This window comes from Castor canadensis, chromosome 1 (genome assembly GCF_047511655.1).
Source record: "Castor canadensis chromosome 1, mCasCan1.hap1v2, whole genome shotgun sequence".
Taxonomy (NCBI): Eukaryota; Metazoa; Chordata; class Mammalia; order Rodentia; family Castoridae; genus Castor; species Castor canadensis.
In genome coordinates, this window is record NC_133386.1 from 189,050,027 (window position 1) to 189,338,384 (window position 288,358).

Sequence of the window (288,358 nt, forward strand, 5' to 3'; positions counted from 1 at the left end):
CAAAAATGACAATGGTGGGAAGGGTTAAAACAACATAATGAAGATGAAAGAGCAGCTGGGTGGAAATTTTGCTGTAATATTATGGATTAAAATCATCGCTTTTGCTAAATATGCCTTCCTCCCTATGTAACCCTATGTAACCAACACTGAAATCATATGATAACGTTTTGGTTCTCAGTCCAGGCTGTTTTGCATAGAAACTCTTGACCAGATGGTAGGAATCAGAGACTCAGTTATACACATGGAGATGTTCAAGGAGTGTCGATTTTATCAATCTTAAATTTAAGCTTTTATAGGTTAAGGAGATTGAGAAAGCCTGGCATATGGTAAATTCTACACAGAAACAAACTGTTACTTCCAAAGGGAAAAGTTAGTGTAACTGACATAGAAAGGCATGGATCCTTTAAGTGAGTGTCCATCATTAAGAAAAACAATGCTTCTGTCACCTCTGCAACACAGCACAGAAGCATAGAAGGAGCCACCTGACAGTCTATTCCACTCTCACGTACTCTACCTTCTCAGTTTCTTTTCTTTCAACTCTTTTCCATCACCTCCAATACCAATACATTATCTTTTATTACTATTTTGACCAGTGTAGCAGTCCTAAAGTTGTCTCATCTTGTCTGGAAAGTGAAGGTAATTACAGTACTTACTAGAAGATATGCTATATTAATTGTGCTATTATGTTTCTCAACCAGTGTAATTCATTGTTGTTTTTGATTCTTTTGAGAATGTGGTGAAATATGTCCTTCCTTGCAGGTAAAAAAAAAAAATAGTTATGGGTCATAGCCAAAGACATGAACAAAACCAAGCATCCACAGCAAGAGTATATGAAAAAGTCAAGGATCTCCTTTCATTCCTTGCATCCCTTAAAGGCCAAGGATTCATTAATTAAATAAATAGAACATTTACCTGCTTATTGTACTCCTTGTGTCTTTCATAAAGTGTGGCCTGTGCAGAGCATATCTAGTCTAGGTCATGGAGCTGATTCATTAAGTTCTTTCCAATCAGTCTCAATTTTGTTTTTGTTTTTCCTGCCTTTTAAAATTAAGAACAAAATTGTTGCTTTACTAGCCATGATAGAAACAAGTCCCATACAAACTGGTCATGGAAATGTGTTTTAGAACAAGAATAGCACTAAGGTAAGTAGATAAGTATTATATTTTAAGACATAATAAGAAAATACTCCATTTTAAACACTCAATGAACTTCTACAATGCATTTGCTTCTATGGAAAAGCGAGACTTATAACACATAGATTTCCAGAAAAGAACATTCTTATTATAGGAAGGAAGCTAAAATAAGTGCACACAAAGATGCTTTTAAATACTATGATGCAAAATTATGTGAAAAATGTAAATAAAGGCTTTAGAAACAAACAAAGTAACTTTTGTTTTTCAGAAGGGAATTATATATATATTCATGATGCCTAGAGGAAGTTTCTTGGCAGCTGGATCCTCAAATTTTGAGACAGTTAAAGTAGCTAAAAATGGGAGAACATTCTTAGAAGTAAATAAAACACTGGTTAACTATTCCTTATTTTTTTGATGAGGACCCACATTTGTTATCATGTTAATGAAATATGTGTCTGAGACTCTTAATTTATGTTAAAATGTATGTTTTACCATATGAAGAAAATAACCTTGTTCTAAACATGGACAGTGTATTGGGATTGAGGACAAACAAAACAAAAGTTAAAAATGGAAAGGAGGTGATAGATTCTTTAACATCATCTTGATTGCAGATACTATCACATTATTAAGTACACATCTTTGATGATGGGTCATGCTTTCAAATGAATAAAGAAGAAAATGGCCATAATACAATGATTAAGATATCAAGAGTCTGTTTGCTAATACTGGTTGGGGACCAGTGTGGGGGGGGGAAGGAAAGAGGAAAGTGGGAAGGACAGTATGATTGAAGCATTTTATGCATATGTAAGAAAACAAAATGATAAAATCCATTAAAATTGTTTTATAAGGGAGAAGGGGAGATAAGAGGAAGTAATACAGGATGAATGAACTATTTACTATTATATTATACCTCCTTCATTTTAACACAATCTCAGGAAATTGGGATAATCTAAAATATGCTTTCCACAAATTAGAAAAAAAATACACATACATAAGATGTTTCTACAAAAGAGCTGTCTTTTTTTATTAATAAATGCCATGTAAAAAACATCATAATTGTTTCCAAGTATCAGCATATTAGTTTCTGATCCTTCTTTTCAAGGTATAATATCTAGAAAAGAATACAGAATATTGAGTATAAATAAACATTTATATATATATGTATAATGAGTATGTAATATTTAAATATGAAAACAGATAATATATTTTAGGCCATCAAGGTAATGTATGATTTTACAACTGCATTATAAATCTTTAACGACAATCTACTATATCTTAAAAGTGGATATATGCATTATGAAAATCATGAGTCCTCAACATTTATTAGATAAAAAAAGTAAAATAATAGAGGTAGCTCCATCTCTTAATTTCTAATTCTTTTAATAAACAAAATTAAAATTAGCACATTCAGAAGCTTAGTTGAGACTGGGATTGACCTTATGAAGTGCTCATTAAAATTATAAGAACAAAGTTTTTTTTTTTTTTGGAGATAAAACATTTTACATCTGCCCATTCTTCTTGCCCATGAAGCCATGCAGCTGAAAATTAATGTGACTGAGTTCATTCTACTTGGATTGACACAGGACCCTGTTCAAAAGAAAATAGTATTTATAACTTTCTTGTTTTTCTATTTGGGGACATTGTTTGGTAACTTGCTGATTTTTGTTACCATCATGACTAGTTGGGCACTTAGGAGTGCAATCCTTTTTTATTTATCCTTTTCTGATACCTGTTTGTCTACTTCCATAGCCCCTAGAATGAGAGTGGATACCCTTTTGATTAAAAAAGTACTATTTCTTTCAATGAGTGAATAATCCAAGTATTTTCATTACATTTCTTTGGCTGCCTATAGATCTTCATCCTCATCCTCATGGTGGTTGACCACTATGGGGCCATCTGTAAGTACCTGCACTACACGACTATCATGAGCCCACACAGCTATAGACATCTGATATTTTACAAAGCAGCCAGAGAGCTACTCATGACCATCATGAGCCAATGAGTCTGTGGTGTGCTGGTGGTTGCAGCCTAGGTGGGATCCTGTGTGCATTCATTAACTCAGATTTTTTTAGCTTTGAGTTTGCCTTTCTGTAGTCTTAATGTGATTGATCACTATTTCTGTTACTTGGAGCCCTTATTGAACCTTGCCTGCTCAGACACCTATGTGGTCAACCTACCTCTGATGTCTAATAGTGAGGCCATTTGCACATTGAGTTTTGTCATGCTGATGTTCTCCTATGTTGTCATCCTGCATTCTCTACAAAACCACAGTGCTGAAGGCAGGAGAAAAACCCTCTCCACTTGTATCTCCCACATCATCCTGGTCATCTTGTTCTTTGGACCTTGCAACCATGTTCCCCATGGATAAGATGATAGCTGTATTTTATACAGTTGGAACACCTATTGTATCAAATAGCTGTATTTTATACAATTGGAACAACCCTCTGATTTATACTCTGAGGAATGCAGATGTGAAAAATGCCATAAGGAAATTATGGGAAAAGAAATCAATCTTCAGTGACAAAATGGAAATGGAAATGTAAAATCCTTCTTCATGGTTTGTATTGACTTATGAGTATGTAGAATTTATTTTCTTTTCATTTTGTATTCACTATGATCCTGTACATGAGGGTAAGTTCCTTTGGGAAAATAGGTAATGCAAACACAGATTCTGATCAATGTTGACTTATTTTTATGTAGCAGAAAAGATAGCAGGATGTACAAACATTTATGTAAGAACCATTGACTTCACTGTTTTTTGCTCCTATGTACCTAGTATCATTTTTGTTCCTGTTCTAATGTTTTGGCTCCCTTCAGGTTGACTTCTGGTATTCTCTGTTAATAGTTATCCCACGTCTAAGCATTCAGCTTTTATCCACAGCTGACATGTTTTCCATCTTCCAGATGTTTTCTTTTACTAGTTGTTTCTTTATGTAGCTAGCCAGTTTTGCCAACACCATTTGTCAGAGAGGCTGTTTTCCTCCAGTATGTCTTTGGCTGTTATGTAAAATATCAGATGTCAGTATCTGTGTGGGCTTATTTCAGGTCTTCTGTTCCACTGCTCTGCTTGTTTGTTTTTCTGCCAGTACCTTGTTGTTTTTGTTACTATGGTTCTGTAGTAGAATTTGAATTCTGGTACTGTGATACCTCCAGTTTTGCTGTTTATTGCTCAAAATTGCATTTGATATTCTGGATCTTTTATTTTTCAATATAAATGTTAGAATTGATTTTTATAGTTCTGTAAAGAATGACATTGGGATTGAATTGAATCTGTAGATTGCTTTCAGAAACTGGCTGGGAATCTTAGAACTCCCTTAGCTGAGATCCTTCAAATCCCTAGGGTTGCTCAATATCAACAGTTTGCAAGTATCTTTTATAACTTTAGCTATCTGCTAGGGAAGGTTAGTTGCTTTGTTTTTGAAATTGTCCATAGGCAATGAAGCTACATTTACTAGGTAGGACACTTTTACCTTCCAGTGTGTCAGCAGGTCTCTTATAGATGAGATTAAACTCCAAGTCAGGTTCAAAATTTTAAACTGAATATGAAAGGAAGACTGAATGTGCAACCTCACTGGATCCTTTGGCTGGAGTCAGTGTTCTGGTAGACAATATTGGGAATATGAGAACTAAAATAGATATGCTGTAGGTAAGGATTTGTACCATGAATTCCTAAATTACCTTATATAGTATGGGTTGTCACAAGTAGATCACTCTCCCTTAAAAAAGAAAAATCTTTCCTTCCTAACAACTGTGCTGTTATGTTTTCATGCTATGGTATTTTTTCTAATCAGGAGCCTCCTCTATACTCATTCTTTGTAAGCAGATAACCAGGGTATGTCCCAGGAAAGTTCAAGAAGGAAAATGTAATCTTCTTGGAGGAACAAAATGTACAAGTGAGTAGGTTGTAAGATTTGCTTATATGTGGATGTGTGATCCAGAGGAAAACTTCACTGTGGAAACAGGTCATGCAGGTGTTAACAGTGGATGGTATAATATATGTTAGGAATTTATTTAACATAAAACACTATTCTATGACTTGAAATTTGACATTTCGGTATATTGGAATTCTAACACCAAGTACTTCAGAACCTGGCATTGTTTAGAGACACATCTTTAGGAAGGTAATCAATTTAAATGAGGTAATTATAACAAGATTTAAATTTTTATTAGTGGTGTCTTCATAAAGACAGTAACTGAAACACACAGGGAAGTGTGAAAATGAAGGTAGAGTTTAGGTCTAAGGAATTACAAGCCAAGTAACTGCTACAAATATTGTCAGCATACAACCAGAAGTCAGGAGATAGACATAGAGTGGATCAATTTCATATATCATGCTCCACAACTGTGGGATGATAATTATTTTATTTAGGTGACTCAGTGTGATATTTTACTATGGCAGTCTTAGGAGTCTTTATATAGCCATTTGGATCTGGATCTTTAAAGAATATACAGGATGGTAGATCTATTAATGTTATATTGCTACTTTAACAGACTAACACAAATATAATGAGTTTAGGCATCACATATTTAAAATCTTACAGTTATGTAGGTTTAGAAGGCTGAGAGGTGTCCCACCAAGACAAAATTAAAGTGAGCAGAGTAGTGTTAATTTCTAGAGGTTCTTGGAGAGAATTCATTTCTTCAGATTGGTTGAGTTTGGGTGCACAATCTGCTCACAATTGACTAATGCTACACTTGGAATTTGGGGGTGCTGTATGCAATAATTTTGGCATGAAAACAGAGCTCAGTGAACAAGAACCTGGAACTGTAGCAGCTATGATGGTGACATACTTTGATAGAATGACTGTTTTTCTCACAGTTCCCCCCATAATTTTTATTTTCTGTTCTTTTCTTCAAAATCGTTTAACATTATCTGACTCTCTATTTCAGGTATACTTGACAATAATTAGTATGATACTGGAGTTTATTTAGTTAGGACAGTTTCTGTGAGTCTAATGATTACTCCCTGTATACAGGGTATAACACAACACCCAATTAAATCCATTGTTCCAAAGACAACAAAGAAAGATATTAAGACTGAGGTCATCTCCCCCTTCCATTTCCCAAACAATTTCTTTTGTCAGTTAGTAAGGGGGTCATTTATCCCTTAATTCTTAGCCAGTTCATTTGTCAGGGCTGGCAGGCCTTGGAGAGCCTTGGTTAAGGTCACATCAGAAGCTGTGTTGAATGTGATGAATGCTGTACATTCATCCCCAATAAGGACACATAACCCCATTTTTCTGCCAAAATCATGTCTAAAGTCATTTGGTTTTCCCATGCCAACTTACTGGTCTGGCCTTGTTGTTCTGCAGTTCCCCTCATAAAATCCCTAGTAGACTTGACAAATTTCTGCTGGTTACAATAAATGTAGTTAATCCAGCCTACATTTTTATTAATATTGGACCACCAGAATAGTGTTTTTTCTAATCCTGCTGCTACCTGGCTCCTTGCTTTGAATTCATCAGGGACTCCTCACGGGATCCCAATGGCATCTATATAGACCTGGGAGTCAAATGACCCTCCAGAGGAAACAAGGTCTCATTTCTGTCTTTCCTTGGTTAGGGAAGGTTTGACTTTCAGGAATGCCAGGATGAAAGGGTGCCATGACCTGCTTGGCTAAACTGCTGAACCTGACTTGGAGTGACAGGAATGAGAAACAAAGACAAACAGACATAAAGAGACAAAGCTGGGAATGGGAGGACCACACATTCCTGGTGGGATATGTGAGGTACTTACTTGAACCAGAGTGTTTATTTTATAGGTCAGTACAAGGAAATGCATCAGGTAAAATCAAGTTTACATACATCAGTGATTCTATTGATCTAAGGTAACAGGAATGTGGTTTGGTGGTCTAAATTTCCACGGGCTATTGAAGCTTAATTATAACACATCTGGTCTGGAAATCATCAAAGCATACAGGACATAGCATCTAAAACTATTGATTAATCTGGCATCAAGGAGTTTCCTAACAGTTCCAGTAATTTATCTAGTTCTGCATCAGGGACCTGGTATGTGAATACAGTAAGTTATTTTCTTCAAAGTTGATGTGGGAACACAGGTCACAGCACCAGGTGCTGGGAAGAATGAGAGTAGGAGAGTTTCGTAAGCTCCTACTTTGGAGAGACTTTACAACTTCTGATATTTCCCAGTCCAGGGTCCATGCCTAGTCCCCAACAACTCCTCCTTTTTTATTTCTTAAATGCTCCCAATGAATTTTTCGTCTAATCTGAGGAGCTGTTTTCTGATCCTTTGAGCTCCAACTGAAAGTAAGCAAAAACAACAAATTATTAATAATATAATGCCAATGAAATACCAGAAGGAATGTTTTAGAGTATTTAAAGGGTTAAATCCTTGTAATTCATCTAAGATAGTTTTTGCTATGTCCGCAGAAGTGACCACCTGATCATGCTCTCACTGCATGGATAAAATTTGCTGTCATAAGACTTATAAGTTAAGGGAATTATTTTTATTTTCCCAGGATCCCATGACATTTGCTTTAACGAGTTTCCATGGGAAGTCTGTTGCACTGTAAGGTAACACATATATGTTGGAAGGCTGCCTGGTACAGTAAGTCCTGTTGGAATTTCAGCATTTGAACTTCATCTCCCATAGTCACCAAGGCAGTTTCTAGAGAATTTAAGCAGATATCAATTTCTTCATCTATAGAAACTTGTTGTTGGAAGGCATAACTAACATTTTGTTTTAGAGTATTAACACAATGAGCATTTTGAATGCTTTGGGAGAGGGTTACTGCACCATTGTCATGGTGGCAATACAAGTGACAGTCACTATAATGCCTGGTATAAAAAGCCCTACAAATCTTTTTTCCCTTACTAGTAATGTTTTTATTTCTTTGACTACCTGTAATCCCCTTTCATGATACCATGATCCTGTGAACTTTGAAGGTACCAGGATATAAGGGCTTTGTTTAGCTATAAGTAGGCTGTCATTTGTGTAGTTGTCTAGACATGAAGTTAAATTGAAATTAGAACAAGAGATATCAAAAATAGTTCCATTTTTAGAAATGTTAATTGATCCAGCCAATAAAGGAAAAGGATGTTTAACACAAGCTTGTAAGCCTTTAATAAAAGGGCTGCCTGAATGGCTAGTTAGCTTAATAGTAGCAGTACTGGCTCTTAATTTCCATATATCTGACTGAAGGGTCCTTCCATTTGGTCGCACGAGAGGGGTTGTCCAGTATCCTGCAATATTGGTTTCAGAAGTGCTATTATAAGACCCATACACAAGCTTATAACCTGTTACATTAATAATCATTGGAGAAGCAAATGTACATTGTTCCCATGAGGCTCCCTTATGGGGGTGCCGGGGATTGTGTTTGTCATGACATCAGAGGACGTAAGGCCAATGTGTAGCATTATGTGGCTCAGTGGCATTAAAGCCAAAAAAATTCTAGTTTTTTATCAAGAAACTGAGTACCATTCCATAATAGAGCACTTTCCAAATAGGCGTGAGGGGGAGACAATAAGGCAGATTTCCCAGACATATGGGTAAAGCAACAGCTTTCCCTGTAAAACTATAATTAGTGAAAGTAGGAACCAGGTGTCTATTGGAGTGGACCCCTACAAACTGAGAGTCATCAGTTAAAAGTGACATAGACAGACTTTTCCAGGCTGACTGCATGAAACAGACATGGATGAGACTCAAAAGTCCAAAGTACTAAGCTTTGGTCTACTGCAACAAAATAACAATGTTGACATTGCCGATGTACTGTCTGCCCCCCAAAACTAGAAATATGTAAAGAAAATCTAAAAACTATAAATGATTTTCAAAAATCATTAGGTGATATAAATTGGCTGTGTCCTGGCTTAAAACTTACCACTTGTGAACTGTCTCTTCTCTTTAAAATTTTACAGGGAGACACTCAACCATCATCTCTTAGATATCTCACACCAGAGGGTCGTATGACTCTGCCTAAGGTTGAACTAGCTGTCCATAACTCTCCGAGAACTTGTGTTGACTATTTTCAACCAATACAACTTTTCATTTTACCTACTGAAAGTCTATCCACAGAAGTTCTTTGGCAGTCTCAGGGAATGCTAGAGTAGTCACATTTACCTTACACACCTACTAGGGTCATGACCCCTTACCATAGTATGGTAACAAAATTAATATCCATGGGAGGTTTTCACACTGTGCAACTGCTAGGACTAGAACCATCCCTTATTGTTGTCTCATTCACCAAGGAACAACAGACCTGGCTATGATGTACAGATACTATGTGGCAAAATACATTAGCTAACTTTACAGGACAGCTTAGAAAACATTTGCCTTCCTCTAAACTTCTTAATTTTGCTTCTCAACATACTTTTATATTTCATCACATCTGAGAGGATCCTATACCTCAGGCTCTTGTGATGTTTCAGGTTCTGGAAATGCTGCTTTCTTTTCCTCTCAGGGACAAAAGGTTGTACAAACAGGTTTTTCCACTGCTCAGCATGCTGAGCTTCAGGCAGTTATATTGGCTTGTCAAGATTTTGTTCATGTTCCTTTCAATTTGTATACAGATAGTGCCTATGTATGTGGTGTTGTCAAAGCTATTGAAACCTCCTATATAGGATACACCAGCAATGACCAGCTTTTTCATATTTTTACAAGTTATGGGCATTACTTCAACAATGTCAACATTTTTATTTTGTGGGCCATCTCTGGTCCCTTTGTGGCCTTCCTGGGCCATTGGTAGAAGGCCATTGCCAGGCCGATGCCTTGGTTTCTCCATTAATTTTACAGGTGGATACCTCTTCACCAGTAAACCAGGCCATACAAAGTCATTCTCAATTCCAGCAAAACTCGAGAGTTCTTCATAAACATTTCCATATCACCCAAGAACAAACTCATCAAATTGTTAAATCATGTTCAAATTGTGCTCCTCATTTGCCCATGCCCACTGAGGGAGTTAACTCTTGTGGTCTTTGCTATCTAACATTATGGCAGATAGATGTTACTCATATGCCCTCCTTTGGATAACAGTGTTATGCCCATGTTGTTATTGACAATTACTCTGGTTTCATTTTTGCCTCTCCAAGATCAGGGGTGGCAACATGCCATGTCATAGATCATTGTTAGGCTGCCTTTGTGGTGATAGGCAAGCCACTACATATTGAAACTGATAATTGTCCAAGCTATAAATCTACTGCCTTCAAGACTTTTTGTTCTTCCTACCAAATTCTTCATACCACAGGCACACCCTACAATCCACAAGGCCAAGCTATAGTGGAACTGGCTCACCAAACCATAAAACTTCAATTACAAAGACAAAAAGAGAAAGATAGCTCCCTGGCTACTCAAATTAACAAAGCTATTTTTACTTTAAATTTTTTTTTAAATTGCTCTGAATCTGGCCTTACTCCAGCTGAAAAGCAGTGGGAACAGCATAACAAAAAACATTTGCCACAGGTATTATACAAAGATGTAATGACTGGGGCCTGGCAATGCCCCAGCCCAGTCTTGTTATGAGGCCAAGGCCATGCTTGCGTTTTTCCTAAAGGTGCAGAAAACCCAATTTTGGTACCCTCATGGTTCATGAAGACCCATGGAACCCATCAGCCATCAGATGCCAAAGCTCCTCCTGATAGAGGAGGAAAGGAGCCCAAGCCAGCCGAGAACCAACCTTATGGAGGTCCCGCCACTGAAAGCAATAAGGAACCACCCTTAGCAGTCCTACAAGAGGAAACATCATCACATTGACAAACACAGTAAAACAACCCAGAGATCTACCTTCCTCACCCACTTGAAGTCAAATAAAGTGCTTGGTAGATATAGCCAAGAATGCTATTAAGGGGACAGGAAGAAACTCCTGCTATTCTGCTAGCTATGATTACCATCATTAGTCAGCAGGTAGATGTAGTACCTTGGGGGCTGCAATGAGACCCCATTTCAGCAATTGTTCAAGCACATGAGCTTATAGGTTTTGAAGAATATCTAAATCAGGGTGGCTAAGTGATATCATCCATATAATGAACAATGTAAGCTTGATTAAATTTTTTTCTTAAAGGTTCTAAGACTGAAGCAACAAACTCTTGACACATAGTAGGGCTGTTTGCCACACCCTGAGGCAAACTTTCCAGTGATAACATTTACATGGAGCCTAATGATTAGGCATGGGTATAGAAAAGGCAAATTTTTCTTTATCTTCCTCATATAATGGAATGGTAAAAAGGTAATCTTTTAAGTCAATAATATAAAGATAATTTTGTAGGGGAATGGCAGTGGGTGAAGTAAGTCCAGGTTGTAAAGATCCCATTGGCTACATAACCTTACTGATGGCCCTTAAATCCTGTAGCAGATGCCATTTGCCTGATTTTTCTTAATAACAAAAATGGGCATATTCCATGGACTGTCAGATATTTCTATATGTCCCGATTGTAATTATTCCTGTATTAAGGCTTGTGTTGCTGCTGATTTCTCCCCTGTTAGGAGCCACTGATCTAATACTGGCTCACCAGTGAGCCAAGTGATCTTAGCAGCTGTGAGAAGTGGGGGTGAGTTATTGATCAGGGCCCCTTCTAAAAATGTTTAGGAGATGTCTCATATCCCAATCCCATTAGAGGAGGACAGGGTATGGAAGAGATGGCTTCCCTCCTTCCCTGTTGACTCTTTCCTAGGCCTTTGCAAGGGTCAAAACCCTATTGTAACATCATATGTGAAATCTTAGTAATGGGGCTATATAACATAGCCCCCATTTCTTGTAAAACATCTCTTCCCCAAAAATTTACAGGCAAATCATCTAGCACATATGGCAGAAAAGTGCCAGAGTGTCCTTCCTTATCATGCCAAGAGATGGTACAAGCACTCTCTAAAGGAGCTGTGGCAAGGCCAGCACCTTTCAGATCAGCTGTAGCTTGGACACAAGGCCATGTGGATGCCCAGTCACTCTGCAATTACAGAAACATCCACTCCTGTGTCTAATAATCCCATAAACTGTTTGCCATTTAAAAATAGACCCATCTCAGGGCTGTCAGAAGTGACCCATTGTGCCCAGTAAGCATGGTTGGAGTGTCCAAACCCTTTTTATCCCTGTGGGGTACTAGTAATCACTTTTCCTACCTTTACATTGGGAAAGATTTTTAACTGTGCAATCTTGTCTGAGAGGCAATGGCTACAAATATCTGAGGAGCTTGAGCAAGAATTTTAAGTTCTCCTGTATAGTCTTGGTCAACAACTCCAGGATGTATTTGAATACCTTTTAATGTTATATTATTTCTTCCCTGAATTAATCCTATTGTCCCTTCTGGCAATGGACCATTAGGGATGGCCTGAGTTCCCACGTCAGGAGTTAATATGTATTGGGTAAAGGGACTGAGATCCAGTCTTGCACTTCTGGGGGTGGCATGAAAGAGGTCCATAATAGTAACTCGACTATTTTTTTCTGGAAGGTGGTAAGTGCCCCTACTGTTGAAGGGGCCAAGGCCAGCACCATGAGGAGTTTCCCTGCTGCCCCTGTGATGATTTCCCTTCCACATCAGTTTGTGAGTGACACTTATTAGCACAATGGTGACCACATTTGTAATGAGCACATATTCTGGGGAGCTTTAGTCCTTGACTAAAAGATCCAGTAGGTGGCTTATTTGCCTTGGCGCCTTTATGATGTTCTTTAGCAAAATGAGCTGTTTTTTACAAGTATAACAGACACTCCTTTTTGAAGAGTGTAAGTTTTCCTTTAAGGCAGTTGCCAGGGCCATTCCCTGAACATAGCCTCCACCTACATCTGAACAAAGCCAAATCGTATCTTGTAAGGAAGACTTTTTTCTATAAGGTCTGAGAGCCTCTTTACAATGTTTCTTAGCATTTTCAAAGGCTAACTGCTTTACAAGGAGAGTACCCACTTCGGGATCCCCAACAGTCCTACCCATATGGTGTAATAGGTGTGCCACAAAATGCTGAAAAGGCTCTTTAGGACCTTGAAGTATTTTAGTAATTTCTTGGGTCTTATCTCCTTTAGTGAGTAGCTCTCTCCATGCTCAGCAGGTGGCAATAGCCAATTGTTCATATGTTAGTAGGGGATAATTTCATTGATTTTGCAAGCCTGTATTGTCTCCTTGACCTAAGAGTATATCTGCAGTAATTGGTATGCCATGAGCATCATTGCAGGTGGATTGTTCTTTACATAATTCAGTATAGGTAGTTTTCCATAATAAATAATCTCCAGCGCCAAGACAAGCTTTAGCAATAGCCATCCAATCATCAGGAGTGAAAGCAGAACCGATAGTGATGTTGTTTAGTAATTGTGTAAATGAAGCTGTAATCCCATACTTAGTACAAGCTTGTTTGAGTTCTTCTGAAGTTTTAAATGGAATTCCTTCATAATGCCTCCAAGGCTGTCCTGTAGCTGGGTCAGTCTGCTCAAAAACAAAGCATACATTAAAAGCAGAATTGTCCTCTCTTAAATTTCATGCCAGAGCCAAAGTATACTGTAATAGATTCTTTTTAGAAGATATAGATGAAAATGATTTTTGGAATGGTTGAGTCAAAGCATCCTGATAATCTTCCTCATTATCACTGTCTTCTGATTTGGATCCACTTTTGGAGTCCATGTCACTGGGGGGTGGATTAGGTTTAAAGAAAGGCAGCTGGGGATCTGCCAGAGGAGCTGTAGGGACTAGAGGCAGTGACAGCTGAAACTGGTTAAAGCTGAGATTGTTGGGCCCCAACTAGGAAAAAAAATAACAGATGTGGGGCCCCATATAAAAAATAACAGGGACATCATCATTTTAGGCTCAGGCTCCTTTGTTCCTTAGCACTGACCTGAGCACAACCTCTCTCCTGGAATGCACCATAACCTGTGCATGAACCCTCCTCTGGAATGCACCACCTCAGCCCTGATCCAATCATAATTGAGCAAAGCAGGCCTTTGCCCAAGGTGACCACAAAAAGGAATAACTCTGGCCACACTCCTGATGACCAAGACACAATGGAGTTAAAACCAATTCCAATATGCCAAGACCCCCTCACCTGAATAACATCCAATCTGTTTACCCCTAGGATGGGAAGTCCTGCCTCCTGCCCTTCCCCAATAAAAAACCCTCCAGGGGTGAGGCTCGGGACTCTCTGTGCAGATCTGCTGTGTCGGTGAGGTCGAGAGCCCTAGCTTAAGCCTGAATAAAGGCTCTTTGTTTTTGCATGCGACTTCGGACTCCTGAGCGGTCTTTTGGGGTCTTGTGATCTGGGTACAACAAGATGACTGCCATCTCCTGATTTTTTGTAGCCTCCTGATTTTGACTCAAAGGACTTAATTTTTATTTTATGAATTGGAGTTGGGTCTAAACAGTCTTGAATTTGATTCCACATACCAAAGGTAAAATTGGCATGCCTTCAGCTCCTGCCATGAAGCAGCTTTTTAATTTTTCTCCTGCCTTTTACCAGGTTTCCAAATTGACTGTCCCTTCTTCAGGAAACCAAGGACAAGTATATTGAACAAAATCTAGAAATTGTATATGTTGAAGAGACCTTTACTACCTCTAGCATTAAGCATAGCTTTAAGCATCTGTACAAAGTTATCTCTTTCCTTAGATCCAGTTTGTCAGATATTTATTACACCCTACTGTATTCAGTATTGCGCTCTCCCCTTACCTTATCTTCCTTGTAGATGCGTCCCTTGGAGAGTATTCCCTCACCTTATCTGTTGAGGTCCCCCACAGTCAGGCCCCACATTGGGCACCAGCTCCAACAACCTTCATGGTTAAACTGCTAAACCTGATTGGGAGAGATGGGGAATGAGAACCAAAGAAATACAGATATAAAGATGCAAAGCTGGGAATGGGAGGACCACATGTTCCTGGTGGGATATGTGAGGTGCTTACCTGAACCAGAGTGTTTATTTTATACGTCAGTACAAGGAAATGCATCATGCAAAACCAAGTTTACACATATTAGTTATTCTTTTGATCTAAGGTAAAAGGAATGTGGTTCGGTGGTCTAAATTTCTGCAGGCTATTGAATCTTAATGACAACACATCTGGTCTGGAAATCATCAAAGCACACAGGACATCACACCTAAAACTATTGACTTATCTAGTGTCAAGGAGTTTCCTAACAGTTTCCTTACAGTTCTGATAATTTATCTAGTTCTCCCTCAGGAAGTTGGTATGTGAATATTGCCAGTTATTGTCTTCAAAGGAGATGTGGGGACATAGATCACAGCACCAGGTGCCAGGAAGAATGACAGTAGGAGAGCTTTGCAAGTTCCTACTTTGAAGAGACTTTGAAACTTCCAATATGTCCCAGTCCATGCCTAGTCCCCCAAAAAACGGATAGCCAACTAAACTAGAGTGCAAGTCCACTCCATTTGACTGGAAGAGTGTCAAATAAAATTCCACCACAATATCACCAGACATCTGCCATGATGACAGAGCAGACATTTTACTCATTTCTTCAAATGATCAGCCATCACTGCACCTGGATGCATATCCCAGAAACTCTAACCCCTACCCTCACTTATTGGAGGCAAAAGGCAAAGTTAGAGTTTTGCTTGGGGGTCTGATTGACCAAGGTGGCTTTAGTCTCTCATGGTCACTTACCCTGGGAAACAGTGGTGACAAGGTCCTGCAAGAGCTGCCTCAGGCTGTCCTTTCCTGGGAGAGGGCAACCGTGCATGCCATACCAGCAGGTCAGTGGTCCATCCCAAGGGGAAAGAGACAACCTGGGGTTCCATTTTTTCAATTCCACATGTGTAGCAATTGCTTATATTTAAAGAGCAAACAGAATATTTAATCCATTCCAGCCAGGCATTTATTTTCCCATAGCTAGCTTCAATAGCTATAGCCTGTCTTAAGTGTTTGACCTCCACTACAGTTATCTCAGTCTGATTTTGATGAAACTGGGTGTGCAGTGTTGCATACATGGCACTAGGGGGCACTGTGGGAACAGGAAACAATTCTAAGAGAAATGAACCAATAGGATCTGTGGACCCAATATGGCTAGCTCCAAATCCATAGTTCCTTAAAACAGATGACTCTGTGGTCATAGATAATTTATGATTAGCCTAAGAGGGTTGCATTGAAAGGACTGACAACAGGAAGAGGGAGTAACTTTCTTAAGCTGGATTTTATCCCTTCATTTATTTCCCTAATTATCTTCTCCCCAATTCTTTGGAGTAGTAGTAGATGGGTGAGATATATTTCCCAGGTGTCATCCATACTACCATGTCCCATGAATAACATGGACAGTAACCACCTTCATAACTATTATTTTCACCAGAGGTGAAGTCTGCACATATGCATATAGTCTCAGACCTAGTTTGGATATAACACTAATTCTCAGATCCCTAAAAGTTATTACAATGCATGCATGTAATTCAATGGATACAAGGGAAGAGGACTGAGTGATACCAATACTAGTTATTTTCCCAAATTGAAAATGAATAATAGCCCTATTACATTCTCTTTAAGGTTACTTTTGTGTCCCCAGGACTTAAAGACATAGTCCATCATTCCTCCATGGGAACTCATTTTGATTAGGTACAGTTGCTCCATCCTTTCTCAGTCGTATGCACTAATCTCTGTAGTGAGTAGCGCTTGATAAGGTCCCTCCCAGGATGCTTGAGCTTCCCTCCACACCAAGCATGCATCAGGATGTAATCTTCCAGTTGGTGTGGGTGCATTGGAAACTTGAAAAATGGAATCAGGGCCAGCAGTCCCTGTTGCCTAAGGGATGATGGAACTGAAGAGACTGAGCACATAATTTCAGAGAAAGTGATCTTTGGTTTCAAAAGAGGGGAGGCCAGATGGCTGGCCCAAATAGGGTAAACTGTATAATATTTCATAAGGAGAGATTCCTATATCCTTCCAGGGGGGGATCCTAATCCTGAATAAGACTAGGGCCATGGTAACCTGATCTCAGAACTAGCTAAGTCAGTTGCCTTTTTAAAGTCTGATTCATTTTTTCAACTTTTTCCAAAGAAGGTGTGTACCATGGAGTATGATATTCCCACCTGATATATAATGCTGCACCAATTCTCTGATTATGTTAGGTGTAAAGTGACTCAGTAAATCTGAATCTATATTTTCAGTAAGTCCAAACCCAGGATTTATGTTGTCTAAAAGCATTTTAACTACCCCATTGGTGGTGGCACTAGATAGAGGTATAGCCTGTAACTAATTATAGTTCGATGGTCTACCATAACCAGTAAATACTTCAGATGGCACACCTGCTGTAATTCAATGTAATCCCCCTGAACACTTTGAAAAGGCCTCAGGCCTGGATTTCTTCCCCATAAAGGTTGCCTCAAGTGACCTGTTTTACTAGAGTATAGATTCCTGGAAACACATAAACTAGGGATGACATTACACATAGCATATACAAACCAATGACTTCCTTGGTGTAATTGGGTTAATATCTCCATCATGATAGGTTTGGAGAGTACTTCCATCCCATCTGGGAGGAGCCCCTTCCCTTCCAAGGTCTGGAGGAACCCAGCTTCCTAAGTTGAGCTTTCTCCTGGGGAGTGAAAACAGAGGTAAAGGATGGAGTCTGGAAAACAGGTGTGAGGTGAAGTACTGCTATCTCTGGGTGAAGGACAGCCTCCTTTGCAGCTTCTTCAGCTAGGTTGTTTCCCTGTACCTCAAGGGAGTTGCCTAGTTAATGTCCTGGGACACAGACTATTGCAATCTCTTCAGTAAGCGTAAGATCCTCTAGCAATCTCATAATTAGCTCCTTGTCTACCAAGTCCTGTCCTTTACTATTAACCAACCCTCTTTTAGTCTATATTTTTCCAAAAGTATGTGCCACCCTGAATGGATATTTAGAACTAGTATAGTTCATTCCTTCATTGTCTTTTAAGAATTTTAGTGCTTGATTGAGTATGAATAGTTCACAGGTCTGAGCTGACCAGTTATTGGGTAACCTCCATGAGTCAGTAACTTTTAATCTAACTCCATTTACTACCAAGTATTCATTATGTCTTTTTCCTTGACTAACTGTAGAGGAACCATCCCCAAATGACATAAGTCCACCCAGGAAGGGAGTTTCCCTGAGATCAGTTCTGATTTTAATCTGTTATTGAATAAGATCCAGACAGCAATATCCCATGAGATTCTTAGGCTTTTCCCCAGCAGAAATTCTTCTGAGTTTAAATAGTTTTTAGTGTTGAAGATCAAGACATCCCTTTCCAAAAAGATGGCTTCATATTTTAATATTCTGGAGTCATTCATCCACCTTCCTACTTTTTGCTGAAGATGAGTTTTGACCTGGTGGTGTATACTATCTATCCGTGACCCTCCAAAAGTTAGTTTCTGACTTTCTTCAGTCAATAGGGCTGTAGCAGCAACTTCTTGAATACATTCTGCCCATCCCCAAGTTACAGGGACAAGGAATTTGGATAACTAAGCCACAGGTGGTATCTTTCCCCCATGCTTCTGAGTGAGGAGGACCTCAAAGGCTGCTTCCTTATCTACATTAACAAATAAATTTAAAGGCTTATCTAGGGAAGGTAAGGCCAATACTGGAGCTGTGATTAAGGACTGTTGTTTAAGGCTTTCTATTATTGGAATGTCCTCTGGCACCCAACATATAGGATCAGATTCCTCTTCCAAACGTTTAGAATAAAGGGTTTTAGTCCTGAGTGCATAGGATCTATCCACAGTCTGCAATATCCAATTAAACCCAGAAATTTTCAGAGTTCTTTTTTGGTCTCTGGTAGAGGCATACTAGCAATCCCTTTTATGATCTCTGGACCTAATCTGCATTTTCCCTTGCTACTCATACATTCCAAATATTTGACCTCTTCTTCAACAAATTGGAACCTAGCTTTTGAGATTCCTAATCCTTGGCAGCTCAAGAAGATTAGGAGACTGGTTGTAGTATCTGTCACATCTTTCTCAGTAAATCCAGATTATAGAAGATCATCCACATATTGTAATAAATTAAACTGTGAGGGAATGGTAAATTCCTCCAGGACATGTTCTAAGACCTGACCAAATGGGTTAAGGGAGACAGTGAAACCTTGTGGATGGACTTTCCATCTTTATTATTGCTTTATTCCTGTCTGAGGGTTCTTCCATTCAAAAGCAAAGATGTCTATGCTATCCTCCACCAGGAGGCATGCCCAGAATGCATCCTTTAAATTTTAAACACTAAACCATTGATGATCTGGAGGAATTTTACTGAGGAGGGTATAGGGGTTTGGGATGAGTGGGTCCTTGCTGTGAATCATCTGGTTAATGGCCCAGAGATACTGTACCAGCCAATTAGATCTATTTGACTTCCTAACTGGCAGGATCACGGTATTGAAAGGGGACATGCAGGGTTCCAAAAGGTTGTCCTTTAATAATCCCTCTTTTATGGGTTTTAGACTTCCTAAGAGTTATAGGATATTGCTTCCTTCATATTGTTCTACTGCAAGTTTTCCGGTGAACATGAATTGGGAGAATCTGTAACCCTCCTCTGTTCTTATCCCTGGTCCAGACCTCAGGGAGAATTTGGTCCTTAATTTGTGCTGTCATCAAATTTAATGAAATCTTAAAATTCTTTTCTGTAACTTTTATTGCTATGTCCAGCTTAGACATTAAGTCTCTTCCTGTAAGATTTATCCCACTCTCAGGTACAAAAAAGAAGATTAACCTATGCCACCTGATGTTGGAATTTCACTGGGGTGCATTTGAAGAGAAGGACAGGAAATTCCTCTTCTTTTATTCCAGAAGTTGGGAGTCATCTGGAGGAGAGGGATAGGCCTGGGGGACCATAGTAAGAGATGATAGTCCTGCTCCAGAGTGAAGCAAAAAAAAAAAAAAAAATTTTTCCTTTGGGTCATACTTTTAAATTTTTCAATGGCTGCTTCTGAAAAGTATTTTTCTTCTGAGTAATCTGCCTGATTATGGACAACATGATCTTATGTTTTTGTTTTTATTTTTCCTCATTATGTCTCACATAAACCTTTTGGGCCTCTCTTAATAATTCATCCAAGCTTTGTCCTTCCAATTTTCTATTTTCTGTAATTTCTTTGTGATATCTGGCCAACTATTTGTCACAATGTGAAGTTTTAGCATTCCCTGTCCCAGGGGTAATTTAAATTTAAACCTGAATATTTTCTCCTTGGTCTTTTAGCCTGTGAAGAAAGTCAACAGGTCCCTTATCCTTTCCTGGTTGTACATCAAAGGTTTTGACTAGGTTTGGGGATTGAGGAGCCGATTCCCTGATTCCTTTAATGATTATATTTCTCAAATCTCCCATCTCCCTTCTGTTAGCAGGGTCATTATTATTCTAATGGGGGTCTGTAAGGGGAAATTTCCTATCTGTGGGCTGAAACTTGGGGCCTAGTGGGTACTTAGTTTCCCATGTGTCCATGGCAGCCCCCCTGATCATAGCTCTCTCCTCCCAAGAAAATATGATCCCCCAAATAGACATGAGTTCAACCTAGGTGCAAATTTGTGTGCCTAGGAACTGGTCAAGTTGATCAGCAACTCCATGGGCTTTCTAAAAGGAGTTTTCATTCTCTCTTTAAATTTTGAATTTCTGTGCTAGTCAGTGGAGCATCAACAAAAGCAAAGTTTTCACCTCCAGTTGGGACCTCTCTGAGTGGGTAGTGGATCTGTGACTTCATTTTGGGTGACAGGGGAAAGGGGAGATTCTGAATATCACTCTGACATTGTTGGACTTCCCTTCTGAGCCCCAAAAAGATTAACTATTACCTGAAGTTGAGGCTGAAGCTGATGGAGGGTCACTTAGGGGCTCAGAAAGGAGCTCAGGCTAGGCCTCCAGAAGCCCTGATTGGAGTCCCCATCCCAATCTTGGGAGTCCACCTGAGAAGCCCAGGCCTCTGGATTATAAGGGTGAGATAAACAGAAAAAAGGGTCCCACTGGAAGGGGTTTCCTTAGGCTTAGTTTTGTCCCCTTTCCTAATTTTAAGGGAAAGAGAACCATGGGTTCCTGTCTCCAATAAATGGCATACTCAGCCTCTTCCTGACTCCTGGGATTCTTGTCATTAGCATATTCAATAAGTAATTGGCAGACCTAGTCTTTCTCTGATCCAAATTTTGGCCAGTAAATGGCCGGTTTGATAATGGGACCCTGTGTCCAGATAAAAGCAATATATGATCATTTACTGCTCCTTTTTGCCTTTGGTCAGAGGGTTATCAGGCCAATATTTTAACATCTGTCCTAGTGGATTGTCTGATGGAATTTTATTTTTGGTTCCATCTTTTTTAGAGCTCTTTTTATTTGCAGCATTCCCCATCCCAGTCTACCTGGTTTGTGAGAATCCCTGGTAGAAGCTCAACCTCTCTAACTTCTTAGAGGTGTCTTGCACACTACCCCACTCACTTTGTTTGTTTCTGACCAATTCCTTCATAGGATGATATCCAGTTGGTGGCAATACTTGGCAATAAGCAGGTCAGTATAAGTCCTCATTAGGCCCTATGGACTACCATTAAGCCATGTGTAGTCACTTGAATATCTACGGAACCACAGACTGGGACTCCACACTTACTCTGTGTCTAAGACATGTTTCATTCACTCTGACACAAACTCCAAGATTCTCCCAGACTACCAAAAAATATTTGCCAGTCAATGGCATTTCTTACCTTCCTTGGTCTGTGCACAGAATTTCTTGGTTGCTGTGGTGCTTATGAAGATAGTTTCTCCCTGCACTGCTGAGATAATTCAGGCCAAGAATGAATTTCCAGTCTAAAAGCACCAGTTGTCCAATAACTCAGGACCATGGCAATGAGGCAGAGGGATGTGTCTCCCTCAGGGTAAGGGGCTTCCAAGCACCTTTTCTGGATGGAATTATCCAAGGCAAGCCTCCAGATTGTTAGAAATATGACCCAGAAAACCATGAGAGTCACAATTAAAGACACAGAAACAGAGAATTGTCTCAGCAAGGCTAAATTTACTTCTGTAAGAGGGTGTGCAAGCACATGGGCACAGCAAGCACACAGAGTAGACCATAAGCCTGCCTTTAATCCCTGATACAGAGAGGCCCCTGCTTCCCTTACCTGGATTGGTCAAGTTTCCAAACGCAATCTGTTCACTATTGGCTAATGCTACACTTTGAATTTGGAGGTGTGGTAGGTAGTAATTTTGGCACAAAAATGGAGCTCAGTGAACAAGAACCTGGAACTGCAAGCAGCTAAGATGGTGACACATTTTGATAAAAAAGACCATTTCTTTCATGCTAGCACAATGTAAAACATCTGTATTAAAGTCAGCAGATTAGAAAACTTAATTCACCTTTTGCCATGTAAATTAACATATTCACAGTTTCCAGACTTATGTCAACATTGCTATATTTGCTAAGACTTTCTTTGTTTCCTAAAATGTGGTCTACTTTGTTGAAAGTTCCATGGTCTTCTGAGAATAATGTGAGTTGTAAAGTGGCTGATGAAATAACCTGTAGTTATCTGTCAAGTCCATTTGTTCTATTTTGTACAATAATTTTCAGGTATCTTTACTGATTTTTTGCTTTGATGACCTATTTGGTGAGAACGGTGTTTTGAAGTCTCCTACAATTATTGAAACTGAGTTTTGAACCCCAGACCCAAACTCTTGGGCTTCCACATATTAGGTCCAGCCATTCATCTCTATATGCTGAATAAAGAGATATTGTAAAGGACAGAGAACGGAGATATATTAAGTGGCCCAGTACATGCTATGGGAAGAGGCAGAATAAGCCTTTAGTGCCTATTCAATGATCTTTAGAGTGCAGTTATGAGCTTTAGCGTTAAATAGACAAAGAATGTGGGCAAAGGAAAAAAAAAGTTTGCATAGTTAAGCAACCTCAGTCACAGGTATAACTGAGTTGATCATTATCCCAGTCCTTATTTTGGGAAGGGTTCTGGAGAACCCCTCACACAGTTATTATTGCCTGACAGGTGATCTATCCTCAGGAGACTCTATTGTTCTTTAGGAATAGTTTCTATCTTTTGTCAGACAAAATACTACCTTTTCTGTGCTTCCTGGAACCCAAGGTGATCGACAAGTGATTGCAAAGATAATGGTTCAGAGCAAAGACTAATACAAAACTGAGACGAGAATGTCAAGCATTTTTCCAGCTTTTACTTAATTCATGGATCCAAATAAGAATTCATTGCTTTTCAGCAAAAGCAGTTTATGCACCTTTTACATTATTATGTTGGACCCTATCTGTGTTTTTACGTCCATAGGGTTTTTAAATTTACACATTTACATTTACACATGTATAGGTTTTGTTTTCTTTTAAATACAGTTGCATGTACCAACATTTCCTGCACAGGTGTTAAGAACTGTTATTCTCTCTTAAAGGATTCTTCTCTTTATTAATATGAAGTGAACTTCATTGTTTCTGCTGACTAATTTGTTGTGAAGCCTCCTTTATCAGATATGAATATTACTTCTACTGTCTGTTTTCAGGGTCCATTTACTTCATAGATCTTTTTCCACCCTTTCACTCTAAGGCAACATTTGTCAGTGAAGTGCATTTCTTGCAACAAATTGTTGGGTCTGGCTTCATAATCCAACTCACCATTCTATGTGTTTTGATTGGTGAATTTAGGTCACTAATATTCAGCTTTAACATTGAAAGGAATTTAGTATTTTTGATACCAGAATTTTGGACCCAAGGCCCAAACTCCTAAGATTCCATATGCCAGGTCCAGCCACCCACCCTGAAATGCCAAATAAAGAGGCATGGTGAAGGCAGAGAAAGGAGATTTATTACAGCACTCCTGACAAGCTGTGGGAAGAGGCAGATTAAGCTCTCAGCTCATCCTCAGCCATCTTTTGGGTACAGACATGAGCTATGGGGTGAAGTAGTCAGAAGAACTATGAGTAGGGGACAAAAGTATGCATACCTAAACAGTCCAGGTCACAGGTATGTTCTTCTTGACCATTATCCCAGTTCAAGTGTTCACAGAAGGGTTCCAGTAGAGATGTTATTACTGTCATCATTTGAGGGAAGCAATCTGGTTCCCATGAGGTGATTACTCCTGCTCCAGGGTTTAGCCTTATTGTTACAGATAATTGTCTTCATTTGGAGGGATGGTCTGTCCTGCAAGTTTCACTGTTTCTTCCAAGGCAAGTTTTAGTCCCTTGTCATAAAGATGTTTTCAGTGCTGCCTTTACTAGAATCCAAGGTGACCATAAAGTGACTGTAAAAAAAATGGCTTAGAGCAAAGACAGATACAAAATGGAGGCAAGGACTCCAAGCTTTTGTTTTCTTTTTAGTTAATTTGTGGGCCCATGCAAGGAGTCAGTACTTTTCAACAAAAGCATTTTGAGCACCTCTTACATTTTCAGTAATTTTGTGGTTTTTCTGATGTTTACCTTTTCCCTTTTCCTTCACTGCTAACCTACTTGGCTACTGGGGTTTATTCTTTCTTGCATTTTCCTGGCTGTGTCACTCTTCCACATCATTGTTTACAATTCTGTTAATTGTCTTCTGCAGTGCTGGTTTGGTGGTCATGAATTCCTTTAGTTTTTTTTTTTTTATTGTGAAAGTTTTTTATTTCTAATTTAATTATGAAGAATGGTTTCATCAGATAGAATAGTCAAGGTTGACAGTGGTTCTCTTTCAGGGTTTGAAATATATCATTTCATGCCCTGCTTGCATTTAGTGTTTGTGTTGATATTCTGATAGATTTGTCTTTAAATGTGACCTGCTGTTTCTGTTTTGCCACTTTCAGTATTTTTTCTTTTTGTAATGTATTTAACATTTTAATTATAATATGTCCCTTTTTTTATCCTGCCTATTTGGTGTTCTGAAAGCCTGCTGTATATGAGTATCCCTCTCTTTCTCAAGATTGGAGCAGTTTTCTGGTATTAGGTTACTAACTTATCTATGCCCTTAGTTTAGATATTCTCCTCTGTATCTTTGATTCATAGGTTTGATGTTATTGTGGTGACCTAGAAGTCTTCCATGTTTCATTCTTATTTTTATGGTATATTTTCATTGTGTTTTACTGATGGATCTAATTCCTCTACTTAATCATCAATTCCTATTACTCTGTTTTCCACATGCTCTACTCTATTTGCAAGATGTTTTTTGTGGGACCTGAGGTTTGAACTCAGGGCTCTGTGCTTGCAAAGCAGACTTTCTACTGCTTGAGTGACAGCCCCAGTCCATTTTGCTCTGGTTATTTGGAGATAGGGTCTCATGACATATTTGTCCTTGAACCCCAATTCTCCTGATCTCAGCCTCCCAAGTAGCTGGATTACAGGTGTAAGCCACTGGTGCCCAGTTTAACCAGTTTTTAAAAAAGATTTTATAAGCATATAATATTTGTGCAAGGGGATATCTTGTGGTACTTGCATATATGTTTAAAATATATCATAGTATTTATCTTCTCCATCATTCTCTCTCTTCTCCCCTTCTTTCTTAGAGCAATTTCAAGATTTTATTTTTCTATTTCCATGCATGGATACAAAATGCTTCCATTGTATACTCCCTCACCCACCCTTTCCTTGGGCCAACCCCTTTCCAGTGGTACCAACTCCCAGAAATGATTTACTTTTCCCTCCTGGCCTTCATTTTTATAAAAAAAAATAAATAAATTGATAATCCAAGGGTGTTTCACCTGGGTACTTCAAGTCCATATATTTTCTGGTTTTATCAAATTAAGCTCCTCCCTTTTGTTACTTACTCTTTCTCTATCACCATGCTCCCCTAATATTCAACATTTTACTCTACAGTGCAGTATGCTATATTCATATATAGATGGGTTATTTCAATATTTTTTATTCCTTATCATTTTTATTTTCTTTCTTACCTCCCATAGCCCAAATAGATGAATTCACTAATACAATTTTGTTCTCTTTCTCATATATATATATAACTTATATATATATATATATATATATATATATATATATAACTTATCTACTTATGAGAGAAAACATGAAACCTTTGATTTTTTTGAGCCTGGCTTACTGTGTTTAACATGAAGTTCTCCAGTTACATCCATTTACTTGCAAACAGCATAATTTCATTCTTCTGTATGGATGAATAGAATTCCAGCACATTTTCTTAATGCATCTGGGCTGTTTCCAAAGCTTGGCTGTTGTGAATAATGTTGCAATAAACATGGGTGTGCTGGTAGCTCTATCATATGCTGGAGTACATTCTTTTGGATAAATAACTAGGTTTGATATAGCTGGATTGTATGGAATTCTATTTTTAGTTTTCCAGGGACCTCTATATTGCTTTCCATAGTGTTTGCATTAATTTACTTTCCCACCAACAATGTAGAAGTGCTCATTTATCCTCTCAACCTTGCCAGAAATTGCTGTTGTTTGTGTTATTAATGATAACCATTTTGACTGGGGTGAGGAAGAATCTCAAATTTTGATTTACATTTTCTTTGTGCCCAAGGATGTTGAGCATTTCTTCATATGTTTATAGGCCATTTTTGATTCTTCTTTTGAGAATTGTATAGTCAATTCTCCCATTCTGTAGGCTGTTTCTTCAATCTGATGAATGTTTGCTTTGCTGTACAAAACCTTTTTAGTTTCATGCAGTCCCATTTTTCAATGTTTTCTCTTATTTGCAGAGCTATTGGCATTCCTTTCATAAAATTATTACCTATGCTTATGTGGTCCAATGTGTTCCTCATTTTTTCATGCATTAATTTTACTTTTTCATAACTACGATTAAGATCTTTAATCCATTTTGAATTGATTTAACAAAACTTTTATTGAGTTTTTATTTCCAACATTGAGCTTTACATTTCCAATATTTCAATTTTTTTAAGATTTCAATGTCTTTATTGAATTCCTGTTTCATATCTTGTATAGTATTCATTACACTTCTGTGAATTTTCTTTGAGCTCAATTGCTTATTTGTGTATTCTTTGAATTCATTCACTCATTTATGCATCTCTTGTTTTATTTCATTAATTATTATTGTTTTTAGTTTGTTCTTTGAGATTATTTCCTCTTCATTATCAACTTGAATTCTTTACTGTGGAGTTTTTTGCTTTTGGAGAAGACATTTTTTATCGTGTTTTCATGGAATTTTTTATGCTGGATTTTCATATTTGTGGCTGAGTTTTTGGTTGAGGGTTTCAATCTTCTCCATCCTCTTTTTTTTTTTTTTAGTAATTTCTTATAATTTTTCAAGGCTATGTAGCTACTGGGTTGTGTTATATTTTCTTGGCACTAGACTGGTGATATGTGAGTCAATAGTCAAACATTTGGCTTTAATGTTCAAGATGATGAGTGCAGCTCCCTCCTCCACTATGGAGGAAGCTTAGGTGCAAGAGACATAAAAAATGATTAAATCATGTCTTGATGATGCATGGATGACAGGCCCAAGAATTTCAGGTGCTCAGGGTTCTTGAGCCCCCTCTGAGGATGAAAGCACAGGCAGACTGCAACAGCAGAGGTCGGAAAGATTTTATTTGTAGAGAAGAGAAGAGAAAGACTGCATATTAGAGAATTCAGGGGGACCCGGAAACCAGTGATCCTGTGGGTCAGGTTGGGGATTGGGTTTTATAGCCTTTTACTTGCATTGCTTGGGGGCAGAGATGTCTCTCAGGTGCAGTCAGAGCTTTCCTAGGAAGGAGAGGTGTCTTCTTGATCATTTATCACTTTTTGGGACATCCTGCAGTCTGTCCTTTAGTCCTTCATTGCACCCCCCTCAATGGTTGCCCTAACTGCTGTTAGGGATAGGGACTATAAGGTCTATTCAGTAACTGCTTCTTGCTGACAGGGGGCGATGAAGGGGCCTGCAGCATCAAGGCTGACCATGAGAAGGGTCATCAAGGAGACTGAGGTAGTAGGTCATTTTCATCTCCACCAGAGACATTTGTAGTGTAAAGGATTCTAGGTGAGAAGAAACAAACTTGACAAGTAAGTTTAAAATGCAAGGCCCAAACACAAGCAAGAGAATAATGGCAACTATAGGCCCAAGAAAGGGTAGGAACCAAGTCCTAGAGGGAAGCCAGGATTTTATTTGTTCCCACACCTGAGTACAAACCTGAGTCTCAAGAGGTTGCTCCCAGAGCCATTTAGCCTGTTGGAGAATGTAATCTGCACATTCCTCTACAGTGCCTGAAGTGTTTATATATGTACAACAGGAGGTATTGGCAATGGCACATACCCTGTCTTATTTGGCCAAAAGAAAATTTAGGGCCAGGCGGTGGTCCATTACCATACAGGCAAGGAACGACAAAGATCTTTACATGTCCTTAATAGCAAGGTCTACCTGGTCTAGGGTGTCCTCTACCACTGTGGTAAGGTTTTTTGCAGTTACATGATTGGCAATCACCCCATAACTGATTGCAGCAAGGGCTACAACTAATGCTGTTTTCCCTAAAATTATTAAAGTTACCTCCTTTTATTCCTGTGGGAAGATGTTCCTGTTCATTGGGAAAATTCAGTTTGTTGTATTAGAGTATTATTCCAAAAAGATATATGTTTAGGATTGGGTATAATTTGGGCAATTGTCCAATTACCTCTAGTATGATTTGGGTGTAGATATGGCACCCCCCATACGTGGTCTTTTTCCCATGACCTTCCTACAAAGAGATATCCTTCCTCAAGGCATAAAATACCTTGGGTGTTGTTAACCTGGGCCTGGGAGGTGTCTCCTGGAAACAAGTAGTCAGAGACATTAAGGTTGCTGGTAAAAGATGGAGACACAGGGGGTGAAAAGGTAGAGTTATGCAGTTCTCCTAATCCTGTCGTATATTTTGTTAAGATACATTTGTGATGGCCAGTCATAATTATGCAATAAGAGTTTTTACCAGTGAGGTTTGAGGACTCATTTAGCTTGGAGACAAGGCTCCCATTACAAGCATTAGCCCTAAGCATACTGGGACTCATAAAAGTGAGGCTCTTAGAGTTATTCATACAGCAACAGCTGGCTGTGAGATGATAATCGCCTTTAAGGGTGGTGAAGTCAAAAATGTCTTTTTGGGATATAGGCCTAAGGTCTTTTATTGACAGATGATAAACTGGTATATAATTATCTGGGAGAGAAACGTTAAACATCTGAATTTTTGTCTGAGAAATGAACCCAAGCCAAGAGTAAGACATATTAGGCTGGTTCTTCCATGGGACCCCTGTAAGAGGAACCATGGCATAAGAGAAATTATCTGGCCTGAATATCAACAAAGGGAAGGGACCCTGAGTGAAATTTAATAGGACAAATGTAGGCAGGTGAGCGGCTGTCGGTCTCTCATAGCAAACCCAGGAGTCCTTTAGTGGAGATTTTGGAAGGGTAAATGCTTGCGAGAGATTTAAAAACCCATTGGTTTTCCATGAAAGGCTATAGCTCTTCCCAAATTGGGGTGCTAGTGTTCCCAGAAGACCAAACTCCATAGCAATATAGTTAGCAAATGAAAGGAACATGTTGATGCTGTCTTTTGGGGTTCTATTTTAACTAGAGAGGGCTGTAGCAGCTAGCCCTATTTTTAAAGTGATTACAAGCAGAATGAATAGACTGATTAGGGGAGTTGGATAAAGAAGACATATGAAGATGACTTACCTGTATCTGTAGGTGTTTTTTTTTGAACAGCACTTTTAATCTATCCAAAGGATCACATGAGAAGGAGGCAAGCTCCAATTCTGGGTCTTGAGGTGGAGATGTGATGTTTGCAGAGGAATTCCAGCTCTTGACTCTTGAGTGATGGATCCAGGAATCCAGGCCAGCCACTTGCACTGCCTTTGGAGTAGACAGAATGACTAGATATCACCCCTCCCAGAGTGGGATGTTTAAATCCTTGGTTGGATTTGGAGACTTTATTAGGACTAGGTCACCAGGGCAAAAGAGAGAGGGTCCCCTAATATCCTCTCTGGGGGTGGCTTGTTTGATCTCTGAGAGTGCTTGTTGGAATTTAGCAAGTTGAGTAACATGGGAAATTAACTGAGCTGTCACTTGGTCAAGAAGGAGGTCATTGGTTAGGAAGGGCCTGCCATATAGAGATTCAAAAGGGATCAGTCCATGCTTGCCTGGAGTGTTTCTGAGCCTGATGAAAACAAGAGGGAAGAGCTTGGTCCAGGGGGGAGTGGGTTACTTGGGTCAATTTAGCCAGGTGTCTTTTTGGTGTCTTTTTAGCCAGGTGTCTTTTTAGTCCAGATGACTGGGGACGCCAGGCACAGTGGAGGTGGTACTCTATGCCTAGTGCTCTAGAGAGTCCCTAAGTTACTTCTGCCTTAAATGCAGACCCATTATCACTTTGAAGACTTTTGGGAAGGCTAAAGTAAGGGATTATTTCTGTGATTAGAACTCGAGCCACCTCCCTAGCACATTCTGTACTGCAAGGAAAAGCCTCCACCCACCTAGTGAATGTATCCACAAATACTAACAGTAGTTTTGACTTTGGTCTCCCTGGCATATGCATAAAGTCTACTTTCCAGTCTTCCCCAGGATAGTATCCCTGTTTCTGTGTTCCTGGCTCCTGGAGTCTTTTATTATCAGGATTATTTCTTTGACATGTTTCACATCCCTGTACAACTTGTTAGGCACTGCCCCTTAATTTAGTTCCCCCAAACGTTTTTATGACCAAAACCAAAGTATTGTCTAAGCCCAAATGGTAGAGTTGGTGAAGAGTTAAGAATTTTCCACTGCTGGATCAAATGGTAGATCAATGTTTAGCTTTTTAAGTAGCCTCCAAATTTTTTTTCCAGAGAGGTTGTACTAGTTTACATTCCCACCAACAATGTAAGAGGGTTCCTTTTTCCCCGCATCCTCGCCAACACCTGCTGTTGGTGGTGTTGCTGATGATGGCTAGTCTAACAGGGGTGAGGTGGAATCTTAGTGTGGTTTTAATTTGCATTTCCTTTATTGCTAGAGATGGTGAGCATTTTTTCATGTGTTTTTTTGGCCATTTGAATTTCTTCTTTTGAGAAAGTTCTGTTTAGTTCACTTGCCCATTTCTTTATTGGTTCATTGGTTTTGGGAGAATTTAGTTTTTTAAGTTCCTTATATATTCTGGTTATCAGTCCTTTATCTGATGAATGGGATATACCCAAAAGACTGTGACACAAGTTACTCCAGAGGCACCTGCACACCCATGTTTATTGCAGCACTATTCACAATAGCTAAGTTATGGAAACAGCCAAGATGCCCCACCACTGACGAATGGATTAAGAAAATGTGGTATGTATACACAATGGAATTTTATGCAGCCATGAAGAAGAATGAAATGTTATCATTCGCTGGTAAATGGATGGAATTGGAGAACATCATTCTGAGTGAGGTTAGCCTGGCCCAAAAGACCCAAAATCATATGTTCTCCCTCATATGTGGACATTAGATCAAGGGCAAACACAACAATGGGATTGGACTTTGAGCACATGATAAAAGCTTTAGCACACAAGGGAGGGGTGAGGATAGGTAAGACACCTAAAAAACTAGCTAGCATTTGTTGCCCTTAACGCAGAGAAACTAAAGCAGATACCTTAAAAGCAACTGAGGCCAATAGGAAAAGGGGACCAGGAACTAGAGAAAAGGTTAGATCAAAAAGAATTAACCTAGAAGGTAACACACATGCACAGGAAATCAATGTGAATCAATGCCCTGTATAGCTACCCTTATCTCAACCAGCAAAACCCTTGTTCCTTCCTATTATTGCTTATACTCTCTCTACAACAAAATTAGAGAAAAGGGCAAAATATTTTTTGCTGGGTATTGAGGGGGTGGGGGGAAGAGGGAGGGGGCGGAGTGGGTGGTAAGGGAGTGGGTGGGGGCAGGGGGGAGAAATGACCCAAGCCTTGTATGCACATATGAATAATAAAATTAAAAAAAAAATTTTCCACTGGAGTGTCTCAGGGAACCATAACTTTCCTCCAGTGACACCCACCAGACACAATGATCTAATTTGTACCCTTGGTCTGAGGCTTGCTTATTTTCCTCTGACCAATAATGTGGTCCCTCTGGGAGAAGGAGAGTCCTCTCCCAGAGGAGAGGGCCAGCTGTATATTTCTGCTTGGCTGCCCATTTAGCTGCCTCATCAGCAGCTTTGTTTCCCTTTGCTATCTTATCTTCCCCTTTTTGGTGACCTTTACAATGAATCACCAAGACCTCTTTAGGCAATAGAACAGCATCTAGGAGGGCTAGTATGTCATGAGCATGTTTAATGGGAGACTCTGTTGTAGTTAGCATTACCCTTTCCTTCCAGATGTCTGCATGAGCATGCAAAATCAGGAAGGCATACTTAGAATCTGTATAGATGTTGACTCTCTGTTCTTTTGAGAGTCTTAGGGCTTCTGTCAGGGCCACTAATTCTGCCAATTGAGCACTTGTATTAGGAAGAAGAGGACCTGATTTGAAGGTGCCAAATTCTGTCACAACTGCAAACTCTGCATGTCTGACACCATTCTTGACAAAGGAACTGCCATTAGTGTATAATTCTAGATCTGGGTTTTTTAAGGGCCTATCAGTTAAGTCGGGTCGGGCAGCATAGTTTTCCATAAGTACCTCGCACATGAGTGCTCAGGATTTCCCTCTGCCTCTGGTAGAAGGGATGCAGGATTTAGGCTCTGCCAGGTCATTAAAGTTATTTCTGTCCCTCCCAGAAGCTGGGCCTGATATTTAAGTAGACAGCTGTCAGATTACCAAAGTTCTCCTTTTGAGTTTAAAATTCCCCCTAAGCCATGTAGGTTATAAACTGTTAGGGAGCAGTTTAGGATAAGTTTCTGAGTTTAAAGCACTAGAAGGATTACTGCAGCCATTGCTCTGAGGCATCCTGGCCATCCCTTGGCTACCTGATCTAACTCTTTGCTTAAGTAACCTGCTGGCTGGGGAGTGATGCCCCAAAGCTGAGTTACCATGCCCAGGGCCAGTCCTCCCTTTTCATAGACATATAATTGAAACTTGTCTTGTACTGGGAGACCCAGAGTGGGAGCTGTCATAAGAGCCTTCTTTAACCTGTGTAATGCATTTTCTGATTTATCATCCCATTCAATAAAGGGCTGGGTATCCTTCTGTGCTTCCTTAAGGATTTGATATAAGGGCTTGGCTAGGTCTGCATATCCCAGGATCCAAATTCTACAGTATTCTGTGACCCCCCCAAAAGGCTCTCAATTGCTTTAGAGTTTTAGGTAGAGGAAACATCAGGATTGGATGGATTCTGTCTTCTTCTAGAGACCTCATTTCTTTCTCCAGAACAAGACCTAAATATGTAACCCTAGACTGACACAATTAGGCTTTTTCTTTAGAGATTTTATAACCTCTATCAGCTAAGAAGTTTAGTAAGGACTCAGTAACTTGTGAAATGACAGGCTCATTTGGTCCATAGAGCAGGAAGTCATCTACATATTGTAGCAGAGTAGCTTGTGGATATTGCCATTCTGCCAAGTCTTGGGTTAGAGCTAACCAAAAGAGATGGGGGCTGTCTCTGAATTCCTGGGGGAGGACAGTCCAAGTGACCTATTCAGACTTTCTTGTGGGGTCCTCAAAGGCAAAGATAGGTTGACTTTTAGGGTGTAAGGGAATGCAAAAGAAGGCATCTTTTAAATCCAGGACATAGTAAGCAGTATCTGGAGGTATTTGGGCTAAAAAACTGTAGGGATTTGGAACTACAGGGTGGAGAGGCACTACTGCTTCATTGATCAGGCAGAGATCCTGGACTAGCCTCCATTTGTTAGGTCCCTTCTTGAAACCAAGAATAGGAGTATTATATGGGCTGGAGCATTCTATAAGCAGTCCCTGTTTCTTTAAGTCTTTGATTATGAGAATTAGTCCTTCCTTAACTTCTGGCTTTAAGGGATATTGTTTTTTGATGGGGAAACCAGGAGGGGTCCTTGAGATGAATTAGGACTGGGGCAGCTGTTTGTGCCCGTCCCACAGTGTGTCCATCCATCCACACCATGGGGTCTACTTGTTCCTCTATTAGGGGCAAGCAAAAGTACTCTCCTGGGGGTAAAAGTAGCTGTACCCCCAATTTAGATAGAAAGTCTCACCCTAGTAGAGGAGTAGGGGTTTCTGCAACAATTAAAATGGAGTGACAGAAATGGAAATCTCTCCAGGAGCAGGCTAAAGGCTGAGTGAAATAATGCTCTAGAGGCTAGCCTGATATGCCTCGAACAGTAATTTTCTTTGAGGACCTGGGTCCAGGAGAGAAAGGAAAAACTGATATACTAGCTCTAGTATCAATAATGAGGCTGACCTTCTGCTTTTCAATCATGAGTAAAACCTGGGGTTCCCCTGCTTTTACGGTGGTCACAGAAGCCTGTTTGGGGAGGCCCCAGTACCCTTCATTGGGTGGTAGATCTGACCTCGGATCCCCTGAGAACCGGGGACAGTGTGCCTTCCAATGTTTTCCCCGAAAAATAGGGCAGTGTCTTGGAGATAGCTTTCTCTGTGGGCACTCCCTCCTAAAATGGCCTGCCTGTCCACATTGAAAGCATGTCCTTGGGTTTCAACTTTGCCCCAGGGGAGCCTCTCTGAGCACCATGATCAGGGCCTCCTGCTGCTTATCCTTTCTCTTTTCCTTTTCCAGGTCCTTCTTTTCTTTTTCTAAGTCCCTGTTACAGTATACAGACGTGGCTACACAGACCAATTGGTCCAGATCTCTGCTCCCTTCAGCCACCAATTTTTGAAGATTTTTACAGATATCTGGTGCTGACTATGTTAGAAATTTATCTTTTAGGATGATTTCCTTTTCCTGTGACTCTGGTATAATGTTGGTATGCTTTTGTAAAGCATCCTTAAGTCCCTGTAGGAAAGCTACTGGAGTTTCTAAGGGTGCTTTCGTACAGCTGTGACTTGGGAGTAATTAAGAAGTTTTACCTAGGCTCTCCTTAGACCCTCAAGAATGCAGTGGATGAAATGGTTATGACTCCATTCATCCTTATAATTTTCAGGGTCTCATTTAGGGTCATACCTAGGCAAGGCCTGATCTCCTGTTGGAATTGGGAATTGAGGCTCCCTTCTAGGTATCCAATGTCTTTGTCTTTCTTTTCTCTCCCCCTCTTCCTCGAGTGAGGGCCCAGACAGGGCTGCAGTAGGGCCACTTTTATCAAAGTGATAATTGTCTCCAGCTGTGACTGCCTGATCTAGTACCTGCTGTTTCTCTAGAGAAGTGAAGGTCTGAGATAGCAATAGGATTACATCTTTCCAGCTCAGTTCAAAATTTTGGCTGACTTCTCTAAATGCCTGGATGTACTGATCTGGATTTTCTGTGTAATTTCCTAAATCTTTTTTATTTAAGTTCACTCACTCTAAAAGGAACATGAGCTCTGTCCCCTCCAGGAATTAACTGGAGGGGATAGAGTCCTGTGGGACAGCGTCCAGTGTATGAATTAGCTGGATAAGAGTGAAGAGGGGGAGCTGATGGAGCATTAGATGGGTTTTTGGTTCAAGGGAGTTTGGGGGCTTTTTGCAAAGAATTACCGTGGTCTGGGTGTGTAGCCTGCATTTGTTCAGCCATTCTAGGTGATCTCTTAGGAAAAGGAACAATTGAACATATGGAACTTTGGTCCATCTTCCCTCCTTTTTACAGAACATATCTAATTGAAAAATGGTATTATAATTAATGCTCCCTCCATCTGGCCATCTTTCCTCATCTTCCAGAGGATACTGTGGCCAAGCCTGAGTGCAGTAAAACTTTAGTCACTTTTGCTGAAGACTTTCTGGATCAAGATTTTTCCAATATTTTAATGAGCAGGTGAGGGGGGATCCTTCCTGGATCCTTGAGGCTTGATTTCACATATAAAAAGGGAAAATTGGTCACTTTAACAGAGGTTTCTCCTTTTATCTAAGTATCCCTAGCTGAGGAGAAACTCTTGTAGGAGAGGGCGTCCTGCTCTCCCTTGCTCCTTCCACTGCCACTCGTGGGTAGAGTCCTAGAGGATTTACAGATAGATATCTCAGTTGCACCCACCCCTCTGATATGCTCTTTGTCCAATCTCTCATCTGTTTTGACTTGACTGTTTGCCCTGTGAGTCAGGTAGGCCTAGTTCTCCTCTACCAGCTGAACGCTTGTAATTAAAAAATAACTCTATCAAAGTAACCAAGAGGGCTTGCATGGCCAGAAGGAGGACCCCTTTAGAGGCATGGATGGGGACTCCTGATGAAGTATATATCCTGTGAGGCATATATTCTTTCTATGAAAGGAGAGAAAGAGAGAGAGCATCTGGAAGCTTTTGGTCTGGTAAGGGGCAAAAACTGGAGACCTGAGGTTTTTGCCTTTAATTTTTTTTTTTTTTTTAATTTCCCTGAAGGCAGGCTGCAGAACCTGTTTAACCAGTTAACTTGATGTTTGGCAAAGACAGTTAAGCCTAAATTGGAGACTAGCACTTTCTGGTACCTGTAAGGACTTTTCCCAAACTCCCTAAAGAAAGAAGTTCTCTGCTATTAGAGAAAAGGCAGGGAGGGGGACACTCATCCTGAACTGCCTGGGAAAGGAGAAGGAGAGGCTGAGGGTTGGGGAAAAAGAGTTTCCAGGCTCCTTTCATAAGGGATTATTGATCATCCTTGCTGTCTAGGTCAATCCTGCCAAAAGGCAGTACTGGAAAACTGGAAGCAAGAGGTGACCTCCACTTTCAGGCCATGGAAACCATGAAAGAAGTGTAAGAGATCTGATTGTCTGTTTGCTGCAGACATGGCTGGAGGGGTCCAAGAGTTAGCCGCCTTTGGAGCCTCAGGGCGGGTCAGGAAGTTGCATCTCCAGCCTTTGGGTGACACCAGGGAGTGCCCTGGCCAGAACACCTTTTGTGGCTTGAAGACAAACTTTCCTTTCCACTGGCTGTTTTTGGACCTCCCCTTAAGCTGGTCAGATCTTGAAAGAGGGACTTAGCATTTAAGGAGAGGAAAAAAGAAAAAGCTTTCGATAGAACAATAATGTCGCCATTTTGTGAATCAGCCAAAATGGCAGCCTCACCCTTAAACAAATTCCCGTGCTCTAAGACAGCCCCACCCCTACCAGAGACTACTGCACCTGTACTAACTTCCTTACCTTCCCCCTTCTATAAAAGCCACTGCTCGCCCAGACTCTGGGCTGTGCCATCTTTACCCAGTCAGCCTGGCAGTTTGGGCCTGCCATTAAACTTTGCTCTATGGACATGAGTTTTCTCATGAGCTTTCTTTGAGAGCAGTGTTTTTCCTAACAGCTTTGGTGCATTGAACTCGAGTTCCACCCACGTAGCATTGGCAGTGCAATATAAACCTCTGCCTGGTGTCTGAATTTCCTCAGATTGCCTGCTGTACAGCTGTAGTGGGCTCAGAGCTTTTCCTCAGTTTCCCAAGGAAGAAACACTCTTTAACAAGACAGAGAGAGAGGGAGAAAATGTCGACCTGAGAGTTCCACCATAGCTAGGCCATGAGGGCGAACATTGAGAGGGGGGAATGAAGGACTAAAGGACAGACTGCAGGAGGTCCCAAAGGTAATAAGTGATCAAGGAGACACCTCTCTTTCCCAAGAAGTCTGTCTGACCTGAGAGACATCTCTGCCCCCAGGCAATCCAAAAAAGGCTATAAAACCCAATCCCCAACCTGACCCATTGGATCACTGGTTTCCAGGTCCCCCTGCATTCTCAATATGCAGTCTCTCTCTTCTCTTCTCTACAAATAAAATTTTCTGACCTCTGCTGTTGGAGTCCACCTGTGCATTCATTCTCAGAGTGGGCTCAGGAACCCTGAGCACCTGAAATATCTGCGGGTGTCATCTGTGCATCATTGATATTATGGTAACCCCTGATGCAGTGTAATCATTGTTTCTGCTCTAGTATATTTAGAGAAGTATAGGGGTAAAGAAGAATATTCATGATCAAAGAAGACTTAAATTAATAAAGATGTTAATGGGAATTAGATGGGTGAGGTAACACTAATGAATAATACAGTTTGTTTACTTTTATAAGGAAGGAAGAGTGGTTTAGCTTACTAATAGGGTTTTATGAGAAATTGAAATGATGTAGGTAGGAAAGCTCTAGTTAATGTTGTGAAGTGGAAAAGGAGGAAGAGAAGTAAAAGAAATTAAACAAACCAGCAAGCAGCAATAATTTGAAAAAAAAGATGATCTACAGACTAAATTAAAAATGTAGGTAGTAAAGAAAGATTATGGATGGAGAAAGAGATAGAGATAGGTCAAAATATGAATGAGAAAGAAGTTCTAATTGAAGACAGAATAAAAATATAAGTGGGAGAGGGCAATAGAGATGATGGAGAGGATATGATTTAAGATGGAATTCTAAATAAGGGTCATGGTTAATATATCATGACTGCATAGGAAAGGAAAAGAGGAAAAGCACAGCTAATGGGAAAATAAGAAACAGAATATAAAGATACTTTAATCAGATATACAGAATATCAATAGAAACAATGAAAAAAATCAAAACTATCAAAGCCCAACAAGCAAACAAAACAAACTTAATTTTAAAGCTAGATTTCATAGTAGATTCTATAAGAGGGAGAAAATTCTCTAACAGTTTTCGTTCTGGGAGTTGCTGCAATAAAGAATGAATCTTATTTCTAACTACTTCATTTAGTATGTCCCAGGTTTAAGTAAAATCTCACTGTGAATTGTACTATTTCTTCTTTCTGCTCCCCAGATGTCAGCCATCAATTACACATCAATTACAGTGTTTTCCACTGTGTGCCATTCAGTTTTATCATTGCTGCGACCAAGTACCTGATATATAAACCTTAAAGAAAAGAAGATTATTTTAATTTATGGTTCCAGAGGGTTCAGCCAATGGTCACTTGGCCACATGTGCTTGTAGAGAACATCATGCAGCAGGAATGTATGTCAGAGTTGATTCTTCACCTCTTAGTGGACAGGAAGCAGAAAGTGAAGATAGAATAAGGGATCAGGTATAACCTTCAAATGTATGTACCACATGACCTACTTCCTGCAGCTAGGCTCCACCTCCTACAGTATGCAGAACTTCCCAAAATAGCACCAGAACCTAGAGACCAATCATTCAGTGTATGATTCTGTGGAAACAATTCATAGGTAAACCAAAACATTTTGCCTCTGGATCTCAAAGGCTTATAATGAAAAATGCATTTAGTTCATCCCTATAAGTCCCTTAAGTCTTAATAGTTCCAATATTTTTCAAAATTATAAGACCTAATGTCTCTACTGAGAATGAAAGCAATGTTTTAGCAGTGAGCCACTGTAAAAATCAAAACAAGTTTTTATGTACCACTAACACAAAAAGATACAGAATATTCAATCTTATTCCAATAGAGAGGAATAAGGTCAAAGAAAGGAGGTATAGGACCAAAGGAAGGCCAAAACCCAACAATGAAAACATTAAATCCTATAGCTCCATATCTAGTATGGTGGAATCATGGAGGCATGATGTGAGTAACAAGGGCTTCAACATTCCCTCTCTTTAGCCTTTCTATAGTCTCTCTGTAGTCTACTGCTTCATGGCCTGTATTTTGATCTGGTTAGGCTCATTGCCTTTGGATTTTTGTGACAGATATTCCATATTCCAGGAGACTCCAACATCCTGGAGTCTTCATTGCATCTTAGGCTTCCTTATCACAGCTTCATGCATTGCGTCTGAGAGCTTGTCTTCAAGATAACATCCTGTGACAGTTTCTTTCCTCCCAGCATTTCTTTGAAATCTAGGTAGAAGCCCTCATGACTTCACAATTGCATGTTTGCAAAACCAACATCACGTGGACCATGTCAGCATTTGTTACCGGCTCAACCAGTATTCACACCAATTTGGATGATGCTACCATGACCTCTTAGTGGCAGGGTGGCTGAGCCCATTGAATAGAATACAAAGCAAATATGTTTATAGGCAGGCTCTTTGTGTGAAGGATGCCTAGGAGCTATCTTCAGAAAGCAAAGTCTTTCAAATGAATTAACATCATTTGCCCTTATTCCTGGGTTCCTTGCCAATTCTTGAGACGGTTTCAAACATCTTTCCTATTGTACAACTTCAAATTACTTGATTTCTTTTTAATGGCATTTATCTCTTTAACAATAGCAACCTCCTAGTTGGCAACTTTAAACAGACTCATTTTCTGGCCAAACTCCACATTTTTTCAAATCTTTCTACTCTGCTCTTTGTTTCTATTTATCACTGTATATTTGACTAAAGGCAATCAGCAATATCCTTGGCGCATCCTGAACTTTGTGATGTCTGAAAATTTCTCCCACTGAATTAATTAGACCATTGCATTTAAATTCAACCTCACTCTAAGTCTCAGGAAGTGAACAAAATGTCAAGAAAGTTATTGCCAGAAGTAAAGAAATGATTTCTAGTCCAATTTGCAGTATAGTCTTTGTTCCTAACTAAAACCCCATGATCAGTCTTTACTGTCCACATTTCTGTTGACATTCTGGCTTCAAAGCTCTCACCAGAACCACTCTTCAGTGGTTCTCTAGCCCACTTTGCCTAACTTTTCCAGATTTTTCCTGCAAACCAGTTTCAAAGACTTCTATACCATATGGTCAGGTAGTCACATCAATGACCCTACCTCTCTGATACAGAGTTTTAGTTTCAGTAAGACTTCATTGTAGTGAGTTAGTGGGAGACATTTCATATTCAAAGCAATACATACTGCTATGCAAATATAAAAAGTAGCAGTTTGTAGGACTTTTTTCAAAAGACAATAGAAATATACTGCCTAATTGCTCACATATTAAACACCAAATTAATATATATGTTTAGAGAGTCCAAATAACTTTTTCTCATCAGTTTCAAAAATCTAAGACTTTCTGTTTTCTGGTTAAGATTGCAGACTAATGAATACAGAGACATATCAATAGAAACTTGTCTTCAACTGAAGGAAATAGGAATAGACTGTCTCCACATTTGGATGAATCAGCTAGTCTATATTCCATAAAAATTCAATTCTGACCCCAAATTTAGAGAATTAATCCCTCATAATTGACCAGATTCACTATCCTGTGTCTTTCTAAGGCCATCTATTATTATAAGTCTATTAATAACTATTAAGCCTAAAGGTTCTCATCTATCACATGATAAAGGATATTTTAAATATAGCATCACCACAAGAATTAGAGAATGAATAACTCATTATTTCTGAAATGAAGACAGTTATACTCTTTCTACTAAATGTGCCCAAAATGGCCAAAACTGTCACCTATGAGAAGATGACATTTCCATAAATATGCAAAAGAATGTTTGGAAAAATTTAAGTATTTACATCCATTTAAATGACTATGTATTCCAACTGAATATATGATATTTATCATATAACTTAATTGAGTCAGTTAAAATAAATTATCTGTACAGATGAATAAGCAAAATCCATGGATGAAGACCTACAATAAGGATCAGAAATTTCAGTTTCACCTAGTTTTGCATAATGAATTACTCTTGTATTTGGCTCTTGTTTTCAATGTTTTGTCTTTCAAACATTTCCAAATGCTTTATGCTATGTTTCTACTGACAAATTGCTTCAGAAGGTTTTTAAAAGTATCATGGCATATGGTGTATATAATGCATCCCTTTTTGTATATTATAAAGTATAAGTTCTTATTGTAAAGATGAAGAATCTGAATTCCAGTGAGAAAAGCATCGAACCCAAAGTCACACAGCTGGTTCACAGTAGACCAGAAATTCTAAGTTAGGTATGCTAGCTACACAGTCTATATGGTAAGCAACAGTGCATCACTGGACTGGCTTTGTAGCTCATATAAAACTTGTCTTCTTTCGCATACTTTAAATGTGTTTCTAATTAGGTTTTGACCCTGTTTCTATTCCTATTGATACACAAACATATCTTAAGACAGGAACTCCTGCTTAAGCCTCCCCAAGTATATGGGCCTACAGGCATACATATGCCAACATTCCTAAATTTGATATTCAAAAAAATAATTTCTTCTTGCAATATTTCTGACATAGAAAGGATAATGATAGAATCATGTAAAGAGTAAAACACTAGTATAATTGTAGTTCAGGAAAAACTTAAGATTAATAACTTGTTTGTTATTATCATTATAGTATAATTAGTATAACAAAGATTTTCTTACTAATTTATTCTGTTGCTGTTGCATTTCTTAGAGGAATGCACTAAAACACTACATATAATATAAATCTTTAATTCTGGATTAATTTGAGTCTGAATTGTACTTGAATCTTAGCTATATAATATGAAATGTAGAGATGATTTTGAAATATTTAATATATTATTTTATTTTGGTTATTAATTTGAAAATTCAGCAATATTTCTTATGTGCCTTCTATGTATAAAGTGTGCTAATACTGTTCAGTTATAATGGTGAAGAAGCTTGGCAGAAGTCAAGTTTGAATAAGCTAGTTATTTGCTGTCTAGGTTTATGAAATTATCTTCTGTGCCTCTGTAGAAACATTAGTAATACAAAAATATGGGAATATTATATAAATTAAACTTGAACATTATTTTAAATTCCTGACCATAATTACTAGCACATTATAGTGAATGCTTAAAATACCACTGATATTTTTGCCATATTGAATGCAGGTGACAAAGAGTAGATTCTGCTTTAATTTAGCTAATAGTTTATTGAGAAGGCAAAAGAACACTGTTATTCCAACAGAACATTATTTGTCTCTTTTCTAGAGAAATTCTTTCTACAGGAAAAGGAAATCAAATAGTATGGCAAAATTAGTATTGGAAGTGCAATGAAATGACTTGGGTTAAGGAATGGATTATGGGAAGAAAACAAATTGAGGATAACCTTTTTGAAAAGAAGAAAATTTAAGTTTGATCCTAATACTGTTAGCAAAAAAAATGACTTCAATGTTAATAAATAAGCAACCCTTGTAATAAAACTGGAAGAAAAATACCACAAAATATACTGATTGTATAAGTGTTTATTCCCCATATAGAAATCAGCAATATTATTTGATAATTTTTTAGTAACTGAACTATCTTAGATATTTGTCATCATATATTTGAAATAATCTAATTTTTAAAAACGTACTTAAATAGTCAAAGTAATTGCAAATTAAAACCACCAGACTGGTCCAAGAATTACCGTAAGTATTGCCATTGGATTTGTACCAACATCTTTCCAAAACCTTTGAGTACTTTTCCTGACTGTACACAAAGCTTCTTCCTCCAGAAGCAACAGACCCTTAATGATCATTTTCAGGTGGAAGGAAGAAAGACAACAGCAAAAGGCCAGGACAAATCGGATATTTTCTTGCATTTTTGTGATATAGTTTTCATTCACATTGTTAGTACACATAAACCTAATTTTTAAGAAATGTTGATTTTAAAAATAATTTATGAGTTGTATATCAAATGTGATATTTTTGAGTTTGAGTTAGCAAAGATTTTGTTGTATCTGTTGAAATGAGTTTAATAAGTCAGTATATCATTTCAAATTTCGATTGATATTGATTAATGCAAAATACATGTTCTTTCTTCCTTTTTCATTTCAGTCTTTGAAAAATATTCTCTTCAAATAGTAATACAGTCATCTCTTTTGTTTTCTTGTTTTATAAAGAAATATTTTTCATCAATATGTATCCCAAAATAGATCTAGTTGGTATTTCTTTTAGATTTTTCTATTTAAAATTATAGTATGACATTTTAATGGATTACTAGTCAACTCTAAGAGACTTGTTTTAGTTGGGCACCAATGGCTCATGCTTATAATCCTAGTAACTTTAGACATTGAAATGGGGAAGAGCACTCTTTCAGAGCAGTTAGAGCAAAAAAAATCCAAATTCTTAAGACCCAATTTTAACCAATGGCTGGGTTTAGTGGTCAAAAGGTACAAAGCTTCAATTAAACAACAGGAATCAGATTAGTAATACATAATATAACACTATAAATGTAGTTAACATAATGTATTGAATACTTCAAAACTACTAAATAAGTGAATTGAAAAAGAACATTAGTATGTATTACTTATATAAAATGATAGATTTTTATGACATCTTCATACACATATAAAAACATTTTTATATTTATACCCATCTTTTATTCTTATTTTTAACTTTTTATTCCTGCCTTTTGTCCCCTCTTACCCCTTCCTTTTCTCTAATAATCTATCTTCTATTTCCATGTCTTTTTTTTAATCTAAATTCCACATATGAGAGAATACATGGCATATTTGTCTTTCTGAGTGGCTTATTTTGCTTAACATGATGATCTCCAATTCTATACATTTTTTTTTTACCACAAAGAAATGATAACTATTTGAGATGACAGGCACTTCACAAAGTATACATAAATCAAAATACTGCATTTTGCCCCATAATATGTATAATTATTTGATTCCAAAGGGTAAAGAAGGAGACATCACACTACCAGAATACAAAATATACTGCAAAGTCGTAATTATCAAAATAGAATGGTACTATCATAAAAAACAGGCATACAGATCAGTGGAAAAAAAGAAGGAGCCTATGAATAAATACTTACCTGTGCTCAATTGAGTTTTGACAAAGACTACAAGAACATGTAATGGAGAAAAGACATAAAGTTTATTTTAGTAAATGAGACTAAGAAAACTGGATATTCATGTGAAGAAAAAAGAAACTAGACTATATACAAAAAAATCATCTGAAAATACCTCCAAGACAAATGCAATATCTGAATATTAAAATTAAAAGGATGTAACCTTTAGGAAAAGTTCTGTGGTATTTGTCTGGGCAATACATTTTTGAATATGATTCCTAAACTACAGTCAACAAAAATGAAAATAGCAAAATAAGATTATATCAAACTACAAAGCTTCTGTACAGAAAGGTTACAATCTGGCTGGTAGAGTGCCTGAAGTGGTAGAGTGTCTACTCAGCAAGTAAGAAGCCCTGAGTTCAAACCCCAGAACTACAAAAAAAAAAAAAAAAGATATACAAAGTTGATGATCAGTAGAGTGAAGAGACTAGCTAAACAGAGAAAATGTCTGCAAACAAAACATTTGATAAGTTGTTAATATACAAAGTATATAAAAGTCAAACAACTCAAAAGCAAGAAAGGAGTAATCCATTAAAAATAGACTAATGAACTGAATATACAAATTATAACAATGAGGTATCAATGTATACCATATCTATATTGTAAGAATTGTTATAATCAGAAAGATGGTAGATACCTTGAACCTATGAGTAAGGAAAAATAACAAGTGGTGTGACACCTGAATTCTCACCGCTAATGTGAAACAAATTTTGAAGCAGATAAAGTTTGCCCCTAAAGTGACTCACCTACTTTGTAGGATGCCTGGGTGTAGCAGTCTGCCCATTTAAAAAAAAAGATGAAAGAAAAATTTGGGGATATATGGGAAGAATAGAAACATCTGCATGTTATTTTGGGGGCTATAAGTTAGTATATTCATTGTTGAAAAAAGTACAGAGTTTCCTCAAAAAAAACCAGAAAATAGAATTATGAGACATCCATAAATTTCAGCTAGAAAGAATAACCTCAAGATTTTTTATACAACATATTGATTGTAATTGATAGAAGTGTACCCATTTTTGAAACTGCTATGAAAGTATGTTTAAGTGCTGTGATCCCAAACATTGCTAAGTACGTAAAATGATAACTATGGTAAATAGCTCAATTTTCTGTTTCTCAATGTAACTTATTTCAAAATATCATTCCATACATAATTTTATATACATAACTCTATTTGTTGATCATAATTTTTGGTATAAAATCGTGTCATATAACAATGATATGTATATTCCATATATTATGTATGTTTTATATATATATATATATATAATTACGTATATGCTCTTCTTGAATCAGCAAGCACAATGGCACTGTGTAAATGTCAATTCTGAAGCTTGTAGTTGATATTAAAAATATTTAACTGTCTTTCCTGTGTATTTGATAAGCTCGGGTTCTGCTGATCTAGGCTATGTTTGGGTGAGGAAATCACACTTCACAGTGGGCCCAAGGACACTCAAGATGGCATAATTCCCATATGCATAAAATATCAATGTTATGTTACTCTGCTGGTAAGAGCACATTCAAAACTGTTCATTATGCAAGAACTAGACACACTGGAAAACTGAAAAAGGTGAAGCATTCATTTCCAGTTATGAAGCACAACCTTCAATTCTAGAGATTCTGATATGTGATAAATGTTTCAGTTCCCTCAGTTTGTGCAAATGAAAAAATCAATAGCATACGAAGGGATATGAAAGAGTATTTATATACTCATTTGAGCATTGCATAAAAATGCAATTACATTAGTTTATATTGTTCCAGAGAGAACACTAAAACTGTTTGTGAGAAGAAATAGAATTTTCAGTATTGAATAAAATATTTTTTCAATTTGGAAATGAAAAGGGGTGCCATCTTTTTTAACAATGAAGATTCAACAAGAGTTGTGTCTGTCGTCTTTCCACAGAAATTCTATAACACTGCAGGACTGTAAGAGAATCATACATCTATTAATTGAAATGTTCTTGCTGATCAGATTTACTCTCAGTAAAACTGGAGAGACTTCAGTTCTTCTGATTCTTGTTCAAGTCTTTCCAAGATATCAGAAGGAGGCTTTCTGAGGTCCTCTAATAGAGATTGCCTCAGAGTAACTTTTGTAAAATGAGTTAAGTTGATCAAATCACTTGTGGAAAGTTGAATACTCTTTCGTATGTTCTGCTTCCTCATCTTTAAAAATCATAAATAGGACAATGGTTGCTTATCAGGGACATCAGAGCTTCAATACCATGAACACCTATAAAAGTCCAGGCTTTCAGGCAAAGAATTGGGGAGAAAATGAATAAAATGGATAACATTTATTGTTATACATTTTTCTACAGTTCCTCAATTTTAACACCCTTTGTGTTGGCCAGCAGAACTGTTTGAGTATGTATTCAAAGGACAGTTTATATTTCTTGAACTCAAAGAACTCTTTTGTTTAGAGACCTAGGTTATTTAGACAGTTTCTGCAAACCCAAACACATTACTCCTTAGATTCTTGCTCTTCTAGGTTTTTTTTTTTTTGTAGTTATTTTCTTTGCTGAACCCAGATAGATAGGAATAAAGTTATAAGAACAGGAAAGAAAAAAAAAAGCAAGACTATTAATGGTCAAGAGTTAACTTCTGTGATTTACACTTGAGCACTAAAAATAAAAACAAACAAACAAAAACACTATGGTTCAACCACAGGTCACTCCAAAGTATAGGTAAGAAATGAAGCTCTTCTCAACTTTTTCTCCTGAAATAAATATATACAATTAAGAAGAAAAGTATTGAATCTTAGTAGAATAATTAAAACAAACTGTTCCTTTTCAAATGGAAGTTTCAAAAGAGTAAAAGAATTTCATTTCTGTAAGTGAAAAAGAGAGACATATAAATGTTATGTTAAGTATATACTATTGAATATGTATGTTGGAGGTCATTAATAAAAGGAACAAAGTATACAACCATAAAATTACTTTGTTTGCTAATTATTGTTTATTATGGTTATGGTCTTAAATTTAATAATTAAAGCAATTTAAAATGAAGCAAAATAAGTTTGTTTAAAAAAATTGAAAAGCATCCAGAACATTAAGCCTCATAGTTAAACATATGATTTGGTTGTTATTGTGGAAGATTGTGAAAGAAGCTTTCCCTAAGGTCATTATATATTACATCATTCCTCTTAAATATACTTTATAAGCAGAGAAAAGAACATTTATTGCCAAAGGTATAGTGAAATGGCAGATTTCAGTACATCAGAGAACCAGGAACAAGGACAACTATGTCTGCTAACCTTTGAGTTTAGGAGTCAGAGATTGTGTGACATTAATTTTTCACAAGTTCACTAACCATTAGTTTTCCTCTACTTCTGATAACTACAGTCAAATTACTTTAGGAAGACAGGGAAGTAAAGGAAGAGTCAAGCCTTTGAAAACACTGGTGAGATTATTTTCTTCTATAACGAAGAGAGTCTGGTGAAATAGGAACTTCAGTGCAACTGGTATATTTCCAATATTTGCAATATGATTTCAAAATGCTATAGAGTATAAAATTAAGATGATAATAAGATAAAGAATGTATTTATATGAGACCATGATTTGTGCTACCCAAGTGTGAGTAAGAAAATGCCAATCACTTCAAAAGAAAGTGAGAGGTTATAGTCAGATGATCAGGAGGGCCAGAAATATCCCTTTGAAATGGGTTTGCTAGGTCTCTTTGGTGGGGATACTACAGGAACACATCCTATGCTTGGGATTGTATAGATATCACTTTCTTGTAGAAGAGATTCAAAAAACAAAATTCCTCATTTTCCATGATTTCTGTATGAGTTTGATTAAAGTGAAGGGCTCTCGCAGTGGAGAAATTTATTTTGTTTTGGGTATTATCATTTTGTATTACACAAGAAAAATAGTGCCATATGACTACTGTCTAAGAACAATTACATATAAATCTTATGAAAATGGTGAATTTTTTAAGCTAGAAATGCCTAGCACAATATTTTTGAAATAGGCAAACTGGAACACAGAGTACAAATAGTAGTAGGAAGCTCCGAAGTAACTGGATCTTGAAATATGTGGTTTCAGTGGGACAACCTATCACCAGAGAAATTATTTAGATTAATGGCTAAATTTAGGAAAAATCTGGAAGTCCTTTTTAGTAAGAATTCCTCCATTTGCCCTTTCCTCTCAAATGAAAAAGAGACTCTATTTGTGTATATAAAACTACAACACTAATTATTAATCCATTTAAATTAAATAGAAATATTTTCCTGAGCCCATAAAAACTGTAATTAAATGGCAGTCTCTTCCTGAAATAATACATTCCCCCAAATATGGAGACCTGACAAATATTAACATGAGGATGTTAACATTAGATGACAGAGTTCTTCCTTTTCCTTTTCCTCTTTTTTGTTTGCTTGTTGGATTTTTTTTTAAGCTCTGAGAAAAATGTTCAAAATACCAAGACATGTTAAGTCCTGGAGCATCCTCAAACACTGTTTCAAAATGGAAAAATTACCTGACACCTTATTTCCCCTATTTGCAGATCAAATAGGACTTCCTTGTATACATTAATTCCTTTTATTTCCTTTACTTCTCATATCTCTGCTGTCCTGGTAGGGTTTTGTAATATTCTTATCTAATATAACAACTAAAATTTATGCTAGGAAGTAATATTAGCATGATAATTTGTGGTAAAAGGAGTTCCATGAAGTAAATGATTCACTCAAGTTCAATAACATTATTTCAGAATTTGGTTTGTGTAATTATGATTGTCTTTTTACTGCACCAAATCACCTATTGACTTTAGGATCTATGGATCAATCAAGTGGCCATAAATTCACTTATACAAATATCTGGAGGAAAATTCTTAGGAATCACTCAGTCTCTGAGTTTTAAAGACTCAAGAGTGAATATAACTAATGATTTTGAAGGGCTATATTCAGAAGGGATAATATGGGCCTATGTGTTAATACTCTGAACATAATATGCAAACTTTATCAGATATAAATGTGGTAACAAATTTCAAATCAAAGAGTTGCTCTAAAATTCAAGTGAGTGAATTTTACAATAAGGAAACTAAATTTTTATCCAAAGGAGATATGTAAAACTTAAGAAAGTTTAGGAATATGAAACTTTGGTCAGATGTATGACTTACAATATATTTTTTTGTCTCTAGACTGTTTATCATCATTCAAAATGAACAAGTGACCAATCATTTTTGGGTACGGTGATCAGAATAGATGGATTTAAATTACTTTCAGCATGTATGCCAGTCAGCAGTAGATAACCATTGTTTTAATTTTAAACTACTAAAATTTTCATGTATTCTGAGAGAAAAATAAATGCCAACAGTCTATCTGATTTTTTTCAGATTATTTAATTGCCTTTTAGGCCTGTTACACCCATTCCATGGAAAAAATAAACAATGTAACTGAATTCATTTTCTGGGGTCTTACTCAAAACCCAGTGGTGGAAGAAGTTTGTTTTGTGGTGTTTTCTTTCTTCTACACAGTCATTCTTCTGGGAAACCTCCTCATCATGTGGACAATTTGCATGGGCAATCTTTTGAAGTCCCCATGTATTTCTTTCTAAATGCTTTGTCTTTCATAGACATTTGTTTCTCTTCATCCACTGCACCGAAGCTGATTTTTGACTTATTAGCAAAGAATAAAACCATCTCTTATGCAGGATGAATATTGCAACTCTTTGGGGTTCATTTCTTTGGATGCACTGAGATCTTCATCCTCATTGCAATGGCCTATGATCGCTATGTAGCCATCTGTAAACCACTACACTATATGACCATCGTGGACAGGGAGAGATGTAATAAAATGTTACTGGGTACATGGGTGGGTGGGTTCTTACATACTGTTATCCCAGTGTCTCTGGTAGTACAGCTCCCCTTTTGTGAACCCAATAAGTTTGACCACTACTTTTGCGATGTCCACCCTGTGCTGAAACTTGCTTGCACAGACACACATATCATTGGTGGTATTGTGACGGCCAACAGTGATACTATCACACTGGGCAGTTTTGTCATCTTACTGGTCTCCTACACTGTTATACTGGTGTCTCTGAGAAAGCAGTCAGCAGAAGGTAGGCGCAAAGCTCTCTCCACCTGTGGGGCCCACATTGCTGTGGTCATCATATCTTTTGATCCCTGTACTTTCACATACATGAGCCCTGATATTACCTTTACAGAGGATAAGATGGTGGCTGTATTTTACCACCATCTTACTATTATTACCCCTATGTTAAATCTTATGATTTATACCCTAAGAAATGCAGAAGTAAAGAATGCAATGAAGAAACTGTGGGTCAGGAAGCTTTTCTGGGGCTCTAATATGAAAGAGCTAGAAGTAATAATTTAAATTAATTGATTTTAAATTTTCTCAGCCTTGACAAACACAGTATAATGAATAAAATAATAACATCACTGGACTTTCCAGAGAAACATTTGTGTGAGCAACAAATCCTATAGAAGTAAGGCATTATTTATCATTATTATTATTCTACAGAATCTCAAGATTATATAATTTCTACAGTTAAGCCTGCAAGAATATTACTAAGCTCAGAATCTCATTGTGATAATGGTCAGCAGCATCATTTTCTTCTAATTTTTTCCCTTTGTCATTAGCTTAAAATGATAAAAGAATTTCTTATGTAATCCTTATGTAAATTTTCAGGGTGTAGAATTGTGGTTCATATACATAAAGAAATAAATGTTTATATAATGTGTGAATGATAAAGTACATGGAAAAGGTCACATCCAAACTTATGCATTTTGATATGTCTTTGAAAAAATGTGAACACTAAGTCTAGCAATATTGGAGTGTCTGACCCATATGTAGGTTATCAGAGAGATAAAGCACAAACTTAAGAAAAAGAAAATTATTTTCATCTACTGGTAGTGAGGAATTTTCTTCTATTCTTAGGATTAAAATTGTTACCTATGGAGTAAACACATTCATGTTTACTCTAGGACCCACCATCAATTTTGACATATTATTTATACCCTTTTCTACTTGAGTCTGAACTTGACTTTTGGTCTGTAGCCAGAGTCCCTTTTAATATAATTTAAGCTATTAGGAAAGCTTACAAAAAATGAATGAAAACAAATTCACCTATAAAGGCTATGTTACCATGACTCAATTGTCAAAATGTCAGGTTGGAAAAAAATCACAATTCCTACAACGTTTGAACCAAACATCTTTACTAAATAGTGTGAGTAATTTATCACTGACTGGACTTACATAACCCCAATTGCATGTGGAAACTTCCAATGAACTCACATGAACAATATTCTTTTCTTGTGTTATATTTGCCATGGTGTTGCAGTTCTCATTCACCATGAATCTCAAACTGAGACTTATTTTACATAATTGAATATATCACATTTTTTCTTTCGATCCTTACTTCATTCTTAATATCTATAAATCTAATAGTTCCTTCAGCTGCTGCATCTCTCAATGTTCATGTTTAATGTTTGGGGTAGCATGAAACTTTATTCATGGAAAGGACTATAATACTTTAAATGGATATTTTATATTGGTGTATCCAAGGGATTATAGAAAGAAAGATTAAAAAGTGCAGGCACTGTGGATTAGAAGTCATAATAAAGTATAAGTATTTCCTGCACACTGTGATAAATGGCTACTGTGTAGGCTTAGACATTCATAAATGCCTGGATTAGTTCAATTTTAAAATGAGCACTTGACCAATTCTTTTCAATGTAAACTCATCATTAAAGTCTCTCTAAGAGAGCTTTCTAGAAATATAACAGAAAATATTCTGAGACTCTGTTTCATTAAACAGGTTGATGGTTTAAAGAAATAGTTTTTGAAAGTTTGCCCTGGATTTTTTTAATAAAAACAATGGACCATCTGAGCACTTAGGTTTGAAAAGTTAGAAATAGGTGACTCTTGATGTCCTTTGACTAAAAGGACTTCGAGTGAATGGAATTCAAACAATCCCATGTGTTCCAAAATTGAAATGAATTTAGAAATTTCAGAGATACATAAATATATCCATTTAGTAATTTTTCTCCACAAAATTCCTTTTATGACTTAGAATTTCAAGATTAACTATTGGATAATATATGTGGCAAAGAATTCTTGATGTCCTTGTCCAAGTAGCAGCTGCTTGATTCATAATTCTCAAAGACAATGTATTGCAACATATGAAAGTATATTTGAGCTTCCACAGGTGAATTGATACACCTCTTCACAAAAGTTCCTCTGAGTCATTTTAGGAGCTCTGAGAGTCTCCTCTTGATTTCTTGGAAGGACATGACCAAGAGGCATGGGAACATTCCATAGCACTAGTGAGAGTAAGTCTGGTGAACAACAGCATTTCATTCCATGGATGTATGATCACAGCACTGACTCAGCTTTGCAGTGTTCTAGAATTGCTATAAGATGACAGAAATGACTTTGACTAAAAACTTCATTGTTGAATAGATAGTAATTCTTCCTATATTCAAGTTGACAATAATTAGTTTATTTAGTAATGAAAAACTGAAAATATTTCTTCCTTTACCTTACATACAGTGATCATACCACTCTCACCTGTAGTAATATAAACTATTTTAAGTACATGTCAATCAATTCAAGTGTATATTTCTTGATTTCAAGCTCTCATACTCCTCCATATGTCCTGCTTTTTATTCATTTGCAGGTACTCAAGAAATTAAAACATTTATCTCATGTATGGGTCTCCAGAATTAAAGTTCTTTGTAATTTATGTATGGTTATGCAACACTTGTTCAGTTTTCTTATTTATGCTCAATTCTTCTTTGATGATCAGCTATGAATGTGAACTGATGAGTCTAGCATGTCTACTTTTGCACAGTAGAAAGATAAACACTATACGGAACATACCTGGGTCAACACTGATGGCTAGAATTTAGTTCAGCTTGTATTATCTGAACCAAATCTTACCTAAAGACACATAAAAAATAATATTTTTGTCAACCATGAATTTTAGAATGTATATTTGTACAGTATCATTCAGTTTGATGATTCAAGATCACTATGGTTAAACTTTCTTCCAATAAATTCAATGTAAGGTATCTTGAAAGGAGGAGTGAAAAAGGTCAAAAGAGAGTGATTGGGGATATTTGGAACAGAGAATGGAGTAGGAATGTTCACATGGAAAAATGCTACATACTTAAAGATGTAGCTGTCAAATTTCCTCTAACTACTCCACCCATTGATCTTATAGAGGTAATACTATTATGTATGTCTATAGACAGCCTTTTTATACTTATTTCTTCATAAATTGTTGAATAAGGATCAATAAAATATGAAACTAAAGACCACTCTTCTTTTGAGAAAAAACAAATTAAAATAAATCGCAAAAAATAAAAAGTTTATAATGGACTATTCAAACTAAATATGTATTAACAACAAGCATGCTAAAAATAAACAACCAAGCTGGACCACTTGGCTAATGCCTATATTTTCAGATACTTAGAAGGAGGAGAGAGCTGGTAAAAAGGTTCAAGAGGTAAGAGTGCCTTCCCTAGCAAGCATGAGGTCCTGAGTTCAAAACTCAGTTCTGTCAAAAATAATGATGATGATGATAATAATAATAATGTAACTTTAAAGCAAAAATGGACTGGGGCTCAAGTGGTAGAGTTCTTAACTGGTATTGAGTTCAAAGACTCTGGGTTCAAACCCCAGTACCACCAAAACAAGAAAAAAAATGAGAAGGTGAAGATAGGAAGATGATGGTTCAAGGTTGGCTTGGCAAAAAGCATGAGATATAATCTGAAAAATAACTAAAAGTAAAAATGGTCTGGAAATATGGCTCAAGTGGTAGAGTCCTTGTCCAGCAAACACAAATTCGTGAGGTCAAATCACAGTTCCCACTCCATGTTCCCCCAAAATAAAATACATAGCCAAATGAGACACCTGTTCATAAAAGTAATTTCTCTGTTCACATTGACCTTCCTGAATTGAATAACCCCCCCAGAAGTTAACCTTCACTATGCCTTCTTCAAACTAGAAATTAACATTGTCTCTTAGGCTCTTACTTTCTTTTCAGTAAAATTCATTTTGTAACCCCCTATCATAGCTCTGAGTTCCTCGATTTCTCAAGAAGGACAAATCTCAAGGTGTTGTAGAGGGAAGAACTGTGACTAAAATCTTTGTCACCTTTTGGCAGTTTTCTACAAATGTACTCATTACCATCTCCTGTGTTCCTGTTGCACATAGGTAACGATACTTTGAGTGTGTAGCATTCAGTAGTTTATTGGGGACTATGGTGTAAATAATAGAGCAGCAGAAAATATCAGTTCTGACTCTCGTATTTTAAAACTTGGAGAACTTTGATCTACTCTCCAGCCTTAGTTCCTCAGATATATGCTGTACAAGTGGATGACACAGAGGATCATTAAGACTCTGAAGTCCCATTCAATTCACAAAGAATGGGGATTTTTGTATGAATGCAACAGAATCAATATGTTAAAGACATAGGTCATTTTCTAATTTTTAGTTTATTTGAGCTATTACTTTTTTTTCTGTTTTTCTGGGTATAATTGACAAATAAAAATTGTATACATTCAAAACATACAATTTGATGATTTGATATGTACATATATTGTGAAATAGCTACCTCAATCAAATTAACTTACAGATCTCTCACCACGTGCATTGAACTTTTGTGTTTGTGAGTGTGGGTGTGGTCAAACTACACCTTATTCCTTCTTATGGTGGGAATATTCATGTGTAGTGAGCAAATAGCTTTGTTTATTTTGAAATGTGAAGCAGATGTCTTAGTGCTATTTCTTATTCCTAGTAATGTGAGGATTAACCTCAGATCAGGACCTCACAACTGTCCATTTCTTTCTCTATGTTCCCACCTAATCCAAGGCTTTACAAAGGGTAAAGAATTGTGCATACTCCATATTTATAAAGAGATGATCTGGAGACCTATGAAGATTTTTTTAAATGAAGATAAACATGCAGTCACAGAAATTCATTTTAATGTTTGAAAGGGAAAAGATGCTCCTCTCCTGGAAGGGGATAGTGGAATGGTGATTACCATGGGATGGGCCAGTTGAGGAGAAGGTGTTGAGGAGGTGATGGTCAAGGGATCTAGAATTCCAACTGAAATAGAGCAGTGAGCTGAGAAAATCTGTTGTACAACTTAGAAAATATGTTTAATAAAAATGTATTCTCAAACATGTTAAGAAAGTGAACTTACATGTTCTCACCAAAAAATGATGACTATGTGAGATGATGCTTGTGTTGGGTGTGTGGATTTATTCATCCTACATGATATACTTGCTTCATAGTGCCATGTCTAACATTATAAATATATCATTTTATTGGTAAAGTAAAAATGAAATTAGAAAAAGAGCTGTTCGTCATATCTAATCTGAAACTTTTAATTATTAGAATTCAACACAAATAAGGTATAAAAGTTGATCACAGTGATTTTGATAAGATAAAAGTAGTAATGTCACATTGCCCTGTTTAATTTCAGAAGCACATTTTACTACATTGCTGCATTAAATTTATCTCTATGGAAATCTCATAATGGAAGTGCTTAGGACTTCTATCTCTAAGTGGTCTCAAGAAGATATGTTTCCTAAAAATGGGGTATAACTCCAACACTACACATTTTATAATTACCATGATAAAATACTATAATGCCTAATAGTTCTAAGGTTAAGAAACACAGAACACATTTCACAATTTAAGATATGGAAGGGACCTAGGTATAATCTAATACAGTTTACAGAACATCATATAAACTGGCTGTGTTTGTAAAGATCAGACCAATTAATTGAATAAAAAGAGAAAGTGAACCTTGGATCTTTTAAATTTTTGTGGTACCTTTTCTCTCTGAAATTTTTTGCATGGTTTTACTGGTAATTTCTTATGTCATTTATGAGGTGGGGGATCCTAAAAATTTTATTTGACATTTCCTCCAGATGCTACGTAAACGTTATTTTCATTGTGGAGGACTACAAAAAAAAGGATTTTCCTAAGTCATTAACATATTACATCATTCCTCTTAAATATACTTTATAAGCAGAAAAGAATATCTAAGCCAAAGGTAATAAGAAATGGGAGGTTTGAGTTGGTGAGAGAACCAGAAACAAGTTAGGCTAAATCTACCAGCCTTTGAGATTAAAAGTCAGAGATTGTCGGGTACTAATTTTCAACAAATTCATCAATCATCACTCTTCTTTAACTTTGGAAATCTATAGCCAAATAATCTTAGGAAGACTGGAAAGCAAAGCAAGATTGATACCTTGGAAACGTTGGTGAGTTTTTTCTAGTATAATTTATATAAAAAGTTTGGTAGAATAGGAAATTTGATGCATCTGGTATATTTTCAACATCTGTACAATATTTTCATGGCACTAATCTCTGAAGATATTAAAAAATAAAATTAAGAAGCAAAAAATAGCAAATTATATCTATACATGACTGTGTGATAAGAAAATGCCAACCATGTCAAAGGCAAGTGAGAGGTTATAATTTTCAACTGATCAGAAAAGGGAAGAAGAATTCATTTGATAATGTTCTAGAAGATAGAAGAGTTTTCCAGTTCTTTGTGGTGGACACTAGAGATCCCAGGCTTGTGTGAAGTTGCCAGTTTGTTCTAAAGAGTCAAGCAGTAAATCAGTTTCCAAGATTTCTATGACATGGGTTTTCTTAAAGTAAAGGGCGCTGTCAATGGAGAATAGTTTTTTTAGTTTTTTAATCAGCAGATACCTTAAAGCAACTGAGGCCAATAGGAAAAGGGGAACAGGTACTAGAGGAAAGGTTAGATCAAAAAGAATTAACCTAGAAGGTAACACCCACGCACAGGAAATCAATGTGAGTCAATGCCCTGTATAGCTATCCTTATCTCAACCAGCAAAAACTCTTGTTCCTTCCTATTATTGCTATAATAGAGAGGAAGGGGGTGGAGTGGGTGGTAAGGGAGGGGGTGGGGGCAGGGGGGAGAAATGAACCAAGCCTTGTATGCACATATGAATAATAAAAGAAAAATGAAAAAAAAAAAGAAAAATCAAAGGGGGAAGAATATGTAAAAGCAGGAGAATATTCACGAATCTAAATATGAAGTGTATCATTACCATTAATATTATTGTTATCATGTTGTATTGAAGAAGGAAAATAGACTGGTAATGCTGACTCTACCAAGTCTGATATAGCAACATATGGGAAGACGTAGTTTTTCTAATCTGGATGTGACTGGCACAGTAATTGTTGGAAAAGACTAGCTAAGAGCACAGAATTCAATTGTTCCATATTAACAGGAAGGTCCAAAGTAGATGAATCTTAAAGGAATGTAGTTTCAGTGTGACAAATTAAAACTAGGGGAATCATTGACATTCATGGATAATTTTAGGAAAGATATACAAACCTTCATTAAATAAAATTCCTCCACATGCCATTTGCCACCCAAACTTAAAATGACTCAGTTAATCTGTCTGAAATTACAGCACTAATTATTCAACCATTAAAGTTAAATAAAATTCTCTTCCTAAACCCATGATATTTATCACTAAATGACAATCTTCCCTGAAATAATGTGCTTACTCAAACTTGGAAAATTAATAAATGCCAGCATGAGACTTAAAAATTAGAAGGATATGAAGGAATGTTAACATTATAAGACAGGGTCCTTTCTTTCCTTCATTTTATTATTTTGTTTATTTAATTTTGGATTTTTTTACAGTTATATGAAAAATGTCTAAATAGCAAGACCTAGTAACTCTTGTAGCATTGTCCAACCCTCTAAGGTTGAAAATGGAGAAGATACTTGAGACTATTTCCTCGACTTTCAAATCAAGCAGAACTTTCTGGTATCTACAAATTCCTTTTTATTTCCTTTCCTTGTCTTATCTCCACTCCCTTGGCAGAATTTCTGTTACTTTAGGTTGAGATAGTAATGAAAGACCATGGAAAAAGTTACTGAAAGCATGGTAGATAGTAGAGAAACTAAAAGGCTGTCACTTCACAAATGGCATAAAAGAAGCTCCATAAAGGTAAATGATTGACTCAGGTTATCACGACATTACTTCAGAATCATTCTTTTATAATTATGCTCCTCTTTCTACTGAATCTCATTACCTTTTGACTTTAGGAGCTTGGGATCAATTATGTAGCCATGAATTTTCACACAAACATGTAAAGGAAAACCTGCAGGCGTCACCGGACTTCTCCTTCTTGAAGACTGGTGAGTGGCAGCAATGACTGGGCATTACAGAGTCCAGGAGGGATTAATTGGGCATATATTTTAATTGTCTGACTGAAATAAGGCAAACTTCATCAGTTGTGTGGGGGATATCATATTCCAAATCAAAGAATTATTCCTCCATTTAGATGAATGTCTTTTACAGACAGAAACTAATCTGTCAACCTTAAATTTACAAATATTAAAAAAGGTTAGATATGTGAGAATTTGTTGTCTCTTATTATTGCTTCTTCATCTGAAGTGAGCAGGTAGACTGTTGCCTGGAGGTAAAATGACCAAAATAGATGAATTTTACATGCATTCCCAATTCATACCAATCAGAAGAGAGTATCTTCTTTGCTATTTTCACCTACTTAAACTGCTTCTTTGCTCTAAAGTTAAAATAAATGTTGATTTTCCCTCTATTGTATTTCTTCCAGGTAATTTAAGTTTCTTTTTGGCCCACTAGACATATTCCATGAAGAAAATAAACAATTTAATTGAATTCATTTTCGGAGGCCTTACTCATAATCCAAAGGTTGAAGAATTTTGTTTTGTGTTATTTTCATTCTTCTACACAGTCACTCTTCTTGGAAACATCCTCATAATTCTGACAATTCTCATGGGCAACATTTTGAAGTCCCTTATGTATTTTTTTCTTAATTCCTTGTCTTTTGTAGACATTTGTTACTCTTCATTCACAGCACCAAAGTTGATTGTTGACCTAATAGTGAAGAACAAAATCATTTCCTATGAGGGGTACATACTGCAAATCTCTGGAGTACATTTCTTTGGCTGTGCTGAGATATTCATTCTTAGTGTTATGGCCTATGATCGCTACATGGCTATCGTAAACCTCTGCACTATATGAGCATTATGGTCCCTGAGAGATGCCATAAAATGCTACTGGGGATATGGGTAGGTGCATTTGTACATGGCATTATGCCAGTGTCCTTAGTAGTGAAACTCCCCTTTGATGAACCCAATAAAATTGACCACTAATTTTGTGATGTCCACTCCATGTTGAAACTTGCCTGCACAGACACACATATCATTGGTGATGTTGTGACAGTCAACAGTGGTAGTGTTTCTCTGGGGAATTTTGTCATTTTACTAATCTCCTATATGGTTATTCTGGTGTCTCTAAAAAAGCAGTCAGCAGAAGGCAGATGCAAGGCTCTCTACACCTGTGGTGCCTACATTGCTGTGATCATCATTTTCTTTGGTCCCTGTATGTTCACATACATGTCTACAGATACTACTTTTACACAGGATAAGATAGTGGCTGTATTTTGCACTATTATTCCACCCATGTCGAATCCTACATTTTATATCCTGTGAAATGCAGAAGTAAAGAATACAATGAAGAGATTGTGGGTGACAACTTTTCTGGGATACTAATGGGAAATACCTGGAAGTAGAAATATAAGTTAGATGATATAAATTTTTTTTAGCCTAGATAAATTCATCTGAAAAAATGAACAAAATGATGCCATTGAATTTTCAGAAGGAACAAATGATTGAATAACATCTTCTACAGAAATAAGTTACTGATAGTAATCATATTTTACACTATTTTATTTCATGAACAGATCATTTTCTTCAATATTAAGACTAAAATAATCTTATTAAGCCCAGAATGTCATCATGTTTATACTCAGTGTCATTTCTTCTTCCATTTTTGCCGTTTGCAATTTTGTCTAAATGATGACAAAAGTTTCCATGAAATACTTAAGGTTGTTTTCACGGTTGAGAGCTGTGGCTGGTACATATTAAGCAGTCAATGTATATCTACTGTATGAATGATTCCACATAAGAACACAGCAATATCTCAGGTAATGCATTTTGATATAATTCCTCCAAAACACAATGAACTTGAAGCCAGATTATGTGCAGAAAGTCAGATATAACATAAACCAAAACAAAAGGGATTTACTTTCATCTACTGGCCTTCAAAAGAACCCCTTTCAATTCTTAGAATCCAATTATTTTACTTAAATACTAAGATTGACAGAATTTCTTTTTACCCATTCAGTAATTTGTACCTTCTCGTTAATACCCTTCTACATAAATGTACTTCACTTTTGGTCTGCAGCCAGAGGTTCCTAATAGTGTAAAGTTACTGTCTGGAAAACTAAGGAAACTAAATGAAAATGAAGCCACCCATGGGAACAAGGTTACCATGACTCAACTCACAGAATTGGAAACAATGTTGAAATGCATGACTGGAAAACCATAGTTTCTAGAATGTTTGAACTAAACATTTTTACTAAATGCCATGATCAATTTATCATTGACTAGAATTGCATAACCCTATTTCTACCTGTGTATTCCAGAGATATTCATACCTGACAAGTACTCTTTGTGTTACATTTCATTTTCCCCTTGACTTAGATTTCTCCTTTACCATGAGCCTCACACTGAGCCTTATTTTTATGTAAATGAACATATCACTGATTGTCTCTCAGCTACTGTTTGAATATCACATCCACAAATCTAATAGTGCCAGTGCTGCTTCTGTCTACGTTTGTTTTAATGGTTGGATGTGGCATATAAACATTACATATGGATATACTTAATGTTTAATACTAAAATTTCACATTGGTGCATCCACAGAAATAAAGACAGAATAATTAAAAGTCTGCAAGATCGCTTCTGGCCTTTTGGCTAAGATCAAGTGTAAAAGTCTGCAAGACATGCAGATTAGTAGTTATGATGAAGCTATAAGCATTACCTGAAAACTAAAGGTAATTAATTTGGGTACATAATGCCTATAATGAAATAAAAAATGTTCAAATGAGCATTCCAACTTTTTGGAATTTTATAGAAAATATAGTTAAAGCAAAATTATTTTTTTATCAACACAATAGAAGAAATTTTCTGTGATGTATATATTCACTCTTCTGCCTTACCAAGAACTCCCTCATCTTAGTCAAAATGTTCAAAAGGAAATTCCAACTTTACAGAATTCCTAGAAATAATAGTTAAAACAAAAATGATTTTTTTCACTTCGATACAATAGAAAAAGTTTTCTTTGGTGTATGTGTTCACATTTCTGCCTTAGTAACTAGAGAATGGTAAGCATTAATAAACAGTTTTTGAAAAGAAAAAAAAATCCATGGCTAGTTTCCTGGCTTACATATGCATGCAACAAGTTTCTAATGTCTTCTGAGCTCATTTTTTTTTAAGAGTGGGAGATATATTCCCATTTTACACTTTTATTTTATTTATTTATTTTTATTTTTTATTATTCATATATGCATACAATGCTTGGGTCATTTCTCCCCCCCACTCCTATCACCTCCCTCTCCCCCCACCCCCTCGATACCCGGCAGAAACTATTTTGCCCTTATCTCTAATTTTGTTGAAGAGAGAGTATAAGCAATAACAAGAAAGGAGCAAGTGTTTTTGCTGATTGAGATAAGGATAGCTATACAGGGAGTTGACTCACATTAGTTTCCTCTGCATGTGTGTTATCTTCTAAGTTAACTCTTTTTGATCTAACCTTTTCTCTAGTTCCTGGTCCCCTTTTCCTATTGGCCTCAGTTGCTTTTAAGGTACCTCCTTTAGTTTCTCTGTGTTGAGGGCAACAAATGCTAGCTAATTTTTTAGGTATCTTACCTATCCTCATACCTCTCTTGTGGGCTCTCGCTTTTATCTTGTGATCAAAGTTCAATCCCCTTGTTGTGTTTGCCCTTGATCTAATGTCTGCATATGAGGGAGGATATACAATTTTTGGTCTTTTGGGCCAGGCTAACCTCACTCTGAATGATGTTCTCCAATTCCATCCATTTACCAGTGAATGATAACATTTCATTCTTCTTCATGGCTGCATAAAATTCCATCGTGTATAGATACCACATTTTCTTGATCCATTTGCTCTGAGCTCAATTTTAAAATGAATTATTGATTAGTGTTTTGCAAAAAAGCATAGCATTAAAATTACCTGTGAATTATTCTGGAAATATAGCAGAAAATATAAAAACGGAATCTCTTCATTTAACAGACTGATGGGTTTTGTAAATATCTCTATGTTTTTATACTAGCAGCTGGTTATTTTTATAAAATCAATGGAACATTGGAACCCTAAAGTTTGAAAAGCAGAGAAAATGATTCTTGATGCTATTAGACCATAAGAGCTCTATGAATCCATAGAATATAGATTGGTCCGTGAGTTCTATTAAAACTGAAATGAAGTTTGGAATTTGTGGTTGGTATTTTTCTCCACAGTATTCTTTCCTTAATGGTTTTGGGCTGCAGGGTTAGCTGTTTATGAATATTTGTGACATTTAAAATATGATGTCCTTGACAACATAGCACTTGCCTAATTCATAATTTTCAAAAACAAGTAAGCAAACATATGTAACATGAAAGAATTCTCAATTTTCTACCCATAACTTTATAAGCTCATACCTCTTCAAAGAAGTTGCTCAGATTCAATCCCCACTGGAGGAGCACTGAGAGTCTTCTTTTAATTCCTTTCAAAAACATGATCAAGAATCAAGAAATCTCATAGTATCTGAAGTTCTAGTGACAGCAAGTTTAACTAGCAACAGCATTCATTCCATGGATGTATAATCACAACACAGACTGTCAAAATTGCAGAGTTCTAGAATTGCTACAAGATGACAGAAATGACTTAGGTTGGAAATTTCATTGTTGAAAGGATAGCAATTCTTCCCATTTTCAAATTTAAGACAATTAGTTTATTTAGTAGTGAACAAAATGAAAATATTTTTTCCTTTATCTTCTCTACAGTAGTCATAGTACTCTCCCCTGAATAGAATAAACTATTAGGAATATATTTTTATACAATGGGTCAACTGTATATGTAAACATAACTTTCTGATTTCTCCATATATCATATCTTTCTCATTTGTAGACACTCAAGAATCTAAAGCTTTCAGCACATGTATAAGTCTCCAGAATTAAAGTACATTGTGGTCTATGAGAAGGAAACCTCATTTTTTCAGTTTTCTTGTATGTTCAATTATTGTATGATAACCAATTATAAAGGTGATCTCATCAGTAACATTAAAAAACACTGCTATTTTATATATTAGAAAAATAAACACCAGGGAATATTGGTTCCCTCTCTGTAATTTATCACAAACCATGGGTGAAGGAGAATTGGCCTAGGTACATATAATATGTTCAACTCTTACATTTGAACCATAGAATTAATAGTGAGTGAAAAAATTGCAGCTTTATATTTAGGATTTAGTAATTGCTCATTATAGATGTAACCTATGCCACATCAGCACTAAGGAATATACATTGGTTCACCCAGAAATCTGGAAAGAATCCCAGACTAGGTCAACTGAATCTGTTTACCAAGACACATACAAGATAATTAAATAATTTTTAAATTAATCATGGGCAAAGAATGGATTTTTGTGCTGCATTATTTAGTTTCCTGATCCAAGAACTCCATGGTTAAGATATAGAAATGTAGAAGATGAGGCATGTTCTTTCATTACCAAAACCTCTGATAAATTTAGAGTAATTTCCTTTGGTAGGAGAGTGTACAATGTCAACATAGATGGAACAGACATATAGGAGATCATGTGCCATAGGTTACATCTAAAATGAGCAAATACTAAATCCTAAGTACAAACCAAAATGTTCCACTACTGATGAATGGATCAAGAAAATGTGGTGTTTATACACAATGGAATTTTATTCAGCCATGAAGAATGAAATGTTATCATTTGCAAGTAAATGGATGGAACTGGAGAACATCATTCTGAGTAAGGTCAGCCAGGCTCAGAAGACCAAAAATCGTATGTTCTCTCTCAAATGCGGACTTTAGATTTAGGACAAATGCAGCAATGTGGTTGGACTTGGATCACATGACAAGGGTATTGGTCAGCAAGACAGCTGGTAGTGTATACTCAAAAATTCTGCTTGTATTCCATATTCACATAGAGCTACCATGATCTAAAAACATCAAGGGTCACCAGTCTCAGCTGTTTTCTGTCAAAGATTAATAAAAACCTTCTCAGTATGAGTCTAAGGATTTGCCAAGTTTGTAAAACATTAACTGGAGTCTTGTTTTAAAATTAATCAAATAGAAATAGATGGTGAATGAGCTGGGAAAGTCATCCTGAAATTCTTTGGCTTTTTGATTTTTAGCTTTTAATAATATGGCTGCATCAATATGAAATGTCATTTTTTGCAGTACAGTTATTTACAGTAGTATTATTGCTACTCCACTCTCAACCATGAATATAATACCAAGTATAGGCAGTAGCACATACAAATTTCAAGAAATGACAATAAAACCATGGCAGAGATAATCAGTGATATGTACAGTTACTATAAAAATAAATCTTTGGTTGTGGCTCAACCAACATAAGTATCAGGTCATACACAAAAGAAATATTTATCCATAATATGAATATTAATGGAACGCCATCATGGAAAAGAATAAACTTACAGTACAATCTGTCAGAAGAAACTGTCAGTCCAATTTTATTATTTTAGGAAAGAAAAAAGGATGGAAGCGAATCTTTTTATTTTTTATACTTCTGTGTTATCACATTTACATGTTAAGCACATCTCCACTTCTATTCCAAGCTTACTAGGCAAACATGTTGGTTTTCATGTGTGTATCATCCACGCAATATATGCATGGAAAGTGCTCAATATATTCCACCCACTTTTTTAATCCTTGTAAACAGTCTTACATATTTATAGCACACTTTTTATTTCTTCCCTTTTTTGAAGTTCTAGGGTTTGAACTAAGGGCCTCATGCTTGTTAGGAAGGCACTGTACACTGGAATCACAACCCGAGCTGTTTTATGCTTTATTTATTATTCAGGTAATGTCTAATGTTTACTCTAGAGCCAGACTCAGATGTGGTCTCCTGAGTATCTGAGATCACATATGTATATCATCATGACCAGCAAATTGATTGACATGGAGTTAAGGCCTGGGTTGGCCTTGAATCAAAATCTTTTTTTCTCGCCTTCCATTTAGCTGGGATTATAGGTATAAGACACTGCACCCAGTTACAAACTCTGATTTTTAAATAAATAACAAAAAAGTAAACAGGAGAAGAACATAATTATTTTCAGTATGATCATGACTACGATTCTGAGTCATAGGATTTCTTCAGTCAGATGTAGTTCAGGAAATCATATGATGATAAAATAGTATAATGATAATAGTGGTCATAGGTTACTTATGTGGACTATTCCACTTGTTTCTCTTCAAATCCTGTGAGGTTGCAATTATTGCCTTCTCTGTACACCAGAGTTAGCAAAGGTTGAAAAAATTTAAGATCATACAATTTCAGTGATAACTTATAGCTATTTCCCATTAGCATCCTATAAACCTTCCTACCCCACAGTTTCTTCATTGTATTCTTTACTTCTGCATTTCTCAGAGTGTAAGTCAGAGGATTTAACATGGGAGTGATAATGATATAAAATACAGCCACCATTTTATCTTCTGAGAAAGCAGTGTCAGGCCTCATGTACATGAAGGTACAAGGACGAAAAAAGATAATGACCACAGTGATGTGGGAGCCACAGGCTGAGAGAGCTTTGTGCCTACCTTCTACGGACTGTTTTCTCAGAGACACCAGAATGATAACATAGGAGATTAGCAGGATGACAAAACTTCCCAGTGCAATGGCACCAGTGTTAGCTGTCACAACAACATCCACTACATAGGTGTCTGTGCAGGCAAGTTTCAGCACAGAGTGGGCATCGCAAAAGTAGTGATCAATCTCATTGGGTCCACAAAATGGGAGCTGGATTACCAGAGCCACTTGGATAATAGAGTGCAAGAACCCACCCACCCATGTCTCCAGCAACATTTTATTGCATCTGTCCTGTTCCATGATGGCCATATAATGTAGAGGTTTACAGATGGCCACATAGCGATCATAGGTCATGACAGTAAGAATGAAAGTCTCAGTGTAACCAAAGAAATGCACCCCCAAAAGCTGCAACATGTTACTCAAATAGGAGATGGTTTTATTTTTCACTAGTAGGTCAATAATCATCTTGGGTGCTGTAATTGTAGAATAACAGATGTCCACGAAAGACAAGAAGTTAAGAAAGAAATACTTGGGAGACTTGAATAGGTTAGCCATGCCAACTGTCATTATGATGAAAAGGTTTCTGAGAAGAACGACTGTGTAGAAGAATGAAAATACCATGAAACAGAGTTTTTCAACTTCTGGGTTCTGAGAAAGGCCCCAGAAAATAAATTCAGTTACATTGTTTGTTTTTTTTTCCATGGAATGAGTTAGTGAGGTTATGTTCCCAAGAGAAAATTAAGTTACCTGGAGAACACATAAAAAGGATAATCAGCAGTTATTTCTAACTTAGAACAGTTGAATAATTCTGGTAACTGAAATTTGAAAAGTATTTCTTAGTGTTGATTGGTGTGCATGTTTAAAAGTGTGGGGTATGTCTATTTTGGTTATCTTGCCTCAGTATTATACCCCATTTATTCACTTCAGATAAGGAAGTAAAGGACAGAGAGATAAAGCAAATCACCTGAATCTCACATTTTGCCAAGTTTTTCTCTATATTTGCTTAGTTTTTCTCTATATTTGCTTAGTTTTTGTTTAGTGTAAGGCAGTATATTTAATTTTGAAATAACTGTGTTTGGGATTTGGTTGTTTTTATATATCGGGAAATGTTTGCTTTTCCTTAATGCAGAAGTAAAAACATATGCCCACATTTTCCCTGACAAACACTGCCATGTCTGACTATCCGATGTACACAGGTTCTTTTTCTCTGATCCTTTCTGTATTGAGATATCTATCTATCTATCTATCTATCTATCTGTCTATATATCTATCGTCTATCTTACCTTTCTTATTTTTCATAAAGCATTTAAAATGTCAGTAATCTTCTTCATACCCCCACTCCTGGGTGCTGTCAGAGGAAACAAGTGAAACAGAAAAATCATGAAGTGAAGGAGCAGTCTCCTCAGGTTTGTGGAAGTACTCAAAATGATTTAGTTACTGTATCAGTTTCCTGTTGCTGCTACAACCAAGTACCACAAACATGGAGTCTCAAATCAGTACAAATGCAATGTTCTATAGTTATGTAAGCCTTCAATCTAAATTTGGTCTCAATGGGCTAAGCTCAAGGCACTGATACAGTGGAGCCTCTGAAAGCTCTAGGGAAAAACTTGCTTCACTGATAGTTTTCCTCCCTTCCTCATCATCAAACCTGGAAGTGGAGCATCTTCATATCTTTCTTTGACTCTGACATCCTCTTTTGTCTCCCTATTCCAATTATAATAAACTTGTGAATACACTAGGCACTGGAAAACACCCTTGATTAAAGGTCAAATGATTAGTAAACTTGATTCTATCCATAGTATGAATCTCTCTTTTCATTTTACAAAACACACTCACAGGTATTATCTAGGTGTCCCTCTTCTGCTTATCACAGTTAATCCATTAGTTGAGTAGCTGAGAAAGTTAGTTAACCTTCAGTTTTCCTACTTCGCAAAATGCAGTTTAAGATCTAAGAGATGTTTGAAAACATGTTTGTATGAAATGTTCAATTACTTTTAGAAGGTGAACACTATGTAAGTCCCATGTCAAGCAGCACAACATTTCAGCATCCAGACACATAGTTTTTGAAACTTCCTTTCCATTATCATCATTCCCACCTATGAACTACATTTGTTTCTGGAGACAAATTTTTTATATTGTGTTGTAAAAACCAAGGAAATATTTTTTAATGAAATATAAATTAGGCTCTTGAATTAGGTGAGAGAACTTTATGGTATTATTAAGTAGAGAGCTGGATCCTTCTTCAAGGGCGATTCCATATATGTGAAAAATAAGAAAAAAATCAGGAAAGTTGCAAGTCAGGATTTATATAATATTGGTCATGAGGACAGTTGAACAATTTTAAAATGAAGTCCTTTCTGTCCTTTGATGACCTGACTCTTGCTTTATGCCCTGAATCTCAATAAGTTTGTAGGCAGTCTGTCATATGTGGAAATCTATTTGAACAGCTTAGCATAATATAATATTTTTTGAGACAACCCAGGCTGGTCTCAAACTTGCAATCTATCTGCCCTAGTTACCAGAGTGCTCAGATTATAGGTATGAGGCATGTACCACCACACCTCGTTCTAAGGTATGGCTTTTCATAATATTTATCATTGTTTTAAGGGTAAACAGTTTCTGATCTTTGAAATGAGCAAAGTAAAAAGTATGAAACTGATGTGAACTGAGGAGATGGAAAATCACATTGTATATTTGAGGGAAAGCAAAAGCAAATAGAGCAGGATGAATTTGAAGAAGTATAAGAGAGGTAGGCGGGACACATGTCACCTAAGGTCTTGTAGGCAAAGGAAAGGAACTTTGGATATAAGATGGTAATACACTCTTCAGAGGATATTGAACACAAAAGAAATAGAATTTAAAGATCATTTAAAAAGACTGGAATATTTCATGTTAGTATGTTGTCACAGACAAAAGTGAAAGCAGACGAAAGTGAAAGCAAAGAGGTAGTGAGAATGATAAAATAATAGATATTTTGGAAGGAGAGTTAAAAATTTTTTAAATATATTGATAAATAATGTGTGGAGGACAGAGTAATGAATGACCTAAGGCTTAGTAGACAGAATAATTTAATGAGATAAAGAACACTTAGGAAAGAAGAAATTTATTGAAGAAAATGAAAAATTTAGTTTTATAAATACAAAATTGATCCAATTTTAGAGATGGAAATTACCTACATACATAAAATCCCTTAATTATTTTTCTAATTTCAAACACATGACTTATCTTCAGTTTTTTCTGAAGTATTACATTTTTGTAATGCTTAATGAATATTTTTGTAGATTTATTTTCCATTCTTTTTGGTTCTATACAATTCTCAGTTTATTCACTTTAAAGTTCAGCTGAGGCATTGTTTCCTTTGAAAAATCTTCAGCGATCAGCATTTCATGAATATGTTCCAGTGCTGTAACATTTAGCACACTGTGAATAGATTTATAGTGACACTCATTAAATAGGTTTCCAATTTTCTGAGTCCATCTATATGTATCAAATCACCAAAGGTAGAGAGCAATTTTATTATTCAATTTGGTAATCCCAACATCTATATCAAGTAGTTAGACCCAAAAGATGTTCCATACACACTTTTGATGGAGTGAAGACACTTAAAGAATAAATTAAGCTAAGGAGCAATGTAACTTACTTTGCCTTCTTGAACCTCATACAGAATCTGCAGAAGAAGGAACTTCTTGTTATATTCTTCATCGTCTATATTTCTACCATGGTGTTCAACTGCATGCCATGACTGAAACTATCTGTTAACACATGGGCTTGTTGATGTTCTTTATTCTTGCAAGTTTATCACTTATGGATTTATTTCTCTGCTATTTTCTGCAAATATTTTCAAAATTGTTCTTTAGGAAAAATTCCATACTATACCAATTTTATATAATCTGCTTTATTGCAGAGCACATTTTTGGTGGATGAGAGGCTATGGCTTATGGACAGTATGTTTCTCCCCCCTTCCCCCACCCCCTCCCTTTCCCCTATCAATACATTTTTGATGACTGATATATGATGATTTTGCAATTCAATTTCTGAAACCTTAGGAGAAAACAATATTTCCAGTCCTTGAGCTAAGAAATAATCTCTATCAAATACCACATAGCAGTTTTATTACGTTCTCTGGGGAAAAAAGTGAGCGTTCATTGGTATGTTTTTTAAATTTTTTTTTACACTTATCAGAAGGAACCCAGGACCTAGTGCGTACTAGGCAAATTCTGAAACACCAAACTACTCTCTCAGATACTTTTGTATACTTTAATGAGTATCCATTCAATAGAACTTTCTGGAAAACTGGACACATAGGATTTTCTTGTCATTTTGAGTTTGCAAAATATTCACTCAAATGCTTATCAACAGTACAGTCTAACACTTTGCAATTTTCCACAATCTTACATTATTTTAAATAAGTTTTTGAACATCTAAACTCAAACCTATCTTTTGCTTATGTTTTGGTCTGTGACCCTATACTTACAAATAGCAAATATCTACTGAACAGTAAACATACTCTTTATCAGACATGAGATATTGATGGTTTTTACATTATTTATCTTTATAACAAGATGATGAATAAACACATAAGGATACTTAGGCCTGTGTAGAAAGTTGATCCTTTTATCACTATATAGTGTTCCTCTTTACAACTGATAGCTGTCTTTTTCCATAGTCTACTTTATCAGAAATTAATATTTCTTCAGATTTCTTTATTGTTTTGTGGCATATCTGTCTCCATTCTCTACTTTCTTTCATGTAGTCCATCACTGTCTTTATTTAATATATTTCTATCACTCACAGTAAAGATAATTAGCTATATATATTTGGTTACATATATATAAGCATCTTGAGTTTTAGTTGATTTATCTTCTCTGTTATGTTTTTCGTTTTGTCTTAATCTGCTTCAGTGATTTTACTTTCATTAATTTTCAAATTTTATTTTTCTCTTCTTTATTTACTGATTATTTTTGCATCTTTAAAAAATCTTCTTTAGTGGCTATACTAGAGCTTTTAATATTGTTTCAAATCATATGGCAATAGATTAAAATAATGTCTGGGGCTGGTAGAGTGACTCATGTGATAGAGCAACAGTTTAGCAATCCTGAAGCCCTGAGTTTAAACCACAGTTCAACAGAAATAAATGCGTCCTTTCCTTGTGATAAAATGATCTTAGAAAAGAATATCTCAGTGACTTCCTGTCAATGAAGAGGCTACGACATGTTATTGCTGTCCTTTCATTCCATTTACCATAAGCTGTCAAATGGGGTAAGAGGTGATATGATGAAACTAGAAAGGCTTTTTACTTCTAGAGTATTATATAAAAATAAATAAGTAAATGAAATGAGGGGCATTATTCAGGATATTAGGTCAACACTCTGCAAGACTATTAAGAGCCTGAGAAAAAGGAAGGATTGAGAAGTCATCACAATCAAAGGAAATCGACCAATAGGTTGATCAGATAACTGTATCTAATCTGATGCCCTGGAATTGAGAGATACTGTTAATGACACTACTGGTGAGATCTAAAGAACAACCAGAGTTCAGTAAATAGGAATATATTAATGTTGGTTTCTGAATACAGACAAATTAACCTTGGTAATGTAAGTTATTAGCAATGAGGAAACTGAGCGAGGGTTATACAGAAAAGGTATATTCTTTTTTATCTAATTATTTTTTATTATTGTGCTGGGTGGGGTACATTGTGGCTTTTACAAAGTTCTTCCAATCTATCAAATACATCATACTTCAGTTCATCCTCTACATTATTCTCCTTTATCTGTCCCTCCCCAGATTCCTGGAATAGTATCAGCAGGTATCATTTTTCCATATGTTCACAGTAGGTGTACTATATTCTTCCAACATTTTTGTGAGTTTAAAATTATTCCAAAAGAGGTGACTTTTAAAATTGTTCATAATTTTTTCCTAAAAATAACAGCATTTGATACATGATATAATTATAATAATGTGAATGTTATAATTGATTTCACAATGAAAATAAGTTTTATCAAACTACTTTGCATATAATATTAACATTTTTATAATACAGTAAAATAAAGAACATTACAGTGATCAACATAAAATCAGAGCAAATGCAATTTACACTTGAACTCTGAGTATTTTTCTCTTGTCTTTATTCCTTGTACTTTCACATATTTGAGGTGATACTGACTTTGTGACAATTATCTTGTATATCATATTTATTGTGGTACATTAATATCTTGTTAGATCAATAAAATTCATGATGCACACACAGTATTTTTCCAAAAGAAATATCAACATATTTTGAGATATATTAAAAAGACACAGTGAATATCTTTTTTCTAAACAATTTATTATAAAGAATATGAAATATGATTTCATAATAAATAATACCATGTTTCTATGCTCAATCAATTTAAAACAGAGTTGGAGAAAAATCAAGGTTTTTTTGTATTATGAAATGAAAATTGCAAAAATATTGTCATTTACAGAACTTTCACCTCTAACATTGTAACTTGTGATTTTTCAGAAAATAATTTTTCATCATGTACCCTTTATTATACTTTTCAAAGTAATAATTTTCCAAGTTATTCTCTTCTGTAAAACTATTTAAACCTCTTTCATTAATTTTCTGCTATTCATCTTTTATGTATGTTATCACAAGAATGATTATGACTCTTTATTTACAAATTCTAACATTTTCTCTGCATTTCAATGATAATTCTATTAATATATTCCTATTACTTAGTTCTTTCTGGTGACATCTGCTCTATTTTCAGAGTTTATTTAGTAATTCATCTTATCATATTTCCTTCTGGTTAGTCTAGGATGTCTTTTCCAAATACCTTTTTTAAAGATACTTCCCAAATGTTTTGCCATTGGCAATCATTGCCATAATTTGCGTTAGTGTTTTTTATATTGTAATTAAAATTTTTTATTATAATACCATTTGGCATTCTAAATGTTTTTCTCCTGTAAGCAGTAAGATTTATAGGTGCTCAATCGAATGACTAATTATTGTCCTACTATCTCTGGCATTTTATGGTTCATTTTCTTTAGGGTTGTTTTTAATTTTCAGCAGTAGGTTAGCCATGAGTATGCTCCCAAATGTCTGAGTAACTCTTTTCACACTCCATGTATGATTAATGTATTTCCAGTGGGAAGACAGGAAAGCTGGTACTTAGGAATCACTCTAAACCAGATTTATTATTATAACACTGACTTCTTATTGCACAATGAATTTCTAAACACTACTGTAGTTCTTTTAGGTAAAGACACTACCATAGATTAAAACTCATTTTAATTTATAGACTATAATTTCTCTTCCATGGAGAATATTTCTTAATGTAGTCTGAACATTAATCCTGAAATCTATGTTAAAAATATAATTAAAAACCTTTTAAATATTGTATTTCATTACTCTATCTGCATTGTCTTAATTGCTACAGTGTGAATTATTCTTATGAATAGAATTAGTATTCTATTCACACTATCTAAATGACCCATATGTAATCTACATTTTGGATTCATTTTTGTACTACATAGTTAGTATATGATTAGTTGTTACTTTTAACCCCTAGGTCCAATTTCTTTCATTCATATAATAACACCAATGGAATAACTAATGTGTGAGATTAATTTCGAGCTCTGCGATTCTACATATAACTTTCTTCCTTTTATTTTAGCTATTACATTGGACAACACACTTTTCACCTGGCATTTTTCATCTCCCTGTTTCTGTGTGGAGAGTAAGGGATTGAACAAAGGAAGAATGATGATGTGGAACAGTGAGATTTCTTTATCTTCATGAAACATGGTAGAAGATCTAAATTAAACAAAGATGAAGGTCCAAAAAATAAAAGTGACAGGATAGCCACAGTTAGAAAAAGATTCATGTCTTCCTTCAGCTGAGTAATTCTTTAAATAGAAAAACATACTGATACATAAAACAAGTAAAAGCACATTACCATTCCTGAACTAGCAGCCACAAGTACAGCAGCAATGTTGGTATCAGTACAGGTGCTATAATAATTTACATTCCATCATTGTATTCAAGAATTCCCTTTTCTCTATTTCCTCACTAGCACTTGTGTCAACTTTTGTATTTTTGATATCATCCATTCTTACTGTGGTAAGGTGATAGCTCATTGTAGTTTTGATTTCCATTTCCCTGATTTTTAGTCATTTTCAGCATTTTTCAAGTATCTGTTGTCCATTTGTATATGTATTTTTTAGAACTGTCTATTTAGACCTAGTTTCCAGTTTAAATCAGGTTATATTTGTTTTAATTGATTTTTGAAAGTCCCCTCTTTATTCTTGATATCAATCATTTTACATATGTATGCATAGCAAATATTTTCTCTCAAGTCTATAAGTTGTCATTGCACTGTACACTTTGCTTTGCAAAGGCTTCTTACTTAGATACAATCCCATTTGTCTATTTCTGCTTTCATTCCACATGCTTTTGAAGTCCTCTTGAAAAAACACTGTCCCATTGCAATGCCCTGAAGCATTTGTCTGGTTTTCTCCTAGCAATTTCATATTTGTAAGTTGATTTGAATTGAGTTTCATAAGTGACACATGTATGTCAAGCTTCATTCTTCTACATGAGGATACACTATCTTTTCTTGAAGAAACACTCTCCTTCCTTCAATTGATGTTAATACCTTTGTTGAAAATCAGTTGGGTGTATATGTATAGACTTACTTCCAGTCCTGTTATTCTCTTTTTTTGGTCTATGTGTCTGCCTTTAGGTCAATAATATGCTGTTTTGAAGATTATGTCACCTTCAAACTTTATCAATTTTACTTTCTTTTCCAATTTGGTTGTCCTTTATTTCTCTCTCTTTCCTAATTCCTCTAGTTGGAACTTCTAGAACTATGGTAAATAAAAATGTTGAAAGTAGGCATCCTTTTCTTATTCCAGATCTTAGATGGAAAGCATTCAGCTTTTCTCCATTCAACACAATGTTAATTGTCAGATCACTATAAATGGTTTGTATTATGTTGTGGTGTATTCCTTGTATGAATAATTTGTTCAGTGTTTTTAACATGAAGGAATGCTCAATTTTTGTCAAATATCTTTTCTGCATCTACTGAAATGACCATATAGTTTTTATCCTCTATCTATTGATATAATGAATTGATATGATTATTGACTTGTGTATATTTACTTAACGTATTTGAGTCTTTGTTCTTTTTTTCTAAGTTAGATAAGGATTTGTCCATTTTGTATACCTTTTCAAAGAACCAGTTCTTTGATTCTTTGAAATTTTATATCATTTTTCAGTAGCCCTTTTACTCATTTCTGCTTGATCTTTACTTCTGCTCCGATCTTTACGATTTCTCTCCTTTTACTAATTTTCAGTTGAATTCATTGTTGTTTATTATTACCCTGAGATTAAGTGATAAGTTGTCATCTGAGGTCTTTCTACTTTTTTGATTCTGCCATTGATTGATATAAACTCTTTTCTTAGTACTGCTTTTGTTGTATACTATTAATTGGGTATTTTGTGTCTCCATTTTCTTTGTTTCAAGATTTTTAAAAATTTCTTTCTCAATTATTTTCTTGATCCACTGGTTATTCAAACTAAACTGTTTAACTTCCATGTGTTTGCATCATTTCCCATTTTTTTATTATTGAATTTCAGCTTTGTTGCATTAAGGTCAGTAAAGATATATAATATGATTTCAATGTTTTACTTTTTAAAGTATTGTTCAGAAAGAAAACATGGAATACCCAGGAAGATTAGTCTGTTCTCACAAGCCTCTCCCTGGGCTAGAGGTATTACCGGATACTTGTCCTTAATTATTGGCTTGTCGTCTGACTTTGCAGGGTTCTGCCTACTTCTGGTTAGTCACCATAGATGAACCATTCTCAGGCTTCTATGCTATATCTGTTGACTAAAGTTGCCAAGCTTTATCACACCCTGAGCCCACAAAACACCAACACCAACACCACAACACTTAGGTAGAACTAAAGCCTACACTTCTTTGGGATGGCAATTGCTAAAGTGGACTTTTGGCCAAAGACAAGTGGAGGTCACATTTCTTCCTCTGGCACTGTAGCTGATCTGGTGTATTGGTTTCTAGGAAGACCTTGAGAAGGACTCTGTTAGGGTCTTTTCAGTGTTAAGTTTTATCAGCTCATCACTAAGTTCCAGAGATAAGTCTTTTCTTTACTTTCCTGTCCTACCCACAGTGAAACATGATCTTTCAACAACACTATACTTCCTTTTTTTTTTTTTTCATTTTTCTTTTATTATTCATATGTGCATACAAGGCTTGGTTTATTTCTCCCCCCTTCCCCCACCCCCTCCCTTACCACCCACTCCACCCCCTCCCACTCCCCCCCTCAATACCCAGCAGAAACTATTTTGCCCTTATCTCTAATTTTGTTGTAGAGAGAGTATAAGCAATAATAGGAAGGAACAAGGGTTTTTGCTGGTTGAGATAAGGATAGCTATACAGGGCATTGACTCACATTGATTTCCTGTGCGTGGGTGTTACCTTCTAGGTTAATTCTTTTTAATCTAACCTTTTCTCTAGTTCCTGGTCCCCTTTTCCTATTGGCCTCAGTTGCTTTAAGGTATCTGCTTTAGTTTCTCTGCATTAAGGGCAACAAATGCTAGCTAGTTTTTTAGGTGTCTTACCTATCCTCACCCCTCCCTTGTGTGCTCTCGCTTTTAGCATGTGCTCATAGTCCAATCCCCTTGTTGTGTTTGCCCTTGATCTAATGTCCACATATGAGGAAGAACATACGATTTTTGGTCTTTTGAGCCAGGCTAACCTCACTCAGAATGATGTTCTCCAATTCCATCCATTTACCAGCGAATGATAACATTTCGTTCTTCTTCATGGCTGCATAAAATTCCATTGTGTATAGATACCACATTTTCTTAATCCATTCGTCAGTGCTGGGGCATCTTGGCTGTTTCCATAACTTGGCTATTGTGAATAGTGCCGCAATAAACATGGATGTGCAGGTGCCTCTGGAGTAACAGTCTTTTGGGTATATCCCCAAGAGTGGTATTGCTGGATCAAATGGTAGATCGATGTCCAGCTTTTTAAGTAGCCTCCAAATTTTTTTCCAGAGTGGTTGTACTAGTCTACATTCCCACCAACAGTGTAAGAGCGTGGGGTGAGATCTTCCGGGCACTGAATGAAAATAACTTCAACCCCAGGATACTCTACCCAGCAAAGCTATCATTCAAAGTAGATGGAGCAATAAAAGTCTTCCATGATAAGCAGAAACTAAAACAATATGTGACCACAAAGCCACCATTACAAAAGATTCTGCAAGGGATCCTGCACACAGAAAGTGACACCCAACTTAACCATGAAAAGGCAGGCAGCACCAAACCACAGGATAAGAAAAAGCAAGACAGTAGAGAGTAACATCAAGTTAGGTACACACAATCAAACCTTCAAACAACTAAGATAACTAAATGGCAGGAATCACCACATACCTATCAGTACTAACACTTAATGTTAATGGACTTAATTCACCCATCAAAAGACACCGTTTGACAAAATGGATTAAAAAAGAAGATCCAACAATTTGTTGCTTACAGGAGACTCATCTCACCGACAGAAATAAGCATATGCTTAGGATGAAAGGCTGGAAGAAGATTTACCAAGCCAATGGCCCCCGAAAACAAGCAGGAGTAGCAATACTTATCTCTGACAAAGTAGACTTCAAACCTACATTGATCAAAGGAGATAAAGAAGGTCATTCCATACTAATAAAAGGGGAAATAGACCAAAAGGAAATAATAATCATCAATCTGTACGCACCCAATGTCAACGCACCCAATTTCATCAAACATACCCTGAAAGACCTAAAAGCATATATAAACGCCAACACAGTGGTTGTGGGAGACTTTAACACTCCATTATCATCAATAGATAGGTCATCCAAACAAAAACTCAATAAAGAAATCCAAGATCTAAAATATGCAATAGATCAAGTGGACCTAGTAGATGTCTACAGAACATTTCATCCAACCTCTACACAATATACATTCTTCTCAGCAGCCCATGGAACCTTCTCCAAAATAGATCATATCCTAGGGCACAAAGCAAGCCTCAGCAAATATAAGAAAATAGAAATAATACCATGCATACTATCTGACCACAATGCAGTAAAAGTAGAACTCAACAACAAAAGTAAAGACAAAAAACATGCAAACAGCTGGAAACTAAATAACTCATTACTTAATGAAGAATGGATCATCGATGCAATAAAAGAGGAAATTAAAAAGTTCCTAGAAGTCAATGAAAATGAAAACACAACCTACCAGAACCTATGGGACACAGCTAAGGCAGTCTTGAGAGGAAAGTTTATACTTCCTGATGTTAAGGGAGACTTGGTGAGGGCAGACCTTGGCCATCTGAATTGCTGTTAAGTTGAGTCAAACTTGAGTCTCACAAATGCCTGGCCTTCACAGTCTCAGTGATACATTGAGGCCCATACCACAGTTACAGGTGGTGCTATCAAAAATATGAGTCTGTCCTACTGGGGCGTAAGTTTCTGCATGGTGCCAGAATAGTCTAAAGCCTCATTTCTCAATGATGACTTGATGATAGTTGTGTTGCCTGAAGTGGGGGAAAGGTAATGGAGACAGTCCTTTGCCTGCAAAACTGGTGCTAAGTTGGGCTATGTTGAGTCTTGTAGCTTTAGGGACCTACAAAATGTTGGGAAAAGGCAGGTGTTCTCTAGGTCCACTCAAAGCTCCAAATGATAAGGGTATGAAGAAATGCAAGTCTGTCTGCAGGTTTAAAGGTTTCTGCCTGATGAGGGAGTCAGTTTAGAGGCTCTGTGACTGAAAGCTTGCTTTTACAGAAGATAGCCTACGATTAGGCTCTGAGATACAATCTTGAGCTAGTTGCCCAGATGGTAAAGGCAGATTGATTGCTGTCTGACCTAATGCATTTCTCAAAGCTCAGATATTGGCCTGTCAGTAAGAATATGTGGCTTTGCCCAACACTGACTTCACCACGGCAAGACTTCTGGGTTTCAATTCTAAGAACTAGATGTAATTCATTCTCCCTCTCCCAAGTAGGAGGTGACTTTCTGCATGCTGGGCTGCATGCTTGGGTTGATGTAGGAAACTCATTACTCCCTTCTTTCTTGCAATCTCAGGGCCTACACATGAGAGCTTATTTGAAAATAACTAAAGCAAAATGACTGGGGACATGACTCGAATAGTAGAGTTCCGACCTAGTAAGTGCAAGGTCCTAAGTTCAATCCTTGGTGCAGAAAAAAAAATGTCCCTTGCAGCTACTTTTGTACCCAAACTATCTTTGAGTTCCACAGAAACTTCTAAACTACTTCCAGGCTGATATTCTTGATAGCCCTGGAGCATAAATAATGTGCTTCTATCATATAAGTAGACTTCAGATGAGTTGTTATTCCTAAAATTTAGCAATGACTAATATCGTAAATTACTAATAAATTCTTATGCAATTGGATAGGATTTATAAAATCATCCATTTATAACAATTTTTTAAATTCGCTGTTTACACTATATGCAGAATAAAATAATGTATCAAGTTTTCCTACAAATTTGCTTGATATATTTTGCATATATTAAACATTCTGAGTAGCTTACAAAGAGAATTCTACAAAGATCATTAAGCAAGTAGAATGTCATCTAGATCAACGTATTTTGTGATTGCCTAACTATACAATATCATAATTTCCCCTTTACATTTATGATTGTTGCTGTTTGCTCTGTTACATTGCATTATTTCTGATGCAATAGACACTTTCCCTGACCTATTCTAAAAACCCACAATGACCACATGCTATAATTACATGGCTACACTCTTCCACTACACAAGAAAATGTCTACATTTCTACACTTAAAGAAAAATTCAAACATTCAATGGAGAAAATAGTACATGAAATCAAGTAAGATAAATTGTGAATTAATAACTATCGAGAGCTAATTTTCCTTTGGAATTGTAGTATCTAGAGATTTGGACAGCTCTATAAAAAAAAATGATCAGTTAGATGTGTGAAAAGCCCTAAGACTTGAAATATGTAAAAAAGAATTTCCTGACACTAATGAAAAATAGTACGTCTTTTCCTTAATATTAACATGATTATGAAAAAAAATAAGTGAATCCAGGATAATCTACATGAAATTAATGTAGTCATTCTTCTGAGAAAAGACAAGAAAGAAATATCTAGCAAAGGGAATTGAGGCACCGAGCTAAGACTGAATCATGTTGCTGACAAATATGGGAGGAAGCTGTAACTGGAGTAGTAGTGCCTCTCTAAAACAGGAAGCAAATGATGAAAAGGTGTTTTAAGGGACCTAGAGTAGGTTTGATATCATTCTATCACTTTTGGGAACATACAGACTTTTGTCTTTTTTGTACTTTATATGCTGTCTATTTTATTATTAATGCTATATTGTTAATAACATATTTTAGACACTTGAAAGAAGTAAATACAGTCAAAAAAAAAGAAAAAAATACTACCTTCAATTTTAGTTGTGTAATAATTCATTTACTTACTTGTATGTATGTCATTGCTAGGAAAAAGAAACATAAGGAAAAAATAATATATCGCATAATTTTTTTTCTGAAAAAGCATAAATGCACAGGGCAATAGTAATATAAGAAGAAAGGATTTTGAAATACTTTTGTTCTGTTTAATGTTCAAAATCTTCCTGAATAAGACTCCATTCACTATGTGATTAGTTACCAGCATGTGGTTAGCATCAGAGCAGGGACATTCTAAGCAGAGAAGAGAAGAAGAATACAGCTCCAGAAGTGGGAGAGACTTTAGAATGTATCCTCACAAAGAGAAACAGGGAGAATGGTAGAAAAGAAGAAAAATTCCTTACATTAGTAACAACATTCCCTGTTAAAAAGTTTCATGTGTTAACCAAGATAATCTTCCATCTTTAAGAAACGTTAATACCTAGCCAGGCATGGTGGCCTGTATCTGTAATCCAGCACTCAGGAAGCAGAGGCAGTATGATCCTAAATTGGAGGCCTACCTGGGTGAAAATGAGAACCTGTCTTGAAAAAAACAAAATAAATCAAAAAGAATATAATACCTTAATAGTACCTCATTTCACAGACAGTATGAAAATGAGGCTTTTATAATTACTAGAAATTGCCAACACTCAGAGATAAAAAACCAACGGAGGCAATCAGTGCCAAGGTCCCCTTTTATCTCAAAGCCTGTCATCATCACGTTATAATTTCTTCCAGCATAGGGAGTTCTGAGATCACAAATCAGCTATGGGGCAATTTCAGAAGATTTCTGATTACAAGTGAGAAGTGTGGTTTGTACTGCATAGAAAACAGACTAATGTAATTTTTCAGTGAGAGGATTTATGTGATTAAAGATAGGTATTTTTTTTCACATTTTTTGTGCGCTGGGAATTGAAACCAGAGCCTTCCATGTCTTAACTATGATTTCTACTACTGAACTGAAGCCCAAGCAGAAAAACGTGCTTCAGAGGGAAATTTCTTGCAGTCTTCAAACCTATTTAGTCAAATGTGAAGTATTTCAGCCATTTGCCATTGGGAGAGATTCCAGTCCCAATTACAGTACCATGTTTCTTTGACTCAGGTAACATGAGAGATCAAGTAATCCAATTCCTTAAGCAAAGCTTATCTTGTTTTCGTGACTTTTTAAATAACTGTTCTGGGGACACAAGCAAAAAGCAAAATGTATCTCTCTTTATTTATTTCAACTCTGAATGTGACATTCCTAACCATACCTTCCTCATAGCAATTTTCATTTCCATGTTTCTCAGTGTATAGATGAGAGGATTTAGCATGGGGGTGATTACAGTGTAGAACACAGAGATTTCCTTATCCTTATTCTCACTATCGGTCGGTAGGATATACGTATAAATACAGGGCACAAAAAATAAAACTACTACCATTATGTGAGAACTACAGGTTGAAAGAGCTTTGCGACGCCCTGCAGATGATCTTTTCTTGAGATTATATAAAATGAGAATATAAGAAGCTACTAGCATAGTAAAAATTATGACTAATACCGTCCCTGAATTAGCAATCGCTAAGATACTAATAGCATGAATATCTTTGCAAACAAGTTTCAAAAGAGGCTTGACATCACACATGTAGTGATTTATCTGACTAGGACCACAGAAAGGCAAATTGAGTACTACTAGCAGCAAAGCAACAGAATGCCAAAAACCAAGTACCCAGGCCATGACAATCAGCAAGTTACACCTCTTCCGGTTCACGATGCTCATGTAGTGCAGCGGCTTCACAATGGCCACATAACGGTCAAAAGCCATGGACACCAAGATGAATATTTCCACACCTGCCAACCAGTGAACAGTGAAGAGCTGGGTCATGCAGTCATTATAAGAAATCTTTCTACTTGCTCCAGCTAAGTCTCTGATTAGCCGGGGAACCACAGTGGAGGTGTAGCAAAGATCCATGAGGGAAAGGTGGCATAGAAAGTAGTACATCGGCTGTTCCATTAGATGGCTGAAGGTGACTGTGAATAAAATGATGAAGTTCCCCATTAAGACTGCCAGGTAACACAGCAGGAAGAAGAAAAAGAACAGTAGCTCAATTTGCTTGTTTCCAAAAAGTCCCATGAAAATAAATTCTGTGACATTTTTCTGTTTTTCCATGAAGTCAAGGTGAGCCTAGAATACAGCAAAAATTTAACTCATCTGAAATTATCCAGCACTTAATAAATCTTTAAAAGTCTTTCTTTAAATTTTGTAGAGATTTTTAAATTAGAAAAAAGTAGTTGTAGAATATTTATTACAAGGTTAATCTTTGAAGCCCTTTATATGTATATGCACATACATGGCATCTTTATATTTGTAATGATATGCAATGAAATCACACTTATGCCTGGAACTTTCATAAATATTTTACATACATTTGACTTTCATATAACCCAGTAGGTTCTGCTCTCATTTCATGGGGACAAAGAAATGGGAGGGGTCTCCTAATTATATCAAATTATGAAGATATTATGTATCAGACCTAAGATATTCACCTGTATCTGTTTTCTGATTCTACACTCCTAACAGCTATGTCACATTGCCCAGAGCAAGTGGAATTATAACTGTTTTTCAGCCTGAATATACACAGGGAGTAGAGAACATTGCACATGCATAATCTAATTCTATAATACTAAGGAATTTCCTCTGATCTATTTTACATGTGATTGATTTATAAAATTCTAATTTCACAGCTAACATTTCATACATCCAGTGGAACTGATATTTATTTTTCAAAAAACTATAATGCTCTTAATCACAGCAAAGAAATAGCCTGGATTCATTAACCAGAGTTCCAGTGCTTCTCCATGGCATGCTTGATCAGGTTCAGGAAATGGAGAGGCTGAAATTACAGAATTTGAGGCAGCTATATCAGACATCTAAGAGGAATACAATTTATTATTGTATAAAGCTTCACCTTATTCCTAAAATTACAAAAGCATATTTTAGCGATAACTGATGACACATTAGAAACATTTTAAAGAGCTATTCATTTTGTGGTGTCACACAGAGAGACTTAATAAGATTCTTAAGAAATGATCTGCTTATTTAATCACACAATCAGAACACCGAAGCAATTCCTATGCTGGGCATCTGGGACAGAGTGTCATTATGTTGAAACTTTCACCATTTGCCAACATCTAAATATCCTCCTCAGCAAAACCATGCTTTATCTAAAAGAGTGTTCATTTCTATGAATTTATGTTCTTTCAGTGGAGCCAGAGAGGGAGCAATATGATGATCTAACCAGATCCCTGTTGAAAGGGTATAAAGATGAGCTCCCATCTCAGATGCTCTCAGAATCTCTGTTTTTAGAGCTGAGAAATTCATTTTCTCTAAGCCTGTTTCTTCAACTGGTAAGGGGAAGTAATGCTGTTCATGTACTTGCCTTATCCCCAAAGCAAAATGAGTTCATATACATATGTATGAGAAAAGGGGCTTGCCAAGTCCACAGGACAGCCCTACCCTCTGAAAATGTTTTGGAGAAGAACAAACTCTGCCAGCATTTTCATCTCTTAAAGTTTTCAGTTGCTATGGATTTTGTGTTCTGCCACAAGAAGAAGAAGTAAATAACACATATTAAACACATATTAAATATACATAAGGACCCATGGATATGAGTACAATTTTGTTCTGGGTTGAAGTGTTGTGGAATGAACTGTGAGTTGAATAAAGAAAAGGAATCTATGGACAGGTACTCATTGAAATTGTAGAAAAGCTAGAATATTAAAACCATAGTAATTGTGAATCTTAGGTCAAAACATTTCCATGATGTTGACATAAACTCAGAATCTCTTCAACTATAGATTAAGTACTATCTTACAATGATCAAATATTATCTACAAAAGCATGGAACTATGTGGACAAAGATGTTTCAAAGCAGTGTCCATAGAGTCTGTATTTGTGATTCTTAAATTCCTTCTATTTTGTAATCCTGAAATCCTACTCTCCCTCTCTCCCCTCTTCCTTCCTCCCACATGCCCTCACACCCCATATGCACATATTCATAAATACACAGGGCAATAGAAGTGAAGAATATTTAGTCCATTTGGTTACATACCTTTCACTTAAAGTCTCTAGCAGGAATTCTTCCAAAATTTAAGATATCAGTGAGGAACTGTTTCCACAAATATCTTGACTGCTGTCAGATAGAAAGAAAAGAAAAGCATTGACATATAATTCTTGGGGAGTTGATATTTAACTAAGTTCATGAGAGTGTATGGATAGTATGAAACTCCATCAAAGAGAATTGTATCATGTTCTATTTCTTTCAATATTTGTTATATATGTAGTAATGAAATGGAGTGATATATGCTTATTTGATGCATTTGGGGTAAAATGTATAAGTCAAATATTAAGCAATATTGTTTTCTGGTCTTGGTATAAAGCACTTTTCATTATTTACACATTTCATACTCACCATGACCCACTGAGGTAACATTTTTGCTTACATTTCAAATAAGGATATTACAGCTTAATCTTGCACAAGCTCTAAAACGAAGAATTTTATCTAATCTGTGTATGTATGTTTCCAAAGTTCATACATTTTTTACAATGCTCAATTGCAATTTCACAAATAAAAACTTAAAGCATTTGTTGCAAAATTAATTTGCCCTCATATTACCATTCAGATTTTCCTGAATATCTTTCTATTGAAAATAACCACCAACCAAAGTATTTCAGAAGAACTTAAAATCTTATGTATCAGTTGATCAAAGCTTCAAAGATCTACCCTAATTTAAGAAAATCAATATGCATGAATCCTCATTCTTACTTCTGTCAAATTTAACTTTTTTTAGAATATCAAGGTGGCCTTTCAGGATGGTCCCTCTTATTTTTCTGTGATTGCAACATGAAACAGCAGTCAGATGTGGCAAGAATATGTCTCTTTCATGATTCTTCAAAACAAAAATAGCTTAATGGATGCATTGATGGGAATATATTGAATTAAAAGACATAAGATGACTCAAAGGAAAATCTCCCATGGGCATTTTTTGCAACAAATGCATGTGTAGCTATAATTGTGAAAGTAAAGCAAAGATTACTAAAGAGGTCATAAAGGTGAATTTGAGACATTCATTAATCTCTTTCAGGTATAAGTAATAAAAGATTTCCCTAATATCACAGTACTGATGAAATATTATGAATGTTTTCTTTTTCCTCCTGAGAACAATTTCATTGAACACTGAATACACTGATACACTGATATTTATATAATCTATTTAATAAATGAATTATTTATCTTCCAATTATATGTGTTAAGAAGGTATCATAAGGTAATTATCAATGTGTTTATCAATATTATCATCAGAATTATTGCCTTTATAATAGTAGATTAAAGATATTTAAGTATGAGCACTAGAAATTTATATGTCATGACTACTAATTTCTCTTATAGGTATTAGTTAGTGTTAGAGTAATGGCTTAAAATTGGAAAATACTATAATATAAAATCTATTTTTTACGTATTTTCATGTGTTTGTTTGTTTTTTAATCCTGTCTTTCTTTTTGAGTAAGAAAAAGATAGAAATGTCACCAGAACCTAAATGGCAAAGGTCATATAAATCATAGCTCGTAATTCATAACAGGTATTCCTCACTGGTCTTTGCAAGTTGACTCTACAGGTTTATTTTTATTTTGTATTGTACAAAATAATGAGCTTCATTATTGCATTTCCTCACATGTATACAATGTACTTTGATCCTATTAACTCCCCATCACTCTCCCTTATCTTTATTCTTCCTCCTCTGACCCCTTAACCCAAAATAGTTTCCAATTTGAGTTCATGTCATTTTGTTTGTTTGTATATACATTTGATTATATTTATGGATCTACATTCTCCATGTGATGGAAACCATGAAATATTTGTCTTCCTGAGTCTGAATTATTTTGGTTAATCTGATGATCTCCAGTTAGATCCATTGTATAACTTGCTATGTGAATTATGGTGTAATAAACATGGTGTGCAGATATTATTATTGTATGCTGAACTTACATTCCTTCAGGTTTTGCCACAAAAGTCATATACCAGAATCATACGGTTCTATTTTTAATTTTGTGAAGACATCCATAGTGATTTCCAAAGTTTTGCACTAATTACATTTCTACCAATGGTGCATTAGGTTTCCTTTTTCCCTACACTTCGGTCAGCATTTTCTGTTCTTTGATTTCTGGATGATAGCCATTCTGACTTGCTAAATTGGAATCTCAATGTTATTTTGATTTACATTTCCTTTATTGCTGGAGATGCTGAATAATTTTTCATGTGTTGATTGGACATTTGTAATTTTTCTTTTGACAACTCTCTATTCAATTAATTTGTTTATTTATTAATTGGATTATTTATTCTTTTTGGCATTTAATTTTCTGAACTCTTTACATATTCCTAATATTAATAATTTGTCAGATGAATACTTTTCAAAGATTTTTGTCTCTTTTTTTAAACTAGCACTTCACTCGTGTAATTGTTTCTTGCTCTTATATCCTGAGTTATTGGAGTCCTTTTTAAGGAAAGGATGCTTGTGCCTTTATCGTGAAATGCTGTCCCTATATTTTCCTCTGGTACTTTCAGTTTTTCAGATCTTACATTAAAGTATTTGATCCAATTTGAGTTTATTTTTGTACAGGGTGAGATACGAGGATATATTTTCTGTCTTCTACAAATTGATATCTGATTTTTGTACACACCATTTGTTTAAGAGGCTGACTTTTCTAGAACATATACTTTTGGCACCTTTTCAAGAATCAGATGGTAGTAGATGCATGAGCTTATTTCTGTGTCTCCTATAATGCTCTATTGGTCAAAAGACATGTTTATTTTTATGCCAGTGTCATCTGTCATTTCTAATATAGTACTGTAGCATAAGTTGAAGTTGGGTATTATGATATCTCCAGCATTGAACTTTTTTTCAGGATTTCTTGAGCTATCCAGGATGTTTTGTGCTTCCATATGTATTGTAAGAATGTGTTATTTCTTTCTGTGAAAAATGTTATTGAATCTGTACATTATTCTTGACAGTGTGGATATTTTTACAATGTTAATTCTCCCAGGTAAAAATAGGGAATGTTTATCCATCTTCTAATGCCTTCTTCACTTTCTTTTTTTCCACAGTGTGATAGTTTTCATTGTATTGGTCTTTCATCTCCTTAGAGAGGTTTATTCCTGAATGGATTTTAAAGCTACCACGAATGGAATTGTTTTGTTGAATACTTTCTTAGCCCATTCAGTGTTGGTATTTTTATTTTATAATGCTTTCTCACTCATTTCCACTTTCCTTACCCATTCTGAATACTCACTGTATCCTACTTAGCATATTCATCTCAGTAAGCCCAGGGTGTCACACATTCCTGTGCTTTTCCTATAGCTGTTCACATCCTCAAAATAATCTGATACTACACTGTCATTAAATTATAGAATTTGACATGGTGGTCACTGTTCAGTGAAATTGTGGAACTTGTCTTATACATTTCCTTTATAATAGCCTCAATCAGTATGAAACATTAGAAAATCCTACATGAAGAAACAAATAAATTGACCTGCACAATGTAAGATTTCAGTATTCCAGTCTGTATGATGAGTCAAGTTGTCATTAAATTTGGAAGATTATAAAATATCTCAACAATATAATTTAAAATTTTCATGAAGCATACCTAAAATTATGCTTCTAACAATTAATAATACAGTAGTAAATATTTGGAAAAATGTAATTAAACCATTAAAATATCCTCAAAATATTTACAGAAGTGACATTTTTAAGATTTTACTATAACAAATGCTACATGTAGATCTAGATTTAATATATGGAGTTAGAGAAATAGAGACAGCAATAAATGCATCTGCAGTATGTGGGAATTATACTATGCTCTACTAAATATAAATTTATTAAGAAATAAATCATAGGACTGGGGTGTAGCTCATTGTTAGAGACTTGGCTAGCATGTCAAAAGGCTGGTATTCAATCTTAAGCACCACACACAAAAAAGAAAGAAATCAAGATGGAATTTTTTAAGTTACCTATAATGGAATAATAAGGATCATCCTAGATAGTAGTTCAGAGATTAGAGAAATATTCTTGTGATTATAAGTAAATATGTAACTTTTATAACTCATATGGGAAAAAATAAATTTGAAACACTCTACCATTGAAAGATAAGATAGTACACAAAACTGAGAAGAAAATAATTAAAGCCATAGTGGAATTTAATGAAATGGAAAAATAAAATTAAAAAGATAGGCAAAATTGGATATTGGAAAACCCTTTTAAAAAAGGTAAATTTGGAGAGATATGTGTAAAAACTAAACATAAAAAGTGAACTATATTAGTGAAAGGGGCTACATAAACTGGTAAAATGACAATAACATATAACTATAGAATGTTAACAATTAAATGTCAATGATTTGGAACAATTAATAAAAAATGATTTTCTAGGAGAGTAATTAAAATGACTGAGTCAAAAAAGACCTGCAAAAAGAAATTAAGCTCTAAAGAAACTGAATTAGTAAAATTTCCATACAGAAAACATCAGATCTGAATGGACCTGTAAATTTTTACCATATTTTTAAAAAATAATATCTTACTCATATAACAAAGTTTATGAGTAGTAGAGAAAAAACTAGTTATCATTCATTCATTTTACAAGACTCTTGTTACAAGGAAATAGAATGTATTACTGATTCACTTCCTTAAGGAAGACTGTGAAGAATCTTAATAAAATATTATCTAATCTACTCAGTATATAGAAAATAAATATCCATTACCAGGTTAATTTTATATCCTACATTTTATAATGTTTTAGAATTATAAAAATGAAAATCATTATCCAGAATCTAAACATTAGACATTAAAATACTCTTTAATAAATAATGCCTCCTTAAAAAATTTAACATATGCAGAAAAAGGGATTCAACTAAACATTTAATCTTTAAGTATTTGCCAACCTAAACCTCAAAGTATATCAACAATACAAATGAACTCTAGTAACACTAAAATCGTATTATTAAAAACATCCTACAGTAAACACATTCCCTTTGAAATCGAGAATGAGCCAAGGATGCCCATTTCCATCAACATGTTCATTCAACATGGTAGTACAAGTCTTCTCAAGCACAGAGGCAATAAACACCAGACATTTAAGAACTGGAAAGAAGAAATAGAACCGAAAGGTATTTGGACACAGCATCCACACAGAAAATCCTAAGAATTTATAGATACTTTAGAAATAGGAGAGTAACAAAATGACTGTTCATAAAGTTAACCTACAAAAGCTCATTACATGTCTACGTGCCACAAATAAGCACTTAGAAATTCAAAAACACTGCGTAATTAAGACAGATGTCACTCATTTTACTATTAGGGAATATAGTATCCATTAACAAATACTACTCTAGCTTTGCTGATAATATTTTACTGTGTGGCTATGTGATAATTTCTTACTAATTAATCAGTTTGTAGATTTTAGATTGTTTACAGATTTTAGCTATTACAAACAGAAGTTTTCATTAACATTCATATGCAAGTCCATATATATATATATAAAATTATTATTCTTGAGTCAATACCTAAAGATTCAATGGCTGACTGGGCAATATAGTAAGTGTATGTTTAGCTATTTAACTTTCCCAATAAGAGTGTAAGAGAATTTTAGTTACTTTGCATTTTTGCTAACACTTTCCAACTTCAAGCCTTTTAAATTTAGACATAATATTAGGTGTGTAGCATTAATAGATATCAAATTTCCACTCAACTATATACTGTTAATGGCTAACAGTATAGAATTTCTTTCATCTTATTATGTGGCTTTGTATATCTACAGTAGAATGTCTTTTGGAAAATTTTATCAATTCTCTGTTAAGTTGTTTGTACACTTAATGTGGGGCTTAAAGATTTGTTCATGGATTCTCAATACAAAAGATTCATCAGATTTATAATCTGGAGTATTTTCCTCCTTCCTTGCCATCTTAACAGTGCCTTTTGAAGAACAGAAGTTTATAATTTTGATAGTGTTCAATGTATCCACATTTTAATTTTAGGTCATGATTTTGGTACCAAATTTAGTGAATTGTTTCCTCACTCAAGGTCACAAATACCTTCTTCAATATTTTCTTACAGAAGTTTTTACCTTGAGATTTATATCTGGATCTGTACACCATTTTGATGTTTTTAAATACATTTCTGCAAGGTATGAATCAAATAACTTTTTTGCATATAGATACTGAATCACTTCATAAAGACACTGCATCATTTACTAAAAATATTTTTCGACACTAAATTGTTGTTTGCCTTTATCAAAAAGCAATTGGTGATGGCCAAATCTATACATTTCTGAGTCCTTCTTTGTGATTCTATCAATCCACTGATTTTCTTCCCTAATTGCCCCAAATCTTGAATATTTAAAATTTGTAATGGTACATAGGATATTACTTACCAGAAATCTTATACATACTTTGAACTATTCTTCCATGCTCAAATATTTAAATATAGCTCATTCTACTCCCCATTTCCATGAATTTTTTTCACTCATATTTTTCTTTCAGTTTCTTATTTCCATTTTTTGTTCCTCCAGTTGTCTTGGTTGTTCTTTTGAGTTTTCAATAAATACACTGTGAAATCTAATTTGTATTTTTACTCCATTTACACAATTCTAATAATATCCCTGATCTTAAACAAAAAGATTGCTACTCTTTGACATGGTATACATACACCTTTATAAAAATTTTTTTTAGATACTAGTTAGCCATATTCCAGGTTCTATGATATTTTATCATTTAATATTGGCTACTGAAATTCCTATAGATCCTCAAGTTTATGGTGCTTTTGCATCATTATAGTATTACTGGTGTCCTTCATCCTGACGATAAATAGAAAGATTAAAAAGATTTCATATTGCTTATTTTAAACTAGTGCTAAAACCAAAAGTGAGAATTAGGAATATCTACAGGGAAAAATTTCATTACATATTTTCTTTGGCTCATTTAATCCTTGTCCACTCAGAAAGCAAGCAAACTGTTACATTACTTACTATATGATCAGTGGATTCATGGTCTTAGACTTGGAGCTATGAGCCAGAGCTGGCATGGAGAATATACAGAGAAATAAAAATGAAGTGAATGGACAATTAAGTGTATATATGATATAACACAAGGAATGGACTTTAGTAATCAACCACCATCACTATGTCCTTTAGCCTTCCATACTCCCACTGTCTCTCAGAGTCCTCCTTTTACAATTATATTATTGATTTTTTCTGTTTAGATTCCCCATATTACAAAATACGTGCTTTGTTTTTTAGAATCTGGCTTATTTCCCTTAATATGATGATCTTCAGTTCCATCCATTTTCCTGAAAATGACATCATTTGTTACATTATAACTAAATAATATCCCATGGTGTATTCTAAACAACCCATGTTCAGATCAAGAAAGGGGAATCTCCTATGCTTAAATTCCAATTACAGGGAAAACTCCAAGACTGGCTAATACTCAAACAAATTTTCCCAAACTACTTGCTTTTAAGGCAAAGCATTTCAATTGCAGACATAATGAATTCCTGGGAAAGAAAGCACAGCTACAAGACAAATTCCTTGCATCATATGGGAAGTTCTATAAATATTCTGTACTACTAAAGGAAAATGTTAGTTTGTTGTAGTTCACATATCCAGAGCAAGAGTCCTCATGAGTGGAGTGGCTCATTTGAATGTTTTCTCTCCAACCTTTCAAACTCCTGTCTTGCAGGACCAGAATCCAAAAACAAAGATCACTTTACCATAGTGTATCAAGTGAATCAATACTAATGAAGTTAGCCTGGCCCAAAAGACAGAAAATCGTATGTTCTCCCTCATATGTGGACATTAGATCAAGGGCAAACACAACAATGGGATTGGACTTTGAGCACATGATAAAAGCGAGAGCACACAAGGGAGGGGTGAGGATAGATAAGACACCTAAAAAACTAGCTAGCATTTGTTTCCATTAACTCAGAGAAAGTAAAGCAGATACCTTAAAAGCAACTGAGGCCAATAGGAAAAGGGGACCAGGACCTAGAGAAAAGGTTAGATCAAAAAGAATTAACCTAGAAGGTAACACACACTCACAGGAAATCAATGTGAGTCAATGCCCTGTATAGCTATCCTTATGTCAACCAGCAGAAACCCTTGTTCCTTCCCATTATTGCTTATACTCTCTCTACAACAAAATTAGAAATAAGGGCAAAATAGTTTCTGCTAGGTATTGAGGGGGTGGGGGGGATAGGGAGGAGTTAGAGCGGGTGGTAAGGGAGGGGGTGGGGGCAGGAGAGAGAAATGACCCAAGCCTTGTATGCACATATGAACAATAAAATTAAAAAAAATACTAAATCCAAATATTGTCTTTCTGTGATTTGGAATTTAGGAGCAAAAGAAAGATATATACTGATGAAGACATGTCCTTACCAACTTTTGATTTGATATTGAATTATGTGAAATCTCTTTGCAAGTGTATAATTTCTTTCATATCGACATCTTCTAATACCAATAAGAGATAACTTTAAAATTGGGCCTGAAATGTATGTCAACACCATCATTAAAGATCATCTAATTCTACTAAGGTAAGTTTTCAAGAATGCTGATACTTATTAAATATTATTTTTATGTATAGTAATTTTTCAAATACAGCCAGAGAGTATTTCATCCTCATCCTAATTTTTCTAAAGATAGTTGATGAATATCTTAACCTAATTTAACACTGGACAATTTGAAACTTACAGAGATGAAACAGGTTATGTGATCCAGGTCTCTAAAGCCAGGAACTATTATTTGGCGAAGAAATAACTTCTTTAATATTTAAGATTAATCATGAGGATGAAATCAAATTATAATTATACCATACACAAAAGATCAAAATATGAATATTTAAAGACATGAATCATCAGGTATTGAGTTTGAGCACAAACATGGAAAACTCTGAGATCAATTGCTATAGATAAAATAAGACTATGTGACATCTCTTAAAGTAATAGTGGACATGATTTCCCTAAGTTTATTTCAGGAGTAGATGTTTCTACATGTTATTGATCATACTGTGAATTACACTTCTCTGCTGAGAGCAAACGTGGCAATAAAAAGAAAGGAAAGCCCTATTTGTGTCTTTAGCACTGTAGTGGATGTGTTCATGTAACAATCAATTCTCATAATAACTCATGAAGTGTTATTCTTCTAACTTTATAAATATATGATGAAGCAAATGTAGAGAGATCCAGAAAATGTAGCCATGTTAAGACTAATTATAAAATAAGTATGAAAGTAAGTAAACTACTGCTAATATTAACCACTTAATAGTTTCATAGGGAGTATTAAATCAACAAGTGTCTGCCAAAAACACTTGTAATGCAATGTCATTATATAAGATTGTTTGTAATTTTAGTTCCAGAGATCCCTAAAACACATGAAATAATACCAACAACACAGGGTTTTAAAAGTACTACAGTGAACTATGCATGTAAAGCACTTGATAGGATTTAATACACAGAAAACATGCTATTTTATTATTGGCTACAACAAAGTAATTAACTTTTTCATCCATAATAATAAATTATGATACACTAATTCTTGCATCCTTTCATTACATTTCAATCATAAGCATGCTGAAATTCTTTACTTCAACTGTTATAAATATCATGTAACTGAGGTTCCTGTCTCTGGCTTTCACTTTTTGCTAAACATCAATCTGTTTCTTCAAAGACACAAAATCGTATTAGTAGTCAATTTTGTATGTTTACAAAACTTCTCATGTATATACTCTTTGTAGAATCTTCAACCCGCAGGCAATTTGAGTATTCTTCAATAACACAGAACCCTTTATATCATATCAAAACAAGTAAGAAGACTTCAAAACTTAATAAAACTACACATCTACTATTTGATAGAATTCAGAAGTTAAATTCAAGGTTTTATTAGTGTATTTTCAGGTATTAAAATTAGCTTTAACAAGCCATAGATGGAAAATAGAAAGAACATGGTAGAGTTTGTTCTGGGACTCAAAGAGAATCCAAAGATGCAGAAAGTCTTATTTCTGTGTTTTTGATCATCTACCTCATCTCTGTGATAAGAAATGGGCCCATTTTGGTCACCATAACTTAAAAGTCCTTTCTTTGGATCACCTATGTACTTTTTCCTGCCCTACCCCTCCTTTATTGATGCCTGATACTCCTCTGGCAATACCCCTAAGCTGATTGTAGATTCACTCCATGAAAGGAAGACCATCCTCTTCAATGGATGTGTAACCCAAGACTTTGGGGAACATTTCTTCACAGGTGCTGAGGTCATCCTGCTTATACTGATGGCCTATGACCACTATGTGTCCATTTGCAAGCCCTTGCACTATACAACTATCATGAACTGGCGAATTTGTATCTTGCTAATAGGAGTATCATGGGTGGGAGGCTTTCTTCATGGAACCATTCAGATCCTGTTCATCTTCCAATTTCCCTTTTGTGGTCTTAATCTCCCAGATCACTTCATGTGTGATCTCAACCCTTTGCTTGAACTGGTCTGTACTGATACCCACACTCTGGGGCTCTTTGTTGCTGCCAACAGTGGATTCATCTGTGTTTTAAACTCTCTTTTTACTGATTTTCTATGTGGTCATCCTCTGCTCCCTGAGAAATCACAGCTTGGAGGGGAGGCTCAAAGCTCTCTCTACCTGTGTCTCCCATATCACAGTGGTTGTCTTATTCTTTGTGCCATGTATATTTGTGGACCTGAAACCTGCAGTTACTGTATCCACTGATAAAGCAGTTTCTGTATTCTACATGGTCATAACTCCAATGTTAAATTCCTTAATCTACATCCTGAGGAATGATCAGATGAAAAATGCTATTAGAAAAAGATTTAGTAGGAAAGTTACTTCAAGGGATAAATAAATGTGCATGATACCAATATGATTTCAATTGAGGAGAGAAAGGTCATTTTTAATTTTGTCAATAGTGAATAATTACTGGAAAAAAGTATGTATCAAATTCATAGAATCTGTAGTGAAGGAGGCCTACATAGGTGTGAAAAAAAATCTGGGCAACTTAAACCACAAGCACTTTTTCATATTTGGAATATTCTAAAGTGTTTTGGCTTATTTTTCTAGTTTTATAAATGCATGTGGACCAAAAACTTTTGTTTTAGTAAGAAATAAATAATTATGTATTTGTATCAAGCAACAATTGCTATGACTTAAAAGAATTAAGCACTGCTACTATCCCCATTTTACCATGAGAACACTTAACAAAATGGAAAGTTATATTTGAGCAGTAACCATAATGTCCCATATTCTACACTATAATATTAACTCCTATATTATACCTGACAGGTACAAGTAAAAGATCAGATAGCTATGCTAGCTTTTGTTTTTCAGAAAAAGTCTCTGTTAGGCACATTGTATATATTAGTTGAATATTTATGTCTAAAATTCCAATAATTTCCGATATGACAGGGTATATTTTTATATATCACAATTGACTATAGTTTTTTAAAAATATTATGACATGTGAGCATTTTAGGACTTTAAAAACAATGCATAACTTATCTTCTGAGTAATAAGTAGCAAAGTTTCAACATATTTCTAAATTGTCTGGTAGACTTCAGAACCACTTTGTATTGTTGATATAATCCTATGTTAATAACCCCATCAGAAAGTCAAAAAAAAAAAAGAAAGCTCAAATGTCATACAAGAACACCTATATCAAAAAATAGCCAAATCTTTAAAATACTTGTATGCTAACTAACAATATTTATACCTAGCAGCACAGAGTCTATCACCTGATAAATACTAAATGAAAGGACAATAGTATAAATTTGCATAAATAAATTAAATAGTGTGTAACTAGGAAAAAGGTTGAGAGAAGATGGAAAGGTTTTCTAACTTTATCAGATGAGAGTCTGAGGAGAGTTCAAGATAGTTATCTAAGGAAAAGCACAATTTGTTTTTATTATACTATAAGCTGAGGAATGATGAGGGATTCTGAGCATAGTAGTTTCTGAGCATATGAACAAAGATTTTTACTTTCATATTCTTTCAGGAGGATTTTCTTAACCTTTGAAGATGAAAGGTTTATATTTTTCTGCTATATTGTACTACATTTCATTATCAACAGCTGTTTTTAATAGCTTGTATCTCTATTGAAACACCAAGAAATATGATTAAATATTTTTTGTTTAATTCTTCCATCATTAAGGAATATTGACAATTTAGGTGCATCAGCAATGAATAAAAGGACATCTAGGATATTTCTCCACAGACCTTGTAATCCCATTAAAAAGGGAACAGAAAATTACTGCTGATTTCTTATAAATAGTGTCATGGACAGAATATTTTAAAATCATATAACAGAGACTGCAACAATGTCTGGGAGGGGGACTCAGGAAAGGATTCCTTGATGGAAGGACATAAAACTGGCATTCAAATGATAAAATTGAGTCAGTAAAGTGAATGGGAAAGAGGGTAGGCCACAACAGTTCTAGATCAGAGAGGAGACAAGCCCAGGAGATGAAAGTGTATGCAGGAAACCTAATCAATTCAACATAACTTGCTATCAGTTCATTTATCTGCTAGATAAACTTTTATTGAAACCCCTTTGAATTCAGGCACAAACTGAACACTAAAGTTATGACAAACATAAATTGTAAGACATGAGATGGAGAGACAGGAACAGACAAATTCAAAAAAGCTCTCATAAGCCCATTAAAGTTTAATGATAAAGACAATAGGGAAAACATTGAAAGAGTATTTAAGCTTGACAGTGCTGCAGTTAGAGTTCAGTTTTATAAATGATAATTCTAGCAATGGTATGAAAAATAGTAAGAGAACAAGACTAGCAACAGATCAGGATATTGTAATGGTCTGGGTGTGAAAGCTACTTAAAAGTTCTGCTGATGAGGATGCAGGGTGTGGTAGACACCGTTGAATGCAACTGAAATACCCACCATCAGGCCAGTACTCTCTTACACAAGCTACTGTGAGCCTAGGCTACTAACAGTTTGTAGTCTTATACTTCTTTTGGCAACACCAAAAATATGGGAGCTTCAGTGGAGGCATTATTCCCATTATCTTAGAGTTCCCAGAATTCAATAAATGACAGTCTTGGGGTTTTGAAAAGGTTGAGTCCTCTTGTCTCATGGTGAAAAAGTTCTGTAGTACAATATTTAGTCTAGAATATCTAATGCTCCAGGCTGAAGTCAGATTTTAATTCAGTATGTCCTTTTTCCCCCTACCTTAGTTAGCATTAATACTTTCATTTACTGATAATTTTCATGAACGTTTTCAACTCAAGTTCTCCATCTATAGAACTCAAAATGACTTGGTTCCCTAAATGTTTACAATTTATAAATAAATGTTTTTAAATAGTAGGAAGATTGTAAAAGAGAGAAATCATCAGAGATCAGGTCCTGTCTTTCTTACCAAGTAAATGAGCGAATTTATAGATGGAACACAGGGAAAGATGTGTCATAGCAAGAGATAAATGAATCTCCATTTCTAGCAGAGGTGCCCTCTTACTACCATTAGCCCTGTGTGAAGGATTTATCTTACATTATCTGAGGAAGTTATCCGCTGTTCTTCCAAGGGCCATGCCCTGCAAGACGATGCTCACTCTCCTTAGAATTCACTCACACCAGTTCTCTGCATTTAGGCCTGGAACTAGACTCAAGTCCTAAAACAGACAGTAAATGAAGAGCAAAATGTGACCCATGAGTAGGTGCACTGTACTTCAAAGATCTACACGATTTTTCTAATTTTTGCAAAAATATAAGGAGTAATACATATTGATTGTGGGATAATGGTGGAACAAACATAAAGTTAGGTAAGGTCAGATTTATTGCTATATGTTTATTAAATTAAGGTTCTTCATTTCATGCTGCAGTTCGGGGATTTTGAACAGGCTCTTTTTTGTTAGTTGCCTGAAACATAACCCTAAAGGGAATCCACAGTAAGTTTAGTAGAAATGTAGAGTCTTCCTGGGTTTAAAGCTGAGGATTACAAAGACTCATGTAATTTGAAATGTTAGTGTGCTTTATTATTTAAGATGTATTCACCAAACCCAGGACAGCTCAATAAGGCATCTAAGAGGGTAAGTGATCAAGGCAAGTTTAAGTTAGGTCTACCTTTTGGTGGGCACAAGGGTCCTGAATTTGACTTTTTCATTATGTCCCAAGTCTGAAATATAAAATTGGAATACATGTGCTCAGCACGGGCAGAACCTCCTCATGGGTGCTCTCCCTTGCTGGGAAAGGCCAAGAGGAAGCCATTAGAGCTTGCTGTATCTGCATATTGTACTAAAAATATAATATTTTATTGCAAATATAAAGTGCATCTCTGTAGGGATTTCAGAGATTAGTGGTGACAACAAAGATGGTTCCCAGCATCTATTCACTTAGTTCAACTGTTTGGCCTGTGCAGAAGACAGATTGTTCACGGAAAATGATAATGAATTATCCTAAGTTTAATAAATCAGAGGCTCTGGTTGTAGCTGCTTTACTGGATGTTTTTCATTGCTTTAATAAATTAACTCATTCCATTATCTGATATGTCACTAGTGGTCTGGCAGAGGCTTTTTCTTCCATACCTGCCAAGAAAGACCAATAGGAACAGATTGGTTTCAGCTATCAAAGACAGCAATGCCCTTTCATGGTCCTAATTCAGTAGTGTGTCACAGTTCTAGTCCTGTATCATAGTTCAGGGCTTGCAAAGAGTTTCACACTTGCTTCAGAACCCAAAAGAGTCCTGTATCTGGATAGAACGGACTCAAGTTTTGCTCTTCATCAACACCAGCTAAACTATGGCCCTGAGTACAGTCCTGAGACTGTGTGAGTACATTCACATGTGAGACTTATTTGCAATTAAGCATAGCATCACTGTGGTGAGGAAAGTACTGCCTTTATCAATGTTACTTCAATCCCAGGCATCATAGCATGGGAGCAAGACACCATTCACAGGGGGTAAGACGAGGTAGTCATTACAGGACTGCCTTGGAACTCAGGGCTGACATGGTGAGTTCTAACCTTAGGCAGATCCTAATTAATGGTTGCCAACCCCCAAGTTACTGTTTAGGAACAGTCTTGGGAGTAGCCCTTATGTCAGGCAGAAACCCACAAAACCAGACTATTAAATTTCTGTTCCAGAGAGTGCCACTAGTGACTGCTTGCAGCAGTCTTGGGCCATGAGTTTGACTCGTCATTAGGCAGCCCATAGCACAGTGGGCCTCAGAAGGACTGCATTAGTCTCACTGGGCTGTGGGCTCAGTGTGTGACACATCATTGTAGTGCAGTGGTCATGGCCACAGATGTGTCACAGGAACCTGTGGATGGTTCTGCCATGGTAATTTCAACCCAAACCAGGCAGGATTCAACAGTTCCTGACCATAGGCAAGTTATTGTGAACAGAATGTTTGTGGCTATCTTACTCCAGGGACAGGTTTGTTAGATGCTGCCCCAATTCAAGCTGTGCAACATACTACCTGAACATATGAGGTACCTCCACCACCTTCTAGCACTGAAACACAGACAGCACACCAACAACATACTTGTAGAAAACCTGTACCTAAATGTTCTCTAGTGCTGACATAGAACTGGCTACATGCTTAGGCAAAATATCCTGATTGATTTCCTGAAAAGACAAGTATGAACAAATCCAGGTAATACACACTGAAATAAATACATAGCCCACCAATTCCAAGATGATGTTGCATACCAACAAGCATCAAGAGCTTTCAGAAACCATGACCACTCACAGTAGCAAGACACCAGGCATCGACAAGTTAGCAACCAGTATGCACAAACACTTTAATGGAGATTTCAAACACTTTTAAAGAAACTCAACAAGCTTCAAGAGAACACAGAGAAATTAGTGAATAGTGTGTCTGATGGAAGCATTTAATAAGTCAAAGAGATATCCTTGAGCAAAAATAAGCTATGTGAAATTAAAGACATGAGAGAAAGCATAAATCCTACATCAAACAGAATAAATACTGAGATTAAATAGAGAATACTTAAAATATGTAGAGTTAAGAGAAAAGATAAATAGGAAGTATGACAACCTACTGAAATTTTGGGCTAGCACTAAAATAGCTTAATTTTCAAGCTATTGAGTGTCATGAAGGATTTTAAAATGCCAAGGCAAACAAAGCTTTTCAAAGAGATCATGTGCCAAAACTTCAAATACTAGAGAATTATACAAATGTCTAAGTAAGGAAGGTCAGATATCACTAGTCAGACTTAACTAAGTCTACTGCAATATATAGTGTACATATATATATATATATATATCTTCCTACTTACTTTCTATCTATCCATGCATCCACCCATCTATCTTATGCTCTAAAAAAACAAAAATTAAACAAAAAATTCTCAAATTTGCAAGATAAAAGAAAGAAATAACACATAAGTGTACCTCAATTTTGCCTACAGCAAACTTCTCAGCAGAAACTATGAAGGCCAGGAAAGCATGGCAGGTAATTTTCAGAGTACTGAAAAATATCACCAACCATGTATAACATATCTCAAAAATCTGCGTTTTAGAAATGGAGAAAAACTTGCCTAAACAAACAAGAGCTGAGAGAACAAATCTGTGCAAAACATGTACTACAAGAAACACTAATAGCAGTTCTTCAAATTCAAAGGAAGAAATATTAATGAATACAAGGAAAAGTTAAGAATTTGTAAAATTCATAATTAAGTGTAATAATGCAAATACAAAGTGTCCTAATATTATAAATATGGTGCATGAACCAGTAATATCATTAGTATGAAACTTAAAAAGCAAAATGATAAGCACAGTGACTACAATATCATATCATGTTAAGAGGTAGGCATAGAAAGATAAAAACATGGGATTTCAAAATGTGGGAGAAATAAACTACAAACAGATTTTTTAGTAGTATGTTTTCTCTCTCTGGTTTGTATTATACTCTTTATAATCATGTTATATTGTTATCATTTCAAAGCAGAGTCTCATAATCTAAAGATATTTTATAGGCCCCACTGCAAACATAAAACAAAAATTTGTAAAATTTAAAGTGAAATTAATAAGCAAGCATTCAAAATACACTAGTCCAGTAAACTACTTAAGCATAAAGGAAGATGGTAAGTCAAACTGTTCAGGAATAAATTGTATAATTTCCATGTATTGGTATAGTTTCCAATGTTTTCCTTGCTGATTTTGAGTTTTATCACATATACTTAGAAAATATATTCATCATGATTCCAGTTTTTTAAATATATTGATACAAGTTTTGTTACCTATCAAGGGATCTATTCTGGAATATATTCTTGGATCCATAGCAAAAATATATAATCTGCAGTTTCTGTGTAATGTTCTATAAATATATTCTAGGTTTATTAGATATGGGGTGAAATTTTTCTTAAATCTACTGCTGTCTTTATGTTTATTTTATGTCTGTTTGTCTGTCAATTGCTATAAAATGAGTTCTAAATTACCGTGGTACTATAGTATTGCAATCATGCCTCCTTATATATTTATTAATAGTCAGTTTATATCTGTTACCTATTCTGATGTTGGGTGCATATATATTTAGAAATGTTATTTTGGTGAATTGATATTATGAATATATAGCAACCTTCTTTCCTCTTGTTGTTGTCCAAAAGCTACTATTTTTTCATATGAATTTTATATCTGCCAATATTGTTAGGCTCATTTAGTCCTAAGAGTTCACTAGTATAGTCTCATTTTCCTTATGTACAACATCATGCCATTAATAAACAGTGAAAATTTAAATTCCTCCTTTTTCAATTTGGAGGTGCTTTTCTTTTCTTTTGCATTATTACTCATGTGAGGAGTTCCAGAGCTAGGTTGAATATAGTAAATGAAAAGAAAATTGTAGTGTTAGTCTAGATCCTAGCAGAAAATTTCAAACATTTCCCTGTTCAAAATGTGTTAGCAATAAGCTTATTTTACTACACATCCTTATATCCTTTACTTTCACATCTTATACTGTGCAATATTATTGATGCTTGATTATTCTCTTTTCCTTTCTCTCTTTCCCCAGGTTCCATAGAGTGGTTACACTGTTACAAGCATATTCAACCACTAAGTTTGTATATGTATATGATAACACTTGTTTTTGTGTATATGTTTATCTTTGGATCTGTCTTCCATGCATGAGAGAAAACATGTGCCTTTTGTGTTTCTGATCCTGATGATGTCCTTCAATTGAATTCATTTACCATCAAATCCCATGTCATTATTCCTTGTACCTAATACTCCATTGTGTGTATATTCTACAATTTCATGATTCATTCATCAGTTATAAGGCTTCCAGATCTTGGCTACTGTGAATATTGCTGCAATGAACATCAGAGTACAGGTGACTCTACTTTATCCTGTTTTACATTTTTTGGGTAGGTGCCCAGAAGAGGTATTACTGCATCATATGGCAGTTCTATAGCTAGTTTTCTTCTTATACCTGACAATAAAATAATAAGGAAGAACAGTGAATTTTTTTTCTTTTTTTCTTTTATTTTATTGCTTTTGCATTTACTTACATGTGTATATATTGTTTGGGCCACCTCCACCTCACCACATCTACCACCCACTCCTACTCCCTAACCTCCCTACTTTTGAGCAGAACCTGTTCCACCCTCTTGCTCTCCAATTTTGTTGAATAGAAAACATAGGAGATAATAATAAAGAGATATTGTTTTGCTAGTTTGAGGTAAAGAGCTATATAGACAGATTCCTAGAGTTGCTTCCATGAACTTGTGGATTGCAACCCACGTTGGTTAGTCTCTACCAGACCTCTTCACTATTTCCTTGTTTCCATTCCCATAGTGACCTCTGACAAATTAAGATTACTTTATTCACTCCTCAACAGGGAGCACATCACCCACATTCAAGTTTTAGTTTTCTTTCTCTTTCTCTATTTCTCCTGTGCATGTGCTCCCCTTAGTGTGTGACACAAGTCCAATAATATTACTACATTTATTTTGGCTATATAATCTGCATATGAGGTAGAACATGCAAATTTAGCCCTTTGTCTGTCCCCCTCAACCTCCTCTCCTCCCCACTTAAAGCAATTACAGGAGGTATTTTAGTTCTCTTTCATATAGATATGTGAAGTCCATCAACCATATACCATCACCTTAATCTCTTTCCTTCCCCATCCACCCCAACTAGTACATCCCCCTGTACACACTATGCATATTCTATAGTCCTGGTTTTCATTACTAATTTTTGAGTTTATATTCTAAGGGGTGTCTCAATGCATGCCCACTGTGGGTGTGCTTTAGATTGGTCTGCTCAATACCTTTAAATACTCTCCCTTACCCCTTTACCTCCCACCCCCCACTTTTCAACAGCTTTCAATGCACATCCTTATATCCTCTACCTTCACTTCCACCCATCTATAGCCAACTGATCTTTGACAAAGGAGCCCAAAACACATGATGGAGAAAAGATAGCCTCTTCAACAAATACTGTTGGGAAAACTGGATATCCACATGCAGAAGACTGAAACTAGAACCCTATCTTTCATCCTATATCAAAATCAACTCAAAGTGGATAAAAAACCTTATTATAAGGCCTCAAGCTTTGAAATAACTCCAAGAAGCAGAAGGTAATACACTGGAACAGATAGGTATAGGGACAACTTTCTAAAGAGAACTCAAAAGGCTTAACATCTAAGAAAAACAATGAACAGGTATGACTGCATCAAACTGAAGAGTTTCTGCACAGCAAAGAAACAGTCCCCAGAGTCAAGAGAAAGCCCATAAATCAGAGAAAATCTTTGCTAGATACTCATCTATTGAGAGACAATTATCCAAAATGCACAGAGAACTGAAAAAACTCAGACCCCAAGAATCAACATGTCAGTGACAAATGGGCACATGAACTAAACAGGGAATTCGCAAAGGAAAAAGTACAAATGGCCAGTAAATACATGAAGAAGTGTTCGTTATAAAAAAGATGGATATCAAAACAACACTTAGATTTCACCTTGCCTTAGTTAGAATGGCAATAATCAAGGGTAATAACAACAATAAATGCAGGCGAGGGTGTAGTGAAACAGGAACCCTTCACAGTGCTGGTAGGAATGCAAATTAGTACAACTGCTATGGAAAGCAGTGTGGAGATTCCTCAAAAAAAAACCTAGACATAGAACTGCCATATGATGCAGTAATACCTCTTCTGGGCATCTACCCAAAAAATGTAAAACAAGATAAAGTAGAGTCACCTGTACTCTGATGTTCATTGCAGCAGTATTCACAGTAGCCAAGCTCTGGAAGGCTTATAACTGATAAATGGATCATGAAATTGTAGAATATACACACAATGGAGTATTAGGTACAAGGAATAATGACATGGGATTTGATGGTAAATGAATTCAATTGAAGGACATCATCAGGATCAGAAACACAAAAGGCACATGTTTTCTCTCATGCATGGAAGACAGATCCAAAGATAAACATATACACAAAAACAAGTGTTATCATATACATACACAAACTTAGTGGTTGAATATGCTTGTAACAGTGTAACCATTCTATGGAACCTGAGGAAAGAGAGAAAGGAAAAGAGAATAATCAAGCATCAATAATATTGCACAGTATAAGATGTGAAAGTAAAGGATATAAGGATGTGTAGTAAAATAAGCTTATTGCTAACACATTTTGAACAGGGAAATGTTTGAAATTTTCTGCTAGGATCTAGACTAACACTACAATTTTCTTTTCATTTACTATATTCAACCTAGCTCTGGAACTCCTCACATGAGTAATAATGCAAAAGAAAAGAAAAGCACCTCCAAATTGAAAAAGGAGGAATTTAAATTTTCACTGTTTATTAATGGCATGATGTTGTACATAAGGAAAATGAGACTACACTAGTGAACTCTTAAGACTAAATGAGCCTAACAATATTGCCAGATATAAAATTCATGTGAAAATATGTAGCTTTTGGACAATAATGAATGATTAAACCAGAAATAAAGGCAAAAATTCCATTTACAACAACCAATTAAATACTTAGGAATAGATTGAGCTAAAGAAGTAAGGCAAGAAGTAAAACAAAACTATAAATCAGTGATGAAACTGATGCACAGATGACACACACAGGAATTTCAGGTGTTCAGAATTCTTGAGTCCACTCTGAGAATGAAAGCACAAGTGGACTCCAACAGCAGAAAGATTTTATTTGTATAGAAGAGAAGAGAAAGGCTTCATGTGGGACATGCAGTGGGATTGGAAACCTATAGTCCCATGAGTCAGATTGCAGATTGGGTTTTTATAGAACTTTTCTGTATTGCCCGAGGACAGAGATATCTCTCAGGTGCAAGCAGAAGTTTCCTGGGAAAGAGAAGTGTCTCCTTTGCTAATTATTACCTTTTGGGACCTCCTGCAGTCCGTCCTTTGATTCCCCTGTCAATGATCACCCTAACTGCTATTAGGAATAGGGACACAAAAGTCTACTCAGTCACTGCTTCCTGCTGATAGGGGTGATGATGGGGCCCACTGCATCAGGGACATTTCCATCTCCATTGGGGTATTTGTAGGTTGGTGGATTCTAGGTGAGAGGAAACAAACTTGACAAGTAAGTTTAAAATGTAAGTCCTAAACACAAGCAAGAGAATAATAGCAACTACAGTCCCCAGAAAGGGTAGGAACCAAGTCTTTGAGGGGAGCCATGATCTTATTTGGTCCCATACCTGCGTAGAGCCCCGAGTTTCAAGAGACTGCTCCCGGAACCACTTAACCTCTTGGAGAATGTAGTTTGCGTGTTCCTCTACAATGACTGACGTGTTTACATATGTGCAACAGGAAGTATTGGCAATGGCACATACCCCTCCTTGTTTAGCCAAAAGAAAATTTAGGGCCAGGTGGTGGTCTACTACCATACAGGCAAGGAATGACAAAGACCTTTGTATGTCCTTAATGGCAGGGCCTACCTGGTCTGAGGCTCAATCTACTACTTTGTTTAGGTTTTTTGCAGTTACATGATTGGCAATCACCCCATAGCTGATTCCAGCTAAGGCTGCAATTAATACTGTTATACATAAAGCTATTAGACTAATCTCCCTTTTATCCCTTTGAGAAATCGTTCCTGTTCGTTGGGAAAATTTTATTTTTTATATTATACTATTATTCCAAAAAGAGATACGCTCAGGATTAGGTATCAGTTGGACATTTGACCAATTTCTTCGAGTACAGTTTGGGTGTAGACATAGCAGCCCCCATACTTGGTTCTTTTTCCATGACCTCCCTACAAAGAGATTCCTTCCTCAAGGCATATACTTTGGGTGGTGTTAGCTTGGGCCTGAGAAGTGTCGCCTTAAAACAGGTAGTTGGGGATATTAAGGCAGCTGTATAGAAGTATACAGTGTTCTTAACCATGTTGTATATTTTGTTAAGATACACTTGTGATGGCCAGTAGTAAGTATGCAATAAGAGTTTCTACCAGTGAGATTTCAGGACTTGGTCAGCTTGTAGATAACGCTCCCATTAAAAGCACTAGGCCTAAGCACATTGGGACTCATAGGTGGGGCCCTTAGAGTTATCCATACAGATGGTTGTCAGATGATAGTTCCCTTTAAGGGTGGTAAAGTGAAAAATGTCTTTTCTTTGGTATGTAGGTCCTAGGTCTTCTATTGACAAATGACAAACTGGTATATAGCTGTCTGGGACAGAAATACTAAACATCCAAATTTTTGTCTGAGAGATGAACCCAAGCCAAGAATAACACATACTAGTCTGGTTCTACTGTGGGACCCCTGTAAGAGGAAAAATGGCAAAAAAGAGAAGCCTGGTCCGGGGGGAGTGGGTTTCTTGGACCAATTTAGCTAGGTGTCTTTGTAAAAGTTTGTTTGTTTTTTCTATTTCTCCAGATGATTGGGGACGCCTCAGGGAGCCATAACTTTTCTCCAGGGGACACCCACCTGCCCTGGTGATCTAACTGGTACCTTTGGTCTGAGGCTTTGTTACTTTCCTCTGATCAATATTGTGGTCTCTCTGGGGGAAGGAAAGTCCACTCCCAGAAGAGGGGGACAGCTATATATTGCTTCATGGCTACCTGTTTAGCTGCTTCCTCAGCAGCTTCGTTTCCCTTTGGTATCTTATCATCCCCTTTTTGGTGACCTCTACAATGGATCACAGAGACCTCTTTAGGCAATAGAAGACCAACTAGGAGGGCTAGTATGTCAAGAGCATGTCTACCGGGAGGTCCTGTTGTAGTTACCATTCCTCTTTCCTCCCAGATTGCTGTATGAGCATGGAGGATCAGGAAGGCATACTTAGAATCTGTACAGATGTTGAGTCTCTGTTCTTTTGATAGTTTTAAGTCTTCTATTAGGGCCACTAATTTTGCCAATTAAGCACTTCTATTTGAAGGAAGTGGAGCTGATTTGAGGATGTCAAATTCTGTTACAACTGCAAACCCTGTATGTCTGACACCATTCTTGACAAAGGAACTGACTAATGTCATTGTATAATTCTAGATCTGTGTTTTTTAAGAGCCAATCACTTAAGTCAGGTTGGGCAGCATAATTTTCCATAAGCATCTCCTCACAGGAGTGTTCAGGATTTCCCTCTGCCTCTGGTAGAAGGGATGCAGGGTTTAAACTCTGACAGGTCCTTAAAGTTATTTCTGTCCCTCCCAGAAGCTTGGCCTGGTATTTAAGTAGAACCTTGTCAGATAGCCAAAGTTCTCCTTTTGAGTTTAAAATTCTCCCTAAATCATGTGGGATGTAAACCATTAGGGGGCGATTTAGGATAAGTTTTTGAGCTTCAGGCACTAGAAGGCTAACTGTAGTGACTGCTCGAAGATATCCTGGCTATCCCTTGGCTATGTGATCTAATTCTTCATTTAAGTACCTATAGTATGGGGAGTGATGCCACAGAGCTGAGTCACAATTCCCAAGGCCAGTCCTCCCTTTCCAAAGATATATAATTGAAACTTGTCCTGTACTGGGAGATCCAGGGCTGGAGCTGTCATAAGAACCTTTTTTAACTGGTGGAATGCATTTTCTGACTTTTCATCCCATTTAATAAAGGGCTGGGAATCGTTTTGTGCTTCTTTAAGGATTTGATATAGGGGACTGGCTAGGTTTCCATATCCCAGTATCTAAATTCTACAGTATCCTGTCACCCCCAAAAGGCCCTCAATTGTTTTATAGTTTTAGATAGAGGAAACATCAGGATTGGATGGATTCTATCTTCTCCTAGAGTCCTCATTTCTTTCTCCAGGACAAGACCTAAAGATGTAACACTAGACTGACAAAATTGGGCTTTTTCTTTAAAGAATTTATATCTATCTGCTAGGAAGTTTAGGAAGAATTCAGTGGCTTCAGAAATGATAGGCTCAGTTGGTCCACAGAATAGAAGGTCATCTACATATTGTAGCAGAGTAGCTTGTGGATATTGCCACTCTGCCAAGTCTTGGATTAGAGCCAACTCAAAGAGATGGGGGCTGTCTCTGAATCCCTAGGGGAGGAGAGTCCAGGTGACCTGTCCAGACTTTCACGTGTGGTCCTCAAAGAAAAAGATAGGTTGACTTTTATGATGTATGGGAATGCAAAAGAATGTATCCTTTAAGTCCAGGACAGAGAAGTAAGCAGTACCTGTGGTATTTGGACTAAAAGCATATAGGGATTTGGAACTACAAGGTGAAAAGGCACTATTACTTCATTGATCAGGCAGAGGACTTGGACTAGCCTCCATTTGTTAGATTCCTTCCTGACACCGAGAATAGGAGTATTATATGGGCTGGAGCATTCTATTAGCAGTGCCTGACTCTTTAAGTCTTTGATTATGGAATTAGTCCCTCCTTATCTTCTGGTTTTAAAGGATATTGGTTTTGATTGTGGAACCAAGAGAGGTCTTTCAGATGAATTAAGACTGGGACTGCTGCTTGTTCCCATCTTACAGTATGTCCATCCATCCACTCCATGGGATCTACTTGTTCCTCTATTGGGACAAGCAAAAGTACATTCCTGGGGGTAAAAAGTCATACCCCCAACTTAGATAGTAAATCTCACCCTAGCAGAGGAATAGGGGTTTCTGGAACAATTAAAAAGAAGTGACAGAAGTGGAAATCTTACCAGGGGCAGGCTAGAGGCTGAGTGAAATAATGTTCTAGAGGCTGGCCTGATATGCCCTAAACAGTAATTTTATTGAAAGATCTGGGTCCAGGAAAGAAAGGAATAGCTGAAATGCTGGCTCCAGTATCCTGGCTGACCTTGTGCTTTTCAATAGTGAGTATTGCCTGGGCTCCTCTGCTTTTATGGTGGTTACAGAAGCCTGGATGGGAGGCCCAGGAACCCGTCATTGGGTAGGAGGCTCTGGCCTTGTTTCCCCTGGAAACCAAGGACAGTGTGCCTTCCAATGTTTTCCCTGACAAATGATTCAGGGTCCTTGGGATAGCTTCCTCCAGGATCACTCCCTCCTAAAATGGCCTGCCTTTCCACATTGAAAGCATGTCCTCTGGTTTGAACATTGCCCAGGTGAAGCCTCTCTGATCGCTGTGATCAGAGCCTGCTGCCATTTATCCTTTCTCTTTTCCTTCTCCAGGTCTTTCCTTTCTTTTTCTAGGTCCTTATTATAGTATACAGATGTGGCTATATGGACCAATTGGTGTAGATCTCTGCTCCCTTCCACCACCAGTTTCAGAACTTTATACAGATATCTAAGGCTGACTATTAGAAATTTATCTTTTGGAAGATTTCCTCCTCTTGTTACTACAGTACAATGTTGGTATGTTTTTGTGAAGCATCCTTAAGTCTTTGTAGGAAAGATACTGGGGTTTCTAAGGGTCCTTGCTGTACAGCTGTGACTTAGGATAATTAAGAGATTTTATCTTGGTTCTCCTTAAACCCTCAAGAATTCAGTGGATGAAGTGGTTATAGGATCATTCATCCTTGTGATTTTCAGGGTCCCACTTAGTGTCATACCTAGGCACTGCCTGATCTCCTGTCAGAATTGGGAATTTGGGTTCCCTTTTAGGTATGCAGTGTCTTTGTCTTTTTTCTCCCTCTGGCTCCTCCTCCTGTGAGGACCCAGTCTGAGAAAGGCCTGTAGAGCCACATTTATCTAAGTGATAATCATCCCGATCTTTGGCTGCCTGATCTAGTACTTTCTGTTTCTCCAGAGAAGTAAGGGTCCGAGATAGCAATAGCATTACATCGTTCCAGCTCAGAACAAAGTTTTGGCTGGCTTCTCTAAGTGCCTGGATGTACTGATCTGGGTTTTCTGTGTAATTTCCTAAATCCTTTTTTATTTCTTTAAGTTCATTTACTCTAAAAGGAACATTAGCCCTATCCCCTCCAGTAATTAACTAGAGGAGGTAGAGTCCTGTGGGATGACGTCGAGTATGCAAGGTAGCTGGTAAGGGGGAAAAGGGGAGCTGATGGAGCATCAGATGGTTTTTTAGGTTCTACTTCCTCAAGGGAATTTGGGGGGGGGTTGCAAAGGGTCCCCATGATCTGGCCATCTATCCTGCATTTGCACAACCATTCTGGGTGGTCTCTTAGGAAAAAGAAAAGTTGAATATATGGGATATTAGTCCACTTTCCCTCCTTTTTATAGAACATGTCTAATTGAAGAATGGCATTGTAATTAATGCTCCCCCCTTCTGGCCATTTTCCTCATCTCCCAGAGGATACAGTGGCCGGATTTGGGTGCAGTAAAACTTGAGACACTTTCATTGAAGACTTTCTGGATCAAGGTCTTTCCAATGTTTTAGTAAGCAGGGAAGGAGGGATCCTTCCTGGATCCTTGATGCTTGATTCCCCATCTAAAAAGGGAAAGAAGGGGAAATTGATCACCTTTACAAAGTTTTTCTCCTTTTACCTAGATCACTCCTGGTGAGGAGAAACTCTACATGGGAGAGGATGTCCCTCCATCCTGTGGTCTCATGCCACTGCCACCTGTGGCTAAGGTTGTCATGGACATTTAGGTATTCTGATTGCATCCAACCCCCACTCCTGGAATGCCCCTGATCAATTCCTTATCTATTTATTTTGACTTGCCTGTTTGCCCAGTGACCCATGTTCCTGCTTATCCTCTACCAGCTGAAGGCTTGTAATTTAAAAATAACTCTATCAAAGTAATGAAAAGGGAGGCAAGGTCAGGGACTCTTGATGAGGTAGACTTTGTCCCCCTGTACATCCTGTGAGGCATATATATTTTCTATGAAAAAAAGAGGGAGCATCTGAAGAATTTTGCTTCAGTAAGGGACAACAATGGACAAGACTGTGAAGTCTCTATCCCTTTAATTTTTTTTTTTTACTTTAGACAAAATTAAACAGGAATAATATATGTTTGTGTTCATCCAAGAAATGATACATTGAGTTGATGATGTTGTCATGAATATAGTAAGATGTGACATTTCTCTTACTCCATGGTTACAAGGTATAGAATATTATGGAACGTGTTGACATGCATCTACAGGAAATCTCTCAGTTGTATGATATTTCTTCATGCCAATATGTAAACTATTATTTTCTCTATAATTCATATAATATAAATTTATGTGTACAATAGTGTATAGACAGTCTGTCAATCTGTCTGTATACACCTATCCATAAAAATATAGATGTAGATAAAGATACTGAACATTTTTATACTTAACCTATGAATCCTAAAATATTTTGCATTTGTTTGCTAAGGAGTCTTCACAAAAAAAAAATTTGGAAAACATCCAATAAAGCAAATGACTCTGTAGCTATTGGCATCGTGGTGGTGTATATGTTTTTAAAGAACACTGAGTTTTGCTGCTGCCTCTACATCTGACTCACCATCTTACTCAAGCCTCTGGAGCTTAATGTTGCCAGGAGAATATGACCATGATTCCTGTCTGCAGCAGAAGTGAGCTGTGATAGCTCACTGACATGGTGATGTGAATTACTATATCCCAAGGTAAGGCTTTTTAAAGCTTTATTTTTAATACATGATCATTAAAATACAATTTTACATTTTGGAAAATACATACCTCAAAACAGATCTCCCATCTAGAATGCCAAGAAAGCAATTTGACCTCTTAAAACCTACAAATATTATGTTTTTGTAAACAAATTTTGTCTTCTAAATAAAAATCCTTCATCTGATTACATTTTTATGTGTAATGTATACTTTTTGAAGTGAAAATGCTGTCATACTAAGCATACTTAGTATATTGCAGTCTTGAAGTTAAATTTGCAACATCTGTAGAATCAGCTATACATAGTATATGTGATATAGCTGCATCAAATTACTTATTGCTTTCATAATACTGCCTTGATTTATTCATTTACTGTGATAAAAGTTGAAGTTTCTCACTATCTTTCATCACCAGTGAATGGAATGTGCCCATTGTCTTTGTGCCTGTGGTGGCTGTATCTCTGGGAAATGAGATCTCTGGATTTCATTGTATGAACGTAGTTGTTCTATTATGGGTTTTGAAATCACTCTCTTAGAGAGGGCAAGAACCTGAACTCCACCAAAAAATGTGAAATTGACTGCTTTTCCTAAATTTGTCAGCATCTTTTGTTAAAAGACACTTAGGAAAGGATTGCTTTACTAACCTTGTAGGTGTTAACAGAAATTTCTTTTTCCCTTTTATTTTTTTTTGGCAGTATTAGGGTTGAAGCTTAGCACGTCATTTGAGACACTCTGCAGGCACCTAACCAGAATTTTGATCTGAGTTTATGTTATTATGAATGAAACCGGCCACTTTTCCACATGGCTATTATTTTTAATAAGAGGAAGGATCCCTTTTAAAATTACTACTTCACAATTTTGCATTATTTTTGGCAGTCTGTGAAATCCATTTATATTTGAATAAATCGTGCTATGGTCTGAAATGTTATAAAGACATTTTACCCGTTGACTTACATATTTTGTTTTCAACTGTGATATTATTTAGAACATATATGCTTTAAAATAAATAAAATGAAATTTGTTGTAACAATCCAAATAATTATTAATTCTCTTTTATATATCTAACTTAAAGTCAGTATATAAGATACTCACGAATACACACAGCAAAATGTTCATTTAAAGTTTCAACTGTGACTAAAGTATCAAGTAGTCATTTTCTAAATTTCTGATTTTTAATGTAAACTTGAACTTAAAGAGTGTTATAAATACTAGCTTGATATATATTTTCAGTCATTAAACTTTAGCTTTCCAATGAGTTATCACTTATAATTCCTTTGTGTAAAATAAATTTAACAATTTTCTAATACAGATACCAAATTTTATATGTAATTAATGAAAGAGAAATTTATTCTTCATAAAGTACATTAATCTAAGTGATTTGATATGTGGAATGTTATGAGTTATGTCAGTTGTTCTTCCTCTTTATAGTAGATTCTGTTTCTCCATATATTGTATGGGAAGTTGTTAACGGACTCAGAACCATAAGGTCTTATGAGTTAAATTTAAAAGAATTAAAATTAGCCAAGGAAGGAAATTAAATTAATTCTCATTCTAGACTGGATAAGTTGGATTGTTCATAACTATAAAAATTATAAGTATGTTTATTTTTTCTCTTTCTCCTACTCTTGTTCTCACTCACTCTATGTGTCTCTGTACACCTAGATTTTCTGAAGAAAGGCAACCTCAGGTGTTTAAACAATCAATGGTAGGATGATCAAACTATTAATAATTAGGTACTTTATAATGAGACTATGTGGTTCAAGTACCATAAAAGTATATTGAGGCAAAAATATAATGTAAATGATAATGTGATGATTTCAATGTGAGACACATAGAAATAAATCCTTATATCAAACTGGAAAATAATATTGAGCTGTGAAATTGTTCTACTCATGACAAATTCCCTAAATTATTGTTTTCTTTACTTGAATAATCACTTGTGCTTTCATTATTTACATGTGAAATTTGATAACTCAATTAGATAATTATTAAATTGACTTTTAAGAAGAAAATACAAGAATGTAAGGGACAATTCATAGGAAAGATAAAATAAGTTTAATGAATGAGAATAGATACTCAGCATAAAAATTTAGTATTCATTTTATAATTTTTTTCTTCTCTCTTATGCAGATTGTTTCTAACCTATGATTTCCCCACATTAACTGAAGCAATGCAGAAAAATAACAGTGCAACTGAGTTTATATTGCTCGGATTGACACAGAATCCTTTGAGGCAGAAATTAGTGGTTTTCATTTTCTTTGTACTCTATGTGGGAACATTAGTGGGGAATATACTCATTACTGTGACCATCAAGTCCAGCAAGACACTTGGAAGCCCCATGTACTTTTTCCTATTTTATTTGTCCTTTGCTGATTCCTGTTTTTCAACAACTACTGCCCCTAGACTTATTGTGGATGCCCTCTCCACAAAAAAAGTGATTTCCTACAATGAATGTATGACACAGGTCTTTGCACTACATTTATTTGGCTGCATGGAGATATTTGTCCTCATCCTCATGGCTATTGATCGCTGTGTGGCCATCTGTAAGCCCTTGCACTACCCAACCATTATGAGGCTGCAAGTCTGTCACATGTTGATTGTTCTTGCTTGGATAGGGTCTTTTATACATTCCATTGCTCAGATGTTCCTGGCCTTGAGATTGCTCTTCTGTGGACCAAATTTGATTGACCATTACTGCTGTGATTTACCACCTTTGCTGAAACTTGCTTGCATGGACACATATGTAATCAACTTACTGTTGGTGTCTAACAGTGGGGCTATTTGCTCGAGCAGTTTCATGATTTTAATGATATCATACATTGTCATGTTACATTCACCGTGAAACCACAGTGCAGAAGGGAGGAAAAAAGCTCTCTCCACCTGTACTTCTCACATCACTGTAGTTGTCTTATTCTTTGGCCCATGTATATTCATGTATACACGTCCCCCAACCACTTTCCCCATGGACAAGATGGTGGCAGTATTTTATACCATTGGAACACCATTTCTCAACCCCCTTATTTACACACTGAGGAATGTTGAAGTGAAAAATGCCATGAGAAAGTTATGGCATGGTAAAATCATGACTGTATAAGTATAGATATCAAGTATAACCATGTCTGAATGTTTGGATGTAATGTAGTAACATATATAAGTTTCCAAACTTTAATTTTTCTAGTTGATAGGTGATATTCCAAGGCACGGTGTTTTCTGTTATACCTAAATAGAGTGTAGATTAATTCAAAACGTGTGTGCCAATAGTCTTTCAATTTCAGATTCTTCTTCCTTCCATCCATACCATTTCCAATGTCTAAGCCTAAATAGCCTTTTGAACTCTAAAGTATTTGCTTTCTTTTCTATTTCATGGTGCTTCTGTCTGCAGGCTGGTACCAACCTTGAAATCGTAACTTTGGTGGTTTATTTTCTTGAGAGCTCAATTCTAGCATTTGTCCATATAACCTATGTGTCACATTTGTGTATCTATCAGATTGTGTATGAGAAAAACATGCAATAACAAATGTTCACAATTGAGAGTATCCAAAGATACAGCATTGTTCCTGTATTTAATTCCTTCTATTATACATTTCTAACAAAGTATTGAATTTTCTTCTGATCATTTATATGGCAAAGTAGTCAGTGTATCAGGTTAACACATTTCATTTCATGGTATGTATGTATTTGAATAGCTCCATGCTTCTTTAAAAGGGGCTTTTCTCATCCTATAATATTTTCAATATATTTTCACATTGGTTCCATTGGCCCTAATATAACATTCATATTATTTATGAGCTTTTTTAAATGTACTATTACTATACCCTGAAGTATTTAGATGTTAGCTATGACAGAACTCTGTGACTTTAAAGATTAAAAAAATTAGATGGTATAAAACTCAGTTAAAAATCTTTAAATATTCTTCATATAACATATTTTCTAGGATGAATAGCAGACAAGCAGAAATTTGCTCAGCATCAAAATGACAGGATTTATTGTATTTGTTTTGGTATTGTTGTAGTTTTTTATTTTAGAAGAACTGGGGTTTGAACTCAGGATATCACACTTGCAAGACAGGTTCTCTCCTACTTGAGTCACACCTTCATCCTAATAAATGTAATCCATTACTTTTAAAATTGATAATATCAGTGAAATAAAAGAAATATCCACAATCATTCAGAAAATACAATTATATCAACTGTGTAGCACTATAGTGAACCAGCCACAGCATCAGCAAGACATTTTCTCTTATTTTTGTCGTCATGATAAAGAGGTTGTATAGATTCATAAGTTAGAATTGCTAATAAGTTTTCCTGACTAAAGTTCACAGAACAAATTAGTATATGTACCGTAGTTGTATAAGCCATGGTTCATATCATAAAATTTTAATTTCATTACATTAATCTGGATGTCATCTTTAGTGACTTTCAAAAGACTCTATTTCATTTTTAACCTTGTTCCTAATTAATGTGTGGGAAAATAACAACAGTTCAAACAATATTTCTCTTTGAAGATGTTTTTGAACAAATTTAGTAAAATAACAAGGTTTTGTAAGCTTGTTTCTTTTCCTTTTATGGGACAAAATATGGAATATTTTTCACAAAGGTATCCAATGTTGACATGTCAGGAATAAGGAGATTCATATATTTAGTGGACAATGGATAAATGAATCCATCAAATATTTGTCTAATCTCTCTTTGTGGTACCTACACGCATGTAAGATCACAGACAGGTGTATTATGAAATCTTTTGAAGGTTTACATTTCAAAAGAAAAATTGAATGCAGTAGGTACAAAAGAAAAGAAATTTGATAAAGTTAAATAAAAAATAAGTTTGGAAAATGGAATAAGAAGCTAGGTTTACAAAAAAATGGAGGATTTTTAAGTTTTACAAGTACTAGCAGTTAAATTAAACCTGGGAAAATGAGATAAAAAGTTTTACAATTCTGTGGCAATAGATCCTTTCACATATAGTTTGGAAGTGAACATTTACCCTCATACATGAGTAACTTTAAAAAGAAACAAGGAATTCTCAGTATCCTGGCATTGTAGGAACAAGTAGAGCACAGTGTGTCCCATTCCTTTTAAAATAATATTTGAATCTCAATAAAACAGGACAAAGTTAGTTATTTCTAGTGAAAATTGTAATTTTCTAGATCAAAATCTAAAGAGAGAGGAGTAAGTATATCCCTTAAGTTTGTTTTACTATAGCAAAATTAATGTTTCAAACCAGTTTATTTTTCTCAAGTCATATCCCATTTTAACCCTTAAATCAAACATCATTTCAAACATTATGTAAGGGAAACTTTAGAAGTATAGTGATCATGAGCTGCAATTATTCAAGTTGTAACATGGATGGTAGAATATGGTGATTAAGAGGATAAAAGCACAGCTCAGTGGTAAAGCTCTTGTCAACTATATATAGTTCTCTAGTTTCAAACTCTAGAACCACAAAAATAATTTTTATGCTTTAGAATCAGAATGCAATAATCAATCAATTTTACAGGCTTGTAAATTTAGGAAACACTTATAAATCAAAAATAAATTTTTTTTAATTTGTTTGAGTTGTCATGAAGATTACAGAAGAGGATATTTATAAAAAATTAGAAAACCTGAAAAATTAGCATGTAGTATTTTTATCATAAAACATACTGTTCAAAGAATTAACTATATTTCTTATTCAGACACCATATATCTTTATTGGTAGTGTCATTTCAAATTCTGAGTATGTAATTTACAATTGCACAGAAATGAAGTTTAATAAAATACATTAGTCAACTTCTCTCTCTTTTTCTCTCTCACACATCTTTGGTTCATTTTTTCATTTGTCCTTTCTTAAAACAGCTTGCAAAGATTTTTGTCATCACCCAGAAATTAAACAACCTATTTTATATGTGAAGATCCAAATAAATATAAGCTGATAAAGGAAAGAAATTAAAAAGATTAAAATAAAAAGAAATGAAAAAATTAAAGACTGTAGAAGACATCAAATGAATCTTATCATTTTAGTGAAAAGACAAATTATATAAATTTAAAACCTGTCAACTAAGAAAAAAATAGAGACCACTCAAACAAATATAGTAACAAATGTAAAAGTGGACAATACTCTGATAACACAGAAATGCAAAGGATCAAAAGCCTTATCAATATCAAGTGTATAATCACCAATAATATGCTACCAATTTGGTCTTTAAGCTGAAAAGTATACATAAGCTCCTAGAAATTTTCATCCCATTCAGATTGATTAATGAAAAGACAGAAAAACTGAACAATCTAATGCCAAGTACAGATATTTAAGTAGTAATCAACAACTTCACAACAAAGATAATCCCAGACCAAATGTCTTCACAAGTAAGTACTATGTAATATTTAAAGACAAATTAACATCAGTCTCTTTCAATCTTTCTCAAACATTTCCATTAACTGTAAAAGAAATAAAAGCTTCAAACTTGTCACACTCATTCAAACCCTTATGAAATAGTACAATATAAAAAATGTAAGCAAATGTTGCTGATGAACTTAGATGCAAATCCATGAACAAAGCAGTAGTAAAAGAAATATAAAAGTACTTTAACTGGTTATCCATACAAGTGAAGTGTGGTTTATCCTGCATGCATAGACGTTTCAGTACACACAAACCAACAAATGTGATACACCATGTCAGTAGAATGAAAGATAAAAATCATATAATTATCTCGATGCAGAAAATTCATTTCTCAATACTTAAATTCATGTTGTGATAAAACACACAATTAATGAAGGAATGTAATAATAATGTAGGAAATGTAATAAATCCATTTACATGTCTGTCACATGTAACATCACATTCAGTGTTGAAAAATTAGTAATTTTCATCTAATAACAATTAGAATGCAAGGCCTTCTATTATCACTTCTACTAAACACATTCCTAGCAAGTGCAAGGAAAAGGAATAATAGCTACGAGAAAGAAGGAAGTCAAATTGCTTGTTTGTAAAGAACATAATCACAGACATTCATGTAATATATACATATATATAATATAAATACTCTATGCAAAATTCCAAACACTTCAAAAAACTGTTACAACTACTAAATGAATTCAGTGAGATTAGAAAATGCAAAATCATTGAAATATAAATTTTAATTTATAGTAGTATCAGTAAGAATAAAAACAAGTTATGCACAGAGTGTGAAAAAGGCACAATGTGCCTTGTCAATTAGAAAATAGTATCCCTCAATTTTGTAAATTAGTCTTCTTTTCTTTATTAATTTATCCCTATGTACATACATTATTTGGGCCATTTCTTCCCTCTGCCCCCCACCCCATCCCTCTCTCCCCAGCACCCCTCGCTTCTTTTTTATTTTTGTCTTTTCTTTTTGGTGCTGGGATCGAACCCAGGGCCTCACGCATGCTAGGCAAGAGCTGTACCACTGAGCTACATCCCAGCCCACCCCTTGCTTCTTGAATCATTTATTTGATAATTTTTCCCACTGTTTCCATGTTCTCTTTCTCTAGAAGTCCTGCTATCCAGATGGTGGGCCTTTTGGCTAGTGTTAAAATCTACCTTACAAGATGGTCTTATAGAATAATAAAAAAGATTGGATATTTGAGTAAACAGAGGCCCCAGAACAACATAACCAGGCAAATGCCACTGTTCTGAATGCCAGCAATCGTATCCCTTAAAGACATTGTTTTTATGTTATGGGAATTTTAGTGCCATAAAAATATTTCTAACTTCAAAGAAAAGAGACACATAAATTTAGCCAAGAGGTGAAAGATCTATACAATCTTTTGTATAAATTTGTCTTTTCTTACAAACTGTAAGAAATTAGTGAAAAAATAAGACACAAATAAATTATAAGATATCCTGTGTCCAGGAATTAGAAGAATTAATATTGCGTCTAAACTACCCAAAGCATCCCACTTATTCAATGCGATCTTTATTAAAATTCCAATAAAATTTGCAGTAATATAATACTAAAATTTTATAGAAGTATAAAACAGGATGCATACCCAAAGTAATCATGAGAAATAGGCACAAAACTGAAAAAGTTTTAAAATATAACACAAAAATCTAGGACTCAAATTGTAGCGAAACAATGTTCCATCAATCTCACTACTGTGAAAAAAAATGAACTCTATTTTTAGACTTGACATTTGCAATCTCATATTAATTTACAGTACTATTCACAGTAGCCAAGAAATGGAAACAACCTGCATGTCTATCCACTGATGAATGAATGAAGAAAATGGGATACATAGACACATTAGAATATTACTCATCCATAGAAATAGTGAAATGTAGTCATCTGCAACAACATGAATAGAACTTAAGATCATTACATTAAATAAAATAATCAGGCCCAGAAATATATACACCACACGATCTAATACAAATTCGCTGTTCTCAAAAGTTGATGTTATAGAAATTGAAAGTAGAATGGAGACTCTCAGAGGCCAGAGAGAATATATGGTGAGCAAGAAAGGAGAAATAGTGACCAATGAGTATTGAGTTAGTTATATTTCGAGATTGGCAAACAAAAGAGTTTGGTTGTGCTGCAGCACAGTAGGTAACTACAGAAAATAACAATATACTGTGAATTTCAAAACCTAGAAGAAAGGATGTTGAAATTATCCACATATATAAATGAGACATGCTTGAAGAGATAAATATATTTAGACTTATATAAACATCATACATATATTTACTAAAACATAACATGATATACTCTATTAATATATATAATTTTTATGGTTTAAAATGTATCAAGAACTTGAATATTTTTCCAAAGAAGACATTTTAAAGCTACCAGGTATATAAAAAGATGCTCAAATCAACAATCATAAGGAAAAAATGCAAATCAAAATCATGAGATATCAATTCACACCTGTTAGTATGTGTATGAGATTAAAAGCTTGACAACAAAATTGGCAATGTGGTGGAAACAGCACTCTGACCACTGTTTGTGTGCATGGAAGTCAATGCAGGCTTTATGGAAAATGGTATAGAGGTTCTTTCAAAATTTGCAAAATCAGAACTATAGGTGTTCCAACAATCCTATTTCTGTATATATATCCAAAAAGATAGAAATCAGAATATCAAAGTCATGTACACTCTCATGCTTATTACCTATTTTTCGCAGTAACCAAGACATTGAACATATCTTAATTCCCACTGACAAATCAAAGTAAATGCTATTCATGCATAATGGAATATTATACTGCCTTTTAGAAGAAGAATGTCTAGCTATTAATAACATGTATGAATAAGAGAATAGTAAGAAAAATAAGCAAGACATAGAAGGACAAATACTACATATTAGTAATTATAGAGTAAATCTGAAATAATCTGACTTGTTCAGAGAGCCCAATTGTGGTTGTCATGAAATTGGGGAAGTGAGAGGGGAGTATTAATCAATGTGTTCAAACTTTGAATACAGAGCAAATAAATTCTTAAAATCTACACACCAAGCGCTTATAGTTATTAATACTATTTTGGATACTAGATCTTAAGTTAGACATTCTTATTAATAATATGAACAAGAGCTAGAGGACACCTCTGTACAGTATTGACTGGGTTATTAGAGAAGTGTATGGCATAAATACTGGTGACAGGTTCACAAATGTACATTAATCTTCAAACTTGATTTATATGTATTTCATATGTACAGTATTTTACCTCAAAGTATTTGTGTTTATGATTGAGATGCTGTATTGTAAACATTTTGCCTGGTATGCCCTCAAACCAAGATACTCTCTATCTTAGTATCCCAAGTAGCTGAATATAGGCTTTAGCTATAGGCACCTGACCCAAAAAAAGCTACATAAAAGCACAAATTTGAAATTATAAGTTTAACCACCACAATTTATCACTATGCATCTCCTGGACTTACTAAATGGGAAATACTAAGTGAGAGCTTTAGAAAGAAAGCAATCCTCTTCTTGTGTTTTAAATATCTTTTGACATTTGTAATAAAGCCTAGTCCTATTCCATCCTGATCAGATTAGGTATCCTACAGATAAATATAACATGGAGAATTTGGGGTTTCTTGTTACTTTACAAACACTCTGAGAACTGTGAAAAACATCTTTTGAAGCAAAGTAAACTAAAATGGTGGTCTTTGACCATATGCCTTCCCTGGATGAGTTCCTAAGCCATGAACTCTATGTTTTGAGAAATAGCTTAATTCTGGTGATAAGAAGTTCTCTTGGTATCACATCATGAGGGAAACTGCCTTACTGTTCCTTCATCATTCACATGTCATTGAATATTCTTAACAATCCAGGTTCAGCTAGAGAAAAGGAATATCCTATACTTACAATGTAACCACAAAGAATACAATCCATATTCAAGACTTAGTGATTTTCAAACATGTCTCTCCATATTACTCGCTCTGAGACAAGGTTTTTACATTGAAAGAGATAATGAATTCCTGGGAGAGAACATACAGCTACAATATAGATTCCTGAATTGTATGGCAATCTCTTTAAACATCCTTATAGTTCAAGACGAAAATGCTATTTTGTTATAGTTCGCTTAATCAGAGCAAGCATCATTATGAATGAAGTGAATTATGTAGACATTTTTTCTCTAAAATTTCTACATCCTGCCCTATAGGACCAGAGTCAGAAAATAAGGATTTTTTTTTCCAAAGGGTATCAAGTGAACAGAGCTAAGTGTTCTATGGAAACATTTTTAGACTTTAAGAGAGAAGGAAATATTTACAGTGATGAAGAAACATCCTTATCATCTGTTGATTTGATATCAACTTACCTGAAGATACCCCTTTCAAGTACATCATAACTTTTATATTGGAAATTTTTTAGTAGGAGAGGTCTCTGTGAGTGTGGGATTGATCTGAATATCCCCAATGATCACTAAGATCACCTGAGTGTACTAAGGTAAGGTTTTCAACAGTGGTGATAGTAATTACATTTTGCTATTTTTCATAACCTGTTTTCAAAAATTGTCTAACACAAACATAAAGTGCTTCACTTCACCTAAATTTTTCTCAAGATAGTAAATATCTTAATCTAACTTAATGTTTGACAACTTTAGACACACAGAGATTAACCAATCCATAAAATCCAGATCTTTTACATCAGGAATCATTAGTTTGCCTTGAAAGACCTCCATTTAAAACCAAGACTTATTTCATGAGAGTGAAAACAAGATGTAAATGTACAATTAACCCACAAATATCTAAATAACATAAAACATCAGCTGTTGAGGCCAAGCACAAATATAGAAAACTCTTTTAGGATCAATAGCTATGGATAACATATGTCTTTGGGTTATTTAAAAGTAGGTATTGGAGAGGATTATTCCTGAAGTTATTGTAGAGTTAAATGTTTTCCATATTATTGCTCAAACTCTGAATTCTTGTTATCTACTGAATGCATGCACAATTATAAAAATTAATGAAATCTGTATGTGTCTACAGCAGTATAGTAGATATATCAATATAGTAATCAATTTTCATAACAACCCATGGGTTATTTTTTCTCAATTGGTAAGTAGATGATGAAGCAAGTATGTGAAATGCCAGAAATATGTACAACATATGAATAGTAATAAGTGGAAGAACCAACTTATATTATTGTCTATATGATTCTGAAACTTGTGTGCTTTCCATGGTTGCAGATATTTTCATTAGTTTTCAGGAGAATTTATGAGTCCATTATTTATCATTGTTTGAAGAAGAGACAACTAATCTGAAGTACAAGGCAAGATGAAAGAGTCCTTTAAAGAATGAAGCAATATTCACTTTCTTAATACTTGGGAATTAAAGTGTATTGTTACATGTCTCTGTCTGTTGCTAAATTGTCTCATATATAGTGGTATCTGAAGTAGCATCAAAGTAAATAAAATTATCAAGATCATGTCAAATGTACATTATCAGTTTAATCTGATAACATGACAAAGTCAGTATATAGGTTAAGGCTAAGAATTTGAAGGACAATATTTGTTAAAAATTGAAGAACAAAAATAAATCAGAATAAAATAACAATAAATGTGAATATATAATAAATATACAAATATATACAATATATAAATATTGTTTTCTACCTATTGTCACATGTACACATCCTGTCTGGTCCAGGAACTTTAACTTGTCTGCTCTTACATTGCTAGTAAAATAAGTGTAAAAAACAGGTATAAAATTGCTAATTTTAACCGTCTGATAGGTTAATCAGCAAACATCTGCAAAACATGTAGAACAAAGTAAGTGTTAAACAGCCTCATTTAATACTGTCATTGTTCTTATAATCATAAGCATTAGCCTTAGAGATAATCTCTTAATCCATAAAATGGATGAAATAAAATCAACCACACAGGTTATTAAAACTACTGAAAGCAGCACATGTGCAAAATATTTGGTACATAACAAATATAGAGCAAATTTATTTTTGGCAAATTTATTACACTTAGTCATCACATATTATGAATCATTCATCAAAATTTTTGTGTCATTTCATTAATTTCCATCACTATCACCCTATCATATTTAACATCAACTATTACAAATATCGTAATACCAGAGCTCCTTATCCCAAGCTTTTAGTGCTTATTGAACATAATCTGTTTCATCTAAGGCACAAAACATTGTTTAGTGTAACAGTGTCCAAGATTCTCCTGCATTCATATTCCTTGTCATCATCCCACTCATAATTGAAACTTTTTCATAAACACCACTTCATAAGAATAAAGTGCAAAATTCTTTAGTTTTACACTAATGGTAATTATACCCATCTACCTCCTTTATGGGAGTTGCCACATGTGTGCAATCTATGACTCTGTTTAGGCTTTATAGCATGTCACACAATTAAGTGTACTCAGTTGACCTCCTGCCTTTTGTGTGCACAATATTTCTTACTCTAGAGAATCTTCAAACAAGATGCAGTCTGAGAAATTCTTAAAACATCAGAAGTACTTTAACCTTATCAAAAATTCTCATGATTTCATACCTGAATGGAATCTAGACATTATTATTTATTATAAAACATACATCAAGTAAATTTAACATTGTATTAATTTTTTGATGTAATTAACTTTCAAATGAAGTTAATGGAGAATAGGAACAACATGGCAGAGTTTGTTCTTTTGGGGTTTACAGAGAATCCAAAGATGCAGAAAATCATATTTGCTGTGTTTTTGGTGATCTACATCATCTCTATGACAGGAAATGTGCACATCTTTGTCACAATCACTGACAGCCCATTGTTGGGGTCCCCTATGTACTATTTCCTGGCCTATCTCTCCTTTATTGATACCTGTTATTCCTCTGTCAACACCCCTAAACTGATTGTAGATATACTCTATGAAAAGAAGACCATCCTCTTCAATGGATGTATGACCCAAGTTTTAGGGGAACATTTCTTTTTTTTTTCTTTTTCTTTTATTATTCATATGTGCATACAAGGCTTGGTTCATTTCTCCCCCCTGCCCCCACCCCCTCCCTTACTACCCACTCCACCCCCTTCCTCTGCCCCCACCCCCTCAATACCCAGAAGAAACTATTTTGCCCTTATTTCTAATTTTGTTGTAGAGAGAGTATAAGAAATAATAGGAAGGAACAAGGGTTTTTGCTGGTTGAGATAAGGATAGCTATACAGGGCATTGACTCACATTGATTTCCTGTGTGTGGGTGTTACCTTCTAGGTTAATTCTTTTTGATCTAACCTTTAGGGGAACATTTCTTCAGTGGTGCTGAGGTTATCTTGCTTACAGCAATGGCCTATGACTGATATATGGCTATTTGCAAGCCCCTGCACTATACAATCATCCTTAAACTGCAAGTATATAATCTGCTAATGGGAGTGTCATGGATGGGAGGTTTTCTTCATGGAACCATACAGATCCTGTTCATCTTCTGGTTACCCTTCTGTGACCTGAATGTCATAGATTACTTTTTGTGTGATCTGAACCCTTTGCTCAATCTTGCCTGCACTGATACCCACATTTTGGGGTTCTTTTTTTGCTGCCAACAGTGGATCATCTGTCTGTTAAACTTCTTATTTCTGCTGATTTCCTATGTAGTAAAGTACTATCCACCTGTGTCTTCCATATCACAGTGGTTGTCTCATTCTTTGTGCCCAGCATATTTGTGTACATGAGACCTGCAGTTACATTTTCCATTGATAAAGCAGTTGCTCTATTTTACACGATGATAACGCCCATGTTAAATCCCTTAATACACATGTTGAGAAATAATCAAATGAAAAATGCCATTAAGAAAATATTTAGTAAGAAAGTTTTCTCAGCTGACAAATAAATGTGCATCACACCAACATGGATTTATCTGAGAAAAAGATCAAAGGGATGTTTTGGAAGATTTCAGCAAGGATTTCTTACAGTGTTAAGAAAATACTGTTATTTGTAAATTCTGCTTTGAGGGTAGTAGAGATGGGTGACAAAATTGGTAGAAAACCTAGAAAATGTTAATTGGTAGTCACACTACTGTGCTATATTGCACCCAAATTTCTTGCTTCTATCTTTTACTCAGTACCCTTTTGCCAATATTGTTCCCTTCTAGGAACATTGTAATAAACTACCTAGCAAGAGGTCTCTTCAAGGCAGAATTTACTTCTTTCTGCTTTGATTCTGTTATTCATTATGATAACTACACCTACTGTTGCTTTGGAATTTGAGCTTTGCCACTTGACCCCTACTAGTTCAAGTCTCAGTTTGCATTTAGAGTTTCCAGTGCAGTTACATTTCTTCCACTACTCAGTCCCACCAACAAGGGAGAGTGAACACAGCAAATTTATGGGTGCCAGGCCCCCTGTTTATTTTCAAATTTGTTTTTCATGGTTTAAATGGCTCTCACAAGTCAAAAATAAGGTTGAAAGGGTGATATATTCATATAAAATTCCTCAAGTACAATCCTTGTTTAATGGTGATATGATTCTGATCAATTATCCCTTATAATCTATGTAAAATTCAGTAATATGAGTCTGTACTATTATTTCCTTCAATATTCTTCATTTCCAAAGGCCCTGTAGCCCACAGTTGAATAATGTAGTATTTACTATGCAGGATACAGCTGATTCTCCTTAGAATTTCATAATGAAAATGCAATGTTAATTACATGAAATGCTTTCATATGTTATACAGCATGTGAATTAAATTTATTTATGCAAATGTATATTATTTATAGCTTTATAATGTTTCAATTCTCTGCATACTTTCTCACAAATATGCCAGCTGAAAAGAGGAAAGAGAAACATTTGGTTGTTTAAATTTTTAAAAATTCTCACATCCTTAAATTGAGTACTTGACATACACTAAGGACTATATGAATGTTCTTTGATACTTTATAATATTTCAAGTGAATCCATTTCCATTTTTCTTTCTCCATTTTCTGAAAGCTAACACACATAATTCGAAAGTTCTTGGCATACATTTCTAGATTAAGTGGGGAGTGACATTACTTAGAATTTATGCTTTAGGATTCAACTTTCATTTTGTTAGCCCTGAGGTTTGAATTCAGGGAGTCACACTTGTTTGGTAGGAGCTCTTACCACATTCAGCCCTTTTTTTAAGTGGATTTTTTTCAACTATTTGCTCAGGGCAGGCTTTGAACTGTGATCCTCCTGATCTCTGCCTCCAGTGTAGTGAAGATTGCAGGCTTGAGCCACTGGAGCCCAGGTATAGGATTCAACTTTTTAACTTAAACAATCCTAGGTGGACATGTTTGACAATTGACACCATACAATTGGTAGAAGACTAGATCATTATTGTTATTCCCCAAACCCAGCTTTAATGGAACGCATCAAAACAGAAATGAAAAATAGATGTTGTTTTAGAAGCTGAATCATCATCAATAAATGACTTCATTGAATTTGATTTCATTCCTGTCAAAGTTTACGATTTTTTGAAAACTGAAATATTCCTTATTTAACAAAGATTTAACAAAGGTAATTGAAAGAAGCATTGAGCTTATTTTTAATAACAAAACCTTTACTCAAAACATTCTTATCAAGATGGTACTTGAAGGGAAGCTCCATGCAAGTGAAAATATAAACTGAAAAATTATGTAATTACACATAGAAGATTCACATAACCCATTCTTTTCCATCCACATTCTATTCATAACACCACAAAACTGTCTTGAATGTTTTGAATTGAGTAAAACAAATATTATGGTATAATAAATACAATATAAACATATTTTGTCTCTCTTGGTAAATTTTAGTCTCAGTAGACTTGAACGTGCCTTCTTCCAAATGAAAACACTTCTTAGGAAAGTACCTGAGGAAGTTACATATTTTGTGGACCAAAGATAAAAAGTAAAATCTCATTGTATCTGTTGATCTTGGATAAGGATTTCAAACTAGAAGAGACCTGGGTCTACATTTAAAACATTATTTTTATCTTATAATTATAATCTATGGTGTCATCTACAAAGCCATCCATCTAAGAAAAAGCATAATTCCAAAATGAACACATCCTCATCAAAGCCTATTAAAATCAAGAGGTAATGGCACATATTGAACATTCATAAATTCATCTTCTGGGCTTCTCATGATGACAGTAATGTGGAATACAAAGATTAGATTACACACATATTGAGCATCTAAACAGATCTTGCACTCTCCTGCCCCCAGGGAGGGGTTCCCATTTCCAGCTGCTTTACCTTCAAGACATTCCTCAATATCTTTAAATAACTGCCTGTTATAATGTTCTTACAATATGCAAGAATATGTTCTTTTTATTTGCTCTCTTTCTGAAATAAGAATATTAGAATATTACGTGTTTGCATGATATTATTCTCCATATTCCAACGATGCCCTGTTACAATGGATTTGCCTGGTAAATATTTAAAATTAAGCATTCTCTACTATTTTTGAAATGTAACACTATTTACTCTGATTTAAAAATGCATTCACATTACTAGTTGCTGGGCCTTCTTCTCTGTGCTGTATGATAGGCACAAACATGATCCAAATTTGTAAAGAAGCAAACAAAGCAAACACCTGAGATCAACTTTTATAACTAAGCAAATTAGTTCCCCAACCAGAAGTAGGTGATTTTGTAACTTTAAATATTACCACACTACCATGAATAACACTGGGAAGGGATCTGACACATATAAATGATCATCTTAAATTATTTAGATTGTGGGTTGTTTGATTTATCATGATCTTTTCTGATTCACTACAAGAGGAGAGAATTTGCATATCTTCACAATATTAACTCTCATTTTCTGTGTGTATGTACATATAACCATTTGAGAATTTTTTCTTCCAGAGGAGTGTTATAATCTTTATTAATTTTTCAAAGGAATCAAGAACCTATTAATATTTGAGTATCATATTGAAAACATTGAGGAAACTTCTGTATGATATATATCAGTATGATTTCACATTATTTGAACTGGCAGTTGGATTATAACATAATTGTGTAGTAACTATTTTGAACATCCTAGTGATAGCTGTTCTAATATTTCAGCTTGCCTTCCTTAATAATACCTAGTTATACACACAGAGGACAGATTGATATATATATATAGAAGGAGAGATAGAACAGATTAGATAGATAGACATATGGATAGATGATAGATAGATAGGTAGGTAGATAAATGACAGATAAAAATAATGAATATAACTTTTAGCAGTGAATAGTATAGTCATTTCTGTTCAGATCAGAATCAATTTAATCTACCTGCATTGTATATTTCCTTTAAAAAACTTACCTTCTAAATGTTATATTTTTTAGTTCTTCCAGAAGTTGTTACACCATAAGGAATCATTGAGATTAATAGGAATGAGTAAAGTGAAAAGAATACATAAATGAATACCTTCTTTCAAATTCAGATTATGAGCAAACACCAGGGATTTTGAAAGTGATCCCTAGATGATTCAGTCACATATGAAATTTTCAATGGAATTGTAACTATATTCTTGAGTAATTCTTGTCTTAAATTCAAGTAAAAAATGACAGATATAAAAAGATTTGTTTGGGTTTGTTAAAAACTATAAAATTAATTTTATTTAGTTTATGATATTAACATTTTAAGGACAGCATAGTCAAAGAGATATGTGACAAAATGGTGAATTATTTAGAACACATAATCCAGACACAATCATAATTTATTGAAACTATTTGGATTTTCCAGATTAACCAAATAACTGATTTTTAAAAGTGATGCTTCTGACTAAAAAGAATAAGCATATAACCAATGATCAATTCTTTCAGAATTACATACATTCAAATCGAAATTCCCATTGGAAATCTATTACACTTATCAGATTAGTAAAGCATTCCTAATAACAAATCTCTCGTAACTAATATTACTGAGAAATAGTCCATTTTGAATATTTTTGATGGAAATTGTCAATTGTTTATAATGTTCAGGGAGTGATTTTATTCCTATAATATAACTGCATGAAGACACTGATCCTGAGATTTCATTTCCAATAATAGATATAGCTGTTCAGAGGCATAATCACAGTCATGACAGAGCTATTTAGGTTAACAAAATATAGGAAGCAACTTCAACTTTCATCATGGTGAATGAATAAGACATATACTTATATGAAAGCATTAAAATACAGTAGAAATATTACATATATAGAATTTTGTATAAACTATGTTGCAAGTTTAAATTCAAGAGCTCAATCTACTATGCTTAAAATAACATTTCATTATCAACAATGTATACTTTACACACATATATCCACTTATGCAAAAAAATTGAATCTCAAAGATTAGATAGTCAAAACATATTATTTGTAGTCTCTATGAGGGCAATATGATTTCCTGTCAACCTAGATGATGAAAGATCTGGTTTTCAAACACGTTCTGGCAATATTTGAAAGTGGTTATAGGATAACATATTTTTAAAAAGATTTATAGACGTATTTTAGTAGATCGATATTCACATGGGCTTATACAGAGCCATAAAACTATCTTCTGCTGTAGAAGGTATATGGGTATTTTTTAGGGCAAAATTGAGCTCTGGATATTTGAGTAAGATGGCAAGTCAGCTCTGGAATGAGTTGTGGAAGTTAGTGTTCTTTAAGTAAAAGCATACTGCCAAAAACTGAATGTTCACTTGCTTAAATGCATGGTTCCAAGTGTTTATTGTGAAGGCTCTAGCAAATAAATGAAAAATACTTATTTCTGCAAATTAAATAATGAGAAATTAATGTCCACTTCTACTGGAGATGGAGGGGCTTTCATTAGTTGAAAGGATCATCATTCTCTGTTTCATATTTTCATTCCTCTTGTTCTGTAAATGATGGAAGCCAAAACAAAGCTCTTTCTTATGATTCCTCTCTTCCTATTCTTTCCCTTATAACAATTCCTTTCACTGTATTAAATACATATTTAGGATTTCATTTAGATTTCTACATGTCATTTTTGTTCCTTATATGTAGAAGATGTAGATGTAGATGTTTATCTAATCATATATTTTGGATAAGGAGATTTAGATATGTACCTATACTGAAATTTTGTGTTATATGAATAATTTATATTGTACATGAATAGTAGACAAAAGGGTATACATATTGGCATGAAGCAACATCATAAAATTAACACGTTTCCTATAGGTGCAAGTCTATCATGACCCATACTATTCTATTCCTAATTGCCATAAGGGAAGAGGAATGTCTCCATACTTTATATCAAGTACGTCATAACCTTCATGGAGAATGTTTGGGAATAGCCCAAGTAGACATTATTTCTATTTCATTATGTCTAACATCCCCATCAGTCAACAGTTCTTACTATTGCCCATTTCCATTGAGAATTGTTATGCAGTTCTTTCATCTCTGTATTCTCTGTTTAGGTAGAAGCATCCCTAGAAAGTTTCCTGAATAACCTGTCCTTCCACAGGTGTCCGGTACTGACACACTGGCTGTTTCAATAATCTGTTTAATATTCTATAAGTATAAAATGTAAAAAAGTTGATACAAGTACCACCAGATTTGGTAGGAGTTTATCAAAGGTAGGGTGTTCAGTTGTCCTCTTTTCTTCCCAAAAGTATTTGAGGTTTAGTCAAAGAAGAATTTTAAATGCTCCAAAATTAATGTCTGACTTTTCTGGATTGAGGATCTTTGACCTCACAGACTCTGTATGTTTTCACTTTGTTTCAGGTTCATTCAACACTGTGTAATTCACCAGCACAGTATTTTCATTGGCCATTTTTCGTCTTTCCTTGCCTAGACATGTTTTTAATATGAATCATGCAACATATAGGTATCTCCTCCTTCTCAATTTAGAAAAATGAACCAGATTTGATAAAGAACTTCATCCTTAATTTGTTTTGGAGTCTGAAGAAGGAGGTGGTTCATTATTTTAATTAAAAGTATTAATTTGGACATTAAGTTACATTTAAGGATAGAATTAAAAGTCATTCAGTGTCCAAACAATTTTAATACCATTGCCCAATAAAATGATTGATAGTTTTTTAAAGAATTCTGATTCAGATCTTGTCTGACAACATAAAAGACTAAATGTAGCATCCTGTGATAGCGAAAGTAAGGAAGAGATAAATGACACACACACACACAAACACACAGTAATAAATATATGCAATGGCAACATATTCAATTGAATGAGCCTGTAGTGGTCAAAATTGTAAGCAATCTGTGTGACTAAATAACACATCACTGAAATATCACCCTTCCAAAAAATGAAGTACATAATGGAGGAGACAGTAACTAGAGAGGGGATATAAGGTAATAATTACTCTAGTCAAGAGATCAAGGTTAAAATCAAAAGTGTTATGTTGTATTCATAACATGTAGTCATTGAGATGATGGAAATTAACTGTACCTCCTTGAAATGGCCGTTTCCTCAGACATGGAAGAATTAATCCTTCAGATAGGGCAGGAAAGAGAGCCTAGTGCATGGGGCAACACTTCTACTGGAGATGGAGGGGCTTTCATTAGTTGAAAGGATCATCATTCTCTGTTTCATATTTTCATTCCTCTTGTTCTTTAAATGATGGAAGCCAAAACAAAGCTCTTTCTTATGATTCCTCTCTTCCTAATCTTCCCCTTATAACAATTCCTTTCACTGTATTAAATACATATTTAGGATTTCATTTAGATTTCTACATGTCATTTTTGTTCCTTATATGTAGAAGATGTCAAAAGTGCTGAGTGAAAGAAGGGATGGAGGGAAGCAAACCAAGGTAGAGGAAGAAAGGATGAGGATTTAAGTGATTTCTGGTTTCCATATGGATTATTGAATTCTCTGGAGTATACATTTTACTTCAGAACTCTTTCTCGTATCTCCATGACATTCTATTATTGGTTAATAGGGGATGTAAGTTGATGTGCATAATTCTTTCATTGAAACTCCATTTTCTTTGGTCCAACTGTCAAAAGAAAGTTAAGGGTCTAGGAACTATAGTAGCCCATGCTCACAGTAACTGCTAAATGCGTAATTTGGCCTGGCAAAAGCTGGATTTACTCCACACCCTCAGAAGTAGAACCATAAACCCTTGGGCTTTTACATTCAGATAATTACAATAGCCTTCTGCTCTTGAGCTACCAGTCTAATCTCTTTAATATGATTTCTGATACTGTAGTCAGAGTTATCATTAATAAGATTAAAATCTAACTACACCACTCTCTAGCTTAAAAATTCCTTCAGTGTATCTCCCATGGTCCTTATCATTTGTCTTTCACAAGATTATGAGACCCATTTTGAACTTGCCTTCTCCTTTCTCTTCAGTCTCATATCTTAAAATTTACCTTCATACAAGATAAATGGTTAGTTGGTATGACACTAACTAGGATTAAAGCAATTAATTATTGAATAAGTAGAATTAGTACCCACAGTCATATTGAATTGACTAGAATTCCTGCCTACTTATTTTTTCTTCATGACCATTGTCGTCTCTTGTCTGTCCTACAAATATGTGGCTTGACCTCTTGCCTGTTCACTCTACTGACCCAATTTTATCCTATGCATGCCATTTTAATGTCTTTCTATCTAAGATAAATTTTCAGAATCTTCCTTCTAGATCTTTGTTGTGTATTCCTCCATTATGCTTTTATAACATCTTGTCATTCTAACCATTTACAAGACTACAGCAATAATTACTTACTGCCTTCTTAAGTGAACTATAAAACCCAGGGAGAAAGACTTTTTATATTCACTACTCAAACCCCCAAATCTATAAATATTGATGGGATGTACATGTATATTTTTTATTTAGTAAAGGAAGAGTTCAGTGAAAAATTAATGTTCAAGTTACTTTTGGTTTAGAGATCAGTACATAATTTTAAATGAGCTATTAATGAGTAATGAAATGTGATGCAAAGTAATAGAAACATGACATAAACATCTCATACTGATAGGATAATGAAATACTGCTGAGAAAATATCAGGGGAAATGTTTTTTCATATGCTGAGAATGTCAACTTCAAATTCTTTCTTATTCCTTAGTTTAAATGAGAATAAAAATAAGTTGTGCTTTTCCTTAGAGGCCCAGTGAGAGCTCTCTTCAGAGTGTGAAACACGTTAAGAGTAGAAAACATTTCCACATTCCTAAGTACTCTTTTTGTACTATAAATTTTAGAAAATTTATTTTTAACTCTTTATTTTTATTCACTCATGTAATATATATTAGGTGCTTGACTTTGTGCCACCTTGTAAAAAATAATGTTTTTTAGATGAGATTCATATAACACATAAGGACTGTTCTTTCTATAGTTTCAACAAATGTATTTTTCATGTGGCTATCAGTATAGTTCATATAATGCTCTGTATGGTGACACACAGCTGTTTTACTGTCCTAAAAGTGCCCTTTGCTTCACCTGCTCATCACACACCTTCTTTCTTCTCTTTGCACCCCTAGAAAGCATTGATCCTTCTATCACTAAGGAGTTTAAAGCTTTTCTTTTCTACATAATCCATATATGTTTTGTATTTACTACAAAGTCTGAGAATCCTCCTGTGATTCATCTCATTCTTTATATTAATCTATTAATATTTTAAAATTCATAAACATAATTTTAGCTCTATTTCATATAAATATATCACCCTGAATTTTGACCATATATGCAACAATTATAATAACCTCACATTATATATAAAGTTATAAAATTGGTATGATTGAAGGGAAGTCTTATTTCCATGTCTTAAAATTAGAAGGAATGAATTAAGGATCATACAATATATTTTAGAAAAACAGTATTAATATTGGCACAAAACTCACAAAATCTTGCTAAGATTCAAAGATGCCTCCAGAAGGGTGAATTTTCTTTGTTCTCTCATTGTTAATACAGGTTCTATTTAAACATTTGCTAAAATCCAGAAGTATATACACCAAAGTACTTGATAGCAGATGATTGAAATTGTATATGTTGTCCCAGAAACTTGAAACTTCTACAATATTTGAATATGAAACATTCTGCTGAACAGAAGGAACTAAGTTGTGATAAGAGATCACATATGAGAGATCCAAGTATCAAATACAGGAAACTATTTGGGTAACAGAAAATCTGACATTATGTTGATATAAGCAGCATACAAAAAGACATATAGAAACAGAAAACATCCGGCATCAACATGAGAACTTGCATGGAAAACACTAGGAAAAAATCTACAAATGACAATAGTCAGAAAAAGATCCAGAAGTACAGCAGTCAACAATATTGAAGGCAATAAGCCTCACGTATCTGCTTCTCACATCATTTTTGTCCTTATACATAAAACTGAATCAAAGCATCTGGTACATGTGCTCATCTAGTCTCTTTTCCAGAGAGCAATAGTTGCCATGCCCCAACATAGTATTCTTTCTATTGAAATCCATTAAAAGAAGTTAATATTCTTTACTGTCTTCTTCTAGGTAAATAAACATTATGAAGAACATTTTCAAACTCTGCTCATCTTGCATCATCTGAGATTAGTTTCTTGCTCCATAACTTTTTCATGGCATTTTTCACTTCTACATTCCTCAGTGTGTAAATCAGAGGGTTGAAGAAAGGTGTCCCAATTGTATAAAAAACAGATATCATTTTATCCATGGAAAAGGTAGTTGCAGGGCGTGTGTATATAAATATACAAGGTACAAAAAACAAGATGACCACTATGATGTGGGAGATGCAGGTAGAAAGGGCTTTTCTCCTGCCTTCAGCACTATGGTTTCTCAGAGAATGCAAGATGGTAATGTAGGAGAATATCAGCATGACAAAACTCACTGTACAAATGGCCCCACTATTGGACACCAGAAGTAGGTTGACCACATAGGTGTCTGAGCAGGTAAGGTTCAACAAGGGCTGTAAGTCACATAAATAGTGATCAATCACATTGGGACCACAAAAAGGCAAACTCAAGGCCAGAAAAATCTGAACTAAGGAATGCACACAGGATCCCACCCAGGCCATGGCCATCAACACACCAGACCCGGCGGTTCATGATGGTCATGTAGTGCAGAGGCTTACAGATGGCCACATAGTGGTCAGCAGCCATGACCATAAGGATGAAGATTTCCAGACAGCCAAAGAAATGCAGTGAAAAGACTTGACTTATGCACTTACTGAAAGAAATAGTGGCCTTCTTCAAAAGAGCATCTGTGATCGTTCTAGGGGCTATAGAGGTGAAGCAGGTGTCAGACATGGATAAATAAAAAAGAAAAAACTACATTGGACTTCCAAGTGCTTGGCTGGTCTTAATGGTAGCAATAATAAGCAAGTTATCCACCAATGTCCCCAAATAAAATAACAAGAAGATGACAAATACTATTTGCTTTCTAAGTGATCCTGTGTCAGTCCAAGTAGAATGAACTCAGTCACATTATTATTCAGATGCATGATTTCATGAATGAGAAGTGCTAATTCTGAAATAGATTATCTGCAAAAGATAATGAATTTGTTTATTTTTTTCTTTGAAATTATAGAATATTTAACTAAATTAATTCAACTATGGCATACTGAAAGCAAGAATACATGTTCTTCATTGGGCATCTTCCAGCTGTGAATTTACCTCATCTTTTCTATAAATCTCCTCAAACTCAATCCTTGTTTAACTGTGGGTGTGATATGAGTCTGATCCATTATCCCTTGTAATCAGTGTAAAATTCAGAAATAAGAATATGGGCTATTGTTTCCTTTATTTTCTTCATTTCAACACATCTTGTGGCCCATTTTATCATGATGTATCATTTACTAAGTAAGATACATTTGATTCTCCTTATAATTTCACAATGTAAATGCAAAGTTGATTAACTAAATTGTTTCTATATGTTATAAATCATGTGTATTAAGTTTATTTATATAAATGTCTACTAATTATAATTATATTTTATGTTTTAATTCTCTGCATACTTTTCCCCACATATTCCAGATGCAAGAAGGAAAGAGAAGTACTTGGTTCTTTCACCTTTTCCCATCTTCAAACATCTTTATATTCAGTATTTGACATACAATAGTGAATATAAATGAGTGTTCTTTGATAGTTTATAACGTCTCAAATATGACCATTTCTATTTTTTATCTATTTTCTGAAATGACAGCCTTAGAGCATCAGAGTTCCAAGCATGTAGCTTATAGCTTATGTTTTGGGATTCAACTTTTTAACTTAAACATTTTCAGAGCTCAGGAGGCAGTTGTGTTTGGTAGTTGACACCACAAATTTGGTAGAAGACTAGATCAGGACTAGTTACCCTCAAACCCAGCTAGAATATACTAGAGTAACAAAAAAGACAGAAGATGTTGTTTGAGAAGATGAATAGTCATCAGTGACTGATTTCATTGAATTTGTTTTCATTCCTGTCAAATTTAATGATCATTCAAACAAAATATTCCTTCTTTAAGAAAGATCTCTTTTCACAAGATTTGAAAGAAATCTTCCTAAGTTTATTTTCAAGAACAAAACCTTTTGCTAAACTTCCTTATCAAGATGATGCTTGAAGGGACACTCTAAGCAAGTAAAAAATATAAACTGAAAAGTTATGTATTTAAATATGAAAGATTCACATAAACCAAAGTCCTTCTCCCACATTCTACTCATAGCACCAGTAAACTGTCTTTTTGTTTGTTTGTTTGTTTGTTTTTTCTTTTATTATTCATATGTGCATACAAGGCTTGGGTCATTTCTCCCCCCTGCCTCTACCCCCTCCCTTGCCACCCACTCCACCCCCTCCCTCTCCCCCCAACCCCCTCAATACTCAGCAGAAACTATTTTGCCCTTATTTCTAATTTTGTTGTAGAGAGAGTATAAGCTATAATAGGAAGGAACAAGGGTTTCTGCTGGTTGACATAAGGATAGCTATACAGGGCATTGACTCACATTGATTTCCTGTGCGTGGGTGTTACATTCTATGTTAATTCTTTTTGATCCAACCTTTTCTCTAGTTCCTGGTACCCTTTACCTATTGGCCTCAGTTGCTTTTAAGGTATCTGCTTTAGTTTCTCTGCGTTAAGGGCAACAAATGCTAGCTAATTTTTTAGGTGTCTTACCTATCCTCACCCCTCCCTTGTGTGCTAAAGCTTTTATCATGTGCTCAAAGTCCAATCCCATTGTTATGTTTGCCCTTGATCTAATGTCCACATATGAGGGAGAACATATGGTTTTTGGTGTTTGGGGCCAGGCTAACCTCACTCAGAATGATGTTCTCCAATTCCATCCATTTACCAGCGAATGATAACATTTTGTTCTTCTTCATGGCTGCATAAAATTCCATTGTGTATAGATACCACATTTTCTTAATCCATTTGTCAGTGGTGGGGCATCTTGGCTGTTTCCATAACTTGGCTATTGTGAATAGTGCCGCAATAAACATGGGTGTGCAGGTGCCTCTGGAGTAACCTGTGTCACAGTCTTTTGGGTATATCCCCAAGAGTGGTATTGCTGGATCAAATGGTAGATCAATGTCTAGCTTTTTAAATAGCCTCCAAATTTTTTCCAGAGTGGTTGTACTAGTTTACATTCCCACCAACAGTGTATGAGGATAACCAGAATATATAGGGAACTTAAAAAACTAAATTCTCCCAAAACTAATGAACCAATAAAGAAATGGGCAAGTGAATGAAACAGAATTTCTCAAAAGAAGAAATTCAAATGGCCAAAAAACACATGAAAAAATGCTCACCATCTCTAGCAATAAAGGAAATGCAAATTAAAACCACGCTAAGATTCCCCCTCACCCCTGTTAGAATAGCCATGATCAGCAACACTACCAACAACAGGTGTTGGCGAGGATGCGGGGAAAAAGGAACCCTCATAAACTGTCTTGAATGTTTTGAGTTGGGCAAAACAAATACTATGGCATACTAAATGAACATGATATATACATATTTCATCTCAGTAAGTTTTAATCTCAATAAACTTGAATATGCCATCTTCCAAATCAAATCACCTCTTAGAAAAGTACTTAAAGAAGTTATATATTTTGTGGGCCAAAGATAAAGAAAAATAAAGATCATATCTTATGATCTTGCATAAGGATTTTAAACTAGAAGAGACCTGGGTTTATATTTGAAAGATTGTTTTCCATCTCTTAAATACAACCTTTTTTATCATCTACAAATCCTTCTGTCAAGGAAAGAGAGAGTGGTAATGCCAAAAATAAATGAACCCTAGTCAAAGTTCATTAAAATTAAGAGGTACATATGGAGGATTGACAAATGCCTTTGGTGGGCCACTCATGAAGAATCCCAAGATTTAATTACATACATATATAGTATCCAAACAGATCTTGCCATCTCCATCCTTCCAGGAAGAGCTTCCTTCTTTTTCTGAATGCTTTAGCCATTTAAGTGTTAACTTCAGAACTTAAATTCTCAGAAGCACTCCTCAGTGTCTTTAAATGCCTGTGATATGTTCTTATTCTAAAGGATACTTCTGTCTTTTATTTAAATGGCCTATTATTTCTTTTTGTTTTTTGCTTGAACTTCACTTCTATTTTTTTTATTTTTTTACATTTTTTTCTTTATTCAATATTCATATGTGCATACATTGTTTGGGTCATTTCTCCACCAAGTCTCCCATTCCTTCCCTCTTCTTCCCACCCTCCTCAATTCCAGGCAGAACCTATCCTGCCCTTTTCTCCAATTTTGTTGAAGAGAAGACATAGCCATAATAAGAAAGACAAAGTGTTTTTGCTAGTTGAGATAAGGATAGCTACACAGAGAGATTCCTAGCATTGCTTCCATGCACAAGTGTGTTACAACTCAAGTTGATTCATCTCTACCTGAACTTTTCACTAGTTCCTGATCCCCTTCCCATATTGACCTCTGTTGCTTTAAGGCTACTATATGAGCTCCTCTGCAGTGGGGTCATCAAACACCTTCAAGTTTTGGGTTTCCTACCTATCCCCATTTTTCCATATGTGCTCTCCCCTTAGCATGTGACTCATGCAAGAATATGTGTCCTTTTATTTGCTTCCTTTGTTAAATATAAGGATTAGAATATTATGTGTTTGAATGATGTTACTCTCCAAGATCCAACCTGATGATCTGTTACAATGGAGGTACCTGGTATATGATTCAAATTAAGAATTTTCTACTATTTCTGAAATGTAACAATATTTATTTTGTTGTTGTAGTATTATTTTAATTTAAAAAAGCATTCACTTCACTAATTGCTAGAGCTACCTATATACCCTGTATGGTAGAGATACAAACAGGTCCAAATATATAAAGGAAAAAAAACAAAGCAAAACAAAATAAACTCCTAAGATCAATTTTTACAGCTAACCAAATTTAGTTCCACAACCTGAATTAGGTGATTTTTGCACTCTAATCATTACCCCACTTGCGTGCTAAGAACCATGAAGTGATCATTTTAAATCATTTTGATTATGGGTTGTTTGTTTAATTGTTTATCATGGTCTTTACCCATTTAGTATAAAAAGGAGATACCTTGCATATTCTCCTGATATGCAACTGTGTGAGTTGCAGTTCTTTTGGGAATACATTATTCTGTAAAATGATGTAAATATGTTTAATGGTATTCTGGAGTTTGGAAGCCTTACCACCCCTCTTTTCAAATATTCAATATTCAAGTTAAATATTGAAATATTCAAGTTAAATAACTCCATATGACTCACTTTATGGTTACCTCTTCTGATGTTCTTACTAGATGACTCCTCTGCTCTCTCTTTTCTCTTCCCTACATAGGACTATTAAAGCCAATAATACAAGATATTGAAGCTCCTGAGATATATTTTCTAAGGACTCCCTGTTCTCATTTTTAAGTATTACTAATGCATTAACATTCTTTCAGGTTTCATATCTGCGAGTGATGTTGGGTTCAGGTGGAAAAGGGAAGTTGGATAATAAATACTAAACACACACTTGTAAGTGCTGGTATTAAACAGCAAACTTGGGAGTTTACAACTAACCATAATCCATTATACACTTTATGAAAGTTGTTTGAGAATGTAAATAAAAAGAAGTAGTAGAGGGAAATGCTAACTGCCCTGGCTTGATTCATCCACACTGTAAGTTTTGAAATATCATAGTGAATTCCATTACATGAACAACTAATACATAGTAATTGAAGAAAACCATAATCTCAGAACATTCTTTACCATATAATTTGTCTGAAAAGACAGGGTTATAATTTATACTATTCTTCAATTCATTAATGAAGAAAATTGTTAGGAATGAAATGCAATCCACTAAAAGTTGCTAAATATGGCATACCCTTCAGTAAATTTAAATTAATAAATGCTGAAAGCTCATGATATAAGGCATAGCTTACACAACTACAGTGCAATTATGAAATTGTACTGTGAAATTTGGGCATACTTTATTCATTGTCAATTGTGAATCTACAGAATCCCTTTTTTTATGAGAAAACATAAAGAGAACGTGGCTTTCTCCAGCAAGAGTTGGTTCCCTCCCACCTGACATAATGTAATTTTGAGAGTTTTCTGAATGCCTATGATGATTTCCACTCTTTCATTGAAATCATCAATTTAAAAATATATTTGACATTATCATTTTGTACTTTAAAAAATTTCTATCTTTTTCTATTCATTCCCAGAATATGTTGTATATACAGTATGTTTAAAATTTTAATTGTTTTATTTCCTTATATGGTAGTGTGCCAGCCTATCAAGCATGAGAAACCGAGTTCAAATCCCAGTACTACAAAAAAACCCTGAAAATTTAAAATACTGTTGCAACATGTATTATTTTCCAAAAAATTATGTCATCATTATATGTTAGATATATGTATTATATAGATAGCAAAATATTTCCTTGTTTGTTACAGTGCATCTTATAATGTCACAAAATTTATGCAGGTTATATTAATAACCAAACAGAATAATAGATAAATGAATTTAAAATATTGTAAGTGAAGCCTGTTGTTCAAAATTATGTAATATTTAATATATCTTTAGGACCAAATGAATGGTGCAGTCTTGATGCACTGATTTAATTCCTTTTACCTATAAAGAATCAGCACAAAACTCAATATTTTATTGCAAATGTGTTGAAGAATAAATGAAAAATATGAAACTCCACTATGCTTATGGATACTTAGCAATTTGGATATTTGTGATTGCATAAATCACAACTTTCTTCTTCTCAAACAAGTGTGCAGACAGACCATTGACATGGTTTATAGGGAGTGTTTCTACAGTTAGTTGGTCAGGAAAAGATAGAGCCAAATATCAGATTTCAGGGAAGCTACCAGTCTATAGCCAGAATCACCAAAAAATAAAAAATAAATCAAATGCATTATATAACTGTGCAAAAGATCAGTCAGTTTTATATTTCAGGAGCTTCACTGTTGGAAAGAAATAGAATCTTAAGAGAAAAAGCTACTGGCACACAATTTTCAGAAATTACTTACACTCTACTTAGCTATTACATGAAAGATCATGCTTTAGAATTTATAGCCTTGATCAACTAGAAAACTGAAGGACTTAGTAAGTCACATATTGCAGTTTGATATACATAGACGTTCCAAAAAGATCATATTTGGTATATGTACTTATTCAACTGTGATTTTAATATTCCCTAGCTTTATCATGTCATTTTTCACTTCTGCATTTCTAAATGTTTAAACAGATAGGACCAGAAAGGGTGTTCCAATGGCATGAAATATTGTCACCATCTTGTCCAAGGGCAAAGTGGTTGTGGGTCGTGTAAAGATGAATATGTAGGAGCTATAGAACAAGACAACTATGATGATGTGAAAAGTGCAAGTGGAGAGAGCTTTTGTCCTCCCTTCTTCACCGTAGTTTCTCAGTGATGGTAAGATGACAATGTATGAGATCATAAAAAGTATGAAACCACATGAGCATAGTGTCCCACTGTTAGCCACTAACAGCAGGTTGACCACATAAGTGTCCATGCAGAGAAATGTCAACGAGGGCTGCAATTCACAGGAATAATAATCAATCAAATTGGGTCCACAGAAGCAAAATCTAAAGAGTAGAGTAATGTGAGTAATGACATGTATTACAGATCTTATTCAGGCAAGAACAATGAAGAAGTGACAGACCTGCTGTCTCATGATGGTTGGGCAGCACAAGGGCTTACAGACGCCCAAATGGTGATCAACAGCTGTGAATTCAAGGATGAAGTTCTCCCAGTTTCCAAATAAATGTAGTGTAAAGTCTTGTATCATGCACTCATTATAGCAAATTATTTTGTTTGCAGAAAGGGCATCCACAGTTACTCTGGGTGTGTCAGTTGTTGAAAAGAAGCTATTATCACAGGACAAATAAAATAAGAAAAAGCACAAGGGACTCCAAGTGTCTGGCTATACTTGATGAACACAATTATGAGCATATTTCCCACTACAATTCCTCCACAGAAAATAAAGAAGAAAAATACTAATTTCTCCTTCAGAGGATCCTGTGTTAATTCTAGCAATATAGACTCAGTTATATTGTTGTTTTCCTGTTTATGTTGGAAATGACAAGTTAGAAATAATTTTCAAAGAAGAAAAAAATCAATGAAAACATAATAAATTCGGTGGCTGAATATGTAACTGTAACTTTCCAAAGAGCAATCATTTACTATTCACAATTTCCTGAAATCAATTCATTATTTATATAATACAGTTTAAATTGCCCATGAAAATAATGAAGTGTAACTGAAACTTCAAGCAAAATAAATGTTAATTTAAGGGATTTCATATTACTAAAGAAATCTGAGGACTCAATGTGCTTAAAGAAGAAACTATTAATATTAGGGTATCATTTTAAAACATTGAGGAAACTTTTTCAAGATTTACCTCAATATGATTTCACGTTATTTGTACTTGTAGTTGCATTATAACATAATTATGTACTGTTTTGAACATCTCGGTGATGATTATTTAATCATTTCTGATTACCTTCCTTAATAACAACTGTCCATACACACAGATTAATATAGACAGACAGACAGACAGATAGATAACACGTATGTGAATAGACAGAATTAATATATATATATATAATTTTAGCAGTGAAGAATAATAGTCTTTCTTATTCAGAGTAAGAATGAAATCTTCCTGCCTTGAATAATCATTTTCTTTAAACATATGTCTCAAAATTTTATATTTTTGAGTCCTTCAAAAAGATTTTATACAAAATAAGGAGCCAATGAGCCCAAATGTAAAAAGCCCAAATGAAAGAACAATGGATAAACCAGTACAAATTCCCAAATTAAGGTTAAAACTAAATTCCAGGGATTTAGGAAATGATCTCTGAATGAATCAGTCACAAATAAAACATTAATGGAATTATAACTGTGTATATTCATACTAACTTTGTACCCTAAATTCAGTAAGGAAGTACAGATATAAGAAGATTTATTTGGATTTGTTAAATATTACAAAATTTGTTTTATTTACCTTATAATACACATTGTCGATGATAGCATAGTCAAAAGAGATATGTGCCAAATGATAAACAATATTTAGGCACATATTCCAAACAAAAGCATAATTTCTTGAACTATGTTGTGTTTCCCAGATCAGCCAATATAAAAATAAAAACCCAGACCAAATTAACAATGGAAAATAGCTGATTTTAAAAGTGATTCTTCTTACTAGAGAGAATAAGCATATAGCTAGGTGTTCAATTCTTTCTGAGTTATATATATATATTCAAATTGAAATTCTAGTTGAAAATCCTTTTTACTTATCACATTAGTAAAGAGTTCCTTGTAATAAATCTTTTAACAAGTGCTATTGACCAATGTGTGAGAGAAAGTCATTTTAACATATTTTGTGAGATTTTATAATGTGTTTACAATGTCTAGAGAATGATTTCAAATCTATCATACAACAGCTGCATGTAGACATTGATCCTGAGATTGAATTTCCAATACTTGCTGCTGCTCAGAGGCATGATTAAAATCATGACAGCCTTAACAAGGTTAACAAAAGACAGGAAGTAACTTTAGCCTTCTTCCTGGAGAACAAATATCAGGCACTGTGATGAAAACATTATTATTCAGTATAGACATTATACAAATATTATATAGAATTATTTCCAAATTATGTTGTAAATTTAAATTCAAGAGTTCAATACAGTATGCTTCCAATTATATTTTCATGAAAATGTATATATTAAACACATATATCCAGTTTAAAAAAGTATCTAGATGATTAAATAGTTGAACTATAATATTTCTACTGTCTGAGAAGGCAAACTGTTTTCTTGACCATGTAGATAGAGAATCTAGTTTTACAACACAAACTGGCAATATTGTGATATAGCCATCACAACTATCTAATGATGTATACAGGAGGCGTATGGGTAACTTTAGAGCAACACTGAGCTCCGGAGGCTTGATTATGGTGGTGAATCAGCTATTGAGGTAGATTGAGATAGTGGTAAAACTCAGTGCTCTTTAAATAAAAAATACACCACCATAATGACAATAACTACAAGTTCATTTGTTTAATTGGATATTTTCCGAGTGTCTTTTATTTTGTGAAGATTCCAGCAAATAAATGAAAATTATTTGGGGTTCTTTGAGATAAGTACTATAAAAATAATATATGTCTAAATCTTCATATTATTTTATTAGTATTATGTTGGGAAGGAAGTCATAGATACACATCTTTATAATGTAGTATGCGTAATTTGTATTTTACATGAATTATAGACAAAAATGGTACATATATTGGCATGAAGCAACATCAGAGACCTAACACATTTCCTATAGATGCAAATCAATCATGATCCATGTTATTTTATAATTAATGCCATAAAGGAAAAGGGATGTCTACATATATTTTATATCCATGACAACACAAAACCTTTATGAAGTATATCTTAAAAGATCCCAAGTAGACATTATTTCTCTTTTGTCATCTCTAACATCCTTGACTATTAACAGTTTTCACCTACTAGTGCCCATTGACATCGAGAACAGCTATGCATATATTGTATTTCCATATTGTCACTTTAGGTTGGAAAACACTCCTTGAAAGATCCTAAATATCCTATCTTTCCATAAGTACCTGGTATTTGTCAGATGCTGGCTGTGACAACATTCTGATTAATGTTCTATAAGTATGAAACACAAATAAGTTAATGCAAATATATACATTTTGGTAAGAGTTTATGAAAGAATAAATAAGATGTTCAGTTGCCCTTTTTTTTCCTCCAGATATTTGGAGGCTGCTTACTCAGATGAGAATATTAAATGCTTCTAAATTAAGTTCTGATTTTTCTGGAATGAGAATCTCTTTAACCTCACACACTGTACTTTTCATTTGGTTCCTGAGTGTTTCAACATTTTGTGAAATTCACCCTCACATTATTTTCACTGACTTTTTCCCCCTTTTCCTTCCCTAGAGGTATATTTAATATGAGTGATCCAAGACAGGAGTTTGGGGACATCATTCCTTAAAGTGACTATTACCTCCCAATTGAGAGAAATAAACCAGATTTGATAAAGAACTTAATCTTCAATTTTTCTTTGAGTACAGAAGAACAGGTGTCCCATTATTTTAACTAACAGTATAAATTTGGACAATAAAAGACATTTTCAGGATAGAATTTAAAAATCATTTAGTATCTAGGTATGTTTTTAAATATCATTTTCTAGTAAAATGATTAGTGCTTCTTGAAGAAATGTACAATTCTAGTTCTTCACTGACAATATAAGTGATTAAATTGAGCATTTTTGGGAGGTCAAAAGTCAGGAAGTGATGACACACATGGATACAGTAATGGGCATATGCAATAGTAACACAGGACAATTGAAAGAGTCTTTAGTGGCCAAAGTTGAAAACAATGTGAGCAACTATATAAATCACACATCAGTGATATCCAACCCTTACTAAAAATGTGGTATAAAATAGGGGAGAGAGTAACTACAGACTGGAAATAGCACAACACTACCTTATCAAGAAATGGAGGTTATCTTCAAAAGTGTTGAGTTGTATGATCCATGTGTCCATTGATAAGAAAATCAAACTGTACCTCTTTGATAATTTTTCATAAGTTGAAAAACCTAGGGTTCTTGAGAAAATTATCAGACAAACATCAACTGAGTTTACATCAAAATGTCTGACTTGTATTCTTTAAAACTTCAATTGTTATCAAAAACAAGGAAAGAATGAGAAAATTGTCACAGTTACGACATTATGAAGAAAACTTGGCGCCTAACTCAATGTGATCTAGGATACTAGAGATAAAAGGATGCCTGATTAAAGCAAAAAATTGAAATAAACTATGAATCTTATTTAATTGACAATTTAAAAATTCTTATTTCATAATCATTTTAACAAACACTAAAATGATATTTTGGGAAACTAAGATGATTTTATGCAAATTATTTTCACAAATTATTGATAATTTAAATATTTAAATTAAAATTTACTTACAAAAATATTGAAAGCATTAAATATCATCTTTTTGTTTTCATTTATTCACATGTGCATACATTGTTTGTGTCATTTCTCCCCCCTGCTACCATCCACCACCCTCTCCTCACTCACTTCAAGGCAGGATCTTGTTCTGCCCTTATCTCTAATTTTGTTGAGAAAAGACATAAGCATAATAAGGAAGACAAAGCGTTTTTGCTAGTTGAGATAAGGATAGCTATACAGAAATATTCCTAGCATTGCTTTCATGTACAAATGTGTTACAACTCAAGTTTATTCATCTATACCTGATCTTTACATTGGTTTCTGTTCCCCTTCACATGTTAACCTCTGTCACTTTAAGTTTTCTATATCAGTTCCTTTGGAGTAGGGACATCAAATGTATTCATGTTTTAGGTTTTCTATCTATTCCCTTATCTCTGGAATGTGCTCTTCCCTTGTCACATGATCCAAGTCCAACCACATACAGTTTTTGGTCATCTGAGCCTGGCTAACCTCGCTCAGAATGATGTTCTCCAGTTCCATCCATTTACTTGAGAATAATAAGATTTCATTCTCCTTATTGAGTAAAATTCCACTGTGTATAAGTACCACATTTTTTTAATCCTTTTGTCTGTAGTGGGGCATCTTGGCTGTTTCCATAACTTGGCTCTAGGGAATACTGCTGCAATAATTATGGGTGTGCAGGTGCCTCTGGAGTAACCTGCGTCGCATTCCTTTGGGTTTTTCCCCAGGATTGGGATTGCTGGATCATATGGCATATCAATGTTTAGGATTTTAAGGAGCCTCCATATTTTTTTCCAGAGTGGTTGCACTAGCTTGTATTCCCACCAGCAGTGTATAAAGGTTCCTTTTTCCCCACATCCTCGCCAACACCTGTTGTTAGTGGTGTTTTGGATCATAGCTATTCTAACAGGGTTAGGTGGAATCTTAGTGTGGTTTTCATTTGCATTTCCTTTATGGCTAGAGACTGTGAACATTTTTTCATGTGTTTTTTAGCCATTTGAATTTCTTCTTTTGTGAATGTTCTGTTTATTTCAGTTGGTGTAGTTCTATTTTGGCTAAGTCTGTTTGGTGTCCTGGAGGCTGCCTGTATAGTTTTCTCTAGATTTGGGAAATTTTCTGTTGTTATTTTGTTGAATATATTACGAATTCCTTTTGCTTGCACCTCTTCTCCTTGTTCAATGCCCATGAGTCTCATATTTGGTCTTTTAATGGAGTCAGTGAGTTCATGAATATTCCTTTCACAGGTTTTGAGTTGTTTTACTAATAGCTCTTCATTTTTTCTTTTAATTTCAGTTTCATCTTCAAGTTCTGAAATTCTGTCTTCTGTTTGTTCTAATCTGTTGGAGTGGCCTTCTATTGTGTTTTGTATTTATGTTTCATTCTTTTTTTCCAAGGTTTCTCATATCATGGGTCATTTCCTCTTTAATATTGTCTATTTTTGTCCTTATTTTATTTCTCTCTCTAATTTTGGTGTTCTCTGTTTCACTTTGGTGTTTATTTAGGGCTCCTATGAGTTCATTTATTCATCTTTGTGTCTTCTCATAGTCTTTATTTCTGTTGTCTTGGAATTTCTGGAGTGCCTCTTGTACGTTTTGGTTGGCCATGTCTAGTAACATCTCCATGAAATTCTCAGTGATTGCTTGCAGGATTTCTTCTTTCAGAGTGTTCTTGTGGGCTTTGTTGGGTACCATAGCATAGTTTATCTTTTTTTGTTGTAGTCTAGAACCAGGTATCCATTTTCTACATTTTCCTCTGAATCCTGTATTAATTCATTTCTCCTGTGCACTTGGAGCACCCCACCCCCTCTGTTGTGTGTTCCTTTTCAGTTCATTGTTTATTATGAAGTTATTTATTTATTTTTTTGTGGGGCCAAGGGTCAGACTGTCATTGGGGCTATGCTGGCTTATCCCAGTTGTGGCTGTAGGAATACTGCATGCCATTTATTTGCTCACCTGTTGGTCTGCTGTATGTCTCCCAAGCAGATTTGTAGCTGCAGTCTGGTGACACCAGAGCCCTGCTGTTTTCTCAGTGTAATGTGGTGTGGAGAAGATTTGTCAAGGCTGGGGTTCAAGGGATTCATGGCATTGAAATTTTGATTTTCCTTAGTGGGTTTTCTCTGCCAAGTGTGGCTCTAGCATCTCAGCAAAATTTTTGATTTACAGAGCTCATGCTGTCTGCTTCTGCACTTTAGTCACCATCTTGGATCCCACCCTGAACATGACCTTGATAATTTAATTTTGCTTGATATCAGTCCAGTTTTAAGTATTTGTATATACATCTTTTTATCTAAATTTTGGGACATACATCACTCCTTAAAATATAGTCTTATAGAAAAGCAAAAGACTACTTTCATATTGTTTTCTTATTTCCTATTGCTATTATATGTGATTTCTGAGAAATTTTATGCCATATAAAGCTAATGGTACTTCTGGGTACAATTCATTACCATTAAAGTCAGTCATGTTTTTGAAACAATAGTGTCTGTTCATCTATAGAATTCATTTTTTTTTTTGGTGGTGCTATAGTTTCAAATCAGGACCTTATACTTGTGAAGTGGAGCTCCACCCTCTCAGCCCTTTTTCTTTGTGATGGGTACTTTTGAGATAAATTTTTGCAAACTATTTTTTCTGGGCTGTCATTGAGCCATGATTCTCCTAATCTCTGGTTCCTGAGTAGCTAGGATTGGAGGCATGAACCATTGTGCTAAGTTTCTGAATTCTTTTTATCTTTAAGAAGTGAAACTTTCTACTCATTAAACAAATACACCCCACTGTTCTTCCTTCCAGCCCCTGTGACTCATAATTTTTCCTTTGTATCTATGAATTTGACTATTCTACGTACCTCATATAAATTGAGTCATAGAGAATTTGTACTTTTGTGAATGAGTTATTTTCTCTTGTGTTCACAAGATTCATTCATGCTTTAATATGTGTCAAAATTTCTTTATTTTTACACCAAGTGATTTTCTAGGGTATGAGTACACCACACTTTGTTTATTCATTCATCTGTTGAAGGACATTTGATTTTATTACATATTTTGGCTATTCTGAGTGATGAGATTGTGACAATGAGGGTAGAAATCTCTTTAATACCTCATTTCAATTATTTTGAACATAGAGAAATTGAAATTTTCAAGTATATGACATTTCTGTATTGAATGTTCTGAACTAGGCTATTCTGTTTCTCATAGCAGTTGCACCATTTTACATTGTTGTTTGGATTCTTGAAGATAGTTCTTCTCTCTGGGGTTTGATGAAATCTTAATGGAGTTTTGATTGTTATTTCTTTAACAGCACATCTTCCAGTATTTGTTGGCCATTTATAATTTTTCCTTTGAAAATTATCTATTATGTAGAGGTACATTCTTCTATTCCTATTTTCTTACCTCTTTTATCATGAAATGATGTTGAATTTGGCTAAGTCTTTCCTGCAACTATATAGATCATCATATGATTTTTTGTTTTTGCTTTTGTTCATATACTATTTTACATTTATTGGGTTGCATATATCAGACCGTTCTTCTACCCCTGGAATGAAACCAAACTTGATCATGGTATATTATATTTCTGATGTGTTGTTGAACTCGGTTAGATAGTATTTTATTCAGAATTTTTGCATCTATGTTCATTAATGATATTGGCTTTAATTCTCTTTATTTTGCATCTTTATTGAGTGTTAGAATGAGTATAATACTGGCTTCATAAATGTCTTTGTTAATATTTCTTCCCTTTTTTTCCTGGATAATTTTGAGCAGCAGTGGTATTGGATCTTTAAAAATCTGTTAGAATTGTTCAGTGAATTCACTGGGTCCTTAGTTCTTTGTCATGAGACTCTTTAGCACTGCTTCAATTGCAGTGCCTTTCTCCTAGATTTTGCAGTTTACTGAGTATAAATTTTTAATCATTCCCTAATTATCCTCCTGAGTTCATTTTTATTTGTTGTGATATCCTCCTTTGATCTTTAATTTTATTAATTTGGATAATTTCCCTCTTCCTTGTAGACAGAACCCTTTCAAAGAATCAATTTTTTTGTTATGTAGACTATTCGTATATAATTTTTTTTGTCTTAATTTCATGTATCTCAGCCATAATATTATTTCTCTCCATCTCCTAGCTTGAGGTCGTTTTTTCTTTTTCTATAAGCTAAAGTGAATCATTATGTTATTTCAGATCTCCTTTTTTTTAATATAAACACACAGTTATAAATAGACAAACATAAGCATAACAAAGCTACAAAATTTGTCAATTTATTTACTCACTAAAAGTATTGGTAGTGAAGGAGAATTATGGGAAATGCAATATCTGGATCAATGTTTGTACAGAGTTGCTCTTTTCTAATTTTCTGTTACATATTTTTAGAAAATAATACATATTCTGCTGCTGTTAAATTTTTGTGTCAGTGATAAGTCATGCTGAGTTTTACATGCTTGATGATTTGGGTCCTTTTTCTAATAGTTATACAGAGATAGTTTTGTGGGTCTCTTTCTCAATTCTACCAGGCTTTCTTGTTCATATTATACCGTCTATAGTTTGGTGTATATAAATTAGATTTATCTTATTCATTATAGGAGACTTCAACTATGTAAAAAAATTGTATCCTCTTCTCTATTCATTTATAGTGAGGTGTCTCTGAAGTTGGTATGTTTTGAAAAACAAAAATAAGAAGGAAAATTTTTTAAATATATAAATTAAAAATACTAAAGATAATCTAGGATGGTGACTCAAGTCTATAATCCTAGCTACTCAGGAGGGAGATATTTGAAGAATCATGGCTTGAAGGAATTCCCCCCAAAACTCTATGTGACCCATCTAAACCAATAACTAGGTATAGTCCCCCAGCTATGGGGGAGCACAAAACTAAGATTGCAGTCTAGGATGACCCAGGCATAAAGTGAGATTCTATTTCACAAACAACTAATGCAAAGGGGGCTGGCAGAGTGGCTTAAGAGGTAGAACATCATCATGCCTCATGTTAAAAAAAAAGAGCGAGTGAAAACAAACTACTACATTAAAAAAATAAGAAAAATGAAAATCTCACTAATGATTGTTCTATGGAATAGAGACAAACATTTGAGGTAAAGTACTTATTATCAGTGGCAGTATTTGAATTTCATTCTTATTACTATTTAATACTTCTCAATTAAAAATTATTATAATAAAGAAAATATAAAATTGTGTATTTATTAATGATATTTGTGAATCACATTATGGTAAAATGTCAGGAATCTCAGGCCATTGATATATAACTTAATGTAAGTTGTATTTCTACCAGAAATGTGTATAAAATTTAAAATGACATGACAAAATGGATAATGTAAAGAAGAGCTTTTGGTCTGGGCATGATTTTTGAAATAGACAATTGTTTACAGTAGTTTAATGTTCCCACAAAAATGATACAGAAAAGTATAGGGAGTACTTAATGCCTGCACTATGTCACTCACAGTGTCCTTTATTATAACATCTTTCCTTAATGTGGCACATTTGTTGTAATTGGTGAAGTAGTCTAAAATTTTTTTGTACAATTCACGTATTACACTAGGACTTATCCTTTGCAAAGATTTATGGGTATTGACAAATGTATTTTTTCTTGTATCCACCATTAACAGCACCACACAGAATAGTCTCACTGAAGTAAAAATGCCCTGTGGTTTGCCTATTTATTCATCATGCAACTTGTCTGCTTCCTCTATACCCCAGGCAACTTAGAAAAAAATTCTTTTATCATTTTTAAATTTCATGACATATGTATACATTATTTGGGCCATCCTCCATCCCTCCCCCCAAAAAAGAAGTCAATTTTTTGTTATCCAGATTCTTATTCACATAGACTTAGGGTGAAAACTTTTATATCACTGCCATCTTTTCTAGTCTACCCAAAGGTAAGGCTTTCTAAAGCGTTATTTTTAAAACACTACAACTACAGCACACTTTTCACAAAAGAATTAACCTAGAAGGTAACACACGCACAGGAAAGTAATGTGAGAGTCAACTCCCTGTATAGCTATCCTTATCTCAACCAGCAAAAACCCTTGTTCCTTCCTATTATGGCTTATACTCTCTCTACAACAAAATTAGAAATAAGGGCAAAATAGTTTCTGCTGGGTATTGAGGGGGTAGGGGAGAGAGGGAGGGGGCGGAGTGGTGGTAAGGGAGGGAGTGGGAGCAGGGGGGAGAAATGACCCAAGCCTTGTATGCACATATGAATAATAAAAAAAAAATAAAAATAAATAAAACACTACAACTACAGCACACTTTCACATTTTGCAAAATTTTATACTGTAAAACAGATCTTCCATCTGGAATACAAAGAAAGCAATTTAATATCTCAAAGACTACAAATATCATGCTTTTCTACAGTCTTCTAAATATGGTTCATATATTTGACTGTATGCATGTGTTTGTAATACATACTTTTTAATGAAAATTTAATTAAAAGCATATTTACTGTATTGCAATCTTGATTTAAATTTGCAAAATTTTGAGAAATATTCGTATGAAAAATATGCAGTTTATCTGCTCCTTATTGATATTTTCATAAAACTGCATTTATTTTTTGATTTATTGTGACAAAAATTGAAGTTGCTAGCTAACTTTCAACACCAGTGAAAGTGCTGCAGTGTTGTCTTTGTGCCTGTGAGTGGCTGTGTCTTTAGGAAATGCATTTTTTGGACCAATGTTTGAATAGAGTTGTTCTATTATAGGTTTGTTAGCATGTGAACTCCCATCACATATATGAATTGACTATTTTCACCCATTGTCAGCAGATAGTTGGAATCATAAAGCATGTAACATTTTCAAGTTTTTTTGATGTTGCAATACATATATAAGTTTCTTCCAAATCTTTTCATGAGTTGATAGCTCATTTCTTTATAATGCTATAGAGATAATTTTTGACTTATAATGAAGTTATGTTCCAGTAATCCTATCATAACATTAAATAAAAATGAATTGGACCAACCAAGTTCAAGGTGTTTCCCCATTTATGATGGAGTTAAGTTCTAATAAATGCATTATAAAGCTAAAAAATTATAATTCAAATGTTTGTAAGTCAGGAGCCATCTGCATAATATTTCATTGCACACAAGACAGAATGTCCCCACTGAAGAACATCTTTTTTGCTTCAAGCATGTAGAAATTATGAGGAAAGTTAATGTCAACACTGTGTACATGTTTGTAGGGAATATACTTTCAGTTCTTTTTCACAAATACTAAGGGGCACAGGTCTATACTATATGGGAAGTGTGTTTTTGACATTATAAACAATTTCCAAATTCTATTCCAATTTGTGTCATTTCTATTTGTACCAACAATAAATAAAAGTTTTTCTTGGTAAACATCCTCATCAGGATTTGTGTTGTCATTGTTTTTAATTTTTGTCATTATAATAGAGGCATAATGGTATTTCATTTGTTTACTTTTGATATTCTCAAGTGACATACAGGTTTGAGTATATTATGATGTTCTTATTATCCCACTATGTATTCCCATGAATTTCCTTTTTTAATAAACTTCCTTTCAATACTGTCTTCTGAACGTGTTGCATACAAAGAATGATAGAAAATATACAATAAGGAAAAAGGGGAATTTGAGACAGAATGAAAGATTCAGTAATCAAATTGAAGGAGAAATTGTAATTATGCAACTTCCAAATTATCAGGTTCTAAACCCTATCTCTTATACTTACTTCCACTATTAAGTAGAAATAAAAACTTAAAAAGGAGTTTATGACTGGCAAATCTTGTGGGGTGGAGTGAGCTTTATTTCTCTCACTCTTTTGTTGGAGTGAGCTTTCTCTTGCTGGTTATTAGTGAACCTAACTGGGCTTAACTAGGGGTGACTGGAGATACAGAAAAGACACAGTGTAGACAGACAGAAAGTGGGATCAGGTGTGTTGGGCGCTCGGTGGAGATGCACAAACCTCATTGCTTCTTTTCTGTGTCTATTGTTTAAGGCCTTATCTTCTACAGTTTTTTTTTTTTTTTTTAGAATTTATCTTTTTTTATACATTGTTAAAAACTTGCTTAAAACCAACCTCTTTCCTTAGACTCTCTCTGTCCATGTTTTCTCTTCACTGTTCTTTAGCATAATCTCTCAAAGTCTTTGCCTCCAGACTTGCATTATCTCTTCAGCTTTCTTAAAGCCTTGATACTCAGACTTGCAAACAACAACAGCCTCATCTAAAATCTGCATATGCATAACTCTTAAAGTCTTGGTCCTCAGACTTGCACAGTCCCATATTCTCTTTCGCTTTCCCTTAGCTTATCTTTTCAAAAGCCTATGCATAGTTTTCAGTGCAGACTTTCTATTAACCCCTCTTTAGCAATTCTCCTTTAGCAGCTCTTTTTCCTTCAGCAATTTTTTTCCCTTCCAAAATCCTCCCACACCAAAAAGCCAAAAGCCTAAAAACCTTCCCCATCAAAAAGCCAAAAAGCAAAAGCCTCAAAAAAAAAAAAAAAAAAGCCCCCAAAGCAAAAGTCCCAAAGAAAAAATCTGGAGTCCTCCTTCAGTGAGCCTTTATATCCAGTGGTAGACAGGGTGGAGCAGAGGTTCTAGGGGAGGGGCGTGACATTGTAACAGATGAAACCAGCTTTCTTGCTTCTCTGAAAGTAAAGGACTTAGAAGCACTGTTCTGCAATTCCTTCTTCCATGGCTGGGGCTGTGCCTATCTAGGCCTACGGATAATCTTAGGAAAAATAATTGAGCTGCATCTCACCTTGCTTATGTCCAGTTCTTATAAGTTCCTCATAATATGCTCTCCGCAGTGGGGATACATTATGTCTGCTGATATCTTCTAAATATGTGTAATGATATTCTGGGTTTTTTCTTATATTAGCTCTTCCTTTTTCAAATATTTAGCAAATGTGACAGGCTATGTTAAATTAGTTCCATCTGCTCCACTTTATGATCAGCCCTTCTTATGTTTCTACCAGATGAATGCTCTTCTCTTCTCTACATACAACTATTTAACATCAATGAAATAAATACTGATAATCCTGGAAAATGTTTCTTAACAGCTCCTAATTTTTCACTTTTAAGTTTTACCAAGGCACTTAACATTCTCTCAGGTTTTCGTATTTGTGAAAGTGTTAAAAACAGGTGGAAAATGGGAAGTTGGAAAATAGGTAGAAAACACAGACTTCTAAACTCTGTCATTAAACAGCAAATTTGAAGGCTTATGATTCACAATAAACCAGTGTACAATTTATGACAATCAGGAAGAGAAAAGACAAAGACTCCAAAGATTAAGAGATAGTAGAAGGAAATGGAAATTGCCCTGATTTGATCCATCCATACTTTATGCATATGATCAATTATCACAGTGTATTTCATTATATATACATTTAATATATGCTAATTTTAAAAGAAATATAAATTCAGAAAATTTAGATGGAAGAATGATTATTTTACCCATATAATTTTTTTGTAGTACTTGGGATTGGATCCAGGGCCTTACTCACTCTCCCACTTGAGCTATGCCCCCCAGCCCTTTGGTGCTTACTTTGTTTGTAAGATAGGGTCTTTCTAACTTTTCCAGTGTTAGATTTGATTTTCCAGTTCTCCTATCTGCCTCCCAAGTAGTTGGGATTGCAGGCTTGACACCATGTGCAGCTTTACCTGCTAAATTTGTCCATGTAATAAACTATCATAAGAACCCATTGTATTTGGCAGACAGTTTGGAAATCCCTGGGTGAGACAGCTGTGCTTTAAATTTTGGTATTCCTTCAAAGACTACTTTGTCAACATTGTCTGTGAAAACATCAATGAGAACTAACTCTTTTAGTTGTTACTGAAATTCAGTGTGATGATAAAAGTTTTTAAATGTTGTTTCAAGTAAGGAAAGAAAGAAAGATAAAAAAGAACTCAACTAACATTACAAATTATACTCTGACTTTGAAATATGAACCTACATATAGTAATAAATCAATTTAGTTAATTTTATTTTGGAAACTCAAGCTTTTTATGCAGGTCACTTTTATGCAATCTTCATGAAAGGTCACCAAAATAGGATGTGTTTTCACTTCTCATTGACAGATCAAGACCCAGGGCTGACTTCACATTCTTTTCCTAAAGTTCCAAATGCATAAGGTGGCACTACCAAACTTGGGTTTATATAGTCTGACTCTAGAACCCATTGTTTTGTGGTACTGGGCATTAAACTCAGGGCTTTGCTTTGTGCTAGGCGAGAGTTCTATCACTGATCTGCACACTTAGCACTAGAGTCCATACTCGTAATCACTGTATTCCACCACCCACCTAACAGTGAGACAAGTGCAGTTTTTGGTCATTACGTTAGCATTCTAAAGTTCTTCTGTCTAGACTGTTTGAAAAATATCTATTTCAAGAAATAATGTACTATCTTCCTTTTGAAAGAAACCGATTAAAAATTTTATTTTGGTAATTTATAGCAAACAACCTCAAGTGTTTAGTTTATTTCTCTACTTTCAGAGTTTTCATCAGGATAATTTATCTTCCAAATGAAATGCCTAAATCTGGTTTTATTATATTGCAACACAAAAAAGGTATGAAAGTGACATTGGACACATTCGTCCCTACTTATTCTAAAAATGCAAGGATCATTACAATTCATAGTTTTTTGTTTAGGTCAATTATGTTGAGGGGGGATGAATCAAACTTTGGATGGATGTATCGCCACATAATTTAAAAAATAATTTCAGCACTTTGTTTCCCTGTTTTAATAAAATATTCAATAAAATATGCAGCTTAATATTCAATAAAGAAGAATACTGGGAATTTTTTCTTAGCTTTATTTGGTGCATTTCTGTAGGTGGCACTTAATGAGTGATTCTCCATTGACTTTTTTTATTTCATAAAATGTGTGGGTTATGTATAATAAATGCCACAGTTTCTGATAAGAATCAACCATTCTTATCTTTGTTCCACTGTATATAGGTACAATGTGACTTTTGATCTACCTTATTTTAAGATTCCTTATTTATATCTGTCAGGTTTCAAAATATGATTTACCTATGTTTGGCTTACTTTATTATCTCACATGGAGTGACTGATGTTCCTAATCAAGAAGAAAAATATATAAAATATTCCTTTTTATATGCTTTCAGCATAATTTTTTTCTCCTTTTCTCTAGGAATGTTCTTTACCATAGTTTACAGACATTCATTCATACACAGAGTCTCAGTTCATTTTCTCAACACTGAAATATTAAAATATATCTTATGACTATTTATAGTGTATTGATTCAGCTTTATGTTAGTGTATTATTTCTTCTGAACTGTCTAGTCCTATACAGTGTGACAAGCAATAATTACTTATTTCAGAATTTCTTCATATTTTTGTGTCTTTCTATTACTGATTTCTAGTTTGTTTACATTATAGTAGAAATGTTTGTATTTTAAACTTTTTATTATCCATCTAATTTTATGACCCACCAAATAAGTTATTCTGATACAAGTTTTTAGACAGGTGAATATAAGGCATATGTTGCTGATGTTAAATTTATGGATCGCTTGGTAAATGGTGTTGAATTTTACATCCCTGATGATTTGGAACTGTCCCTAATAATTGTACAGAGATCGTTCTATGTGTGTCTTTTTCTCATTTCTCCCAGACTTTCTTGTTCATATTGTACTGTCTGTAGTTTGATAGATTTGTAGTTTGGTAGATTTGGCTTACACTATTACAGGAGAGTTCAAATTTTACAAAATTTTATACTCTTCTGTACTCATTTATAATGAGGTATCTATGAAGTTATGTGTGTAAAAACTAAGAAAAAGAAGGCAAACATTATATATATACATATATTACTTAAATATACTAAAAGTCTAGCACAGTGGCTCAAGCCTATATTCCTATCTACTCAGGAGGCAGAGACCTAAAGAATAGTGGTTTGAAACCATCATCAGAAAAACGTCTATGACACCCATAGCAACTAATGACTGGGCCCATTTGTCTCAATCTGTATTCACCAGCTATGTAGAGAAGCACAAATAAAAGGATTGCAATCTATGATGGCCCAGGCATAAAGTGAAATTTTTTCTCACAAATAACTACTGCAAAAAGTACTGGCAGAATGATTCAAGTAGTAGAACATCTAAATGGCTGATGTTAAAACCGAAAGAAACTAGTACTTAAAAAAAAAAAGAAAAAGAAAACCCCATTAGAGCCTATTCTATGAAATACAGCTGAACTTTTAAGGCATATTTTTTAGTATTGGTAGAATTATTTAAAATGAATTCTTATTATTAACTAATACTTCTCAACTCAAATTATTGGCATAAAACATAAAATTGTGTATTTAGTAATGATATATGTAAAGCACAATAAGGTAATCTGACAGAAGTCTTAGAACATTAATTCATAACTTAATAAAATTTATATTTTTAACAGAAACTTGTACAAAATTTAAAATAACATCTTTGAAAATGATAATGTAAAGTTGAGCTTTCTGGTGTGGACATGACTTTTGAAATAGATTGTATTGTTTACACTAGTTTAAGTTAAGGTTCCCACAAAAGTGAAACAGAAAAATACAGGGCGTAACTTAATGCCTATACAATGCTACTCACAGTTTCCCTTACTATAACATCTTGCTTTAATGTGGCAAATTTGTTATAATTGATGACCAGTATCAAATTTTTTGTGAAATACACGCATTACCCTAAGAATTACCCTTTCCAAGATTTACGATTTTTTACAAATGCATTTTATCTTGTGTTTACCATTACAGTAGCACACAGAACAGTTTCACTGAAGGAAAGTGGTCTGTGTTTCACCTATTTATTCATCATGCAACTTGTCTCCTTTACCTTCACCTCAGGCAATCAAAGATGTTTTTCCTTGTTGAAAATTTTCCCTTTCAAGGAAGAAATTTTATAATAAATTTTATTACAAATTCTAAATGTACTCCTGTGAGTGACTTCATTCTTTATATTACTCTATAAAAATTTCAAAAGTCACCAACATGGCTTAGCTCTTAGTACATATAAATACATACCCCTGCATTTGGGTCATGTATGGTACAGTGATAATAAACCTATAACATAAATAAACATCTAAAACTGATGTGATTCTGGAAAAATTAGAAGGGATCAATTGTGATCATAAAGTATTATTAGAAGTAGAATACTAATATTAGGAAAAAAGTCTGGCTAAGATCAAAGAACTCCTGCCGAGGGTTCATTTTCTATGTTCATTTGTTGTCTTTGCAAGTTCTATGCAAATAGTTGGTAAAGACTCAAAATATATTCTCCCAAGACCTACATAGGACATTACATAGATTTTATGTACTGTTTTTCATAAGATGACACCTCTATAAGTATTTGAATACGAAACATTGTCTGGAGTCAGAAAGAAAGTGTAAGTAGAGGTTTCCTGATCACATATGAGAGACTCAAATAACTAATAAAAGAAATTATTTGGCCAAGAAATTATTTGCCGTTCTTTTGATATGAGCATATGAAAGGACATTTAGAAACAGAACTACAATACATCAACAGGAAAACTCCCAGGGAAAACATTAGGTAAAAACAAAAAGGGAAAACAGGGAGAAAAGAGAGCCAGAGGCACAGCAGTGAACAGTGTTAGCTATAGACCCATCATATAAACATGGAGCATCAGGCTGATCCTTTTACATGAAATGGAATCAAACCAACTGCTGTATGTGCTCACCTATTCTCTCTTCCTGAAAGAAATGTTAGTCATACTCCAAGGAAGTATTATATTTAAATCCATTATAAGAAGGTATTCTTTCCACAATTTACCCCCAAACAATGCAATAATAAAAAAACACATAGTATTTTTGATTGACTTCTAGGATATCAAAAATTGGAAGAAATGGTTTAAAAACTCCATTCATCTTAGGTCATCTAAGAACAGTCTCTTCCTCCAAAACGTTTTCATGGCATTTTTTACTTCTGCATTTCTCAGTGTATAAATCATAGGGTTGAGCAAAGGTGTCCCAATTGTATCAAAAACAGATATAATCTTATCCATGGGGAAGGTGGTTGCAGGGCCTGTGTAGATAAATATACAAGGTCCAAAGAACAAGATGACCACAATGATATAGAAGATGCAGGTGGAGACTGCTTTTCTCCTCCCTTCAGCACTGTGGTTTCTAAGTGAATGCAAGATGATAGTATAGGAGCTTATGAGGATGACAAAACTCATTGTACAAATGGCCCCATTTGACACCAGAAAAAGATTGACCACATAAGTGTCAGAACAGGCAAGTTTCAACAAGGGCTGCAAGTCACAGAAATAATGATCAATCACATTGGGACCACAGAAAGGCAAACTGAAGGTCAGAAAAATCTGAGTTAAAGAATGCACACAGGATCCAACCCAGGCCACAGCCAACAACATACCACAGACTTGATGGCTCATGATGGTCTTGTACTGCAGGGGCTTACAGATGGCCACATAGTGGTCAACAGCCATGAGGATAAGGATAAAGATTTCCAGGCTGCCAAAGAAATGGAGTGAAAAGACTTGGATTATGCACTCACTGAACGAAATAGTGGCCTTACTCAAAAGGGCATACACAATCATTCTGGGGACAATGCAAGTAGAGAAGCAGGTATCAGATAAAGATAAATAGAAAAGAAAGAAGTACATTGGACTATCAAGTGCCTGACTGGTCTTGATGGTAACAATAATAAGCAAGTTACCCAATAGTGTTCCCAAATAAAAAAGTAAGAATATGACAAACACTATTTTCTTTCTAAGTGGGTCCTGTGTCAATCCAAGCAGAATGAACTCAGTCACATTATTATTCAGCTGCATGGTATCACGAATGAAGAATAGGAGTGATTCTCAAGTGATTTATCTGTAAAAGAAAATCAATTTCATATTTATTTTCTATGAAATTAGAGAATATTTAAGAAAATTAATTCATAGTGTTCTGTGATATCATTGAATATTTAAAGCAACAATAAGAATAATAATTGGGTAAGTTTCATCTGGAATTTTTTACTCATCTCTGATTTTGTAAACACTAGGGGATATGAGGCATTTTTGATAATTAATTATAACTCAACACCAGTTTTATTTTTCTTTCCACGTTTTCTGAAAAGCAAGCCTTAGAGCACTCATAACCCTGTGAATGTATTTCTATATTAACTAGTAAGTGATGTTACTTAATAGTTAATGCTTTGTGAATCAACCATTCAACTTAAACATTTTAGATCTCAAGTGACTTTTTGTGGTGCCTGACACTAGGTGTTTGGTGTAGAACCAGAGTATGACTGTAATTCTCAAAAGCAGGTTCACTGGAATGCACCACAGAAGCAAAACCAAAAAGGAGCTGAGGATTTACAAGATGAATAGTCCTCAGTAACTGGCTGCATGCAGTTTGTTTTTATTCCTATCAATGTTAATGATTGTTCATGTTTAAAATTTTACTTCTTTAATAGATTTCTTTTTCAAAATGTAAAAAGAAATATTATATAAGTGTATCTCTAAGAACAAATCCTTTTTCTCAGAACTTTCTTATCAAGATTATGTTTGAAGGGAAACTATGGCCAGTGAAAATTTAAATTTAAAATCTACATAATTAAATATAGTATAGATCATTCATGCAACCTATTGTCTTCCCCCAAAGACAACAATAAATTTTATTGAATGTTTTTTCTTGACCAAAATAAATACTATGCTCAACTATATAATATATGCCTATTTATTTCTCCTTTGGTAAATTTTCATCCCAACAGACTTGAGCATGCCTTCTTCTAAATCAAAACTAATCATGGGAAAGTACCCGACGAAATTATAAATTAGATTCAAGTCATCTGGAACTAATTTTAAATATTTTGTCTCCCCTATATGACCTATTTCCTCTTCTATAATATGCTGCCATCTAGGAAATAGAGAACATGATTTCCAAATCAATAACACTAACTGAAGTCCATTAAAATTAAGGAAATTTGAAGAGGGAATGCTCACATAGGAGAATTAAATGTACATGGTAGAATTCTCATGATTGAATTAAAGTACAACCAGAGACTGAATTACATACACATAGATTTCCAATCAAATCCTGGAATCTTCTATCTTCCTGGCCTTCCTATTTTCAGGTACTTCAGGCATCTGTGCTATCTTCAAGACTTCAGTTCTAAGAAACATTTCCTAGGTGCTTTTCTGTAATTGTCCATGATATCACTGAGATATGGATGAGTGCACATTCTCCAGAACCTTTGTGAAATCTCAGCTCTCCATTAACCATTTCTCTAAATTTTAACCAGGCATAACATCTTCTAATTTTATACTATCTGTAGCACTTAATGAGTAATTATCTTGCACAGTTAACTACTTGAAATCATTAATGACCTTTTTTTACTCTCTATCATTGTAAATAATTTGTAGTAGCTCCTAAATAATTATTGCATCCTTCTCTCTCCACACTACAGTCATGGTATTCATGTCCCTGATGCTCATAAAATTCTAGGTGAGGTCAAACCATCATTTTTCTATGAAAATTGTTTTCATTCATTTATTTCTGATAATAATAATCTCAGAAAATTTTCTTTTAATTCTTTTCTGAGAGTATGTGTAGTCATACATGAGTTATAGAGAAACATAGAAAAATGCAATGTATTATTTTATAATAATGCAATGTGTCACTTACCTGTTGGAAGACTCTCTGAACTTGTCTCATGTATGTCTGTCTCTTTATGATAGCATTCTTGTCACAGAACACTAAAAGCTGTCTGTCTCTATGTTCCATGGGGAATATTTTAAAACATAATGATGCAAGGTATTGGCATCATAGAGAGTCTTATTCTCCAATGTTTCCTTTTCACTGTGAGTCATCACCATTGCAACGGTAAAACTTAACTTCTGCTTTTTAAATGTAGACAACAAGGACAATAATTTACTCTTTCTCAGAATAATTAAACATACTAACAATGGTTCTAAGATGTCACTGCTTTGGGCTAACCAAAGATATTAGGGAAAAAAGAGGAAAATCACAAATGGCTAATAAACACTGGTAGAAAGTAGGAATAAAAACACTGCCATTGTACAAAAGGAAATGTTTTTCCTCTTTTCCTTTTCTCCCTACCTTTATCCTAAATTTCTTCACTGCTGATAAACTTTCTTATCATTTTCAAACATTTGTATGTCTTATCTGATTTCTTCTCTCATATGACACAAGGCCTGAGGTAGATAGCAGTGCTGAGGTTCCAGTAACAATAACACATAACAATCCACATGTATTATAATGCAAGCACTGATTACAGCTGCCCAAGTGAGTTGCAGCAACTGAGAAATCCCCAGTACCCAGCATAGCACCCACCACTAAGTACTGATTGCAATGGCTACATATATTTTAGAGACTGTTTCAACACCATCAGAGTTGCTGTATCCAGCACCAGCACAGGCAAAAATCGTGAATGCTGCTCACAATGTGTTGAAACTAACTGTATGGATTTTGCTATGCAGGAGCTACACAGCAGAAAAGACCGGGTGCTCATAACAGCAGATCATGCTTTCATAGTACAACTGTGAAACATGGATTTTAGCAAATTATTTCAGCATCCATCTTATTTGTACTAAAACTGGATAAGGCATATGATCCTGAGTTTTGTTTCAGGACACAAGGTGGAAGGAAGGTAAGGGTTGCACTCAACATTCCAGCATATCAGTTCAGTGCTCTAGGGGAAAACAATGGATGGATCCCAGTACCTAGCGGTGTTCTGTGGAAATCTGAGAGCATACAAAACATCGAAATTTTTTCCACCTAAGCCAGAATGAGGAATGGAACATTAACATGTATTAAAGAAGGTTAGCATACCATCAGAATCTCTAGGTAGGCTGATGTGAGAGCCTGAAGTAAGGCAGCAAATGCTGGAACAACAATTCCAAATAAGAAGCAAACGAAGAAATGTATACCAAATCTTATTGTACTCAAACTGAAATGTTGCAACCATGAGGAGCAGGATGGTACTTTAGTTATATCTGCCATGTATTACTTATAAAAGAAATAGAACTGGTGCTCCTTGCTCAATCTGTATCGAATACATTTGTGTCTTTTTATTATGGGTGTGTCTAAAAGCATTTGAATAATTTTAAATATACAAAAAAGAATGCTGTATTTAGATTTAAATTTTCAAAAAAAAAATGTTAAGGACAAAGAGAAAGCTCTAAAACAAAAAAATATGTCACATAGAAAAGATCTCATTCAAAATACTGAAAGAAAGGGGAAAAAATGCCAAGCAAGAATTCGCTAACTTGTTAAACTGTCTTTTAAAAATGAAAGGGATAATTGTGTCATCAGAAATACAAAAGCTGTGAGACTTCATCACCAATTAGCCTTATAAGAAATGGTAAAAAGAGTTACTAAAGTTGAAAGAAAAGAAGATCAAACAGGAACATATCACACATTAAACTACAAAGAAATTTATAAAGATACAACATAGTAATACACTGATGTAATGATATTATATATTCACTGTTAAAAATTGGGAATCAAAAGTCTTATAAATACATATAATGGCAGAATTGTTTAACGGACACAGAACAAAAGGTATAAACTGTGACACCTTTGTACTTGCCATGAGGCTTCTGTATGACATCTAATAAGTGTCTATTTTATCGTGACAAAACATAATCACTTTCACCTGTCTCTCTCTCTATCCTTATCTCTCTCTCTTTCCCCTCTCCGCTTTCTGTTGTTGTCATACTTTACTCCTGTTTATTTTGTATATTTGTCAACGAATTTTTGTATTTATTATTACTTTAACTACTTTTGTATTTTAACTTTTATACTGTAAATTTAAGTTTATTTTTTGAGTTTTGTAGACAAGAGTTTCTACAACAATCATGGCAGTTCCACCATGAAACTGGAAGGTCATTTCGCATCAAGGAAGGCACAGGTCATGGCACCCATCATGAAAACCCTTTATACAAATGAACAGCTGTGTTTGCACCAATCAAAGGTCTTCTTTTCTTTCTCTGAATTGAATGGAAGTGGCTACTATTGCAAAAGTCCACTGCAAGATGCTTGCTGTGGCCTTGCCTAGTGGAGCCAGATTTGTGTTTTGGGTTCCAAGTGCATAATGCTGAAGTGAGGGCAGTCTGACAATTTGTCTGGCAATCCCTTAATTAAGCAGCTGGTATCAAGTAAAAGGTTTATCAGCTAAAATTTAGGAGTTAAGTCTCCTCAACACTAAAGGAAAAATAAAGGTTTTAAATGGTGATCACAACAAACACTTTTCTGTAGGAATGCTTTAACGTATTTAACAGTGGTCTAAAGAATTTGTCCCAGTGACCCAAACAGAGGTATGAACCTATCATCAGTTTCATTCCCTTAAACATTCTTCTTTTCATTCTTTTTCCTTCTCTTACTGGTTTCAAATGATGTCTTTTTTTTTTTCTAAGTTCTCTGATTCTTTTCTTGTCTGATTAAGTCTACTTTTATACCTTTAGTGACATTAGTGGTTTAGTCTTGTATTTTCAGCTTTGGAATTTCCATTTAGTTCTTTCTTGTGATGTCTCTGCTTTATTCTTATTTTGTTAATGAATTATTTTCTCAATTGTTTAGTGGTCTACCTTTATTTTGCAACTCACTGGCCTTTAAGATTTATGGATTCTTTTTTTAAAATTTATTTATTCAAATGTGCATACATTGGGCCATTTCTCCTACCTACTCCCCGCCCTCTTCCTCTACTCTCTCCACCCCCTCTCAGTTCTAGGCAGAATCTGTTCTGTCTTTATCTCTAATTTTGTTGAAGAGAAAGTATAAGCAATAATAAGAAAAACAAAGCATTTTTGCTAGTTGAGATAAGGATAGCTGTACAGAGAAATTCCTAACATTGCTTCCATGTACAAATGTGTTACATCCCAAAATGATTCATCTCTAACTGGCCTTTTCACTAGTTCCTGATCCCTTTCTCATATTGACCTCTGTCACTTCAAGGTTTCTGTATTAGTTATGGATTCTTTTTTCACACAATTAATACATCTCTATTTCAAGGTCTGTCATAAACATATTTTGTTTCTTTGATTATTTTTTCCCCCAATGTTCTGTTTGTTAAAATTTTTCATTTTTGTCTATTTATTTAAAGGAACAATCTCCTTTCTTAGTCTTTACATATTGAATTTTACAAAGGAAGAGTTTAGAAGACAGCAACAAGAAATTCTGAAACATTGTTTCAAGGAGCTCTCAAGTCTTCATTCTGATTTTTTAGAAACCTATAATTCCGGGATCTCACTGATCCCTGATTAAGCAAGTCTATACTCAACATGAGGTGAAAGAAAATATTATCTCTTGGGAAGAGAAAAAATTGCCCATAATGTTGGTGATAAGCTCTGTCTTCAGAATCCTGTTTGGTGGAGAAGCTTGACTTAAGTGCCCTTTCCAAATATTGTAGAGCTACATCAGCTATAGATACCACAAGTGTACAAACTGCACTGACTTGAGGATTTCTTGTTTTGTAAATTTGTGGGTATTTATATAGTAAGGAAATGCTGGGCTCAGAGGAATTGGTTAAGTATTCCTTGTGTTTCTATCTTGTGAAAGAGATCATAAAAAATTCATATAACTTTTTCCTTGGTTTGTTAAATTCAACTGTAAATACATGTCGTCCTGATAATTTGTGTTTGGGATGGTCATTAATTATTATTCTATTTGTTTAGAAAGTAAAGCCCTATTCATAGTATATATTTCTTATTTTGAGACTTTTGTCTAATTGTCTTTTAAGAAATTAGGAAATTTCATCTATGCTATCAAATTTGTTGGGATAAAGTTCTTCATAATAGTGTTTTATTATCTTTTCAATAGCCATGGAGCATGAGGTAATGTTCTAAATATACTTTACAATATTACAAATCTATGTATTCTTTCTATTTGTCTGTCTAGTACTTATAAATATTATTGATGCTTTCAAAGAATCAAACATAATGTCTTTTATGTTCTATATTGGTTTCCTCTTTTAATCATTAAAATCTGCTCTAATTTATACTATTTTTCTGGGCTCACCTTGTTTCTAATACATGTGTTTCCATTTTTATAAATGTCCTCTATTCAAAATTATGTGTATATTTATGATATATTTTATGAATAAAGTATTTAATAACCATGATTCCCCTCCCTGTTGATCAATAAGGTAAGAATTAATGAGTTGGTTCATGATCATGCAGCTTAATCTAATATTTAAGTTGATGAACAAAACCATGAAATAATTTTTTTCTATGTTATCATTACCTACAGTCTGATTGAAAATAGACTTATATCTACAGTACTTTTTCATTCTTATAATGAAATACCTAAGGAAGGCTTACTTCATAAACAAAAAAGATTTTTGATTATAGTAATTGAAGTTCAAAGTTGAATTTTAGATGGTGTCATTGATTTGTCCTGTGGGGATAGTTGAATAGCAGATGGTATAACAACAGCTGACTTGTGTGTGGGAGAAAGAGATCACATCTCAAAGCAGAAAGCCAGAAAGAGTTTCAGGAATTGGTCTTACCCTTATAACAATTTATTCTCAGAAATGCTTAGTGGTCTCATAAGAGTTAACAATCTCTTCCAAAGTCAGTTCTCCTATGGCCCAAGTTCCCCCATAGTCCTACCTCTTAAACATTCCTTCACCTCCCAAATTGTCTCATGTGGGAACAAATTTGTACACATGAATGTTTGAAGGTTGTACTCAAATCGTAGCTGAAGCTCTCTACCTTTCTGTACACAACTTTCTGTTTGTTTCTGTCTGTCTCTCACATACATGTTCACACCTGCTTTCTCTGTTCATACCATTTTTCATTCTCATTAATGTAGTACTTATTGTTTTTAAACTTAATTTTTACAGCAGCTTAGTTTCACATCAAATTTACACTTAACATAATGAAAGTTGATATGAACAATTTGCAACCATATATGCTTTACACTCTCTACCATAACATACACATGATAGTTTGCCTCAGTTGATACATACAATGAATTTGTATTGACACACACTTACCCGCCCCAAATCTATAGTGTACATTGATGTTGACTCTTAATGCTATTTTCAACTTATGGATATTGGAAAATGGCATGTATCTAACAATGTCTGAAGTGGTGTTTTACTGCCATAAATATTCTCTGTGCTCTATCTAGTTTATTTCTTTTTATTGTTGCATAGATGATCATTCACTTAAAATGAAGTTCTAATACCCATCATAAAATTAAGGAAATCGTAAGTTGAACCATTGAAAGTCCAGATACTCCTCCATTTTTGATGGGATTACATCCAAATAAACCCATCCTAAAGTCAAAAATTGTAAGTCAAATGTTTATAAGTCAAGAAGCATCTGTATATTATTCCACAGCTTGCATGGCAGACGTGTACCTACTGAGGAAGTTCTTTTTCCTTCCAGGGTTTCAAAATTGTGAGCAAAGTTACCATCAATACTGTATTCATATTTTACATGCATATACTTTCTGTTCATTTTCATAGATTCTATGGAGTGTAATATCTATGGAAAGTGTAAGTGCATTACTATAAACAACTGCCAAGCTCTCTTCCAAAGTATGCCATTTTGTATTTCCAACCAGCAAGAAACAAAAGTTTTTTTGTTCCTGAACCCCATCAGGATTTTGTTTATCAGTGTTTTGAATTTTTTTTATTGCTAATAGAGATGCAATGGCATCTATTTTTTGTTTAATTTTGTAATTCCCAAGTGACATACAGTGTTGAGCATATTTTCATATGTCTTTTATCCTATTATGTATTTCCCCTAAATTTTACTTTGTTTTGCATACCCTGCCTCTCAATACTATCTTATAAAAGTGTTCAAACTATGATAGAAAGTAGACAAAAGGGAAAAAATATTTGGAGAAGAAAGAAAATTAGATTTAGCATTTAGCAATCCAAAAATTATACTTATGTAACTTCATTATTAATAGGTAATGAGCCCTGTCTCTGCTTCACATCATCTCACTATTCAGTAGAAATGAAGAATTGAGAAAGAAGGCTAGGTGTGAGTGGCAGGTCTTATGGAACTGCCTTATGCCAAGTGAGATGATGTTAAATAAATGTAAATGATAATCTGGAGTTTCTTCATCTTTTAGCTCTTCTCTTTCAAACATTCAATAAATGTGATAGACCAATTTAAATTACTACCCATCTGCCCCATTTTTTGATTACCCCCTTCTCATCTTCATGCCAGATGAATGCTTCTGTCTCTCTCCTCCCTTCTCTGCATATAACTATATAAAGCTAAAGATGACAATAAAGAAGATCCTGGGACTCATTTTATGTAACACCAATGCATTTAATGTTGTCTCAGGTTTCGTATTTGTGAAGAGTGTTGAATGAGGGTGGAAAGCAAGATTGGATAATGGGAACCAAACACACTCAACATCAAATTTGTAGGTATATATTTTCCAGTAACCTGATTTATTTTTATGAAGATCCGAAAGAAAGGAGGTATAAGACTCTAAACATAAAGAAATTATAAAGAGAAGTAATTGCTAATTGACCTTATTTGACCCATCCACACAGTGCATGTGTTGAAATATCACAGTGAATTCCATTATAAGTATAATTAATGTATGCTAATCAAAAAAGAATACAATCCCAAGTAACTTGTATGGAAGAAGGATTTTTTACTTATATAATTTTTTAATGCTAGGAATTAATCCCAGGACCTTGAGCACTCTATCTCTGGAGTTATGCTCTAACCACTTTGGTTCCTACTTTCTTTTTGAGGTAAGATCTTTCTAAGTAGCCAGTGTTAGCCTCTAACTAACAATCTTCCTGTCTACACCTCCTGTGAATGGAATTACAGAATTGTGCCACCATGCCGCCTTGTTAGTCCACCTAACTTTGTACAGATCATATGTACCTTTTGCAACTCTTGGTAAACTGATGTAAGAACCCATTACACTTGGAGGACAATTTGTGAAGACCTGGGAGAGTCAGATTTACTTGAAATGTCATAGTTCATTCATACTGTATCATATCAACACTGCCTGTGAAAAGATAAATGTGAACCAATCTCCTTTCATTGTTATTGAAATTAAGTGCAATGATAAAAGTCTTAAAAGTTGTTTCAAGTAAAAAAGAAAGAAAAAGAACTTGAGTAATATTTTTAGTCAAATTTTATTTCAAAATAATTATATATAATATTTTCTGATTTTGAAATATGACAGTAGATAAGAATGATGCAATATAAATTTTATGTCAAATATATATTTATTTGTATTTAACTAATAATATTTTGGCAAATATATTTTATGATGAAAATACCACATATTAAATTTTCATTTTTTCAAGCTCTCTATGGATTTGATGTTTTTGGTAATCTTCATGGAAAACCAACAAAATAAGTATTTTCACTTTTGATTTACAGACCTAGATGGAGACTCAATATTTCATACACTTTCTTAAGTTTCAAATCCATAAGGTAGTAACACCAAATTTGGATTGATGCTGTCTGATTATAGAATTCAGTTCTGTGGTACTGGACATTAAACCCAGGGTTTTATGTTGGGCAAGGCAAGAGCTCTACCACTGAACTTCTCTCTCAGCAGTGGAGCCCATACTCTAATTCACTGTATTCACCACCCACCTTACCACAGAATAAGTTTAGTTCATGACCATTCCATCAGCTTTCTAAAGTTTTCTGTGTTCAGGCTATATGAAAGACATTTTTAAAGTAATAATATAGAATCTGACTTTTGAAACAAAATGTTTTAAAACTTTATTTTTTACTTTAATAGCAAAATGATCTCAAGGGTTTAGTTTATTTCCCAGTTTTCATCTGGAGAATTTTATCCTTCAAAAAAATGTTGGAGTACTATTTAGTTGAGACACAAATATTATTTGTAATATAAGACCTGAAATCTTGAAGCTAGTGCAGCAAAAAGCAGGGAGCGCACTGGAGCAATAAGCATGGGCAGTGACTTCTTCAGTAGAACTCAAGTGGTTCAGCAACTAAGAGAAAGGATCATTAAATGGGACCACATGAAATTAAATAACTTCTGCACAACAAAAGAAATAATCTCTAAATTGAAGAGGCCACCCACAGAATGGGAGAATATCTATGCCAGCTATATATATCAGATAAGAGACTGATAACCAGAATATAAAGGGAGCTCAAAAAACCTAAACTCCCCCCAGATGAATGACCCAATGAAGAAAAAGACAAACGAACACAACAGAGCTTTTTCAAATGAAGAAGTCCAAATGGCTAAAAAACACATGAAAAAATGCTTAAGTACTGTTCTCTTCAGTGGTGTGTAGTTATCTAATAAAATATGTCATTCTAATATTGCTGATGATTTTTTAAAAGTTTAATATCTTGTTCTTTTGGCTTTATTAAACAATGCTTTCATAGACCCAGTAATTGCTATTGTACAACTTGTTGAGAATATCCAAATCTCCTCTACCGCATTTTTTGTTTGAGGAAAAAACTTTATTTGAAAGATGAGGCTTTCATTGAAGGAAAGGAAAAATATGACAGAATTTCACTGTGGAATGCATAATACTGTGTTCAATTATAAGGTCTGGACTTAACCTTTCTCCTTCTGCCAAGCATGAGGTATTTTTCTACATGATGCATAGTATGGGGGAGGGAATTTGCTAGCATCTATTTCCTTTCTACTTTTTTTCAATGAGTCTTTTCTTGGTATTATATTAAAACCAAGAATTGCAGTTTCTCATCTGTCTTCCTGTCTGCTGTACTCCTGTTTTTAGGGATGTCCTAGAGAAGGATGAATTAATATATCTGTTCACTTTTAGGTGGTACATACATATCGTGCAAAACCTTCCATAATCAAGGTTTAAGTCTTCTTTTTTTCATAATAAGTTCTCTATGTGTCCATAGTATATGCTGGATAAGACAAGGCAGTCAAATAGAAAATGTACTGTCTTAATTCTTTTGTGCTTCGATAGCAATATACCTGTGGTGTAGAATTTATAAAGAATACAGACATATTTTTCACAGTTCTGGAAGCTGGAAACCCAAAAATCAAGGAGGTGGCCAGTTCAGTTTTCTCATGATAGCTAATGCCTGTTTTCAAGATTGTGTCTTGATGCAGGTTTTGTCATATGAGGACTTCTGGGTGCTCACATGGAGGTAGACAGAAGGGCAAGAGAGAGCTGAATATTGCTGCATGAAGCCGCTCTATAAAAGCCACAATTCTATTCATGAAAAAAAGAACCCTCATGTCCTAATCACCTCTTAAAAACCTCAATACTTAATATCAACACAATGGTTATGATAGTTCATACCTGAATTTTGGAGGACACACATTAAAATCATAGCAAATAACATGGGCTTTTTGAGAAAGTTCAAGGTCTGCTAAGGACCTATTGAATCCACTGGATTTTGGAAGGCTATTGTGCAGGCCCAATTTTATGGCTTAGTGGGTCAGATAACATCTATTTTACCACAGTTTATGCTATATGGGCACTTGGTAACTTCTATCATTTGAATCCAATGCTCTCTAGGGCCCACATGTTACAGGCTTTATCCTTAGAAAGGTCCTACTGGGAGGTGATGGAACATTTTTGAAATGAAACCTTTTTGAAGGTTCTTAGATCATTGAAACATACTCTTTTTTTTTTTCCATTTTTCTTTTATTATTCATATGTGCATACAAGGCTTGGTTCATTTCTCCCCCCTGCCCCCACCCCCTCCCTTACCACCCACTCCACCCCCTCCCGCTCCCCCCCTCAATACCCAGCAGAAACTATTTTGCCCTTATCTCTAATTTTGTTGTAGAGAGAGTATAAGCAATAATAGGAAGGAACAAGGGGTTTTGCTGGTTGAGATAAGGATAGCTATACAGGGCATTGACTCACATTGATTTCCTGTGCATGGGTGTTACCTTCTAGGTTAATTCTTTTTTATCTAACCTTGAAACATACTCTTGAAGAGAATTGTGGGATCCTAGTCTCTTCCTTGATACTTTTTTCTTCCCTTCTGTAATATAATATTAGAGCATTTTTTTATGCTACATGCTCATCCTATGAGGTGCTATGTTGCCACAGGCCCAAAGTTAAGAAAACAACTGAATATGTACTGAAGCCTCTAAAACTGAGTTGTAGTAAACCCTTTACCTTCATCAATTGATCACCTCAGGATTTTTGTTACAATAAAGAAAAGTCAAGACATTGGTTCACAGTTAACTGTTTTATCATTTATTAGGATTGAATAGTCTTACAAAGAGAATAGTTATATATGATTATGCCCAGAATATGCACTAAAATCCTAACAGTTTGCATTAATATTCATCAATAGAGGCTTTTCAAAGTTTCCCTTAGCCTTATTGACACTTCAAACACAATTAGACCTTCATAATAATCTAGTCCAAGCGACAGAACTTTTTTCCCCGAAGCTGAGGTCAACTGCCAAGCCTTCTTTTTCTCTGGGAGCCACTATTTGAGTTACACTGTAAGTATACTGGATAATCCACCCAAAGGAAAAATTGTCTCCAAAAATCCAAAGAAGTCCACTAAGCATTGTATGTCTTTGGGAGGTTGTAAAACAGTCAGATGTAATACTTGTTTTTTCTTTAGATAGGAAATCTTGACAGACCTCACACCACTGGACTCAAAGAAATACAAATGAAGCAGATGGTCCCTGAAATTTAGTCAGTCTTATTTCTCTCCATCTGACAAAACTATCTTAACAATAATCTAGAGCAGTTATTATCTCACTCACCATGTTCAATCAGTCTACCACTATTAATGTGAGAAATTAGCATGATATTTTATATAAGGGAAATGCAAATAAGACTCTACAAACTAAATTATAACAGGGCAAGAGCATTGACACATCACTAATTTTGGGCCATAAATGTACATTATTGCCCTTGCTGTATGAAACCAAACTACTGTTTGTGGTCCTCCTTGACAGATATGGAGAATAAAAGCTTTTGCCAGACTACTTACTACATACATGATATCAGGGGATAAGGGGATGTGTTAATTTGCAAGGCAATGAAACAACATCTGGCAAAACATCTGCAGTTGGAGCCTCTATCTGATTAGACTCATGATAATTCATCATCATTTCCCCAGACTCACCTGTATTCTTAAAAGACCAAACATTTGAACTGAGTGAATTTATGGTGGGAAGCATCCATTTTTCAGATCTTTCTTGTTAGCATAAACCTCTGAAATCCCCCTGGAAATGCATTTTATATTGTAATTTAATATTATATTTATAAGGTAAGATGCAGTACTGATTTTGGTGTACAATTTTCCTATAGAGGCATTTCTAATGGTTGCAATGTGGCCATTCCCAATAAGGTTAGAGTATGAATGTGGCGCTTCTACCAGTGCTTTGTATGCTTATTCCAATTTTACATTCCAAACCTGAGGTCACAACAGTAAGCATTTAGAGAAACATTGTCATCTCCCTATGTCATTTTTTGTTCACTAGCACCACAACCTGAGATAGAAAATTATGTGAAAGTGCAAAACGCAAGAAAGGATTGTTGAGACCCAATGAAAGCAGAATAAATAGAGGAAGTGTTATCTACTGAAGTTTGAATTCAGTTTTGAAACTTGGGAGATCCGCAGTATACACTAGGTCACCAGGGAGGCAAGAGGACCTCACCTTTACACATCCTCATGATGGTCATTTACTTACCAGAGTGGTCATTAAATTGTTGGAATTCATTCATTCAAAACCCATTTACTTGGTCCATTCTTTTCTCTCATTCCTTTTGGAGAAATGAAAAAATGAATTTGAGGACCCATGTTTCCCTTTAAGAAATAGTCCAATATTCCTAACAACATAGGAGGTTTTCCATGTAGTTTACTTCTAGGAACCTTAATCCACTATACCTGGCTATAGGACATTTCAGATCAGATTATTTTGAATTTTCTTTAATTCTGTTGGTCATTATGGTAATCATATGCATGAATCCACCTGGTTCCTGCCACCCCAGGATTCAATTACTCACTTGGCATTTAGATTTTCCAGTTGAGATGCTATAGTTCCTGCTGTATGGTCTCATAATGAAGAGGGGTGATCTCGTAACACTCCAAATATGTCAAAGCAAATGCTTTCCTCACAATTGGGATGAAACACATTCCTTCTTCACTTTTGTAGGGTAAGTGAGTAGGTCTTAAATCACACTTAATTTCTAATTTTTATGAGCCTTTGTTTCCCATCCTCACTTGACACCCAGAAAGGGTCAGGATTTCTAATGCACGCACCATGGACTCCTGTTTGAGCCATGTTGTAGCCAATTAATTAAATGAAGACCTTCCTAATTCCCTGAGCTACAAAATTCTGTGAAACATCTTAGCTTAGTGCTCATATATCAGTAAATTTGACATGTGGAGTTAGTGGTACATATCTATAATCCCAACTACTTGGGAGGCAGAGACCAGAGGATTTCAAGTTTGAGACCAGCCAGGGTACAGTTAACAAAGCTCTGTCTCAAAAACAAAATATAAATGAAAGGACTGGAGTCTGGCTCAAGTGGTCTATGGTTTGCCTAGCATGTGTGAGGCCTTGGGTTAAATCTACAGTAGCGCAAACTAATAGAATAAAATATACAAGACACGGTCCAACTTTGTGTTTCTTCTACTATCATCCCACAGTCTTAATAGGTATTGCTGTACATGCTCCAGAACACATTAGAAAAATCATGCGGTTCTTTGGATTGCCATGCACCTATTTGTAAGTCACACATTTAGGGTCCTCTAGAGACAAATGGTGAATTTTAAGGAGGATCAGCATTGTCTTGCTGGGTCATTCGCTAAGGTGAAGCCATATTAGTTGCCTCAGAAAATGTAGGTTAATCTTTCAAACAGGTCAGGAGAAAATATCCATGGATAGTGGAAGGACATTTCTACCAGGGATAGACAGGATTTTAAAACATGCAAAGAGATCTTTCTCCACCTCTGCTCAGTCCCCATACACATTCAATGACTAAGCCAGGATTTGGTTCTTTCCCATGATGCTTTTATTTTTAATCTTCTTAGTATGTCAAACTTTTTTCTATAACTTATTCATAGTTAAGGAAACATTTCTCTGTCCATGTCATTTTCTGCTTCCTAGATACACATGGAAATTTTTATGAATTTGATAAGTGAATGAAGGAACTAAGTGAAGTCAAATAAGATCGAGCAAAGACAGGATGTAATCTCAACTAAAGGCTGGCTTCAGAGTGGAGCCTTGGGAATTCTGTGGTATTCATTGCACTAAGGACTGGTTCTACATGGAGGCAAGTGGAACCAAACTTTTCACACCCTCTTGACAGTCCTTTTTTGATCAGTGCAAAGTCATATAAGATGGTGGGCATAATAATGAAAGTGAAACTCCTCTTTTCTTTGGTTCAGTAACCAAGAAAAGGATAGGGTTGTGACCTGTTCACAGGCTTACAATTGTTGAAGCATGAGAGCTCTGGCTTAGTGGAGTGGATTGGAGCTGAATTCAGCAGTTTCTACCACATGATAGCCTCACCAGCAAGATCATAATCCTCCAGTCTTTCACACTCACATTATTACGGTAATATGCTCTCTTGTTGATTTTCTTGTCTCCTTTATTCCATTTCTCATGTTGTAGCTAGAGAAATAATTTGTAAAACTAAATCTAGCTTTACTTCTTTTTAGATTAAAAATACTATCAATGTTTCCTTATTATTTATCTTTTATAGGATTATGACAGACTTTGTGAACATACCCATCCTGGTTTCTCCTTTCTCATATCTTACAATTTAACTTCATGCAAGATTAGTATCCAATTTTTGCATGACACTAATGAGGATTACAATAAGTAATTTTTGAGTGGGTAGAAGAATAGACATTTTGAATTGATTAGTTTCTATATGCTCTTTCACCTCTTGGACATTGTTGCCTACTAACTGTTCAAGGAATGTGTGACCTAACCTCTTTCCCCTTCACCTTGCTGACCCCATTTAACCCATTGGGTAACATTTTTATGTCGTTTCACGTATAATACATGTTCTGGCTTCCCTCGCACCTTTTCTTGTGTGATTATCCATTATGATTTCAGAGTAAATTCTAAAATGTATAACTAACTACAAGTTATTTTCTACCCTATTGTTCAATGGATTGTAAGATCTATGGGGGATGACCTTAGGGATTTCTATATTCACCTAAGATCCCCATGCTATCGAAACTTCTTGAACTTGAGCCAACATTAATGAGGGAGGAAAAAATTCAATGAAAACTAATCTCAAATTGTTATGTGTGTAGACAGAGATGCATATTTTTTAAAATAGTCATTAATAATGAAAATAACTGCAAAGTAATAGAGAAACATAAACTTCCTATACTGATAGTATGATGAAATCTTGCTGGGAGAACATCAAGGTGAATATTTGTTCAAGTGCTGACAAACTCACTTTCAAATTCTTTCTCATTCATTGAACAAAGCAAGAGTAAAGAAAAGTTATGCTTTTCCTTATAGGCAACAAAATGCACAATATTGATGGAAATTTAAAACCATCTATTGTAATGTTAAAATAATAGGAAATTTTACCAAAAATTATTTCAATTTTAGGTATAGAAAATCAACTAATATACAATGTGCCTAGAAGAATACTTGTCTGAAAACTAGGACTGAGTATTCTTTTCTATCCTTTTTCTAACCATTATCTGTCAGTATGTCACATGAGTTGAGAACATGTCCCGGAATGTCAGCATAATCTTGACAGAGGCTCATCACCGTATGTTCCTTTATAATTTCCACTTCCAGTATGTTTCTTCACACAGAAAATAGGAGATATAAACTGCGCTTCCCTCTCTGGAGTGTAAGAGATGTTACTCCTCAGTATCAACATTTTTATAATTACTTATCTTAGTCACAAGAAATGTGTATAAGTCAACTAGAATGGATAAAGCTAGCAAAACAGGACATGATTTTTTATAATTTTCAAGTAATCTAAAAGTGGTCCCAGTTTAAGCACTATATATTTGCCCACTTTTATCACTGCCTTCTTCATCACAGAATCTATGAATTATACTTTTATTTTTCCTTTGTTTTGTAATTACTCCCTCCTGAGATCATCAACAATAGCCTTTTTATCTTTTCCTCAGTTGAATGAATGTTTGGCTTTAGACACATTTACTTTTCAACTGAATGGATTTTCTTATTCCACATTTTCCTAATGGCAGTTTTCATCTGGTCATTTCTGAGGGTATAGATTAAGGGATTTAACATGGGAGTTATCATTGTGTAGAGTACAGCAACTCCTTTATCACTGGGTAAAGTAGCAGCAGGTCTCAGGTACACAAGCATGTAGGGTACAAAGTATAAGATGACCACTGTGATGTGAGAGACACAAATCGATAGGGCTTTGTGCCTCCCTTCCAAGCTGTGGGTCTTCAGAGAGCACAAGATGGCCACATAAGAGAACAACAGAAGGAGAAAGATGAACATACAGATAAACCCACTATTAAGGCATCATTGTATGGCAAAGGAATTTTGCCTTTTTTTCATAGGAAATGAGGAGCTATAAAAGGTGGTTGAGAGTATTAGTGAAGGCTGCCAGGGAATTTGAAGAAAGGTGACTGTTGGATTATATTTGAGTAAAGAAACATCTTTCCATATCTTGAATGAAGCCAATTAAAGGCTTAGTAAAACTGGAAACAGTCTGAAATCCCAGTTTTTACAATGTTCATAGTAGGCTATGTAAGGATTGTCAGGGTCATAATTATGGAAAGGTAATGAAATAATAGAAGAACACTTTAAAATAATTCATAATACTTAAAGAGTATATATATAATAACTGTAATAATCAATAATAAAAATATTTTCAGTGTGTGGCATGGTACCAAGTGCTTTACCCATGTAATTCCTTTTAATATGTATAATAACCTTGTGGTTGGTATATTTTCATAAAATTTAGATGTAGAAAAATGACCTCAGACTAAGTACAACATTAATATTAACAGTCCCTTAATGCTAAATGTTTTAGCAGATACTTGCTGACTTCATTCTTAGTGTAAAGTGTAGATGGTTGTAAACTTATATTACAAGTTATATAACGACATAGAAGTTATGGATACAATTTACAAATGACAGGCCCAAGCATATGTCTCAGGTTATTCTTATCCATATTTATTTACTTTTATTGTTCATATTCCTAAATTTTATATTCTTAAATTTCATATTCTAAATGTCCTGAAATTTAGGAATTCTGAGCCTTAATTCTTATGCCCATATTTTCCAGTTGTAACCTTGTCGAATTAGTAATTCCTTTTCGTATGATCATAACAATTTAAATTACTTTAAATCTATTTCAGAAGCAACTTTATATAAAGCAATTTATCAAAAGAAATGCAAACACATAATGATACATTTGAACATCCAAGTAAAGATTAAGAAAATGAGTATTGTTGCTGTAATATTGGAAGGGTTTCTTTGTCTTGGACTGCCAGCTAGGTCTCCCATTTCAATTAGCATTATGAATTATGATCTCCAGATCTCTGCTGAAAACTTTTGAAAGCAGTAGTTTTTCATTTTTCTGTGCCCCTCTGAAATAGTGATGAAGTATATATGTTTGAGAATAAAAAGGACAAATGAGAATCATGGTTCTCTCACTTATAATTTTTCAATTTGAGCACATTTCCTGGCAGTTCATACATCCCCATCAACATCTGCTTATCAAATGAGCACACTACCTCATGGATTGCTCTGAAATTTTATTGTTATCTGAATATATACACTATAAGCTAGGAACACATGTGGGCTTTCATTTATGATTATAAACTATATATAATCAGAATTTAAAACTTGAATATTAATACAGAGAAATAAACTGAAATAAGCTTAGAGGAAATCATGACCAATATAACTTTCAAGGAAACCACAAGACGTATGTTGTCTATAGCACCTAATCTAATATGAGTTCCCCATATTTATTCTACAATTCAGCACCTGACAATTATATCACTTTGCATTCATCTATAGGTCTTTGGGCTGTGTGTGTGTGTGTGTGTGTGTGTATGGTTAATTCCAATTTTGTGTTCATACTCATGATTAGTCTTGATTATTAAAGGAAGAATCTCATGACAGAACAGTGGTTCCTTGAGTTACACAGTTAGATGTTATAAACTGATTCATGTCTATGAGTCTCATATGGTCCAATGTAAAATTAAGATATTTGTTAACAATATTTTTAAAAATTTGAATGAGGATAAAATTACTTATGATTATATTTGACATATTGAAAAGTAATTATTACATATGAAAATAATAATTACTAAGAAAGAAAACTTTTGAGAAACATACCTTAGTATTAGCTGCTGGAAATTGTAGTTATAGGGTTTCATTTCAATCCCATCTTCAGCGTGACCTCTGCTGTTAGCAAGAAACTGTCAGTATGATACACTTGCAAAGAGACCTCAGATAATTCAACATCAAATTGACTGTTGTTAAAGAAATAGCTGAATCAGTGTAAATCTTATTTTTCCTTCTGAAGCTTATAAATGTTTTCACAACTTGGTACTTAAATTTAGAAAGGATTTCCTTGATACTATGTGGATAAATAACCCTTGTTCAGTGATTCTGATCCTGTGGCATATGAGGTAGAATGATTAGAGGAAAATAGTTCTGATAAATCACCCTACTCATGATGCATCTTGCAACTGGATATGTTTGCTACAACAAAATCACATTTTCATCTTGCACTACAAAGCTATTTAAAGGGTTCTTGTAGCTGTGCTTTCTCTCCCAGAAATTCATTATCTCTTTTGATGGAAAGACTTTGTCTTAGAAGCAAATCACCTGGAGAGACTTGTTTGAAAATCACCCACTCTTGAATGAGTATTGTATTCCATGTACATACCACACACACATGTGAGGCTCTTTATTTGAACTCCTGTTTTAAAGAAAGCTGAGTGCCATGTCAATAGCATGGCATAACACCAAAGTGAGGACCAGTGAAGCAGTTTCCCTGATGATGAATGTCATTAGGGAACATCTTTCTTCTTACCAATATTAATCTACTTGTGAAAGCGCACTGTTGATTGTTTGCGAACTAAGGCAACGAAGGCATCAAAGTAATTGCAGCCATTTTAAAATACTTACCTCCAAATGCTTCTTTTCACATTTCTCAGAGTGTTTTGAAATTAACCAGAAACCACACAAGACACCACATTACAGTGATACCTGGGATTCATAGCCCAGTCACTATGGAATAGTACTAAGCAATACCAATTTGTAAATATATTTAAATTCAATAAAATAAACTTCAAATAAAACTGGAATGTAACCATATTTCTGATTAGGATCAGAAGAGAATTTTTCTAAGGGGAATTTCATTTTTTACTCTCATTAAAACTGAAGAATGTGAAATAATTTGCAAATGAGTTTCTCAAGCCCTGGACAAATATTGCACACAGTCTCCTTACTTAGAAGAACTTTTATCCCATGAATGTGAAATTCTTATTTTATATATTTCCCTTAATTTAGCTTATTTTGTGTTTCTATTACATTATTAAATGCTGTTTTTAGCAATATCTGAGTCTGCCTGTGCACAAACAAGTTTCAGGATAAAAGTTTTACTCATTTCTTCCATCTTACTCATTAACAAACACCTACATTTGTGTCCAAGGACTATTGATACTTGCTACAGATAAGAATAAAAACACACCTAGATTGTTCCTTTACATAACTGAAAATCCATTAAGAGAATCACAAAAACTCTGTTTAGTGTTATCAGTGGAAGACAGACAGGGTGCTATGAAACCAAACTGGAAAGGTACATGAGAAGAATACCTGGAGTATGGGTAGGGTAAAACATTCTTAGATGAAAAGACCTCAAAAGTGGTACCCATAAATAAAACAAGGGATAGTAGTAGATAGGCAAGTGTTTGGGCCAAAACATTATTCATACAGGTAGATAATATTGGATGTGTATTAAGGAAGAGTATATAGGATACCTAGTCAATTCAACATGACTGAGGTCATTAATCCATCACTCATTCAAACATTAATTTCTGGGGTGGATACCAGTGGGAGGTGGGTAGGCACAAGGAAAAGGAAATGAAGGTGAATGTATTGGATGCATTTTGTATCTATACATCAAAATAGAAGAATGAAACCTGTTTAAACAGTTCTAAGAAGGAGGTGGGGGCAAGAGAGAATAATAGTGGAGGGGGTAAATCTAACTAAGATATACTGAAAGTGCATAAGTAAATATCACTATGTATCCCCCTGTACAACTATTTTATGCTAATACATTTTTAAGTTACTTATTGAAACCTCAAGTATCAGGCAACAAATGGACACTATGAAGGTAAATTGTAAGTCATGAAACTGGAGAGTAGGAATGGAAACATCCAAAAGATTTTTATAGTAATGTTAAAGCTTAATCATAGGAATATGGAGAAAACATTGAAATTATTTTTAAAGTAGGGAGTCATGAAGTTAGATTGAGTTTTAGAAAAACTCTAAATACAGTATGAGGAGTGGAATTAAGGAGAAAAACCAGACATCAGGAGAGCAGGGAATTATTATAATGATCTGAGTGTGGAAGGCTGGAAGATTGAACTCCAGTCCTGCTGGTGAGGTTACAAAGTGTAATGGACACTGTTGAAGCCAGTTCAAATCCCACTTTCTTTCTTTCCTGACTAGAGAGGAGGAAGAGAAATATTCTGCCTGTGGAGCAGTGGTTTCCCAGCTAGGCCTGCTTATAGTAGGAATAGTATGATGGGAAACTCTTGAAATTGTGTTGACACAATAATTCTTATTGCACTTTTATGTTTTGTATTCAAGTTTTCATTGTTTCTAACAAAGATGAAAATAAAACATGTAGCCAGGCATAGTGGAACATAGCTAAACCCCAGCACTGTGGAGGCTGTGCCAGGAAGATCTTGAGTTCAAAGCCAAGAAATAGCATGCAAAATGAGGAGATTGCATAGCCAAAATTAAGTTCTTGGAATAAATAAATAAAATTTACAATCAACTGCCATTGTGGTAGAAATTGTGTAAGTATATACATTTATCAAAAATCACCTAATGTGCATATAAAATGGTGAATTTTTTGTACATTAAGTATGTAAAAACAAAGTGAAATCATTTCAACTTGATCTATATTATGTGTGGAGGGAAAAGATGCCTGGGACATAAATTGGGGGAAAGTCATCCAATGATTCATTCTTGGTTACATACATAAAACTACAGTGTAGATATGTACATATATATATATATATATATATATATATATACATTGTTTTCAAAAAAGATTTAAAGAATAAGGCTTGTGAATTATGAATCTAATAAAAATTATTTCTGGATTAGTCTCAGATTTGTGAATAGGAGTGGGGATAGTGAGCACCCTTGTCTCATTCCTGATTATAGAGGGAATGGTTCCAGTTTTTCACCATTAATTATGATGTTGGCTGTAGGTTTGTCATATATAGCCTTTACAAGTTGAGATATGTTCCTTCTATTCCTAGTTATCTTAGAGCTTTATCATGTAGTGGAGTTGGATCTTGCTGAAGCTTTTTCTGCATCTGTTGAGATGATCAAATGGTTTTTGTCTTTGCTTCTATTAATGTGCTCTATTACATTTATAGACTTGTATATGTTGAACCACCCCTGCATCCCTGGTGAATGATCTTTTTGATGTGTTGTTGGATTTGGTTTGCCATAATTTTATTGAGGATTTTTGCATTGATGTTCATTAAGGAGATTGGCCTATACTTCTCCTTTTTGGAGGTGTCTTTGTCTGGTTTTAGGATGAGTGCAATACTGGCTTCTTCAAATGAGTTAGGCAGTGTTTCCTCCCTTTATATTTCATGGAACAGTATAAGGAGGATTGGTATTAGTTCTTCTTTAAAGGTCTGATAGAATTCAGCAGACAATCATCCGGTCTTGGACTTTTCTTTTTTGGGAGAATTTATCGCTGTTTCAATTTCATTTTTTTTATAGAGCTATTCAGCTGACTAATATTCTCTTTGTTCAATTTGACTGTCATAAATATATAGAACTGTGTCTATTTCTTCAAGAGTTTCAAATTTATTAGAATATAGTTTCTCAAAATAGTCTCTGATGATTTCCTGGATTTCCTTGGTGTTTCTTGTTATTTTTCCTTTTGCATTTCTGATTTTACTGATTTGGGTTTTTTCTCTCCTCATTTTAGTCAGTTTTGCCAAGAGTCTGTCAATCTTATTTTTTCAAAGAACCAGCTTTTTCTTTCATTGATTCTTTTTACTTTTTTTCTATTGCATTCATTTTGGCCTTTGTTTTTATTATTTCTTTTCTTCTGCTTGTTCTTGTTTTTCTAGGTATTTTAGATGTAGTATTAGGTCATTGATTTGAGATCTTTCTATCCTTTTAAAATATGCACTCATGGCTCTAAATTTTCCTCTCAGGACTGCCTTTGCTATGTCCCCTAGGTTCCAGTAGGTCATGTTTTCATTTTCATTAACTTCCAGGAACCTTTTAATTTTCTGTTTTATTTCATCAATGACCCATTGATCATTGAGCAATGTGTTGCTCAGCTTCCAATTGTTTGCATGTTTTTTATTGTTGTTTTTATTGTTGAGTTCTAGTTTTAATGCATTGTAATAAGATAGAATACATGGGATTATTTCTATTGAAGAAGATTCCATGGGCTGCTGAGAAGAATGTATATTGTGTACAAGTTGGATGAAATATCTGTAGACATCAGCTAAGTCCATTTCATCTATGGTGTGATTTAGTTCTAGAATTTCTTTATTGAGTTTTTTTTTTGGATGACCTATCTATTTCTGGTAGGGGAATATTAAAATCTCCCACTACCACTTTGTTGGAGTCTATAAATGATTTTAGGTCTTTCAGAGTATGTTTGATGAAATTGGGTACATTGACATTGGGTGCATATAGGTTGATAATTGTTATTTCCTTTTTGTGTATTTCCCCTTTTATTAGTATGGAGTGTCCTTCTTTATCTCATTTAATCCATGTCAGTTAGAAGTCTACTTTGTCTTAAATAAGTATTGCTACTCCAGCTTGTTTTCAGGGGCCATTGTCTTGGTCATACTTCTTCCAGCCTTTCACCCTAAGACAGTGTTTGTTTCTGTTGATGAGATGAGTCTCCTGTAAGCAACAGATTGTTGCATCTTCCTTTTTAATCGAGTTGTTAAAAGGTGTCTTTTGATGGAGGAATTAATTCCGTTTGCATTCAGTGTTAGTATTGATTGGTATTTGGTGATTCTTGTCATTTAGTTGTTTTTGTTGTTTAAGGGTTTGATTGTGTGCAGCTGAATCAATTTCACTCTCTACTTTCTTGTCTTTTCTTCTTCTTTGGTTTGGTACTACCTGTCCTTTCATGGTTCTGTTTGCTTTCATTTTCTGTGTGCAGAATTCCTTGAAGAATCTTTTGTAATGGTGGCTTTGTGGTCATATATTGTGTTAGTTTCTGCTTATCATGGAAGACTTTTATTGCTCCATCTAATTTGAACGATAGTTTTGCTGGGTAGAGTACCATATGGTTGAAGTTGTTTTCATTCAGTGCCCAAAAGACCTCACTCAATGTTATTCTTGCTTTTAAGGTTTCCATTGAGAAATCTGCTGCGATTTTGATGGGTTTATCTTTGTATGTTATTTGCTTTTTCTCTCTTACAGCCTTCAATATTCTTTCTGTATTCTCTGTGCTTGATGTTTTAATTATAGTATGTTGTGGGGAAGTTGTATTTTGGTCAAGTCTGTTTGGTGTCCTGGATGCTTCCTGCTCCTGAAAGGGCATAGTTTTCTCTAGATTTGGGAAATTTTCTGTTATTATTTTGTTGAATATATTACAAGTTCCTTTTGCTTACACCTCTTCTCCTTCTTCAATGCCCATGATTCTCATGTTTGGTCTTTTGATGGAGTCAGTGAGTTCTTGCATATTCCTTTCACAGGTTTTGAGTTGTTTTACTAATAGCTCTTCAGTTTTTTCTCTAATTTCCATTTCATCTTCAAGTTCTGAAATTCTGTCTTCTGCTTGTTCTAGTCTGTTGGAGTGGCCTTCCATTGTATTTTGTATTTATGTTTCATTCTTTTTTTCTGAGGTTTTCTGTATCTTGTGTCACTTCCTCTTTAATATTGTCAATTTTCTTCCTTAATTCAGTTATCTCTCTATTTATGGTATTCTCCGTTTCACTTTGATGTTTATTTAGGACTCCTGTGAGTTCATTTATTTACTTTTGTGTCTTCTCTTATTCTTTATTTTGTTGTCTTGGAATTTCTTGAGTGCCTCCTGTACATTTTGGTAGATCATGTCTAGTAACATCCCTGTGAAATTCTCAGAGATTACTTGCAAGATTTCTTCTTTCAGCTTGTTTTTCTGAGCCTCTTTGGGTTCCTTTGCATAGTTTATTTTTGTTCTGTTGGAGTGTGGAACTCTTTCTTCATTTCCCTCTGAAACCTGAATTAATTTGCTTTGGTGGGGGAAATGGTTTCCATCCCCTTTTCATCTTCCCGTCATTCCCTTTAGTTCTGTTTCTGTCCCTGGTCTGTTTTAATTTAGTATTAGCTAATTTATAATAGTAAAACTAATAAAAGAAAGAAAGGAAGAAAAAAAGAAAAAGAAGAAAAGAAAGAGAACCAAAGAAATCAACAGGTAGAGTCTGGGGACAAACCAATAGGGAACAAAACAAACACACACACAAAAAAAAATTCCACGTTTAGAAGCAATAGAATTTCAGTCTTAGCAGTTCTGGTTTTACTCTTTCAGCATCCAGTCCTGGTTTTCATATTTAAACAGAAGCTCTGTCTTAGTCTCACCAGGTGATCGGAGAGACTCGCAGTTTTTTTTCCTGTCTTTCAGAGTCAGCTGCTTAGTCAGCTCCTCCCTCAGTGAGGTGTGGCTTGTCCTCAGTTTCCAGAGATCAGCTCTGTTGCCCACTAGCTGTCCTGCTTTGGAGTTGGGTTTTTACTGTGTTGGTTTAATGGGGGTTGCTTCTTTACCTCGTGCCCTTTCTCTGTGGCAAGGTCAGAGATCTGTCAGCCAGCTCTCTGCTGTCATCATGTTTGCTGGTTTGCTGACTGTTTTTCAATTTTGCAACATCATTTGACTTTGGATGTTGCTCACTGGCTCAGGAGATGAGCTTTGTGGACCACTATATGCCCTATTTCAGGCAGTGGCTTATCACTTGCCCACCGTTGGCCCTTCTGTCTTGGTATACTGAACGTTCCCATGGAGATCAGCTTGTTGCTCCTCCCCTCTTTTCCAGTGCACTCATAGCACATGCCCCCTCTGCTCATGTTCCTTTTCAGTTCCTTGTTTATTATTCAGCTTTTTTGGTGGTGTTGTGGTCAGTCTGCCCAGGGGGCTATGATGGTTTATCCCAGGAGTAGCTGTGGGAATATTGCATGCCACTTATTTGCTCACCTGTTGGTCTGCAGCTTCCAAGAAGGTTTGGAGCTGCTTCTGGCCTCTAGTCACCATCTTGGGTCCCCCACAAGTAACATTAAATACATTAAACCAATTTAGTCAAATGCTAGTATAACACCAGCAGGAAAGGTGGAGACACCAGAGGATTTTGAAATAAAATAGCTAAGTCCTTCCTTTGTGCATTGAACAGCCTGAAGTTGGGAGAGGTATCCTTAAAGGGAGAAATACTGGGGTGTGAATTCATGTTCCAGCATTAAAACTAAAGTGTTTGATACACTTGGCATTCATATTAGTACAGGTTGAAAGACAAGGATCTAGATTCAGTCTCCTACATGTGGCTATCAAATTTCCCCAGCACCATTTGTTAAAGAGGCTGTTTTTTCTCCAATGTATGTTTTGGGCTCTTTTGTCAGAAATCAAATTAGTATAACTGTGTGGATTTATGTCTTGGTCTTCTCTTCTGTCCCATTGGTCTTTGTGTCTGTTTTTGTGCCAATACCATGCTGCTTTTATTGCTATGGTTCTGTAGTATAATTTGAAACCAGATATTGTGATACATCAGCACTGTTATTTTTCTCAGAATGCCTTAGCTCTTTGAGGTCTTATGTGATAAATATGAACATTAGGGTTGAATTTCTAAGCCATGGATAGAATGTCATTGGAATTTTGTTGGGGATTGCATTGAATAAGTAGATTTCTTTTAGTAGTACAGACAATTTCACAACATTGATTCTGCTGATACACAAGCATGGAATGTCATTCCTAGTCTAATGTATTCCTTGATTTTTTTATTCAGATATTTATAGAATCTTTTGAAGATATTTTTCACTTCATTTGTTAAATATATTCCTAAATTTTTTATTATTTGAAATTATTGTAAATGGGATTGTTTTCCTGATTGCTTTCTCAGTCTGTTCATTGTCTATATATAGAAAAGCTGCTGACTTTTTTCTATTGATTTTTGTATTCTGCCACTTTAAGAAGGGATTATGATACCTAGGAGTTTTAGTGGAGCTTTGAGAGTCTTTTAGGTATAATATCATGTCATTTTCAAAGACATCTTTCTTTCCTATATGAATTTACTTTATTTCATCTTTCTGCCTTATTCTCTGTCTAGGAATTACAAAATTATAATGTACAAGGGTGGGAAAAGAGAATACCCATGTCTCATTCCTGATTTTAGTGGAAATGATTTCAATTTTACTTTATTTAGTTTAATCAAATATGTATATATAAAATACATATGTACATATGCATATATATCCTTTATTATATATATATACATATATATATCCTTTATTACATATATATATACATATATATATCCTTTATTATATTGAACTACATTCTTTCTATTCCTAGTGTTCTTACAAATTTTGCCATGAAATGATGTTCTATTTTAGAAGACTTTTCTTCAAATATTTAGATGATCATGTGATTTTATTCTTGCTTCTATTTACATGCTTTATTACATTTATTGAGTTGTATATGTCAAACCATTCTTGTACCCCTGGATTGAAACCAATTTGATCATGGTGTATTAGGTTTTTATGTGTTGTTGAATTTGATATGTTAGTGTTTTATTGTGAATTTTTGCTTCTATGTTCAATAAGATATTGGTCTATAATTCTCAGTTATTTTATCTCTGTTGCATTTTGGAATGCATCTAATACTGACTTTACAGATCAGTTTATTAGTTTTCCTTTATATTTTCTGTAAAATTAAGTGCATCACTGGTACTGTTTCTTTTTTAAAGATCTGGTAGAATTCATCAGTGAATCAATCCATTGGGTCCTGTGTTCTTCTTTGTCAGGAGACTATTTTTGCTTCAATCTCGTTGCCTATTATAGATCTATTTGGGTGCTTTATATCCTCTTTGCTCAATTTTGGTTACATAAAAACATCTAGAATTTTATTCATTTCTTCTAGATTTTCCAGTTTACATGAATGTAGAGTTGTAAAGCATTCCAATATTTGTTTTTTAGTTTCATTTGTATTTGTTGTGATATCCTGACATTTATCTTTAATTTTATTAATTTGGAGTAGTACCCTTTTCCTGGTAGTCAGAATCCTTTTGTTTTGTTGATGATTTTTGTAAATTTATTGATCTCAATTTCATGGATTTTGGCCCTAATAGTTATTATTTCTCTCCATCTGCTAGTTTGGGGTTTAGTTTGTTCTTATTTCTCTAAAACTGAAGTTGCATCATTAGGTTATTTATTTCAGATCTGTCTGCCTTTTTTTTAATGTAGGCACACATTGCTATAGACTTTACCATTAATAGTACCTTTCTTACATCCCATAGGATCAGTTAGGTTTTGTTTTAATTTCTATTAGATTTTAGAAACATTTTGATTTCTTCCCTTGTTTCTTCTATGACTCATGGGTCATTTTACAATGTCTTGTTCAGTCATCATGTGACTGAATATTTTGTATAGATTTTTTGTTTTTGAGTTCTAGTTTTATTTCATTGTAATCAGGTATGATTCAGGGAGTTATTCCAGTTTTCTTTTTTATTATTATTACTTCCATGGTGGTTACATTGTGACGTATCAATATATTGAAAATAAATTCACCTCTTCCATCATTCTCCTTTATTTCCCCTGTCCACACTCCTGAAATGGTTTCACCAGGTCTCATTTTTTCCATTGGTATACAGGTGTGTACAATATTTGTACCATATTCACCCTTCACCCTCCTGCAGTCTCTTCCCACATCCTCTCCCTTCCTATGCTACCAAGCCTCTAGACAAGACCTGTTCTGCTCTCCTTCTCTCCAGTTTTGTAAAAAAAAAATGACAATTTTTTTCTTTCTTTTTTTTTGTGATACTGGGATTTTAGCAAAGGGCATACACTACTAGCTGTGTGTGTGTTATGGTTGTTTTGAAGATAGTTTCTCAAGAACTATTTGCCCAGGCTGGCTTTCAAATCACAATCCTCCTGATCTCTGCCTTCGGAGTAGCTAGGATTACAGGCATGAGCCACTATTGCCCACCTCCCCCAAAATATGATACTTTTGTTTGTTTAAGATAGCTATACATTGGTTTGCTTGTGACATTTTCATGTATATATGCGTTATAACCCCAACTGGTTCACTCCTATTTTTCTCCTTTCTACCAAAGTCCCCTACTAATGGTGATTTCAACAGTTTTAAAAATTCTATGTTGACTCGTGAATAGGAAGTACATCAATTATATTCACCTTCTTAATTTTCTTCTTTTACACTCCTCTCATAGGTGACTTCCCCTTGGCATAACCTGTTTTTCATAGTATTGCTTGTATTTGTGTTAGGACTATATTCCACATATGAGAGAAAATGTGTGGCTTTTCCTTGTATTTGTTAAGACTTCCTTCATGGCTTACAATGACCTATTTTGAATACTGCTTCATGAGCTGCAGAGAAGAAAGTGTGTTATGCAATAGCTGGATGAAATAGCCTGCAGATGTCACTTTTCATTTTGTCTATGGTGTTTATCAATTCGGATTTTTCTCTGGTTTTTTTTTTTTTGTCTGGATGACATGTCCGTTGATGATAATGAGTATTAAAGTCCCCCACTATCATTGTGTTGGTGTCTTTCTGTGCTTTTTTTAATGTAATTGGGTGCACCACGGTTTGAGGCATATATGTGAAGAATTGTTCTATTTCTTGATGAATTTTTCCCTTTATTATTATGGACTGACCTTCATTGCCTCTTCTGACTAATTTTAAACTGATTAAAATTCTGTTTAAACTGATTAAAATGTCTGTTTTGTCAAATATGAGTATTGCTACTCCTGACCGTTTTAGGGTCTGTTTATTTGGAAGATCATTTTTTTTACCCTGTCACTCTAAGCTAATGCTTGCTTTTGCCAGTGAGATATGTTTCTTATAATCAACGAATGCTTCAATCTTAGGTACTTTTCAATCAAAGGTACTTTGACCCAAGTACCTTTTTTTATGGTTTTGATTGGGCAACTGAGGACATTAATATTCCATGTTAATCTTCATAAATATGAAGTATTTTGAGTCATTCTATAATTTCTCTGCTGTTTATTTTCCCCCATTCCTAGTTAGCTAATCTGCATGGTTAATGCAGTTTATTATTTCCTCTATGTTTCTGGCTGAGACTTCACCTCCCCACTGCTAAGTAGGTGGTCATGAATTCCTTTAGCATTTGTTTGTTTTTGAGATTTTCATTTTTCCTTCAATTAGGAATTGAAGTTTTGATGCATAGACTAGTTTAGATTGAGTTTTATTTTTTTAGAACTTAAAATATATATTTCCATGTGTTCCTTGTGTTTAAATTGTGTGTTGAAAAATCTTCTGTAATTCTGATGGTTGTGCCTTTATATGTGACCTCTCCCTTCTCTTTTTCAGTTTCCAATTTTCTTTCTTTGTTCCGTGTATTGAGGGTTGCAATTATAATATGCCTAGGGATGTTTCTTTTTCAGATCCTGCCTATGTGTGTCCTGAAAGCCCCCTGTGTCTACTGTGTTATTGAATAAGTAATCTCTGCCATTCATTTGTATCTCCTCTCCTCCTTCTATGCCCATGACATCTAAGTTTTGTCTTTTGATGGTGTTCCAGGTGCTTTGCACATCCCATTAATATTATGCAAAGATTTTTTCATATTCTTTGACTGATTGAGCCAATTCCTCTACTTTTTTCTTCCACTACTGAGAGTCTATTTTCATCTTGCTCCATTCTGTAAGTCAGATTTTCAGTTCAGAATATTATTTGGGATATTGAGCTATTCAACTTAATTTGATTAATTTTCAGGATTTATATATATTCATTAATTTCTTCTTTCATATATTGCATTGTCTTCTTTATTTCATTCATCCTTTTAATTGAATTCTCCTTGAGATCAGTTAGTTGTTTATTCATATGAACTTTGATTTCCTTCATTAACTTATACATCTCCTCTGAGCTCATCAAACATTCTTAATATTATTTTTTTAAGTCATTATTTCTTCTCTTCAATATTGTTTAGGTTCTTATTTATGAGCTGGCTTTTTGAAGGACAACTGTTGCCTTGTTGCTTCATGTTTCCACACTTGGAGGGAGAAAGGGTGCATAAATCTTGTGAGTAATATAAGAAATTTAGTTCTATGAGTCATAAAGTGGTGACAATTGAGATAACAGAAGGCTAAATAAAAAACAGACTGGGATAGGAAGAGGAGGCTGAGTTTATATTAAGATGATAAGGAGAAGGGAAAAAAATAGAGAAAATTGAACAAACATACCAACATAAGCAAAACAAAGTTGCAAAACTCTGGCAATCTATCCACCAAAAGATTGATAAAGGAGGATTATGGGTTGATAAGCAGAGAAAGTCAAAAATACAAACTACAAAGCACTTTTGGTTGCAGACAAAAGGAAAGCATAAATTGGGAGCATGATAGGAAAGAAAAAGAGAAGCAATAGATTATGATTGAATAATGAAAGACAGGTTTTGGAGCTCTCATATGATTACTGCAAAGAATAGGAAGGGAGAAATGCAGAGCAAAAGAGAAATTAGGGGAGAGAGAATGAAAAATTTCTCAATTTGAATGTATGGAAAAGAACATAAAGTAAATGTGCAAGATATCTTTAAATCCCAAACATAAGAGTAACAAGAACAACTTAAGATTAAATTCAGAATGTATTAATGCTCTTCTGAATAGGTAGTTTTTTGTTTCTTCTTCTTTTTTTTTAATCCCCTAGTGTCCAAGACTTTCAGTCCACTAAGTGTCAGCATAACTGGAAACTTGCCTATGGAATGTGTCTGTTGACAGCCTGATGCTCCTTCTCCAGTTTGGGTGGGGAGAGGAGAGTACTTGGAGGTCTAAATTCGATCTTTGGTGAAGTCTTCTGGAGTTGTGTCCTCAACTGTCAAGTCTCGCACCATCCCTTCTTAACTTATATCTTCCCCCCGTCTCAGATCCCCTCCACTTGCAGTCTGCCTTTTTGCTCCCAAAGCAGACTTTTGTCAGATTACTTCTCTGGTGGGTGTCCTGACAATGGTATTGGAAACACAACACAACAGCCCCTGGATTTTCTACCCCATCAAAGAGCTTTCACTGGACCTAGTCCCGCAGCCTCAGCTGTTTCTATTACAGCTGTCACAGCCACTGAAGATGCTGCAGCACACTTCAGTCAGCTTCTTTGTTCTGGGACACACAATGGACTCTGTTCTACTTGTCTTCTATGGTTGGAGTCTTCTCATCATCTGTTCCCAGAGACTTTTCTGCCGCAGCTTATTCAAGAGCAGCTTCCTGCTGAATGCTGTGGCTTCTCCTCCATTTGCCAGTTGCTTTTTTTTTGGTCCCTGGTGAAGTGAGTCCCTGTTTTTGGCATTTATGAGAATTCTCAAGATATGCTGATTATTTCAAAATGATTTTTGCTCTGGCATCAAAATTCTCTGTGATTCTCAAGGTAGACGCCTTATCTTCCCCTCCCTGCTGGGGGAACTGAGGCTGCAGCCAGGGATGAAATTACAAACTGATTCATAATTTACTCAGTTACTCTCATTTTTGCAATATTATTCAGCTGTCCTGTCCCTCTTTTGTAGTTCTCAGTTCTCTTTCTCCCCTCTGTTCTTCTATAAGAAGACTCTTCTTTGTTATCCAGACTCTTGTTCACAGTGTCTTATGGCAAAAGCTTTTACATCTATGTCATTTTCCAATCTCCCTAAAGGTAAGACTTCTTAAAAACCTTATTTTTCACACACTATAACTACAGCACAGTTCATGTTTTGCAAAATTGTATATGTTAAAGCAAATTTTCCATCTGGAATGCCAAGAAAGCAAATTGACCTCTCAGAGACTACAATCATTATGTTTTTGTACATAGTCTTCAAAAGATGATTCATTTATTTGCCAGTAAGTGTGTCTTTGGAATACATATATTTTAAATGAAAATGTAATTCAAAGCGTATTTACTATATTGCAATCTTGATTTAAAGTTGCAACATTTTGAGAAACAGTTGTATGGATTGATGCCATGTGTCTCCTTTATATTAATATTTTCATAACACTGCCTTGGTTTATTCATTTACTATGATAAAAATTGAAGTGGCTAGCTATCGTTCAGCACCAGTGAAATTTATGCAATGTTCTCTTCTTTGTGAGTGGTTATGTCTCTACGAAATGCAATCTCTGGGTCAATGTCTCCATGGAGTTATTCTATTATAGGTTTAACATTACTCCCTTAGAGACTGTAAGCACCTTCACTCCCACCAAGTATGTGAATACACCATTTTCACCCATTGTTAACAGATAGTTGGAATCATAAAATATATAACATTTTCAAGTTATCTTTTTAACCTTTTTTTTCTGTTGTGGTGTTTTTCCTTTATCCTTGTGCCCACTGGGGGTACACTGTAATATTTACAAATGTTCTTACAGTGTATTAACTATATTATAATTGAATTTACCCCCCCATTACTCCCCTTTATACATCTGTTCTTCATTCATGAAATACTTACAACAGGTATCATTATTGCATTTACATACAGGTGTACACATTTTTTGCAACAAATTCCCTCCTCTTATCCCCATTCAACACCACTTCCCCCTTCCCACTGGTGCCAACCCTCCATATTTATGTTTCTTCCATGCATTTGTCATAGGTTGATAGCTCAGTTCTTTATAGTGCTGTGTAGATGATTTTTGATATAAATGAAGTTATGACCCTATAATCCTATTATAAAGTTTTTAAAAAAACATGAATTGAACCACCCGCATTCCAGATGCTCCTCCATTTATGATGGAGCTAAATTCCAATTAACCCATTATAAAGTTAAAAAACATTATAATTAAATTGTTTGTGAGTCAGGGGCCATCTGTATATATTTCATTACCCACAGGACACAGTGTACCTACTGAAGAATATCTTCAATGCTTCAAATGTGTAGAAATTGTAAACAAAGTTAATATCAATTCTGTAAACATGTTTTCCTGTGCATATCCTCCCAGTTATTTATCTTGAATACTAAGGGGCACAATGTCTAGTATATTTGGGAAGTGTGTGTTTGACATTATAAACAACTGCCAAGCTGTCTTCCGATTTGTACCATTTTATATTTGCAACAACAATAAATAAAAGTTTTTCTTGTTATACATCCTCATCAGGTTTTCAGTTGTCAATGTTTTGAATTTTGGTCATTCTAAGAGATGTCTAGTTGCATCTCACTTCTTACTTTTGCTATTCCCAAGTGACACACAGATTTAACCATATTTTCATGTGCAGATCACCCCACTATGTCTTTCCCATGAACTTTACTTTGTTTTTAATAACTGTCCTCTAAATACTGTCTTCTGAATGTGTGTGTACAAACAATGATGGACAGTATGTAGGAAGGAAAAAAATAAGAGAGAAGGGAAAACTAGATTAATCATTCAGTGTTCAAATTGAACAAAGAGAAAATGTTCTTATCAAACTTCAATACTGCCAGGCTCTAAACCCTATCTTCTCCAATCGCTTCCACCATTCAGTAGAAATAAAGTATTAAGTAGGAAGTGTATGAGTGTCAGGTCTTGTAGGAATGCATTTTCCCTGGTAAGATGATGTTAAATATGTAAATGATATTCTGGAATTTCTTCATGTCTTATTTCTTCCTTACTCAAACATTCAACAAATATGAGAGGCCAAGTTAAATTAACTCAATCTGACCCACTTTATGATCACCTCTTCTTATGTTCCTACCAGATGACTATTTAACATCAATGATGTAAATTGTTATGATCCTAGGAAATGTTTCCCATCAACTCCAATTTTTCATTTTTAAGCATTAGCAATGCACTTAACATTCTGTCAAGTTTCATATATGTGAAGATATTAGATACAATTCAGAGAATGAAGAAGGAAAGTTGGAAAATGGGTAGCAAACAAACACTTATAAATTCTGCCATTAAACAGCAAATTTTAAGTTTTATAATTCACTATAACCCAATGTATATTTTATGACAATCAAGAAAACAGAAGATGAAGACTCCAAAAGTTAAGAAATAAGAGGGAATTTAGAATTGCCCTGATTTCATGCATACACACTCTATGTATGCGTACAAATAGCACAGTGACTTTCATTACATGTAGACTTAGTACATGCTAATTTTAAAAAGAATGTAATGTCAGAGAATTTGGGTAGAAGAAAGATTATTTTACCCATATGATTTTTTTGTAGTACTTAATATTTGATCCAGGGTCTTGCACACTCTCCCACTTGAGCTATGCCCCAAGCACTTTGGTGATTACTTTGTTTTTGAGATAGGGTCTTTCTAACCTTGCCAGTGTTAGCTTTATTTTCCAATTCTCCTATCTCTGTTTTCCAAGTAGTTAGGATTGCAGGCTTGAAACCATGCCCAGCTTCACCTGCTAAATTTGTCCACATAATGTGTCAACTTTACAGCTCTTGGTAAACTGTTGTAAGAACCCATTATATTTGGAAGACAGTTTGGAAATCCCTAGGACAGATATACTTTCAACTTTGTTTATCCTTTAAACTGTATATTGTCAACATTGTGAAAGCATCAATGAGAACAAATCTTTTGTTGTTACTGAGATTCAATGTGACAGTAAAAATTTTTAAAAGTTGTTTCAAGTAAGCAGGAAAAAAAGAACATGACTAGCTTTAAAAATTAAACTTTCTCACTTTCAAATATGATATTTTATAAGTAATGAAGCAATTTGATTAATTTTATTTTGAGAAATCAATTTTATGATGAAATATTAAACTTTCATCTTTTCAAGCTTTTTATGCATATCACTTTTTTGTAATCTTCATGAAAATCTAACAAAATAAGATGTATTTCCACTTCTAATTGACAGATCAAGACCAAAGGCCAAGACTGATGTACTTTTCCTAAAGTTCCAACCCCATAAGATGATAACAACAAATTTGGATTGATACAGTCTGATTCTTGAACTAATTTTTTGTGATAGTGGGCATTAAACCCGGGGTTTGTATTGTGCTAGCAAGATTCTTCCACTGAGCTGAACACTTAGCACCATATTCCATATTCACAATCACTGTATTCCACCACCTATTTAATGTGAAACAAGTGCAGCTCTTGATCATTATATTAGCCTTCCAAAGTTCTTCTGTCTAAACTATTTGACAAATGTCTATTTCAAGCAATAAGGTACTATCTTACTTTTCAAAAAAACAATTTAAACATTGACTTTACAGCAAAATGACCACTAGGGTTTAGTTTATCTCTCTACATTTAGAGTTTTCATTAGGAAAGTTACATCCTTCAACATAAATGGCTGACTGTGATATTATTTTATTGAGACCCCCAAAAAAAGGATAAGAAAATGACATTAGACACGTAAGTCCCTAGTTTTTCTGAAAATGCAAAGATCAGTAAAGTTCATAGTTTCTTGTATAGAACAATCATGTTTGAACTTGTGGGGGTAACTCTAAAATTAACCTTTGGATGGATATATTGGCACATAATTTAATAATAATTGCTGTTCATTTTCCATTTAAATAAAATATTCAACAAAATATACAGCTTAATATTTACTAAAAAGGAATACTGGAGACTGGGAATGTTTTCCTATCTTTATCTGCAGAGTTTCTGTAGATGTCACTTAATGTGTGATTCTGCATTGACTTTTTTTTAATAAAATGTGTGAGCTTTATGATAACTGCCACCATTTCTGGTAGGAATCAGCATTCTTATCATTGTTCCACTGTACATAATAAGGTACAACATTACATTTTATCTGCCTGATATGAACATATCATGTTTACATCCATCTCTCAGCTTTTAAAATATAATGTACCTATGTATGGCTTCCTTTTTTTCTTTCATGGGGTGACTGACATTCATAATCAAGGATAGAAATATTTCAAATGTTCCTTTTTATGTTTCTTGCACCATTCTTTTTCTCCTTTTTTTCTAGAAATGTTCTTTACCATAGATTAGTGCATTTGATATAGCCATACATTCACGGACTGAGTGAGTCACAGTTTCTCTTCTCAACACTGAAATTTTAAGAAATATTTTATGAGTATGTATAATCTATTGTAGGGGACTGGAAGCCAGGCAAAGAGTTGGTCTCCTGGCGTAGGCCCAGCAATGCTGGCACAGCCATAGTTTCCCAGCTCAGGACCACAGGATTTTGCACAGCTTTCCTGCACCAAGAGTTTGCATAGCTTTCTTCCAAAAGTTCCAGAGCTCTATACTGACCTCAGCCCTAGAAAATAGCTAACCACATCTTCATATTTGTTCCCCAGAGCAAGAAGATAAACATCCCGTGACTTCCTCATGAGACCTCTTGATCTCCCTCACTCTGATGACCTCCAGATACCTTTACTGCTGATGTGCCTTGATGCATGAATATTGTCCTGCTTTCACTTCCTTGTACTTAACATATAAAATAAACATGCTGGAATAGTTCCAGACTCACATCTCTCATCAGGAGCATGTAGTTCATCTGATCCTAACTTTCTCTATTTTTGTCTTTTCTTTCTGATTTTCCATTTCTCCCTATCAGGTCTTGTTACCCACTTACATGGGACTTAAGAGTCTATTGATTCCTCATCACATGAGTGCATAATTTCTTCTGAATTGTGCAGTTCTACAGGTTGTACCAACAAGTGATTACTTATTTCTGAGTTTACTTATTCTCATTTTCTTTTCATTACTGATTTCTAGTTTATTTATATTGTAGTTGAAATGTAGTTTATTTTTTAACTTTTAATTAGCCATATATTTTGTGACCCATATAATGATTTATTCTGATACAAGTTTTTTAGGCAGGTGAAAATAATGCATATTGTGCTGTTGTTAAATTTATGTATCATTTGGTAAATGGTGTTGAATTCTACATCCTTGATGATTTGGAACTGTCCCTAGTAATTTACAGAGATAGGTCTATGTGTGTATTTTTCTCATTTCTCCAAGACGTTCTTGGTCATATTGTACTGTCTGTATTTTGGTTCATATAAATAGATTTGTTTTATTTTAGGAGTATTCAAATATTTACAAAATTGTATCCTTTTGTGTATTCATTTAAAATGAGATGTCTGTGAAGTTAGTATGTGTCAAAACAAAGATAAGGAAGAAAGCAAACATTTTATGAACTTAAAAATGCTAAGAACAGGCTAGTATGGTGGCTCAAGCCTATAATTCTAGCTACTTATAAGAAAGAGATCTGAAGAAGCATGGTTTGAGTCCATCCCTAGAAAAACCCTCTATGAGAACCATTTCAACAAATGGCTGGGCCCAGTTGCCTACAACTGTCTTCTTCAGCTGTGTGGGGAAGCACAAATAAGAGGATTGCATTCTGTGATGGCCCAGTCATAAAGTGAGATTTTTTTCTCACAAATCCTCACTGCAAAAAGGACTGGAAGAATGATGAAGAGGCAAAACATCTACATGGCTCAGGTTAAAAAGAAAAGAAACAAGTATTTTAAAAAAGAAAAGAAAAAACCCATTAAACACTATTCCATGGAATATAGCTAATATTTTAAGGGAAATTATTTATTATTTGTAGCAACATTTGAAATTAATTCTTATTACTCCTTAGTACTTCTCAATTCAAATTATTAGTATAAAATATTAAATTGTGTGCTTAATAATTGTATTTGTGAAGTACATTATGGTAAATTGTCAGGAGTTTCAAGTCATTGATGTTTAACACTAAAATTTTTATTTTTACTAGAAATTGTACAAAATTTCAAATTACATTTTAAAAAATGATAAGGTAAAGTTGAACCTTCTGGTGTGGGCATGACTTTTTTAAATAGAGTTTATTGAATATACTCATTAAGGTTCCCTCAAAAATGATACCGAAAAGTATAGGGAGTACCTTAATACCTGCACTGTGTAAATCACAGTTTGCCTTACTATAACATCTTGCTTTAATATGGCACATTTGTTATAACTGATGACCAGTATCAAATTTTTTGTGAAATTCACATATTATATAAGGACTTACCCTTTCCAGTTGGAAGATTTATGTTTTTGACAAATGCATTTTGTCTTGTTCCCACCATTACAGTACCTCACAGAATAGTTACATGGAAGGAAAAGTAGACTGTGCTTCAACTATTCACTCATCATGCAACATGTCTCCTTCCCCCTTCAGGCAATCAATTTTATTATTAAGCCTAAAAATCCTCCTATGAGTGAGTTCTTTCTTTATATTATTCTATAAACAACTCAACATTCACTAATATGACTCAGCTCCAAGTACACATGACTATATCCCCCTGCATTTGGGTCATGTATGATGCAATGATAATGAACACGTTATAAAGAAAACAACTAAAACTGGTACAATTCTAGATAATTTATTGCCTTGCCCTAAAATTAGAAGGGATCAATTTTGATCATAAAGTACATTTTAGAAGAGGAGTACTAATATTAGCAAAAAAGCCAACAAATTCTGCCTAAGATCAAAGAACTCCTGAAGAGGGTTAACTTTCTATGTTTATTAATTTTGTTTACAGTTTCCATGCAAATATTTGCATAGAGGCTCAAGTAACTAATAAAGTATTTGGCCAAGAGAAAATATGTCATTCTTTTGATATGAGCATATGAAAGGACAATTAGAAACAGAAATGCTGTACATTTACAAGAAATGTTTCAGTGGAAACACTAGGTAAAATCTACATGTGAAAATAATAGGCAGAAAAGTGAACCAGAGGACAGCAGTGAACAATGTTCTGCCATAGATCTTCCATACCAATATGCAGCATTATGTTGATTCTTTTACATGAACTAGAATCAAACTAACTGGTGGATGTGTTCACCAAGTCTCTCTTCCTGAAGGAAATAATGGTCATACCCCAAGATAATGTGATATAAAATCCCTTTGAATTTTATATCCCTGTACCCCAATGCAGTAAGACAAAAAAAATGGTATTCTTGATTGACTTCTAGTATATCAAAATAAAGAAGAAATGGTTTCAAAACTCCATTCATCTTAGGTTATGTGAGAATAATTTCTTGCTCCACAACATTTTCATGGCATTTTTTGACTTCTGCATTCCTCAGTGTGTAAATCAGAGTGTTAATCAAAGCCAAAAGGTTAGATCAAAAAGAATTAACCTAGAAGATAACACCCACGCACAGGAAATCAATGTGAGTCAATGCCCTGTATAGCTATCCTTATCTCAACCAGCAAAACCCTTGTCCCTTCCTGTTACTGCTTATACTCTCTCTACAACAAAATTAGAAATAAGGGCTAAATAGTTTCTGCTGGGTATTGAGGGGGGAGAGGGAGGGGGCAGAGTGGGTGGTAAGGGAGGGGGTGGGGGCAGGGGGGGAGAAATGAACCAAGCCTTGTATGCACATATGAAAAATAAAATAAAAGAAAAGAAAACAAAACAAAACAAAAGCCATCTCAACTGTGTGAAAAACAGCTATCATCTTATGCAAGGAGAAGGTACTTGCAGGGCATGTGTACATAAATGTGCAAAGTCCAAAGAATAATATGACCACGGTAATGTGGGAAATCCAGGAGGAGAGGGCTTTTCTCCTTTCTTCAGCACTGTGGTTTCTCAGTGAATACAACATGATAGCATAGGAGCACCTGAGGAAGACGACAAAACTCTCCATACAAATTGCCCCACTGTTGGACACCAGGAGAAGGTTTATTACATAAGTGTCTGACCAAGCAAGCTACAACGATGGCTGCAAGTCACAGAAATAGTGAACAATCATGTTGGGACCACAGAAAGGCAGACTGAAGATCAGAAAAATCTGATTTAAAAATGCACACAGAATCCCATCCTGTCTACAACCAAGAACACACCACTGACTCAGTCGCTCATGATGGTTATGCAGTGCAGGAGATTACAGATGGGCACATAGTGGTCAACAGCCATAAAGATGAGGATAAAGACTTCCAGGCTATCAAATAAACACAATGAAAAGATTTGGATTATACAATCACAGAAGGAAACAGTGGGCTTCCTCAAAAAGGCACCCACAATCATTCTAGGGGCAATGGTAGTAGAAAGCAGGTATCAGATAAGGATAAATAGAAAAGTACATTGGATTCCCAAGTGCCTGGCTGGTCTTGATGGTAACAACAATAAACATGTTACCCAGTAATGTTCCTAAATAAAAAACTAAGAATATGAATATGACATACACTAATTTATTTCTAAGTGCATCCTGTATCAATCCAAGCAGAATGAACTCAGTCACATTATTATTCAGCTGCATGATATAATGAATGAAGAGAAAGGGCTAGTCTCAAGTGATTTATCTACAAAAGAAAAAAAATTTCATTTATATTTTCTTTGAAATTACAGAATATTCAAGCAAATTAATTCATAGTGGACTGTAATGTTGTTGAATATTTAAAGTAATAATGAGTATATCTATTAAGTTTTGGCAGGATTTTTTTAATAACTGACCTCAATTTTGTAAATGAAGAAAAAGTACATTTTCCTTCATCTCAGATGGGATCTGTTGAAAGTGTTGTAGGAATGTGTAGAGGGGGAATAAAGGAGAATGACAAAGGTGGTGAATTCATGTATGGTATATTTTGATATATTGTAAGCCCTTTTGTGAAAGCCACAATGTAAATGCACCCCAACAATATAAAAGGAAACAAAAAATGAATAACACAAAGGACATAAAAATATGTCATTTCAATAACTTTTTTAAAATTTGTAATGGCCAATTTACTGATTATTGAATCTCAAAATTTTAGATATGATACTGTAATAAGAATCTCTTCATATACAAACCTTATTAATGGTAATATGACTCTGATTAATTTCCCCCTGTAATCAATGTAAAATTTAGCAATATAAATCATTTAATATTTCTCTTATAGTCCAAAATTTTTATGATTCTTGTTTCCATGGCATACTACTTACTGTGTATTAGATCTGTTTTTCAGTGGAGTTTCTTAATATAAGTGCAAAATCAATCTCATGAAATATTTTCACATGCTATACATTATGTGCTTATAACACTTATTTGTACAAATGCATATTTTTATAATTGCATTGTATATTTTACTTCTCTGCATACTTTCCCCCACATATGATAGCTGAAAAGAACGCCAAGAAACATTTGATTCTTTAAATAATCTTTTGCAAACTTCAGACATCTTTTTGCATACATAAAGGAATATGAGGAATTTTTGATAGTTTATATCTCAAATATCCCCAGTTCTATTTTTATTTCTCCGTTTTCTGAAAAGCAAGTCTTAGAGCACTCAGAGTCCTAAGAATATATTTCTATATCAACAAGTAAGTGATGCTACTTAATAGTTAATGCTTTTGTTAATAACCTTTTTCTAAAGATTTTAGATATCAAAAAATGTGGTGGCTGACACTAGGCAGTTGTTGTAGGACCGGAGTGTGACTATTCTTCTCAAACCCAGATCCACTGGAAAGTACCAGAAAAGCAGAAATAAAAGGGAGCCGAGGACTTAGAAGATGAATAGTCCTCAGTAATTGCCTATGTTCAGTTTGTTTTCATCCCTGTCAACTTTAATGATTATTTATGTTTGAAATGTTGCTTCTTTAATAGATTTATTTTCCAAAATGTAAAACAAATATTATCATATGTATAACTAAAGAACAATCCATGTCTCACAACTTTCTTATCAAGTTTATATTAGAAGGAAAACCCTAAGCAAGTGAAAATATAAATTTAAAAATTATATGATATAGATGACTTATGTAATCTATTGTCTTAATTACCAATAAATTAACTGGATTGTTTTCAGTTTGCAACAATGAATACTATGGTAAATTTATATAACATATGTCTATTCAAATGAATACCATGATTCCTGTTATGTAACCAAGAGATATCCTGGAGTAAGCGTGACATGACAACCAAAGGTACTAACCAAATTCAATATCATTACACAAGCATCATACATTTAGTTTCCTAAATGTCAGGAAATTCACATTCAATTATTTTGATTTCTAAATACTTAAAACAGAGAAGGAGCATTGTGAATGACCAAGGTAGATAAAATTACATCAAGAACAAGTACAGATGTTCATAAAATGCTAGGGAAGATCAACACATGACTTTTCCCTGTCACTTGTTTTTCATTCATTTCCCACATTAACAATAATCTCAAAAAATTTTTTTCAATTCTTTTTAGAAAGTATGTGGGTAGGAATGGTGTAATCATCATACATGAGTTACAGAAATGAAGTAGAAAATTATAATGTATTATTTTGTAATGATGCAATGTGTCACTTACCTGTTAGAAGACTCTGAATTAGTGTCATGTATGTCTGTCTCTTTATGATAGCATTCTTGTAACAAAACACTAAAAGCTGTCCCTCTGTATATTCCATGGGGAATATTGTAAGACATAATGATGCATTGTTATCCTAGAAAGTATTGTTTCCCATTGTTTTCCTTTCATTATGAGTCATCACTATTGCGACTGTAAAACTTAATTTTTATTTTTTAAATTTAGACTATAAGAATAGTAATTTAATCTTCCTCAGAGCAATTAAGCAGACTAACAATCATTCCTAAAATGTTATTGTGTTAGGCTAAGCAAAAATATTAGTTAAAAAAGAGAAAAATTACAAATGGATAATGAAGACAGTAATAGAAAATAAGAATAAAAATAGTGTCAATGTAAAAAAGAAAATGGATCATTCAGGGCATAGCTCTGCTTAATGTCCTACAAAGGTCCATCTGCACCAAAAGATTAGTTTCTAGGACTTGTAAATTAATTGCAAGTAAACTGCAGAGAAGGCAATATTATATTTTGAAACAAGACTTTCTTCACTGTGGGTTCTAAACATTTTGTCCTAAAGAACTAGACAATTATACCAAGTAATGTGAAGATAAATTAGTACCCCAAACACTGGTTGCAAAGTGATTGATACATCCAGTTTGTTTCAAATCAATTTCCATTAGTTTTTTTAACTCATGTTAGTAAAAACACAACTAATAAAGAATACATTTCTTTCAAATAATTTTGTTTTACTCCTTATTGCCTACTTTTAAATGCTAGCTTCAATGTCTCATTACATAAGTTATATCTTCAAGTTTTGTAATTATTCCATGACTTATGTACTACCAGTAACATCACACATGAGAGAAAACAAAGTTCCAGATTTTGAAGATCTTGCTTAGGTTATATATTTAGTGAGTTCAGCAAGAAGATATATATTAATGATTGCATTATTCTATGGTTTTTACTCTTCTGATACTTTTTCCTTACACTAACCCAAATTGAAAACCAAGAAATTCTAGCAAGTAATTATGACGAAAGATATTTCTTACAGCTGAGTAATGGTGTCTTGGGTTCAGAACCTCAGAATTAAAAGCAAGTCAGTGTGCTTAGGTTGAATTTCAATAAGCTATGAAATAGACCAGTGAAAATGTTTGTTAGGTAGTGGGATTATTTCAAAGTATTTATTTTAACATAGGTTTATAAAATAATTTTAGTTATTACTTTTAAGTGGTAATTTAAATGAGATTGAATAAACTAATTTGTGAGATAATTGTAGAATTTATATAAGAAATCAAGCAACTTTAGAATATAAGATTAAAAAGAGTACCAGAAAAAGGGAACTTGACAAATTTGGAGGTCTTCATCTAGTTTGCTGCAAATATTTGGATTGTAAAACCACATACACAACAATAAAATACCTTTATGAGATTATCAGAATCCTTTTGAGAAGCTCTGACATCACTAAAGCGATTTGAATTATTAATGCCTCAAGTAGCATGAGTAAGAAAAGCTATTTCACTTTGCCCTTGACTCCCTTTCATCTATGTTTGCACAGCTCACTTCCAAGAGATAAGTGCTCAACAAATTTATTTCTCAAAGGGAAAAGAATACAATGAAGGTTGCATCTGTGTGTTGTATGCAGTTGCTAAGAAAAGAGTTCCTAGTTTGCCTTAGAGAAAGTGCTAAAGGATTGAGTATAGTCAGAAGTCCTATGGGACTGACTGGATTACAGTACCCTATATTCTATTCATCCTCTAGTAGCTATATAACTCTAAGCACCCTCCATGATCACCAATAACTGGGTCCCCAGGAGCTGGCAAGAATTTCAACTCCACATTGATTGCAGTATTTGGGACATCACTTTCATTCCCTCAAACATTTTTCATTCCTTTTCATTCTTTTTCCTCATCTTACTAGTTTCAAATAATCTTTTTGTTTCAGTTTTCTAATTTTTTTTTTTGGCTGATTAAGTCTCCTTTTATACCTTTAGCATCATTACTAATTTATTCTTATATTTTCGGGATTGGAATAACTCTTTAGTTCTTGTGATGCCTTGTTTTATTCTCATTTGGTTAATGAATTATTTTCTCACTTTGTTTAATGGTCTACCTTTATTGTGTAGCTAGAAATTTGGAAACATTTTCCCAAGGAGCCCTCAAGTCTCCATTCTTATTTTTTAGAAGCCAGTAATTCTTGGCTCTCGCTGATCCCTGATTAAGCAAGTCAACACTCAACATGAGGTGAGAGACACTCTTGTCTTTTAGGGGGTGAAACAAAAGCTCATAATGTTGGGGACAAGCTCAATTTTCAGACCCTCCTCTGGTGAAGAAGCCTGACTTAACATGCCATTTCCAAATATCACAGAGCTACACCAGGCAAAGATACCACAGATATATAGTCTGCACTGGTTTCAGGTTTTCTTTTTTATATCTCTGTGGATATTTATACAGTAGGTAGTGATGGGATCAGAGGAATTGATTAATTATTCCTTTTGCTTCTATATTGTGAAAGATACTATAGAAAATTTGTGTGTGTTCAAACTATGATGGAAAGCATACAGGAGGAAAAACAATATTTTGAGATGAAAGAAAATCAGATTTAGCTTTTAGCTGTCCAAAAATTATTCTTATGAAACATCATTAATAGATTATATATCTTGTCTCTCTTTCACATTATCTCACCATTCCATAGAAATGAAGAATTGAGGCAGAAATATAAATTTTGAGTGGCTGGTCGTGTGGGAATATATTATGCCACATAAGATGATGTTAAATAAATGAAAATGATATTCTGGAGTTTCTTCATCTTTTATCTATTCAAACATTCAATAAATGAGAGAGGCCATTTTAAATTAAAACCCATCTGCCCCAATTTATGATTATGTTTTCTCATATTCATGTGAGATGCATGCTCCTATCTCTCTGCTCCCTTATCTACATTCAAGTATTTAAAGCAAAAGATGCCAAAAATGAAGATCCTGGGACATGTTTCCTAATGCCTCACTTTTCTTATTTTTACTTAACACTAATGTGTTTAACGCTACCTTAGTTTTTGTATTTATGGGGAGTGGTAAGAGACAGTGGAAAGGGAAGTTGGATAATGGGTACCAAATACACTTCGCAGCAAATTGGGAGGTCTATATTTTCCAGTAATCTAATATATTTTTATTAAGAATTAGAAGAGAGGAGCTTGAAGACTCTAAACATAAAGATATGACAAAGAGAGGTAATTGCTAATTGTCCTTATTAGATCTATCCACACTGTACATGTGTTGTAATATCACAGTGAATTCCATCACAAGTACAAATAATGTATGTTAACTAAAAAAGAACATAGTTCCAAAAAATTTGGGTGGAAGAATAATATTTTACCCATATAATTTTTTATACTACTTGGAATTGATCTCTGGACCTTGAGCACTCTATCTCTTGAGATATGCCTCAACCACTTTGGGTCTTACTTTCTTTTTGACATAGGGTTTTTCTTACTAGCCAGTATTGGCCTTGAACTTGGAATCCTCCTGTCCAACCCTCTTGTGCTTGGGATTTTAACTTAACCATTTTTCATCTCAAGTGATTTTGTGTGTTTACTCACACAAGGCGGTTGGTGTAAGACTAGAATGTGACTATAATTTTCAAATGTTTTTAGGTCAATCAAGTTTGAGTATTGATGTTCACCCCAAAATTGTCCTTTGGATGGATATGTTGACCTATAATTTAAAAGAATAATTGTACTTCATTATCCTTGTTTTAATTTGACACAAGTAATTTTAAAGTTCACAAATACCTTACATTTTCTCTTCCTACCTAACTTCTTACTCTTTTATATCTTTATTTATTTCCTTATAGTTTATTTTATTTCTTTTCCTCCTTACATCCCATCTTCAATATTTCTTCCTAAAACTAAAATAAAACAAAATCTTTTGTATCTTATGTTTGTATGTGGGTCTACATGTATGTCATTGTTATGTTAGTAAAGATAGACAAATTTATGACAGACCTATATTTTCATTGTTTATCAAATGTGGGGAGTTTTCTATGCCTGAATTCTCAACAATAGACAGCCAATGGAAACAGTGGGCTACATTGTGTCCCAGAAAATCAAAGAAATCAATGTGTCAAAAGTATGTTATTTTACTAAATGTGTTGTTTATTATTATTTTATTTTCCTAACCCTAAGAGTTACAGACTTATTATATGTTGCATATACTGATATCATAAATAAGTAAATATTTAAGGACTTTGTAACAGCCAATTTTAAAAAGGTCATAAATTATATGCAAGTTATATTTGGCAAATGAAATAATAACTAAATTAGTTTAGAATACCATAACACAGGGAAGATTCTGGTTCGAAAAATAATGGAACAATTCAAATACATGCTAGTGATAAAATGAATCATGCATTCATGTTATATAGATTTTGATCCTTTGACCATAAATTATCAATAGAAAATTCATTAATTTACTTGAAATGGGATAAGAAAATAATAAAATGTAGGAAACTGCTCTATGTTTATAGATACTTAGGAGTTTGTACAGTTGTGATTTCATAAATGCCTTTTTTCTTATGTAGCAGTGTGTAGGTAGAATTATGACATATACTTACTAGGTAGCAGAGCCAGCATTCAGTTATCAGGAAAAGAAAGAGCCATACATAAGATTTCAGGGAAGCTGCAAGTTGACAGCCAGAAACAGAGAAAAGGAAAAGAAATCATACGCACTATGTGAGAGTGCAAAAGGATAGTCTGGTTTACATTCTGGAAACTTCATAGTTGGAAAGGAAAAGAATCTGAAGAGGAAAAACTATTGGCACACAATTATCAGAGATAAGATACAGTAGCTAGGACAAAAAAGACCATGTTGTGGAATTCATAGAGCAAATTGACCAGAAAAAGAGAGTCAGTAACTTATATGGTAGTTTGTTATATCTACGTTTCAGAAATGAAATTATTCAGTCATGATTTTAACGTGCCTTAACTTTCTCATGGTAGGCTTCACTTCTGTATTTCTCCGTGGGTAAACAAGAACATTCAGAAAAGGTGTTCTAAGAGTATAAAATACTGTCACCATCTTGTCGATGGTCAAAGTTGTTGGGGGTTGTGTATATACAAATATACAAGGCCCAAAGAACAAGACATATACAATAATGTGAGAAGTGCAAGTAGAGACAGATTTTTGCTTCCCTTCTGCACTGCAGTTTCACAGTGAATGCAAGGATAACAATGCATGAGATCATCAAAAGTATGAAAATACATGAGCAATGTGCCCCACTGTTATACATGAACAACAAATTGATTATATAAGTGTTCATGCAAGCAACTTTCAACAAGGGCTGCAAATCACAGAAGTAATGTCAAATTGGGTCCACAGAAGGGCAAAATCAAGAGCAGAATAACCTGAGATGTGCCATGTATAAAAGACCCTATGAAGGCAAGAACAATCAAGATGAGACAGACCTGCCTTCTCATGATGTTTGGGTAGTGCAAAGGCTTATAGATGGCCACATAGCAATCAATAGCCATGAAAATGAGGATAAATATCTCCATGCTACCAAATAAATGTAGTACAAACATTAAATAGCACCACAAATATTTCTGTCATGTACTATCTGCATAATTACACTAGCAATACCACCTATGGATATACCCAAAGGAATGTAAGTCAGGTTACAACAAAGGCACAGGCTCACTAATGTGTACTGCAACACTATTCACAATAACTAAGCTATGGAAACACCAAGATGCCCCAGCACTTATAAGTTGATCATGAAAATGTGGTATTTGCATACAATGGAACGTTATTCAGCCACAATGAAGAATGAAAATTTGTCATTTGCAGGTAAATGGATGGAACCATAGAACATCATCATAGTGAAATAAGCCAGACTCAGAAGGCCAATATCTCCCTGAGGAAATATGAATTTTCCATAACATAGTGTATGTTTTACTCCATTTTGCTCAGTATAATGAAATACATGAGGCAAGCTAACACCTTAAATGAGGTTTATTTAGCTCACAGTTTTAGAAATTCAAAGACATGACCCACACGTCAGCTCAGGTTTCTTAAAGATGTCATGATTGATAGGATGAGTGTAAGTTGGAGGAAATGATCAAGTCTCAAAAAGGGAGTCAGGGAAAAACTGAGGTAACACTTCTAACAGTATGCCTCTGATTATCTAACTACCTTCTACTAGTTTTAACCTCCCCATTGGCCCACCACCTTATATTTCATAGTTGGTTAAATTTCCAACATATGACCCTTTGGGAGACACATGTAAATGATATGCAAAGGATAATTTCACACAATTATATCAACTGAAAGGCATGGTTTTGCTAAAGATGACATATGAATATGCCATACACTTGTGGAAAGCCTATCATCTGCATATGGGCACCACATCTAAGGAAGTATTCATTAGCATGAAGGTCTATATATTTATATATATTTTTAGCAGTGTAGATGTAATCAAGGAGAGTGTGGTATACAGTAAGTATTCCTCATATAGGGAAGTTAGGCATCTTTAGAATAAAGCACATCTTTCTAACTTTTTATTACCATATTTTAATTGTGTAAAGGGGTTTTATTGTGATATTTCCACATATATACATATATATACACACAATGTGCTTTGATAAAATGTATCTTATACCTCTCAAATTATTTATCATCAAATTACTCATCTTCCTCAAATTACTCTTTCATATCTCCCTCTCCATTTTTAATAACTTTTTATGTGTTTCATTGTTCCATTTTCAAGCATGCATATAATGCACTTCAATAATATTCACCCCTCCATCACCCTCTCCTTCTCATTACCCTCTCCCACTGATTCCCATCATGTGAGCAGAAGCAGCTACAGAATGTCTGCAGCTATAAGAAACTCACAAAGGAGTGGTGAAAATGACTGAGGCAAAGTGATAGAAATCTGGGGGTACATATTTTATTTTACATTTCATTTGCCAAACAACCATTTAATTGCTTTTTTTCTTCTATCTTCCAAGATAGTGCTCCGATTCCCCTCCACTGTACTACTTATTCACATACTAACACTGTAGTTTCTAAGGTGACACTCTTCTTCTAACTCACAGGAAATAAGAATAATAAGAGGTCTCTGTAGTATCTCCAAAATTGTATGTATGTTTGTCAGCCTTTTGGCTATATAGAGGGACTTTTGTCATCCAGAAATTTGTGGTGTCTTCCAACACTGTCCATTCATATTGTCTACTGACACACTAGTAATGATACTTTCTAGGATTCCGACACTCTCATTTTAGGATTAAGGTTTATAGCTTAATGTAGAGAAGGGGGAACTAAAAAATGGAATTTTTCACCATATAGATCACAAAATGGTTTTACAGGAGCTATCTTGGGTATTCTATGAGGTCACTTTGTTTGACTTCTTCCCTTAAATCAATCATAAATTTATTTTTAGACATGTTTTCCTTGGCTGCACACGTTTTCTTGTTGCAAAAGTGGTCTTTGTTCAATTTCCTTTGAGGTTTTATTTTCAGATATGAGTTAAGCTTACATATTTTTGTCAGTAAAATATATCTTAAAATTGAATATGAAGAAGTACTTATTGAATTAGAGCAAAGTGAAATACATTTATACATGAAAATGAAGTATCTCAAACTCCCTGGTTGATATAATCAAATTATACATTAATTAATATTTCTTATTTAATAATGACTTAGATTTGAAAGTTTGATTAGAAACAGTACATGTGAATTACAAATTAAATTTTTTTAAAATCATTCTGCTTATTTCTTTTTTTCAGTATTTTTTATTATCATATTATTGTTGCACTGGAGGCACATTGTGAAATTTACCAAAGTTCTTACAATGCATCAGAGTTGAATTCATACCCTCCATCATTCTCTTTATCTCCTTTCACACCATTCCTTGAACAGTTTCAATGGATCTCATTTTTCATTTTCATACATCAGTACATAATATTTTCACTATACTCACTCTCAAAACCCTCCCCTTGTATCCTTCTCACCCCCCCACTGGTGCTAGTTTCCCGACAGAACTTGTTTTACCTTCCTGCTTTCCATTTAAAAAAAAAAAGACTTTTTTGTTTGTTTAAGGTAGCTATAGAGTGAATTTCATAGTGACTTTTCCATGTATATACTTATTGAAACCAGAACTACTTCAAATATAGCTTTATTTCAGTGTACACATACTAATCATACAAGATTATGAGAAATGTTGTAATTGTTCAATGCATGCATTTGATGTGAAGTGAACAGAATAAGGTAACCAACATACGCATTATCACAAACAATTCTCATGGCTTTGTGCTTGCAACGTTCTAAATAAATCCCTCTACTAGGTGAATTGGACTAGAAAATTGAATCTTGTCAACCATATCTATCTTACTGTGCTATCGGTAAGGAGGGACAGACAGTGGATTGTCAACAATTACAAGGGTAATTTGGATTAGACATTTAAAGTACTGACAGAAGCCATATTTAAAAATATATGGAGTTTGGGGCTCTGTGTTGTCTAAAAGTGAGAGGAAAATTGATAAAGCCTTGTGATTTTGAATTCAGACACTCATAAAATCTCATTTTGCAATGATTATAAAACAGCAGTAAAAGACATTTTTCAATTGTTTATGTCTTGCTTATTTAACAAGCAATTACATTTAAACATCATTTACATATGTCCAGATAATCAATGATCTGAAAAGAGATCTCAAATTTACAAAACAAAGAAAACTGCTTGTATTGATTTGGCATAATGGCCAAAAAATTTTCTTCTTCTGAATATGGAACTGGAAGAATTAGAAAATGTTCTTTCTGGAATATAAATGAACCCTGTTGCAACCTACTCATATTAAAGTTATTGAGCATCTTTGAAACATAATATACTGTGTTCAGTAAGAAATGGTCATAAGCACACAATGTGCATCATGTTCACTTTCAATGGCCCTTGTCACATTAAGCATGTCAAATTGGCACCCGCCAATTTGATTGGAATGATAAACTAAGGCACAGAAATAACATGGCATGATTTGATCATGAGATTATGAAGTGGTGGTTGTGAGTGTGTGCATTATACATACAAATTAGATTATTTCAAAATGAAAATCCTCAATTTAAAATACTTTAATATAAAACTGAAACTCCAAAGATAAAAACACTAGATATGATTACTATTTCTGAGAAGTCTGAATTTTAAATTTACAGTTAGTATTAAGAGGAAAAATTCTTCTTATGTCATATATGATATCCAAATAAACATTCAACTGAGAAGCTAAACTACTGTATGTCAAGTACACAGATATGTTCTGAAACTCCATTTTTCCTTCAATTATTTTTATAGTCAAAAATGATTAATAAGCTATAAGAATCAAGAAACTCTTTTAGAGTAAGTCAATACTTTTCATACACATTCTTCTTCATTCACTGATATTCATCTTTCCTTTGTACAATCCAGCTGCCCAAACCTCCCAGGTTCTTTGTGAAGATAATGTGAAAGACCCCAGGATGACAGGATATCACATCCAAACAGAATGCTGTTCTCTCCCTCACCATTCAGAGACATTTGAGAGAATCTTCAGGGAAGGTTGAGGTTGCCATTGGACTTCTGAGTCTTTGAAGTCTGAGCATGCATCATTGAACCTATCTCAAGCAAGGTAGGAGATTACCAGAGGTGTATGTTTAACAGTGTCCTCAAATACTTAGGTTGGAATGAAACAATATCTTTTTCTATCTAATTTCTTTTGGATTACTATGGATATCCAAATGTCACTGAACTACAATATGGACAAAAATCGGTATACAAATATAACCAACTCATCTGTGATCAGTTAGATAGATAGATCATCTGTGATCAGTTAGATAGATAGATAGATAGACAGACATAGATGATAGATGACATAGATATAGATACAGATACCTCTCTCTATGCATACATGTGTATAAATATATACCTGCCAAAAAATCTTTATCCTCTAGTTCATGCAGCCATGCCCAAAATTCAGGCAGGAGAAAGACTTTTACACATATAAATTTCTCCAGGGATTTATAATCATTGAAACTTGTTACACAGATTTTAAGAAGCCATTGTAATCAGGTGTATACTCTTATTCTAGAGTTTAAATGTGTGTGTGTGTGTGTGTGTGTGTGTGTGTGTGTGTGTGTGTGTTACTGTGTTACTGTAGATAAAGCCTGGGAACTCACTGAGTCCTAGGCTCTCAGCCCGCAGATTCACACTCAATCATTATATTTTGCCATCCATTTTATGAGTAAAATATGTGCAGTTTATGTTCATGGCATTAACTTTCTAAAGTTTCCCATTTTTTTCAATGAGAAAGATGTTTAAGGGATAAAGTAGGATCATGCTTGGAAGACAAAAACTGGTTTAAAATCTTAAACTGGTACTCCATAGGGATTTCCACCTACAGGTTTTTCACCTGAAAATTTCAATTGAAATACTAACTTTGTACATTTTTAAATAGATACAAATATGATAAAACACCAAATGTTAAGGTTATACTAAATTATAAGGATAATTGACAATTGTCAACGTTTACCACTTATTAGTATGGAACAAGATTAAGACTAAAATTAAATCACTATACATTCAGTATATCACATTTAAATAAAATAGATCATATAACTTTCAGTTTCAAACAAATTTCTACATTTCTTCTATACAGCCTCACATAATATGTCAAATATCCAATATATTTAAAATTTTTAATTTAAGTTTTTACCACATATTATTTTGCTACTTACCCCTTAGTGTCATTGAGTTCTGTTGTCAATGTACCTTCAATATGCTGATCACATAAACAGCCAAATGTTTCAAGTCACTGTTACAGTGCAGAAAAACATCTTATCAATATATGCCATTTACATAAATAGCCAAAGGAAACAATTAGAAAAATTAGTAAAGAATATAAGAAATGCCTACAGTTGGAAACTATGGATATATTCAGAAATATTAGTGATAAATTGAAATATGTTACATGGGTATACTACTTTTTTGCACAATAAATGATCAAGAGCAAGCTTACTATTTTATTAGAAATGTGTTACAGAAGGAATTGAAAACAGAGAACTATATCTTATTTAATGATACTCATAGGATTGGACAAATGTGAATGCATATATGTTATTCTTCTAATTGAATCATTGTGTAGACTGAGTTTTGACATACAATTTCTATGCAGCAATGCCAGAGGTGACCTCTCAGGAAAAGAAAGAGCCACATTTAGGATGGCAGGGAAATATCATCTATGGTCAGAAGCACAGTGAAGGAGACATTAAATCAAATACATTAGATAAGAATGAAAAAGTAAATAGGTTTACACATTTGAAATTGCCAGATCGTAAGGAGAGCACCCACAGTTAGTCTAGGGACTGTGGTTTTTGAAAAATAGGAATCAGCAAAGGACAAATACAATAAGAAAAAGTACATGGGGCTCCCAAGTGTCTAGCTGGACTTGATGGCCACAATAGTGACCATATTCCCCACTACAATACCCATATAGAAAATTAAGAAAATAAAAACCACTAATTTCTCCTTCAGAGGATCCTCTGTCAATCCTAGCAATATAAATTCAGTCACACTGTTGTTTTGATGCATTTCTTCAGTCAATGCAGGGAAATCACAGTTTGAAATAATCTGCAAAGGAGAAAATAATAAAATATGAATAACTATACTAAATTTGGTGGTTAAATAAATATTCTCAATTATAAACTGTAACTTTTCAATGAGATATCACTTACGATTCTAAGTTTTCCTTAAATTCAATTTAATAATTATCTAATAGTTATCTAATTGCACATGACAATGGTAAAATAGTCAATCTTCAAACAAAGTAAATGTCAGTTTGGGGGATGTAGTATGAATAGACAATGTTGATGACGCAAGGTGCCTTATTAGTTTAAACAAAAACTTATTAATATTGGTGCAACATGTTAAAATAATGAGGAAACTACTGCAAGATTGACCTCAATAAACTTTCACATGATTGGAACTTGGTGGTTGCATTTTAGCATAATTATATAGTACCTATTTTGAGTCTCTTAATAATGACTTTTTACTTTCTTTAGTAATGTCTAGATGATAGATAGATAAATATACGACAGATAAATGGATAGATGGAAGTAATGAGTATAAAATTTTAGCAATGAAGAATAATTCAATTGGTCTTTTCCAGAATAAGAATGTATTTAAACTCTCCTCCTTAACTCAATTCATTAACGTTAAATATACCACTCAAGGTTTGATATTTCTGAGTCCTACAAGAAGTTTTCACATAATAGAAGGAGTTATTGGAAGCAATAGAAAAGAATAAAGAAAGCAATACATAAATCAGTACATTTCTTCAAATTCAGGTTTTTAGAAAATATCAGAGATTTAGAAAATTATCTCTAGGTGAGTCAGTCACAGCTGAAAATTTCAATGTTATTGTAAATATGCATATTCTTGAGTACTTCATACCCTCACTTCAGTAAGATTGTACATATATAAAGGATATATGTAAATTTATTAAATACCATAAAATTTATTATTATAACATATGCATAATTAATGATAACATAGTCACAAAAAGATATGTCCAAAAGTCAAATTATGTTTAGCTCACATATTATAGTCAAAAGCATAGTTTCTTAAAATACACATTATTTTCCTAGATCATCTAAAATAAAAACAAAAAACAATCCAAATTAACATTGGGCAACTAGCTGATTTTTAAGATATCCTTGAGATTAAAAATAAGTGAAGAGGATACAAGATGGTGACTACAGGGCAGAAACAAAGTGTGAGCTCCATAAATCAAAAATTTTGCTGAGATGCTGGAGCCCACTTGGCAGAAAAAAACCAAGAATCAAAACTCCAATACCCTGAACCCCTAGCCTGTACAAAGCTTGTCCAGGCAATGTTACACTGAGAAAACAGAAGGGTTCCTATGCCGGTAGATGCTGGATCCAAACCTTCTTGGGAGAAGCAGACAAAGAGGTGAGAAAATAAACAGCATGCTGAATTTCCACAACTACCTTTGGGTTAAACCATCATAGCTCCCCAGCCAGACTAACTTCCACTCCACAAAAAAAAAAAACAATAATAAATAAGGAACTGAAAAGGACATACAGCAGAGGGGATGGGGTGCTTTGAGTGCACCAGAAAGGGGGGAGAGACAAGGAGCTGATCTACATGGGAACTTGCAGTAAACAAAGACTGAAAGTCTTCTGAAAAGGCAGAAGAGCTGAAAGTGGGTGGGTGATAAGCCGCTGCCTGAAATAGGGCAGATAGCAGTCCACAAAGCTCATCTCCTGAGCCAGTGAATAACATCCAAAGTCAAATGACATTGCAAAGTTTAAAAAAAGTCAGCAAACCAGCATAACACACTGTCAGCAGAGAGCTGGCTGACCGATCTCCAAACTTGCCCCAGAGAAAGGGCATGAGGCAAAGACACGAGCCCCCAGTAACAACCCAACTCCAAAGCAGGATGGCTAGTGGGCCAGAGAGCTGATCTCCGAAAAGTGAGGACAAGACACACCACCCTGGGGGAAGAACTGACTATGTTGTTGCCTCTGAAAGACAGGAAAAAAAAAATGGCAATTCTCCCCAACCACCTGCTGAGACTAAGAAAGCTTCCACTTAAATACCAACACAAGGACTAGATGATGAAAGAGCAACACCAGAACTACTGAGACTGAAATTCTACTTTTTCTGAACATAGAATTTTCTTTTATGTGTTTGTTTTGTTCCTTGTTTGTTTGTCCACCACCTCTCCCTGTTGATTTCTTTGGTTCTCTCTTTTTATTTTTTTCTTTGTTTTTTTCTTTCTTTCTTCATTTTATTAGTTTTCCTATTGTAAGTTAGCTAATATTAAATTATACAGAGACCAGGATAGAAATAGCAGCAGTGGAATGATGGGAAGATGAAAAAGAGATGGAAATCATTCTCCCTAAACATAAACTAATACAGGATTCAGAGGGGAATGAAGAAAATGGATATCTATTTCAGACTTCAACAGAACAAAGACAAACTATGCCAAGGAACCCAGTGAAGCCCACAAGAACACTCTGAAAGATGAAATCCTGCAAATAATTACTGAGAATTTCATGGAGATGTTTCTAGTCAACCAAACGGACAGGGGGCACTCAAGAAGTTCCAAGACAATAAATAAAGAATAAGAGAAGACACAAAAACAAAAAAACAAAGTCATAGGAGCCCTAAATAAATACCAAAGTGAAACAAAGAATACCATAAATAGAGAGATAAATGAATTAAGGAAGAAAATTGACACTAATCCAGGGTAAGTGACCCATGATATTGGAAAACCTCAGAAAAAAGAATGAAACAGAAACAGAAAACACAATGGAAGGCCACTCCAGCAGACTAGAACAAGCAGAAGACAGAATCTGAGAACATGAAGACGAAATGGAAATTAAAAGAAAAACCAAAGAGCTATTACTCAAACACTTCAAAAACCCGTAAACTGAATATGCAAGAACTCACTGAATCCATCAAAAGAACAAACATGAGAATCATGGGAATTTGAGAAGGAAAAGAGGTGCAAGCAAAAGGAATTTGTAATATATTCAACAAAATAATAACAAAAAATTTCCCATATCTAGAGAAAACCATGCACATTCAGGAACATGAAGCCTTCAGGACACCAAACAGACTTGACCAAAATAGAACTACACCACAACATATTACAATTAAAACAATAAGCACAGAGAATAGAGAAAAAATATTGAAGGCTGCAAGAGAGAAAAAACAAATAACATGTAAGGTAAACCCATCAAAATCACAGCAAATTTCTCATTGGAAACCTTAAAAGCAAAAATCATAGAGTGAGGTATTCCAGGCTCTGAATGAAAATAACTTCAACCGTATGGTACTCTACCCAGCAAAACTATCATTCAAAATAGATAGAACAATAAAAGTCTTCCATGATAAGAAGAAACTAAAACAATATATGAACACTAAGCCACCGCTACAACAGATTCTTCAAGAAATTCTGCACACAGAAAATGAAATCAAAGAAAATCATGAAAGGACAGGCAGTACCAAACCACAAGAGAAGAAAAGGTAAGAAAGTAGAGAGTAACAATGATTCAGCTGCACATAATCAAACCCTTAGAAACAAAATCAACTAAATGATAGGAATCACCACATACTTATCAATACTAAAACTGAATGTTAATGGAATTAATTCCTCCATCAAAAGACACTGTTTGGCAAAGTGGATTAAAAAGGATATCCAACAATCTTTTGCCAACAGGAAACCAATCTCATCGACAGAAATACACAGTCTTAGGGTGAAAGTCTGGAAGAAGTTTTCCAAGCCAATAACCCCTAAGAACAGGCAGTAGTAGCAGTACTTATCTCAGAGAAGGTAGACTTCAAACTTACAGTGATCAAATGAAATAAAGGACACTGCATACTAATAAAAGAGAAATACACCAAAAAGAGTAAGAATTATCAACCTATATGCACCCAACCTCAATGCACCCAATTTCATCAAACATACACTGAAGGATAAAAAAAACCATATATACACTTGAATACAGTGGTAGTAGGGAACTTTAATACCCCCCTATCACCAATAGATTGGTCGTCCAAACAAAAAATCAATAAAGAAATTCTAGACCAATAAAGAAATTACACCATAGATCAAATGGGCCTAACTGATGTCTAGGTCAGCATTTTCATCCAACTTCTGCACAATACACATTCTTCTCAGCAGCCCATGGGACCTTCTCCAAAATTGATCATGTTTTAGGCCACAATCCAAGCCTCAGCAAATATAAGAAAACAGAAATAATACCATGCCTTCTATCTGATCACAGTGCATTAAAACTAGAAATCAACAACAAAAGCAATAATAAAAAACATGCAAACAATTGGAAGCTGAACAACACATTGCTCAATGATCAATGGGTCATTGATGAAATAAAAAAGGAAATTAAAAGGTTCCTGGAAGTTAATGAAAATGAAAACATGACCTACCTGAACATAGCAAAGGCAATCTTAAAAGTTTATAGCCATGACTGCATAAATTAAAAGATCAGAAAGATCTCAAATCACTGAGCTAATACTACATCTCAAATTCCTAGAAAACCAAGAACAAGCAAACCCCAAAACAAGCAGAAGGAGAGAAATAATAAAATTAAAGGCTCAAATCAATTAAATAGAAACAAACAACCAAAAAAAAATACAAAGAGTTAATGAAAAGAAAAACTGGTTATTTGAAAAACTATGTAAGATTGACAGACCCTGGCAAACCTGACTAAAATGAGGAGAGAAAAAACCAAAATCAGTAAAATCAGAAATGCAAAAGGGGAGAAAACAACAAACACCACGGAAATCCAGGAAATCATCAGAGACTACTCTGAGAAACTATACTCTAAGATATTTGAAAATCTTGAAGAAATGGACAGATTTCTAGACATTTATCACCATCCAAAATTGAACCAAGAGGATAATAATCACCTGAATGCACATATAACACAAAATGAAATTGAAGCTGCTCTTTATTGCAAAAAAAGAAAAGTCCAGGACCTGATTGATTCACTGCTGAATTCTATCAGACCTTTAAAGAAGAATGAATACCAACACTCTGTAAACGGTTCTACAAGATAGAAAGGGCAGAAACACTGCATAATTTGTTTTATGAAGCCAGTATTACAATCATCACGACACCAGACAAAGACACATCTGAAAAGGAGAACTATAGGCCAATCTCCCTTATGAACATTGATGTAAAAATCCTCAATAAAATAATGGCAACCAAAACCAACAACACATCAGAAAGATCATTCACCCTGACCATGTCAGCTTCAACCCAGGGATGCAAGGGTGGTTCAAGTATGCAAATCTATAAATGCAATACAACACATTAGTAGAAGCAAAGACAAAAACCACTTGATCATCTCAGTAGATGTAGAAAAAGCTTACAATAAGATCAAACACCATTTCATGATAAAAGCTATAAGACAAGAAAGAATAGAAGGAATGTACCTCAACATTGTAAAGGCTATATATGACAAACTTGCAGCAAACATCATACTTATTGGTAAAAAACTGAAAACATTTCCCCTAAAATCAGGAATGAGACAAGGGTGCCCACTATCCTCACTCTTGTTCAACATTGTACTGGAATTCCTAACCAGAGCAATTAGGCAAGAAGAAAAAATAAAAGGAATACAAATAGATAAACAAACTGTCAAAATATGTCTATTTGCAGATGATATGATCCTGTACCTTAAAGACCCAAAAAACTTTACCCAAAAACTCCTGGACAGCACAAACAGCTACAGCAAGTTGCAGGATACAAAATCAACTTACAAAAATCATTAGGTTTTCTATACACCAATAATGAACAAACTGAGAAAGAATATATGGAAACAATTACATTTACAATAGCCTAAAAAAAATCAAATACCTAGAAGTAAACTTTAAAACAGATGAGAATGAATTCTATAAGGAGAACTACAAACCCTTGAAGAAAGAAATCAAGGAAGACTACAGAAGGTGGAAAGATTTCTTGTGCTCATGGATTGGTAGAATCAACATAGTAAAAATGGCTATACTACCAAAAGCAGTCTCCATGTTTAATGCAATTCCCATCAAAATCCAAATGACATTCATCACAGAGATTGAAAAATCTACCCTAAAGTTCATTTCTAAACAAAAGAGACCAAAAATAGCCAAGGCAATACTCAGCAAAAAGAGCAATGATGGATGTATCACAATACCCAATTCAAAAAATATTACAAAGCCATAGCCATAAAAGCAGCATGGTACTGGCACAAAAACAGACATGAAGACCAGTGGAACACAATAGAGGACTCAGATCCAAATCCACATAGCTATACCCACCTTATTTTTGACAAAGGCACTAAAAAAATATGATGGAGAAAAGACAGCCTCTTCAACAAATGTTGCTGGGAGAAGTGGTTATCCATCTGCAAAACACTGAACCTAGATCCATGTTTATCACCCTGTACTAGTATCAATTCAAAATGGATCAAAGACCTTACTATCAGACTCAAAACTCTGAAGTTATTACAGGAAGGAGCAGAAAACCCTCTGTAATTAATAGGTATAGGCAAGAACTTCCTCAATAGAACCCCAGCAGCTCAGCAACTAAGAGAAAGGATGCACAAATTGGACTTCATAAAATTAAAAAGCTTCTGCACAACAAAAGAGATGGTCTCTAAACTGAAGGGACAACCCACAGAGTGGGAGAAAATATTTGCTATCTATACATCAGACAAAGGACTAATAAACAGAATATGCAGGGAACATAAGAAATTAAATTCTCCCAAAATCAATGAACCAATAAAGAAATGGGCAAATGAACTAAACAGAACTTTCTGAAAAGAAGAAATTCAAATGGCCCAAAAACACATGAAAAAATGGCCACCATCTCTCACCATAAAGGAAATGCAAATTAAAACCACACTAAGATTCCACCTCACTCCTTTTAGAATAGCTATCATCAAAAACACCACCAATAACAGGTGTTGGGGAGGATATGGGGAAAAAGGAACCCTCGTACACTGCTGGTGGGAATACAAGCTAGTGCAACCACTCTGGAAAAAAATATGGAGGCTCCTTAAAAATTGAAATATAGATCTGCAATATGATCCAGAAATCCCAATCTTGGGGAAAAACCCAAAGGAATGCAACACAGGTTACTTCAGAGGCACCTGCACACCCATGGTTATTGCAGCTGTATTCACAATAGCCAAGTTATGGAAACAGCCAAGATGCCCCACTACAGATGAAAGGATTAAGAAATTGTGGTACTTATACACAATGGAGTTTTACTCAGCAAGAAGAATGAAATCTTATCATTCACAAGTAAATTGATAGAACTGGAGAACATCATTCTGAGCAAGGTTAGCCAGGCTCAGAAGACCAAAAATCATATGTTTTCTCTCAAATGTGGACTTTAGATCTAGGGCAAATACAGCAACGTTGTTGGACTTGGGTCACAGGCTAAGGGGAGAGCATGTATGGGAGGTATGGGGGATAGGTAGGAAACCCAAAACATGCAAGTGTTTGATGTCCCCACTGCAGAGGAACTAATACAGAAACTTTAAAGCGACAGAGGTCAATATGGGTAGGGGATCAGGAACTAGTGAAAAGGTCAGGTAGAGATGAATCACCTTGGGTTGTAACACATTTGTACATGGAAGCAATGCTAAGAATCTCTCTGTATAGCTATCCTTATCTCAACTAGCCAAAATTCTTTGTCTTTCTTATTATTACATATGTCTTCTCTTCACCAAAATTAGAGATAAGCACAGAACACATTCTGCCTGGAAGCAAGAGGGTGTGGGGGGTAGAAGGAGGGGGCAGGGGGTAGAAATGGCCCAAACAATATATGCACATGTGAATAAATGAATAAAAACTTTATAAAAGAAGAAAAAAAATAAGTGTATGGATTGATGCTCAATTCTTTCAATTACACATTCAAATTGTAATTCCAGTGGGAAGTTTTTGCACCTATTACATTTTTAAAGAAATCTTTTAATAAGTCTCTTAAGAAATGATACTGACAAATGTTTGAGAAATAATTAATTTCACATACCTTTGGTGGGTTTGCAACTGCTTATAATATCTAAGAGAGTGATGTAAAACCTGCAATAAAATGATGGTGTTTAGATATTGATCCTGAGATGATATTTCCCCTAGGTAAAGGTAACAAAAGATAGGAAGCAACTTGAATCTTCATCATGGCAAATGCATAATTCTGAAATTCAATAGATAGAGGGTAGCTATTATATTTAGTTATCTGTGAAATATATTGTAAGTTGAAAGTCAAGAGTTCAGTACAATATACTTGTGATAATTTTTCATTAAATAAGTTGTATAACTTGCACATATGTACATACTTAAAATAATTGTATCTGGAAGATTAAATCATCAAAATATAATATTTGTATTCTCTCAAAGGAAAACTTTTCTTGGCAATCTAGATGGAAGATCCATTTTAAAACACACCCTGGCCATAGTTGAAAGTTTTTATAATCATAGAGCATTTTTAAAAAGCTTCATAACCTTACCTTACCTTCTGCTGCAGACACGTGGTATAATTGTATTTCTAGGGTAACACTGATCTCCAGACATCTGAGTAAGATGGAGAATCAGCATTTGAGGTAGTGGTGATACTCAGTACTTTTTAAATATATAATATGCCACCATACTGCCAAAAGCTTCAGGTTCACTTGCTCAATTGGTTGTTCTCTAACTGTATTTATGTGAAGGCTCTAACAAACAAATGAAAACTATTTTGGGGTTCTTTGAATTAAGTAATATAAAAAGAGTCTATTTATCTCTATATATTTATCTACTAATATATTTATGCCTATGGGGATTTAGGTATGAAACCATACTGACAAATTTGTGTAACCATACTGATAAATTTGTGTGGTATACATAATTTACACCACATGTGAGTTATAGACCAAAATGATATACATGTTGGCAGGAAGTGATATTATATAATGAAGACATTTCCTATAGATATAAATCTATCACAATCCATAATGTTCTGTATTTAATTTCCTTAAAAAAAGGATGTCTGTATAATTTGGATACAGGTGATGACATTTACCTTTATGGAGCATTTCTTGGATGACCCCTAGTAGTTACTACTTCTATTTCATTATCTCTCATCCCCATCTATCTATAGTCCTTACCTACTAGTGTCTATTTCCATCAAGATCAACTGTTTGTACCTTTTATCTTCATCTTTTCACTTTACATTGGAAAGCATGCCTAGAAAGGTCCCTAAATTTTCTATCCTTCCACGTGTGCCTAGTATTTGTCAGATACTGGTTATGACAGTAATCTAATATTTCATGAGGATAAAACACAAATAAGTTAATACAAATATCACTAGCTTTGGTAAGATTTTATGAAAGGACAGGATGTTCAATTTCCCTCATCTCAAACTAATTGGAGGCTGGTTACTCAGTTGAGAATTTCAAATGCTTTTAAATAAATGTCTGATTTTCTGCAATGAGGAGCTCTTTGGTTTCATAGAGCCTTTATGTTTTCACTTGGTTCCAGATTCACTCAACTTGTTGAAATCCACTCTTACTCAGGATTTAGGTTGACCTTTTTCCCCTTTTCCTTATCTAGTAGGATATTTAATAAATATGGCATAAAATATAGCTCTTTGTATACATTATTCCTGAAGTGTCCCTTCCCTTCCAATTGAGAAAAATGAGCCAGTTGTGATAAAGACTTTAATCTTCAATTAAATATATACAATTCAATTGAAAGTGTTAAATTAGACAATAAATGACATTTTGTGAGTAGAATTAAACAATCATCCATTGACCAGGTCATTTTTGCTAATACCATATGTCTGATTCTAGGTTGGTTGACAACGTTCAATATTAATGGAGCAACTTAAGGTTGTGGAAATAAGGAACTGATAAAATACACACATGCAGATACACTCACAATGATAGGCATATGCAATGCTGACATAGGTCAACTGAAAGAGTAGGTAGTGATGTAAGCTGTAAAGAATGTGAGCAAATCAATAACACAGCACTGAAATGCAATGTAAAGATAGATGATAGATAGATGATAAATAGATAAACAGATATAGAATGAATCTTATTTACTGGATATTTTGACAATTCTTATTTAATAATCATGTTGACAACTGTATCATATCAATATGAAGTAATAATTTGAAAAAATAGGTATTGGTATATGAAAACTACTATTTTCACAAATGTCCTGAAAATACAAATATTTAAAAGGAAATTTATCCATACTTATATAGAAAGCATGCAGCACTATTTTGATATTTCAATTTAGATTGTCACATACTCAATGAGTTTTAGAGACATATTGATAGATATATAGATAGACAGATGAACAGATATTTAGTTTTCGTCTAAATTTTGGAGTATGTATCATTCAATAAAACATAGTCCTATAGAGATGCAAAACACCACTATCATATTCTTTTCTTTCTCATTCTTCTTCTCATTATTATTATTATATTTACATTGTAGTAAATTTAATGTCATTATAAAATTAAATGTATTTTCATGTACAATCCATTAGCATTAAATTCATATTGTTTCATAACCATGGTCCCTGTACATCACTAGAATTCTTTCCTTCTTCAAAAACTGAAAATATTTCCTCATTAAACAATAACTCTCCACTACTCCATTTTGCAGCACCAGTCAACTATAATCCAGTCTTCTGAATCGGTGAGTCTGACTATTCTAAAATCTTCATATAAATTGAGTCATACAGAATTCGTACTTTTGTGAGGGACTTATTTTACTTAATGCCCACAAGTTTCATTCATGTTTTAGCACAAGTCAGAATGTCCTTATTTGCCCACTGAGTGATATTCCGTTGGAAATATACACCACATTTTGTTTATTCATTCTTTTTTTGAAAAATTTGGCTTTATTACATGTTTTGCCTATGCTTACTCTAACTGATGAGATTATGACCACTAGAATAGAAATATGTCTTCAATATCTCATTTAATTATTTCATGCTTATACACAGAAGTTGAAATTTTGAATTGCATGACACTTCAATAATTTTTTTTTGTTATTCTAAATTTCTTATTTGGATATATTCCTTATATGGGGGGATTCAAAGTGACAATTCCAATCAGACTTGTATTGTACACTATTTACATTTCCCCCATTGCCTCTCTCCCTCAGCCCATTTCCCACCCTACACAAAGTAATTGCAAGAAGATTTTTGTTCTGTTTCATCTAGGTATGTGAAGCCCATCAACCATATATCTCCTTAATCTCCTTCCTTCACCTTCCCCACTCACACTACCCCCCCTGCCCCGCACACACTGTGCCTATCTTACAGTCCTGGATTTCATTATTAACATTTAAATTGGCATTCAAAGGGGTGTCTCAATGCATGCCCTATGTGGGTGTACTTTACTTTAGGCTGTTTAATTCCATCAATTGCCCTCCCTTATCCCTTTGCCTCCCAGCCCCCACTTTTCTACAGCTTCCAATATACATCCTTATCTATACTTAATTTTCTGAATTAGGCTACACTGTTTGTCATAACAGTTGTACCATTATATATGATTGTACCATTCTACATAACTGCAGTTTTTCCTCATTGCTACCATCACTATTAATTTTCTTTTTTTATACTAGACACCATACTAGGTGTGAGGAGACATTTCATTTAGATTAGCATTTCCTTGATTTTTCTTTAAGTGGTGTTTGAACTCAGGTCCTCATGCTTGCTAGGCAGGAGCTCTAACACTTGCATTACTCAACTAGTTATTTTTCTTGTATTTAGTAATCATTTCTTTTTAAGTCCATACCAACTTAACATTAGTTGGATAAAATTATTCTACACTTTTTTGCCTACTTCTATGCACTATTCTTTACATCTTTTGCATTATGCAACTATTAGCATATTTTAGAGTTGTAGTTATTTTCATTCTTTTGTTTTATAACTTTTATAATAGAGTTAAAAGTGATATACTCATGCCGGCTAGAGTACTATAGTATGTGAGTATTTTCTACTTCTCTGACTGTTTATTTTTATTTAATTTATTTGTATATCTATCTATTGATTGATTAATTGACTGATTTTTGTGGGACTGGGATTTGAACACAGGGCTTCGTGTTTGTAAAGCAAATACTCTAATGCTTGAGCCACACTTCCAGTCCATTTTGGCCTGGTTATTTTGAAGATGGAGTCTCATGAACCATTAGCCCAAACTGAGACACTCCTGATCTCAGCTTCCCAAGTTGCTTGGATTATAAGCATGAGCCACCTGCTTTTGGCTCTACCTGTTTATTTTGAGTACCATATTTTGTACTTTAATACACTTTTGTATTACTGTGTATCTTCTTTTTGTTTCATCTTGAAGGCTTTTCTTTGCCTTCCTTGTACAGCAGGACTGGTGGTGATTAATACTGTTAGCTTTTGCTTGTCTAGGAAAATCCTCAAGGCTTCTCTATTTTTAAAGTGCATTTTGGTTGATGCGCTATTTTTCATAGTATTTCTCTTGTAGTCATTTAAACAGATTATTTTACTCTTTTTTGGCTGCAATTCATGTTGAGGAATTCACTGATTATCTTATGACGTCTCCCTCTTATCATTAGAGTTATGTACTCTTGTCATTTACTAAATTCTGACTTTTTTTGACTGTCACATTTTGACACTAATGTATCTTGGTGTGGATTTCTGTGGGTTCATCTTAGATTAAAGTTATTAATCTTGATTCTGTTATCCATTGTATTCTCCAAATTTGAGAAGTATCAGTCATCATCTTTTCAATCAGGCTTCTTTACCCACTTTTCTCTCTTCTTCTATTACTCCCAGAAAGTATACATTGATCATCCTATTGGTCATACACTTCAAATGCTTTCTTTTATTCATATTTTGTTTCTTTTTGCTTCTCTGAGTCTTTTTCAATGACCTTTCTTTGGTTAGCTAATTTTTCTGCTTGATTCAAGTCTGTTGAATCCCCATAGTAACTTTACAAATCAGAGATAGTTTTAGCTACAAAGTTTTCATTTGTTTCTTTTATAGTTTTCTATTTCTTGGAAATCTCAAATCACATCAAATGATGCTTATTTTAAATTATTTACAACTTCATTCACATATATCTGATTGTCTAGATTGTCAATTTTTTAAAAATTTACTTTGTTTCTATCATTGGATTGTGTTTCCACATGTGACTATATGCCTTGTAATTTTTGTTGGAATCTTCATAATGGAAAATTCAGCCACTTCTTTAAGCCTCCATGAACAAACTTGGCATTGATGAAACATCACCACCAATCACATCAACTAGAGGTTATGGGGATATTTCGAATGTGTGTGTGTATGTGTCTGGTGTGTGTGTGTGTGTGTGTGTGTGTGTGTGTGTGTGTCTGTGTTCTGTGGACCTGTGCATGGAAAAACCACAACCTCCATAAATAACCACTCCTGTTTTTTCAACAGATGCCATGACTTTTCCCTCTTGTGTTCATCAGGCACAGTGAAGATGGTGCAGTCATACCATCTTGCTTCTGTTTTCATAGCCACAGACTTCTTGAACATTTGGGTTCATGTTAGAATGCTTTATTCCATTAGCTAGAAATAATTATTTTGAAGGACATTGTGACAAGTTAGATTATTGAACAAATGATTCACTAATATCTTTCTTTGGGTCTAATGGAGCAGTAGCAGCACATGTAATTCTCCTTTTTTCTCAGTGGTCCCCAGGCATCTTTAGTATGGTGATTCCTGTCTGTACTCTAGTAAAGGTGAGAAACCAGTCTTCCATGCAGCATTCAAATGCCTGGAAATTTGAGTATATGCTCCATGAATTTCCCTCCACAAGAAGGAGTCAGAAGCTGGGCATGTTCTTCTATTTTCTCCACACAGAGACAAGGTGAAAGACTATGACAAGTGAATGCTCCAAAGTGTCACATTTTAAATAGAACAATCCAATCTTGTGTCCATTTCTGCCTGTTAAATTCTAGGAAGAAAGAAAGTAGATCATATCAAAGTTCCCCCATAGTATGAATGTTGGACATGGATTTTACTAGTTTCTTTCTATCCCCAGTGAAAAGAATGATTGTGACATCTTTTTTTAAAATTGCACCATGCTAAGTTAGGAGAGACAAAATGGAAAATGTGTGACATGAATTATCCTATGTGATTGGATTAGTAAAGGATGCTTTTAATTATTTATGTTTATTTCATAATCAGAATTTATCTATGTATTATTATTACATTGGTGTCTCCTTGGTGAAAAGGAGTATCCAGGGATTCTTGTTCTAACAATGTCCTTCCTATTCTGATAAATTATTTCTCTTTGTGCACCTTACTTAGTGCAGTTATCATAATGTTCCACATGCTCACCCCTGTTGCTGCAATTGGTGGGATGTCATTCTTTTATATGGTTGAATAATATACATTGAGCAATTCAATGTATAGGATTCTCTAATGTGACTGCCAAAGATAACCCCTTATATCTCACCAAATATAAATAAACTCAAAATGGTTCAAAGATCCAAATAGAATATTTAAATGCATGATACTAGAAGAAAACACAGCCAAAAGGTATCAAGATATTATTATAGGCAAAGATGTTTTGAATATGTACCCATAAGCACAGAGTATATACACAAAATTGACAAATGAAATTATATTGAATTAAAACTTCTTCAGAGAAAAGGAAGCAAAATTCTGAGATAACCTACAAAGCAGGTGAAAATATTTATAAAATACGCATGTGATGATGGGTTAATACTCACGATATATGAGAACCTTAAACAATTTAAGAATAACAAGAAATAAATAATCTAAGTTAAAAAAGAAAAATGATCTAAATGGGCACGTAGGAAAAGAAGACATGAATTGCCATCATTTACATGAAAACGTGCTCAACATTACCCATTATCAGAGAGATGCATGTCAAAATCAAAATGAGATATTAATTTATACAGATAGAATGGCTATTATCAAGCAGACAAAATCAACACATGCTCGTGAGTATGAAGAGAATAGACAATCTTTGTACACTGTTGGTCACATGCGAATTTACATGTACACTAAGGAAAAAACCTTGGAGATTCTTCAAAACAACTACAAACACAGTTTTCACATAGCTTTGCACTTATATTACTGGGTACATATTTTAAAAGAGGCATCAGTATATTGAAAGAGATACCAGCACTCTTTCAATCATTGAAACTTTATTAACAACAGTCAAGATAAGGAATCCACCTATATTTGCAACAGATACCTGTATAAAGAAAATGTGGTATTTACAGAAAATAGAATATTATTGAAGTTTAAATTAGAAGGTAATTCCATCATTTGTAAAAACATGGACAAAGCTGGAGGACATTATGCTAAATGAGACAAACCAGGCACTAAAAGTAAACACATTATGTCAATATATTTGTAATCAAAAAGAATTCAAATCAGAGAGATATAGAGGTAGTTTGTGGTTATAAAAGAATAAGCAGTGGGTGAGTAGATGTGGGTCAGAGCATAAGAATTCTACTAGATAGGATGAATGAATTTATTTTTCTTAGGTACTTGGGCTTGAATTCAGCACCTTCACCTTAAGCCACTCCACCAGCCCTTTTTAGGATGAGCATTTTCAAATTGGGTCTTGCAAACTATTTTCTCTGACTGCCTTCAAACCACAATCCTCCTGACCTCTGCCTCCTGAGTAACTAGGATTACAGGCATGAGCCCCTGTCACCCAGCAAGGAGGAATGATTTTAAGATCTGTTCACCAACATGGTGATTATACATCATAATAAAATTGTACTCTATAATTCAAAATAATTAAGAGACTAAATTTTAAATATTCTTAGCGCACAAAGAGGGGACTCGATGATGGATATGTTAATGACTTTTAATCACCCTCCATATTCTATCTATCTATCAACCTATCTCTCTCTCTCTCTATCTATCTTTTTACCTGTCTATCTATGTATCTATCATGTATCTATCTACCTACGCTATCTACCTATATCATAGCATGACATTTTGCCTCATAAACATTCGCTTTAAATAATGTTTTAGATATTATTAATGCAAAAGGAGGATGGACACTTTGATTAATTCAACATTACTATATTACAAATGATGATAAATATAGAAGGTGAATATATACATACACATACATATGCTTTTTCAGTGGGACTAGGGTTTGAACTGACGTTTCATGCTTGCAAAGCAGATTCTTTACTGACTGAGCCAAACCTTTATCCAATATTTTTAAATGAATGAAAAATTTCAAGGAATTTCCCATAGATGCAAGTTAGTAAGTTCTCTTGGATTTTCATAGAAATATTAGAAAACATGCAAAATTGAGCTGGATTTACCATGTACTTTCTGAAGTCCACTGCCACGTAGAATTTTGACTGAGAAATACTCAGTTTTGCTTTCCCAGGAGCAATATTTTACATTAATGACTCAAAAATCTAACATTCTAGGAAGGTCACTTTCTAAACTGCATCTTTTCTCTCTAAAGAATTTGTATTATGGCTTTTACTCCACTCCCAGTTCCCCCTTTTCCCTCCAACCCTGTGCCCTCCTATGCCATCCTACCTTGGTTTTCTTTAACCAAGCCCTGTCTGTGTCCCCTCTACTTCAACCCAAGTTCCCTTGAGCCAGCTCCCATGTGTCTCTTTGCTCTTCCACTCTGCTTGTCCTGGGTTATTACTCTGTCTCTGCACAGTCCCCACTTTAACCCATTTTCTTTCTGAAGCCCCAATTTCTGAACTCCCCTCACATTTTCCCTCAGATCTATTCCTCTCCCCTATTTGGTCCCACTGTTCTCCATTTCCCAGTCTTCCCAAGGCTTTCCCCTCAGACACCTGCCCCCATTTTACCTCAAACTCCTTTTTGGCCGGAATTTTCAATACTTCCTTTCCCTTCCATCCTACCTCTACTCTCAGCCCATTTTCTCCCATCACACCCATGCAGACAACTTAGGTGAAGCCTAACCCACTATAGGTCAGTGGGTAATACTGTGGTTGGACCAGGCTTGGGTGCCTGCATGAGGGTCAGAGGAACTGGGAACTGAAAACCATGGAAGATGGAGAAGAACCCCTACTGCTGACTGAACTCAAGCCTAGTAGCCTCCATCAATTTGATTGGAAGTTAAGCTGTGAGACCTCGAGTGTCTCTTCTCCACAGGTGACTTTTTTTTTTTTTTTGGCAGTTCTGGGTCTTAGGCAAGGAGTTGGAATTGAACACAGAAGCAGGGTAAGTTGTCACCAAGGAAGGACAGACAAAACTACAACCAGTGGACAAAACCACAAGAGGGAGACAGTGAGTAACAAGAACCTTTCTTGTCTTCTTGCCATTCTCACCTTGTTTTTAAAACCTCTTCTCCTTATTAATGTTTACACTCTCTCTTTAACAAACTTAGAGATAAGGACAAAACAGTATCTGCTTGGAAGCCAGGGGGTGGGAGAAAAGGGAGGAGGTGGGGGAAGGGGGGATTAATGACCCAATCATTGTATGCACATACAAATAAAGAAAAAAAAAAAAAACTCTTCTACTATGACAGCTCTGTGAGCCCTCTGCCTTGTGGCATTTGGGGACAATTTTGCAAAAATTCTGCAAAAGTTTGTACAAATTCATTAAAAGATGTCATTGACATATAATTAAATGTGTGGTTTCATGTATAAGCCACCTTACAAATGCCATTTGTTTCTGAATGCACCTTACCAGGTAGCCACTTTCCTAGTCTACCATTTCCAAAAAGCCTTTTCTTTTCTTAGTAAACCTCACAATTATGTACATCCTATTAACAGCATCATTAAACAGTGTTATTAATAACCCGGACACCTTGAGAATTTGGGGTACATGACTATTTGGTGCAGCTACAGCCTCAGTTTCCTCTAAAGGTTCACTATCTGTGCTTTTGCTTGCTTGCTTGTAATAAACCTGCTGTGTGAAACTCCTCCAGGTGTCAACTCCTGAATTCTGTTTTGGGTGAGACAAAGAACCCTTTGGTTCCTGGTGTTTAATCAGAGTAACAGCTCTATGGTCATGATGATCCCTTGTCTACTGGAGGAGCAGCTTATCCCTAAAGACTTTCAAGCCAAAAGTGAAACAGCAGAAATCATAGAAAAGGACAAGGCAACCAAAAGAAGCTATTGGGCTGTGGTCATATTACATGGGATTTGGTCTTCAGTCCATGGGCTTCTCCACCCAGAAGGAGGCTGGCATCATGTCATCACTCCCAGATGTGTCTTACCTGATCCCTTCCATGAGAATCAAAGACCAAATCAAGATATTGGAAGTGCAGACAGAGTTCCTGCTATTGAATCTTTCTGGCCACCAATATATTGTGAGGGATCTAAGCTTCAGACCCAGTGGTTGTTTGAGTTTGGTCTCTGAATCATAGATTATGATTCTTCATTATCTGACCCCTGAATAAGCACAGTAACAGATTCAAGTGTTACAAGGTGACCTTCAGTGGGTTACTGCTGCTCCATCTCCCCCAGCCACATCTGCTGGGTAATGCAACTAGAGAGAAGTTGGTCTTTCTATGGAGCATGTGGTTTTACACATTAATTTAGAAACTTGAGGGCCACCATCAATGCATAATCTCTTGCATCTTCTTCCATGAATCTTCTTTACTTGTCACAACCTCTTTGATAACCAACATGATTATGTGGGACCCCTATACTAGCAAGAGAATGAGATTGCTTCACTAAACCCAGTGTGACCCTGCTATGGATGGAAGCAATGTCCACATGAGCTCACTGAGATCCATGTGCTTCTCTTCCAAAAACTTTTATCTTGTCACAGTGGCAGATGAGTGGCTTCTCAGGGTTTAATCTCTGGACCTGAAAACTCCAATTGTATTTGTTTCTATGGCCAACAGTGGGCCCATCATTCCCACCTGGTGAAGTTATCACCACAGTATCAAAACACAATCATGTCTAATTCTGGACTACCTCTAGCATCCTGACCTCACTGAACAACTTAGGCTAGACTATCCTGTGATGTTTCCTGATAGCTTACCAAGGCTTAGCACTGTCAACCCCCAAGAGAATGAGTTTCTCACATCAAGGACTTATAAAGCAGAGTTAAACACTTTCTTTCATACCAGAATAAACCTTCCTGGCAAAAGCAAAGCTGGAATAATAAAGGAAATTTCTGGTCTGATTGAAGGGGAACCTCTTTGGGATGATGAAAAGAATGCAGCAAGCCAGATCCCAGGGCACTAGCATTGGCTCTTTTTCTGTCTTATGTATGAAACAGTCTTGGATGAAATTCCGTTTCCATGATGTGATAGCCTTACCTTAGTGTTCAGTCCTTTATGAACAGCAAATGTGAAACTCCCCTTCCTCTAGTTGTTTTGATTGAAAGTTTAGGTAATAATAGTAGGTGGTTCTCTAGAGCCTTTCCTTAGTGACTGCAAAGTCACTAAGTTCAGCTGGGAAGTGACTGGCCTTTACCATACTACCTATCACCCTTGTTTTTGGTGCAGTATTAGCAGTGGTCAGTGTTGCTTTGTGGTTGGAAATTGGCTCTGACCAGCAGGGTAAGTATTCATAGAGATATTCGGTATAGGCAGTTAACTAAATTAAGTGGGAATCAGAGACTGTTCCTGATCAATACAGAACATACTACTGGATTTATTTTAACAGTGGTGTGCGTATTCAGGACATGACACATTTGTACATCACATGCTACAAGAATCCATTACTAAACTACATGACTGTTCGAATGGCTGCAGAGTTCTCAGTTGTTGGGTACTTACTTGTACTAAACTCATTTGTATTGTTTTAACAGACTTTAAAGTACAACTCTGTTTTTCTCAGTGAAATTTAAATCCAGAGTACTTAAAGGGACCAATTGTGAAGGCATGCCTTCTTAGTGGTGTGAAGAATTGTTGTCAGCATCTCAGTTCATACTGCTGTGTATTATGTCTGTCTTTGCTGCTTGACTGCATGTGCTTTAACAGACTGGTTCAAATACCATTAAACAAACAACCTCTTAAAAGTACTAGTCTCCTTCAGTAATGTGCAGTTATTTAATCAAGCATATGATTCTAATTCAAATTTTTTTTTAAAGTTTAACATCTTATTTGTTTGTATTGCTTAAAGGATGTTTTTATGGACTCGGTGTTAATGTGGTACTACTTGTGGACAGTAGAGGAATCTCCTCTACCATTTTTTTTACTTGAAGAAAAATATTTTATCTAAAACCTAATACTTTCACTTAAGGAAAAGAAGAACTAATACTCGATTTTTTTGTGTGCCCCACTGAAAATTGAATCTAGAGACTTGCACATTCTAGGTAAGCATTCAGTAAGTTGATCTTCACCACCAGCCTTTTGTTTTGTATTTTGTGTTTTTCACATAGAGTATCCCTAACGTTTCCAGGGCCAGCATCAGATCATCATCACCCTGCTTCCCAACAACTGGGATTATAGTCATGAAGCACCATACCTAGTGATATTAGTACTTATGTAAATATTTGGTTGAATCCAGCAATAAAGTCATTTTCTTTAATGGGAGATTTTTATTACTAATTCAGTCTTCACAGTTTTCATTAGTCTGTTCTGGCTCTGTAATTCAATTTTGTAAAATCTTGAAAGGGTGTATATGTCCAGGAATTTACACATTTTTCCAGACCATCAGATTTTTTGCATATAATTTTTCATAGCAATTTCTAATTACCCTTTGTACTTATATTGTGTCAAGTGTAATGACTCACTGTTATCTGTAGTTGTGTTGGAATTGATTCTCTTTTTCTTCATCTAGCTAAGTTTATGTATATTTTGTTAATCCTTTCAAACAGCCAGTTCTTTCTTATTGTTGATCTTTTGTATCTTCTCCCTATTTCGTTTACATCTCCTCTGATTATATTACTTTTTATTCTATTAAATTTGGGTTAGTTTGCTCTTAATTTTGCCTTTTTTTGCCTTTATTGTTGTGCTGGGTGGGGGTACATCATAGCATTTACAAAGGTTCTTACAATGTATCAGATATATCATACTTGAATTCACCCTTTTCCACTCTTCCCCATTCCCTTCTCCCAATTCCTGGAACAGTTTCAACAGGTATCATTTTTGCATCCACATACATGTGTATACATTATTTGCACCACATTCATCCTCCTATCCCTTCCCTCCCATGCTGGCTAAACACCCCTCCCCACAGAATCTGTTCCATCCTCCTGTTCTCTGACTTTGTAGAAGAAAAAACATAACCGATAAAAGGAAAAACATGACATGTTTTCTAGTTTGAGATAGAGAGCTACACAGGGACTTTCCTCGTGTTGTTTCCATGCATATGTATATCTCAACCCCAACTGGTTCATCTCCTCTAGTCCTATTCACTCCTCCCTAGTCCCCTTCCTATGGTGGCTCCAGCCAGTTTAAGATTTCTATGTTTATTCCTGTATTGTGAACACATCAACCATTTTCAAATTTTTAGTTTCCTTCCCTTGCCCTATCCCTACCGACAGTAACCTCCACGTAGTGTGACTGGGATCCCATAAAATTTTTTAAGTCTATAATCTGAGCCCGAATAACTCAGTTTAAGATGATGTTCTCCAGTTCCATCCATTTACCTGTGAATGACAAAATTTCACTCTTCTTTGTGGCTGAGTGTATAAATACCACATTTTCTTAATCCATTCTTCAGTAGTGGAGGATCTTGGCTGTTTCCATAGATTAGCAATTGTGAATAATGCTGCAATAAACATTGGTGTGCAGGTGCCTTTGTGGTAAGCTGACTCACATACCTTTGGGTATACCCATAGGAGTAGAATTGCTGATTGTATGGCAGATCCATTTTGCGGCTCTAGTAGTAGAGCGCCTGCCTAGCAAGCATATGGCCCTAAATTCAAGTCCCAGTGCTGCACAGAAATAATAATAAAAAAAAATGCCAAAAAAAGGTTGTGCATGTGAGGTTAGTGCAGGGCTGAAGTGACAGAGTGCCTGCCTAGAAAGCCTAGCAAGCAAGCATGATGCCATGAGTCAAGCCCCAGTACCATAAAAAAAAATTAGTAAAAGAAAATAATCACTCTTAATTTTGTAATTCCTTGAGACACATTAGTAGGTTTTTTGAGATCTTTCTGCATTTTTAATGTTGGCCTTGATTGCTATAAAATACCCTTTTAGTACTGTTTTGCTGACTCCAACATATATTTGTTTCAAGACATTTTTTAAAAGCACTTCTTCAGTTTTTTACCTTTACCTGTGCATTTGCATAGTTTCAAAATATTTTTCTCATATTGATTTCTAGTGTATTGCATTTGATTAGAAAAAATATTCAATATGACTTTAGTTTCTTGGTTTTTGCTTCTGCTAGCACTGGGGTTTTAACTCAGAGCTTCACACTCAATAGGCAGGTGCTCTTAACTGCTCAAGACACTCCACCAACCTTATGCCTTCAGTTTCAAACAAAATAGCTATTACCTTAGTAGGTTAGATAGTCTACCTAAAGGAGAAATAGACTGTTTCCAAAACCCATGTAGGCCCATGAGGCATTGTACCTCTTTTTCATTTGTAAAAATAGTCAAATGCAACACTTATTCTTTACATTAGATAGGAAATCTTGATGTGCCTCACACCGCTGGACTCAAAGATATAAACATTAAAGCAGAAAGTCCCTGAAGTTTAGTCATATTTGTTTCTCTCCTGACTCAATTTTCTTAACAATAAGTCTAGACTTGCTCCTACTTCTCACTTACTACATCCAACCAGCCTAACACTGTTAATGTGAGAAGTTAGTGTGATATTTTGTAAAAAGAAAAGGCAAACATGATTCTATGAACTAAATTATAACTAGGGCAGCAGCATTGACACACAACTAATTTAGGCCCGTTAATGTATATTACTGTCCTCACCATATGAAATCAAACTGCTGTTGGTGGTCCTTCTTGACAGTTTTGGAGAAAAAAACATCTTTGCACAACTACTAGCTACATGTCAGATACCAGGGGATAAGAGGATTTGTTAGTTTGTTAAGGCAATGAAATAACATCCGGTAAAACATCTGCAGTTGGAACCTCCCCTGATTAAACTCATGAAAATTCATCATCATTTCCCTAGAATCACCTGTTTTCTTCACAGAACAAGCATGTGAACTAGTGAATATATGATGGGATGCATCAGTGCTACATCTGTCAAGTGTTACTTGGTAGCACTAATCTGAAATCCCTCCAGAAATGAAACTCATATTTGTAATTGAATATTATATTTACAACGTAAGATGCAATGCTGGATTTGGTGTACTACTTTCCAAGATAGAGGCAGTTCTGGTGGTTTCAATTTGGTCCTTTCCAACAAGGACTAGAGTACCAATGTAGAGGTTCTACCATTGCTTTGTACATCTGTTCCAATTTTACATTCCAGGCCTGGGGTCACAATAATAACCATTTAGGGAAACGTTTTTATCTCCCCAGGTCACTGCTTCTTCCCTAGTTTCACAACATGATGGGAAAACTATAAATTATTTTAAATTTTATTTATTACAATATATTCATCATACAGGAGGGTATTCACACTGGCAATTTTAATTGAGCTTACGTTGTACATTAGTTAAATTGCCCCCATCATCTGTGTCACCAACCACGTACCCACCCCACTTAAAACAGTTGAGAAGAGGTTTCTTTGTTCTGTTTCATATAGATGTGTGAAGTCTATCAACCATATACCCCCATCATAATCATCTTCATTTACCCTTCCCTCTCCCATCTGTACCCCCCAAGGCACCATACCTATCTTACAGTACTGATTTTCATTATTAATATTTGAGTTGATGTTCAAAGTGGTTTCTCAATGTATCTCCACTGTGGATATACTTTACTTTTGTGCATTCAATCCCTTCCATTTCTCTCTTTACCCCTTTACCTTCCATTAGCCATGTTTCAACAGCTTTCAATATACATCCTTATAGTCTCTACCTTCACAGGTGTTACATATTACAATATTACTGATACTCTATCATTCTCTTTTCATTTCCTTCTTTCTTTATGTTCCATAGAGTAATTCCACTATTGCAAACATGTTCTACATATGAGCATGTATATGATCAATGATGGGAAATTTTATGCAAGTGATGGATGCAAGAAGAGATTATGGGAAGTCAACGAAGGTGGGATAAAAAAAGAATGTGTTCTCAACTGAAGTGTGATTAAAGCTTTGAACCTTGGGAGCTCCAGAATATATATTGTACTACAGGACTAGTTCAATAAGAAGGCAAGCAGATTTCACCTTTTCATACCATCATAATGGTCATTTATTTACCAGACGGATCAGTAAATTATTGGAAATCTTTCATTCAAAACCCACTTTATTTGGCCCATTATTTTTTTTTGCATTCCTTTTGGGGAAATAATGAAAAAATGAATCATGATTCCCACTAAGAGACAGACCTAATTTAAATTTCCATAGATAACCTAACCTCTATGAGGCTTTACTTTGGTGGATCACACTAATGTTCTGCAATTTCATGGATTACTGTCAGCTTGTAATAAAGGCCCAGTAGCCTCAGAAATATGTGATTTCTTTTAACTAATACACAGTTACCTTGGAAATACACAGTACCTTCCAGATGGAAGAGGGCAAAGATTAACCTAAGAATTGTGCAGTGTAATCTCAACTAAAGGCTGGATTTAGCATGGAGCCTTAAGAGCTCTGTGCTATACATCACACTAAAGACTGTTTCTACATGCAGGCAAGTGGAACCAAACTTTTCAAAACTTCATGACAGTCCTTTATTGAGCAGTGGAAGGTTGTAAGATGGTGGGCACAATCATGAAACTTAAGTTCCTCTTCTTTGGTTCATAACCATGAAAAGAGTAGGGTTGTTACATGTAAGATGCCCAGGCTCACAATTGTTGGAGAATGAAAGCACTGGCCTGGTGGAGAGGACTGTAGCTAAATTCAGCAGTTTCTCCCACATTGTAGCTACTGCAGCAAAACCAGAACCCTCCAGCCTTTCACACTAAATTCTGACAGTAACCTTCTGCTCTCCTGTTGCTGTTCTTGTCTCCTTCATTCCATTCCTCATCCTGTAGCTAGAGCTATCATTTGTAAAATGAAATCTAGTTGTGCCACTCTCTGGATTAAAAATATTTCCAATGTTTCCCTATTATTTACCTTTAATAGAATTATGGGAGACTATGTGAACTTGCCTGTTCCTATCTGTCCATTCTCATATTGTACAATTTAACTTCATGCTAGATTTGTGCCCAATTTCTGCATGCCACTAATTGGGATTTCAATAAATAATTTTTGAGTGGATAGAAGAGCAGACATTTTGAATTGGTTAGAATTTCTGTATGCTCTTTCACTTGGACATTGTTGTCTACTACTGCTCAAGGAATCTGTGATCTAACCTCTTGCCTACTTATTCACTCCGCTAGCCCTGTTTAAACAGATGGAGAGCATTTTTGTGTCACTCCATGTGCTTCCTTCCCAGATCTTTGTGGTGTGGTCCTCATAATGTTTTCATGCTATATACTAACATTTATACTAAACTATGGTTATTTTCTACTCCCTTATTAAATGAATCATAAGATTAATGGAGAATGACCCTGGGGGTCTCCATATTCACACGAAGGCCCACAAACTATCAAAATTCCTTGGACTTGAACTAATATATTAATGAGTTAAGGAAAAATTAAATGAAAACAATTAAATCTCAAGTTTCTTTGTATGTAGATACAACTACATAATTCTATAAATAGCCATTTTGTAATGTAACTACAAAGTAAGAGAGACATAGAGTAATAGAGAAATAACTTTGTATATTTCAGTATAATGAAATCTTGCTGAAAGAACACCAAGGTAAAATATTTGTTCATATATTGAGAAACTCACTTTTAAATTCTTTTTCATTCCATAGATTAAGCATGAGGAATGAAAAATTACGCTTTTCCTTAGATGACAGACTAGAACTCAACTCAGACACTGAATCAGATAAAGTTAGAAACTATTTTCATAATCTCTAAACACACTTTTTATACTGACCATTTAATTGAATTTATTTCAGTAATTTAAATTTTTATTCATTTATTTAATAAGTATCAGGTGCTGGACTTTGTGCTACCTTGTAGAAATTATTCTTAGATAAGAGGCAAGTATTTTATGAGTAGTCTATCTTTTTGAAATAGGAGTGCGTATTGATATTCAAGTGATCATTCATTAAAATCATGACTCCTAGTGATGGCTTATCAGCCAAGGGTAACATGAATAATGCAAAATGATTATGATTCTTAAAAACATAGTTATTATTTATAACTCATTGCAATGTATGACTCATAGCCATAAAGTACTAAGACAGAATAATACTACCAGAAACTTATGGCCATCTGTTGTGATTTTAAAATAATAGAAAATATTACAGAAGTTACTTGAATTTTAGCCATAGAAAATAAACTGATATATACAAATGTGCCCAGCAGAGTTCTCTTCTGAAAGTTAGAAATGAATTCAAAGTTCCCTTTCCTTACCATTATCGGGCAGTGTGTCACATTAGTTAAGAATATGTTCTAAATATCAGCATGGTCCGGACTCGGGCTCATTACCGCGTTGTCTTTTATTCTTCCCCTTTCAATATGCTGCCTCCCAGGTGAAATGGAGGTATAAACTATGCTTACGTCATGTGAGTGTAAGAAACATTGCTGCTCAGTATCGATACTTTATGCTTATTATTTTTATTATAAGGAAAGTATGTAAATCCACTTGCATGGGTAAGGCTAGCAAGACAAGCCATGAGTTTTTACGATTTTGAGATATACAAAAAGTGGTCCCAGCTTAAGTTTTCTATACTTACTCACTTTTATTTTTGTATTCTTCTACAGTCTATGAATTTTTTTCTCTCTATTTTTCTTTGTCTTTTTATTTTTCTTTGTCTTACAATTAGTACTTCCTGAGATCATCTACAGTAACCTTTTGACCTTTTCTTCAGCTGAATGAATATTTGGCTTTAGACACATTTATTTTTCAACTGAAAGAATTTTCCTACTGCACATTTTCCTAATGGCAGTTTTCATCTGGTCATTTCTGAGGGTATAGATTAAAGGATTTAACATAGGAGTTATGATCATGTAGAATACAGCAACTGCTTTATCACTGGGTAAAGTAGCAGCAGGTCTCAGGTACACAAACATGCAGGGTACAAAGTATAAGATGACCACTGTGATATGAGAGACACAAGTTGATAAGGCTTTACGTCTTCCTTCCAAACTGTGGGTCTTCAGAGACCACAAGATGGCCACATAGGAGACCAGCAGAAGGAGGAAGATGAACATACAGATGAACCCACTGTTGGCAGCAACGAAGAGCCCCAGAGTATGGGTATCAGTACAGGCCAGTTCAAGCAAAGGGTTCAGATCACACATGAAGTGATCGATGACATTAGGACCACAGAAAGGTAATGGTAAGATGAACAGAATCTGTATAGCTCCATGAAGAAAACCTCCCACCCATGACACTCCCACTAGTAGGCTACACACCTGCTGGTTCATGATGGTCGCATAGAGCAAGGGCTTGCAGATGGCCACATAGCGGTCATAGGCCATCACAGTGAGCAGTATAGCTTCAGCTCCTCCAAACAAATGTTCTCCAAAGACTTGGGTCATACATCCATTGAAGAGGATGGTCTTTTTTCCATGGATTGAATCTACAATCAGTTTAGGGGTACTGACAGAGGAAAGACATGCATCAAAAAAGGAGAGCGAGGCCAGGAAAAAGTACATAGGAGATCCCAACAGTGGACTTTCAGTTATGGTAACTACGATGAGCACATTTCCTGTCATAGAGATGATATAGATGACCAGAAACACAGCAAATATGATTTTCTGCATCTTTGGATTCTGGGCAAGCCCCAAGAGAACGAACTCTGTCACGTTGTTCCTATTCTCCATTTACTTCATGAGAAAGTTATTATATTACCTGAAAAAATTAATACAAATTTGAATTTAATGTACTATTGGACTGTGAAATCAAATGACTTCTTTGTATTTTGTGAAATTACTTTTTGAGGTGGAGAAAAATGTTTTTAATTCTTGAAGATTTTCCAAATTTACTCTTGAGTGCAGATTGTATGAAAAGTGTATGCAGGAAGAACTTTTTAAACACACAAGATATAAGCCCATCTAAGTAAACATAACAGTCTGATACAACTCAGAGCCTAAATGAAAATTGGTGATTGCACACATATCACAATTAAGATCTCCAAAAGGAGGTAGAAACTGTAGTGGTAGATGATGGCTATTAAGATCATGGATGGTGGTTGGTGGTAGCTGGAGGGTGGTAGATGACAGCTGTTAAGACATTATTGTATGGCAAAGAAATTTTGCCCTATTTTCTTAGGAAATGAAAAGCCAAGAAAGGTGATTGAGAATATGAGTGGAAGGCTGACAAGGAATTTGAGGAAAGGGGACTGTTGGATTATACGTAAATAAAGTAACATATACTTATATAATATATGTATATTATATGTATATATATATATATATAAATTAACATCTTTCTATATCTTGAATGGAGCCAATTAAGGCTTACTAAAGTGTGATAGCAGAGCACAATAGCCCTGTTTGTATAATGTTTACAAATGGTAATACAAGGAATGTCAGAGTCATAATGATGGAAATGTAAAGAAATGATAGAATAACACTTTAAATTAATTCATAATACTTGATGAGTATAGGTATTAACTGTAATAGGTAATAACTGTAATAATCAATAATAAAAATACTTTCAGTATATGGTATGGTACCGTTTGCCCACGTTATTTCTATTAGTGGTTGGAATTATTTAATACATTTTACATATAGAAAAATGACCACAGAGACTAAGTACATCAGTAGTATTAACAATCTCTTAACACTTAATGTTTTAGCAGATATTTGCTGATTTCATTCTCAGTATAAAGTATAGATGTGTGTAAACTTATTTTATCACTAATAAAAGCTCTTAGAAGTTAAGAATCCAACTTACAAATGACAGATCCATATATATTTATATATACATTATATATATAAGGTTATTGTCCATTTTTATTTTTTGATTTTTGTATTCCTGAACTTCATATTATTAAACTTCATATGCTTCAATATCCTGAATTTTATGAATTTATAGCCTTAATCCTTACACCCATGTTTTCCAGTTGTAAACTTGTGAATTAGAAATTCTTTTTTGCAGGACCATAATAATTTAAATTACATTAATTCTACATCAGAAGCAACTTTAAATGAAGCAATTTATCAGCAGACATGTAGACTCATAATGATATATTTGAACCTCCCAGTAAGTATCAAGAAAGTGAGTGTTGCTGCTGTATTATTGGAATAGCTTCTTTATCTTGAGCTGCCACATAGACCCAGGTCTCCAATCTTTAGTAACATTACAAAGTATGGGCTCCAGGGTTCTGCTGAAAACTTTTGAGAGCAGTGGTGTTGCATCTACAAAAGTGGGGGAAGTATGTCAGAGATACCAAATTAAAATCATGGTTCTCCTACTTAACAACTTCTCAGTTTGAGCACATTTCCTGGCAGTTCACATATCTCCTTCAATATCTACTTATCAATTAACACCTGATGGGTTTTCTGAAATTTGATTGTTATTTGAATATGTGTACTGCAGACTAGGGACATATAATGGACTTTCATTTATAGCTACAAACTGTGTATAACCAGAATTGAAAACATGAGTAGTAACAGAGAGAAACAAATTGACATATACTAAATGATAATCATGACCAATATCTCTTTCAAGGAAGTGACAAGAAGTTTGTTATCCATAGCACTATATTCTCAGTATAAGTTCCCCAAGTTTATACTTGTATTAAGCAGCTGATAGTTGTATCACTTAGCATTCATCTATAGTTTTTTGGGGTGTGTGTGTGTGTGTGTATGTGTCTGTCTGTGTGTGTGAGTGGTTAATTTCAACTTTGTGTTCATCCTCATGATTAGTTTTAGTTATTAAAGGAGGTGTCCCATCAAATGAGTGGTTTCTGGAGTTATAAAATTGGATGCTATAAACTGGTTCATCTTTGTGAGTCTCACATTGTTCAATGTTAAAATAGGTTGAGATATTTACCAATGATATTTTGAAAATTTGGATGAGGATAAAATTCTTTATGAGTGTATTTAACATATTGAAAAATAATGATTTCTAAACATGAAACTTATATTTAGTAAGAATCAAAACTACTGAAAAACTTACCTTAGCAGTATTCACTGATAGAACTCATAGTTTTAGTTGTTCACTTCAATAGCATCTTCAAAGTGACATCTTCTAGAAATATAAAAAAATCCACTATGATACATTTGCAAAGAGACCTCAGATAATTCAACATCAAATTAACTAGTGTTAAGGAATATTGGCATCAGTATAAATCTTATCTTTCCTTCTAAAGGTTAAAAATATGTTCACAACCTGGTATTTGAATTTAAAAAGGATTTTCATTATACTCTATGGACAAATAACCCTTGTTTTGGGATTCTGATTCTGCAGTGCAAGAGGTAAAATGATTAGATGAAAATTGTTTTGATAAATGACCCTATTCATGATGAATTTTGCACTGGCTATGTTTGCTACAACAAAATCACATTTTCATCTTGCACTACAAGGATATTTAAACAGGTTTTGTAGCTGTGCTTTCTCTCCCAGGAATTCATTAACTCCTTTGATGGAAAGGCTTTGTCTTAGAAGCAAGTCATCTAGGTAGATGTGTTTGAGAATCACCCTCTCTTGAATGGATATTGTATTCCATGTACATACCATATAAACATGTGAGCCTCTTTCTCCATCTGAACTCCTGTTAAGAAAGTGGAGCGCCATGTGAATAGCATGGCATAAAACCAAAGTGGTCACTAGTGATGCAATTTCTGTGATAATGTATGTCCCTAATTTTACCAATATTAAACTAATTGTGAAAACACAGTTTTGAGTGTTTGAGAACTAAAGTAATGAAGATATCAAATTAAATTTAGCCATTTTAAGGTTTTTACTTCAAATGCTTCTTTTCACACTTCTCAGAGAGTTTCAAAATTAACGAAAAACTCCAAAAGTCTGCATATTACAGTGATATCTATGACTCATAGATTAGTCGTTATGGACTAATATTAAGCCTTACCAATTTGTAGTCATAATTAAATTCAATAAAATAAACTGCAAATAAAAAATGGAATGTAAGCATTTATCTGATTAGGAACTGAAGGGAATTTCTAAGGGAAATTTCATTTTTTACTCTCATTAAAACGAAAGAATGTGAAAGAATTTGGAAGTGAGTTTCTCAGACAATGGACAAATATTTCATGTAGTCTTCGTATTCACAAGAAACTTTTATCACTGAATGTGGAATTCTTATCTCACATATTTCTCATGTATCTCATATATTACTTTTAATCAGTTTATTATCATATTACATCATTAAAAGCTGTTTTTAAAAATATCTGGGTCTACCTATGCAGTTTCAGGATAAAAATTTCATTCATTTCTTCCATCTTTCACTCACTAGCCAACACACACACTTGAGTCAAAGAACTATTGATACTTTGTTAGGTTACAGATAAGAATTAAAACACAACGAGATTATTTCTTTACATAATTGAAAATCCATTGAGAGACTCATACTGGGAGTAGAAAATTACTGCAGTGTTATCAGTGGAAGATAGCAGGATACTATGAAAGTATACTGGAAGGACGCGTGAGAAGACCTGGGGTGTGGATTGTGAAAAATATTCCTAGGTGAACAGACCTTAAAAGTGGTATCCATGGGATAAAATAGGGTCAGTAGTGAATAGGGCAAGAGGTTGGGCTAAAACACTGCTAGTACAGGTAGGTAATAATGGATATGTAGTAAGGAAGAATATATAGTACCTAGTCAATTCAACACGACTGAGGTCATTAATTCATCACTAACTCAAACATTACTTTTCTGGGGTGGATACCAGTGGGAGGTGGGTGGACACAAGGAAAAGGGAAATGAAGGTGAATGCATTGGATGCATTTTGTATCCATATATCAAAATAGAAGAATGAAACCTGTTGAAACAGTTCTAAGAAGGAGGTGGGGGCAAGAGAGAGAATAATGGAGGGGGTAAGTCTAACCAAGATGTATTGAAAGCACATAAGTAAATATCACTATGTATCCCCCTGAACAACAATAAATTTTTTTAAATTACTTATTGAAACCTCAAGTATCAGGCAACAAATGGACACTATGAAGGTAAATTGTAAGACATGAAACTGGAGAGTAGGAATGGAAACATCCAAAAGATTTTTATAATAATGTTAAAGCTTAATGATAGGAATATGGAGAAAACATCGAAATTATTTTTAAAGTAGGGAGTGGTGAAGTTAGATTAAGTTTTAGAAAAACTCTAAATGCAGTATGAGAAGTGGAATTAACGAGACAAACCAGACAGCAGGAGAGCAGGGGATTATTGTAATGATCTGAGTGTGGAACGCTGGATGATTGGACTCCAGTTCTGCTGGTGAGGATACAAAGTGTAATAGACACTGTTGAAGCCAGTTCAAATCCCACTTTCTTTCTTTCCTGACTGGAGAGGAGGAAGAGAAATATTCTGCCTGTGGAACAGTGGTTTCCCAGCTAGGCCTGCTTATAGTATGAATAGTATGATGGGCAACTCCTGAAATTGTGTTGACACAATAATTCTTATTGCACTTTTATATTTTATATTCAAGTTTCCATTGTTTCTAATAGAGATTAAAATAAAACATTAAGCTAGGCATAGTGGCACATGGCTAAACCCCAACACTGTGGAGGCTGTGCCAGGAAGATCTTGAGTTCAAAGCCAAGAAATAGCATGCAAAATGAGGAAGATTGCATAGCCAAAATTAAGTTCTTGGAGGAAACAAATAAAATTTACAATCAACTGCCATTGTGGTAGAAATTGCATAAGTATATACATTTATCAAGAAATCACCTATTGTGCATATAAAAATGATGAATTTTTGTATGTTAAGTATGTAAAAACAAGTTGATCTAAATTAGAAAAAAATGTATAAATAATTTTCCATTATTGTCACTTTTAATTTCTTTTCCCTACTGACTTACTTAATTCAAAGTGTTTCTTCCCTCCTCTCCTCTGCTTTCATTTCTTTCCTCTTTCCTTCCTCCCTTCTTCCTTCCATTCTTTCTTCCTTCATTTTAGTTGTTTGTTTTAAATCAATGTAATGACACCTTAACACAACACGCTTTCCCCTTTCACATTATCCCCTTACACAATCTCTTCCTCTTCCTTCCTGTAGAATAATCATTTCAGTGAAAACAGTAAAAAGCAGGCTACTTTATTTCCTCAGCCCCATCCCACAGAGCTTATGGATCAGGGTTTCAGGCACTATCCAGAACCTGCTAGAGATGTAGGTCAGACAATTATCATTATATTCAGCCAGGGTGCAGTCCTTAAAATAGATTTCCCCACCAACTCTGACCTTTATTACTCCTCCCTGTGCTGTGTGTGACCATAGAAAAGAGACGTTGGCATCTCAGACTATAGCTGGGACCAAGTAAATTTAGTGATATTTTGAAAATTGCAATTAGGTGAGTGTGTTTTAAGAGTCACCTGATCCTCATAATGCCATAGAGCTGGGGTGAACTTAACATTTTTATTTAAAATGCAGCAGTAACATTAAATAGATTAAGCCAATTTAATCAAATGCCAGTACAACACCAGATGATTTTGAAAGAAAACTGTCTAATTCCTTCCTTTGTGAGGTGAAGAACCTGAAGTTGGGAAAGGCAACCTTAGAGGGAGACATACTTGGGTGTGAATGCATGTTCAGTCATTTATGCTATGTGATTTTAGAAAAGCTACCTTTCTGAATTTTCCATATATCTATGCCTTTATCTGTATTTATCTATCTTTATAAACAAGCACAAATGCAACTAAGTTCAGTGCAAATAAGTTATAAACATTATACAAAAGAATATAACAATAAGACTAAGCAGGAAGCCTGGCATCTGAAGCCTACTCAAAAAACAAAATAAAAAAAAATAGTTTCCTGCCTCATTAAATAATTTCACTGTTTAGTCTAGATTATGAGATTGTCAAAACTTCTCCAGGCCAGATTGAAAACGATAAGAGATTTTAAGGATTTTTTAAAACTATGGCGTTTCACCTTTTACCACTTTATCAATTGTAACTAAAGATGAAAACTATAGCAAACCATAAAATAGTCATCAGGAAGACTGACAAAATAATGTACTTCCTATTAACACTTCAATGATTCTTCAGCCATATCACAGATAACGTAGTCCTATAGTAAACATTTGTAATATCCCCTCTTTTTGCCATTTGCCATTTGCTTCGGTTTCAATTAGGTAATCCATTACCTGAACTAGCAGTAGGGAGCAGGTTGCATTCCCTCAAAGCCAGTACTGGAATGCACCTTCCAAGCAATTCAGAATCCATCAATAGCTTTCAGTCTCCTTTGGGTCAGCCTACCTTCCTTTTTAAAATTCACAAGCACTCATTTTGCTAAACAGCTTCTTAATTGTTACCTCTTTTCCTCTTTCATTTTCAAATCCTCACCCACTTTCACTCCCTCACCAACCTAGGTAATAAAGTATGAGGTAAGGGATCTTAGCCCTGCTGGAAGGGCCAGGTTCAAAAAGAGAGATGGAGAATGTAGGCAAGAGCTCCACGGCAAAACAGGGAGAAAACTCCTTCAAGGCAAGGCCTTAAGGTGAACCCACAAGCATTTATATGGATTATGGATGAAGTGTAGCAAAGATCTTATGGTGTACCTAAGAATGCAGGGGCTCCACTGCACATAGATATTCTAGAGTTACAATGGGCTCTGTCCTCACAGCCTACCACATCAACTCAGGATGCTCATGAGCATACTCAACAGAGCTTCCTTAGGAGATGGTTTGCCAATTTCTCTGCTGAACCTTACAGAAAATATGTATGGATAAGGTGTGCATTGCATTATAAACAAGCCAAAAGGCTGGGGGGTTGGCAGGGGAGAGAGGGGAGAAAGAGAAGCAGCAAAAGTAAATTATTATAATTCAGTGTTTTAAAGTTAAATTTAAAGGCAGAAAAAAAAATTTGATGAGAACAAAGAAGAAGATAAGCTTTCTTGAGTGGATACATTCTCATAGATCTCAGAACAGTATTTGGTAACACAGTAGAAACTCCAACATTTGTTGAATGAATATATATCCATCAGCTTTCTTTAACTTTTACAAAATATCAGAGAAAATCAACTTAAAAGGAAGAAATACTTATTTTGGCTCACATCTTTAGAACTCTAGTCCATGGTTGTTTGGCACTATTTCTGTGGGACTGTGGTGGCCCAGTACATCATGGTGGGAGTGTGGTGGTTTCATACCTTGTCTTGGTGGCCAGGAAGGGCCCCATTATTCCCCTCAAAGGCACACCACCCCGTAATCTACCTTCTTTCCACTAGGCCTGGCACTCAAAGGATCCAACACCTCCTAATAGTGCCACATGCTGGTGACCAACCTGTTAGCACATGGGTCTTCAAGAGGTATTCAAGATCTAAACTATAACAGAGTATTCTAGAAATGCAGGGAAAAATGTGAAACAGTACTTTAGGACAATGAGGGAATACACTCTGATGATCTGGCAGCTTTAAGAACTTCCTGGGAATCCAGGATACAAATTTAAAAGGAGACTGTTTACTGTAATCCCAAAAGTACACACAGTATGAAGCACAACTTCGTTAAAATGTTGCACAATTCTTTTACATTTTCTGAAGACAAAAGCAAATATACCAAATCATCCTGGATTAGGTTAACTTGAGCTTGATTATACTATTTGACCTCATCGCCCCCTTGTGGAATACAGTGCCTTAGAGAAAACTGATCAAAGTTCCAGAGCTATGGAAACCCAAATTAACCAGGTTGTCCTAATCTGAGTAGGTCCTGGAGTGTGTGGCTATTCATCACTGCTTGGGAAATTAAATTTTCCTGAGAATTAATCTTTGAATATTTGTCACAACATTGACCTACCTTATTTGTCCTCACATGGGATCAATTACTTTTCAAATGAATTGTTGCAAATAGTTGCATTGTTAACTCTAAATAATAGCTTCTTTTTGTGTGTGTGTGTGTGTGTGTGTCAGCTTGTTTGTGAAAGGTCAGAGGGCAGGTGGAATAGCTCAATTGGTAGAACACCTCTGTTGCAAGCATGAGGCCCTGAGTTCAAACCCCAGTACTGTCAAAAAAAAAAAAGGAGTGAAAGTTTTGTATTCAAACTTCAGGCTTCAGGGAAGAGTTGTGTGACTCGGTTTACTTTACATCCTCTCGAAATAGATTTCATGATATCTTAATCTGGAGGCAATCCAGTTACAAAGGAGCTGCAGCCGCCCCAGAATCAGACTGGAGCATAACGGGCTCCTGTACTTTTAACAAATATTTGTATCTAGATCTTTCTATAGTTATCAGCTTCTGTATCATACCTATCATTATAAATATAGTTTCAATAAGTTTTTATAGAACAGATTGTTAGAGTCATTTTTACACAGTTTTATTTCAACTACAGTGTTTTACAATTCCAGGTCCATGGCATGGCCCATTAGCTTCTGCTCTTTGTAGGATGTTTTCTAATCTTGGATGACAGAACAGTTCCTAACTTGAGAGAAATCTTCTAAAGCAGAGTTATACAGCATAGAGCTATTCCTTAAACTCTATTTTTCATTCTATCAGTATCTTTCTTATGGTGGTTTCAACCAGTTTAAAAATTCTACGTTCTCTTGTATAGAGAGTACATCAATTATATTCACCTTCTTAGTTTCCTTCATTTACTGAGTTTGTAATACATATGTTCATGGAAATGTCACAAGAAAACTTGCTGTGTAGCTATCTTTATCTTAAACAGCAGAAAAACAATCACTTTCCTTTTTTTTTTCTTCTACAAAATTGGAGAACAGGAGGTCGGAACAGCTCCTAAAGGGTGGTGGTGTTTGGTACCAGTGGGAGGGGGAAGGAGGTGGGGAAAATGGTAGGGGGTGAATACAGTGCAAGTACTGTGTACACATGTATGTAAATGCAGAAATGATTCCTGTTGAAATTATTCCAGGAATAGGGTGGGGGCAATTAAGGAGAATGGTGCAAGGTGTGAATTACACTTACAATGTATTTGATACATTGTAAGAACTTTGTAAGTGTCACAATGTACTCCCACACAGCACAATTAAAAAATCTATATTTGCTTCCTTTTATTTTAATTTTATTTTATCGTTTTTATATTTACATACACACACACACACACACACACACACACACATATATATATATATATATATATATGTATTATATTTTTCATTGCCTGTGAGGCTTTACCATTTCTAATATGCTCAACTTTTAGCCTGGTGAGAATTTTTTAATATGGGCTAATATAACTTCCTGGGACTTAGGAGGAGAGTGGTGACTGTATTAACTAGACACTTAAATTTGAGTATTTAATAATTTTTATATTAGTAAGACAATATTGAGATGAAAATTTTCTCATTTGTGACAAAGGTTACATTTTGTAAATGAGTCAATGTGAACTTTTACTAGCATAGATATAATAATATTTGTATTTCCGTATTTATTTATTTATTCTAGTGTCCATTCATTTCAATACACTTGATACTCGATCTGGAATTATTTTCCTCCTTACTAAATTACCTGTTTAGCATTTCTTGTAGAGAAGTCTGGTGGTGCTGTAGCCCTTGTCTTTTGTATATGTCAAATTCTTTGTTTTGGTACATTTTGTTACACATTATGAAGTGATTAATGTAAACATATACATCACCTTACATAGTCGTCTTTGTATTTTTTGACAAGAACACCTAAATGCTACTCTCTGTGCAAAATCCTGAATACAATGCAATATTGTTAATTATGGTTCTTGTGTTGTACATGAGATCTCTAAACTTGTTCATCCTACATGTCTACAGCGTTGTGTCCTTTAAGCTGTATCTCTTAATTTCCTTCTTTACAATCCCATACTCTGTATGAGATTTTTTTGTAGTTGTTTTATATGTATGCTACTGTTTTTCACTTCCACTATTTCTGATAAGCATCCTGATTTTTAATTTTATTCCTCATTCATACAATGTTTTTCTTTATTACTGCTTGTCAAATTTTGTCTGTGCTCCTTTTTTTTTGTTTCTTTACTGCTATCTGAAAAAATATTTATTACACTGTGATAAAAATAGATACAAGTGCAAATGGCAATACCAGTAAATGTCAGAGAGGAAACATGGGCAAAATTAATCTACAGCCTTGCAGTGGAGAAGACATTACAATTAACAATTCAAGAGAACTGGAGACTGAGAGAGTTTTGTAAGACGATCAAGCAGATTGGAAATTTAAGGACTGCAAAGTGATAAGAAGAAAAAAAGACTGATAATTGTCTTTAAATTATGATGAGTAGAATAATCTGTAATTTTAATTTTCAGACCATCTTCTTATATGAGCTACTGTGGAAACAAAAGAATGATCAAAAAATTTTCCTCATGTTCTCAAACAGACTCATCTTCTTTGATATACTGGACTTAAATTCATCCTTCAGAGACACTGCTCTTTCCTCAAAATTTTTGGATCTAATTTATCCAAATTTTAGAATTGGAGAACAGGATCATGATATAGATTTGGGTGTGTGTGTGTCAGTTGCTGCTCTGGCTGAGATTCAAATAGTTTTACAGAGTTTAGGCAGGAGAAAATGATTGCAGTTTACAAAGTGCTGTAATCTAAGACTCCTTGTATGTTTTCTATGTTGAGATTAAATTAGCACATTCAGGTGTATATATGGTTTTAGTTTTATCAGTGTAAGATGCTCCAATCTTAATAATGATCATAAAAGCTGCATTAAATAGTTCCCAATTAAGACATTTCAAATAATTAAATAAATAATACACTGGCATCATATAATTGAAAAATACATTGTAGGCGATTGGGTGTAAAAAATTTAATAATTTTAATCATTTTTAAGTCAAAGAGAATAATAGTGTGTAGAATATGAAAATTCTAAAATTTATGTTTGATTTTAGCATTTATAAAATTAATAAAAATAACCATTTATACATTTTCATTATTTTAAATTATTTATTAAAATAATTTAGGTTAGGAAACTTCAAGAAAAAAGGCACTTTTCAGAAATTCTTCACCTTGGATAGTAATAAATTAAAACAAAACAACATCTATACCATTTCAAAATATCAGCTAGGAAAATAATAAACTAGATATAGACGAGGATATATGACAAATTGTATCATTAAAAGTTAATTGGTCATAATAAATCATACAAAGAACATGAATAAAAATGGTGGAAAAATAGATTAACTAAAGTCATTGATCAAGCACATTCCAGCCAAATCTTTGTTTTGGTTCTTTTGACAGCTGTGTTAGTAAAGAAGTGTCCACACAAAGTTTACTTTGTACTGCATTGTGAGTTCCTAGGACCTAACAAGAGAAACTCTGATCCCACCTTCCCAGTAGGTTGGGCCTGAATACAATGTTACTTTTTGAACTGAAAACTCTAGATACAAACCATGTCTGGTGTACTTAATCATATTCATCTCCCTACATAATAGGATGTATTAACACATTTCTTTGGTGCTACACGGAAAGAATAGAAATCTTAACAATGGTTTGTTCTTCAGTAACTGTAAACCTGAGGTTTATTTCTTCCTTAGCATGCCTTGATGGGAAACAACCTGGAGAGATCATTTTGATAACATGCTTGGGTATCAGAACTGGTCCGATGAGCACCCACACGTCCTGCTGAGTTAGAATTTGCTTTGCAGCTTCTCCAGTGACCGTGTATTTTTAAATAGATCCAGTGCTATGGTCCAGATATGGCTTGAGTGTGTCCCCCAAAGGTTCATTTGAGGCAAACTTAGTCCCTAGTATGGTGGTATTTGGAGGTGGTGGGAATTTTGAGAGGTAGGGAGGTAGGCTCAAGTGCAAGGTAATTTGGTAGCATAGGTATTGTAATTGGAAGGAATAATGCTGCTGTTTCAGAGAGTAGAGTTCTTGAAACAGGAAGTCATTCTATCTTCCTATCTCCGGTGTGATCTCATTAATATGTGCCACCTCATTGTGGTACCAAGAGCTATTCATCGCTCACAAGAAGCAAAAGACATGGGACCACCCAGTCTTGGACTTTCAACCTCCAGAAATGTGCTTCTGTACTTTTAAAGTATGCTGTATCAGGTATTTTGTTATAGCAACAGAAACAGAGTAAGATACCAAGTATACTGCTTCTTAATTCTTCTTTTCTCCACTTCTACTATGCTGGCCATCCTGGAAACATTTCTTCACTATCTCAATGGAAAAATTCATCCAGAGTCCTTCCAATGGTCTTCATTCTCTATAAATCTCCTAATCAATGAAAAATTTAAAAATATATTGCAACTTAAATTTTATATACCTTAAGGAAGAATTGTGTGTGTGTGTGTGTGTGAGAGAGGGAAAGAGAGAGAGAGAAAAAGAGAGACAGAGACAGAGATAGAGATAGAGATACAAAGAGAGAGAGAGAGACAAGAGAAAGAATTAGCTGAAAAGAACAGTCTTATTTTACCTCACCATGTTAGAATTTTCAGTCCATGGTCATTGGTTCCATGGATTTTGGGCCTGTGCTGAGGCAGAACATTACAACAGAAATGAACATCACACATGAATGCTCCTCTCAGGACATCTGGGAAACAAAGAGAGAGGAGGAACTGGGATCCCACCATCTTCAAATCTTCAAGGGCACAATTCCAATGACTTGACATCATTCTAGTAAGTCCCACCTCCTAACAGTTCTACTACTTCCCTCTCAAGGACCACAGACTTTGGACCAAGCCATTAGTACATGGCCTTTGGGGGACAGCTCATATTCAATCTATAGACACACACAGACACAAACACACACACACACATTAAGAAACAAACTAAACCTATGACAACTTTATTACTTTCTGAAAGAACAATAAAATGAGGACTCCATTATTTATCAATAAGTTGTAAGTCAAAAACGTGAAGAAAGTAAAAAGTTGAGGGCTTTCATTTTGCTTTGTGAACTTGTTCATGTTTTATCCTGATAATTTGCTGTCAAATGAAGCTGAGGCCAACCTGGCTGTGTTCACATTTTGGTAAAGAGGTTTTAGTATTATAATTGCATTATATGAATGTGAATATGGGTAATGTTTAATATTCAAAAGAAGAACAAGGTGAAAAGAATAAAGTGATTGTCTCCTCAAGTACATATGGAATATTCACCAGTATTTGAGAAGGAATAATCATATATGGCCAAGTAATCTATTTTCCATGACTGGTTGTTACAGCACTGTATGAAGATTGGATATGAAGGTAACCTATGAACCAATATATCTGAAGGCCAGAGATATCAGAAATGACACACAGGTCATCTTGTCAGACTTTCAAACATTGAATTCTAAACTGATGAACTGGTTGAATAAGAAGGCTGAAATTGAACTTCAGACCATCCCTATTTAAAAGCCTTCAATAAGTACTGAAATCTGAGAAACAACTGTGCATACATGTCAAGGGTATTACCGGGTACCATATATACAAACAATGGAAAATTCCCAGAAATACAAGGTATTGAGAAAAGAGAGAGTTGTGCCTATGTGGTCAGTGAGAATAGGAGAAGAGTCATCTCAAGAAAACTCACTTGAGAAAGTTTCCCTGAATTCATGGATGGAGAGAAAGAAAGATATGGGGATATACCCAAAAGACTGTTACTCCAGAGGCACCTGCACATCCATGTTTATTGCGGCACTATTCACAATAGCCAAGTTATGGAAACAGCCAAGATGCCCCAGCACTGATGAATGGATTAAGAAAATGTGGTATCTATACACAATGGAATTTTATGCAGCCATGAAGAAGAACAAAATGTTATCATTCGCTGGTAAATGGATGGAATTGGAGAACATCATTCTGAGTGAGGTTAGCCTGGCTCAAAAAACAAAAAATCGTATGTTCTCCCTCGTATGTGGACATTAGATCAAGGGCAAACACAACAAGGGGATTGGACTATGAGCACATGATAAAAGCGAGAGCACACAAGGGAGGGGTGAGGATAGGTAAGACACCTAAAAAACTAGCTAGCATTTGTTGCCCTTAACGCAGAGAAACTAAAGCAGATACCTTAAAGCAACTGAGGCCAATAGGAAAAGGGGACCAGGTACTAGAGAAAAGGTTAGATCAAAAAGAATTAACCTAGAAGGTAACACCCACGCACAGGAAATCAATGTGAGTCAATGCCCTGTATAGCTATCCTTATCTCAACCAGCAAAACCCCTTGTTCCTTCCTATTATTGCTTATACTCTCTCTACAACAAAATTAGAGATAAGGGCAAAATAGTTTCTGCTGGGTATTGAGGGGGGAGAGCGGGAGGGGGCGGAGCGGGTGGTAAGGGAGGGGGTGGGGGCAGGGGGGAGAAATGAACCAAGCCTTGTATGCATATATGAATAATAAAAGAAAAATGAAAAAAAAAAAAAAGAAAGAGGTCTTGGTGACAGTTCTTGTCTTGGCAGAACAACGGAATCAGAAATGTCATGCAAATTCACCGAGGTAATGACTTTAAAAATTCTTTTATTATGTGGAGGGAACTGGCATCTGCTAGAACAAGCTATTTGCAGTATCTCGATAGCAGAACTCAGCTATGAGGCTTCTTGCCAAAAACTGTTCACTACTAGAAGTTATCACTGGGGAATTCATAACCAACAGTGCCCTTTAGTGTGGAACAGTTTTGGCAGAAGACATTCAAAATAATTAAAACCATTGCATCAGCCTAGGAGAACCAAGAGACCATGTTGAAAAGAGATATTGATCATAGTTTGCTATCTGCCTCTGGGAATGCATTTTCCCCTTCTCTGCTTCATGAGCAATAAGCGGGAGTTGGAGAACCAAGGGAACTGTGTGTAGGGCTGATCTAAAGGATATATTATTTTCATCACCTCAGTATAGCTTATGGGCCTAAGAAATTGCACCCTGGGGAAATACTTGGCATATGCCCAGAAATTTCTACAAAGTAGTCAATTAATTATTTTGAAATTTTAAATTATGGAATGGGATGACAGTATATTATTGATTAAGCTGCCTTTTAAATATTTTGCTTTAAGAAATTTCTTTTTGGAAAAGTGTCTTTGTAAGAACACTGCCTTTAGTAGGTGGTAGGTCCATATAAGATTTGAGGGTCTAAAAGTTCATCTATTTTTGAATTATGTAACAAATAGGAAGAGAGTATAGGCAATACATCTCATTATCATTTTCCAAATGTGATATTTTATAGTACTGGGCTAGGATTTTCATTCCAGGCTTTCTTCTATGAAACAAAGGACTCATAAGTTTTCATGCAGTATTCTAAGATATTTCATTGTTGTCCCTCTGTTAATCTCTTCATGTCATTTTTAATTCATGCAAGTATGTTGGAATAGAAGGAATCTTTGTTTTTCATAAATACACTTCTAGTAGAAGTATAATCATACACTTCAACTCTAATTTTCTAAAACACATACATTTATTTTCTTTAACAAATCAGAGTAAGTCTTTATGCCTCAAAGACGCTCCATTTTTCCATAGGACATCAGTCTACTTTAGAGTTCAAGAAATTTTATTACAGAATTGACACAGATCAATTGACACTTCATACTCACATTAAAAATATAAGCCCAATTGTTTTTATGTAATACATATTTACCCATAAACTAATTAAAACAACCAAATCATAATAGAATGTTCTTCCTCATATATGGAAGTTACAAAGTTGGTTCACAAAATATTTTGACTCTTATTCTTAGTTAGCATTTCCAGGAACACATATAGAAATCTGTGATATTATTCTAGAAATATGAACGTTAGCATAGTCTATAATCTATCAATTGTATTACTAAAAGACATGTCTAAAAAATCTTTATAAACCCACGTTCAAAGTACTCAAATATCTATTGACAGGATAATAGATAAAAACAGTTTTAAATGATTAAACAATGGAATATATTACAGTAGTGAAAATGACTCTACATTCAACAACTGAAACAAAACTTGGTTATATTCACATTCTGGTGGCCAAGTTTGGAAGCTCATGAGTTAGAGGCCAGCCTGGGCTACCATAGTACAAAAATGTCTCAAAAATATCTTCGTTACATAATGTAGAGTGAAACAATTTTTAAAATTCTGAAATTCTATAGACACTATAATTAATTAATTTTCAAAACTATGTGAAATTTAAAAAGATACATGTGATAGTTTATCTCAAGAAATAAGACAACTATACATAAAAATTGGTACCTTAGTGCTTACTTTTAAGATGAGGCAGGGGCATAATTAGAAAAAGGAATAAACGTAGATGTGACTTTTGGTAATATTTAGTTTTTATGATGGGTGTTAGGTTTAAAAATATCAATTGTATAATATAAATAAAAACATGAAGAGAATAGCAGTACATGTACATAAAATAAAAAAGGCATAAAGAGAAACAAAACAGTTTGATAATGGGTATATTTTCCAGTTGAAATTTTATAGTAAGACAAGTTACTTCTGCTTCTCTATCTTTTGTGTTGGCTCCATAAATGATTGTAATTTGTTTCCCTCCACTTGAGGTGAGGTTATAGGCAAATTCGCCCTCTCAGAAACCCAATTAGAGTAAAAAAGAAATTTCCTCAATAACACACAATAGTATTGAATTTGCTTCTCACTTGCTTACTTACTGTATTCCCGACCTGATCATTATTACAACTTGAGGAAAATGTATTGTGATTGACAAAGCAGAAGTCATATTACCATCCTTGGGAGATAATGCTACTCAAAACTTAGACACTGAATATGAATAAGTTGTGGTTTCTTAGAAAAGAATCAGTTTTCAGTTATTCAAAAATAAAATTGTACTTCTGTTATTTATAAACTCTCAGGGCCTGCTGACACACCTTTAACAAGCCATCTTGCTGGGCATAGTGGTTCCAACCTGTAAAACCATCTACTTGCAAGGTAGAGATTAGAAAGATCAAGGTAAGAGATCAGCACAGTTGACAAGTTAGTGAGAACCAATCTCAACCAATATCTGTGCATGATGGCTTATACCTGTCATCCATCTTACATGGGAAGTATAAAAGGAGACTCAAGATCCTGGTCAACCTCAGCAAAAACGCAAGACACTGTGACAAAAATAATAAGCACAAAAGATCTGGGGTTGGATGGTAGGGTGCTTGCCTAGCAAACATAAGACTCTGAGATCATAGATGAAAAGAATATTTCCAAAGTGGATGTAGATAACAAATTTTGTCATTATTCATTAATATTATAGTCTGTGACAATGTGAACACTAAGAATTTTCTTATTTCAGTATGCTTTATTTGTATTTTTGCCCATACGCAAAGTTAAAAATTAGTATTTTTACCTGGGAAATGAATGGGAAAATGGCTAAATTATATTTAGATTATTAAATATATGTATACAAAATTTATTATACCAGAACTTTATAATTTCTGGGATTCTAAAATTTTATTTTGGTATTAGGTACTAGATAAATGCTATAAACTGGGAAACACTCCCAGCAGCCTGAATTTCTTTAGCTTAAAAAATGATCATCATTTCTTTATGTAGGAATAAAATTTATAGATTCTACAATGATCTGTAGTGACACCAGTTCTTCAGATTCTGTTAAGTTCACATAAAGTCCATCTAACACAATTTGTCATTGCATAGCATCTACAGTTTTGCTCTGCTGTTAGAACATTTGTATAGAAGTAAATTCCAATGTGCAGAGTTATACTTGACTTGATATATTCGTTTATCTAACAAAAGGAAATAAGAAAATGATGCATATTAAATATGGATGCCTTCCCACATACATTCCATGTAGTATGTACTCTGGAGATGCATTCAGTCAGTGCCCCATGTCTACTGTCATCATATGTTTGGCACACAGAGATGTATTTTAAACTATTCCAAGATTTTATAAAAAAAACAATAAAGGAGACTGAATGTTCAATCTCGGTAAGTGTAATAACCTGAGAGCTAAAATGAGACATTCATTTATGTATGACCTGATGATTTTTCTTGTATTCTCTGGGTTGTCATGGGTAGCATTCTCTGCCTTAAAAGAGAAAAATGGTAAGATTTCATACTTCTTCATGGCTGAGGTAAATGGATGGAACTGGAGAACATCATTCTGAGAGAGGTTAGCTAGTCTCAGAAGACCAAAAATCGTATGTTCTCTCTAATATGCGGACTTTAGATCTAGGGCAAATGCAACAATGTGATTGGACTTGGATCACATGATAAGGGGAAAGCACATACAGGACATATAGGAATAGGTAGAAAAACCCAAAACATGAAAGCTTTTGATGTCCCCACTGCAGAGGAACCAATACAGAAAACTTAAAGTGACAGAGGTTAATAGGACAAGGGGATCAGGAACCAGAATAAAGATCAGTTAAAGATGAATCACCATGGGTTATAACACATGTATACACGAAAGCAATGCTAGGACTATTTCTGTATAGCTATCCTTAAATCAACTAGCAAAAACGCTTTGTCTTCCTTATGTCTTATGTCTTTTCTTCAACAAAATTAAAGTTAAGGACAGAACAGGTTCTGCCTGGAAGTGAGGAGAAGGGGGTGTGAGGGTGGGAAAAGGGGGCAGGGGGAAGAAGTGACCCAAACAATGTATGCACATGTGAATAAATGAATAATTTTAAAAAAAAGAAAAATAGATTAAAAAAAAGAAAAAAGATAACTTAAAAAAAGAGAAAAAAATGTTTTTACCTTGCCTAGATAATGGTATTTCACCAGTGGAAGAAGTTATCATGCAGTGATATTTGTTCTCCTATCTTTCTCCTTTATCACTAATGGCTTCAAAAAGTTAGCTAACTAGGGACAAGTGTCAAAAAATCCCAAGAATAAAAGTGCAATCTTGCTTTAGGATAAAATGATACACATAAAGAAATGACAGAACAAAACTGTGCATATATGAACCCGATAAGAATGTTTTTATGCAACTGGGTCTTAAAGGAGTTAGCACAGTTTGTCAGAATATAAGACTAAAAGATAAGGAGATTTTCTGACATGAGACATTCACTCATGTCTTCAGGTTAGATATCGTTGTAGCTTAATTGGTTTACCCTAGAAAGGGATTTATTGAAATACTGCTTCCTAGTCCTAGAATGTGACCTTATCTAGAGATAAGAGTCTTTACAGGGGCAGTCCTGTTAAAGTGAAGCCATTAGTGTGGGCATGAGAATAATATGACTGGTGTCCTTGTAAAAAGGGAAATTCAGCCATAAATACATACAGGGATGTGACAATGAAAGCAAAGATTGAGGTAATGTATCTGTAAACCAAAGAATTCCCAACAATTTCTAATAAACTATCAGGCTCCAAGACAGAGGAATAGCACAGATTCTTCTCATAACTCTCAGAAGGATCCTGCCCTGTTGACACCTTGATCTCAAGCTTTTAACCTTCACAACAGTGAGAAAATTTTCTTCCTTAAGTCCCTCAGTTTATGGTTCTTTGCTCTGGTCATCCTAGGAAGCTTACCACAAATATTCTGATAAGAAAATCTGGATCTGATTCTTCAAAGCATATGCAAGATAAAGCCAAGTAGTTTCCTATTATTGATATAACAATATGATATCAATTTAGAGGATTAAAGCACAGCAGATTTTGTTATGTCACTTCTCTGTGATGGAATCTTACACAGGTCTCACTGGGCTAAAAACTAAGGTGTCCGCGGACCTGTGTTCCTTTTGGTAGTTTTAGAGAGTCAGGCATTTTCTTCAATTTTGTAATTTCTGAAGGGTGACCCCATTCTTGGCTTATAGTTACTATTTTTTTTATCTATATCTATTTGTCTATCATCTATCCATCATCTATCTATCTATCTATCCATCTATTATCATCCACCACTTGAGCCATGTCTCCAGTCCTTTTATGTTTTTTTTTAGATATGATCTTGTGCTTTTGTCCAATCTGGCCTTGGGCCATGGTCCTCCTATCTCCAGTTACTGAGTAATTTAAGTTGCAGGCTACCATCAGGATACCTGGCCCATTTTGTTTGTTTGTTTTTCTTGAGGAGGAAAGAACACATAGAACTTATTATATGCCAAGGGCATATGAATATTAGACTCCATGTTGTGCCCTCTTAACTCTATTGAACATAAGCAGCTGCATCCATTTGGGTATTTTCCAATGTCACATCTCACTATTAATCTTTTTCTGTCTCCTTCTTTCACTTTTAATAAACATTGTGATTTTATTGGACCCACATGAAAAATGGATTATTCTCTTCCCATTTTAAAGTCACTTGATTAGGAACGTAATTCTTTCTGTATCCTTAATTCTCCACTGTCATGTACACTAGTATATTCACAGCTTCCATGGGATACTTCATGGGATACTTCATGGGTATCTTTGGGACTGTTTTTTTTTTCTTGATACTACAGTAACCCCACTAAATGAAATGAAACTGACAGGATTCTTTGTCATAGTGTTGAGAAAGAGACATCAAGGTTCAGAGTGTTAAACATGTTCATAGCTATAGGCAGAAAACCCTCAAGGTGATTGTGGTTTCCTGGAAGGCCCAGAAGAAGGAACCTCCCTTCACAATAAGGAGAACATTGGGGAAGGGCACAGACATATTGGGGGAGGTTGATGATCATCAAAAATGATGACATTTCTTTGCAACTTTGCTCCCTGGTATAGTGGGAAAAATGGGATTGTAGAAGTTAATAACTGTTGGAATTGAGATGGATATAGTTATGGTAATAACAGCAAGACCAAAGTGCAATCAGGTATCTTTTCCTGTGGGGTTCCAACAAAATGGAAGGTAGGAAATGGTGTTTCTAGGGGCAAGAAAGGTGAAGAGTTAAGTAAGTGTATAAATATCTATCTAAGAGATTGCAGAGCTAGTTTAATAGTAATAGTAATAATAATGATCATAATAATACTAAACACTCAAGATATTAATTTCAGTCATGCAACCAACAATAAATAGCATTTCCTAATGGAGGTCCAGAGTAAATGAATTTTCAGACCTCGTACCTAATAATTGAATGTTATTCTGAGTCACCTAGAAGAAGAGTTAATATCCTTTTGGTATTTCCCATAAAATATCTGTTAATGCTATTGTAACTTGTGTAACAGCAGAAAAAGAAATTAATAGTTTTTAAAGATTGTGACAGGTTTATAACTGACAACAAAGGGACAGAAAATACTGTTATAGTTCTGTCTATAGATAAAGAACATGACAGGGGTGACAGAGATATGACTACGGGATAGACTACAGTCTGGTCAATGGGTTTTGAAACTGAAATTAGTTTATTTTCAGTTTAATTTAGGTTAGTTTCTCAGTCTTTAAATGCACTTGGAAGTTGACACAATTCTTATTGCTTCTTGTCCTGTGGAGTGGTCCTATAAAATTAGAAAAATAAAATGGAAGATTCTGGAGCATTCCTAACCCCTAGAAAATACAAATCAGAATTTATAGTTAACCTTTGAAGATATTTCTCAGATTTGTGACACTATCACAGAGCTGAATAACAAAGAAGCCATAATATTAATCATTTGTGTATTTCCTGAACTTTCCTGCTCCCTTCAAAATCAGTTTGAGTATGATGATAGTGGTGGAATATTAATCACAGATATTTAACCTGAATCTTTTAGCTTGAATATAGTCACAGAACTTTAGATACTATATGAATGCAAAATTGTCAATTCTCACAAATAGGATTAATATCACTATATTTCTCTACAGAAAGTACAAAAGATTCTGAATAACTGATAAGAGACACACCAGGAGCATTTTGAACTTGGACTTTCCATTATGAACTAGATATTATAAGATTCAACAAGTCTTAAATTTTGGAAGATGCATTAGCATGAACCATAAGACATGAGTCTGTACAAACCACAGGGTCAGGCTAATTAGTAAGCAAATGAGTGGTTCTGAGTCTGGTACCACACAATTCTGTTAAATCAGTGTCTCCTTCATTTTTCACACATGGCCCCAAGGAGAGTACTCTATATATAAACACTTGATAAATGAAAGAGGATGTTGGTCTTATTTACAGACAAGTCACCACAATACAGAGACATTGAGCCAAAAATAATAGTTCTACATCATAGTCAGACTAAATGATTATCTTCAAGATGAGAAAGTATAGGGAGTTTCTGCTAGTGAACAAAGCCCTTATTTTCCATCTTGTATAGAAGATAAGTGTCCTGGATTATGGACATACACATCTTTGAAGGACCAGTTTGTCTTTCAAGAAACTAGGTAATAAATTAAACAAAAATGAAAAATAACTTACCATAACCTTTGGGCTAGAGCAAAGGAAGTCCTAAAAGGGAAATTTATAGCTTTGGTGCTTACATTAAAACAAATTCAATGTACAAAACCTAATAATGCATCTCAAGGTCTTAGAAAAACATGAAAACCAACCAACCAAACAAACAAACAAACAAAAAAAACTAAATCAGTAGACAGAAAGAAATGAAGATAAGGAAATAAATTAATGAAGTAGAGATTTAAAAGAGTAATAACAGAATTAAAGAATATTTTACAAACTTCTACTCTAAGAAACTGAAATATATAGAAGAAATGAATACTTTCTAATGAATGACTTATCAAAATTAAACCAAAAGGATATGAATAACATGAACAGTCCTATAATAAGCAAAATGATTGAAGCAGTAATAATCTCCCAAAAAAGAAATCTCTTAATCAGATGGATTCATGGTTGAATTCTGCCAAACATCCAAAGAAGAACAAATACCAAGCTCCTCACAAAATTCTGTATAATAGAAAGGGAATAGTTGCTACCAAACTCACTCTATGAATCTAGAATCATCCTACAAACAAAACCAGATAAGGACACCAAAAAGAAACAAAACTGTAGGCAAATTCCTTGTTGAATCTGATGCAAAATTTCTCGATGTGAATTCATGACACATTAAAAAGTTTATGCACCGTGATCAAGTACCTTTCACTCCAGGGATGAGTGGTGATTTAATATCCACAAATCAATAGACATAATACAGTACAAAAAAGGAATTAAAGATGAAAATCACATGATCATCTCAACAGACGCTGGAAAAACCTTTGACAAAATTCAGCACCTCTTCATGATAAAAATCTCTGAAGTAAAAAGGAACAGATAGCAACTATTTCAGCGAGATAAAGGCTATATATATGACAAACTGGTAGCCAGCATAATCTTAACTGGGAGAAAACTAGAAGCATTTCATCTAATATAAGGATTAAGACAAAGATATCCATTGTCTGTATTATTCAAAACAGCACTTGAATTATTAGAGGAATAAGGCAAGGGAAATAAATAAAACACACAAATTTACACTTGGCTACAAATTTTACTACAAGCCATAGTAACAAAAACATCATGGTTCTGGCATAAACAGACATATAGTCAATGGAATGGAATAAAAAAACCCTGAAATACACCTACGTAGCCTTATGATCTTTGACAAATACACTGGAGAAAAGACAAGCTCTTCAACAAATGCTATTGAAAAATCTGGATCTCCATTTACAGAAGACTTAAACCAGATCCTTGTCTGTCCCTGCACAAAAATCAATTCAAAGTAGATGAAAGACCTTAATGTGAGACCTAAAATTTTGAGAATAGTCTGGAAAAATATTTGAGTATATAGGCCTAGGCAAGGACTTTCTATATAAAACTCCAATGTCTCAGAAAGAAAGAGTGAGAGTTAATGTAGGTGAGTGCAACAAATGCAAGTGCATCAAAATAAAAAGATTCTGCAAATCAAAGAAAACAATCACAAGAATGAAGAAATGCCCAGTAAAATGGGAGAAAAATCTTTGCTAGATATTCATCTGACAATGGATTAAGATCAAGTATATATAAAGCACTAAAAATTTTTCATGCCAAAAGAACAAATAATTCAATTAATAAATGTATAAATATATTGAACAGAAACAACTCAAAAGAAGTACAAATGGCTAATAAATACATGAAAAATATTCAACACTCTTAGCCATAATGGAAATGCAAGTTAAAACTGCACGGAAATTCCATCTCACCCTGTTCAGAATTACTATCATTAATGGAACAATAAATGTTCAACAATGTGGGGAAAGGAATCCTTATTGTTGGTGGCAATGTAAATTAGTACAGCCACTATGGGAATCAATGTAGAGGTTCCCCAAAATATGAAAACTAAAACTATTATAGGATCCTGCACTACTATTCATTGGTATGTATCTAAAAGAATATTAGGTCAGTTTACAATAGAGATATCTGCTCACCCATGCTTATGGCAGCACTATTCACAATAGCCAAACAATGGAATCAGCCTAGGTGCCCATAACTGTTGAATGGACAAAGAAAATGTGGTATACATACACAACAGAGAACATTCAGCCATAAAGAAGACTGAAGCTGTGCTACTTGCAGAGAAATGAGAGATGGAACTACAGATCATTATGTTAAGCTAAAATATTTAAGTCAAATTCAGAAGACAAATACCATATTGCCTATCAGATGTGAAATCTAGATCTAAAATGTATTGTCTGTCTATCTGTCTCTCTCTCTCTGTCTTTCTCTCTCTCTCTATGTGTGTACTGAAAGGAAATCTGTTGGGGGAAGGAGCCAGCTGGGAGGAGAGGAAAAGCAAAGGGAGATGTGGGACAAATATGATTGAAGTTCATTTTATGCATGTATGAAAATCGCATAAATAAGTCCATTAAAACTGTAAAAAGTGAGGAAGAAAAGGGGGATAACGTAGGCATAGAGGTGGTGAATATAATCAAAATAAATTACATGTATGCATGCAAATATGACAAGGAACCTAATTTGGAGAAATAATGCATGGTAACTAAAATGTAAAAATAAGAGAGAAATCACATTTAGAGTGAGTACATCTACATAAAAGGAAAAATCTTAAAAAGTTGTTAACAAACATTATTTCTCAAGAGATGATGGACATGATTAGATTTGCTTTTACTTTGTACAGTTTTGAAATGTTCAAAACTTATGCATGTGATCCTTTATATTTTCATACAAATAAATCATCTGGAGATGGTATTGTGTGTCTTTATGCATTACACTTTGTAAAGGAGACTAATAAATATACTTTAAGAATTGGAATTTGTCTTAAACATGATGGACAAACCACAAAATGTATTTCTTTTGCTTTTGAAATTCTCAGCAAAATCAGCAAAATAAAACAGAAAAATCATACACTAATCCTCAATGAGAAAAAGTGCCAGACAAAAAGAACCAGTTCCTGAAAGATTTTCAAAGTTTGGAAGCAAGGAAATGTGTTCATTACTGGAGTCAGCAAGGTGGAAGGAGTTTCAACCATCTGAGCAAGTATTAAAAATACATCAAGCTAGCTCATCTGTACATCTCCCATGCTGAAATCTTAAAGCATTCAACCATGTAGAATTTCAGGGTGAAAGTTAAGTAGCAATTATTTTATTTCTACAGACTAATTTCCATTTTGTGAGGTAGCTCCTTCTCAACACTATCCTGTCAAAGATTGGAGATGCATCATTTTGAAAACTTGAGCTAAAGAATTTCTGTTATTACTGTGAAGGACACTGAAGAAATGTCCAACAGCCTTTTCAAGGATTAAGTGAAATTGTACAGTGATATACAAGTCCCTTGCCTTTCACAACTCCACAATATCAGCAGCCAGAGCTTATCAGGACCTCACTGATTCCCTGCCACTATACACATAACCTAAGCGGGATTTTTTTAAAATATCATTAATATACTACGTAATGTTCCACAAATTAAGTCCCAAAGTACATAAACCCTGACCACACATTTGGAAATTCCAAATGACTCTTATATTTTCTCATCTTGAAATGTAAATTAAAAGTCTCAGCTTTCAGTTGGGATTGCAAGGCAAGTAAATGGTAAGAGAGATAAATAGAAACCTGTCCTTAAATATAAGCAAAAAAAAGATTTCTGGTATGTAATTTTGTGTTTCATAATTCTCTTCTTTCATTAACAACTGTGGTCTTACCTAAGCTTGCAAAGTAAAGAAACTATAGTTGACAGATTAATTTTTGTGTCTCTTCCAAAAGTTAGTAGACATCTACAAATATCTAATTTCTATCCAATGATATTATGTAATTTTATAAGTTCTCATTTCACCCTGCTCCAAAGGATTCAGACATTGTATTCCTCCTGCCATTTATTGTGAAATTCAAATGCACAAATTTTCCTTTCCATGGGCTTGTTATCAAGAAAAAATTGTGAGCAGTATTAAGTTGTAATACAAAATACAATCAGAATTTCAGTGACAGTAAATCAAGTACTACAGTTCAGTCAGTCTCCATTATTAAAAAGAGATCTTTATTTTTTTTGGCAAAATTTGTTAAAAATAAAAACCTGGTGAACTTTTACTGTCCAGGAAATCCTGGACAGTATTAGCAACTAAAGAATATAATTCTGAAGAATAGAATCTTTTATACTGTCTGAGATTGGATGACGTTCATCTTTTTATTATTAACTTACTTTTTATTTTCTATGTCTCTATTTTTGATTTATGTGTGTTTTTTCAATATTATGACTTTGAGACCAATTCTGACATTTTTTTCCATAACACATAAGCTTTGGTCTCCTACTTTCACACTATCAGTAATTCTATTCAAGATTCCAGAGAGAAAGTCTGAATTTACCTGCTCTTGAATTGAGTAGACAGAGCTTAACTCATTGACACTCTTGTTCAGGTATCACCCCAGGTTAAATCTGCTATGAACTGGAAGGAAGAGGCAAGCAGGTTCTGACACCTCAAAAATGACATACTATGGTTTTGTTCAGTATTAATTTCTTTTTCTTTTTAATTTCAATTCTAAAACTTTTTTTTCTGTTTTTTTTTTTTTTTACTCATGTGTACATACAACGTTTGGGTCATTTCTCCCACCTTCCCCCCCGCCCCCTCCCTTAACCACCCCACCCCCTCCTTCTTCTCCCTTACCCCCTCACTTCCAGGCAGGAAATATTTTGCCCTTGTGTCTAATTTTGTTGAAGAGAAGGTATAAGCAATAATAGGAATGACCAAGGGTTTTTGCTAGTTGAGATAAGGATAGCTATACAGGGAGTTGACTCGCATTGCTTTCCTGTGCATGTGTGTTACCTTCTAAATTAATTCTTCTTGAACTAACCTTTTCTATAGTTCCTGGTCCCCTTCTCCTATTGACCTCTGTCACTTTAAAGTATCTGCATTAGTTTCTCTGTGTTGAGGGCAACAAATGCTATCTAGTTTCTTGGGTGTCTTACCTATCTTCATACCTCCCTTGTGTGCTCTTGCTTTATCATGTGATCAAAGTCCAATCCCCTTGTTGTGTTTGCCCTTTATCTAATGTCCACATACGAGGGAGAACATGGTCTTTTGGGCCAGGCTAACCTCACTCAGAATTATGTTCTCCAGTTTATTTATCGGCAAATGATAACATTTCATTCTTCTTCATGGCTGCATAAAATTCCATTGTGTATAAATAGCACATTTTCTTAATCCATTCATCAGTGGTGGGGCATCTTGTCTGTTTCCATAATTTGGCTATTGTGAATAGTGCTGCAATAAACATGGGCGTGCATGTGCTGCTGGAGTAACCTGAGTCGCATTCTTTTGGGTATATACCCAAGAGTGGTATTGCTGGATCATATGTTAGATCAATGTTCAGATTTTTAAGAAGCCTCCAAACTTTTTCCAGAGTGGTTGTGCTAGTTTACATTCCCACCAGCAGTGCATGAGGATTCCTTTTTCCCCTGCATCCTCATTAACACCTGTTGTTAGTGGTGTTGCTGATGATGGCTATTCTAACAGGGGTGAGGTGGAATCTTAGTGTGGTTTTAATTTGCATTTCCTTTATGTTCAGCATTAATTTCTAATAGTTACATATCCTGAAAAATGATGGAAATATTTGATTAGCTAATTCTTCAAAGATTATTTTTCACTGAGTTAAACATCTTAGAAACTGAATAACAGAGATTTAAGAATTAAAGTCTTACATTGCTAAAATTGATCCTTTTTGCAGATGAACAGAGACTGTCTGCAAGATTTTAGTTGCTACCTTAGTAGTAGAGCTAGGATGCTTACATTTCTCTGTGCATAGAGAAATTCTCATGTGGTTCTGCTCAGTTCTGCTTGAGTTAGGGAGGGACACAAACCAAGTGACCCAGTCTAATACATACTTTAGGAGGACTTTTTCCCAGACTGTTAAATTGGGTCATTTCTACTGTCCTGTGTTAATGAAGTATAGTTGGGATGCACAAAAAATGTCCACTTGTCTCCTCACTTTTCCTCTGAGCTTGCACTGAAAATACTGTTCTGTCCTACCCTTAGTTTTACTTCTTCATTTAGCTTTCTATCTAGTTTTCCCATAGATTTGCTCTTATTTAGGTTCAGGGAAAGAAAAATCTTCCTTGTTAGTCAGACATCAGAGAACCATACTGTGGTACTTAGGCTAATTTTTTTTTTTGTTTTGCACAAGTTAAATTTTAAAAAAGTCATCAAAGGTCCCAATGATAGAGAGGGATGAATATACACATAAAACAAGTTTTGCTTGATAACAGCTTTGTATATCTTTAAATCTTTTTTCTCTTACCATTCTGATATCTTATTGGATACTCTTTTAATTTATTACTAAATGTATGTATATATACATATACATATGTATTTGTGTATATATATATATGTAATGTACATATATATTGGCATCATATATATGTAACTGACATATATATCCCTAAATCTAACTAGCATATATGAATGGCATTTTACCTAATAAGAAGGGCTAATTTGGGGATCAATGTCAGCATGTTATATTTTACCATTTAAATATGTGTTAGTCATCTACAAATTATTAGAACTGTGAAGAGTTACTAAGAAATGATTTTGTTGTTGTTATTGAATTTCTACTATGAATTGACTATATAATTTGGAGGAAAATTTATTCCTTAAATGTTCTTGCTAGGGAACCATATTTGACTCTTAGTTTGATTCCTAGCAATATAATTTAAAATTTGAACATGACTTTGAAATGTCCAGCATATTATATCATCATCACATTTAGCATTTGTAATTTGTAAAATACTTCTTTTGTGACTGCTGTGCATAATGTGTGGTCATAGTGTTTATAGTCATTGTGGTGTTAGTGGAGAATCTTAGCAGAAGTCAAATTCTTATGGTTTTCTTACAAGCTGACAACCTTACAAATTACCTCCTTTACCTCTATGGAAATAGTAATAGTATCACATAATTCATTAAATTAAAAATACATGCATAAAATTTGAAAATTATTTTAAAGTACTTACTACAATTTGTAGCATGTATAATGAATGTTAAAATGATCACTATAATATTTACAGTTTTAAAATTTTAATTAGTAGATAGAAATGAAGAAATACTTGATGCTAATTTCACTTAGTGAATAGTTTGTTGAGAACATTAAATATGAGTAGTATTATTAAAATAAAATGAAACAATAAATTAGACTATGAAAGGAGAGGCAAGGGATGTAGAGAAATTTGGTCCTGAAAGTGCTGCAAGAAGACCTGGATTATGGATTAAGGATATGGGAAAGACAATAGGACTTTGGCTTAATTACGTTCAGAAAAAGCCAAGTACTTTGAACATAAATAAATGATTAGCCTTACCAATGAAGCAGATGATTATCAGTGCCTATAATATATGCACAAGGGTTTCCTGACTAAACATCAATAAAGCAACTTTTTAAACTCTTGATAACTGATCCTAAAACCCACCCACAATATTTAGCATCATATATTTAAAGCAATTTAATATGATAACATTACTCACTTGAAAAGACAAAAATATCAAGTTAACCTCATGAGAGTTTATTTTTGCTAAATTTGTCCAAGAATTACAATAGGGCTTGTCATTGAGGCTGATCCAGATCCTCTAGTGGCTTTCAATACTCATGTGAACTCCATAACCAGGTTTTCTAGGAGCTCCAGACCTTGCTCATTTAAGGAAGTGAACATGGATATTTATGTTACACAGAAGAAAGAAAGACAAAAGCAGAAGGAGCAGATGCCTCTGACATTTTCCTGGCCATTTTGTGATGCAGTAGTCATTCTCATTCTGAGTAACATTGAGTTTTTAAGAAACATTTATTTTAAATACAATTTGAATCCCAGACAACAAGGATAAGAACTTTTAAACGTTTTCCTCTTTACTATCTACTCATTATTTTGGCTTAGAAAATGTACTTTTTCATTTTTTGTCATGGATCCTTGTGCTGATTAGAATTGACTGAAACAAAATATGTGAGTTCTTGTTCTTTCATTTTTCTACATTTTTCTTCCATTTTCATTGCATGATTAAGTCTATGTAAAAGTCAGCATTTTGAGTAGTCATAGAATCAAACATTCTTAGTTCTAATTTTCTAAGAAAATTGATTTTTCCATCAATACATGTTTTGAAACTATATCAAATTTCTAAGAAATTTTTACAACCTTTAGGTTCATAATTTGGCAGTAAGTACCAGACAATGATAATGGATGTGCTCTACTAGGAACATGAGCATGGGAACACTAGATTGAAATCTTTATTTCAAATATGAAATAGCAGAGGCTGGGAGACAAAACAAAGATAAATTGTGGGATGTTTTCACTCTACTTAAGATAGAAAAGAAATGATAAAAATCATAAGCATTTATAAACAGTTTCATATAAAGAAGTGTGTAGTAAGGAAAATAAAAATAACAAGAGAAAATGGACATTAATAAATTTTGGTTCATGAATTGATGAATAATTTTGTAGATCACTTGACTAAAAATATAGTTCCTTGCAGCTGGAAGGTTTCTTGGAAACCATATTTCCTCAATTCCTTTTTCCATTTCTTGGAGTGCTGGGGATTAAACTCAATGTCTCACCGCATCTAGGCAAGTATTTTTCCACTGAGCCACATAACAAACTATAATTCCTTAATTATTTAAGAAGAAATAGGTGTCCAAAGAATTTGGGGGGGATCTTTTCTTTATCACATAGTAAGTGTGCCTTTGTATCATAGATTCTATAAGATTTTAAAGTAAAGAGGAGAAATTTTCAGTGGCTCTAGTTGAAGTTCAGAGTATAAAATGATGGCTATTTCTTTAAAAAAAGTAGAATATATATTAAATGAACCCAACAAAATTAATAAATTTCTGAAGTGCAATATAGGAATAAAAGAAATATTTTCTGGAAGTGTTTGATTTAATCATCCCTAATTATAACAGAGAGAGATTTCTCTTCCTAGGGATTACATTGGAAGTATTCCCAATAAATTTATTACCTTGATTTCAGTTCCTCCATCTGTGAAACAGGAAATTCTAGTATCTAATACCTAGTGATTAATTTGGGAATTTCACTAGAAAGTCATTGTGAAAATAATTTTAACTTCTGTAAAATACTATATTTGGTGATATGATAATCTCACTGAAGAAAATTTCCCCCTTTCCCTTGTCCCACAAAAGTCATATAAGTTTTCAGAATATTGATCTCTTTTAAATTAATAATAAAACAATTTTAATTAATTCTTACAATATATTAGGTGAACGTATCTACACATAACTGTTTGACATGAATATTTTAATCAATTTTGCAAGAATCCTGTGTGTCAGTAACTATCACAGCTGTTTTGCCTATGAATAAACCAAGACTCAGAGAGTTATAAATATAACATTACAACATAAATGTTATAGTTATAACATTTATAAATATCTGTTTTCATCTCTCCACTTTAATTTTTCACATGAAAATCGGCATATAGATTTATATATGCTACATATTTTCTGTATGAATTTGGTTTTTGTCTATCTTTAAAATTTCACCTATCCAAAATATAAATGCATTCAGTTATTTACTTGGCATTTTCTTCTGGTTTTGTTTCACATAGGTGAACATTTCAACCATGGAAAATATACAATTTTGTGATTAATGGGATGCTTTTAAATGGAGGTTCAAAATTCTGATCTTAGTCACTGAATAGTTCAATATTTTATAATGTTAACTGAAGCAGAATTATCTCAAATATTCTTGTGCATTTATTTACTGTGTTTGAGTTGTGACATCTGCCTCTCCTAACATTAAGTTGCCATAGTTTTAAGATATATTTCAATATCTGAAAAAGTGTATTTATGTTCATTTTTAATAAAAGTTGGATTTACTAAAATGGATATTAATTATTTCTGAATTTTGGAATTTGGTTTTCACTAGTGTAAACAGTGCTACAGTAGGTGCTTTTGTTATAACTTGAGTTGCATTCCTTCAGGTATATACCTAGGAGTGGTATTACTGGATCATATGGCAGATCTATGCTTAGTTTTTTAAGGAAAGTTCATATTGTTTTCCAAAGTAGTGTTACTAGCTTGCATTCCCACCAACAGTGTATGAGGGTTCCCTTTTTCCCAGATCCTCACCAACATTTGTTTTTGATGGTGTTCTTTATGATAGCCATTCTAACAGAAGTGTGGTGGAATAATGTGGTTTTTATTTGTATTCCCTTTATGGCCAGGGATGTTGAGCATTTTTTCATGTGTTTTTTAACATTTGGATTTCTTCCTGTGAAAAAGTTCTGTTTAATTCAGTTACCCACTTCTTTATTGATTCATTGATTTTGGGGGAGTTTAGTTTTAAGAACTCCCTGTATATTCTGGTCATTAGATCTTTGTCTGATGTATAGCAAGCAAATATTTTCTCTCACTCTGCGGGTGGTCTCTTCAATTTAGAGACCATTTCTTTTATTGTGCAGAAGATTTTAAGTTTCATATAGTACCATTTGTCCATCGTTTGTCTTAGTTGCTGGTCTACTGCAGTTCTACTGAGGAATTCCTTACCTATACCTATTGTTTCCAGGGAATTCCCTGCACTTCTGTTTTCAGGTCTGATATTAAGGTCTTTTATCCACATTGAGTTGATACTAGTACAGGGTGACAGGCATGGATCTAGTTTCAATTTTCTGCAGGCAGATAGTCACTTTTCCCAGCAACATTTGCTGAAGAGGCTGTCTTTTCTCCATTGTATGTTTTGGCAACTTTTTGAAAAATAAGGTGGGTGTCACTGTGTAGATTCATACCTGGATCCTCTATTCTGTTCCACTTGTCTTTATGTCTGTTTTTGTGCCAGTACCATGCTGTTTTTATTGCTATGGATATGTAGTATAATTTCAAGTTGGGTATTGTGATATCTCCACCATTACTCTTTTTGCTTTGGATATTCACGGTTTTTTGCATTCGCTAATGAACTTTAGGATAGAATTTTCAGTCTCTGTGTTGAATGTCATTGGGATTTTGATAGGAATTTCATTGAACATGTAGATTGATTTTTGTAGTATAGTCATTTTTACTATGTTGATTCTGCCAATCCATAAGCATAAGAGATCTTTCCATCTTTTGTATTCTTCCTTGAGCTATTTCTTCAGTGGTTTGTAGTTCTCCTTGTAGAGGTCATTTAAGTCCTTTGTTAAGTTTACTACTAGATATTTGATTTTTTTGAGGCTACTATAAATGGAATTGTATTCCTATATTCTTTCTCTTGTTGTTCATTGTAAGTGTATAGAACGGCTACAGTTTTTTGTAAATTGATTTTGTTTCTTGCTACATTGATGAAGCTCCTTATGCTGTTTACAAGTTTTTGGGTGGAGATTTTTGGGTCTTTGACTTATAGGATCATGTCATCTGCAAAAAGGAATATTTTGACTATTTCTTTACCCATTTGTATTCCTTTTATGTCTTCTTCTTGCCTTATTGCTCTGGCTAGGAATTGAATAAGAATGAGAGGAGTGGGCACCCTTTTCTCATTCCTGAGTTTAGGGGAAATGGTTTCCATTTTTCCCCATTAAGTATGATGTTGGGTATAAGTTTGTCATATTGAGCCTCTGTAAGATGATGTACATTCCTTCTATTCCTAGTTTTCTTAGAGGCTTTATCATGAAGTGGTGTTGAATCTTATCAAAGACTTTTTCTTCAACTATTGAGATGATCAAGTGGTTTTTGTCTTTGCTTCTATTAATGTGCTGTGTTACATTTATTGATTTGCTTATGTTGAACCATCCCTGCATCCCTTGGATGAAGCCAACTTGTTCATGGTGAATGAGATTTCTGATATGTTGTTGGATTCGGTTTGCCATTATTTGATTTAGAATTTTTGCATTGATATTCATTAAGAAAATTGCACTATAGTTTTCCTTTTTGCATGTGTCCTTACCTGGTTATGGGATGGGTATAATACTGGCTTCATAGAATGATTTAGACAGTGTTCCTTCCCTTTCTATTTCATGAAAAAGTCTAAGGAGTGTTGGTGTTAGTTCTTCTTTGAAGATCTGGTAGAATTCAGTTGAGAATATGTCAGGTCCTGGACTTTTTTTTTTTGGGAGACTCTATTGCTCCATCAATTTCATTGAGTGTTATAGATCTGTTTAGGTGGTTAATATCTTCTTGGTTCAGATTTTGTTAGTCATAAGTATCTAGAAATTTGTCCATTTTTTCAAGATTTTCCAATTTATTGTGATATAGGTTCTTAAAGTAGTCTCTGATGATTTCCTTGGTGTTTGTTGTTATCTCCCCTTTATCGTTTCTGATTTTGCTAATTTAGGTCTTTTCCCTCCTCATTTTAGTTATATTTGAGAGGGGCTTGTTGATTTTGTTGATTTTTTCAAGAACCAGCTTTTTGTTTCATTGGATCTTTGTATAGTTTTTTGTTGTTGTTTTTGTTTCTATTTCATTCATTTTGGCTCTTATTTTATTGTTTCTCTCCTGCTTCTTTTTGGGTTTTACTTGTTATTTGCTTGTTATTGTCTCTAATTTTTAATATTAATAATTTATGATTTCCTTGCTTTTTTCTTAATTTTTCAGGCTAGAAATTGTCAATTTTCTGAGCTTTTTAATTAACAAGTCTTAGTTTGTTTAAGTTTTCTATTGCTTTTCTGTTTTTGATTTTATTGAAATTCACTTTTTATTATTTCTTTTACTCATCTCCCTTTAAACTTAATTTTCTCTTATTTTCTAGTTTCCTAATGTACAAGTAGATTATTTATTTTAAACGTTCCTTCTTTGTAATATATATCTTTTCCCTCTGATAAAATCCTGACCTTAAATTTTTTTTATACTTGGGTTTTGTCTTACAAATATACAAATGATTTAATAACTATGCTTTTCCTGTCATTTTGATCAGTGTACTCTAACACCAGAGTCAGTACATGGTGTGGCAGTCTCATACAATGTTGAAGGTGATTAACATAACCAAAAAAAAAAACCTATTTGTAAGTGATCATTAAAGATAAACCGATTGAAAGTAAGAATAATATATGAACTCTTCTGTTTTTCATTGCTTCAATACAGTACATAAATCAGGCTGAATTTGTAAAGATTGGAGATGTATTTGTGCCATAGCTATTTAGGTCCAAATTTGACATCTGTGTCTCTATGCATGGTCTTGTGACAGATGACATAACAGCAGTAGAATTTCATGTGGGAAGAAGAAAGGACATATTGAAATAGGAAGACCGGGATAGATTCAAGAGTTGAACTTACTTATTTAATGGCTTGCTTTCAGAAATGCTTACAAGCTTCATAAGACATAACTCAATCCTTCCAAAATCAGATCTTATGTGTCATTGGTGTCTCCCATTAAGACCTTCTTCTCAATAGTAAACACTTCCCATGTTGCCTCACTAGGTACCAAACTTCAAATGGAAAACTTTGAGGGACACAGTCAAATAACAGTATCTTGTCTATGTTTGTATAAGCCCTTTTTTCCTTTTATTTTCTATCTCTTTCTCATTCTCTCTTTCTCTAACACAGAAATAAATTTAGTTTCTCTCCTCTTACCCTTTTTTCTCTTATTATTAATTTAGCATTAACTTATTTAGAATAATGTTTAGAACAGCTTAGATTCACAGAAAAAATAAACTTAGTAATTTTCCATATACACCTATCAAGCAAGCATGTATACATATCTCTCTTCTTCTCAATATACCACATCAGGCTGATAAAGTTGACATATTCAATGAATTGATGATAATTATTCATCTGGAAATTTCATCTTTCAGTAGAAATAAATAACTGTATTTTTAATGAGATATAAATCTGATTAAAATTTAGGCATACTAGAATGTGCTTATGAGACAAGGAGAACTAGAACGAATATTTTCTCTTTTAGTCAATCATGTGTGAAGGGTAAGTGGTCACTGCAAAATTATCCTTTGGCAGAGTATATTGCCTCAAAATTTAAAAAAACTTTACTTCTTTTTCCCACTTTTATTTTGACTATTAATACTTGTGAAATTCACAAAATTTTCCATGTCTTCTTCTACACAGCTTCTTATTTTCCAGCATTCATTTTTTTAATTTACATTTTTTTCCTACTGACTAATGCATTTATAGATTCTTTTCTTCTAAATCAGTGTAGGTGCTATGTAGTTAAAGATTAGACAATTATGGAAAACGTACATTTCCATTGTCTATTTCACATATGCCCTCTTTATGCATAACATGTCAAATTTGGTATACAAATGTGAACAATGTGCTTCATTATATCTCAAAAAATCAAAAGAAATGAACATACAAAAGCTGATGTTATTTTACTGTTTTCAAAAACTGTCTTGATAGGAGACAAAGTTGGAATTCGTACTATTTCCCAACCGTTAATGAGGAATAAGATTAAAAAGATGAACTGGATCATCTTCTAGTGATATAAAGAAAGGAGGGTTAAAATACACACACAACACACCAGTTGGTGGATATAAACAATATGGCACGGGTCAACTCAAATAGCTTATTGTGTCTGAGACTGTAAAGAATAGGAGCAACAGAACAACACTGCTGAAAAACAACAAAATATAATGTGATGTATAGTATAAATAGTTGAATAACTTATTAAATTAAAGGGGACTAATAGAGAAATCTCCCAAGGATATAATTCCAAAAATATTTTATGGGTGTGGCCTCAGAGAATTAGAAGATAATTCTGTATCTTTAAATACAGAGAACACTTAGCCATTTCCTTCCAAAGAATATAGTAAGACATAGGAGAGGGACAGAATAATGACAAACAGTACTGGCATCAAGAGGTTAACATTAAAAGCATTAAGTCATATTGGTTCCATTCAACCATTCATAAAGTATGATAAAAATGACACTTCACTTCTTTGACATTTCTTCTCAAAACACATAATTTAAGTTAATCCTGACAAAAAAAATCACACAAGCCTCCATGAAGGACTTCAGCTAAAAATGTGTGGCTTCAACTATGAAAACCATCAAAGTCACAAAAAAAAAAAGGAAAGTGTAAGAAATTGTCACTGTCACGTCATTCTGAATGTAACACAATGACTAAATCAATGTATTACCCTGAATAGGGGTGGGGATAGAAGATAGTTTAAACTATAAAGAATCTTGTAAAAGGTTACAAAGAAAATAATTTTCACAATTTTAGTTTATAATAATTTGGATAATTGTATCATACTTATATAAGATGACATTTTGGGACACCAAGTGTAAGTATATGGAAACTCTTTGTACCATATTGAAAACATCATGAAAAGATCATTTTTAACAGACAAAATATACATTTTTATGTTGATAATTCAATGTATAAAATCATGTGTTTTAAATATACATATAATATATTCTAAATATATACTATTTATGTATATTCATATATGTGTATATATTACATATAAATTTTTGTTCTAAATATTTAGACTTAAACCATTTAATGAATTAGTATTTTAAAGAAAAATCACTGTCTTTCTTTTCATTAATCATTTAAATTGTAAAGTTTTTGTGACATACAATTTATCATGCTGTTTTTATGTGTGCAATTCATTGGCATTAAATCCAGTCACATCCTTTTGTAACAATGTTCCTCTTCAATCACCAGAGTTGTTTTCATCTTCAAAAATCTAAACTTTTAACTCATTACAAAATAATTCCTTCTCATTGCTCTTATCTGCTGTTTATTGCAGTTATACTTCTACTTTTTATCTCTATGAATTTGAGTAATCTAAGTACATATTATAAATTAAGTCACACAGTACTTGTTCTTTTGTGAATGGCTTATTTCACTTTATTCTTTAGTATGTGTCAGAATTTCTTAATTTTAACATGGAATCATATTCCATGGTATGCATACACAACATTTGTTTACTCATTTGTATACTGATTGGCATATGGCTTGATTACACATTTTGTTTTGTTTTGAATTTTTTGGGATGCTCTCTCTATTTTATTATTGTGTTGAGGCTATATTAAGGTGTTTACAAAAATTTGTACGTTATAGCCAATATATCATAGTTGAATATACTCCCTCCCTCATTCTCCTTTATATTGTGATGGCCTTTTTTCGTTTTATTATTTTTGCATTTACTTACATGTGTATACATTATTTAGGTCACCTCCCCTCTCTTCCTACCCTACCTCCTGGCAGAACTTATTCTCTGATTTTGTAGAAGAAAACCAAAATAAAAGATAATAAGAAAAACATGGAGTTTTAGCTAGTTTGAAATAAAGATAGCTGTACAGAGGGATTCTTTGTATTGTTTCATGCATATGTATATTGAAACCCAAACTGGTTCATCTCTACCAGACCTCTTCATATATTCCTTACATCAGAACTTCTACCATTGATTGGGATTGAATTTTATCAAAGGCTTTTTCTGCATCTATTGAGATGATCAAGTGGTTTTTGTCTTTGCTTCTATTAATGTGCTGTATTACATTTCATGATTTTGTATGTTGAGCCATTCACCTCTGCATCCCTGGGATGAAGCCAACTTGGTCATGGTGAATGATCTTTCTGTTGTTGTATTTGGCTTGCCATTACTTTATAGAGGATTTTTGCATCAGTGTTCATTAAGGAGATTGGCCTTTTTGGATGTGTCCTTGTCTGGTTTTGGAATGAATATCATACTGGCTTCATAAAGTGAATTAAGCATTGTTCCTTCCCTTTCTATTTCATAGAAAAGTTTAAGGAGTGTTGGGATTATTACTTCTTTAAAAGTCTGGTAGAATTCAGTGGAGAATACATCAGATCCTGCAATTTTCTTTCTTGGAAGAATATTGTCACTTCAATTACATTATGTGTCATAGATCTGTTTATTTGGTTAACATCATCTTGGTTCAGTTTTGGATGGTCATAACTATCTAGAAATATGTCCATTTCTTCAAAATTTTCCAATTTATTTGAATATAGATTCTCAAAGTAATCCCTGATGATTCACTGGATTTCCTTGGTGTTTGTTGTCATCTTCACTTTTTTGTTTCTGATTTTACTAATTTGTGTCCTATGCCGCCTCATTTTTGTCAGATTTGCTAGGGACTTGTCAATCATTATTTTTTTCAAAGAACCAACTTTTTGTTTCATTGATTCTCTGTATTTTTTTTGTTCTCAATTTCATTTATTTTGCCCCTTTTTTTTCTTATTTTTTACCTTCTCCTTGTTTTGGGTATAGCTTATTCTTATTTTTCTAGGAGTTTGAGATGTAACATTAGATGATTATTTAAGAACTTTCTATGTTTTAAATATATGCACTAATGGCTATAAACATTCCCCTTTGGACTGCCATTGCTGTGTCCCATAGGTCCTGATAGTTTGTTTTTTTATTTTCATTAAATTCTAGAAACTTTTTTATTTCTTCTCTTATTTTTTCTATGACTCACTGATCATTGATCAATGTGTTATTCAATTTCCAATTTTTTGCCTACTTTCTGCTGTTGCTTTTGTTGTTGTATTCTAGTCTTATTGCATTGTGATTAGATGGTATGCAGAGGGTTTTTTCAGTCTTCTTATATTTGTTGAGGCTTCCACTAGCACTAAAATATGGTCTATTTTGAAGAAAGTTCCATGTGCTGCTGAAAATAATGTATCTTGTGCTGTTGCAGGGTAAATATTCTGTAGGCATCAGTTAGGACCATTTGATATATAGAGTCATTTAGTTCTAGGATTTCTTTGTTGATTTTTTGTTGGTATGATGTATCTGTTGGTGATACAGGGGTATTAAAGTCTCTCACTACCACTGTACTGGAGTCTCTGTGTGCTTTTGAGTCTTTTACTGTATGTTTGATGATGGCAGGTAAACTGAAATTGAGTACATATATGTTGATAATTGTTATTTCCTATTGGTGTATTGCCCCTTTTATTGTATGAACTAACCTTTGTCTCTTTTGACTAATGTAAATTTGAAGTCTACTTTGTTTGATTTTAGTATTGCTACTCCTGTCTTTTTCCAGGGAGAATTAGCTTGGTAAATCTTCTTTTAGCCTTTCACCCTAAGCCAATGTTTATTTTTGTCAAAATGGTTGCTCTCTTATAAACTATAGATTGTCAGATCTTCCTTTTTAATCCAGTATTCCAAATGATGTCTTTTCATAGGGGAGTTAAGGCCACTGCCTTTCAATGCTAATAATGATAATTATGTGGTGACTGCTGTCATTTAGTTGTTATTCTTGTTTAAGAATTTGACTGTGTGCAGCCAAATGAATGCCACTCTCTGATTACTTGTCTTTTCTTCTCCTGAAGTTTCATACTTGTTGTCTTCTTGTAGTTTTGTTTGCTTTTGTCTTCTGTGGGCAGAATTCCTTGTAAGATCTTCTGTAGTGGTGGCTTGGTGGTCACCATTTCTTTTACTTTCTGTTTATCATGGAAGATTTTATTCCTCCATCAATTTTGAATGATAATTTTGCTATCTTAAGGCTAAAATTACTCTCAGTACTCAAAATATCTTACTCTATGCCTTTCTTGTTTTCAAGGTTAATGTTGAGAAATCTGCTGTTATTTTGATTGATTAACTTTTATAAGTTATTTCTTTTTTCTCTCTTACTGCCTTCAACATTCTTTCTCTGTTCTTTGTGCTAGTTGTTTTAATGATAATATGCTGTGGATAGGTTCAGCTTTGGTCAAGTCTCTTTGGTATCCTGGAGGCTTACTGTACCTGAAGGGGAAATTCTTTCTCAAGATTTGGGTACTTTCTGTTATTATTTTGTTGAATATACTATATATCCCTTTGGCTTGCACCTCTTCACCTTCTTCAATGCCCATGATTCTCAGGTCTTTTGATGGAGTTGCTGACTTCTTGCACATTCCTTTCACAGCTCTTATGTTGTTAAATAAGATTTCTTCTGTTTTTATTCTTTAATACCTATTTTTTGTCTTTGAGCTCTGAGATTCCATCTTCCACTTGTTCTGGTCTTCTCAAGAGGCCTTCCACTGTTTTTTGTTTGACTAAAAGGGCTTTTTATTGTTAGGATTTCATGTTGATTCATTCTTCTGAGGTTTTCCATATCTTTGCTCAACCCCTCTTTCATATCTTCTGTTGTCTTCTTTGTTTCATCTATTTCTTCTTATATACTCTCCTTTGCATTTCTTTGGTGCTTATTGATGTCCTTTCTGAGTTCATTTAGCTGTTTCTGTATCTTCTCAATTTTTTTATTTGTGGTGTCTTGACATTTCTTGAGTGAGTCTTGTACTTTCTGGTTAACCATGTCTTGTAGCTTCTCCATGAGTTTCTTAGTTACCTCCTCCATGATTTCCTCTTTGAGAGATTTTTTTGTAGGTGTCACTTGGCTCATTAGTGACATTTGTAATTGATTTGTTGGAGTCAGAGACTGCTTATTCATTTTCTTCATTTCTTACTAAATCCTCTATTGAACTGGTTTTTGGAGGAGTGTTATTCCCTTGCCTTCTTCTCCCCATCTCACTAATTGTTCTTGTGTAACTGTATTCTTGATTTGCTAGCTGACCATTTAATTTTTGTTTTGTAACTGGCTTAGTTGTTAGCTAGATTGATGTGCTATTTCTACCCCTGGCCTAGCAATAACAAATTTGCAGGTTCAATGACAGACCAGTTGTTTACATATTAAACAGAACAGCCCTTTGTGATATGATCTATAAACAGTGGGAGTTGGTGGGGTAATGTTTGTTTGGCTAGAGTAAGAAACTTGAATAATTGTTAAAAGCTCATTGCTCATTGATAGTTTGTCTCCTCTGGGAAGTTGGCTTGTTGCCCCACCACCACTCTCAGCCTTTGTTTCTTGTCCTGCCTTTGTTCACTGAGAGTTCAACTCCTTGTCCCACCCCCATTCTCCAAGGCTACTTTAACATTCCATCCCACAGCCCCCTTTGGGGGTAGATTACAATTCACTGATTATGTTTCTGAATATTGTTCAGGAGGGATTCAGTCTTCCAGGGGCTGTGCTGGATTATGTACTTGGGGTGGGGGGAGGGCAGTGGATAGGGGAGTTTTGTGTGGTATATGTTGCTCAACTGTTTGGTCTGTAGATTTATTCAGGCAGCTTTGAA

At 34.6% G+C, this 288,358-nt stretch overlaps 5 protein-coding genes, 1 non-coding gene and 9 pseudogenes across 6 annotated transcripts; 8 read left to right on the forward strand and 7 right to left on the reverse strand.

Annotated features, from left to right (window-relative positions):
* The first annotated feature begins 2,665 nt into the window (after positions 1-2,665).
* On the forward strand, positions 2,666-3,676 carry LOC109676673 (olfactory receptor 4C16-like; annotated as a pseudogene).
* Positions 3,677-45,015: 41,339 nt separating this feature from the next.
* LOC141415815 (U12 minor spliceosomal RNA) lies at positions 45,016-45,165 on the forward strand. Its single transcript, XR_012440773.1, has one exon. It is a non-coding gene; the product is annotated as a U12 minor spliceosomal RNA (small nuclear RNA).
* Positions 45,166-49,742: 4,577 nt separating this feature from the next.
* LOC109676687 (olfactory receptor 4S2-like) lies at positions 49,743-50,707 on the forward strand (annotated as a pseudogene).
* An 8,291-nt stretch (positions 50,708-58,998) lies between these two features.
* Positions 58,999-59,964, forward strand: LOC109676674 (olfactory receptor 4S2-like; annotated as a pseudogene).
* Positions 59,965-65,731: 5,767 nt separating this feature from the next.
* LOC141416218 (olfactory receptor 4S2-like) lies at positions 65,732-66,802 on the reverse strand. Its single transcript, XM_074053302.1, has one exon. It carries the CDS (start codon positions 66,785-66,787, stop codon positions 65,732-65,734), a length of 1,056 nt encoding a protein of 351 aa, XP_073909403.1. The 5' UTR covers positions 66,788-66,802.
* Positions 66,803-81,767: 14,965 nt separating this feature from the next.
* On the reverse strand, positions 81,768-82,697 carry LOC109676670 (olfactory receptor 4P4-like). Its single transcript, XM_020152980.1, has one exon. It carries the CDS (start codon positions 82,695-82,697, stop codon positions 81,768-81,770), a length of 930 nt encoding a protein of 309 aa, XP_020008569.1.
* An 11,851-nt stretch (positions 82,698-94,548) lies between these two features.
* LOC109676684 (olfactory receptor 4C46-like) lies at positions 94,549-95,473 on the forward strand (annotated as a pseudogene).
* A 19,151-nt stretch (positions 95,474-114,624) lies between these two features.
* On the forward strand, positions 114,625-115,548 carry LOC141416271 (olfactory receptor 4C11-like). The gene is given in 1 exon segment (XM_074053325.1): positions 114,625-115,548. A coding segment is annotated over 1 exon segment (924 nt).
* A 9,947-nt stretch (positions 115,549-125,495) lies between these two features.
* LOC109676682 (olfactory receptor 4C46-like) lies at positions 125,496-126,702 on the forward strand (annotated as a pseudogene).
* Positions 126,703-136,279: 9,577 nt separating this feature from the next.
* On the reverse strand, positions 136,280-137,206 carry LOC141421668 (olfactory receptor 4C16-like; annotated as a pseudogene).
* A 24,816-nt stretch (positions 137,207-162,022) lies between these two features.
* On the reverse strand, positions 162,023-162,952 carry LOC109676679 (olfactory receptor 4C16-like). The gene has a single exon (XM_020152982.1). The coding sequence runs from the start codon at positions 162,950-162,952 to the stop codon at positions 162,023-162,025; it is 930 nt and encodes a 309-aa protein (XP_020008571.1).
* Positions 162,953-180,202: 17,250 nt separating this feature from the next.
* Positions 180,203-204,592, reverse strand: LOC109676683 (olfactory receptor 4C16-like; annotated as a pseudogene).
* A 6,956-nt stretch (positions 204,593-211,548) lies between these two features.
* LOC109676685 (olfactory receptor 4C11-like) lies at positions 211,549-218,202 on the reverse strand (annotated as a pseudogene).
* A 17,931-nt stretch (positions 218,203-236,133) lies between these two features.
* On the forward strand, positions 236,134-237,005 carry LOC109676680 (WD repeat and SOCS box-containing protein 2 pseudogene; annotated as a pseudogene).
* An 8,053-nt stretch (positions 237,006-245,058) lies between these two features.
* On the reverse strand, positions 245,059-245,997 carry LOC109674174 (olfactory receptor 4C46-like). The gene has a single exon (XM_020151218.2). It carries the CDS (start codon positions 245,986-245,988, stop codon positions 245,059-245,061), a length of 930 nt encoding a protein of 309 aa, XP_020006807.2. The 5' UTR covers positions 245,989-245,997.
* Positions 245,998-288,358: the final 42,361 nt, after the last annotated feature.

Coding starts and splice junctions, on each gene's coding strand:
- LOC141416218 (XM_074053302.1), bottom strand. CDS start 66,787: ATGGAAAAAAAAACAAACAATGTAACTGAATTTATTTTCTGGGGCCTT.
- LOC109676670 (XM_020152980.1), bottom strand. CDS start 82,697: ATGGAAAAACAGAAAAATGTCACAGAATTTATTTTCATGGGACTTTTT.
- LOC109676679 (XM_020152982.1), bottom strand. CDS start 162,952: ATGCAGCTGAATAATAATGTGACTGAGTTCATTCTGCTTGGATTGACA.
- LOC109674174 (XM_020151218.2), bottom strand. CDS start 245,988: ATGGAGAATAGGAACAACGTGACAGAGTTCGTTCTCTTGGGGCTTGCC.